The sequence below is a fragment of the Colias eurytheme genome, chromosome 25 (assembly GCF_061535395.1).
Source record: "Colias eurytheme isolate Ceu_HAF_F1 chromosome 25, ilColEury1 Martin Lab GWU primary, whole genome shotgun sequence".
In the NCBI taxonomy this organism is placed as follows: domain Eukaryota; kingdom Metazoa; phylum Arthropoda; class Insecta; order Lepidoptera; family Pieridae; genus Colias; species Colias eurytheme.
The window spans coordinates 3,233,870-3,522,227 of record NC_143004.1 but is presented as its reverse complement, the minus strand read 5'-3'; the positions used below and the strand labels follow the sequence as shown (position 1 = coordinate 3,522,227).

Sequence of the window (288,358 nt, the reverse complement as noted above, 5' to 3'; positions counted from 1 at the left end):
ATGTTATATTTTAGTGATCAGCAAAACCAAAGGGTTTGTTTTAATTCTAATTCCAGTGAATTTCTAAAAAAAGTAAATAAGTAATTACATCTATTTTTCTAATACTTAGGTGTAATAATGGTATTTATTTTTCTAAGTTATTTATGATTAACCTCACTTTTTGATTGTATTTTTCAATACACTAACACGTGGGTGGAATTATGGTATCAATTTTTTCTAATACTTGAATGTTGATTGTGGTATTTATTTTTCTAAAATTGTATTTAAAGTTAACCTCAGTTTTTGATTGAATTTTTTAAAACACCAACACGTGGGCGAGATCATGTTATTTATTTTTCAAGTTATTTAAGCTTAACCTCTGTCATAATATGTATATACTATGTGCGTCATTAATTTCTGACTGTTTCGAGATTTCGACATTAGGAATTTATATTTATTACCTCTATTGTTCGAACAAAAATAAGTTACCGCCTTTAAGAACTTGCCGACAATGTAAGTACAGTATTGTTTCTTAGAAAACATTTTAGGAGTATACCTACGATAATAAATCTATGACTCACGTTAACACGTGTTTGCTTGATTGGTGTTCAATTATGATTTTGTGAATTCAATATTTATATAAGAATAAACCTCAAACTCTTTATGTCCAATCAAAATCCGCCTAAGTCGAAATCCTTTATAAGTTGAAAACTCTATATACTTAACTCGAATTTTTTGGCGTCTCCCTTGGTCTTTTGAACTACCGCACGAGCTGAGCGAGCGAAGCGAGCGAGTCGCGGCAGTGGCCGGCGTAAATATTCAAATAGGTAGCGAGGAGCGAAGCGACGAGCATCTTAGGTTAACTTTTGAACTACCGTACGAGCCGAGCGAGCGAAGCGAGCGAGTTGCAGCAGCGGCCGGTGTAAATATTTAAATAGGTAGCGAGGAGCGAAGCGACGAGCATCTTAGGTTAACTTTTGATTTTTGAACTACCGCACGAGCCGAGCGAGCGAAGCGAGCGAGTTTCAGCAGCGGCTGGTGTAAATATTTAAATAGGTAGCGAGGAGCGAAGCGACGAGCGTGTTAGACTAACGTATTTCTGTAATATTGTATACAAGCTGTGCCGCGCGGTTTCACCCGCGTGGCTATGCTCCTGTTGGTCTTAGCGTGATAATATATAGCCTATATTACTCGTGGATAATGTAGCTTTCGAATGGTGAAAGAATTTTTAAAATCGGTCCAGTAGTTTATGAGCCTATTCATTACAATCAATCAAACAAACAAACAAACAAAGTTTTCCTCTTTATAATATTAGTGTAGATAGTAAATTATTTTTTGAAAAATAAGGTCATAAAGAAGTTTCACTTCTTACGTGTGTACTCTAGTACACGCACACATTTTTTAGTTTTCATTTTAATTTCCATTTATTCCACTACATATAAAAATAAGTTGGGTTTTCCTTCCTGACGCTATAAATCCAGAACGCACGAACCGATTTCCACGGTTTTGCATTCGTTGGAAAAGTCTCGGGCTCCGTGAGGTTTATAGCAAAGAAAAGGTGTCTCTGGTGGCGAAACGGAGTTCGCCGGATTTGCTAGTTTGTTATAATTATAAATGATAATACCTACGTAATGCAAGGAAGTAGGAACTGTCCGTATATTATTGGTTATATTATAGAATGTTATATAATATCTTTTAATACATAAATTACCGCTTATGTTCAGTGCTTCTTTCAAAAAATATTACACTATCTCTATAACCAAGAATATTCTTAATTATAAAAATGATGATTCGATTTTGATGTCAACCGTATTTATAATTCGTCCAGAACAGAAGCCCAAAGATAAATATACAAAGTATTGATAAGCAACTAATAATTTCCATCCATCAAATGTGTTATGACACGCGGTGGTCTAACCTCTATCAATTAAATCTTAATGAGCTTAATGTTGCGTGGCCGAGACGGATTTATTTTTTATCTGTGCTTAATAATGTTGATCCGTCAAAAATATAAAAAGTTTACATCATTAAAAAAGAACTGGGGGGATTTTTTATCTGTATCACTGGCTTTAAAGATGGCATAAATTCCTTGTAGTCTATTCTTAAAAAAAAATGTTTAAAAATCGAACGCGCATAGTGTTACAAAGCGCCGGTAGATGGCAGCGCGATTTTTTACCGCGACGGATGTCCACGAGCACGCGTTGCATTCTAAATTTTCGCCATTCCCCTCTATCAGCGACGAAATGTATAAGCCCCTCTCTTTCTAGCAAAATATTTTTTTTTGCATTTCGATTACGAATGCGTGGCCATTTTTGTCGTTTTTTACGCTGGTACGCCTGCTTTTCTTACCGGTGACCGGTGGCAGGCGGCGTTGTTTTATTTTTGTTTAAATGTCGTAGTTATAAACTATCCCGGCTAAGGTTATTAATCGATAGACTTGATATATAACTCAGAAATATTTAGTGAATAAAACTATGGAATAAACAAGATGTTTTCAATTCTTATTGGAACCATCGACAGAACCAATAATATTATATAGACTTCTATACACAACATTAAAGTAATTTATTCAATTTTAGTCCACGTTTAGCGTACATTTATTAAAAGACACTGTATTAATAATTAAACTTAAAAATGAAACAGGGTGCAGATACCCACTTCATAAAAATTATTGTAGGCTTATTTTGTGACTGGTCACAAGAAAATTATAATCCAATATTCAAGTTACAGCAATTAGGTATTCCTAGCCTTAAATATACTTTATTCTGAACAATTTTGTGGAAAAGACCGCTAATGAATATTTCAATATGCGCGGTGGGTTCATTCATAAAATAGTGCCTAAGAAAAATGTCAAATGCGCGAGAACCATAGACAAGCCATAAAAACAATACAGCAAATTTAAAAAGGACAAAGTTTTAGTAACTCAAGTTTAGCTTCAAAACATTTAGAATAACGAACAGTAGTAGATGTAAGGTTATAACTCAGTGATGCGATTTCTGAGAACGGGTCCCCGTATAAGCAAAGCTGCCGAAATCCATAAAGTTGGCTTTATTCGGCTCTCGAGGTTTATATCGGCGGAAACGAAAATATTATACGCGTTTTAAACGTGGTGTAAGGCAGAAAAGCTAGCGACTTTTTTGTGTCATCTTAAAAGATTGCTCGGAGTTGTTTAATGCTTAATTAGTAAATTAAATAGAAACGTTAGTTCCTTCTGAAATGGATGATAATCACAATCAATATCAAGCACATTGTATGTTTAAATCTGTTTAATGTGCAACAGACTATTTTTAGTATTGGTTCTATATTTTTAAATAAAATAAATTATTTGACTATTTGTATACAATTTCATATAGGGTGCTTCTTCTTTTTTATGATTTCGATACCATTAGTTCTAAGTTTCCAACAATGGATGATATTTTTCTAAGTTCTAGTATACCTAGTATTATTTTGTCTGTTGTTCTACAAAATTCTCGCTCCCGCTACCTCTCCTACCTTACGCCCTATATCTCCAACCAAGTAATAAACTGCGACTAAGCCTGCAGGAACATTGTGCTAGCATAACCCAGCCTCCAGCATTGCTAACGCGTAATCTATTTTATGTAGCGATGCAAAAAGTACGCACTTACGTACAAAGTACGTATTGTACGTTTAACGTTTTAAGAACTGAAAATTTGTTATTTTCATGTTACTTTTACAGCTCTGAGATCGTGTGGCGGTTTGGATTTGTTGTGTTAAAAAGCTCTAAAGTGTTGGTCGACTCTTTCGTTTATTTATGAGTTTTTTATATTTAGGAAAATGATTTTGTATATTTAAACAAGACAGGTATGCATGTTTGTAGCAGAACAGAGGTAGGGGAAAGGGGCCTAAAGTGGGCACAGAGCCTAAAGAGGGCACTCAGTATAGTATCGGAATTTTAAATAATGGCGCGCGCGCGACTCGTGAGCACGATCCCCACACCCCTCCCACCTCGCGGCAGTCGTTGGATTCGCTTGCGAGCACGCATTTACAAGCTGCAACAAATAAATGTTTTTCGACGATTTTTGAAAAATATTGCAAGGTATGTAATATATGTTCTTTTTATTTTGGTGTTTACAATCCTTTAACCAAAATTTGTTAGTTATTAAGTGGCTATCTGGCCATATTTTGGTTCCATAAAAATCCACGTGTCTAAAAATTTTGAGGTAGAATTTCGTCTGAACCTTTCAAATGTCGAAAAAGGCAAAGCGGGCAGGGTAAAGCGGGCACGCGCCCGCTTTGCCCCGTCCGCTAAAATGTTACATTCTTTTGTTAATTTGCTTTTTCCTTTCAGATGACCGCTTATAAACAGCGTAAATATTAGCGTAAAACTTCACAAGCCTCATGGCAACGCTCAACTATGCAGCAAGCATAACGAGAAGTGCAAGAGTTAGGAAAACCTGTCAAAAAAGTAACAACTAAATATGGGATTCCAAGAACGACATTGCAGACATCTTAAATTGGGTTCGTGTAATGTAAAGCTTGGTAGGTTTACTACTTACTGTCTTTTCTACGGAACAAGAAATGGAGCTTTTGGAATACGTATTCCACATGGACTCTTTATTTTACGGGCTGTCTAAACAAGAATTTTTGGAACTTGTATACCTACCTATTACATTATTTTAGGATTTATAAAAAATATATATATGAAATAATTGTATCGCTTATTAGAGACTAAATAATGATAGACAGGGCGTTATTTTTTTAAATATTATTTCAGATATATCTGGAAATATTGTACCTAAAAGTTTAAAGCTCCTAAGAAGTTCCTTTGTTTCATATATTCATTTAAAAATATGTAATTGTATGACTGTTTGAAATACATAACTTATAAAATATTTTTGTGTCTTTTATTCTATTTATTATTGTATATATTATGTGGCTGTATATTTTGAAATCTACTGTTTAAATCCAGGCCTGCCCGCTTTACCCAACTACTGCCCGTTTTGCCCTAAACGAAAGCCCGCTTTAGGCCTCCCCTTCGGGCAAAGCGGGCAATCGTAGGCTTTTAGTAAACTGTTAATAATTATTATATACTTTAACTTTTGACAAATTTAACCACTTAGCATTCAAAAGTATTTATTAATGGAACTTTTGGCAAAAAAATAAATGGATTAACTTCTTTTCAAACTTCATTTTTTTTAATTTTCCCGTAAGGTGCCCCCTTTGGGCCCATCTCCCCTATACTTTAAATCAAAATAATTCCTATAATTGTTTAATAAAGAAATATTGTAATAAGTATGGTCGGGTAAAAAAATAAACAACCGCACTGATCCAGTTTCAATTTTAGTTCTAATATTACTCACTGAAACAAAAAATGCAAGCTCAACAACATTTAACCCTTTGAATGTTTTCAAGTCAATCGAAATCACATTAACATTAAGGTCAGTAAGGATTACACAAAAAGTGAAATGTTACAGCAAATAACGTTAAATAAGGCAACATATTTGTACTTGCAACACCAGGAATCCAACTAACATTCCCTTCCATGTAAAGCCTTGTATTTATTTAAAAACCCACTAGAATTACGCGCCAATGCATTCAACTGCTATCAAAAATACCGTTCTATATCAGCAATATTTATTTCTCCTAATTTGACTACATTCTCAATTATGCGACGTGTCCATTAATCATACGGTTATCTCGTTCTTTCCAATACTCTTTTCGTATACTCGTCTCGCTCTGTCGCGTTGTGATGCTTCGCGCGTACGCCTGGGCCGCGCGTGCCAGCGCCGACTACGATGACGTTTTTTTACTTAACAAGAAAAACCATAAAATGAAATGATTGTTAAAAGGCAGCCGTTTAAGGATTAGTTTCCGTTTATCAAGGTATCATTCGCGCGATTCACTGTGTTGCAAATTGATAAATTATGCTGAATCTGTGATAGGTTTTTTTTACGCGTATCTTTAGGCCTATAGAGAAGGTGGTCGCGGAAGAATTCTAACAAATACCCGCGGCCCCATCATTAAAGCGGCTCGACGGAACACAGTGGGGTTTTAGTCGGTAAGAATCCGACATAACCCACGGCTCCTTCCCCGGGGGCCGTGGGTATCTTTGGAAGATTTCCCCACTATAAAAAAAGGCCTACCTATAGAGAAGGTAGGTAACAGTTTTGTGTTAGTATGGAAGACTTAAATGAAGAAAATATAGCTGGTTTAAGAAGGGAGTTGGACTAGACATCCATAAGTACGGAAAAACTTTTTTTTTAGAAAAGTGGTAGAAAACGCTATCAAAGTTACCTATTAGGGAAAATGAATACGTAAAGGAGTATTTGTGCTTTAATTTCGAATCTGCCATAAATCGATATACATTATGCGGAACGGGAATTAATATTTATAATTTTAAATGTAATTATTACGGTCAAAGGTTGGTTCATACATCGAGGATCACGAATATTTAAATGAAACATGCGCTTTACAGAAAGCGACTCCAATGTTAAATGATATTGCTTTATGAAATTTTCAAGGAAAAATTGACAGAACCATAACTTAACGAATGGATTTTTAAATTTATATATGTCGTGGCCATATCGTAAATTTGCTCATTTCATGATATGATTGGCCATTTCACGAAATGTGACCATTTCGTGAAATGGCCAATTTAGTTTGGCCACATCATGATGTGGCTTGAGCAGATCAATGATAAGAAATCGTTTCACGATATGGCCAACTAAACGCGCGGTTTTTTCATGAAATGATCAAAATTATTTGATCATATCGTAAAATAGTTACATTAATCATTGGTAGAGGCGCTGCAAGCTCTGTGTTTATGTGATAAGATGGCGGCCGCTGGCGAAAATTTAATTATTCGCAGTTAAAAACTTCTTAATTCGTTTAATAACAATATGAAGAATTCATAGCAAAGAATTTACGACGGTTCGAGTACTATGGAAAATGTGGATATCTTATATGTATTGAAGAAAAAATGCGTCTTAAATAAAATAATTTAAGACGCATTTTTACTATAGTATTATAATTGTTTGTTTTTTAAAAAGCGATCCGCTTCTGGCACTCGCCGGCCGCTGCCGCGGCACGCTCGCTTTGCTCGCTCGGCTCGTGCGTTATTTATCAAAGTCTAACCTAACCTAACCTAACCTAAGTAACTATTTTTTATTACAAAAATGATTCGCTTCTGGCATTCGCCGGCCGCTGCCGCGGCACTAACTTAAATGACATTAAACAAGTTTTTAGAATATTCTGATTTTTTTCAATATTTTATGGACTCTTTATATTTTATACGATCTGGCCAAATGTGGATGGCCAAATCGTGAAACGTTGACGATTTAACGATCTGATCAAACTATGTTGGCCATTTCATGAAATGCGACCATTTCGTGAAATGATCGATCATATCATGAAATGAGCAAATCTACGATATGGCCACGACATATACATACACATTTAATAACAAGGTAGGTGGGTTCATAATGACCAATAAGTACCTACACTTTTTTTTTTACTAGTACTATTTATAATAACTAACATTACGTGTCATCTAAATTGAATTTTCAGTTGAAACCACTGTTTCTTGGGTCTAGCGTTATTTTTTTCTATCAATGTAAGATCCAATTTTTATTCGTGACTTTGAGAGTCACAAAACTATTTGTCCACAGGCGCTGAGTAACTGTTAAATATTTCTGTAAGCTTTGTGTCACTCAGCCTTGCCACAAATAATTTCGTATTTAATTCTTGAATTATTATTATTTTAAGGTAAAGCGCGGCCCACCCGTGCTCATTAATTGCGAGGTATTAGTTTGTGCAATATGAACTTAAAGTCTAATGTGGCAATAAATATTTTTTCTTTCTTTCTTATTGTTTCATAGCCTAGCCAAAGTATAGCCTTTATTATATATATATGTTACGGCTAAAGGTAGGTGAGAACATAAACTTAAGATTAGCCGGCTAAACTTAGGTTTATTTTCGACGAGGTGTTAATGTTAGTTTGTTCTATCTTTAGCCGGCTAAACTTAAGTGTAACCGCAGGCCCGTGGCTAAAAATGTCGGGGTGGGTAGATTTGGTTACTATAATACATGCAAGGAACAGGGCGAGTGTTTTCTGGCACTTCGCCGGCTGCTGCCGCAGCACGCTCGCTGCGCTCGCTCGGCTCGTGCGGGTCTTAAGAGTTCTAACCTAACCTAACCTAGCCACCAGCTTTCTGCCCTGAGTCGGGGTGGGTAGATTTGGTTACTATAATACATGTAAGGAACAGGGCGAGTGTTTTCTGGCACTGTGCGGGCCCCTCAAGCCCTCCACCGGCCCGGCGCTAACCAAATCTACCCACCCCGACATTTTTAGCCACGGGCCTGCGGTTACACTTAAGTTTAGCCGGCTAAAGATAGAACAAACTAACATTAACACCTCGTCGAAAATAAACCTAAGTTTAGCCGGCTAATCTTAAGTTTATGTTCTCACCTACCTTTAGCCGTGACATATATATAGCCGTATTGTATATACTTTAGTTCTCAATTTCAGAATGTAGGTAGTCCACACGTGTTCATCAAGTGGACAAATGACGGTAGGTATACTGACTGTTTAAAAGTGCTCTTGTCCCACAGCCGAGCTACATACGATTTTGTTTCTTAATCTAATTCCACAGACTAACATTATACGATGAAAACTTCTTAATTCTAGAATGTTAATTTTTTAATTGTGATTTTGAAGGTTATAAAGCGTCACCCACACGTGGTCATAATGTATTCTGTTATTTATGTACTTCTTAAGTTCAAACGTCACATAACAAATAGTCATATTTATCTTCTTCTTGCCATAAAGAAAGACAAAAATATCTAGCCGCATATAATTTTGATTTTAATTCTAGAACGTTAACTTTTTAATCGTGATTTTGAAGGTTATAAAGCGTCGTCCACACGCGCTCATTAAGTGGGCGGCTATTCGCGCCGCGTGAGGCGAGCGGTCACGTCGCGAGCACGCGCCGATACGCGTCTTCACTGTCGCACGACACGATATGACCTATTTAGTGGTAGATTTATTGGTTTATAGAATATATTGTTGAGCGTCCGGTTGGTTGGTATTCTGTACTGTGGACTCTTGTAATGTCCTTTTTTGAATGAACATGTGTTGTCTATTTGTGAAATTCTTTATTCTATTGTAACACAAAATTAGTATAACTTCAATACTTATTACGCTACTACTACGCAGAAAGAATTGTTGTAAATCTGAAGAATAATGCAGATATTTTTTTTACATTTATAAATACTAAAAGGCAGATGTCTATTTTCCCTGACCTTCCTTAACATTCTAATCTACATTTTGTTACAGAATAAATACACCTACCTAACCTATCCCCTAATGAACATTCATTGATGAAAAATACTTGTGCAACACGTTTTAAAGTTAACCTACAACGTCTATATACGTTTAAAATTCTATTCTCCAGTCAATACAATATGCTTATTATTCGCAAGGTGTTTTCGTCACCATTCGTCGATGATGTATTGAGTTGCAAACACGCGAGCATGTCGACAGTTATTTGCAAAACGTTAAACTTCAGTTTGATAATTTTGTTGCTACGTTTATGGAATTAATTTTGAATCGCCATGTTAACATAGTGTTGCTTGGCAATAAGTCGAGCTTGGAGTGGCATATTATAGATTTATGTAAGAGATGATGTGTTATATAGAGGTAATGGTAAATTTAGTACTTAAAGGAATTTAATTGAATGAACATCATTGTTACTTTGTAATAAATCGTCTATGAAAAAACCTTCATGCATATGATTTAGTTTAAACATAGCTATGGATCCTTTTCTACATTAGGAAGAGAAAAAAAAAATACATTTTCCTACTTCACAATTATTCCTAGTTTTCCACTTTCCATTCATCTCAAATTCATCAAAATCTACATTACATGTAAGTATTATTTTTTGTCAATACTTTACTAAATGCATTATTATTAATATGTTCCAATTTCCTCCAAATGAAATATTATTCACACAGTTGCAATGGAAACACACGATATTGCGGCACAAGCATTAGCAGGCCGTTGAGCGTCATTATAATATTAATTATTATTATTAGTTACACGTCCTTGATATATTATGGCTCTATTACGTTTTATAATATAGCATGTGTATATTCGGATTAAGGTATTTACTTTTGATTTGTGGATGATTTTATAAACATGGTAAATGGTAATGTAGAGTTAGCGTGGCAACGTAGCGAGGAAAAAAATAAAACATAAAAGAAACGTTGTTAAGTAGTTAATTACAATGTATTTGTGATTTTATATTATATGTTATGTACTTATATGAAATTGAATATGTATTTATTGAAAATACGAATTTGACTAAAGCAATATTCGGTAGGTCTTTAATTTTTTTGTTCGAGTAATTATAACAAGTACCCAAAAATAGCATACTTATTACATCCGATTGAAAATTAGCAACCCATATTTCATGCCATAGCATAAACAAAATCGTTAAAAAACTATAAACCTTTTCTAAAAACAGAAGATGCTAATAACTCAAATATAAAACCTTTAACACATCTATCAATTTGCATCGTGTAGCAACACCATAACCTTGAAACCGCCAAAATATGCACTGCTATACGATATCTGTGGATCTATGGTTCGATCGTTCGCCGCGCTTCCACGAAGCGGCATAGACAAAGGGACACATTGTCATGCAGGACGCCTGCAGTCTATGCTACCGGAGTTTATTCTGTTCATATAAGTAAAACCCTCTTTCTTGTTAAACTCTTTATCTTGATAAAAAAATAAAAATTAAGAACACAATTATGTCCTTTTTCATAATTAATATGAGGTGTGAACTTTATGTGTTAATTCATGAGTAGAGCATCAAATTTTATAGAAAACTATCCCAGCTGTTTTATTATTGCATTGGCAGATTTCAATAACAAAATTAGTAAAATATAATAATCATAGAAAGATTAACCTCTTACAGCTATCGAAAAGAACCATCTACTTAAATATCTTATCCTACCACATATTGAAAGTTAAATTCCTAAGTCGATAACCAAGGAATATGAAAGCAATACTATATCCCGACTCATATTTAATTCAAAAGCATTTTACATCTCAATCGTTACTGTTGAATCGTTAAATTGTTGTCACGAACATACATACGAAATTGCATCTTTACATGGCTGTTTGATAACGTCCTTTGTTTAGATAATATACTAACTCTAGCCAGCGGATTCGTCTCAAATATGAAGATAGAGGTAATTGTCAAGTGGAAAGTCTATCTGAAAGTTTAAGAGTGCTAATCCACGAATATTGAGGGATATGATTGGTTATTTACAAACACATTACTCGCTACACATCCTCGCACATTATTGGTGGAAAATGCCATTACGTTGCTTTATAGAAAACATTTTCACGTTAGATATGTTAAAACCAAGCCAAAACTTAATTTTAAAATGGTTTTCAAACGTTTATTTTTCGTATCTAGCAATTTAAATAGCACCTAATTTTTACGTGTCTCTACTTACACATTACTTTACATTTTAAAGTGATTAGGAAAATGTCCGTAATTTATAACACAGTTTAGAATGTATGCTTTGAATCACAAAATTATAAAATAACTACGTGCAGAAACACACGAATGCTTATAATTATTATTATAATAAGATGTGCATTTTAATAGTACCAATATCTTTGATTTTTTTATGAATATGGTATGGTATTCAATTATGTAGCTACATTTCGTCAACATTTTTTATAGATTCCAAATTTAATACACACATAAAAAGATGTGTTCACTCAAGTTTCCTTAAAGCTGATCTTTATTACAGTTATTTTGGCGAGATTCTCTGATAAAAACTATGAATAGATACAACAATGCAATCGTTGTAGTTAGGTCAACGCCGAATTAGTTGTATTATTTGCATCAGCTTATTTATACAAATGACGTAGGTTTCTCACAACAGATGTTCCCATACCTTGAAATAAAAGTCAACGAACCCAAAGTTCTACAATTCCAAACAAAATTATAGGGCAATCGTTCGTCGCCCAAATGACAGCCCGTGACAAGCAAATGACATAATTGTCAAAATAGTCACTACGCTGACACTCGCACGTGACATCGCGATACGAAAGAGACCCCTATATTGAATATAGCAAGAGTAAGCGAGACAGAATATCCGTGTCGGTGTCAATTATAGGCGGGAAAATGGAATTAGAGACCACGAGCGCGCCGGTGTCAAATTTGGAATAGTTTCTTTTTAAAATCGATAAATCGATCAATTTCAGCCGTCAAAATTGATTGCGTGTGGTCGATTTTCTAAGAATAATTGAATATCAATAAGTTACGATTGTATGTTATTAAAATGATTGGCTGTGAACTTATGAATGAAAGGCGAGTCATTCATAACACAGCTGCGAAAACGTCTCGGATACGCTTCGGTTATAATTATTAAATCATCCTATTAAGGGATATTATGCGGCGCACAATTTTATGAGCACACTTTGCGAGCGCTATAATAAAAATCCGCAATATATTTGCGAGTCTCGGGCCGGCCCTTTCGACGCCTGTCGTGCATAAAATCCGTGATCATTTCTCCTAATTATACGTGTGGACTCAAAGTCTGAGTTTTGACGCGATGTGGGTGTTCGAAGTATAAAATTATGATTTGGCGCGAATGCGTGACAATTTTTTTTAAATTGTTTTGACCAAGATTACGTATGTTGAACTTTGCACAGAGTATTAATTTTTTTATGAAACTAAATTTTCTCGATAACTGGATAATATTTATGGCAGGTAAAAGAAGCGTTAAACAGATGTCACATTTAATGTAGCATCGTGAAAGAGCCGTAATTTTATTTATCGCTTTTTAATGAGCTGCCTTATGCGTGCAAAAATATTGTTGATTTATATAGCACGTTAAATATTTCGATTAAGCCCCCATTTATTTGCTACAACAGTGTGTTTATTAACATTTATTTATGAAATAGCTGCAAGAGCACTTTTTGCACTAATTGACATAATCACATTGACCTGACTTTAATTACTTCTAGTAACCGTAATTAATATCGATTATTTCACAAAAAGAAGAAAAACTCATCACGGAAGTCTATGCACTGGTAATTATGTAAAAAATGTTTATATTATGACAGATCGTAATAAGTAATTTATGCTTTCGTCATAAATATGGAGAAGTATGGGAAACGTCGGGTCAACTTTCTTTCTATATTCATAGCGTGATACCAAGCAGTTTGCAATAAAAGTTTTTTATAAGTTATCTGTGGGAGCGTAAGTGCTTGTTATTGATCTTGAATCAGGGGCAATATGAAATAACGCATTAGCTGAACATTGATTGATTTGCTATGCATATCGGTTTCTATTTACAAAAAGAAACGTTATATATACGCACTTTTTGTCAATCATGCCATTGATGTAATTAAATCTAAAAAAGAGATGTAAAAATATATTTGACATTTCAACGGAAGCGACCTATTGGCTATTACGAATTGAAAACGACGACACAATTTATAGAAATGTAATAGACATTTTCGCATACCATATCACGCACACGTACAGTCGATAAAACATTCAAAGCACAAAAACTCCTTGAACTGTTCTGTTATACCTAGAAAAGTATTATTTTTCGACCGCCGTGCGACGCGACGACCCGTGACGTCACTTCCTCTTGGGTGCTATGACCCCAAGAAGTGTACGGACCATAGAGTATACAAACTTTTTATAAATTAATGGACACAGGAAATTAGTTTGGAATTTTCGGTTAGTGATTGCGATCCATTTTACGGTCTACTAGTTGAGCTTACATGGACATTTTCCTGACTTGATTGACTATTTTTGGATGGGGAGGCATCGACTTGATTCAAATTATGTCATTATTATTTGATGTAGTTTTATATTTACAATCTGATACAGTTATAAATAATTCGTAGTATATATCTATAAGGTTCAATTAACAAATGATAATATGTATAGTTTTTCAGAAATTTGGAAAGCTTGTAACACAAGCGTTCTACACAAATGAATTTCCGGAACTATGTTTTCAAGTTACCTACATTAATTAAATAGAAAAAAGGTCTTCTGATACATTTCTTTTGGAGCGATTTGTGTGAAATACTGAACAGAAAAAGATTTATAGGTATCTCATCAATAATTTTCAGAAAAGTAATTTTGTCATTAAATTCCTATCATTTCCACATAACTTTTCCAATATTTCCTTCTCAAGCCTCATCTTTTCTTACCGTTCTAATTATAATATCATTTACCGCTTTCCTAGAGCCCTTTTTGCAGAATACATTAAGGCCACTTCACACATCTCAGTCAATTGGCAATCTGTCACGCATTATTGCCTTTTCGGTATGAACTATAAAGCTAGTGCAATATGCATGAGGTTTGATTCCCATGACGGTATAACTGTACCGTGATTGAGTTTTCTGCTTTTTTGCGCTTTAATTACAAAGGTTGATGATCTTTGACCGGAGTCACCTTTCTCCTTGCTTTTGAGATTTTTTTATAGTTTGAACGGAAATTTTAATGGCTTAATGTTACAATTTTTGCATTTAAAAATTTAGGTACGTTTTTACGTCTTTAGAATTTTTTTTTTCGTTTCTGTAGGTATTCCAATGTAAGAAGTAGAACTATTGCTCGCTACTAAACAATAATATGTTTGTTCTTAATCTCTGAAATATTCTATGTTTTGGTGCTGTTTTTACAAATGCCCAGTAACAGACTGAGACGTTTCCACTAGGGCGGCAATTTTAAGCATTTAAATATTATATTAAGTTTGTCTAATCGTTAAACTAAATAATAAATTAAACATTGACATAGCAAATAAAATAGGTAAGTGATATTTTCTCCCCTTTTCCCAACTACCACCCTAACTTAACTACATGTTAGCTTTCAAGTTTCATAATCATTACCTTCATATTATTGCACCCAAAATTAGAATGTGCTACTCACGTCACAACCCGTAGGTTAAAAGCTCATATTACTATAGCCAAAATTAGAATACCCTGCCGAAAGCCCACGAAAATGACGTCACAATCCTTACCAAGGTTATACTTACACAAAAACATACAAGCTTACGGTACACAAAGGTCCCCGGTTCAAGCCCTGGGCAGCCAGCCGTCGCTTCCGTGTTATGTTTACACGGTAAGCGCCAATTAGCTTAATAGTAACATTGAGGTATTGGAAATTTTAAGAGTTTTTCACTACTATCTATATTAATAAAGCTGAAGAGTTTGTTCGTAAATTCAGGAACTTCTGAACCGATTTTAAAAATTATATCCCTGTTGGATATGTATGTGATCACTAGGTTATAATATGTAACACGAGCGAAGCCGGGAAGGACCGCTAGTCTTTAATAGAAAGTCGCGTTACTTACGCCACTTGTAATTCAAGATAGGCTGTAAAATATGTAAATATATATATCACAATAATTGTCGTTAAGAGTATAGTAATCATAAAGAGATTTAGACGATTATTCTTATCATTAAGAAATATGATATTATGCTTTTTAAGAACATCTCCGTATGTCTATGACTATGGTTTTTAATCACCCCCATATTGACCGTTCCAAATGTGTCCACCCTGTATGTAATACCATTTCTTCATCGTGCATAGCAAGCTTAAAATAAATCAAACACAATACCTATAAAAGGCGTGCGTTATAGTAATTTCTACATACATCAGCAATTCTTACAACAAATAAAGTTTAATTTATAGTTTATACTTTTAATAGAAGTTATATTTAATTAACTAGTAATATAACAGCCAATCAAAATACCTTAATTCATAATTAAAACATGTTGAACAAATATTACAATATTGTACATTACATGTGCGATACCATCGTATTTCTTTCATTCGAATCTAATAAAATTAACTAGCCGTAACCGCCCATTGGTTTTTATAATTACTAACACAACTTTTTAATACAAAAACCAACTCTATTTATCAAGTAATAGATTCCAATTTTCTTCGCTTGACGGAGATGACGGAATTCATTAAACGAGAACCATAAACCACCAGATAGAGATATAGAAATGAACTCTAATACTTAGAGGATAAGGTTTAAATTCAATGGTATGTTTTTTACAGTAAATTACTGAAGTGGCTAATAGTTAGACAGCTCATTTTGTAACTAAGGGTTTAATGTTATGTTTACACGTTTTTGTGATAGCGTGAAATTTATTCCATATTATGTAGATTCTATTAATGTTTATAGAGCAATTAGGTATATTAAGTGCTATATGGTATTGTAAATATGTGAGTTCTTATGAGGCCTTTTTGCTACGTTATTTGAAGTATGTGGTAGGTACATTGTTTTCTTGAAAGTTAATGTATTTTTTACAGTCATTCTCGGTATGGTTAGTTTTGTAAGTATTTATTAATTTGTTTGATGGTTGATACATTTATTTTTTAATATATATCCTTTAATCAAACTATGTTCTATATTACATAGATTTCGCTGCACGATTTTAAATTGGTCTTACATAAAATTGTAAACGAATTTTACTTGGGCTTTCATTTATACCCTTTAAAGAGAGTTCAACGCGTTTAACGCCATTTGGCAAATGAAACAAATTGCGTATTACTCGTAAACAATTTTAACTGAAGACCGATTTTCAAAAATTTATTTATTTATTTGAAAGACTCGGAATTCATTGCTGTTTGCACCGACTTTACATCGACTTATTGAGGACCTATTGAATAATATTCATTACTTTTTCCTACATTAAATTAAACATTATAGACACCTGCATCCTCGAGGTCAATGCACTTGATCAAAACTAAATAAATTAATAAATTATTTAGGTCAATAATGAACAGTTACGGTTGGTCTCTCACCCTTTAAGGGTCGTAGCGAATACTACCTACATGGGAATTTCTCAATGAATTTGATAAGGTACAAATAATTTATAATACAAAGTTTTCTTTGAGGTGTAATATTGTACTGTAATATTACTGTAATAATCATTATCTTTTTGTAAGCAAACATGATATAATGTGATATATAGCGTACACTGATTTTCAGTGGCTTTTCAGCAGAAACCACAATAATGTAATAAATTACAGGAATAGACAAAGCATTATAAGCATATCTATTCTAAAATTATTTCAATACAAAAGTAGGCATCTGATTGTGATTTTATCACTGGAATGGGGGTGAAATATAAGATGTATGTAAACTTCCATGGGGAACGGCTAGCGCTCGTAGCTACACGGGTAAAACTAGTAATGAAAGCCGTGTATTATATCTTTTTTTCTTCTAAATAATAAGAATAGCTCAGAATGTAAAAATACACTCAATAACTGTGCTTTATTTTTGAACGCTAATTAAAGAATATTTCATTAAGATCAAATAGCAGGAAATGCATTATATTAAATACTTACATAGATATTTTAGAAGCAATCTCCAAAGTCCCAATTCCAAATAAAGATCTTATCTAATAAATTCTAGCTCATTATCCAGAGAGATGTTAATCTAATTAATAAACATTATGTAAATTTAAATTAGCGACAGAAATTAAAATATTTGTGAAAGTCTGTGAACAATGATGGGAGCTTCGCACGCTGAAGATCATACTGTGTCACCTACATTATATGAATCCAGATCACGGTCTTATATGGACGTAAAAGTTTGTGAAACGGTAGTGCGTAATAACTGTTATTAGTGATGAACTAGCACCCTTGCAGCACATAAACATACAACCAAAAGAGAAGAAATTCTATAACTGAGGATCATCGGATAGTCGAGAAAACGTACGTCGAGATGACGTACTTATAACATTAAGTCATTGACAAGAAATATTATTATTAGGTATGGCTAGTTTTTTATTGGAACATACTTCTACGTTCGTCTTAACTAACCATACATCGTTCTAAAGTAATTACTAATTAACAATAAAGCTTAAGTTACTTTAAAGCTTTAGTACTTAGCAATTTGAGATCTTCCCAGCTGTCATTTTCTGTTTGTCATCTAAAATCAAGCCTGAACCTTGTAGGTTCTAAACGTACTTCTAAGTTCAACCATCGTTCTTAAGTACTTAACATCATTGATTAAGACTGAGCCTTGTTCTAACAACATAATTCTACGTTCTTAACCATAATTCTAAGCTATACATATTATTTTTATCTATACTTATACTTAATATGATAAAGCTGAAGAGTTTGTTTGTTTGAACGCGCTAATCTCAGGAGCGGAGCAATGCGGGTAAAAGCGCACAGCTAGTCTAAAATAATTGTTATGCCTTCAATTTTTGATTAAGACTGAACCTTCTAACAACATACTTCTACGTTCAACCATCTAAAGTACTTAACAATAAAGCAAGAGTACGTAGCAATTTGACTTCACCCCAGCTGTCACGGGCCGGCGCGCGCGCAACTGGAGCAAAGGTGAAAGAACATCGCTGAGGAGTGAAACTTTGTTGAGGTCGCGTATCGTATTATCGTTATAGGTGTTTTTTTTTACTGTTATAGAGACTTTATTACATGGTAGCAGGCTTTTAAAGAATGAAAAGTGTCTTTAAATTTTTTGATTTAAAGTTGTTTGAATAGAATGGCAAAGCAGCATATATTATAGCAAAAGGGGAAAAGTTTTGCTATTATAAAACTTTCAAAAATTATCTAGATAGGCGTATAAGTTTTTTACGATAAGAGAGTAAGACGAAGGAACTAAAATGAATCTTTCAAGAGTATCTGAAAGACTACTATTTTCATTTTTCCTGTTGGTAATTAACCCACAAACATCAGAACAATAGTTATAGAACATGAAAATTAAGACAATACCTGAGGTGGTATGAACTACTCGTATATGCTGTAATTAAGCTACGTCATGTTATCTCTATGAAGGCATATTTCGAATGAAATAAAATATTATCTATATTCTAAGGTTCGTTTCTCATCATTTTATTGAACACGCTACAAAAATTATTTCCGATGTAAAAAATGTCTCAATTTACTCCAATTTTATATCAAGCGAGTGACCACTTCGGGTCACTTTAATGAATCGATCCATAATTATCCAGGTTAATACTTGTATTGGGCAATACATTAACATAGGTGACGACCCGGCTTCGTAACCCAAATAGTTGGAATATAGGCGCCATGTCAACGAAGAGAATATGACGTAGGTAGCAATTTTTGGAATAAGTATTTTACATTGTATTTTGTAAAAAGGAAGAAATTGCTTGAAGCAATAAAGCCGCCCTTTGCATCAAATGTCCTGTCTGTGTGTGTGTGAAATTTGTATTTATGTTTTGTATGCAATAAAGATTATAAATAAAGAAATAAAAATAAATATTTTTGGTCTGTCGTGTTTATGGGTCATGGTTTTGGAAATAAGGTTCGGTAATCAATAAATTTTAATATAAATTGCGGAAAGGGTTTGCTAATTGTAACAATTTTCTTTTTTTTTCTATATTTTTTCTTCTATAAATCGCGGGCTTTAATCAGCTACGAAGTTAATATAAAATTGATAGGTTTATTTCGAAGTGATAAATTTAGTAAGTTATTTATTTAAATTTCCAGTAGCTTACTCAAATATTTTATAGATTTTACGTTGCTATAGTTATCGAAAGAAACCTTACAACGGTTTATTAAAAAATTTCATCACTAAAATAGTCAAATCTTTAAACATCTGATACATCATTTAATTCTGTATAGGCACAGATAATTATAGGTTTTTACACAACTAAAATAACCTTAACATGTCAATATTTCTATTAGATGATACATATCTACTCTCTTTCAGTAGATCGCGAATGTATACAACATACAAAAACAAATATTTAACCAACAGATTTACTAAACGCGTTCCAGTAGAAACAATTATCTCATTGTATCCACAGTTTCGTAAACCGTAAACGTATCGATAATTCGCATTTCCTGTGAGGAAAAACGGAAAAACATGACAATTATAGCGAGATTGTGGTCGGACAAAAGGCCTCACAAAACATACAAGAATTTGTTCTAACAATAGCTTAGGTTTAAGGCGGATTTCACACAGAGAAAAACTACTAGCTGATATATCACATATTAATGAAAATAATGTACCTATAGATCAAGAAGTCTTATAAAATTTTCCACAAATGACTCGAGGAATTTCAATCCTCTAAAATTTTAACCCAGTTTTCCTTTGTGAATTCCTTAAAAAGCGACAACTGAACTGAAGAGAAAAATTTCAATACACTTACATTTGCCATAAACCTACATAACATACTTAGATATATAACATACATACAGACACAACTATCTAATGATCTTTAGTCTTGACCGAGAGTATGAAAAATGTATAATATAGGTACATATAAATCGGAGGAAAAGTAAAGAATGTGGTCATCAAACATAGAGCCATCAAAAGGCTTGTAAAATGCATGTAGCTTGACATCCTAACGGGCCGTTAGATTAGTAGCTATAGCAAGTAACTATTCTCTAATCTGTGGCTATAGTCTTATCTCAGAAAAAACCTTACTGATACAATCTAGATTGTGAAACTATTAAAAAATGTTCAAAAACATCATTAAAATACCTCAAACATATCATACACAAACGCCCTAAGCATGGCGCAATATGCATTTTTGCGCAAGCCAAATGCAAAGTGCAGGCAACGAGCGTGCGAAAATTTTTCTTATTACGAATGTTCATTGTCAGGTTGAGGCGATTTGTTCAGATCGACCCGAGATTATTGTTTCGAAATATCTAATTAATGCTTTTCGTACTTTGATGCTTGCGTTTTAATTTAATTATTTGAGATGCACTTGTGTAATTTTGAGTTGCTACATGCTGACATGCAGTTTATTTGATGCTGACAAGCGTGATAATAAATTTGACAGGACTGTTTTTGTGAGACGTTTTTATTTTTTAATGAAAAAAATTTAAATGATTAATTTGTTAATTATTAGAATTGATATGGTTCGAATAGAACAACTATTAGGTTTGATATCTTATTAAATAATTTCCTAATTATTGATATCTTTCTAGACGTTTGACGGTTTCAGTGACGATTCAAGTTCGTTTTTCCTTTCGATTTTCAAGGCGTTTGATTTAAGCTTTCACGGCATAGCGTAAATCTTATTGTTTAATTTTCATGTTCATTAATATTTATTTATTTAATGTAAAAAAACGCTTGAAGTAATTCAATTAAGTACATTAATTTAACTTGATGTTACAAAAAACTCTTCAAATTAAGCTGAAATTAAATGAAGATTAGTTTTAATTTTTTACAGAATTTACTGGATAGAAAGGCCATTAAACTCATATATTATATTCTTTATTATTAAATAATGTGTATAAGTTATAATTGTACCTATTACATATTTAAATCGTAATCCATTAGGTTCTTCATCTTCATGAAAGAGCAACTACGAAGTTTCTTGACTGTTCTTCTATGCTTTCCAAATCGGTGGTAAATGGCAAAACTATGTTATGACAATTCAAAAGAGCATCTAGACATCTACCTAATTGAGTAAATACAAGTTTGAGTTTGAATCCAAATATTTATAAGCTAATAGAAGAAAAGCGGTTTCAGTCTTTGATTTTAGACTGAAAATTACGGATACGATTTAATACTCGTATAAGTGAATGTTCAGTCTGAATTACATCGTATACACAGCCTGAAAATCGAAACTGAAAAATGATCCAAAAATCGAACCATACAACTACATATCCTAACTCGAAATCGTTTTCAGTCTGAACATTCAAGTTCCTAGGTCACATTACCCAATCCTCCCATCAGCTTAATTAACAATCCAGCGTTACAACATCGACCTTAAGATTTAGAAAGGCACAATAAAAACCATATGGGACTAGTGGCCATTGTTCAGGAAATATTTTATACAGTACAAGTATATCTGATTTCGCACGGTTACCAACACATGAATGGCGTTTCGGCTTACTGTACAGTTAGAGTTAACGTATGAATAATTTTTATGGGCGAAGTTTCTATTTTGCTAAATAAGACATTAGATTTATGTGGTAATGCTGTTTTTCGTGTTTAAAGTGTTAAGTTATAATTCATTAAATCGATACCTTTCGATTTAATGAATTATAACTTAATATGTTTTAATAGAAGATACGCAATTTTATCTCTGTATTCTAAATTCTAAATTCCAATAAAAATTCCTGAAAAATTCATCCTACAGAGCTGCTCCTATAAATAAATGTAGGTATTTATTTTATCAAACTTTTACTAGACTTCTTTGAGAAGTAACTTTGATCCGACATAGGTACGTGAAGAAATAGAAATACATCATTATTTACCACCATTTCGGAAAGCAGTTAGTAGCACTCCTAGTACAGTCTAAATATGCCTCTAAATATACAGTTTTATAATATTTTTTTAGGTTTAGGTACATAGATCATCAATTCTGAATGCCTTTCTACATTTGGACATTTTGAACGAACCACTGAAAAAGTTTAATAATTTAATACGAAATATAAATAATATAACTTATTTTCGAATAAAATATGTAAAGTATAGAATAACAGTAAGTTATTTATGGAATACGCAATGTCAGCAAGCCCCACGCAGCGCCGCTCCGCTCGAATACTAACTACGCACCTGACGCTTCCGCTACGAGATGCGAGCGGAATTATGTGTGTTTGTCGCATTTTTTTGTAGTATTATTATATTTAATATTAAATTTTTCGTATTTTTAACATGAAATAATTATACTTAATAAACAATTTGCCATATTTTTTATATTAAATTTAATAATTACTTGTCGCCGCTCTGCCCGGTTTTATCCAGGAATAAAACGTAATTAAATAGAGCCTTTGTTACATCCTAATATTTGTAGCTTTGTATTAGTGAAAAATCATTGAAATCGGTCCAGTACTTTTGAAACCTATACAATACAAACAAACGACAGAAGCATAAAATATATTTCCTCTTTTGCAGTAGTTCACCTGTATGTTTGCATGTAACTGACTCTTTTAGACTAGATTTTTAATGGACCGATTTTATTAAAATTTTGTATACTTATCAAGAATCGATGACAATACATCAATTTTATGACTCTTTAGCGTACCTATATACAGTAGCACCTCGTTAAGTCGAACCTCGATAAGTCAAAAACCTCCAAATCTCGAAAAAATGTCTTGTTCCCTTCCCTTGAAACCCGAAAACCTCCGTAACTTGAAATCTTGGCCCTCTGTTAGTCAAAATAATCACCGAGTCCCTCCAAGCCATTTTGGTACATATTTTCACTCTATAACTCGAAAAATTAAATTTGACCTCTGTATCTCGAACATGGCAACATTTTATTTTACAATCTTTATAACTTGATCATTTGGAATTTAACAACTTGCCGACAGTGCAGTAGGTACACTATAATTGTTTCTTAGAAAACATTTTAGGAGTATAGGATAATAAATTTATGACTCACGTAAACACGTGTTTGCATTAAGTAGGTATCTAATGACTAAATTATCGATTCAGTAGCTCAGAAAACCGATACTAATGATTAAGATGACATAGAAGACGTGAATAGTACATGCGCTCCATGCGTTTCCATCAAAGAGGCAAGAACCGCATTGAATACCTTACGAAATTTTATAGAGCAAACCAGTATCTCTGAAGAAGAAGAATTTTCTGTTCTTTATAGATTAGATAATGCTAGAGAACAACCAAATTATCTAAAGCAAAAAAAATACTGACTTTTTTGATGCCATATTTTTTATTTTAAAATGATTTGAAATAATGTTGATTTATGTATAATAAATAAAAACATGTTTGTCACCTCTGCAAGTTGAATTTTAATGTACTTTACCTCTCTAACTCAAAATTTATAAGAATAAACCTCAAACTCTTTATGTCGAATCAAAATCCGCCTAAGTCGAAATCCTCCATAAGTTGAAAACTCTATAACTCGAATTTTTTGGCGTCTCCCTTGATATTCGACTTATAGAGGTGCTACTTAGGGCATGCAGAACCGAGTCCGGTTCCAAGTTTCTGAAACCCGGTTCCAAATCGAGCTCAGAACCGGGTAGAACCGGGTTACCCGGTTCTTTTATAATACTTCGGAAAAAAATACGAAATTAAACAAAAGTAACTGTAAAAGTACCTGATGGGCCTTTTATTTTACGCGGCTTGTGTCTTTATTAAATTAATAAAGAAACAAAATTTCAATACTTCTCTTTATTTATCAGTCTTATAAAAGTACCTTGTTATCATAATATTTTCACATATAAACTTAAACATTATTCAGTAACTGCAAACTGTAAAGCAAAAAACCGGCCAAGTGCGAGTCGGACTCGCGTTCCGAGGGCTCCGAACAAACCTATTTTTTATAATGTTGTAACTTTAAAATTTATGTTTCTAGCAATTTTTCCTTTATCTGTGTTATAAGACGTTACTTTTACCAAATTTAAAGGCTCTGTGTTCATGAAAAGTACCCAGCTGTAGGTTTTGAGTCCCATGCGAATGTCGAAATTTGCGAAAATTTTCAAGACTTACGGCTGTATCTTTTGATGCGTTGGCTTGTGAGTTTGACTTTTTCACATAAAAGGGACCGAAGACTTGAGTATTCGATAAGTATAAATTTCAGCTTGATATCAAAAACAAAAACATATGACTGGATCATGAAACAGTATCATATGAAACAGTAAAATCAACAGATTTTCAAATCCACGACAAATCTAATAAAAATATTTCTGTAGCCTAATTTTTGTCATTTTCGAAGCCTTATTTTTTTTTTTTGGTAATACAACCGTAGGAAACTTATAGCATCTAAGGTTAGACAACTAATCAGAGCCACGCTTGAGGCGTGGCACGAAAATTCGCGATGCACGTGAGTCTGACGTTGCCAGATACAATAAATTTGTTAAAATAATGCAGCAAAATATAAATAATACTTTATATTTTAATATTTTGGTCGGAACCGGGAGAACCGGGTTTCATACTATTCAGACCCGGTTCTCAAGATCATCAAAAAACCCGGGTTTACCCGGGTTTTTCGGAACCGGGTAAACCCGGGTGCATGCCCTAGTGCTACTGTATATTTTAAAAAACACAGGGTAGTCGTTTTAATTTTAAAAAGTTAATAACTATGAATGAATACAGTTATGTAGTTATTATAATGGACCTAATTAATATACCTACGTATACGTAGTTGGTTAATGAAAATTTCATATTCTGAATTTAAATTTCAAATAATAACAATTTGTTTCTATGGTTGTCTTAATTTGAATTAAAAAGTATATTTTCTCATTATTTTTAATGCGGCTATCTATTCACTTTACAAAAACTTGCTTGACTTTATCCAGTAGATTATTATACCTAATAATGTATGATGAATCTCTTTTTAAAATTTATTATATAATAATTTTAAATTCTAAAAAATGTATCGAACTATTCCATAGTTCTTCATTCATCGTTTCTTTTCAAAGAGATATCAATTTAAAATATTCCAGCTGTATGTTTTACCTTCGTAATTAGCGGCATAAAATCTCAAATACGCACCTTCTTTACGTGATTACTTTAAACACCGTTAATATCATATCATCTACTGTTATATTTTAATTTAAATCTTAATAACAATAGAATAAGGGCTAATATCTAATAGGCAGGTTTCTATGGAAGCCTCATTGTGTCGGTGAAAACATTTCCCACGAAAAAAGGAAAACTTACGGTATATGTTGAAACGTGTTGCGAAATATATTGCATGGACTTGGTATAAAGGTCATATATGTATTAATTTTAAAAGCTACGGGCTATTAAACACGGCTAAGTACGGAGTTTAAATTAATTATCTTTGTAGACGGGTACTGGGTAGCTCACAGTTGATGATTATATCTTCAGTTGTATGATCTCATGTTGTTTATTGCTTTGAAACAAAATAATATTAAAACGTCATTTTTACTAGTATCTTCATCTATCACAAACGTCATTTTTGTTAGATTGTAGCTAGTTTTAGTTTTTCTTTATTTCATTTGTTGGTTATTTTCTTGTTATTTTAATTAAAAATATCTATTTTATCTATCAATATGTCTACACTGTAATTAAAACATTTTAAACAGAATTTTTCATATTTGTAGTGGGTAAAATAAGGTAAAATATAAAGTATCTACCTGGCACAATTTATATAAAAAATACACGATACTTAGATTACACAAGTGTAGCAATAAACAGCAACATTAAACCTTTGCCAATTAAATAAAAAAAAACACGTCATTTTTCCCGCCATAATCGTCACAGATTATACTAGCCTATTTATCATGTTGCTAAATTCTGCCTCGTGGGCGTCACTTGTAATATAAAATGTTGAACTTATTGGCAATTAATCATGATCATTAAATTTAATAGTATAATTCATTAATTTTGTAAAATATATTCATTGTGATGGCTCGTTTACGCGTTAGAAGTATTTGCGTGGTAGAGCAAGGATAATTAACCAATTTTAGGTATCTTTGGTTACTAATAGATTATCAAATTTGTTAATAAATGTGGGTTGCTCTTTAGGTATGTACAAAGAAAGACTGGATTTCTTGTAATTATAAAACGATGGATAAAATATAATCTGTATTCCATACTTTTTGATCATCTCACGTATAATCTTAAAATAATTTGGAAAATCCAAAAGTGCACGCCTCATAATTTTTTTTTAATAAATATTTATTAATTATTATTTTTGTTTATTTAATAACAATTAAACCACATCGAATCAGACCCTGAAAAATGAAAGGGTTCTATTCCTGAGCATACTCAAGCGTAAGAGAAAAAAAAAGACTCGATTAGTAAAGTATTTCGGTCGCTATCGTGTTAACAAGAAAAAGGATCCGCACATACAGACACACGGACGTCCAAGACAGAACTTTTTTAAACTGTTTTTTAACTAGTTTAAATAACAAAAATGACATCAAAAATATCATGAACGTTAAAAATAGTGTTTTTTCTTAATATGTGTGTGTATGTATTATCTTACAAGTGCAATGTATGATACATAAAGACATTTTAAGTTTGAAAAATCAGATGTTTTGCGCGAAGTGACAGTAGTACCCACCTCAACGCTTCGCTTATGAGGCGTGCAATTAATAAAGTGTAATCACGTTATGAAAGAAGCTTTTTCTCTAGCTCAAGTATTTCTTCAAGAAAAAGGCCTCGTCCTGCAAATAACTTGAACTGACGAAAAATAAACGATTAATTTCAGTCATAAATATTAATCGAATCTGCGAAGTGAAAAGCAATTTTTAACCAACAATGCAATTAAATATCCAATTAATTTACACGATCCAGTGAAATATATAAAATGACAATTGTTTTTGGCGTCACATCCCGCTGGCTTCACTTGACTTTTCAATAAACACATTTAAAATTTCAAATTTTATTAACCGAGTAAAAACATCCGAGATAAAGACGTCAAAAAGCAATCGACACATGGACGGAATAATAAGTGTTGGTTCAGGTTTTGAGAATTAATCCAGATTCAAGGAGCAATGTGAAAAGATCGTAAAAAGCGGACGGGGAATATTCTGGGTTTAATTGTTGATTTTATTTAGGTATATGTATAGGTATGCATGCGCAAAAGCGTTAAGGAAAAATAAACAGAAGACAATCATAATATTATATTAGAGGTAGTTGTAGTAACTCGATAGATCATATTAAGTTTTGTATATTATGGGAGTTAAGTAGGCAATTTTATACTTGACATACACAAAAACTTAATGAATAATTATTATTAATTAATCACAAAAAACACTTCATTCATTCCTATGATACGTCAATAAGTTTTCTGTGCTCCGCGGTTTTACCCGCAGTGCTCCGCTCCTATTGGTCTTAGCGTGATAATATATAGCCTATACTTCCTTAAATGGGCTATCTAACAACGAAATAATTTTTCAAATCGGACGAGTAGTTCCCGAGATTAGCGCGTTCAAACAAACAAACAAACTCTTCAGCTTTATAATATTAAGTATAGACTGTTTTAGTTAGTTTGAAATAAACAATAGCGTGTAATATTAAACGCGTAAACCATCGACGCCATGTCACTTGCGTAGAACACGGAAAAACAAATCGTATAATTGGTTTTTTATAATTTCAGGGCTGACTTAATCACCGTAATAAAAACTATAGCAAGATAATTCACTTAGATTTATTGCGAAATCACTTTGAATCTTATGTGTAAAGACGATTATATAAGTGGTTTTTGTACGCGGGTTAACACGAATCGATTGTTTTCTGTTCTATTTCTAGAATTATAAAGATCTTTTATTAATATTAAATTTAATTAAATCTACCTGTACTTTTGAATTCTCATCTGCACTCAGTTGGACAGCTTACAAGTGACGGCATAGTGATGATTCTTTTTATTTTATGCTCTTCTATCGTTCTAGATAGGTCACCTGGTGGTTCAATTGACCCATATTTTTTTCCTATACCGGCTTGTAGTCTATATCTTTATTAAATTGTTATAATTATGCAAAGGCTTGACCTTTGGTTTTCACGATGGAAGTTTTATAGATCGTATTATTTTTATGCTAGAAATATCTAGAGATTTCGAAAAAAATCAATGCAATCATAATGTATTACTTAGCGCCCATTATAAAATAAGATGAAACTAGATGCCTAAAAAGTAAGTTTTTATTTGAAGAAACGTATATTTATAGTGTCTCTACCAAATACTATATAAATGTAAACATTATATTTATTATTTAATTTACAAAAACATTAATCGGTTAATTTACCCAATACCCTATAATGCGGCTAATTGAAAAATTAAAAGAATTAAACCGTTTCCCAGTAATGTCTTCCTTACGCAAAGTTTTTGTGACCTCCCCACTTTGGTCATGTTTTGTACTGTTAAAGGTAAGACTCGGATCTTGAATGTGAAATGTTTTATTCGCTAATTTCTTTGTTTACAAGAGCAATATGTACTTTTGAAATAATTTATAAGATTGTAAGTTTAAATCCGATGAACTTGTTTGAGAATCTTTATGGTAGATGCGATTTTATAGTTATTGGTAGATGCGATTTACTATTAAATATTTTTATATTAAAGCATGGTGTTGTAGCTTAATTCATCAAAATAAAACCGACTGTTATGCATTCGATGCAGTTGTAGATACCCTTAGTGTATCTACAACTGCATCGAATGCATAACAATCATTAAATAATAATTTAGTTCAAATTACAAGGGATGGTTATCTTCACAAAAAGTTGTTGCTGAAAATAAAGCTCCCTACTCTCTTGTTAAGAGACAGAGTAAGCATAATAATTAAGTAGTTAACAAAATAGTTATTCAAGAATCAATCCGGGATCGGAAAATAGGTATAAGGTCAATCCTATTTAAGCCAATATTATCAGCTTATAAGCTTTTTTATGAAATATAACTTTTAAGTAATCACACGCAAATTCAAACCTTGCAAATCGGAAGTCAAATTATAGTGACGTAGTCGTTTATTAAATTTCTAGTGTTAAATATCTGTAGTTCCTTCTCACTTTTTATACTCGGGTAAGAAAACACTTCAAGTATCTTATAGTAAACACAGGTAAAGAAAACACCCCTACTATAGAGTAAATATAAAAAATACCGACCCTAGTGTACAAGCACCTCTTACCGGATCTTGCCACAGCCTCATTAAAGATTCTAGGTCGTTCTGCAATCGTTAATTAGCGAGATAAGTGTTGTATTAATTGTGTACCAATGGCCGCTATCGAAGGATCTCGAATTTCGGTTACATCTAATTGGCGGTTTATTTTACTACTGGTTTGTTTTTTTTTTCTTTTTTACGGATGAGACTGAGGTTTTATGTTGTGGAATGATTGTCAATATAAGTTTTAAATAAGAAATTGTCAAGCAAATATTATGTAGAAGTATTATATCGTGAATTTACTCACTACTTTTCTTCTTGTAGTTGTCGTCGTGTCTTACCTGAAATAAAAATAAATTGTTAATTTAAAATATCAAAAAAATTATCATAAATTTCCGAAGGAAGCTTTGAACCTGGCCATATGCCTGTGTGACGTATTTCTTTTTTAATTATGACGTGACTTTGACATATATTACTTTTTTTTAATCATAGCACGCCTGTGTCGTTTTTTTTTTAATTATAAAGCAGGCCATAGCCTAATCCGTAATTCCCGGCGAATTCGAAATCCGAAACGCACCAACGCGCTCGGATGTTGCGAAAACGGAACGGATATAGCGATCCCTCTCACCCATTGGTTCGAAATTTGAATTTTGCCGGTTAACTGGCCGCTTCCGGCGCTTTGTTTCAGTTGGGCAACCGTCTCAGTTCAGGTGTTAATGTTCTTTGAATAAATTACATCGATATATCTTGTTGATGTTTCATTGTCGATGTATTTAATTGTTTCTGTTATTTCTTAGCTATAACTTATTGTAAAGCTGTCCTAATTAATCATAGTATAGGATTAATTTTACTATGAACAAGACTATCAAAAACATTATCATCAAATGTTTATTGTAATGAAAAGTTAGTAGCTATAAACCAGTATATCAAGTATATCGCGGTCACATTAACTTGACGCATGGGCCATGGGCAAAATGACAAAATGACGTCATCGGAGCCATGCGGCATGGCTTTGATGACGTTATTTTGTATCGGTAACAGAGATGCTAACCATACTGACGATTGCCGGGCGAGCTAAGGGAATGCGGGGGGAAGCAGGCGGGTTCTCGCATTCCAGCAATGCGTCAAGTTAATGTGACCGCGTAGTAAGTATACCAAATTTACAATATTTGCAAGCTGTCCGTAATCCGTATGTTCATTTTCATTTATTTTTATTCAAAAAAACATGAAGGTATAGTATAGTATTCGAGTGATTATGTCTTTCTGAAATTAAATAGACCGTGGGATTTGTAAACTTTATTATTCATATTGGTATGATATAAAGTTATATGTACCTACATAATTTCCAATCTAAGAAGTGTACCTAATAGGTACTACCTATGATTTAAATAGATTTAAATTTGGAAACAAGAGCAAACTTAAATACCATGTCAACAATAAAGATATTCTATAATCATAGATTGAAAACTTCAATCCAAATATTTTTTTTGGACACAAGATACCAAATTCAAACACCGCCTTTTCGTGAAAGCACCCAAGTAACTGTCGGCTACGGGTCACAGAACACAACCTATTTAACGCAAACACCCATTTCAAATCATAAATTGAACCTAAATCCAATTTCGAACACTAGCTTCCACATTCAAAATTCTATGTCCATTCTCGCCAAACTTCGAATACAACAAATTCCAAATTCAAAAACCGCGCCAAATTCGAAAACTATATTCGAAATTCAAACGCCGCCGCCATTTCGTGGACGCTCCCAACTCCCAAGTAACTGTCGGCCGCGGGTCACAGCACACAATTATGCGACGCAACCACCCGTGGCCGACGTCTCTGATCAGCGATTTTACGCTTAAGAATATATTCTCGTTTCTGTGTAGAACTTGTGGGTGAATATGGGAAGAAAAACCATAGAAAAACAACGTTTATGATGGAAATTTACACATACATATAAAGTCTTTATAACATAATAATGTACAGGTATAAGTAATGAACCCTTTGGCTCCTGAACTATAGTTAAGCACTGTGTCTCAGAAGAATGCTCCCAATTAATAAATGTAAATAAGAATATCGTTTAAAAAACTAAAAACACGCTTTAATTTTCCTTTTCCTTCATTATAAAATTCCTACATATTTACTTATTACATTAGAGCAAAAACCTTACATTTATTATGTGTTTTAAACACGTATATTTAAGGATATAAAACACTTCGTTTTTGCTCATTCATAATGCAATATAACATAATGAATATTATACTTACATTTTTTTTGTTCTGAAACTTGTTCATATGATGAAAAATACCTACCTAAAGCCTTATTACATACGAGTAGGTAGGTTAGTAGGTACCTAAGAAATTTAAAATGTTAATGATAATTTTTTCATTATCTACGCAACAATTGTGACAAAGAAAAAAAACAACATTAAGTACCTACCTATAAATTATAATTATTATGATGAGGTACATACCGTACATATAAAAATGCTAAAGGATAAATTTTATTAACAACTATACGACTTAGCAGACATTTTTTAACAAATTTTCCTTACACAATTTATATTTCAAGCCGAATAAATATTTTTCAAGTATCTGATAATTTAATAAATATAAAGGTATGATAACAAAGAAATGTGTATAAAATCAAAGTTAGGAATTATAATAAAGGGCGCTACCAAGCGGAACATAAAACGCAGTGACATCGTATGACCTCTATAAGAGTTGACTTGCGTTAAATGTTGTTTTTTACTTAGTTTTTGTGAAAATACACGTAATTTAACACCAATGACGTATGTAATTTAAACGTAAAAATCAGGAGAACTACAGTGGTGGTACAGAGTAAATGAATAAAGTTAATATGTTCGACTGATACCTACCACTCATATTAAATTTTATACGCCAGTGTGTTTCTTGCACATTAACTGAAAAAATTTCCTTGCTTCTTCTAAAAATTATTCTATAGATTCACATACAATATACACACATAATTCAAATGTATTCCAAACAAAAATTAATCGAAAAATATTAACAAAACTTGAGCTTTCTTTTTAAAGTGACTCTACCCTCATAGGAGACGCCTGTCCCAGGAACATAATATATGGGCTGATGAAGATGCTGACTCTAAATGTTAGAAGGGCTACTACATTGGTAAATCTTTTTTTTAATAAATAAAATACATTTTAACGCGGAAAACGATATCGGATCGAATAGAGCTTAAACAATAACTACTTAGAACTATTTTTGAACGCATCAGACGATAAAACCTCATACGTAATTTTGCTTTGAAGTTAGTACACAAACCCATAGGATAAATTACTAGTAACATATACAAATCAATACTAATATTATAAAGCTGAAGAGTTTGTTTGTTTGTTCGATAATCTCAGGAACTACTGGTCCGATTTGAAAAATTCTTTCGGTGTTAGATAGCCCGTTTATCGAGGAAGGCTATAGGTTATATTATATCATAACGCTAAGACCAACAGGGGCCATAGACAAAGTAACAATTAAAAAACGATAACGACGAAGTTAGAAAAGGAAAAATGTATGGGATTGACATACGCCGCGTTAGATCACGTGGTCTATCTAATGTCAATCCCATACATTTTTCCTTTTCTAACTTCGTCGTTATCGTTTTTTAATTGTTACTTTGTCTACGGGCCCAGGAGCGTCCAGTATCAAGCCGCGAACTAACATAATTAAAATCTAGGCGCAATATAAGCCATGATGTCATCACATAAACAGGGCGGGGGTCCGGTGGTGCGTGTCGACCTTGTACACTGCCCGATGGATGCACCTAGTTTACTTTGTCACTAATATATAATTTACTTGTTAAATCATCATTATTTTTGTTATGTGTATTGTATAAAAGACTTTTATGAGGGTGTAGATGATCTGTCACTATGGACTTTGGTGGTATCGTTGGACTGGTTTTTTAATTCTGAAGTAAGGTTTGGTTGGTTGTTTTATTGAGAAACTAAATTTTTATCTATGTGTACATAATTATATGTATGAACAGCATTGCGGCGTTATAAAATAATTGAGTAGTAATAATTGAGTAGTACTAATGCAGGTAGATTTGCTTAACCACCTTTCCTGTTCTTGGCTTGCGCCTGGCCCGGAGACGGGCTGCCGCCGAGGGGGTCGCGGAAGAATTCCAACCAATACCCGCGGCCCCATCATTAAAGCGGCTCGACGGAACACAGTGGGATTTTAGTCGGTAAGAATCCGACATAACCCACGGCTCCTTCCCCGGGGGCCGTGGGTATCTTTGGAAGATTTCCCCACTTAAAAAAAAAAGGTATATTTGCTTATTTTAGAAATACATATTATGTAGTAGGTATACAGAAAAATAACATAGGCTTTTTTATGTAACGGGTTTTGAGTGATAATATTAAAGTTCAAGCTCATAAAAAATAAAGCTATGCCTATTTGATGTAAAAGCTCTTATTTTTTGCGTTCACAATCGATATATTTAAAGTTTAAACGAATTGTGGGCGTCTGTCGCTACTTAACTATAAATCTTTGTTCTGTCAAAGTAACATAATTTAGATATATGTTATCTGTGGCAATTGAAAAAATAATATAGCACATTTGGCGCCATAAATGTTATGATCTCATAAAATTAGCGTACTTATACTTATTTAATTATAATTAATAATAATTTATTAACTGAATTTGAAACACGAACTTATTTAGAGAATTCTGCCAAAAAAGTGATTATACTTTTAGGGTTGCGAACCTCAAAAGTAATAAAACCGGCCAAGTGCGAGTCGGGCTCGCGCACAAAGGGTTCCGTAGCAGCAAATATAATAAATTACAGTTAAATCAACCTATCTCAAAAACTATAAGAGATACTTTGATCAAACCAAAAATCGTTGAAAGAGTTAATTAGCATGCATCACCTCTATTTTTTTTAGAATTTTATACCCCGTAGTTATAAAAATAGAGGGGGGGGGACATACTTTTTACGACTTTGAGAGCTGATATCTCAAAAACCGTTCACTTTAAGAAAAATGTTTTTTAGAAAACTTTATATCATTTTAAAAGACCTTTCCATTGATACCCCACACGGGTATGTACATCGAAAAAAAAAATTTCATCCCTCAGTTACATGTATGGGGGGCCCCACCCCCAATTCTTTTTTTTACTATTTAGTGTCATATTTTTGTAGCGGTTCATACAACACATATTCCCATCAAATTTCATCACTGTAGTACTTATAGTTTCCGAGTAAATCGGCTGTGACAGACGGACAGACGGACAGACGGACAGACGGACATGACGAAACTATAAGGGTTCCGTTTTTGCCATTTTGGCTACGGAACCCTAAAAAACGGACCTTTATAGGATTACTTTGTTGTCCGTCTATGACTGTCTGTCTTCGTAATAAGAAAACAAACAAAATACCTTTCATTCATTATTAGGTAAGATTTAGGTGTGTCTTATTATAAAAATAGAAAATCAATAATTATCTAACGCATTGCAGTCTAATATTCAATTTCCACTCCTTTACTCGCAAAAAATAGCAGATCCACAAAACGTATACTTAAAATATTAGCCTGTACATTTAAACCGACATTAACTGTAATCTCAATCACTGTGCTATTCTTTAATCATAATTATAATATGTTTACACAATAACACCTACACGTCTGATGGGTAAACGACCTATGGTTTTTTCGATTCATTTGACATGTATTCATTTATCATTCTGTACTTGAGCTAGGGTTGGCAATGAAATAGATAAGAACAAGTATTTAGATCAAGAAGTATTGGTTTGAAGAAAGTTGAAAGAACATCACATGGCTGTTATAAATTACTTTGTATGTTGTATGTATACTAATATTTATTAGTAACCTATCCGAATTTTACTATCCAACTGTGAAGACAATAAGCAAACATATTAAGAAAAATGACGTTAAGGAGCTATCGATTAAAACTACTATTTTTTGGTCGCGATCAAAATAAAACTCAATTAAGGTATTTATTATTATTTTATAATCCCACTGAAGTCAAACCAAATGGTTTAGGTAATTCTGAAAGTAGAAATGTCTACATCTAAAGATAGTATCAAAATATAATCCTCATAAAAAAAACTCACTACGTGTTTTAATTTTCAATTTATATTCAATACGACAACCCTAGACGAAATCCGTAACGCACAATCATTTCACAAATGACCCCTATTTCAATGCAATAAAGACCAAATTCAAATCCAAAAAATACGCTATAATACCATTGATACTAGTTTCATTCATTGGTTCGAACGCGACTTTGATACGTTATTATCAATCTTAATCCATTGTAATACGGTTTAATATCAATACAGCTGAGATAAAATCAATTCGTGGAAGTTAAAAGTACGAAATTCTTGTTATGTAATAAAGAATGAATCAAAATATATCGAACGATTATTTCAATCCAATTGTGGCTTATTGATACAACATTATATTCGTATGTAAAAGTACCTATTCCTTTTTAAAAGCAAATCTTTAAACTGAAGTAGGTACATAATTTTAAAACTTATGGATTAGAATAAATAAAATTCTTATGATAAATTTTGATAGGATTGTCACAATCGTAAGTAAAACATTTGTACGGGGCACAGCTAGTTTTGTATAAACAATTACTAGCTGTGCCTCGCGGTTCTACCCGCATTGCTCCGCTCCTGTTTGTCTAGCCTGATGATATATATCGCCTTCCTCAATAAATGGGCTATCTATTTATCGAAAGAATTATTCAAATCAGATCAGTAGCTCCTGAGATTAGCGCGTTCAAACAAACATACTATTCAGCTTTTTGTTATCCATACTAATATTATAAATGCGAAAGTAACTCTGTCGAATAAATCCTGTTTTAAATCGTAATTGCAAGTTATTATAGCAAAAGTAAATAGCCATAGAAGCAAACATCAAGTATAATCATAAAACCGCATTACGCAAGCATCGACAAATAAATTTAGCATTTAGTTGGTATTTTTTATGTTGTACCATAAAATTGATTGCTTATTATAAATAATGAGAAGGTTATTACATATTACTGCAAAAGGATATTGGTTGAAGTACTTGTGAATCTATTAAAATACTAGCTATGAGATTATGTAATTTTGTTTGCTAGGTTGTTTTGCTTTCATACCCCCTTATACCCGCTTAAGTGCATAGTAGGTAATCTCTCGGTTTAAAGAACTTTATTAATCTCATAAACAAGAACAATACAACATGATCTTTTACAAATATGAGAAATAACAATTTTGCAGTTAGTATAACACAATCAGCTATCGAAATTAGTTAAGTATGTCTTTAATTTATTTTTAAAAATAGTAATTTTGTTAGTAATTGTTTTACTAATTTCATTCATAAGTGTTCAGCAGTTTATTTTTTAACTGTTACCATGAACCACAACCCACGTATAATACTAGAAAGAGCAAGGGCGGATTTTCTATAAACTTAGCGTGTCATCTGTCATATATCATATGAAAGTATTTAGCAATGATGTGGGTAGATAGTTAGATACGCGGTTGAAGATATACAATAAATAAGATATTAAACAGCAACATTGGGTGTTTAAATTAAAGAATATCATTATAAATAATACAATCAGTTTGGTCAACTGGTAATCTCAGATTAGTACTCAAAGAAATATACTCAGAAATAGTAAAATAATAATATACTAGTCTAGAGTCGCAGTTGGATAACTATTATCATCTGCATATCATGCTGAAATAAAATCAGTTTTGTCAAATGGTTATTCTGAATTTTGAAGAAATTTTATGCGGTCTTACAAGACCTAACAGCGGTTCTGTTGAAAATTTAATAAAGTGTACAGTATTATGCAAAGTTTTGAGTCCTTATCGCTTAGTAGGTAAGTGACACGTTACATTTGCGATATCTAGTTTGATCTAGTATATCTATGATCTGCGTTTTCGTTAGCATGACTCTTATATTTAACATCTTTTGTTGCGATGACTGATCGATACTATGAATTAACTTTTTATTGAAGTTTAAAATTAGTTAATGTTAATATGTATGGTTCCCTTTTGTTGTTTGACGTGTTTGACAGCGATTTTATATGGGCCTACGCAGAATGATGATAATCGCAGGTTTTGATAGGCGAAAGAGGTTGCGTTTTATTTTTATATCTAGGTATGTAGCGTATAATAAATGTTTGTCTAGAAGTGGCATTAAGCTGAGTAATTACTTAGTTAAAACAAATAAATTATTTAATATTTGGTAACTATTGTAAAAACAGAAATATGTATTAAATATAATTTTTCTAGTAATAATACTAGGGAAGAAAATGGATAAAGAAATTGGCGTGTTTAGAGTTTAGACATTGCATAAAATTAACCGGAAACCTAGAATAATTATAAATATAAAACATTATTAAACGGTTGAAATACTACAAAGTTACTACATACAATTTCATCTGGATAAATCTTTTATTTACGTTTGACCCTTCGTAACATATGACCTTGCAGTTAAAATGGTCCTGGCCAATTGACTGTGACCAAGCTGGCTTTAAAATTTAAATTTTCGTTCAATTTAGTAACCGAATGCTTTTTTATATGGAGAACTGCAGTCAAAGTAATCCAAAAGGACACTTAAAAAAAAGATAACTGTCAAATTCAGACATTTGACACTGGCAAGAAAGAAAGCTGATTGCCATTAGAAAAAAAAACAAATTAAAAAATATACTTCTTGGTGTTCTTTTTTCAAAGTCATCTGTATTCTGTTTATAGATATTAAAGTAATCTATAAAGGACATCGGCCACTGCCCATACATACCAAGACCTGACTATGAAATGTCGCGACCATGATTAATATAGGGCTTAAATGGTTCGCCTAACCACCCTTAGCAATCCCACATTGCAAATATATTATTTGAAAGTGGTGGAGCTTATAATTTTTACATAATTTGCCATTTTTGAGGTTATGGCTACGTATATAATGAATATGGTTTAGAGTTATACCTACAGCCATAACTAAATTCTAAGGGTGGACGACGTAGCCTATGTTATTTATTTGATTGTTATATAAGCCAATACAACACTGTAGTGACAAATAATGAACAAAATCATGTTTTTCAGCTACGCGTCAGTCATGTCATGTGTCATCTAACCTTTGTGACTTGTGTCTATTATGCCGGGAAAAAAATACGTTCCGTTTTACATATTTTAGGTATATTATTAAATGTATTTATGGCAAAAAATATTTTTTAAATCTATAAATTATATCTTTCTTACTGTTTTTGCTATTAAATATGATAGGTGAAATAACACAAAGAAATATATATATTATTATTCTAGTATTTTTTTAAACGTAATCGCTAATTAACTCCCGCTGCGCTGTGAAAACGAAACGCATGACACAGGTAAAAATGAAAGACGTTTGGATGCGTTCAAACAATGTTATGAATTTGAGTTTATTTATTAATAATACATAACATTTTCCCGGCCCGAAAAAAATAAGTTAGACCCCGTTAGTAAAAGCACGCATAAATTACTATTTTTTGAAACACCGATGATTAATGTTCGCATTCAGGTCATATGTGGCCATCCTCCTTTACATACAACATTAATGTTTACTCTGAGTAGCTGCAGTGTGGCATTTATACAAATGATCGAAACAGTTGGTTAATAAGAAGCGTGGTTATCGCCTAGTGATGGATGCACGGCTGCTTGATACCGTCGACAAATAATAGGCTAGTGATGTGCGCGAGTTATCGATAGAAATAGCATTATAGAGCGATTTATCGATCCAAATGGCAATATATATAAGGCTCGGTGCATTTAGTGCTTGGTTAAGATGAGATTTGAAATAACAAAAAATACACACTATCAATCAGAATATTTAATTATTATTATCTGTAGTTAATTCATTTTTTGTTATCTATGAAATAAATTAAAATACTAGTAGATAAATGAAACTAATATGGAAAAATACAAAGCATAGTATTTTTTTAACATAACAATCTAGTAAGATCGGGTTTTCAGTATCTAATACAAATAATTCATTATCGAAAAGCTAAAATTAATCGATATCGAATCACAACGAACTAACGCAACGTCCACTAACATTTGTCATGGCTCAAAAGCGCGGGAATTAAAGTGACATTTGTTTTTTTTTGCTGACAATACCAAGGCTAGGGCTTTACGGAATTTGACACATAGGTATACTTTTCTATTGGGTTTCGATGGAAAAATACATGTGCGATATTGAAACTGTTATAAATTCAAAGTCAATCAGAATAACAATGAATCGTGTCAAATCGTAAGCAGTCCCTAGAAAGCCTATTACTTGGAAGTGTTATCTGTACGGGGTCCCATCTTTCATATTTGGACCGCACGGGAGGCCGAGGCGATAAGCGAGGATTAACTCGAACTATTTATCATTTACTTCGCCTTTTTTCACTACCGTTTTAATATCCAACCTCTTTGCGTTAATAGAAATATACTGGTTTTGTGTTTCAATATTGGAATAGGCTTACAATAAAATATGGACACGTCATATCAAAATTACGTAATAAATCAATAACATATAGTTATTTAATAAGCTACATTTAAAAAAGAGTGTTTGTCGAGCACACGTGTCAGAAACCTCTTCAAGATTCAAAGATACCAAAATCGTCGCCTTACTCCATGACGTGACGGTATTGCCATAACGCGACCTTGAAATTTTACTCTCAACAACGCTCAACTCTAAAAAAGTCTCCATAGCTATTAAAAGTGTCGCGGTAATCATATTGTTTCTAAAATTATGGAGTAAAACAATAAAGCACACAATAAGCATGAAAACTGAATACAAAACCAACATCTCTATTAATCTATTTACATAAACAATACTTTGACTCGTGACTACTTAAAGCGAAGACAATACCTTTACAATTACACTATCAGAAGCGGATAGTGATCAAAACAAAACTAAAAGATTGCCGCGTGCTGTCAATTTACCGACTGTGACAAAAGGGGGTAATGGTTTCGTACATTCCGCAGATCACTATCATGAGATAGTGATGTTGCACTTAGAATAGAATAAACAAGGAATTAAAAATAAATGAACATGATATTAGAATATCAAACAACACATAATAAAAATTTTTGTCCTAGAAATATAGATATTCTGTTTTAAACTACTAAGAACTAAAACTTATAAAATTAGGGTTATTATTGCATCCAGGCTAACCCGAAACTTTATAATATTTGGACTAAAGTTACAGCTAGGCATCTCTATCATAGAATTTCAGGCCACCTACCCAATCCAAACTATTCCTACAACAATTGACAAACAAATGACGTCACAATTACACAACCAAACGAAAGTAAACAGCTGATCCGAACAATGAAAAACGAAGTATTAAGCTAGATGTGAACGAACGGCACCTTGAGGACTCCTGATGTGCGCAAATGAAGAACAATACCCTATTGTGTTGGAGCTACGTCACGGATATAGGTCAGGAGCCTAAATATCAGCTGACTGCGAATTCACCGGTTCGTGTGAACGTCTATATTGTTTGATGATTGTTACGATCCTTAGAGGCGTTGTTTCTATATGATATAGGGGCTTATTTTAACGGTAGAGATGAAGCTGCGTCGCCTTTATTTCGGCAAATGGAATATAGGTATATAGAAATGTTAGAAATTAGAATAAGGTTATTTTAACATGGAAAGTCACTGTGGTTTACTCTTTAGCCCTTTTCGGATATCTATGTTGGTTTTCTAGTTCATAGCATCTTGGACTTATCTTGGATATGCAGTAGAATCTTTTAAACTATCACAAGGCATGTAGTTATTAGTCATTTGTCTTATGATCACATTAATTCTATAATATTATATCGCTACTAGCGAGTACACTAAAGATTATTATTGTCCTATACCTATAGCATCAATTATCAAAGTCAAAACATCAAAACGCGTATGACAAGAGAAACATTATACGATTAGAGGTCCAAATTGGTTCGGGATTTATCTCTCCAGGTGGGCTGAATATCGCCAGGTCATTCTATGTCGTTAACAAATTAAATTCTATATTAGGCACCTTTCGATCGAGCTATTCGACAAATCAAAATTCATTTCTTGCATATAAGATGTGTTTTTTGTTTGCACGTGTTTCACATCTGAATTAATAAAAAACGGAATATTTTTTATCTGTGTTTATTAGCTACGGTAGGTAGGTATATCACAAAACTTTTCTATTGAAATTGAAAACTATTTTATCTTTGAACGTCAAGTCTTTACCGAATAAGATAGGCTATATTTTTATCCATAATCAACCGGAGAAAAGCCAAAACAAGTGACTTATTAGAAAATAATATCAATACATGATTCTATTGTATAGTTACATCAGTTTCAACTACATACGATTTTCGCAAAGAAACCTTTCAGCCGAAATGTGAATGGCCGGCCGGAATCCGAGCGATCTGAGACAATGTGCTATTGTTTGTTTAGCAATTATCTCGGCCACGTGCACAGCTTTGTTTACAACTGTTATCTCCTGCGTCCTTGCGGTTTGGATTGACATCTTTAGCGTGTTTTGGTAATGTTCATGATCATTAATATGATAAAGTAATGATTGAATGTGAAGAAACTTGAAAGTGGCAGTTCTGGCTGTAGAATATTACTAGCATAAACACTATATAGTTATATAAAATATGTAATGTGCAAATATACAATGTATGACGATAGGTTTTGTTAAAGAATTGGAAATTTATTTATTTATTTATCATTTATATAGTATACTAGCGGTCCGCCCCGGCTTCGCCCGTGGTACATATGAAAAATAGATGTTGGCCGATTCTCAGACTTACCCGATATGCACAGAAAATTTCATGAGAATCGGTCCACCCGTTTCGGAGGAGTATGCAGACTAACATTGTGACACGAGAATTTTATATATATAATAGATTATATTTGTCAAATGTTACTGTAAACTTATCTATCTGAACAAGTGACATTTTTATACAATTAATGGTAATAATAAGGAGACACAACATTGAATTTAGATATAATTTAAAAGATAAATATACAAGATGAATTACAGGTTTATCTGTTGTAGAAGATAAGTTCATATAAACAAATCTGAATACTCTGCTTCGAAACCGACGGAAAATGGTTAACCAACATAATGCAAAGTCGCCTAAAATATAAGAGATTTTACAGGACTTATTTTGATCATATTTAAATGTAATGTAAGATGATGAGTTGTTATTAGATTTTATTATGAAACCTCGATTTGTACGGTACATTTGTATGTCACTACACCCCGCAATAATTTCAAAGTTCATAACGGATCGTGGTTGCGAATGCCTCATGTTTTCACTATTTTATCTGTGCTTTTGACAGTTTTACTTCTTGCCTGAAAACCGTTAGCGCGTTATGGGAAAGTTACGATTCGAAGTGTGTTTCTATTAAATTGTTTCGTTTGAGCTATTATTTTTAACTATAGGCCCGCCAAGGCTTTGCCCGTGGTACATATTAAGCCTCAGGGATCACGTAGGTACTTATAACCAACGGTGAAGAATTTTTGAAATCGGTCCAAAATTACGGTTTTAGAGCAGTTCTTCAAACAATACATTTAGACGTTTTGACGTGTGTTTTTGCTGTTTTGTTTAGTGATTCATTAATTCAATTTAAAATGATTAGAAGGCTTAAGGCTGCAGTCTAGCAAAATTGCGTTTTCAACAAGTTATTTGACAATTTTTTCCCGGCTAATGAAATGATAAACTGAATTTTTTTTTCTTGTTTAACAATTAGTGTTATATACGCAATGCGCGTGAATTTTTTCACATTTATAAAGTTACTTTATGTTACCTTAATCAGGCCTTCAAGATAAGTCTCTTTCCCCCAAAATCATTTCGAGCTAAGTTTGTGCACTCACTACGTTGCAACCGATTACAATTTACACAATTTGATCAGCACATAAATATCCTTATATAGTCGTAATTCAAATGTGCTGAATACAATTGCCGAAAAACTTATGATTTTCCTAATTAGAACGTTATAAATTCATTAAATTTCCCATTTTTTGCCTTACAAAAAACTATTGATAAATACTGCTAAAAGCTATTTTTCCATTAATTTATTCGAGTTGGTTGAAGACCAATGAGTATTAATCCTTTAAAAAGTTTTTATTTTGAATTTTGATAATTCTTTAAATTTTAAAAACATATTTTAAATAACTAGGAAAAATCCTAGCGAATTTCTTCAGTCGCGCTCCTTGGGCCGGAGCGTTCTGACGTGTGCTCTACGCTCGATTTTCCTTCATACCGAAGTGAAAGTTGCTCTACTTCATTAAATTTAATATTTTTGTTAATTGATTATTTTTATCTTAGTTTTGTGAAAACTTTTGTATTTTCAAACTATTATTCGATTTCGTTATGGAAAATAAACGAAAAAAATATGCGTGTACTAGAAAAAAAAAAATATCTTCAAACGTTAAGTTAATGAAAGCAAATAGATTACAAGGGTGAGTAGCATCAATTTCTTTATTTTACGGGGTGTCAGTATAGAGATATATGTTCCTTTAAAATTAAAGTTAGCTCATACATTTTCTTTTTTCTAAAGTTCCTTATATAGAAAAGTGCTTAGTTTTCGTTTATTATTGTAACTAGGGACATACGGTGAAAATGATTTGTTTACTACAAAATTCTAAATATATCGAGGTGTTTTAAATTATTTTTTCGAGTCATTTTAAACGTAGCGGCATGTTGTTTGATTATTAAGTTTGTAACATAAATACAGGAAGTCATTATAAGTTGGTTTTATGCTTTGATCTTACAGACGCGCTGACACATTTCGTCCACCATTAACAGCTCTAAGTACCAATATTAAAACGAATGGAAGATCACAATAACATAGAACATTCAATGGGTGTTGAGAACTCAACAAACACAGGTAACAAAGACGCACAGAATAAAAAAAGAGGACGAAAACGAAAATTCGATGATGCTTTCCCTTTTCGACGTATTGTTAGGGTACGTCACCAATCTGCAAAAAACAAAACTGATGATTCCCAATTGCTGATTGAAAATGAAAAACAAATTATCGATAACAGTGGTGAAGTTTTTTGTCTAGAGGGACGACGAATAGTATCAATAGCGTATTTTTTTAAAATTTTGGGAAAAATTGCTGATCACAATGAAACATCCTTCGGTTGCAGATTAACTCATTTAAAATGTTTCGGTGAACAGCGTAAAGGATTTATATCAACATTACATTTTAAATGTGAACTTTGTAATTCTGAATTTGACATCAGCACTGAAGATCCGGCTTACACTTGTGATGCCAATCATAGCATAGTTGCGGGTATTATTAGCATTGGATGTGGATTAGCCAATTTAAATGAACTAGCAGGAAATGCTGATATACCCGGAATGACAAAAAGTATGTACGCCAAAACAAGTAAAAAAGTGTATGAATGGTTTCATGAGACAGCGCTAGAAGAAATGCGTAAGGCTGGTATCGAAGAATCGGAACATGCTAAAGAAATAGGTAATGTTAATAGCAATGGTATACCAATGATCGACGTGATCGCTGATGGGTGTTGGTCCAAAAGATCTTTCCGTAATAACTACTCAGCTTCATCAGGTGCTGCAGCAATTATCGGGGCACACACGGGTAAGCTGCTCTACCTAGGTGTAAAAAATAAATACTGTAGTGTATGCTCAAAAGCTGAAAACAAAAATACAGCAGCAACGAAACATACATGTTTCAAGAACTTTTCTGGTAGCTCTTCCAGCATGGAATCTGCATCTCTCGTTGAAGGTTTTAAAAGTTCTTTGCAAACTCATGGCCTAATATATGCTAGGCTTATATCAGATGGTGATTCAAGTAGTCATAAAAAAATTTTAGAATCAAATCCCTATGGGAATTGTAAAGTAGAAAAAATTGAGTGCCGAAACCATCTGTTAAGAAATCTTTGCAACAAGTTAAGAGCACTAATAAAAGATACGAGTATTCCTATTCAACAGAGAAAACACCTGACGGATTTCAAAGTCATGAAGTTGCGCAGATACACGGTGCGAGCTATAAAGCTTAGAAAGCACGAAAAATTTTCCGAAACTCAAAAAATAGTAAAACTTCGCGCAGATATTTTTAATGCTTTACAGCATTCTTTTGGTGATCATTTGAACTGTGATAGTGCTATTTGCCCTGCACCTGATAAAACAGACACCAATACGGCAATAATTTTACTAAACTCAATCCTTTGGAGAAAAATGTGCCAAATTGTATCCTTCTTAGCAAACAACGCAAAAAGTTTAATACATGACGTTGATAGTAATGCTGCAGAAACATTCAATTCAGTTATTGCTAAATACGTAGGTGGAAAAAGAATTAATTATACACAAAGAAATTCATATCAGGAGAGGTGTTCAGTTGCAGCAATATCTTTTAATTCAAAAAAACCAATCCATGCTGTGCATACACACATATTTCGTAAACCTACTGGCAAATACTCAAATATGTATGAGACAAGTAAAGCACAAAGAAAAGTTTACAAAAAAGCGTTTCGTAAAAAATTTCAGAAAAAAGGACAAGATCCAGATTACGGTCAAAATGCACAACGACCAGACATGGCTGATGAGGATTTTCAGTTATCAAAACAGGAATTTTTGAAACAGATGGAACTCACTGATAAGCAAATAGATGAAATACAAAAAAGAACTTTTAATCAATGTTCTAGTGCAGAATGGATAGAAATGAGAAAAAACAGATTAACAGCATCTATGTTCGGAAAAATTTGTAAACGTAAAGATAATATTAGCTGCGGTCCTTTAGTAAAATCAATTGTAAAACCGCAAAATATATCTAACGTCCCATCGGTTGCTTATGGTAAAGCCCACGAACAAACCGCGTTAGCTCAATTATCCCTGCAGGAAAACATTACGATTATGGGTTGTGGATTGTATATACATAAAAATTTTCAATATTTAGCAGCTACGCCTGACGGTATTTACTATGATCAAGAAGGGAAAATGGGACTAGTTGAAGTTAAATGTCCATTTTCGGCAAAAGACATGAATGCGGAAGATGCGGTAAAAAATAAAAAAATAAAATTTTGGAAATACAATGCAAAAAATAAAAATTTTGTCGTAGATAAGAATCATGACTATTTTTTCCAAATTCAGGGACAACTAAATATTGCAGAAGCAGAAGTCTGCTTATTTGCCGTTTGGACTGGAGTGAATCATTCGTTAAAAATAGAATATATAAAAAGGGATGTTACGTTTTGGCAAAATAAAATGATAGGACCATTATCAAGATTTTACATAAATTGCCTACTGCCAGAATTAATTGATTCGAGACTTCAGCGTTCGATGCCCATCAAGGACCCATCCTATATCATTCAAGCAATTGAAAAAAAATATACAAAAAAAAATAGAGAAAAATCTAGTGTAACCGATAAAGCATCAGAAAGTAGCAAATAATTTACTAGGTTTATCAATATAAATGAGAAATAAATATTTTTTGTTTTCATTTGCGTATTTTTCTATTTTATAATTTTTTACACATACATCACATTTTTCTATATGAAACTGAACAACTTTCACTTAGAAACTTAGGTCGAAAAAACGTATAGAGTTATGCATTTGGTATGGAAAGCTTATTTTTTTTATATTTCGTCCAAATTTCTTTGTAAAAGTTGATCAGTTATATAAACATAAAGTTGAAGATATCAATAGAACGTATTCGCAAATTTTGTGTACTGATAAAAAGAATCACCCGGTGTAATTTTCACGAAAATTGTTTCAAATTGTCATTTTAGGTACTTATAACGAATATTAAATTATGCATACGAATGATTTAATTTTTAAAAATTAAGTGGAGCAACTTTCCCTTAGTACATTTGTATTATTTACATATAGATGACAGGATGCATTTGTTTGCACTACTAGACCAAGCCCTTAATTGAGTTTGCAAAATACTATTATTCGATCTCTTGAATAAAGTTTTTTATCTAAGGCAGACCTGCGTCATAGTTCATAATAAAAATGTACAAAAACTTTGCCTTCGAATTAAAGTGATTTATTTATTAAATCGTGAATAAAGTTTTAAAATTGTTCATGCACTACATTTTACTTACATCAGTCATTTTATCGGCTTTTTACGATTTACCTGCTAAGAAAATATTTTAAATAAAAACACAAATGTTATCCGACTTAGTATAACCTGACCAATTTCAAAATCACATCACCACTTTGACCAACAAATGACTTCACAATTTTGCGGATTAGCATTATAATCCGGCCAATTTGAAATGCAATAAATCTTAAACAAATTACGTAGCAAATGACTTAATATATTAGCGTACCGTTCATGATCTGGAAGATTGAGGGCCTGTCGCCTCTGAGGGATTTACTGACACTTTAGTAAATCCTGATTTTACGAGAGGGCGTGGTCGATTTACATTTTATATGTAACTCGGCTGTGATTTTTACGCCAAGTAAATTTCCGATTTTATTACCTTTTTTGAGGGTTTTTCAAGAAGAGTATTTGATGTTTTTAGAAGGGTAATAATTGTTGTATGTGATTCAACAGAGGTTTTTATAAAAGAGTAGATGAATTAAAATGTAAATAAGGAGGTACTTCGGTTTACGGGATAGGGCAAATGTATTTGCATTATAAATATATCATTTAGGATCAATATTCGACTACTATCTATGTAATTAATTATTTATCAAGGTAAATTATACCTTAATGTACCTAACAGTATTTATCATTTATAATAATATAGATAATAATTAACAGATGGAAGACGTATCAAAGGTAATTCAGGTCCAAATGAAATTTGGATTATCGAACAAACTATTCACGGATAAGTAAATGTTCGCTTTGCAAGTTAGTACCTCCAGAACAAAATTACACTTCATCGTGAACTTAGCTTATTTAGACTTAAAAACGCCAAATTCGTTCTGAGAAGCGATCGAATTATCTCCCAAATGGTTTTATGTAGGTACGCACGCCTGGTTTTACGATGGCAACACTGTTGCCATTGACAGCGAACATGATTTATTGCCAGCTTCATGCAACTTTGCGATTTTGAAATGGCAACGATTCTGACGGTTTTAAGAGTGTATTGCTAGTTTATGGCGGATTCGAGGGTGTGGGGAAATTACGTTTTGTACGATTTTAATGCGTTCGGAGGTTTCTCTTTCGAGTTTTTCCTGATAGTGTTCTGGATGAGTGTGTGTGGTAGAATGATAGATTGAAATCATATATTTACCTACACACCTACTTATAAAGTTACAATACTTATAGTCTCTTGCTTCTCCCGTTTAACCTCTCAACCACCGAGCGGCCAGATCCGACCGCGACACAATAGATTTTCTATACTGTCTGTGATTCCGGGGCCTGATGGATTAAAACGTGGAATGAACAAAATGATCACTGGCAATATGTTAAAATTTAAGCTAAAAGCAAATGGTTCAAGTCTTTTTGCGCATAAACTACGTACACCTACCTATTTTATCCCTATTTACCTACATTAAAATGGTCTTCATTATATTGCGTCTTCATTAATAACGCAACTTTCGAATTTATTTTATTTTCAATATAATATGAACCTCCAGGAAATAAAAACCCAGACTTCCTTGAAATATAAAAACATAATTCACTAAGAATACTACTATTCACACTAAAATATTTTAAATATTAAGCAATACATTATTTATATTTTGTATTTTATTATATTTTACATTTTTAATAACATTGCCTATTTCAGTCGTAATAAAACACCCAAGCACCAATTTAACACTCAATCCACTGGAAATAGCTTATCAAAACACGAGCTACGCACGGCCAGACAGACAATTCACACCATGAAGGTGTTGATTACAAAACGTGTTAAAGCGTGGTAATTGGAGGGTGTAGCCGTCTCGGTAATGCGATCCTAGTGCTTATGTTAAACCTATATAGGTATAAAATCTAGAAGCTTTATAGGATGGGTAGAAAAACTAAAGTATAAAACAACATTTTCAAGAAAGTTTAGATTGAGGAAAGATCTTTACCTACTTTTTAATAACCATATAGATTGGTTTCGGTATTATGTGAGTTTTTGGTCATCTTGATACTTAAACAAAAAAATAGTATTTGCAATAGGTATAATAAAACGCGACGTTCAAAGAACTTTTCACTCCTTCATAGCTATGGAACTGTAGAACATAGTCTGTTCGCGAAAACTCAAAATCTACTTACTGATTTTCGGTTTTCACCAAAGCTTGCGGTTCTTTAGGAATCCATATATGTACTAATATTATAAATGCGAAAGTAACTCTGTCTGTCTGTCTGTTACTCAATCACGCCTTAACTACTGAACCAATTTGCATGAAATTTGGTATAGAGATATTCTGATACCCGAGAAAGGACATAGGATAGGTTTTATCCCGGAAATCCCACGGGAACGGGTTTTTCTTTGACTGCGCGGGCGATGCCGCGGGCGGAAAGCTAGTGTTTAATATATGTATAATATTAGTTTTAGAGAACGCGAGCGAAACCTGTCGGAAAGCTAATAATATGTATAGGTAAAAAAAATCTACATTACGGCGCCGATTTTCATTCTATATTATCACCAATGCGTGGTCCTCCGGAAAGGTTTTAGTATATAATTTATTACGCAATGCAAGCGACGCCGGGCGGATAGCTAGTAAAAACAAAATCTGCATTTCATCTCAACGTTGCGTGTGCTAAATCCACCGTAACAAATTTTCAAGCCATATATCTCGGCTATAAAACGCGAAACCCGACGCCTGCCGCTGTTTTTGAGCAAAATACTGCACGTTAATTTAACATTTCTGCTCGTTTGTGGCGGCTCTATATAACTTTATGTAACTTTTATATGTAGAGAAATATTATAACTTTGTGTAAAAACAAACGCCAAGCCGTCGTTTTATATTTTGCTGCTGTCTAAAAAATGTGCCGTTTCGATATTGATGTTAGAATTTCAAATAATTATAAATGGAAATATCAAATTGTCGAAGCAAAAGCCTATTTTTCCTTCATTCTATCAAATACAAACGATTTTATGTGTTTGCATAAGCTTCAAATAATGTTACTGGATATTACTTTATTAAGTCGACTTCGTAAAAAAAAGCCATAGTAATTTTAATTTTATATAGCCTAGAGACACAGTGGACACAATGACATAAGTGGAGAAACGTTGTTTAGTTCAAAATAGGGAGAAGATAGTAATCATCCTGCTTTAATTACTTTTCATATACGTCTAAAAAAGCAAAAGCATCTCCTAAAGAATGGAAAATAAGCTCCTAAATAACAGCTCTAATCACACCTTTACCATAGCGTAATACTATAGAAGACAATACAAATTTTAAGCAGCTCAACTCATTCACAAATCATTCACTTCATTTCGTTCATTCAACCGAGATCAGTCTAAACACGAGTCGTGTTACCGTACTGTTTAAATTCCCAACTATAAACATTGGACGTCCATATTTAAATAACGCTGTGAGCTGTGACCTTCCGTGTGGAATATGAGTAATAATAATATTTTTTGAGGATGTTTGTTCATTATAGTAAATGGTGGTACTGAATGAACTGTTTTTGAAAATCATCATGAAGCATTTTGATAATTACAGCTGTAACTATTGTATCGAACGATGAGTGTACACTGAGAAAACGTAACGGCTATAAATAAACAAGTTGCTGCTATTTACAACCGAATAACTTGCTTCGGAGGGAGCCTGCAAAGTTTGTTGCTAAAATTATACAAGTCAACTTTGTTAACGTATGTTGGTAATATTAGCCCACTAAGGTGGTCAAAAATACGTATTAAAGGTTTGTTGCTTTTAACCTATTCACTCAGTAAACTTAACTAACCTATTTACTATAATGAATCGTGTTACTCTGTTAACAATACCCAACGTGCTCTGCTGTTTTTAGCAAAGTAATTCAGTGATTTCAAATATGTTGCTTTGTAAAACTAGCTAAGTAACACAATAATGTTAATCATATTTATTGGGTAGGGACAGCCAATCTACTTTGTTACTTCTACTCAATTAAAATTTGTATACGTAGCCAAGTTACTGGGTACTGTCAATCGTGTTCATTGGGTAACTATAACTAAATATACTCTTTCTAGTCAATTAAGATTGGTATATTTAGCCAAGTTACTTTGTATTCTTAGACGGGTTAATTAGGTAACCATAGCTAAAATACTTTGTTGCAAGTACTAATTCAAACGACACATATTAAGTTATATATTTTCAGTATAAGCTGACCTGTAAATGTTCGTAAAACCTATACAAGGTGTAACAGAAAGGGGATATACCTACACATACGAACAGGGCGTGATGTACTGATTAAACTGAACAACTTTTCCCAAGGAAAATGGGTCGAAAGATGAAAAAAAAAATTAAACCTCTCCATTATCTTCATCTTTTGACCTTATGTTCTTTGGGAAAAGTTGTTCAGTTTCATCAGTACATCACGCCCTGCTTAGATGTGTACCCCTTTCTGTTACACCCTGTATACAATGTGAGGTCAGCTCATACTGAAAATATTTACCTAGTTCGATATGTTGTCATTTGTACCATTATTAGTGCAGAGGGCAAAATTTTGGCATGTCGGAAAAAAAGCCAATGAAACGTTCATGTAGGAAAACAACACTCGTTTTACCGACACACCAAAAACTTAAAAGAAACTGAAATAAAATCATGCACATTAATGAAATTAGCTTTATTCAGTACACGATACAATCATTTCAAGTAACATATATCTACTACTTACACTTAAATACTACTTTTAAAAATAGTACACAATTTACAATGTCAAGAAACGATACTGGTGTTCTGTGTTTTAATTTTCACAATAAGTCAAAAGTTTTGGCAAAAATTGTAGAATAAGTAATCTTTTTGATCTAATAATTTTATTACAACCCAACAAGTAAAACCGTACCTATTTTTTTTAAACATTTGAATTTAATCTCATTGAATCATAATTCACATTCGTTGTCGGGAAAATGATCATAAATGCTAAAACTTAAACATTTTTTGCACAAAAAAAAATAAATTAGGTACAATAATCTCTTTACATATTGTTCGTTTTCTATTATAAAATGTTCTGGTTGAACCTCGTTACAAAATGTGAAAAAACCACACCCACAACACTTTTTAGATAAAATGAAATGTGTCTTCACCCAAGGCCATTTTAAGTATTCCAGCAACTGATTCCAGGAAATGATTTTTATCCAAAAAATTGTCAACATCTAAGATCATAGACATGTTTGATGTGAAGATATTATATCGGAACTATATCGTATCTAATGTAATTTACATATTAAAGTAATAGGTATATATGACAATATCTTGCTTGATATGAAGTAACTTACTAATTCAAATATTTTTGGCTTGATTGTGGGAAAGCTTTCAGTGATTTCGGTATATTGTCCTTTGGTTTTCAAAATCTTTTTCTAGCTGTAAACAAATAAAAAAACGTAAGTAAGTATACAAAAGTAATTAAACTAAAGCAGACAAAAAATTAAAAAAAAAACTGAACTCACCAGAAGATATCCTTTGGGTTTTTTACGAGCCGCATATTCATTGTATTGAGGTATTGGAGCTATGGGTAACTCTTTTGCAGCAATTAGCCACGTCTCTGTAGTTTCTTGCCACTTTAGTTCTACGGCTGTCCATGGCTCAGAGGAGTTTTTGAGCCATAATAGTTTGTCTTCTGCATCTTGCTCTTCTATAATAGTTTGATTAAAATTCATAATGATGATGAAAAGTTATTGTTTTTAATGTAAATTTGAATCTGCCTTGTAGGTGCTGAGGCGGCGCTTCAACAGACACGTTCGTCACTCGACTATGATTTGATAGAAATGGCTGACCTTGCGGGTTACGCAGCCAATTCCTTGTTTAATTTTTATCAAGTTACTCGGTCAAAAGTAGTATTCGCTCCATTGTTAATTGCCGAGCTGTGCTTATCTACCAATAGATAAGTAACTTGTTTGTTTTTAAGTAAGAAACACGGTTATATGTATCATAGCAAGTTATTTAATTTTAGCCAAATAATATTATGTCTAAATTTAAATGATTTACTTGTCATTCAATGATAATATAAGCTTGTTTATTTTTAACCGAACTCTGTGCAAATAGTAACCAACTATGGTTAAGACTAAAATTAAATAACTTACTTATCATTAAATAATAACGTAAGTTTGTCTATTTTGAACCTAATTCGGTAAAGGTAATATTGACCGAGTCGGTAATTTTGAAATAAATAAGTACTTTTTTAATAATAGCTAAGAATATTTAGCAATACTTGCTTGTATAATACTAGCAAAGCTTTAATGCACATTTTAAATATGTCTTGATTGAATGCAGCAGAATAATTTTTAACCGAGCTAAATTGGTACTTTGCTAAAGCAAAATTTTCTCAGTGTATGAAAACAAAAATCCCTTAAGAATTATATCTAGTATTTTGTGTAGATAATAGCTGATACAATCACTTATTTAAATCAATGAATTCTTATCTTTATCTAAAATGTGTATAAAAAAGAAGAGCGTATGTGCCGAGCACGCGTGTCAGAACTGAAACTTCTTCGGCAAGTTTAACTTTTTACTTTAACTTAACAAGTTTAACAGCAGAAAACTGGTAATTGAATATGAAATTTAGTACTACACACTAATTACTATTTAGTAATTTACTCAAAAAATTGCCTAAAATGTTATCCCGGTTTATTAACCAAAACGAAGCCGGTACAACTTGTAGGAAATACTTATTCCCAGACATTCCTCACTATCTAGACTGAAACTAAGTAGCAAAGCTTGTACTATGGAAACTAGACGACTGATAAACATACATTTTTATGTATCATACACATGCCATTCAAAGTATTGTTTTATGAATATGTTTTTTTATCTAGATGTAATGGCTTATAGATAAAAAGCAAAATTATTAAATCAAATATATGTTTATACTTTTGGGTCAGATATATTTCAGTGGTCGATTTTTTCAATGAGTTTTTACTCGACGAAAACATCGATCATATGATCAACCTTCTTGCCTTGCTAAACCAAGGCTATTTATACGTCTTTCTTTTTGGAAATTGACAAATTTACTGAATTTTTATTCATCATCATCATCATCATCAGCCCATATATGTATGTTCACACTGCTGGGATACAGGCCTCCTATGAGGGTTCAGGCTATAATCACAGTTGACAGATATATACGTGCTATAATCCACCACGCTGGCAAAGTGATGGCGGATGTCACATGTCGTCGAATTTTTATTGAAAACGGAAAATATTTTATCTTATAACTAGCTTCCGCCCACGACTTTGTACGTGCATCCCCGTTTTTCCCCGTTCCCGCAAGAATTTCGGGAAATCCTTTCTTAGCGGATGCCTACGTCCTAACATCTACTTGCATGCCAAATTTCAGCTCGATACGTCCAGTGGTTTGGGCTGTGCGTTGATAGATCACTATATCAGTCACCTTTGAGTTTTATATATATATATATAGATGTCAAAGTCTATCTATCAATATTTGTTGGTACATTATTGTAAGGTTTGTATTAATTTAATTCCCCTAGTGACACAAATTATAGACAGCAAAATTCCTAACTACACCATGTAATAAATTTAACCAACCGTTGGCGTAAAATCACTCGTTAAACGGCATTGTAATTGCACTAAATTATACACCGAATCAAGATAAAACTATATCAATCAATTTTGTACACTGATAACTTGAGTTGACTGCTGTTTCATATTTGAACAGATGTAATTTGCGTTTTAGTGGGTAATAAATGCAAAGTATACTTTTTAGGTTTTTTTTAGGTTTTAATACCTTTTTTGTCTTTTTTTTTGTTTTATGCCAGTAATAGCAAAGAAAGCGGCATGGACATACCAATAAGTATATTATATACTAGCTTTCCGCCGGCGGCTCCGCCCGCGGTTTCAAAGAAAAACTCGCATTGTTCCCGTTCCCGTAGAATTTCCGGGATAAAACCTATCCTATATTACTCGTGGATAATGTAGCTTTCGAATGGTGAAAGAATTTTTTAGCACAGAGTATGCTTAACATGAGCATTAACTTAAACTGACCATCCGTTCAAAACTTGACATTGGCAGAATCCGTCCTCGCTGGGATCGGGAGTTGCCATTTGCTAAAAAGAAGAAGAAGAAGAAGAAGAATTTTTAAAATCGGTCCAGTAGTTTATGAGCCTATTCATTACAATCAAACAAACAAAATTTTCCTCTTTATAATATTATTAGTGTAGAAGTGTTGATTGCTGATTCTTTATACGATACCTATGTATTATTTACGGGAGTGTGAAGAATTTATTTTCTTATCCCAAAGAACAATTTTTTGATAAATAGATGTAAATAGGTTGTGTTGTGACGTCTCCTCCGTAATTTTGTGATTTAATTTTGAATGAAGTGCTTTCTTATTTCAATGACTGAAAAAATATATGATTGAATTCAGGATACTACACTAATATTCTATAGGTACATTATTCCCAACGTATAATAAGTTATATTTTTGTAATCAAGACATCAAAGACAGATCTGATTATTATAAAATTATTCATAGGATAATCGCATCACATCGCAAAGCCGATGTCGTTGTTATCTAAAACAATAATTCGATTTTAAAACATTATTCATTGAACGAAACTTCGTGATGAATCACACGATAGAAGCACGATTTGATTTTATATCATATTTTTATGGTATTGAAATTAATATTTTCAACTATAAATAAATTATTTGCGGATAAATCCAAAATTACCTAATAATTAACGATTCAGTTTTACACCATCACTCTATAGAATATTATAGGAATAAGAGCTTGCAGTCTACCTTTATTTAAATTCACAAAAAACCCACGACACACGTGTATCTAAAATCGGTTAATGAATGACGGGCTTTATTCATCATTTGTGACGTAAAATTGGCACGCACTAATCACGAAATGATTAAGCGTTTAATCAAATATATAAATAATGCGTGATTATGTCGCACGTCGGATGTCGTGACGGCGGCTTTTGTGTCGCATGTAGGGCGACAGGAACCACTGTCAGACAATGTTAGATTGAATGAACGTGAATGCTATTCTTTATTGTTGACGTAGGTTCAACTTGGTTTCGTATGACGCTCGAAGCGCCTGACATGGCTATTCGCGGAACGACTTTTTTGATGTATTCATATACCTATTAATTATTTAAATTACTTACCATGAATATGTTCTTGGTATTAATATATTGTCTTACCTGAAAGGAGAGAAAAGGTTTTTATTATTTGGTAAGGTTTTATTTTCACACAGGATGTTGAATTTTGATTATCAAGCTAAAAATGGTATAAGTTGTTGGTATGGTATGGCACCAAAGAATTAACGTAATTAAGTGTAATTATCTTAATTTTATTAGAATGAAATTGATCAAACTACCTACATATTCTTATCTTAGGACTTAGATGGTTATTTGTACAGCGCTCTGAGCATATCTATCTTCTAGCTAAATGTTATACTGGGTATATACATATATAACATGTATGTAATTTATTTCGAATTTAAAATAGACAATTCTAAATTGCTAGTTACATTATAATAATTAACATCGTACACAAATTACACAATATATTTATGTTACATGAAATGTAAATGTCATCCACCGTGTAGCCGCGCCATTATAAAAAAATAACTGACATCTGACAGATTGACAACTGTCAACCGTTTTGCAACGAAAAGCGCCGTTCTGACGTTCACACCTTGAAATCAATACATATAATAAAATTCTAGAAAAGTGGTGTCTGTACAATGAAAATATGTAAAAAAAAATTAGCAGGGGTTATTACTAAATCGATCCCAAACCCAAAACTGTCGTTAAAAAAAATTTTGTCTGTTTGTCTGTTTGTCGGTTTGTCTGTTTGTCTGTATGTTTGAACACGCTAATCTCAGAAACGGCTTATCCGATTTAAATGCGGTTTTCACTAATATATTGTGGTAAGCTTCATTTAATATTAAGTGTTTATTTCATGTCAATCGGTTCATAAATAAAAAAGTTATGACCATTTAAGTAATCACAGCGAACATTTGCTAAGGCATTCTATACATGAATTACTTTATTACGTAAATTATACGCTAAAGTTATTCCTTGACATGTCCAGATGATCATATCGAAAGTTCCCAAGCGTGGGGGGTGGGGGGGTGGTTATGCTGAGGGGGTAGTAGGGGGGGTCAAAGGAACTTTATTTAGATTTTTGCTCATAAGTCTAAAACCTGCACGAATAGCATTATGGTTACTTCTAGGTAAATTTTCTATATAAAAGGTCTTTGAAATTATGTCGTAGGTATTATATTTTTAACCCCCGACGCAAAAAGAGGGGTGTTATGTCCGCTATGTGTGTATTGCGTGTCTGTCTGTGCCACCGTAGCTCGCTAACGGGTAATACGAATTAGATGCGTTTTTTTGTTACATTAGTTGTTTATTATATTATTTAGGGGTAAGTGGGAATGAGAAAAACGAATGCTGTCTGTTATACCCAAGTGATATATCAAATGAAAAAAGACGACCTGTCAGAAACAATTAAGTAGTCCAATGTTATCAAAATCGGTTCATCCATTTATTTGATATAGGGGTAAAAGTGGGAATAAATAAATAAATTTTATCAAATATACTCAAGTGACTTATCTAATGAAAGACATGACGTGTAAAGTACAATAAGACATATTTTATCAAAATTGGTTCATCCATTTATTGGATATAGGTATAAAAGTGGGAATAAAAGTTGTCAAATAATATACCCAAGTGGCATATCAAATGAAAGGGCATGACCTGACGTGAGAAGTATGATGAGGCATATTCAATCAAAATCGGTTCATCCATTTATTGATTTATAGCGGTAAAAGTGGGAATGAATAATCGAATGTGGTCAAATAATATAATCAAGCGGCATATCAAATGACGTGTGAATTACAATTAGTCATGTTTTATCAAAATTGGTTAATCTGTTTATTACATATGGGGCACCTTGGGGTGATAGTGGGGATACTGTATAATCCAAATGGAGTACCAAACGAAAGGATATGACATGTACATAATATATAGGTATGTATGATTAGACATGGTTTAGAATTTAGATCAAAATCGGTTCTGCCATTTACTAGGGGTGAAAGGGAAAAGTTGAAAGTCTGTGAAAGTAGAAGGAATATGGGAGCGGGAGAATAACCACATCCTGGAAATTTTGAACTCTTCTGTACCTAAGTTTTATAGCTCAGTTTAGTAATTTTACTAACAGTTCTTTTGTGTTATTATATATTTTATTTCTTAACTTTATAATAATGTGTAAGTACTTATACTTTAGTTGTATATCATAGTACGTGTTTCAAGACGTGTTTACTCAATAATTGTGTGTTAAGTAGTAACTACTATGCACTATGCAGTCACTATTCCACGCGGACGAAGTCGCGGGCACAGCTAGTACATAATAATGTTAAATTAAAACTTATGCCACGGAAATAAAATACATTTTAATATGGTGTATAAACGGGTTCTACGAACTTGGAAATAATTTTTATCAATGCTCGATGCGCCCTCCCACTCGCGAAACGGTTAACGGTTTATTTTGAGAACCGTGTTAAAGTTTTATCTTGGTTCTTGAGTGATCGTTTATGAAAAACTTATGGTTTAAATAAGCTGTCACTGTTGAAAGATAAATAATAATTTATCAAGTTCGGAATAGAATATTTAAGAAAGGTAAATCTTATGGTGATGTAAGGATGTTTACAAATTAATTAAGAACCAAATGTTCGAAATTATTAAATAAAAGTTTAATATTCTCTCTGTTCTGTAGTCTAGGTATATTAAGAATTTCCAAAAGTCTATTGTTAATTGTCCATAATATCATACTTCTAATATATTTCGATATTATTTAAAGAAATTCTTTTCCTAAACACAATTTGAATTTTACTTCTGAGAAAAAAGAAACGTAACACTTAACTGGCAACATAAAAACTAAATTTCAATGTCTCAAATCGTCTGTCAATAAAAAATCAAGCCTTCGCCTACACAAGAGGCGTTCGAAATTCAAAATCTCAACGCATTTGCAATTCAAAATGGACGACCAGGTGACGTAGCAGGAAATCGAGTTTATTTCTATGCTAATATTACGGAGCATGCGTGTTGGAAGTAATTATTTTTTTATTTAAATACCTGAATCGAGAGTAAACGTGTTTATGTACTCTGTATTTGAGATTGGTTTACCTATAAGTGGGTTGAGATTCTCGAATGTTCGATTATTTACGACGAACTTGATAAATGCTGTAAGGAAAGTTTATTTGCTATAGACTTGCATAAAATGACACAATAATTTATTTAATTATAGGTGTATTAATAATTTTTGATGAAAATTGGAAGTGGCCGAGACTTCTATATCATTATAGAAGTACGTCAATAACTACATCACTTCGTAATAGGTGACTAATGACCAATAACTAAAATAAAGTGTCTCTAAAAAGTTAGACCAAAACTTCTGACATAAGAAGTTATTCGTTCGTCTTCAGGTATTAAAACTATAACATTTAGCCCCAATATTTAACACTAGCACTAGGGTAAAAGTGGGATAGATGCCCCACTTTTTGAAATAGCCTTATAATTTTAAAAACATGAATCATATACGAACACTTTGTATGAATAAAGCTAGGTTAATTATCTGTTTTGAATTACTATATATATTTTTAATCCTATCATTTATAGATAATGTGTAATAAATATTTTTGTAGAACACCTTTTTTGAGGATAGATGCCTACCTAGTTGGATAGTTACCCCACCATGAAAATACTAAGGAGGATAGATGCCTGCAGAGTGGGATAGATGCCTGACATACTCTATAAACGCGAAATCTAATAAAATTTATATGATAAACCAGCAAATGTCATGTTCACATAGTTGTTCTGTTGTCCAAGAATATACTTGCGCTCGCACTCCTTCTTTTCTTTTGTACTTTCGTGGCGTGGTTCTCCGACAATCAGTATAAGGGCAGATCATTAATAAGTAAGTAAACATAATAAAAAAAGCAAATTAAACAAGTAAAATCGGTTAACATAGAGAAAACCTCTGATGCAATCAGGTAAAAATATAAACAGTACCTGTGATTATCGATAATAACATGTACATATGTATTGAGGGATAGATGCCCTTAGAGGCCCCTAAGGGCATCTATCCCTCGAAAAAAAAGGGGCAACTATACTCTTTGATAAGGATAGCTGCCCCAGTATTTTTTTTTTATTAAACAAAAACAAAAGAGCCACTATTTTCACTTAGATTTGTACTTAATGAACCAGTGTATAGACAAAATAAGAAATATAGTGAAATTTATTAATACTTATAAAGTTATGCAAAGGCAAATATCAACCTTTTTAAATTTTAACGTGTTCGTGTAGTTCGCCGCGGATATTATAACACGCACTAGCGAAACACGTCTTCACCAAACAACAGCTCATGCGTACACGAGGTGCGGGGTGATATGAGCTCCTATTTAAATCATTAATTCGTAGTCAGGACTCTGGGAAGTGAGGTTTTTTGAAAATGGGGCATCTATCCTAGTGCGGCATCTATCCCACTTTTACCCTATATATTCTGGCACACGTGAACCGCCATTTGCATTTCGTATTTCTTTTTAACCGATATCGATACAATTAGTGTCGGGACAGTCAAAGTTAATTCGATAAACCGTCAGATTGTATCACCGGTCCTGCTTTATGTTTTAAAATTCAATTCTATCTTTCGTCGCATCGATTTTTAAACGTGTTTTTGTTAATCGAATAATTTGAATCGATATTCGAATGTTAAAAGTTCGGAATTCAATTTTTAATAATTCGAATTTTGTTTTATTGCTTCTATGCGATAATAATTAGTAGTTATAACTACTTATACTTAGTATGTGTTTCATTAGTATGTTTAAAGATTGATAAAAAAAATATTAAAATTATATATATGTCGTGGTCATATCGTAGATTTGCTCATTTCATGAAATGGCCAATTTAGTTGGCCAGATCATTATCTGGTATCTGTCATGTCTGTTAGTTAATCAATCTATGTTGGCTTTAATTAAACATATTCTATGACGAAATTGAGGTTAGGTACGTTAATTTCTACATTGCAAACGAAAGTATAGGTATAACGTTTATAAACATAGGTAGATGTAGCTACTATTATGAATGTCATACTTCCAAGTATGTCTATTGAATTAATCATATAAAAACAACGATTTCTACATAACGCGGCGTGTAAAATTACTTTAGTCTGTATTTCCGGGAAACGGTTATGCAAGTGTGACGTTTGCGAATAGTTGTGTTTTAGGTTATTATTGAAAAGTTATATTAGAAATTGAGTATAAAGTTTAAAGGATTTCAGAACATTTCTAATTAGATATCTAATACTTATAGTTATAGAAATACATAATCCCTATATAGTTACCTATTTTATTAAAGATCACGTAAGTAAGATTAAAATGTTACAGCAAGAACAAAAAGTACCTACAGCTAAATACTGCAGTTATTTACGTAGGTTCATTCAGGAAATTGACCCAACAGTTTATGATAAGGACAAACATTGTATTCTATTTAAAAGAAAATCTATGTGTAAGTAATATAGTAAGTAAGTTCTTTTGAAGATTTCCACCCCGCTAACAAAAGGTACCTACAGCTAAATAGGAAGTTAAGACATCGAGCAGAATTTTGAAGGTGAACATCTTCAGAGCGTTTTGACACATTCGAAACTGCAAACTGGCAATCCAAAAATTAAAAAAGCAATCTGTCATCCAATTCCAAATTTCACATTGCGCGCGCATCGATACAGATAAACGCAATCGATTCTCGCCGGCCATTGGTCGCTGCGAGCGGCCGCCATTGGTCCCGCGCGGCATCACAAAGCAAGAGGCGGCGTCCACTGCAATTGTCAGTTCACCTGTCCGCTCTTAAATATGGACTTAATATTCCAGATTAAGAATGGACAGAGCACAAGATAAAGCGCACAAGACTAAGTAATTATATGGGGCTTGGAAATTGTGGGCTGTTTATTATATGCTCGGTTAACGGCTCGATTGAGCGTAATTTCAAAACATCTGTCATTTACGCTATTATAGAATAGTTACGTCTCTACGTCGATATCTAGTGAAGATGAATTGAAGTATTTGGATGATTCTATACAGGGTGTCCCGCTTTCGGTATACTAAGCGCGAAGGGACTTGTAGTTTTGCATACACTGATCACATAAAAAATACTTAAATACTTAACAAAATTACGCGAAAAATTTTTTGCTAAATTTTTCCTTAAAATCCATGTATTCGTCTCTAGCTTCGCGCAGCCGGCATATACCGCTTCGCTAATGTGAGTATTTTGTCTATGAAAACATAATCTTAAACGATAGCTCACATGCGGGTGGCAAAGTTGGGCGGTTTGCTTGTTGGGGGTGTACACATGGAATTTTAAGAATTCCTCTATTTAAAAAAAAAATGCGTCTGGAATTTTATAATTATTTTTTACGTACTCAGCGTATGCAAAACTACAAGTCCCTTTGCGCTTAGTATACCGAAAGTGGGACACCCTGTATAGAAAGCTGTGTTCTAAGCTGAGTTTTCTTTACACATTTATTCAATTTTAACGTAATATTTTTGTAAGAGACTTGTAGAGCTCAGCTCTATATCATACTGACAAAGTTAGCTTAAATATTTATTACTATAGGAATAATCTTTATGTAGTTCCTAGCTAAGTTTAGATTTATAAGTTGTTAGGCATATACATAATCTAAGTAAAAATAAGGAATTTTAAAATAGGTTTCTATGCTCTATAATTTCTAAGGTCACAGAAACACATGACATCAATTTTAAATCATTCCTGCTTTGATAACGTCTTTCTTTTAGCTGCCATTTCTTCCTCGATGTTCACGTTTATCTAATTCCTGTACAGACTTTTAGGGTCCCTAGCTTCACAATGGGCAGCGTTGGACGAGTAGAGGCAATCACGATAGTGTTACCTATAAATATCTATGATCGGCCTTCATTATAGATGCTTATTCATAATCGCCGTAATATAAGGGCAAATATTGAGCCATTTATTGAGCCAACGCTGCCTAGGTATCTATACAATCGTGAACGCTTGTTTGAACGCGCTAATCTCGGGAACTACTGGTCCGATTTGAAAAATTCTTTCGGTGTTAGATAGCCCATTTATCGAGGAAGACTATAGGCTATATATCATCACGCCAAAACCAACAGGAGTGGAGCACTGCGGGTAAAACCGCGGAGCGCAGCTAGTAATGTATAAGTAGATGGAAAAAATGTCGATTCCTTCACACTATTTGTCATATTAATGACGTCACACCTTTCCATAATCCATAAGCAAATGAGTCACAATGAGTAATATGAAATACGTCAAAGTTTGTTTGAATAATGTAAAGTATTTATTTAATTGTAAGCACCGTGCAGTCTGTAGACACTGATCGGAATTTAGATTAGGGCTTGAGGAAAATGGTCTAGATTAAGTAGCTTAATGTATATTTCTTTGAAACTGTCGATTGGATACGACTTATGTATTGCTAATTTCTTCTGTATGTTAATCTCGGCTTTGTCTAAAATTTAACAAATTACATTCCTAAATCTTCTTCGAAAACCACTCTGTCTATTAAAAAAACTTCATCAAAATCCGCCGAAGTTTTAAAGATCTAAGCATACATGGAGAATGACAGTAGGAAGCGACTTTGTTTTATAGTATGTAGTGATGAGACATCTAAAGGTGAAATTTTCACAGATGTTCTGTTGCCGTCATCATTGCAAATAACATAACGGCGGTTAAGCGGTGTTTGGCACGGTATTAAATTCGATGGGTGACCAATTCTTTTTTCAATTGCTCAATAGCTTTCTGTACGGATCTCTGATTTTCACGAATCCGACACGCACTTGACTATTTCGTTAAATTTATAAGACAGCAATACTGACAAATAATTATTTTATATGAATAATAACTGTTAATAAATCCAAATATTGCATTTAAAACAAAGGTAGTTTCGAATTAGTCTGCAACAATGAGTGGTCAAAATAAATTAATATTCAAGTAAGGTTTTATGTATTTTAATCATTTTCTTAATTCGGGTATAGCGTATACATATGTATAGGATATGATTAATACATTAATTTAAATGTATAATGTATGCTTAGAATATATAATTAGTCCAAAATATTTGAACAACCATAATATATTCGAGTTGGAAATTTTAAATGAAATCACTTCAAACTTTAGAAACAGATTATTTGAATTTGGAGCTTTATAAAATACTATTTACTGGACAGATTACATTGAAACTTTGTAAACAGGTAGATACCCTGCCTTATGACCTAACATACCTACCGATAATTTTATAACCAGTTTTTAGAGGCAAGTAACTCTATAGGTAGTTGCTCTTACTTGGAAGCGACAAAAATTCATTAATGCTTGAAGCAATATACTGCAAGTTATTAACTACTGCATTTTGCTTTCGCAGGTCATTATCTAATCAAGACTTATTTTTCAAAAAAAATATCTATAGAAATATCATCAAGTCTGAGCAATCAACGATTAATTTCATTTAAAAGTTTGGTTACGGACCCTTTATGTCAAAAATAAAACTCAACAAGACCAGGGGCCGTCTTATGACCTCTTATTTTCAGACAGATTACGCCATGAATTGAACTGACTGGCAAATTCATATTATTATGGCAATAACCAGCTATGGTTAAATATGGTATACTATGAATTTGCCAGTCAGTTCAATTCACGGGTTAAACTGTGTGGAAATAAGAGGTCGTAATACGGCCCCTGAATTGTAGAAGGAAATTATCATGCTACATATTTGTATGAAAATGAACGGAAGCTACAACCATATATGTAAAAAAATAATAATTTACAATCGCATTATTGTTTGTTGGTCCATCGTTTACACCTACATTCTTGTACACCGCGTTCTGACTACAAAATGATATAGTTTGTTTACAATGAAAAACTGCAAATTTAATGCACTTTGATTGTGTGGACCGAGCTTTATGTCTATGGTTCCGTGTGGATTTTCTTTATGCTGTTTTGTAGAAATCGCTGTAATCTCATGATATTAATCTCTGATCGAATTATGTAGGTATTTCGATGTTTTTGTTAGATTATTATTGCAAATTTTAGGCATATTCAATTTGTTTTGTTAATAATTAAGAAACTATTCCATTCCATATGTCTGTCAGTTTTCTTTTACATTTGAAAAGAAAACAGTTGAAGAACTTGGGTCAATCAGGATACTTTATTTCAAATAGTTTGAAGTGAAACTTCTTTAGGCGCGTTGAGAGTAAAATTTTCGCGTAAGAAATAAGGCGACGATTTTGGTATCTTTGAATCTTGCCAAAGAAGTTTCACTTCTAACACGCGTGCTCACACGCTCTTTTTTAATTAAAACGTCATAAATATATACCTACCCTACATTTATATTTTTATTTCAATTAAGTATACTTCATAGGGAACTCTAATTGAATCAACAATCTACAATATTATCGATTCATCAGCCGTTGTCCACGCGTGCCAAACTGATGCTATTCGCGATCGCATACGATTAATTTATTTATTTAAATCAATACTAATATCTTTGAAACAATGGTTCCAAATGAAAATGCGTACGCTGTTATGGCATGTCGGAATGTTAAATGAATCGGCGTCATTACAATTCGCCATTTTGCATTCGATTTTGAGGTTATTAGATGCAATTGGAATGCGGTGCCATGTTTGTTGTGAGTTTTGAGTTCGTTTTTTTATTTATTTTTTATAGATGACGTCACATTTGCTGATTTTTTTTATTTGTTGTGATGTCACTGGTGTAGTACAATTGTAATAAAGAAAAGTTAAAGGTTCAATACATTAAAATTGAATTTTATTAAATAGATTTATGTTATTTCCTTGCTAGATAGAATGAACAGTTTTTAAGTTAAACAAAAATCGTATCAACTTAGAGCAGAAGGTACCTAAGGTCTTGGCAATTCGAATTATACCTACATGTCAATCGTGAGGAAGAAACAGCATTATCATATAAAACTCCCTATAGTATGAAGAGAAATCCATCGTTAAGAAGACTCTCCAAGTGTAAGAATAATCTGAACACATACTGACAGCAGATCGTTCTTCCTTGGAAATCTTAGCCTCAAAATAAGTTAAAGAAATCTAAACATTAAAAAACAATTACAAACAACTCAGAACAAAAGTATCTCCTCGATTTCAGAAATCGATTCAAAATATCGATTCTAATCGATGTATCGATCGCATCGATTAACTCGCAATAACAATTTGTCGTCGGCATCATATCTATTGAGAATTCGCCTACTTCAATATAATGTATTCGTGCCTTACCTCCGTAGCGATGTAGGCGCTTGTAGCGGAAACGACACGTTTTGATACTATCTTCTTAAAATATTTTTCCTGAATTTTGTCAACTATGTATATGTATCGAAGGTCTTTATTAATTATTATATAGGGCACTTGAAGAGTTAAACTATTGAATGTTCGAGAGCATATTAATTTCAAATAATTTCAAGCTAAATCGAGTTGATTAAATGATGGAATTATTAAGTTTATTTAATAAATTAAAGCACGCATGTAAAAATAAGAACTGATTTAATTAAAAAGGGAAAAGAATTTCCTATGTTGGCGTAGAAGAATGGCTTAAAATATTAAAAATATAAATAGACGATAGAGACAACCACCTAGGTAGACATATAAAGCAGACATAAATGTACACACATATAATAATTCCAGCAAATGAGTTCATTAAACCAAGCATAACATCTTTATTGGAGTTGAGGGCTATAACGGGCGAACAATGTCACACATTAATATTATAATTAAATCATTACATTAATTTACTTACAGACAGAACATAAAACATTCCACAACATTAGTGGCATACGAAATAAAAATGTCTGTGTGTTTCAATTTTGTGTATTTCATTCACACTGCACACATATGTAAAAATACATGGGAACTGAAAGGAAATGTATTTTTTATTTAAATATATTGCATTTGAGTAACTTATACATAATGTATGTTGGTACAGTTAATGTTGCAGTTTTGAAGCAACGGTGCGTCTCTACATTCATGCTTTATTTCTTTGGCGGTACGATTATTTATTGATAAGAAACTAATCTATATATTCATAGAATAAATAGACTTGTGACCTGATTATAAAAATAATAGGTATATTTGTGTACATTAAAAGTTAGAAAATAAAAAAAAAAAACAATATCAAGTATCAAAACGATTAACTCGACTCATAAAGTACCAATCAAAACTTGGTAAGTGAACTATGGTTATATCGTATAGCGCAACGGAGCGACGTTGACCCTATTGCGTTTGTGAGTCATGTTCGAGGCGCGTGCGCAGTTCAAATTTCGAACGAGCTTTTAAAACTTATTCCAAGTTTGAATTTCTAGCTGGCAATTAAGAATAATGAAGCTGTTTTTAAAAATATGATTGCCAGTGTTAAATTCTGTAAAAAGGAAAAGAAATAGATACCTACTTATAAAAAATCCGTCAAATGTGTATGACACTCGCGAAACTAAGCGTTCCGTAAAAATAAGCTTCAACTTAAAAAAAATCACCCATCCAATTTATGCCCGTGCCAATAGTTGCTTAGCCTCGATTTGATTGATATTTTATTATTGATTTTATTATATGTATGTATTAGACTATCGATAAAAGTGGCGACAGAAATGCATTATACCTGAAAATTTCAACTGACTATCGCAATTTGTGTGATACAAACTGGTGACAGACGAACAGACAAAGTGACAAACGAACTGAAAAGTCTTAGTAATAAGTAATAACTAATAATATAATAAGTAAATTGGTCGTTTTACCTGTGGGTACGGAACACTAAAAAAATCCCGTTTAACCTTTGAATACGGAACCCTAAAAACGGTTTTCTAGTCTGTGGTTTATAAAATCATCATTTATGCGACAGGGCCATATTGACCCTATTGTGTGTGCATGTGTGAGTCATGGCGGCGCGTGCGCAACTTGCGGTTTTAAATTTCGTATGACATTTGATGTCCGTCAGTAATAGAATAAATTGTTAATATTTTGTACTTACACGGGTATGGCATTGCTTGTTTATTTGCATATCAAAAACGAATATCGTCATTATGATAATGTTTTGATTTAGTGACGAAAACAAAAAGTATTTATTCTATCACAAATTCGAGCGCATTGGCTTATATTATTGTTCAAATTTTTTGATGCAATTTACTTTAGGAGACATTTTATTCTTCTCAGGATCATGGTTTAATTTTGACGTTGGTAAGAAACCATTTTACTATAACAACACATTCATGGCTATAAAATTAAAGATACAATTTAACTACCCACATATTTTTAAAGAATTTCATCTTATCGAATTTTCAATTGGCTAGTCTCCATGACGAATGGTTGCCATGGAAATCCAATACCCTTTTATTACAGAGATACGCTAAATACCAACTTATTTGAAGATAAATCAAGTTTTCCTAAATGCCAGCTTTGAATTTAACAAGTCAATTACGTTCGTGGGTTTGATTTGTAATTATTTGTGTATAATTAATGGTAATAAGTTTCTTGTTAGGTGATGTGGTGAAATCTTTATTCATTTCATGAAGAGGATTTTGTTTGTTTGTTTGTATGTAGGTAAAGAGTCGCTTTGAGGAATACTTTTCCGAAAATATTTTCGCCAATAATTTTGTTCGAGAGCTGAAATGCGGTTATTTTTATTTGAGTATCATCAAACTAAAATAGCAGGCTAAAGTAAAAGAAAGTATGTAATAACTAATAATGTTCGGTTGTTTGTTACTATTTATGTCCTAAACCAATATTTTTGGTAAGTAGAAAACCATTGAGTTACTATGTACTACGTACTAGAGAGGCCATCGCTACTACACTTTTTCTAACACGAGTTAGAGTCAATCGTCTCAAACCGTCTTTTTTTGTTACATTGATTGGTTTTAATTGATAAGTTTATTCATATTTTTTTAATAAGATAAACAATGTTTATTTGTTACATTGATTGGTTTTAATTTATAAGTAATAAAAGGCAGAATATTTGCAAATTGTATGACTCACTAGCCGGCCCGCGCCGCCGCGCTTGTCGCACAGATTTTGTTCGTGGTGTCCTCTCTATAATAATACCTCAATTTAGAAAACAGATAAATTGGAAATTGGCTTTATAAACTTATTTACAAAAAAAAAATAAAAATAATGAGAGACTTTAAAGAAAATAAAAAGCAATATTTATTCCTTCGTGTCAGTGCACTTGCTTCTAAGCTTTGTCATTTATCTGAGAGAATTTGAATCATTCAAATTCCTTTAATGTTTATTACGAATTGTGACAATACATTTAAAATAACATAACAATAAATCTAGCCAGCACATTGAAGACTAATACTTATGCGTATCTACGATTACGTTAAGGAAAGACAATTTTCCTCAGGGATTACCTCCCAAGTGGAAGTGCCCCCTCCACTCACTTTCATATATGGACACACAAATTTATACATCCATTGGATTTCCTAAAATGAGCTCTATTACTTCGAGATAAAGGTGTCGATCGCCGCACACAAACCATGGAGTACGTTTATCAGATGTGACATACGGAATTAATTGTATTATTATTGTCTACGTGATGTGACTGTCCGATATGTGCCGGTGGCTTTTTGTTATATTTCTTAGAACAACGTTTATACGGATTTCGGCGTTCGGGGAAGCTTACCTGCCTAGGTTTCAAAGATAGGTTTAGATTTCGGAGCACGTGGTTTCCAGGTTTCCTAAATTCGCTTGAATGTAACGTGGGAATGAATTGAGAATAATTGCCTTTGAGAAATATAACTGCGCATGTTACAGGATTTTATAAGTGTTGTTCTCCTGTGTTTAAAACTATTATTTTATGTGTAGTTTAACTGGACTAGAGACAGGAATTATTCATATCATTCAGTATTCTTTTTATACAAAATTAGAAGCTGAGAAGTCTGTCGACGAATTATAACAAATTTTGAAACGCTCTTTCCCGATTTAGAATATTAAAAATCTTATCCTAGCGCGATCAAAGACAAACATTTAACAGATACTTCCTCTCTAAACTTTTTTAACAAAAAACCATAGATACCAAAGTACCATAAACGTACATTTTTCCATCAGATAAAATGTGGCAATACCAAATATAGCTGTCATTTGTGAATGAAGTTATACAGATAAGCGTATGCGTGTTTTTAATTACTCCAACTATCTTGTTATGAATTATCATTGGTGAAAGGGACGTTGATGTTTAAAAAGATATGCTATTCATCCTGGCTTTGTCTGTATATTATAATAACTAGACAACATTAGAAATCATTTGATTGCAGTTCTCAAAGTTAATTAATTGATTTGGTACATAGTTTTATTTAAATTATTTAACTCTATTCTTCTTATTTATTCATGGACTGTCACCAAATATACTTATAAAAAATCACTCGATACTATTTTCCAATACATAAGTTAATTAATGTTTAAAGAACCGTCATGTTCTTCAGAACTGCATTCCATTCAAAAATAACTCAGGATTAATAACTTCATTTCCTTTCAAAATTATTATTTAATACGAATGTTAAGAACTTAATTACCCACAAGTGTCCAGGCTCGCACGACAAATATGTATTTATATAATTACATATCGGAATCTAAAACATTCCAATACGAGAATATGTGCAAGTTTTTTAAGCTGGCAACATTTTAGAAATGGAAATGATACCATTAACATGATAACGTCAGCTCTGAAAATAAATTTTGTTCTAAAAAATTAAAATGCAACATATTGCTCTCAAGTGTGTTTAAGTATTATTATTTTATGTGCTATTTTCCTTTTCATAATATTATGACCGTTCGTAGAAAGAAATAGATTCTAAAAACACTTCGTCACAAAAAAATCAGCACCCTGTATTCAAAAATGAGGCGAAGTTAGCAAGTCTGCACTGAAATATCTATTGCTTCCACAATTCGTTAATCTACGTAGAGATCTTACCAAAACCCTATCGAACATCATTCGCTTCCGTTTTATCTAATAGCATTTAACAATATAAATCTAATCATATAATTGAGGCCGTACGTCTGTTACGATATAACAGGCTATATAGGGTGTGCAATTTAGCCAATTAACGCAAGGATAGAGCCAAGGTCATATAATGACACTCTTGAATAATAATGCGTTTGATTGACGCTTCCTTAATGTTATTATGTGCGACTTTTACGTTGTGTGTTGTTAATAAGTTAATATCTATAAAAAATCAAATATATATTGAATTATTAAATCAAAAAACATGTTGTACAAACGCTTTCGGCCAATACATTTTCTACAGTAGGTACATATTACAATATCAATTTTTATTTTTTACGTTTTTTTTTTCATTCAAAATAAAATATGCCACCAAACTGAAAACTTTTGTAAAAGGAGATACCTAACATTCGTTTGTAAATAATAAATAGTTTTCAATCTTCATTATTAGGATTTACTGTATATTATGTAAATAGGTCTACGTCCTACGATCATATTATAACGAACCAAATACCTTAATATGAAAAATAGTTTAAATGTAAAAGTGGGTTTGATAGAATGACTAGATAAAGAAAATAACTCAAGAGAATATTTATAACTTATAAGTTTATAAATAACTAGCGGTCCGCCCCGGCTTCGCCCGTGGTACATATTTACGTTTTTTCTACATAAGAACCATCCTCGTACTTCAAGGAATATAATAAAAAAAGAATTATCGAAATCGGTTCAGCCGTTCCCAAGTTATGCGCTTACCAACACATTTTGGGATTCATTTTTATATTATAAGATAAAATAATATTACTATATTACATAATTTGATATTTAAAATTAATAATAGTGCATGAATCATAGTATTAAGTATATAAGCTGAGGTAAATATGGATTTGTAAACAAATAGGGGTTTTACCCGCTATCGTGTATTTGTTATTATTTCATTAATAACTGTTCTGTGGTTTTATATCCGAAACCACTTATACCTACAAATTATTACTACTACTAGGATATTCCTTTCGTAGTTTAGAGGTAAGAAATAAGAGTAATAACAAGTTGTTCCAAGTAACAATCGTGCATCATATTAGCCAAATCGGTCTATTCGTTTTTAGGGTTCCGTAGCCAAAATGGCAAAAACGGAACCCTTATAGTTTCGTCATGTCCGTCTGTCCGTCTGTCCGTCTGTCCGTCTGTCACAGCCGATTTACTCGGAAACTATAAGTACTACAGTGATGAAATTTGATGGGAATATGTGTTGTATGAACCGCTACAAAAATATGACACTAAATAGTAAAAAAAAGAATTGGGGGTGGGGCCCCCCATACATGTAACTGAGGGATGAAATTTTTTTTTTCGATGTACATACCCGTGTGGGGTATCAATGGAAAGGTCTTTTAAAATGATATAAAGTTTTCTAAAAAACATTTTTCTTAAAGTGAACGGTTTTTGAGATATCAGCTCTCAAAGTCGTAAAAAGTATGTCCCCCCCCCTCTATTTTTATAACTACGGGGTATAAAATTCTAAAAAAAATAGAGGTGATGCATGCTAATTAACTCTTTCAACGATTTTTGGTTTGATCAAAGTATCTCTTATAGTTTTTGAGATAGGTTGATTTAACTGTAATTTATTATATTTGCTGCTACGGAACCCTTTGTGCGCGAGCCCGACTCGCACTTGGCCGGTTTTTTGGGATATAGATCTTATCTATACTAATACTAGCGGCCCGCCCCGGCTTCGCCCGTGGTACATATGAAAAATAGATGTTGGCCGATTCTCAGACTTACCCGATATGCACAGAAAATTTCATGAGAATCGGTCCACCCGTTTCGGAGGAGTATGCAGACTAACATTGTGACACGAGAATTTTATATATAAGATTATAAAGAGGAAAGGTTTGTATGTATGTATGTATGGTTTTCACGCATAAACTACTGGACCGATTTTGATGAAATTTGGCACAGATAATCTTTAGACCCTGAGAAAAAACATAGGCTACCTTTTATTGCGAAATCTGTACCACGGGCGAAGCCGGGACGGACCGCTAGTAAGGTATAAACATGCCAGTCTTAATTAAGTATTAGCTAGATTAAAAAATCATGAGCCAATAAGATGTGTTAAATTTACATTACTGATAACATGAAAAAATGCATTTTGTAGAAATGTTATCCACTACATAGTTCGTTTAATTTATTTAATTTTATCAATATCATGCAATCAAAGAATTTATGTTCATAGTTGAAACTAATAACTCAGACCAAATAATCTATACTAATATAATAAAGCTGAAGAGTTTGTTTGTTTGAACGCGCTTATCTCAGGAACGATTTGAAAAATTATTTCGGTGTTAGATACTTAGATAGCCCATATATTATTATCACGCTAAGACCAACATAACAGGAGCGGAGCCAAGCGGGTGAAACCGCGGAGCACAGCTAGTCACTCATAAAACAAAAACGAAACGAAAACGTCATAGCATTAATAACTAAAGACACAAAATTACCACCAGGAAAACATGACTTCTGTGAAATGGTTACGAATATGAAAAGAAATGCTCCTTATGGTGTACGCCTTGTAAGGTGTCGCCTCAAAAGGAACATTTCATATGTTTGTCACCGTGTATTACAATCTAAATTTATAAAAAGGTAGGACATATTGAGGTATATAGCGTAATACAGACTACAGTATTCCTGTATGTTTAACTCTCTTCAATATAACAGAAGAAACATTTTAACATTCGACAAAAAAATAATCCTGCAAATTACGCGTCACTATGACCAATGCATAAAGAGAACTTGGCAGTGATTTCTCATATTATATTTTTAATTTTTATGCGGTAGATATTATAAATCTTATCTAATGGAAATTAGTAGTTACGTAACTGTTTTCAAAATTGTTATAAATTAATAGGGTTAGAAAGTTGTAAATTTTGCTTTTTTTACAAAAAATGCGTGAACAAACAACACATTAAAAAGATCACAATTTTAATGAAATGCATGAACATACTGTAACAGTTTGTACCGAGTAATTTATCCTATATGAATACTAGCGGTCCGCCCCGGCTTCGCCCGTGGTACATATGAAAAATAGATGTTGGCCGGTTCTCAGACTTACCCGATATGCACAGAAAATTTCATGAGAATCGGTCCACCCGTTTCGGAGGAGTATGCAGACTAACATTGTGACACGAGAATTTTATATATAAGAAAGATATTTACTATAATTTCTTAACTAAAACATACGAATCCCATATTACCTCTTAAATATAACAAACATTCAGATCTTTGTAGAAGCCCAATTACAATTCTTAGCTAAATAAGCCGGCACACGCTTGGCCGGTTAATATTTTTTATTCAGGTTTTATTTCATTAACCGCGATAGCATCTAGCCACCCACGCGGGATCATAATGACTTGCCATATCAAACTGTACAGTCGGGTGCAGATGTTTTTGGTACCGTTAGAGACAGACATAAAAATAATTGTTATGAAGGTATGGTTTTGGATCTGTTTATTACGGTATATTATAGTTAGTAATTTTGACCGCCTCCTTGGTACAGTGGTTGACGCGTGAGCGTAGAACCGAGGGGTCCTGGGTTCAATTCCCGGTGGAGACGAAGAAAAAATATATCTCGGTCTGGCAGGATATAGAAGGCTCATCACCTACTTGTCCCTAAAGAAAATCGATCAATGAAACAGATGTATGCATAATGCATCTGACTACACTATAGTTAGTAATTAGAGGATAAAAAGTATCTTTATAATAAACCAGGTCAATATTAAAATTTCTATTAAATATCTGTTTTGATAATTCAATAGTCCAAAAATATGTAATTTTGTAAGACGGAGGTGTGCTAAATTTTTACAGTGTTCCGAAGTAACTATTTTTTTTTAAATAAATTTTGTTCAAATTAGTCTCTTTATATTGGGTCTAACTGTAATTAATTATTATCAAACAAATATCATAAAAACTTTTTCACATGACTGTACGATTGTCGAGTTCGTGTCCCCTACACTTCGGGTGAAAGTTTTAAAGGTCGGCTTCAAATTATAACTATACTTTTATTTGGCTACTAACTCGAAAATTGGACCAAACTTGGCTCAGCCATTTTTGAGCTTGTCTTATTTTAGTTGCGGATAAAATTTAAAATGAGGTAAATGTTATAATCTGTTCAGATCTCTACACAAAAAGGCAAATTCATATTTTTCTTATAGTGTTTTATTTAAAAAGAGATGATTATGAAATTTAACGAAGCAAAATTGTGTTATTAATTATTATTGTATACGTACTATTGAGCATACTTCGCTCAATAAAAAGAGGTAACTATGATTATAAATTTAACGTAGCAAAATTTATATGTATTATGTTATTGAGCATATTTCGCTCAATAATATATTATGTAGTTTAAAACAAAAACTGAATGGTTTTTACTTTTTAGCTAGTTTTTCTGTTACGAATAGGTTAAAAAATCAACTGTATTGTTTTTTATTATATTAATACGTTAAATGTTTTACTTAATATATAAAAATAACATTGTAAACATTAACATGACTACATGAATGTTTATTTACAATGATTACATTGTATTGATGCATTTTTACACCATCGCTGAACCGATTTCGATGAAACTTTGTAGCAATACCAAAGCGATCATACAAAAAACAATTAAAATATATACTTAACCTCAATAATCAGGCACTAATTAAGTTGTCACTACCCTTTTACGATTAAAGAATGTATGATTGTATTATTGTGAATGTTTTTGCATATTTTTTGTTTTATTCCGATTTCCTATTATGGCTGAACTCACCTAATTAATTATAACTTTTCACTCTTTAATATAATGCATATTTATTTGTTAAAGATTCAGTTTTTTTAACCAACGGGGCCTTATGTTCAGTTTAAACGAAATTGTATTCTGTGTTGATATGGTTAAGGATTGATTTTATTCGTCAGTTATTTGGATATATTACCTTTGTATTGTAAACAGCATGAAGTGATATTCCATGAACAATTTTCACTTGTGCATTGAAAAAACTCAATAAATTATATGTATTCCGGAAATTGTATCTTCGATTTTGTATTTTCAACAGTTTTTTAAAGTTTCACAAGTTATTATGTCATTTTCGTAATATACAGGGTGTCCCAAAACTCAACGTCAAGCCAAAACAGGGCGATAGGATTGATTGTAACCATCATGAGAAAAATCTGAAAAAAAATCTATTCCATGCAGTTTGAAAAATATGGGCATTTAAGAAAAACCTAAAAATTTGGTCAACCTGTAACTATTTTTCGGTTATTTTGGTTAATTTTTATTATTTTTGTTCATTTAAACTTTGGAACCGTAACCCTAAATAACATTTCTAGAACCACAGTCAAAAATAATGACACAATTGCCCCAAGTTTCCTTGAATTGAAGACTATTTGTTAAACTATGAATTTAAAATTTTCAAAATTTGTCGACTTTGACGGCCCCTCCTTTAAAAAAAATGTACTAGAGTATCTTGGCAAGTGCCATTAAAAGTTGGCGCATTTAATCAGGATTGTAAAAAAGTACAATACTTGTTAGTTTCATACTAAAAAAAATGAATGAAAAAATAAAAACCTCAAGTAACCCGATTTTTGCTAACCCATTTTATTCAGTTAAAATGTTTTTTATTCGCACAAACTCTTGGTAGGTTCTTAGTTTTACGGCAAAATGATAAGAGAGATGGATAGTGGACATGTTTGCCATGAGTGAGCGAGACAGATAGTGACGCCACTTTTACCAAAGTCAACAAAAGTAAGTAAAATTAAAAAAATAATTAAAAATCTTGACCTAGTTTACTTTAGGTTTATTGAAATAAAAGTCAGATAGGGAAATAACATTTTTTATTACAATAAATGTTCAAATTGTTTACCATCAGCCTCAATACACGCCCTACATCTTCTTAAAAAAGATTTACTTATTAGCCGGGCATATCCTCGAGAGTTGGTGTCCTCAGCAGCTTGAGAAATTCGTTCACGCAGCTCGGCTACTCGCTCAATGGGCTTTGAATAAACTTTTTCTTGGAGAACGCCCCAATAAAAAAATCCAGGGGATTTAAATCTGGGGAACGGGCTGGCCACGAGATAGTGCCTGAACGTCCAATCCACCTTCCCGGATATTCCTGGTCAAGGAAATCTCTTACTTGCACTAAACACGATCGGAACGAAACGGCGTCACTATCTGTCTCGCTCACTCATGGCAAACATGTCCACTATCCATCTCTCTCATCATTTTGCCGTAAAACTAAGAACCTACAAAGAGTTTGTGCGAATGAAAAACATTTTAACTAAATAAAATGGGTTAGCAAAAATCGGGTTACTTGAGGTTTTTATTTTTTCATTCATTTTTTTTAGTATGAAACTAACAAGTATTGTACTATTTTACAATCCTGATTAAATGCGCCAACTTTTAATGGCACTTGCCAAGATACTCTAGTACATTTTTTTTAAAGGAGGGGCCGTCAAAGTCGACAAATTTTGAAAATTTTAAATTCATAGTTTAACAAATAGTCTTCAATTCAAGGAAACTTGGGGCAATTGTGTCATTATTTTTGACTGTGGTTCTAGAAATGTTATTTAGGGTTACGGTTCCAAAGTTTAAATGAACAAAAATAATAAAAATTAACCAAAATAACCGAAAAATAGTTACAGGTTGACCAAATTTTTAGGTTTTTCTTAAATGCCCATATTTTTCAAACTGCATGGAATAGATTTTTTTTCAGATTTTTCTCATGATGGTTACAATCAATCCTATCGCCCTGTTTTGGCTTGACGTTGAGTTTTGGGACACCCTGTATGTAAGAATAATAATTAATTAATACTATAAATAATCTTGTGTCACAATGTTTTCAAATTCATCCTAAACAGCTTTTTATCAATTTTTAGTTTATATTTTATAGGTGTCTGAAAATAGTTTTTTGACAATTTTTATACCCCCTAAGTATGTTCTGGCAGATCAACGCCAGGTACCTATATATTATATAAATTTAGTCCAGATTTAAGATTTTATAATGAAGGTTTATAATTATATATGTACATTTTTAAAATCTAAATTTCACTTACTTTCTTGTTCAATCACAAACAGACAATTCCATTTATGTATAAAATGTTAAGATTAATAACCAAATTGTAAATGAAGTAACAAGGCGTTTGTTACATTTGAAATTCAAATAAGATTGCCTTTTTATGCTTACTCATGTAGCTTGGGCGGTTATGAACGAAATATTTAGTATAACCATAGTATGTATGGCTTTTAATATTATTTGGTGTGTTCAATTTTATAGAAAGGCTAGTTGTATAATCTTAGTATATATATAAATCTCGTGTCACAATGTTTGTCCTCAATGGACTCCTAAACCACTAAACCGATTATAATAAAATTCGCACACCATGTGCAGTTCGATCCAACTTGAGAGATAGGATAGGTTTTATCCCGGAAATCCTACGGGAAAGGGAACTATGCGGGGTTTTCTCTGAAAACGCGGGCGAAGCCGCGGGCGGAAAGCTAGTAAGTGTATAAGTAGCTTTGTGTATCTTATTGTGAACTGCTAATTCTTTCGTCTTCTTCGTTAAATAATCTTAATTTCTGATAAGGTATGTAAAAGATACAACTTTTAAGTAAAGTATATCTAAAAACTATTAATCTTACCGTATTGAATAATATTTTAATATGGTAATTCTCAGATAAATCAAACTATGTATTACTGAAAATAGTTTTAAACGTGTTACAAAATATTACAACTATACATTTTCATCGAACTATCTAAAACATCCATACTAATATTATAAATGCGAAAGCAACTCTGTCTGTCTGTCTCTTACTCAATCACGCCTAAACTACTGAACCAATTTGCATGAAATTTGGTATGGAGATATTTTGATACCCGAGAAAGGACATAGGCTACCTTTCATTGCGAAATATGTACCACGGGCGAAGCCGGGGCGGACCACTAGTTATAAATATGTGTTAGTATAAAATAAATTAACTGTCTTAAAATGGTTGATATATTTAGACAAAATAGAAAAGCACTCACCTAGCATTTTGCTCAAATCAGCATTGTGCAGATCCGGGTTCTCATCAGCCAGCTTCTTCCTTTCCACCTTCGCCCACACCATGAAGGCATTCATGGGTCTACGTATCCTGGCCTCTTTGAGCGCTTTGGCCTGCCCCATTTTTGTTGTAAACGGCGCTCTAGCATACTGCTGCGTCGAGAAATCTCTAGATTCGTAAGGATTCCTGTAGTCGTATTGCGTCCTGTAGTCCAGACCATAAGGCAGCGTCGACCAGACCACCAGTTCTGGACTGGTCTGGTCCTGCGCGGAGTCTGTGCTGTTTTCAACAGCCCCTTGGACGTATTGCTCGTAGCTTCTGTGGTAGGTGGGGGGAGACCCGATGCCGGGGCCTCCGGAGTCCATCATACTGTGGAAGAGATTGTTCATTAGAAAGGTTTAGTTGCAATGCTAAAATGTGTAGAAAAATGAAGTCTGATAGCAAGGGGATAATTTAATATGTAATATATTATGTAATAAATAAAAACGTCAATAGGTCTACGTATGTAAAAGTAGATGGATAACCAATATATTCGGTGTCAATTTATTTAATAACGATTAGGTTTTGACCTGGTGAAGTTAATAATTTTTTTTTATTGAAATCATTTATGACACTACACTATGCTCAATCCTACTAGACCAGAATATACGCGAAATACTCTGGTATATAAAATGCATGTAATGTAACACGATAGAACCATGTTTACAATGTACTATGCTCAATGCTCATATTAGGTATAATGCAGAACTAGTGCATCCGAGCTTTGCGTATCGGTGGAATTCAGAACGTCATCGGTGTCATTTCGCCGGTATACCGGTATCAGCAACGATATGAGGAAACGGCGGTAACTCGAGACGTTTTATCTTTACAGCTAATCGATTGACGACGGAATAGGAGCTCGACTTAGGTGGTTTCTAAGAGACGCGTCTTTGAATTGCACTTTTGCGGAATTCACCGTGGAAAGTTTTGCTGCGTAATTTGTTGTTTCTTTTTGCACAAACGAAGTTGTAATGAGGATAAAGAAGAATTGCATTTGAAGAAATATGAAGATTGAAGATTCTCTGACATGATGTATGGTATTGTTCTACGGAGGTGCGTATAAATAATTTTGTGTTAATTTTGTAAGTGTTATGCAAATTGCCTAGAGAATGTGTTCTTGCGTCAGGTGGTGTATTCGAATCCTTCAGGGAAGTATTCAAAATGTTGAATTGAAGAAAACTTAACTTCCACAAGACTTCCACTATCATTCTACCAATCAACAAACCTATTTATTATTATAATATATTTAATAGGCAAGTAAACTCGATACAACCTACCACATAGACAAGTACCAGGTAATCATAACCTCACAAGAAGCTATTCCGAATTTATATGAAATTTAGAACAATATCATCTATTATTTACTCCAACGTAAGTAAAACCCGATACAACCTACCACATAGACAAGTACCAGGTAATCATAACCTCACAAGAAGCGATTCCGAATTTATATGAAAGTTAGCGCCTCACTCGACACCGCTCGTTCTGAGAACGCAAGCGCCGCTGTGGGAATCACTTTATTGCCATAATGTGTTCTCTTTTTAACAGACTGTGAAAAAGGGGATTTATAATCGATGTTATTGAAAAATAAAGAGTTTGAAATGGAAGCGGCTTTTTTAAAGTATGGATAAATATTAAATATCCAAAATTTGCATGGATGAATAGAAATTTTGTTTCATAAAATTATTGATCAAGTTTTTCTGAATTTTTCTGTTTTTTAGATAGAGAAAATCTTGGAAAAGGATTACGGGGTAATTATAATGCAAAGGGGGTTAAAGTATAAATTATCGTAAAATTTTCAGTGTCAAGTAAAAAATAATTTATGATTCAATTCGTAAACTATTTTTTGCACAGCAATGAATTATTATAATAAATATTATCTATTAATAGTCGGATGACATGCAATTGTATCTTTAGAGCTATATTATATAAAAATTAAATAATAATAATGCCTAAAGTGATTCCTAGCTTTATTGGTTGGTAAATTTGTAGGTATCTATTCTAAATGCTAAGATCTATCCCATCTTATCTTTCTTTATCTCTCTCTGTATGAAATTTCAGTTGCAATATATGATGTTTTTGTGTGAAATAATAACAACCACACAATATACAGACGTCCTATCCCTTAATACTAAGTTTCGCATTGGATTTGGTTAAAATTTATACTATGACTAGCGGTCCGCCCCGGCTTCGCCCGTGGTACATATGAAAAATAGATGTTGGCCGATTCTCAGACTTACCCGATATGCACAGAAAATTTCATGAGAATCGGTCCACCCGTTTCGGAGGAGTATGCAGACTAACATTGTGACACGAGAATTTTATATATAAGATTTCTAACAAAGCTACATTTTCAAATAGGATTGAAATAGGGTTTGAAAAATGCGGAAAATATAATGCAGCTGTATTTGTTTGTATCCCACATTAACCCAGAACAACTTGTACTTATCATCATCTGTTCCCACTGCAGGGACACAGGCCTCCTCTGAAGGTTCAGGCTGGCCAAGTGATGACCCCAAGTAGGCAGATTAAAACAGGCAAAACACTACATCACTACATAGTATAAACGAAGCCTCTTTCTCTTTCCCTGTATCCCTATGCATATGCTTAATCTTTAAAACTACGCACCGGATTTTGATGCGTTTTTTTTAAATAGATAGAGTGATTCAAGAGGAAGGTTTCATAATTAATTAGGTTTTAGACAAAGCAAGCGAAGCCGCAGGCTGAAAGATAGTTACTAATAATACTAAGTTTATGTTTTACGTAAACCGATAAAGCTCCTTACATCACCAATAATTACGTAAACGTCACCACCTTTTAGTGACGTCACAATGCAGTGCACATGCGTTATCGATAGCAACTGGGAATTTAATGGTCGTAATTATGATTATAATATGCTAATAAATATGTGATTAGTGTGAAGGACTTGCAATTTTTAGTTTGATTATGTTATAAATCATATTATTGTAATAAGCTATAGTTTTTAATATTTAATAGAACTGTATTATTATTAGTTTTGTATATTAATTTACTTATTTCTAGGCTTTAAACAAAATGTCAAATGAGGAAGGTTAATTAACAGTTACCTTTTAGGGTTTTAGAAATTTTCCTTATCTGCGAATTTTCTTAGCTTTTCATACTGAAAGGGTCCTTTTTTTTAAGCGGGGAAATCTTCCAAAGATACCCACGGCCCTCAGGGAAGGAGCCGTGGGTTATGTCGGATTCTTACCGACTAAAACCCCACTGTGTTCCGTCGAGCCGCGTTAATGATGGGGCCGCGGGTATTGGTTGGAATTCTTCCGGGACAATATACTGAAAGGGTCCTACTAAATTGTTTTGTTATTAACGCGAAAGTTGTGTAGATATGTAATATGTATGGATGGATGGATATATGGATGTTTGTTTAACTCTTTCAGGTAAATACCACAGAACGAATTTTGATGATACTTATGCAGTAGTGATGCAGCTTATACACCAGAATAACACATAAACTTAGAAATGTTTGCTTTAGTCTGCGAGTTCGTCCGCGAGAAAAACCACAAGGCAAGGCTAGTATTCTACAAAACATGCTTTTGCCTGCAGCGAGTTCGCTTCGAGAAAAACCGCGCGGCACGGCTAGTCTTCTGATAAACATAAGAAAACTCAAAAGTCTATTGAGTCGTCGTTCTATATGTTATAAAGTTACAAGATCGTCGCCAAGTAGGCAAGTAGCTAATTATTATCACATTGACATCAATTCTACTAATAAATAAAATTATTTAAAGCTGGGTACACAACACTTATTTGCTTCAAACCATCTGATACAGATGTGTAATACATCTGCCCCATACTTTATATTATATGAAAAATAACAAACGACGTTTAAAAATTTTAAAAAGTTCAGCTTGTTACAAGTGTCAAATAATATTGTCAATTTATTTGACATGACCCACGATGCTTTATGTCCACTTATTATCTGTAATTTACGAGTTAGTACAACCAATTAGTTTTTAAGTATATTGTAAATTATTTGTTTAATGCATTGAGGTATTATTACTACGTATAGCAACTCAATGGTTTTATGCGGCGCATTTTTAGCTACGCGTACGTCATCATAAATGATGGTTTAGAGGTTGGCGCCAAAAATTGTGGATTCGATTCCGAACGCGAGAAAAATTATCTGAAGGATGTTTGTTTTCTTTTCAATTTGTTTTAAAGCCAATTAAAAAAACACTTTTCCATTTAAGTACATACTTTATATTTTATGTGTGTTAATATTTTTAGTTCTTATTTGAAAATTATTGGCACATCGATTTCGAGTTATAAAATATGTGAAATAATAATAAAATAGTTAGTAGATAAACCTAGGAAATGATCAATAAGTAAACTTACGGTAAATATTAAAATTACCTACGTAAAACTTAGTCAAAGATATATTCTTCAAAGCCTTTCTAAACTGTAAACTGATAATTCGATCACCTCAGAGATCAACTTTATATCTATTCCCTCTACAAACTTTTATCAACTCACAAGCATAAGTTTATAATGCAGTGAATCTATAAAATATATCAGTTATTCTTATTCTATCATCATTATTATTACATGAGAAAGTAAACATGGCCGCCTAGCTATTGTTTTTTTCATATTTATGTAAACAATACACATGCCATTAGAAAACTCGCATTCCGATATATCTAAACAATTTTATACAAATAATAATATTTTCATAGTCTTTTATAAATAGAAAACAACTATTTTTACAGTTTTCTGTTTTCTTAATTGCTTTGAAAAACATCTAATCTTTCTTTGCATTATTATAACATGTAGATTACCTTACTACACAGTATGTATTATTTAAATAAATTTGATAGGTAAAATTTCCACTCGAAAGACGAAGACGTATATTTTAGGGTCTTTCTTCTAGTTTCTTAAAATAAATTTGAGGAAAACTACCTATGAATATTCAAAACAACCTCCTTCACTGAAACCTTTGGTTTCATATATTTATGTTTCGAATAAAAACAATATTCATTCAAATTGTAAAGTTGCTGCGTTGCTTTTATATTTAACTAGCTTCCGCCCACGACTTTGTACGTGCATCCCCGTTTTTCCCCGTTCCCGCAAGAATTTCGGGAAATCCTTTCTTAGCGGATGCCTACGTCCTAACATCTACCTGCATGCCAAATTTCAGCCCGATACGTCCAGTGGTTTGGGCTGTGCGTTGATAGATCACTATATCAATCACCTTTGTATATATGTATATTTAATTATATTTTCGTTTTATTTTACTTAAAACATTTTATCTTACTTATGAATAATCACCACGCTAAACTCGACAAAATTTTCTCCACGCTCGCTGTTTTCAAATAATCACAGGGTGATGTGAATATTATCAAACAACTGAACACAATAACCATTGTTGACAAACGCGTATCAGCGTTCCGACAACGATCTCGAATGCAACTCGATCAGCAGTCGATTCTTCTCTCACAATCGATTTACTTCCTAATTCCGAAATTGATGCATCACTGATGATTCACTTCTGTCGGTAAGGTCAATGGAACTGATTGTTTTCCTCGAGTTTCAATGGTTGTACCGAACTGTCCTAGCAATGTTTTAATTCAAATTCTTTATTCGAATATATCTATAGTGTTCGTACTGAACATTGACATGCGTGTATGAAAAGTATAGCATTGTTTAGTAAAATATCATGACTTTCTACTTTTATTAAATTTATGTGAACTGTAAACAGGGAAAACTACATGGGAAAAGCTATTACTTACTTTGTATATTGTGCAAAGAATTTTTGTAAGAAATGAAATAGGCAATAAAATTATTCGTAAAAGCCTTCTCTAGATATCTTAAATTTCATTCGTACTGCGTAGGAAGAAATCGTAGTAGCAAAAGAACTACAAAGGTATTTCATAATTAGTTCTCTTTCTTTCAAGTTTTTTGATATGGGAAGAAAGGGAAGAAAGAAACAAATTAGTTATTAGTTGATGCAAAAAAATAAATAGATTATAACCTTAACGCTTCCGCAAATTACAAACACTGAGGTAATATAACTATTATTAAGAAAAATACGTCTGTCTGTTTATAGCGCTGGCAAACATTGCATTGTCTCCGATCAACAACATACCAGGAGCTCATAAGTTTACAGGGAGTTGTTACAAACATACGTTTCGAGGAACAACGCTAGTACGAAATAGCGATGTTAGTGAAATAGGCTGAATTTATATAATCATAGTAAAATGGTTTTTTTATTTATTAATTAAAGGAATCCCCAATTAAAAGTGTGAATAATATTCATTCATTCATTATTATCTTAGGCAATTTAGTTGCTTTTTTATCGTTACATTCAAGATACATGCATGTTTTTTTTTTATATTTATCACTATAAATTTGCGATTGTTTTTTATTTCATTATATTATTGTTTAATAATAATATCATGATATCATGAAATCTTAGCAAGCACTTATTTAATAGAAAACTTTCGCCAAACTGCCCATAAACGTTAATCTTATCAAATCGGTATTCGATATTTTATCAAAACCGTTTTTGCTTTATAGACTTTAATAATTTAAAGTAATAACAAATCTTTGTAATTTTACTAAACGATTGTAGGCGAACCCAGGTATTAGCTATACATACATCTACAAATTGCTACACACACTTCAAGACACGTTTAACAAAATTGCCAGCAATAATAAAAAATCCACATTCGCACGTTGCATTTTAGAAATTGCGTGACCATATCGGCAAGATCGATAAAAAAACTATTAGAAAACCGATAAAAAGATAAAAAAACGGCCACAGACGTTCAGATTCTGCGAACATAGATAAAGGTGCACACAAACATTGCCGTGTGCATGACTGATAAGCATCTTGATAAGGGCTTATCATGTGCAATGGAGCATATCAAATACTAGCTAGCTTCTATTGCATGTTGTTTATTTTTCGGTTCTGATTTAAGGTCGTTTAGGAATCTCGTATAAAACGATGATTTATTGGACAGGAAAATGATCATCATCCTTCATTTTATAATTTTTTCTTTCTCATAGTTTGTATGTCAGGATCTTCTTAATTATGAGTAGAAGGCAAAAGGTATATATAACAAAATTGCGCAAAAAAATAATTTGGCACAATTTTGACGCAACTGTTTATTTATTTATCTATTCTATATATTTCAATTACCTACCACAGGTATGATATATAATGACGTTCGCTCACAGCAATTTCCTTCCTCTATCTGATACAATTCACAATATCCCTAAATTTTAATAATTCTACATAATGTTATATTCATTACGTAGTACCTAATACAAACAAATTAGTGCAAATTATCACCAAAATTCAAAACCCCTATTCTAGAAGACGATTTGCAAAAAATGTTATTCCACACTTTCTACATGTTTCCTTTGTCAAAACATTACTACTTTTTAATAGCTATAAATATAATATCAAAACTGCATGCACGTGATATTGCAAATCTGCGACAGAAGGACGTCGTTGCCCTGATATGATAAGAAATGCATCTGATAACAGCTAACCTATTTTAATTACGACTATGCATTTTTCGTTTATACAATATTATAACAAGTGACTTTCCGTGAAATTAAAATAATTAACTAAAAGCATATTCATCGCGTTCAAGAAGAAAAATATATTTATCGTTTACCTATCCCGGCAAACGATGTTCTGCCTTACTCTTATCACTTAGGGGTATGAAAAATGGATATTGGCCGATTATCAGATCTACAAAAGTTTCATCAGAATCGGTGCAGCCATTTCAGAGGTGTATAGTAATTAGTAACTTACATTATTTTTCATGTTTGGCGTGGCTCGTTAAAAAATTAAATATCGTTACTCCAAATTTCACTAAAATTAGTTTTTTTTACTTGATTTAAGATACTCCTGTCATAACAATAATTTAATTACCCTTGCCTATGTCTTCTCCCTACACTATAATTATTTAATTATAATCTTAATACTAAAATGATTTCATTTCCGATTTCCTCTAACCACGATCGATTCGAGTCATAAATTAAAGATAATCTAAGATCAGTGATCAATTCCAACTGAAACGGAGCGGGTTTGACGATTTTGACTAATCATTATTGATAGTTGTGATATATTGGCATTTGTGTAACGTGGACAACTGGTTTGGTAAAGGCCTTTCAGACGAGCTGCGTTTTGTACTTATCTATACTATCTATACTAACATTATAAAGAGGAAAGGTTTGTATGTTGTATCTTTTTCACGCATAAACTACTGAACCGATTATAATGAAATTTAGCACACATATAGAGGGTAACTTGGATTAACACATAGGATACGTTTTAAGACGACGACGACGAAGACGCGGGCGAAAAGCTAGTATACCTACAATTAAAGTTAAAAAAATAATTATAATTCGTAAAGAAATGACAAATTAAATAAATAAACTGGGATGTAGAAATAAATTAAATCAAACATTACATTTACAAAACGGCGAAGAGACTCAAATCACCACTCCGTGACAAAATTTTCCACATTCATTAAAAATCTATATGTACCTACCTATTATATTTCACAGGTTGAAATTAGTGTAGTTGTTGATCCGTAAATAGTTAAAAACGTATCATATAATTAAGGACCTTTTGTTGAGTGCTGATAATATTAAATCTCAAATATCAATACGTCGAAAACCAAAGAATTCAGACTTAGGAATATGAACGAGACCTGTAAACATAATGTAAATAAAATATATTATTATTTATTATGTACTCTAACAAATTCTTTTCCTAACTCATAGACTGCTACATATGCAATATCTATCAAATTTTGATAAAATTCGAAACTTAACTTCGAACTTATGCCTATGTTCAAAGAATATAAATGCAACAATCAATACTAATAAGCACAGGTAATATGATACTATCTATACTCTACAAGATAAAAAGCACAAATCGCTTCCCGTATGAAGCCACTTTCAAATACGTCACAATAAGCCGACAAGTTCACAAGAATTTGAAACCTAATTTGATGACCCGTCGAACTAATTTCCTTTATCGCAAAAAAAAAACACCGAACAAAACTATGGATACGCAAAAAATGTATTAATTATTTATTTATATTATAATGATATTAATCCATCTGCCTTTTAAGAATTTCTATGAATGCCACATTGCATGTGAGGTATAAAAAGCGCAGTATTTTTTAATCTAAATGTTAAATTTAGGATTAAATTTAATGAGCCATCTGTCAGCTGTCAAATTTGTGAGAATGTCGAATTAGTTGAACTTGGAAATATATTTTTCTTTATGGACCCAATGCAATGATTTAATATAGAAATTTCTCTTTCTGGCAATATTATTTTATAGCCCTTTAACAAAAAAAATAGACTAGGTATATCAAAATTAGAAATTATTTTAGCACCAACATCGTCTCCACAGCTTTCTATTTCAATGATTACGTTCAACTCGTATTAAGATCAGCTGATAATTCGCGTCGATATTTCATTGAGGCTTTTCTTTTTTAATCTGTGGCCTCGTAACATTAAAGGGATAAAGGTTATGTTATACTTTACATGATAATTTGTCTATGAAAGTAACAACATTTTAAAAAGTTCACTATATTGCAGATAGTTAAATATATTAAAGTAGATACTGTTGAAGAATCTATACTTCTTTACTAATATTATAAAGCTGAAGAGTTTGTTTGTTTAAACGCGCATATCTCAGGGACTACTGGTGCGATTTGAAAAATTCTTTCGGTGTTAGAAAGCCCATTTATCGAGGAAGACGAAGAAGGATATAGGTTATACAATCATCTCGCTAAGACCAACAGGAGCGGAGCACTGCGGGTAAAACCACGAGGCGCAGCTTAGCAGTACAATATATTCTCACATTTATCTTTCGTTATTTATTACTATAATATTTACTAAATATCGGTGTAAAACTACATAAAATCTATGAGACAAGTGTAAATATCTATAAATAATAATTGGTACGGAAAATTGGCAGGGATTCAGATCTCAAGTCTTTTGTCGTTGGAGTCACAAATACTTAATAATATCTTTTAATTTTCACAGTATATTTCTGGTTGTATGAATCTATTCCTCGTTAGATTGGAATGGATTTACGTTTCTAAAAAATCATTTAAAAATCCAGCGAGGTAAATCAAACTATACCTACTTACATTAAATTATTTACGATAGTGTACGTAAACAAACTCCATATTTTAAGGAATGTCGTTTAAAACAACGTCAACGGTACACAACTTTATAATAACGACATCTATAATCCTGCGAAACTTCGACTAGAGAAACTACTCAAAACTTTCCATTCTTTATTTCTCATATCTCTTTAAACCCGAATTCCTCAAAATAGTAGCAAACATTAACGCAATACCAGGTAACAGCCGCGTACAGAATATTTCAAAGACAGGTCGGCTGACCACTAAGTAAGACAGGAACATAAATTCTTCAGCGGGCTTAACAAAAATAACAAAATCCAAACCTCTTTAAGAGAGCTACCGAACTATAATTTATGGGAGTGAGTCCGACGGCCAAGGAGGGATAAAATAAACAAAAAAAAATGTCGGAACGGAGACGCAAAACGGCGAAATTGGAAATAATTTTGCGATAGCATCGTTCGACTGTAACTTTCGATTTTATGCGTATGTGACTTCTTTTTGGTGGCCGACGAGTTATGGGAGGGTTTCGGCATGTCTGAAAATCTAATAGATATAACTATCATTTTGATATGCGCCAGTATTCAACATTTTGCAAACAATAACAGCAGTGAATGAACTGGTGAACGCAGGCAGTTTTCATGACGTGAGTATTACAAACTTGTTAAAAGAGTTATTCTAAAAAATAAAGGATTATTATAAAGGATAGTTCAAATTAATTTCTTCACTGTTAACTGAATTATTATAAAAATATTAAGCTTTAAATGAAGTTGTTTAAGAAGTTGATAAGATTTTAATCTTTTTATCTACTGTAGGTAGGGATAATGGTTTTAATGATCTAGTTCTGCGTTTATTTAATTTAATTTTTTTTTATTAATTTTTATATACTTATTTATATTTATCAGGAAAAATATATGGAAATTTCGAAAAAGAGCTTCCTATGATAACAGATTCTCCAGAGGAAATCTCTACAGACAATATAGCATCCTAAATTAAACACAACGAATCTACCTTTACATTTCTTCCTTGCAGTTGCAATCTTCATCATTGCAACTTTTTGAATGTGACTAGCTGGAGACTGCTTCGACAACTATTTACGCATCATTTTACATTGATGTTGATGAATGTTTTTAATATTTATCTTGAGTTATGTACTACTTATGAGAGACGTTTTTTTTTCTGAATGGCCATAACTATAACTGTAACTGTCTATAATCAATTTCAAGGTTATCTCTTAGTTTGGACAACCTGTAAATACAATTTCTGTCACAACATACGTGTAATAATTATAAGGGCCGATTTTTCAATGCTTGGATAAAACTTATTCATAGAATAATGTATAAAACTACCATTTTAAAAACGTATTCTAATTGCCCGTATTTGACAGTTAACGTGACATTTTAATATCATCGTGTAATACTTTATTGGACGGATAAGTTTTATCCAAGCATTGAAAAATCGGCCCTAAATAATATAGTTCAAAAAACTTAAAAATACGCTTAAACTCATGAAATTATTGTATTGTCACTGCCTTGATAAGTGTACAAAGTTTGAATTGAATCTGTCCGTTTAAAGTTCAAAATCGCGTCTAAGGGATCCATTACATAGGTACCTAACTCAAACTCAAACTCAAACATTTATTTATTCAATTAGACTTCTTCTAGAAGCACTTTTGAAACGTCATTAGGTACATATTTTTAACATTTACCACCGATGCGGAAAGCAGTATCTACGGAGAAGAACCGGCAAGAAACTCCATAGTTGCTCTTACAACCTAAGAAACATACATTCGAAGCTAATAAACGCCTGTTATTAAAAACAAACAAACATACACGACAGACAAAACGGATTCCCGTGGCTGGCAATTGGAATAGTTTTCAGGTTTTTTAGTTCGTCTTAAGACACAAAGGTATTCTAACGGTACACAGGCATAGCTCGGGACCGGATTGTTTCTTTTTGGTGACCTCGAACATTTTGGGGTTTTACTTTGACACTAGTTTGGTTCTGGTTATATGGTTTTTGCGTACTGTAATTATGGTAGTATGTTGTTATTTTGATCTGCAAGTTATGTGTTTGCAGAGGTGTCTTTCTGTCTTATATAATTAAAACCTTTATCCTTTTATAAGTGTTTGTGATGCTCATTTGTAATATTTGTCTACTGTAACCAAACAGTACAGTACTTGTACAGTACAACTTACAGCTACAACTACTTCAGTGTACTTTAGTTATAAAATCGATAATGATTATTATTCGAACTAACAATTAGTTTTATAGGATATCACTATCGATGTGAAAAATATGAATTTGTAGTACATTTACATTTCCAAGTTTTATATTTAGTTTCAAACGTTTAGTTTAGTAGTTTAGTTTAAAAGTGAAATCTACTTAATGATAAGTTGATAAAACTCACTTACATCTGAGACACGAATGATAAATTACACTAATGTGATCGTGACGAGTAATTCTAGTGTCATTAATGAGCAATCAATCGTTCTTGGTGTATTGGCGGACAGACTTATAAAGTGGATAGAGAAATTAGATACTGCATGTTTACTTAATACAAAAAGGTATGCGTTTTAATGTTATTACTTATTAATAAGTACATATATTAAATGCTAATTGGTTCGTCTGCTTGTTAGACCATTCTTATTTTTTTATCATTGAAATTTTTGGGTATGAAATAACTCAAGCGAATTCCACACAATCATTATCTTCAGAATACATCACGACATGGATTGAATGTTTTAAATTAAATGTATAAACTGAAGTTAAAACTCTATTTGAACAAAATTGGCGTGGAAGCAATACCCGTCCGAATTAAGGAATTCTTGAAATAACACTACTAATTAAATATTATGTTAAACAGAATTTTAAGTAACTTTTATCGCAACAGGGAATTATGACAAAAAGCTTACTGGCAACTCTAATTGCGTTCAGCGCCGACCAAAATTAAAAAGAAAAGTCGCACAGCAAGAATCCCGCCTATTTTTAAAAATGGAACCCGATGATGATTCGCCTAATTAATAAACCAATCACGTACAGTCGAGACGCGGCGTCGAGGCGCGGCGGACGTGCGGGCGCGGGGGATGAGCGCTCGGAAATTCGAATACTATATTTTTTCTGCAAGCGAGCATCATAATGTTACTTGTAATTGGCTTGACGGTAAGTAACAATGAATTTCAGATAAATTTAATTGCGACTTAGATCTTAGCTTATTAATTTAAACAGTGCAAAAAGCTCAATCAATCATTAAAACGTACCAAGTATGTGCACGATCGAGTTCTTTTTAGAAATCATATCATAATATAGAGCTTTAATTAGAAACGTTCTATTGCGCTTAATAGGTCGTATAATGTAATAAGTAATAACCATCATTGCGGACAAAAATTAGAATAGCGCTCAAAATGAAGCGACGCAACTTTTTACACAACAACGCTGTGAATGTAACTCACACGTTGCTAACAAAAGGCTTTTAATACTGACACCGAAAAATTACGTGAAAAAATCACGTGATTGGCGTTTGCTAAAAAACATCATTTATCAAATAAATGCATTCTCGGTTATGTCCTTGCACAGCGTGACAGCAAAAACTATCGGAATATTAAGTGTTTCGGCAGCGGGTCGAAGACGCGAGAGTCGAAGATTAGCGGCCGCGCGCTTTTTGCTTGCATCAATCGATGCGCTCGCGCATTCGCACAATGAATAATTCAAAAATTGACATGAAATGGCGTATGGTTCTTTTTTTTAAATGAAAGGTGCCCGATTGAGGACTGTAACCGCCTGACGAATTCATTGGTCGACGGCTTTTTGCGTTCAGTAATTGCTGCGTATTCGTTTCAGTTTAGAACTATACTTAATTGTGGGGTTTTACTATCGATTCTTGAAATATTGGAATATATAATAAAAGCCACAAAATGTAGTTATGATAAAGTTTACTGTCAAACCGCAAATAAAATAGCGCCTTGAACGTTCGGAATCTAATAAAGGGTTAATACTTTATCTATGTTGTTTATAATCAAATGTTTTATGGTGTATCTTCAGGAACGTGCTTTTCTATAAACTTGTTTAAATTATTTTTATAAAATAATTCATATAGGTAGGTATACGTCTTTTTTGTAGTTATCAATTTACAAACGTAATTACTAATTACACAAATAATTTAAAGCGTTCAAGTTCGTTAACTTCACTGTGACGTCAACTGAGGAAATGGACTCTTAAATATGTACGGAATTAAAATCTTGTAAAATATATAATTAAATATCTATTTTTAAACAGTAACAGTTTTATAGGATTCATGCTAAATGTGATTAACCGCTAAAAATCTGATCATGTTTCACTCCTAAAATGTAAGCTTCAAATAGATATAGACTGGGGTAGAAGCCTTTGAAAATAATGAAAAGACAAAAAAAATCGCAGTCGGATGAAACCCATTAGAAAAGGAGGGGAATACGATAAAAATGTAAGGAAAAATAAATTACGGTCAATCCGAGTTCGGGAAGCGGGAGGGGGGAGCTTTTAAGAGAAAAAAATGTTTTCTCTCGATTTCCGACAAAACTACAAGTCCTATAGAAAAAAGTTCAATGGCAAAGTTGTAGGTAATTAAAAGTTCTACAACTTTTGTATTCACAATTTTTTCACATAACCTAAAAATTTAGGTGAAAAATTCAAAAAACCAAGTTTTTGGTCTTTTATTTCTATCTACTTCAAAATTTATTTTTTTTCTACGAAATTTGGTGGAAACTTACTTTATTATGTCCCAAATACACTGTAATTTATTTGATTGAAAATATTTATTTTTTCGCCTTATTTTGAATTAATACCAAAAAAACAACCTAATTTTCAATTGAAAAGTCACCCGTCAAAATATCAGCTTTTTTCAAAGACTTGGGGTGCCTTTTATTCATTGAAATCTCTACTTTCATATGGTGTAAAAAAAATAAACACCACCATAGTAAATGTTCTCAGGAAATGCATACAAACAGTCTGAAAATTAGCTTTTACTAAATCAGGCACACTTCTTGAACTCTATATCTTCTCTTGTATCGGCTTTTCGGTAATACATATTTCAAAAGAAAAATAATTATCTGTTCTAAGTTTAATATTTTACAGCATATTCAAAAGCAAAATGATGTCGATAAAAACATTTCAGGTAGTTCGAGAAGTGTGCCTGATTTAGTAAAAGCTAATTTTCAGACTGTTTGTATGCATTTCCTGAGAACATTTACTATGGTGGTGTTTATTTTTTTTACACCATATGAAAGTAGAGATTTCAATGAATAAAAGGCACCCCAAGTTTTTGAAAAAAGCTGATATTTTGACGGGTGACTTTTCGATTGAAAATTAGGTTGTTTTTTTGGTATTAATTCAAAATAAGGCGAAAAAATAAATATTTTCAATCAAATAAATTACAGTGTATTTGGGACATAATAAAGTAAGTTTCCACCAAATTTCGTAGAAAAAAAATAAATTTTGAAGTAGATAGAAATAAAAGACCAAAAACTTGGTTTTTTGAATTTTTCACCTAAATTTTTAGTTTATGTGAAAAAATTGTGAATACAAAAGTTGTAGAACTTTTAATTACCTACAACTTTGCCATTGAACTTTTTTCTATAGGACTTGTAGTTTTGTTGGAAATCGAGAGAAACCATTTTTTTCTCTTAAAAACTCCCCCCTCCCGCTTCCCGAACTCGGATTGACCGTAATTTATTTTTCCTTACATTTTTATCGTATTCCCCTCCTTTTCTAATGGGTTTCATCCGACTGCGATTTTTTTTTGTTTCAAAAATTATCTACTCTAGTGTAATAGGTAATAACCAGTAATAGGCCTGGAAGAAATCGCTTTTAAGCGATAAGGTCACCTTTTGTACTTCGCATCCAAACAGATATATATATTATACTGTACATTGTAATATTAAATGGTGTGGTACAATAAATGATTAAATAAATAAATAACCAAATATTTTATGATAACCAAATTTGCTTATTACGATAAAGATATATCAAGATACAGTTAATCATTATCCAAGTAGTTAATACAAAAAATAAATTTCAAATTTTTAACTAATGTTGAAAACTCGCCTATATAACAGATAATTGTGCAATTGACGTGAATTTTCTGGATAACTTTAGTATCTACCTAGCTATACAGGGTGTCCCACTGTTGGTATACTAAGCTCAAAGGAGGTTATAGTTTTGCATACGCTGAGTACGTAAAAAATAATTAAAAAATTCCAGACGTATTTTTTTTCAAATAGATGAATTCTTAAAACTCTATGTGTACACCCATAACAAGCGAGCCGCCCAACTTTGCCACCAGCACGTGGGCTATCGTTTAAGATTATGTTTTCATAGATAAAATGCTCATATTAGAGAAGCTGTATATATGCCGGCTGCGCGAAGCTAGAGAAGAAAACATGGATTTTCAGGAAAAATTTAGCAAAAAATTTTGGACGTAATTTTTTTTTAAAGTATTTTTTACGTGATCAGTGTATGCAAAACTACGAGTTCCTTCGCGCTTAGTATACCAATAGTGGGACACCCTGTAGATATAAAATTAACTTTCTTTAACTCAAAATTACTTGCAAGATTTTAATAACCTACATTTAAACCCTTAAAAGTACCTTTACGTAGCTCCATCATGCAATAGTGTAGCAGTGAATAGGTACTATTGTATAATCATAGACTATAATAATACCTAGTACAGTTTTAGTTGAATTAATAAGTGAAGATCTTGTCTAACCAGCATTCAATAGTGACATTGGAATAGTAGATAAATAGTTAATAAATGCAATATAATAAAAAGTTCATAATTAAAACGGTAATGCTGTCGATGAGGGAACGAAACCATGATTTCCAAGTATATGTTCATCTGAATTCTGGTTTCGATTGACCGAATGTTTTTACCTTGTGTTTTTGATTAAATGGCTTCATCCTGTACTGTATTGTCAACTGGTTTCGCTTCTAGAGATTTTAATTAAAATTCAAGGTAATTATATAATTATAAGACAATGAGCATGCGTTCGTGTCTATGGTTTTGGTTAGGTATGTGGTGTGGAATCATATTTATAACAGAGTTTGATATCTTATTCCAAAGCTTGTTTGACGATAAAATTTTTTTGTAATGTTTGTAAAAAAATTATGGCATCATTTTCAAATGCTATTTAAAGCTGTAAAAATTACGTAAGACAGGATTGCTTCACATCCAGATATATTGGAAAACTGCCAAGTTACCTATATCTTCTTATATATAAAAATGAATCGCAAAATGTGTTGGTAAGCGCATAACTCGAGAACGGCTGAACCGTTTTCGATAATTCTTTTTTAATTATATTCCTTGAAGTACGAGGATGGTTTTTATGTGGAGAAAACGTAAATATGTACCACGGGCGAAGCCGGGGCGGACCGCTAGTTACTAATAGTTTATCGAATATACATATAGCTTAGTATGAGAATAAAATAAATTTAATTTAATTAACTTAATTTATAGTTGTGTTCTGTGAAAGGGTTTCCCAATGGACTAAAAATGTTTCTCACGAAAAATTGTAACTGTTAGTGTTTTACTTACTTGTAAGACGAAAAAGACATGTTGCCGTCCATGGGCTGATCATCAATTGAGCCAGTCGTCAGCATTAGTGTGTTCATTCGGTAACAAACTATCGATATCGATGTATCACACCACTAGCTCACACTGCGTCGACTGGACGCTATCTCACTATGGTGTCACATCACTAGCGAACGTCCTTGTGGCGTATCTGGAAATAAATTGGCTTATATTATAAAATATTAAAAATAGAACTACATAATATAAGAGACAAGTCGTCTGCCTCGTTTGTATGTCTGTCTTTCTGTGGGCAATAAAGTCAAAAACTACATCAACGATTTTCATTCTGTTTTCACTCATAGATAGCGAGGTTCTGTGAAAAAGTCATAGATTTTAATGATTAGAAGATTGATAGGATTATTAGCAAATAGCGTCAACTTAAATAAATTAGTATTATCACAAATTAATCGTAAACTTGGCGTGATAAGACGAATTAAGGAAAAAAAGAAAAATATTTCATATATAAGAAAGAGAACGCAAAGAAAAAAGAAGCATTATCTTGACCACAATCACCACAATATAACATTTAGGATCAGACACAAATCAAGATATTTTTATCATAAAAAATAAGTTCCTTATGAATACATTAATATCATTCGTAATCTGTGGACATATCCATAGAGTACTTAAAAATTTTGATTGATCGCCAAATTGATTGATTTCGTAAACGTCAATGAAACCTGAGGTAGTCAAATCAAAACGTTATTCGCCATTGACATTTAGGTTAATCTTTAAATCGAGTAACAAAATACAGCCTCTTTGCAACAATCTAACACATCTGGTATTGGACTGGCATCAGATTTGAAAGATAGCCTGCTTCGGCGGGAACCGGCTCAGCGGCCATATTGAATCTGATTGACAGCTGTCAATGTTGGCGGCACTGCGACGCGTCGCCGCGCCTGCACACTAAGTAACAAGCAACTAATTCGTTCGAAAAAAATCACGTCCAAAAATGACGCTCATTATAAATACAAAATTCCGAACGTTTGAATGTCTTATGGTTTAAATTTATTCAATTTTAAACGTCTGTTAAAAAACTGTAAATTTCAAATAGAACGCTAATAAACATGAATATAAATGTAGTGACAAGCAGAAGTTTCCATTGCACGTTAAATTACAAGGAAAATTGGTGAATAATTTATCTTTTATACGTAATAATTACAAGTTAGTGTGACGTCTCACGTCACTAATAGTTGGGTCCGGTTAGGTAAATACCTAATCTTATTGTACCTATATGCATAATCAGCTGCACTATTTACGCTTACAACAGCTATTTCCAAATATGTAGATTACGTTTATTTCAGCCATTATATTTCTAAGAATAACAACACTAGGTTTTAGTTTGACACGCCCTATATTAAATGCAATTACATATTTTTTGTAAGCTAACTGTAGGTAGGTAGGTAGGTAATTGTAATTTTAAACGGAAACTTATGCAATTTTTTCCAAATTGAGATGATTTTTATAAGGATTAAATAGAATATGTGTTATTAATAATTTTCCTATGCCTGAAGCACAACAAAAGGTGTAACATATGACACCCAGATACACTAACTTCAGCATGTATGATGTAACTAAAGAAAAAGTTCTTGCAAAGTACTTTTTCTTTGGTGTTGGTACATGCTGAAGTTATAGTGTATCTGGGTTTATGTCAACAGTCAACACATTCCTAGTGCATGCTTAAATTTTCAAAATTAGGAGCAAAATTAAATACTTAAGTATTGATTATTTACTTCCAGCCAGCATGGATAATTATTGTTTTTGAGAAAAATTTGAATTTGAAATTCGAATGTGTATTTTTTTAACTTCAATCCGCGACTGTCATATTACTACTGTGTATATTTCATTTGTTCTTTTTAAACATTTTTGCAATTCTCTTTCGTGAGTCGTTGAGTTCAAATAAATATTATATTCTACTATGTTCCAAGCATGTTTTCTTTATTCTCAATCCATAAATACTATAAGGCTTTATAAAATCGATATAAACGCATTTATCTATCGACCTCCAATCTACTGTGACTATATATTATATCGCCAATTAGCCGCTTCGCCACGCCTCTACATTTGAAATTATGTAATTTTTCATACGTTTAAACTTTAAATATAGCTAATAAATGCTTTATCGAAATAGTGTGTCAATTTATTGAGTGTTTGTAAAAAAATTATATCTAGGTTTACCAATATTATAAAGCTGAAGCTTTTGTTTGTTCGATTTTGCTTGACATAGGAACTACGAGTCCGAGAGAATATTTTATATTATATTTAAATGTTGGTAGGTATCTACATAATTAACAAAACACTAATCCGCCTTCAAATGTTCAGATCTGGAAAAAATTTGGATCCAACCGTAAGTAAGGCACTAACTTTCAAATCAAAAAAATAATCATCAAAATCGGTTCACCCCGTCCAAATAAAAAAAAAACTACAATCGAATTCTACTACTTTACTACGTACTCCTTTTTTGAAGTCGGTTGAAAACCATGTAAATAGGTACCTACGTAGGTAGAACGTAGGTTATCAGAACATTGTAAGATTCACGATTCCAAAAGATGAATGAAAAGCCTTAGGTACAATAGACAAGGTTAGTTCGTTTGAAACAAGGACAACTGGTACAATTTTTTTGAACTCATTCATTACTACGAAAAATATGTGTGCGTGTATTAGTGTAGGTACACACGTAAGAAGTGAAACTTCTTTATGACCTTTATAGCCACGGAAAAATGTCACGCGTAACGAAAAAGTGTTACACTAAATTTTTTTCAGTTTCACTTCAAAAATATTTTGAGCTGTGAAGAAACATATTTATTCTCTCTGATCGGATCAGAAAATTTGGAACAGAGACATATTCTGGATAAACACATAGGCGTCGTAATTTATAATTGTTTTCCTTGGTTGGGAAGAGAAGAAGAGAAGAGAAGAGATGGCTCTGTAGCCATAAGGTCGCCTAATAATAACCAAGAATTGAAAAATCAGCCCTTAGCCGAATAATCCGGCCAAGTGCAAGTCTGAATCTCGGAATATTATAAATAATAATAAAAACCGGCCAAGTGCGAGTCGGGCTCGCGCACAAAGGGTTCCGTAGCAGCAAATATAATAAATTACAGTTAAATCAACCTATCTCAAAAACTATAAGAGATACTTTGATCAAACCAAAAATCGTTGAAAGAGTTAATTAGCATGCATCACCTCTATTTTTTTTAGAATTTTATACCCCGTAGTTATAAAAATAGAGGGGGGGGGACATACTTTTTACGACTTTGAGAGCTGATATCTCAAAAACCGTTCACTTTAAGAAAAATGTTTTTTAGAAAACTTTATATCATTTTAAAAGACCTTTCCATTGATACCCCACACGGGTATGTACATCGAAAAAAAAAATTTCATCCCTCAGTTACATGTATGGGGGGCCCCACCCCCAATTCTTTTTTTTACTATTTAGTGTCATATTTTTGTAGCGGTTCATACAACACATATTCCCATCAAATTTCATCACTGTAGTACTTATAGTTTCCGAGTAAATCGGCTGTGACAGACGGACAGACGGACAGACGGACAGACGGACATGACGAAACTATAAGGGTTCCGTTTTTGCCATTTTGGCTACGGAACCCTAAAAGCAAGCATCGTATCAATATATTTATATTAAAATTAATAAGATAACACTGCATGCAGATTAAATAAGATAGCCGAAACCATAAAAGGTTAACCTTTTGTTTTTATCTGTATAAAATATCACAACATTTTGTTATCTGTGTAAACATTTTGGGTTAATCGACCTCTCACTATTATCGATATTATCTATCGAGTAAGACCTATCGACAATCATGTGTCACAGCACTAGACAGTTTATAGATAAAAATCTGGAGTAGAAACTATCGCTACTGAATTTCAATTAACCTATACATTTCTTGTGTAGTAAATGTTTTATTTTTAATACTTGAAGCATTAATATAATAAAATAATATTTGTTTTGTTTGTTACATGTTTTTCGAGAACATTCTTTCCAAAACGTAAGTATGTATATTCATTCCTTCATTCAATTTGATGTTTTTAAACTACATTCAAATTCATATTGGCGGCAAAATCACAAACATTTATGACTAATAACTATTTGTTTTCGGCCAGCATTAATAATTTTCAATTGACGAATTTGAATTTGGAATTCGAATTTCCATTTTTAAACATCAACAATTCGACTTAGTCACAACGACCTGACTCTATGACATTGTATTCCATATATGAACGTTTAAAAACCAATAATGATAGAATATCATACGAATAAGTATGTGTAATGAATAGATTAAAATTCTATTTGCATTCGATGACTAGATAATGTTAAATACATGCATATTTGTATTGGACCTTTAATAAACGTAAAATTTTGCCTATCACTATCACTAATTGAATTCAAAACTAAAGGAAGGGCTTTGTATGTCATTCCTTTATTAGAAATATAACTACTTATTGTATAGTTTAAATGTATGTACAAAATAGTGTAGAAATATGATGACAAATATTCGATCCCACTTCTAGAATATTTGGCAAGCTATTGCTATAGGTATTATAACTTTCAATTTTTTTATGAGTGCTTTTCTAATATAATGCGGCCATTTATCGCCACAGAGCAGCGTTTTTGCAGAATCTGCGCATAGGTATTATATCGCAGGCAAATCCAGAGGCTTCACTTACACACTATAATAACATATGTATTATGTAGGTATTAATAAGAATGTTGGCGGAACAAAGCAGCCATATTTAAAAATAAGTCCCGCACCTTTACAAAAACATTTCATGTTTTGGTAATTCAAAAACGTAATAAAAACATCATCCGCATGAGATATATTATTATGGTTTATAATTAATATGTACATTATTTTAAATAAACTTCCATGGATGAGTTAAAACATTATCATTTAAAGATTTGATTTTTGTTGGATTCCACCACGCTTAATATAATACTATAATTAATATACCTACATTATACTATCTATACTAATATTATAAAGAGGAAAGGTTTGTATGTATGTATGTATGGTTTTTACGCATAAACTACTGGACCGATTTTGATGAAATTTGGCACAGATAATCTTTAGACCCTGAGAAAGAACATAGGCTAACTTTTATTGCGAAATATGTACCACGGGCGAAGCCGGGGCGGACCGCTAGTATAATATAAAACCCCGTAGTCACACGTTACATTTACCTATCCACCGTAGCACTTTGACAACGTGTGACTTCCAAACATGAAAATTTATCTCTACATAGTGGATATTACATACTTCAGAATAGTATTGTATGACATTATTGTCAATTTACAACGAAGGCATCTTGGTAGAGTCTACTGTGTCCATTTACTTGCAACTACATTAGCAACTTTGTTCAGTTCAGTATTCTGAAAATCTTCTTTTATACTTTTTCTGCGCCGTTTTTTGTCGTAGTTGGGTTTTAGTTTTTTTACTTTTTATTATTAATTATTTTTCCATTACTTTTTTGGAAAACTTCAATCGCTACCGAGGCGAGAAACATAGATGATTTTTATACCCGGGTAAACCCTGGTAAAGACGGTATAACAATAATTAAGCCGTTTTTATTCATTTATAAGACAAAAAATTTTATACTATTTTGTACCTATTACACAATATACAATTATATCGTAAAATTGCATCTAAGACTGATTATTATCTATCTCTATAGATAATAATCAGTCCTAGATTTAGTAGAAATAACTATTTATTTCTACTAAACTGTTCCGAAAAGCGAAGTTTTTGCATAAAAGTAGTACCTATCAATTTATTATTATGAAGCAATCGCCTATCTGCGTATAAGCTGTTATATCTGAAGACTTCATCAAAATAAAATCATATCGGCTGTAGGAGTGACTTAGAAAGGTACCTAGGTAGTTGAAATAATTAGTTTTCCTCTAAAACGTCTCGCATTGCCGAAATGAAAGCCGAATATGCCGATTCAGGATATCTAACTTATCACTGAAGATTAAGACAGGACCAGGGGCGTAGCTACCGCCGTATCTGCCGTATCAATTATACGGAGCCCCCGCGCCAAGGGGGCCCCCAACGTGCGCTCTTATAAGAAATCTTTACCCTTCCTAAGGGCCCCCAAACAAATTTTTATACGGGGCCCCGCCAAGGCACGCTAAGCTTCTGGACAGGACGACGTTAGATTCTCTTCGAAACCTTCTTTTAGAAGCTTTTTAATGGTAGTCTATTTATTCTGAGATAGTAGTCAGATACCATCAGAAAGCAGTTTCTACGGAGAAAAGTCGTCAAGAAAACGCTTTCGTAGCTCTTTTCCGTAGTTGATATTTTCAAATTTGTATTACCCTTTCCTTACTCTGTTGTGAACAATACCAGTTCTTGGGTTTTATGACCGAATCACTTTACTATAAACATAATTTTATAGACTTATAGTGTGCTGTGCGCCTTCGTTTTGTAACTACCCGCTACTGGGTGCAATAAACTGATACGTTACTGCAATTTTTTCGTAATTTCTTAATTTATGCAAAAGTTAATGACGTCATTGAGTATTGTATTAATCATTAAATTGGCCGGTATTTGGATATTAATGTACCTACTTAAGTTTATTTGGAGACTTCATCAAAATAAATGTAAGTTAATTGTAAATTTTGCATTATATTTTAACTAGCTCTCCGCCCGCGGCTTCGCCCGCTTTGTCTAAAACATAATAAATTATATACCTACTAAAACCTTCCTATTGAATCACTCTATCTAAAATAACCGCATCAAATCCGTTGCGTAAAGATTTAAGCATACATAGGGACAGAGAAACCGACTTTGTTTTATACTATGTGTAGTGATTATGCCCTTTAAGACATATTGTAGACAAAAATATGGCAAAAAATTATTGTAATTTTCAAACGACAGTGGAAAACACCTTCGTAATAATTCACTGTTTTTATATAAATCGAATTCAATATTCTAGAACTAAAAATTTCCCCTATACGAAACTAAAATTATATAAATTTCAAGCTCATTACAAAGTTTATTCAACCGTTTAGGTATGTTTTCCAATACGTATGCAAATACGGGTGAAGAGGTCGAGTGGTTCCCCGCTTCTTTGCAGTGGATAACTTATATTAAATAAAATACTTAATCGATAATGCCTTTAACGATTTTGAATGATAATTATTAATCTATCATTACAATCTCGATATAAATTCAACTAAAAATGTTAAACATAGTTTTGTCAATTCTGTATTTTACTATCTGTTGTCTGGTTTAGGTATCTTCTCCTTGTAGGTTTTTTTTTCTTAAACACTTAGGTGCCTACTGGTGAAAATATATGACGCATTTTCATTAATTGTCTCGAAGAAGACCTATAATAATATATTTCTCAGAGAAACATTAAAATCTGGTATTTTCGTAGTTAGATAAGAGGTCCAAAATTGAAGTAAGAAGTGTTCTAATAAAGTCCATGGGTACTAAGAAATGAAGGAAATAGGGTAGGTACTACAATTCCATGCAATTTTCGCTTAGCAATGGATGCAGGTACCTATTTAAGTAAATTTAAAACAGAGACAACTTTATTACAAGTGTAAAGACATTCCATTTTCTTCATTATTTCCTCAATTCGTACCTAGGGTAAAAAAGATGACATTTGCTAATTTTGATGAATGTCATGTGTCACCTAGCAGAAGACATGAAACAATCATGTCTTCTGCTAGGTGACCTATCTTTCTTCTTAATAGGTAGATATATATAAATCTCGTGTCACAATGTTTGTCCTCAATGGACTCCTAAACCACTTAACCGATTATAATAAAATTTGCACACCATGTGCAGTTCGATCCAACTTGAGAGATAGGATAGTTTAAACATGTAGGTACCACGGGCGAAGCCGGGGCGGACCACTAGTAATGTATTAAAAATGTCTCCGACGGTATTTTAAGTTCTCTGTACATCATGTTCTATGTACTTATAGTAGTAGAGAGAGAAGTAGCAGGTACTTTCATCATTACAAAACAAAACAGTCTAGGTACGCAGAATAAAATTAGCGCGCATTAAATTATTATAATTCTGATACCTATTATTTGAATAAAAGTTCGTTACAAGGAAAATGAATAACTATTTTTTTTATTTAGGTACCTAGGTAGTTAATGACTAAGTTTACTTCAAAAGTTATGAGGACTATTTAGTTAGGTATATTTCAGGTTTTTATTTTTTGTCGTTGAAATGTGATTGAATGTAGGTATGATTTAATTTAATAATACTTACAGGAACAGTTAATTCAGTTTGATTACAATAACAAATGTGAAAATATAATATGAGTAGGAAAAGTGCGATTATAATAAATATCTTTGATTTATTGGCATTTTACTATCTAGTATCTTAATCTAGGACTTAGGAGTAAAGGATATCAAATATACGTACCAATTTGACCGAAAAACAGTAAAATTAATTTATTGTTCAGCAAAACACATAATTTGAGCACGTTCAGGCAATCAAGTACATCCACTGAACGTAGTGAACTTTAACCGCAACTTGTCACATAAACTTTAATAACACATTTTCATAAATAATTCACGAATATAAAACATCCCACTGGCAACACTTGGCTGTATGTATCAGTTCCAACGTCCGAATTAGAAAAAAATAAACTGTCCCGGCGTAGATTTTTACATGGAGTTCGAAATTTGAATGTTTAAAATTGGAACGTTACACATAAGCTCACGCCGGCGATGAACACGATCGACTGGAGACGCACGCGCACCTCAGCTTGAGCGAACGCTTGATTCAGGTATGAATAACCTTTTTTATTGCGTGCGTTTTAAAATACGCGACTTTGATTAAAAATAATTATTAGTAATAGAGCTATATGAAGTTTTTAGAGTAATTTAATTGTAGTAGGTATTTGTATTATTGAAGATTATGATGCAAAATAATAAAGTTGATATATATAATTTACCCGTTTCTTAAAGCTAGAATAAATTTAGCTAAAATTTAAAATAAATAGGTGCACATTAAATGTGTATCACGTTTAATTTTATCATGTGTTCATTTTTAAATATAACGACGGACGAATATTATTTTATTCATACATAAAGCTCGACGAATTTATTACGTAAACTTTTTGCTCTACAAAAAAAATATATTAAGCGAAATAAATTTTCCATTACTTGAGACTCGATAATTGTCGATATAATTTATCAAATAAACTGCATTAAGATTATCTTAAATACGTCATTATTGATATTAGTTTATTAAAATAAATATTATTTATGTTGTTATATTCACAATAAACTGTTTGCAGCCCCTGATAAAACCTGTTGAGTCAACAACAAACGTATGCGCAAAGCGTCGTAAGCTCGCAATGAAAACTATATCTCACTCACTCACACAAGAGGCAAGTTGAATTACGCCGAAAAGAGACAGCACTATTTTACAGGTGATTTAACACAAATCTTGTCTTCCCTACTTTTAAGAGATCTCATGTCAATTAAATTAAAATCAAACGAATTTTTACCTTATTTTATGAAAGATAAGATGTATTTTCAAAAAAAGTTATCTCTCAATTTATATCATTGAGTGTTAGAAGATTACTTCAAATGTATGTAAATTTAATTATCAGTGCTTATTGTTATGCATTTTCGATGAGCACAGATAATAATAAATTAAATGAAAAATCGTATTATTTATTTTTATAATCGTAAACCGGACATTGGATACGTATGATTAGCTGTGAGACTGCATCTTTTTGTCTGTCCCTTTCTTATATTGGGATATTATTTGTGTTAGAGCGAGACAACGCGATGTTTACTGAATGGACCAGAATGGATGTGGCTTTTATGGGATCTTCCCAAAGTGCGTTAATTTTAGGTAGGAGTAAATTGTCTGTTATGTAGCAGATGTTTTTTGTATTATTTATCGTGAATAGTCGAGTTTTTCATCGCTTTAGGTAATATAATGATGTTTACGTTTAAATTTTAATGTTAGTGTAATATAATATATGCGTACACGAAATATAAATTCTATAAAAAAGTTCACTAAAATTGTGAATTATTTATTTCAACATTTTTGTAATGTATCTACACGTGTGTAACCATTTTTTATAATCAAATTGTTATGATTTATATAATATAGGTACCTGCCTATTTAATTTTAAGTATTGCATGGTAGTACGAATAATTATTTACTCTGATTGACTGAATTCTAAATTAAAAAATTGCCTCATGCAAGTTTCATCCTAATCTTTATAACGAACAATCAATACCTAACTATAAATTATTTAGACTTAAATCCTTATCTTTATACCTAGTTATTAGGTATTATCCTTTGATTATAATGTATATAATCAAAGGTATTAATTATTATCTTTGTGTGCTAAAATCTTAAAATTTTAGGCAGGGTAGGTACCTGCGTAACTAATAATAAAAATGAAAATAGGAAATGTAGGTAGGTAGTTTCTATTTCTTTCTCGTTGAAGACTACTGGCACCTTTGTTTCTTACCTTTCTCAAGCTTGATTATTAAATTATAAGATTTCGAAAAAAAAAATACAGTTTCATTACCTACCTCTATTCTCATTTCTCAATAGAAACTGATTTCCGAACCGGCAAGATGAAATGCATAGGTACCTACTAAATCTAAAACTCAGATTTGTCCATTCCAATTTCACAATACAAGCAATGGAAGTTCCATGGAACACGCAGGTTTACGAAAAATGCATTGTACTTAGGTACTATTCCAGTATGCATAAAAAGGTACAATCTTAGAATGCAAATTTAAACTAGGTAGGTATGTAGGTACCTATCTATTATATACAATGTATCTACACTAATATTATAAAGAGGAAAGCTTTGTTTGTTTGTTTGTTTGATTGTAAATAAATTGTAATGAATAGGCTCATAAACTACTGGACTGATTTTAAAAATTCTTTCACCATTCGAAAGCTACGTTATCCACGAGTAATATAGAATAGGTTTTATCCCGGAAATTCCACGGAAACGGGAACTACGCGAGTTTTTCTTTGAAACCGCGGGCGCGGGCGTAGCCACCGGTGGAAAGCTAGTACAATATAGGGTAACTATAATTATTCATATGATTCTCTGTCAAGGCTTGACTGTCAAGACTCAAGACTGAAACTAAACAATCAAGCCAGTATTTGGTGCGTGGTGCGTTTCGCTCATCTCCGTTCTTTTCGCTGCGGATGAAAGTAAGAAGCGAGTATAATCGGTTATCTAGTTGGCAATCATGTAAACAAATAAATAATTTGTGTCTGGATGTTGAAAGAGATTTTTGTATCATTAAAATGTGAAAAATTGGTACGTACCTAAGGACCTACCTAAAGACCACAAGACTGTAATAAATAAATTTGTTTGTTTGCTTTTCATATGGATTTTATGGACCTTTAACTAAATTGAAAATGAATTTTAACGAGTCCATAAGGCAGAACATAATCTCTATAAATTATAATCTAATTTACATGTCTAAAAATCTTAAGTAGGTAGGTAGGTAGGTATATAACCTGCAGCTACCTAACGAAACTTATAGGATTGCTTATTTATATAATAGGTATCTTTTAATTGAACATGAGTCTAATTCAAACTATAATTATATTATGTTATTCTTATAATAAATAAGATAAACTGTAGGTAATGTATCTACCTATTGCAATATCTATAGATTAAAACTGCGGAGCGCCCCGCGGTTTTAACCGCATTGCTCCGCTCCTGCTTAGCGTGATGATATAGCTCATATAGCCTATCTCGATAAATAGGCTATCTGACACCGAAAGAATATTTCAAATAGTAGTTCCTGAGATTAGCGCGTTCAAACAAACTGTTCACCTTTATAATATTAGTAACTACCTATACATTTTTCCCCATTTTTGTAATATTTTTCCTTGATAATCATTAATCTGCTCATAATTATCGCAGCTCGTAGCGTGGTACATAGCAGAAGAGGCTAGCAGTCTTTTTAATTTTTCCTTTTAAATTAATATAAAAAATATTCCTAACATTTTATCAGGAAAGTCATTCATGATCTTATTATTAACGTAGGTACATACTATTGTTGAACTTTTTTTTAAAGACTAGACAACGTATGCGCATATCCAGAGCTCCTAGGCATAGACCCTATCCTACTAATATTATAAATGCGAATGTTTGTGAGGATGGATGTGTGTGTATGTTTGTTACTCTTTCACGCAAATTCTACTGAAACGATTACAATGAACACACATGTGTGTTCATATATAGATGGTAACTTGGATTAACTATGCGGGTTTTTCTTTGTAAACGCGGGCGAAGCCGCGGGCGTAAAGCTAGTAATAATATAAATTATAATACCAATGGTATCCCAGGGACAAGAATCCTGGGTTTTGTCAGACTGAAAGCAGTGGACTATCGAATCCATTGTAAAGCGGCTTTCAGTAGCAGAGTCTCAGCTTGTTAGAATTCATCCACGATTTAGAGAATGTACAAAAATCGCAAATAGGTTTTGTTATAAAGTTACCGTCTTACACAACGTAACGTATGGAAAGCGGCAAATTGTGTGTGGACAATTTTGGCGAGATCCATGCATGCATCGGCTGACTGTGGACGGTTAGCAAAAAAGTGTTGTTAGATAGAAATAAAGGCCTATGAAATTTTAGAATTGCAGATTAGATATTATTCATAGTAGAAGACAAAAATGCAAGTAATAATTAGATCATTAATAACTTAATAAGTAGGTAAGTAACTAGAAAGTAAAACTTATATCATTTGTTAAATAACTTCAAATAGCTGTAGGTATACCTACATTATTTTACACGGGAAAATTAGTTTTCGTAAAACATTTGTACGTGCTTATTTACTTAAAGTAGGTATCCTGTTGTTATAATAACTATTATTAGTAACTACTACCACAGATAATATTATAATACTTATTCATTGTGTCTATTACTATATGTATAGCTTTTTGAACTAAAAAAGTCAATTGTAATCTGTATGACTGTATGTACAATGTACATTACTGAATAACCATCTAAGTGCTTTGTTATTTGTACTACAGGAAAATATAAAGTTACAAAAGCTCAAATTTTTTATCAATTGTTTTGTCGACCCTACCCCATTAAGCTTAAGTTCAGCGCGTGCGCACAGCGAGCGTGAAATTGTCGCACTCTTGCTTTCTCGATGTAACGATACACGTGACGTTGTCCTTGCCTTTCGCTTTAATTGTCATTACCATCACCATGAGGTGTATGCACTTGATTCCGTATTAATTACGAGCTTTGATTACGAGTTTTCTAATCTCCTTCTTATATTTGAAACCGTCTTTTGCACGCCTCATAAGCGAAGCGTTGAGGTGGGTACTACTACTGTCACTTCGCGCAAAACATCTGATTTTTCAAACTTAAAATGTCTTTATGTATCATACATTGCACTTGTAAGATAATACATACACACACATATTAAGAAAAAACACTATTTTTAACATTCATGATATTTTTGATGTCATTTTTGTTATTTAAACTAGTTAAAAAACAGTTTAAAAAAGTTCTGTCTTGGACGTCCGTGTGTCTGTATGTGCGGAGGATTTTCTTGTTAACACGATAGCGACCGAAATACTTTACTAATCGAGTCTTTTTTTTTCTCTTACGCTTGAGTATGCTCAGGAATAGAACCCTTTCATTTTTCAGGGTCTGATTCGATGTGGTTTAATTGTTATTAAATAAACAAAAATAATAATTAATAAATAATTATTAAAAAAAATTATGAGGCGTGCACTTTTGGATTTTCCAAACTATTTTATAATAGAGCGGGTAACGGAGCAGGTGTATCACCTAGTGAGGTGATCACCACCGCCCATGAGCACTCACAAAGTTACCTTTGTGAGGCTGTTACCGACTGTCAAAGGTGGGTATAGGCTCTCTTTTTAAATCTTTTTAAGTCTTCAAAAATGTTTAATGTGTGTCAAAATCATGTACACGCTAGCAAAAGCGTGATAAAAAGGAGGAGGTTCTCAAATTATTCACCATATATTATTATGATATATTTTCACTACATTTTCTAGCAGACTAGTAGAGTAATAAAATACAATTCATTAATTTGTTTACAGAAGTGTAATTCCATCTTCTAATCCCTAAACTCAGCAACGTCAAGCAAGACCATCTTATAAATAAATACGGAGTCTACTGTCTATAGTGAATTATGATTTTTAGACTACAGGCCCATGACATAGTGCTGAATCTTATTATTTTATGCTCTTATATCGTTCTAGATATAGGTCACCTGGTGGTTCAAATGACCCATAATTTTTCAACATGGGCCTGTTGTCTAAAAATCATAATTCACTATTTTTGATATGGAAACCATCTGATTCAATGGTTAGAGTCGGTCATTTAAGACAAAATAATGTATGTAGCAGTACCTAATTAATTAATAATAATTGTCTGTGGTGGTACCTAGTAGTAATTAATATTTAAAAAAATGTTATTGAATGGCGAGGTTCAAACTTCGAACCTAAATTCCAATCAAACAAAAAGTTAGGTACCTCACCACCTAGCTCACAGCTTACAAACAATATTACCTACGATTATATCATCAACAATTACAAGCGATAATGCGACGATAAAATTAAAGTATGCACATAAACAGTCGAGGGTCGCCGCGGAAGGCAATATCCTGTTTCCTTTTACCCCTTTTTTAACACACGATTATAGATTTTCGCTCCGTTCCGAGCTCTGATCGGAATATTAATAAATAGCGGAAAGATGGGGTGGTCTTGACTTAAATACAAGATCCTTGAAAGTGAAATGAAACGTAACGTTCCGTATTTTGTATTGTAAGTTTGAAAGTAAAAACTTATTAGCTGTCGCTACATATACTACTAGCTTTCCGCCCGCGGCTTCGCCCGCTTTGTCTAAAACATAATGAATTATAAACTAAAACCTTCCTCTTGAATCACTCTATCTATTAAAAAAACCGCATCAGAATCCGTTGCGTAGTTTTAAAGATTTTAGCATACATAGGGACATAGGGACAGAGAAAGCGACTTTGTTTTATACTATGTAGTGATCTTGTACAGAGTAGCTGTTTATATCTATTAATGATATAAAATATGGCTGGCTATTTAGTACTAACTCACTATGGCTAAGTACTTATCGAAAGATGCATATCTCATCATACAAAAATCTTCTGTACTTGTATTTGTTGCCTCATGCAATAAACGCCTGTACCGATTTTGCTGAAGTTTATTAAGCACAATTGGACCCGGTAAGTGGATCTGCTATTGATTAATGTGGTGTTGATATTCAGGACTACGTATGAACAGCAAACTCAAACTCTATTACCTAAGTCATAGACTTTTACAAGCATTTATGAAACGTCATCTAGGTACTGGGTTATTGCTCATCCATACTAATATTATAAATGCGAAAGTAACTCTGTCTGTCTGTCTGTTACTCAATCACGCCTTAACTACTGAACCAATTTGCATGAAATTTGGTATAGGTAGAGATATTTTGATACCCGAGAAAGGACATAAGCCACTTTTTATTGCGAAATATGTACAATAATATTATGTAGTAGTTAATAATATCAAATCTTTTTTATTTCTTACTTTTCCGTTTTGGAAGTCGGTTGTTTTTAACGCAGTTATTTTTATTTAATACTTTTTAGTGTATTTTTCAACACGAATCAAACGAGCCCAAACTCGATAAAGTTGAGTCAATATATTACTGAGTTCCTATGGCCACCTTCCGATTCCATCATCAAATCAGCTTCATGTCATGATAATGTTTCATCGCTATCAAATTTACATATGTATACAAAATTTCAGCTCAATCGGTTACCGGGAAGTGAATCAAAGTTACTTGCTACATATCAACTTAGTCATCGAGTACAGACAAAAATGCTCATAAAATAAAAACTACTGGGCCTATCCGAAAAAAAAAATTATGGGACCAATTCGACACCATCCCGCATCGAACAAAAAAAGAATCACGTAAATCGGTTCAGAAACCTCGGAGTAATCGGTGTACATACATAAAAAAAAATATACCGACCGAATTGATAACCGCATAATCGCACGGAGAGCTTAATTTTCACAAAAAAGCTCTAATCGCACGGAGAGCTTAATTTTCACAAAAAGCTCTAATCGCATGGAGTGCTTTATTTTCACAAAAAGCTCTATTCGCACGGAAAGCTAAATTTTCACAAAAAAGCTCTTAATCGCACGGAGAGCTTAATTTTCACAAAAAGCTCTAATCGCACGGAGTTTAATTTTCACAAAAGCTCTAATCGCACGGAGAGCTTAATTTTCACAAAAAGCTCTAATCGCATGGAGAGCTTAATTTTCACAAAAAACTAATCGCAAAGAAAGTTTAATTTTCATAAAAAGCTCTAATCGCACGGAGAGCTTAATTTTCACAAAAAGCTCTAAACGCATGGAGAGCTTAATTTTCACAAAAAGCTCTAATCGCACGGAGAGCTTAATTTTCACAAAAAGCTCTATTCGCACGGAGAGCTTAATTTTCACAAAAAACTAATCGCACGGAGAGTTTAATTTTCACAAAAAGCTCTAATCGCATGGAGAGCTTAATTTTCACAAAGAGTTCTAATCGCATGGAGAGCTTAAATTTCACAAAAAGCTCTAATCGCATGGAGAGCTTAATTTTCACAAAAAGCTCTATTCGCACGGAAAGCTAAATTTTCACAAAAAAGCTCTTAATCGCACGGAGAGCTTAATTTTCACAAAAAGCTCTAATCGCACGGAGAGCTTAATTTTCACAAAAAGCTCTATTCGCACGGAGAGCTTAATTTTCACAAAAAACTAATCGCACGGAGAGTTTAATTTTCACAAAAAGCTCTAATCGCATGGAGAGCTTAATTTTCACAAAGAGTTCTAATCGCATGGAGAGCTTAATTTTCACAAAAAGCTCTATTCGCACGGAAAGCTAAATTTTCACAAAAAAGCTCTAATCGCACGGAGAGCTTAATTTTCACAAAAAACTAATCGCACGGAAAGCTTAATTTTCACAAAAAGCTCTTATCACACGGTGAGCTTAAATTTCACAAAAAGCTCTAATCGCATGGAGAGCTTAATTTTCACAAAAAGCTCTAATCGCACGGAGAGCTTAATTTTCATTAAAAGCTCTAATCGAACGGAAAGCTTAATATTCACTAATAAAAATAACTGCGTTAAAAACAACCGACTTCAAAAACGGAAAAGTAAGAAATAAAAAAGATTTGACATTATTATTTACTATATTATTAAAAAGGTTTGATGTCGGTGCACGGGCTGTTCGGCACCAACTTCAAACCTTTTTAATAAATAGCACATCCATACTAATATTATAAATGCGAAAGTAACTCTGTCTGTCTGTTACTCAATCACGCCTTAACTACTGAACCAATTTGCATGAAATTTGGTATAGAGATAATATTTTGATACCCGAGAAAGGACATAGGCCACTTTTTATTGCGAAATATGTACCACGGGCGAAGCCGGGGCGGACCGCTAGTTGTTATATATTTGTTATTTATATGATATGACATTATCACAGACATTATTATTTTCATCAGGGTATTTTAGTTCAAGCCTGTTCAAGCAGATCAAAGATCTCAGGTGTCGTAGAATTTTTGTTTTTTTTAGATGACAGTTTCCTCACGATATTTCCTTAATAATATAATACGGCTACAAAATTTGTGATCCAATCCTACAGTTGTTACGTAAATACTTATATAGAACCACAGACTAATAATAATATACTACGTATACAAAATATAGAACCATGTCCAGAGTATTTAGTAGGTACCTATTATACTACGATTACGAAAATGTATTTGCATATTATTTTCTGCCAGGCGCTAAAAGTTTGTGCTGTGTGATATAGGCAGAGCTTTTTTCATCAGAAATTACAGCGTTGCTAATTTTATACAATAAATGACTAAAGACCATATTATAGGTACTCTTGTGAGATGGGCATAATTCTGTTTATATTGGTCGATTTTCTTAACACCAAAATGGTATTAGTCGCAAGGAAATTGTATAATTTCGTCGTTTACAAACGACGTCGTCACTTCACAAACGCTCGCCATTTTATATTAGGTATGACGAGAATTCGGAATCTGCCCCCCTAGACAAGTGGTTTTCTATTAGCGTAAAGTTTAATAGAATAGATTAAGGTGATGAATTAATTTTTCTAACATTTACGGCCCTTTTTAAACCTTCGTAATTTTTATATTATTAAAGTTGTCGTGATGAAAATTCTTGACAAGAAAGTTCAATAGTAACACAATACGTCTACCGTTTTAGAAACATGATTCCATGATATTTTCTCGATAGAAAAAAAATACAAAGTTCTCATTGTTATTTTTTTTTAATCTCTGGCATCTTCAAAATAACAAACGTAAAGTTACGACCTTTTGGATATTAACTATAAAATATACAACCTATACGTCTACCGTGTTAGAATTTTGAAATATGCGATGGTTTTGAAATAAACAAGAAATACTTGAAATTAGCGCCTGACCAGCCAATATAGCGAGAGCCGCCCTGTACCTTCCTACCCCGATCGCTGCACGAGTCATTCCCGCTACGGCCGTCACACGGGGAACTTGTGTCGCTTGCGCAATCGTAAAAAAGGGTGACAACACGATAAGACAAAATGAGACAAATGGGGACAATAAAGAAAATAAGAAGAAGAAACATAAAGGTTGGAGGAAAAAGAATGCTTACAATTGGAACAAATTAATGAAGTAAGTTGGTTTTATTTTAAATTTGATGATAATTGTATTATAGACGATGTTTGATATGTACCCCTGTTTTAAGTACATAACGAATGTGTAAGATTTTTTCATTTATAGCATAAATAATCTTTTCAGAAATCCGGAATCCAGAAGGAAAATAAACCCACTGATTGTTCACAATGTGAACCCACTCCTTTGTAAGTACCTTTATTCAGTCAAAAATGTATGTTATCAACGCTCTACTGGTTTTATCGCATGATTCCATTTTTAGCAAAAAGCAACAAAGTGCGAAGAAATAAAAAATCATGGTGAACTTAGTGGAAGTATGGTGGACGTAATATGGAATTATGGAACAGGAGCTCGTTGGAGTAGTATTATATTTTAAAAAAATACGAAAAAACAAGAATTTCTTAGTAGGTGGTAGATAAGTATGTTGTATAAAGAATTTGATGTTGATATTTATTTCATTTATACTTACTACACCTGTGCGGGAAATTGCTTAGTACTAAAACAGGTTTATATTCATATTTACATAGTAATGTGAGTTTTCATTTCGAAAAATTTTGTGTAAGTATATTAAATTGAGTTCCTGGGTGATCTGGAAACACAATTGGGCCCGGAGGATGGCGCTGCAGTCACTCCTCCTAATCACATGAACCGATTTGGATGAATATTTGTGTGCACATTTCATTGTTGTGGGATGATTGGTTGATTCGTTTTCACATTAGCTAATATTATGTATTTTTGTTGTTAGAAAGTAAACTTAATTTAATGTTTATAATACATTATTATTGGTATAAATAAGCCAGTGTTCGTCTCACATTGCTGTACCTGCCTACCTATCCTACCAGGGCCTAACTTTGTTCTGGCTATTTTATTTTGATTATTTGTAATGAATAATTACAATTATAATAGAGTGCAAAAAATAAATACATGCGTCAATATATTTTGTGTTTTTTTTAAACAATTTTTTTATTTAAAAAAATATCATTCCGACCGCGGCTTTGCCCGCGTGGAATTAGGTTATATCGTGAATCCTGTTTTATCCCACAGAAGTGTTCAGTTCGGATAAAAAGTATCCTTTGTGTAAATCCAGGCAATTAGCTATATTTTATCAAAATTGGTAATGTAGTCTTGACGTGATTAAGTAACAACTAACAAAAAAATATACAAATTAACATCCAAAGTTTCGCATCAGTTTTACTGTATTAGCGATATCTTCCACTCTTGACTTTGACTGAGAAGAATTAGGGTTTATAACTTCTTTCAGAAATAGTACCTTTCATTTCTGGGCATGATGTAATATCTACGTCAGCATCAAATTCTATCTAAATCAATTCAGTAGTCCGCGTAATTAGGTACCATTTCATTTTTTCAGAGTAACAATATTTTTTGTTATTTTAAAGATTATTTATAACCTGTATTATTTTGTAATAAAGTAAACATTACGAAATAATAATAATTAATAATTATTAATAATGTCTAAGTAGTTGTTAAAAAGAAGATAATTTTGTGTTTATAAGCAAGAAAATAAAACCAAAAAATCAACAATTAAATATATGTATAACAATATTATAACTGTATGACGACTCCATACATGTTTGTCCCGAGTCGACCAGCGGCAGCGCGGCGAGTATGCAAGAATGACTTCGCGCACACCCGCGTTCGCGATAGCGAGCTATTAGACTCCGCCCGCCAAGCAGTAGATTTTTTTTTGTGTATCGTCTTAAGAATGTATGAGATTGACGTAAGCTGGAGATACGTTTATCGCCACTTGTCTAGGGGGGCAGAGTTTTTATTTGACTCGAGGGTGCGTAACGTTAGGTATGTATCATTTCTGTAAAGCTTTAAAATATATATTTACTCGCATAGACGAGTTCAAAGAAAAAAGTACGTTCCTATGTACGTAAGTACCTAAGTAGTACCTATGTATTTTTTTACGTGTTAAGAATGTCTTTTATTATACTAAGGCAGCTCTATTGTTACTTGACGTTTTCTACCAGAAAAGAGACTAGTAAAAGAAAACTAAATAAACTTTTGAAGTCTCTTCATGAAAATGTTATCGCATGCAACGGAATTATTAAATAAAACACATATTGTATGTCGCAAATTTATTCTTAAATAAACTTTTGATAACATTCAACATTTAGTGAACAAACAATTTTTCGCATATTATATCTAATATAAGCATTTATCATCACATTTTAATATGAGATTTTATATTCCCAGCATATTAATTATAATAACTTAACAAATAATTTAAGTATATCTATAGAAATGCTAAGTAATTAAGTAACTCGTGTAATTCATTTTTTTATAGTCTACAAAAATTATATGAAATGTATGTCATGCCAATAAAAAAATAAGCATCTGCCATATCACTTGCACCTTCAAAAATAGTTTATATTAAATTTCAAACCAGAGAATTAAAAAAGTAAATTTTTATATTTTTTTTATTGGCATGTTACAAAAGTGTATAAATCCGTCAATAGCTATAGAATGTTCTGTCCTTATCACACAAATCTCATTTAGAACCTACATGAGCGAAACAATAAATTTATTTAGGCGTCTTACAGTGTGAATTATGATTTTGATACTTTAATGTAATTTATATTTATTCATATAAAGGATGAGTTTAGTATTATTCTATGTTAAAGTTGTATTCGTAAAAACTACACATGTAACTATGAAGGAATGATTATGTGCTTCTGCTATTTCATACCATTATGTTTTTATGGACAAGCACCAATTTTTAAATTAAGTATATTAACACAAAAGCTCATAAAAATTTTGGATTAAATAATATTTTTAATTTATAATAAACTTACTATTTTAAACATAAAAGTACTAATCCATAAGAATTCATTTAAATTTATTTAAAAAAAAACAGTCAGCATCTTCCATGTTTTTAACCGACTTTAAAAAAAGTCATTTTCAATGAAGGAATCTATATTTATTTTAGATATTAAATAATATTTAATTTATTAAATTAAATTACAAAACGTAACATTTGCTTAATTTGCATTTTTTCGTTTTTTTTTAAAGTCTAGACTCTAGACAATGTTATACTTGCACAGGTTTTTTTGGAACATACCCTTGTATTCTGGAATATTCCTGCCTTTAAATAGCATACAACACAGTTACTTAACGTACGTAACGTACTTTTAAACTAATCTCACTCCGTAGTCAATTCTGCTAAAATATATATTACCTTCTCAGTTACATTTTCATTCACTATAGAATATTCCAGAATACAAATTACAATCGCTATAGAATGTTCAAGGATCATACTGTTTTTGCTTGCCTATATTATAATATTAAGTGTGTCCGGATTCACTTCACTTGGTTTGTAAACACATAATTCTTTTGTGATGGTTTTACACACAGCCAATACGCGAACATTCTAAAATCTTCCCGAAAATTCTAGAACATGCTAATGCAAATAAATGCATGTAAGGTATTTTAAAATTTTACGCAATATTCCAGATCGTTCGATAACATTGTACAACATTCCGTAACGTTCTAGAACATTCGAGAACATATTACACTATTCTAGAATGTTCGAGAACATTGTACCACATTCCATAACGTTCTTGAACACTCGATAATATTGTATAATGTCCATAACATTAAATAATGTTCGAGAACGTTATACAACGTTCCATAACATTCTTAAACATTGTAAAACGTTCTATTACATTCTAGAACGTTCGAGGACATTATTTAATGTTCCATTACATTCTACAACATTATAGAACATTCCATAATATTCTAGAACATTCGAGAACATTATACAACGTTTCCATATCGTTCTAGAACGTTCGAGAACATTCTAGAATGTTCTATTTCTGTTCTCCCACGGTAGCTTTACACACATAACCCTTGAGCGCTAGAACACCGCGACATTTAATATGCACTTGGTATCGAGCACACCAGTCTAGGTTGTTGCAACCGATGCCTGCGTCTGTTAGCGTTTTTACTGCCGCTACTGATAGTAGATCTGTAATTGATAAAAACGTGATAGTAAGAAATTTCAATTTTTAGTGTTCGGAAAATGTAGTATACAGTATGAATGTAACGTATGTACTATATTTCCAGAAAAAAAATGGTTAATTTGCTACAAAAATATAGATAGTCTATGTCTCTATGGCAATAATAACGTATGATTAGAGAGCGCAAGCGAGCGTGGCACGCTGTCGCTAGTCTACAATGACGTATATATAACATTAAAATGAAAAATTGGTTATCTGTAAAGTCGGTTTACTGGCGATAGTTGAACGTGACAACGTCTTAAGGCCGATTGTGCTTCTTTGTTGCTCGTTCCGCGCTCTCGCTTGCACTTCAAGCCTTACGGAACGCCTCAGAGCGAGGTAACGCCGCATGAGTCATGTTGTTTCGTGCGTGCAGCTGGCTATATCGAATTATAAGACGTTGTCACGTCAAAAATACCAAAGAAAGGAAAAATAGCACAAGAAACTGAAACTATGTATTAAAAATTACATTCATTTAAAAAAAAAACATTTACAAAACAAAAATCTCACCTGGCGGATCAGCATGCGTCAGCAATTGAACATCATTCGCCTTACAGAAAGCATGTAGAGACGGCGGGACCACACAGCACGAAGCGAGATTGATCTGCGCTATGGAAGGCTTGACCGCGGCCCACGCGTGCAGTTTGTACAGACAACCACCGCCTACGTCAGCCACGCCCAGTTGCTGGACACGCCCTTATGGTCCGAATAAATTAGTCAAATTAGCGAAAATAAAATAAATTTGACCCCCCCCCCCCCCGTGAAGTTCCTTAAGGTTGGACCGTACAAAATATTATAGGAAATACTTTAAAGGAAATTTTATGTACAAAATTTTCCTAGAAGTAACCATAATGCTATTTGTGTCAGCTCACCTCCCGCTCTTGAGGACTTTTGATATGATCATCTGGACATATCAAAGAATAACAGCTGTAGTAATTATTTCCGCTAATGGTCCATTTTCGGCTTAATTTTCTCGGACTATTGTGTACTCAAAAATAAAGCTCATTTTTGACGAGCTAAGTGACGACGCGAGGCTGATCTGCGCTTTGGACAGCTTCACCGCTGCCCGAACAACCAACAATTCCAACCCCAAACAACTGTTTAATGGTGCATTTACACACTGATTGACTTGATCATTTTTATAATTAACTAACTGTGCCCCGCGGTTTTACTCGCATTGCTCCGCTCTTGTTAGTCTTAGCGTGATGATATTCTTTAGAGTATAGCCTATAGCTTTCCTCGATAAATGGGATATCTAACATCGAAATAATTTTTCAAATTGGACCAGTAGTTCCTGAGATTTAAACTTTATTCTACTTTATTTAAGATTGTATTTTAGTAAATATCTATTAATCCATCAGTCCTCGGTATCACAGACACAATAGAAAATCTATTGTGTCGCGCCCCGATCGGGCCTTACGGTGGTCAATGGGTTAAATGATTACCATCTTTCACATAGTCCTCGAGAACGGCCCACAATACTTTGATACCGGGCAGAATAGCTTCACATTTCTTGGCATCTGACTCACTGTCCGCCTCCATTTCTGTACTCGGAATGCGTCCTGTAACATCAAGAAAAAGACAAACTAAATAAACAATAAACTCAATATAAATAACAATAAAAAAGGCTGTTTTTATATGAATAGAATTGATTTGGCGCCTTTCCGTTAAAATTGAAATAATTAAAAAATTAAACTAATTTGTGACAAAGTAAATGTGATTATCATTAATCGACAGAAATATCTGTAACTTTTCTAATATTCTAATTAGTAATTAATAAATTAGAATATTAGAAAAGTTACATGGAGTATAAAAATATGACATGTGTTTTTTGCATGAAGCGATATTTATATCTCAAGATTTAACTATCATCAAGAATCAAGGCCTCCTGGCGGGATCACGGGTGGTCGAGTTGGTCAGGCGTCGCTTCGGAATGGCGGAAAGACGCGGGTTCGAATCCCGCCTCGTGATTGAAGTTTTTCTATTATTTAATAAAATTATATTTCCGCCTCCTTCTATATTTTCCCGATACATTTTTAGCAGTATTATTATGGAATATAACAGAACAGAAAAGCATAAACTATAAATATAGGTACAGAGGATAAGAAAAATAATTCTCTTACCTCTGAAGTATCGTATCAAATAATGCAAGATCTGTATTGGACATCGCGTCACGAAATGCCAAATTTTGGACAGTATTCGTTCACCTCGACCATGAGCAATGGGCACTAAGGATAAAACGAAAAACCTTCCAATCTCTTTTTAATAGGCTTCTATTAATAGTATAACAGACATTTATTTAATCGCTACATATTAAAGAAACGTTCATTGCCGATTTGTGGAATCAAAATTTTTTTTTAAGCAGATATTTATTATTTATGATAGACTAAACTTTGTAGAAATAAAATTAGGTAAAGTTTAAGTATTTTATCGATTTCTTTACCTGTAAAATTGTTGAAATAACTTTAGTATGACCAAAAATTCCTAGGTAGAGTTTTGGAGGCCTTGATTCTGTAGCTGACAAAACCTTCTAAATCTTAAAACAATAACAATAAGGCAAAGCATTTTTTCAATATTTTTTTTAAAACTATCATTTCAATTTACTCACCGACATTACTGCCCAGAGAAATGGGAGATGCTTTAGTAAACGCGTTCTTCACGGTGTCGTCACGCGTGTCTTCCTTATGTGTGATATCAGGATTATAGGACAGTATGACGTTTTCAATAAACTCCGTTCGTAGCGCGGTGAACACTGAAATTAAAAAAAAATATTTGAATTAAATGTTCTATAAGAAAATTGGACGGTGGTCGCTCTTAGAGATGAATAGCCCATATTCAAATTGAGCTTTAAATAACTGAGGTAAAAAATATTCTCTTATAAAAAAAATAAGAGGATACATATTTCAATCATTCAGAGTTCAGACTATATAACTAAATCAGATCGTCTTAAGAATTGCAGATCGAGAGATTAATTAATTAGCACCTAATTTCTAACATTAAATGCAATATAAAATATACAAAGTACAAACAGGTCTTTATTTTGACGTATTTTTCAGGTTTTTTGTATAACCTCTTTTTTGCTGCATTAAGCAACTGGAATCTTGGAAGTATCGCTAATGTTCTGTTCAACTAAAACTGGCCAGTACATATTATGTAGGTACTTGAGCAATATAAGCTGTTCAAAGAAACTTAGACCTTTCAATCCAATGCAATCTCTTAACAACTATTAATATTTATAAATAGAAATGAATGCAAAATTGGTCTCATTTTCATAAAAAAATGTATTTTAAGATATTGCTCATATAGTGGTTTGTGAAGACTTAAATTAATAAACATCTATAAATTAATTAATATACAAAATACTAACAAATCAAATTATAAATACTTTATGTATTTTAATTGAACATTTTTATGAACAAAGAACATATAATTCAACATAATGACTTATTCAAGGTACAATATGTACACTGTACGTCTAATTATGCAAGATGAATTGCTGGCTTCATTCATAACAATTAATTACTGTAATCTAGATTCTAGAATCTGCTGCATTGATGATAACATAGGCGAAAAATGGATTGATATATCAATCAGAGATGGGCAAAACGGGATCAAGATTGATTATTAATTTCGGGCATTAGTGGTTAGAATCGACTTTAGATAGATAGGTCTCAGGTCCAGGTAAAATAAAATGATGATGTAAGTATCTTTTACAATTTAACTTTTGACAGATAACACCCAGGTTGAAACAGGGTAAATGAATAATATTTGTAAGTATTTTTTTACGATTTCATGAAGGATTTCACTCAAAAACTTTCTACCAATTTAAAAAGAGATGAAGTACAAAGCAAATATTTTATTTATTTTGTAATGTAGATTAACCCGGGCGAAGCCAATTTAAGCAGGTAATTAATAGATTAAACACTAAAAGAAATTTCTTTATTAATCATTACGTAAACAAAACGGAAGACAGTATTATAAAATAACACAGCCACTCACCATTCTCCAAGCACTCAATCAATGCAGCCGTACTATCCTCATTGATGAATATCTTCACACCAATCTTCAGATTCTTGCGTTCCTCCTCTGCCATTTTATTTTGAACGTCATCATGCTGTCGGGTGATATTCACCACGGCTTCTGATGCCTTTGACGTCGATAGAACCATATAGTTCTCCGATGGTGCCTTCGACTCTGTTGTACCGTTTTGCATCGGCTGGCCGTTCTGTGTCCCCCATTCTGATAGTGTTAGCTTGATGCTTTCTGTAAGCTAGAATGCGAAAATCGTAATTATAATTTAAAAAGAGTGTGTGCTGAGCACAAGTGTCAGAAGAACTTCTTTGGCAAGATTCATATATACCAAAATCGTCGCCTTTCGTTACGTGACGTTATTGCTATGATGCGACCTTGAAACTTTATTCTCAACGTGCTTATTGAAGTTTAATTCAAAAACTTGAAAACATCTCAATACAACGCAACATTATTCTTTCAATTTCAATTCACTAACAAGAAAATCCGGCTCGAAGGACCAAGATGCAGGAGTTGTTGTGATATAAAATATTTGCTTTTATCTATAATCTTTAATCACGCACTAATTAATGACAGATTATTTAATGATAGGAATGATTGATATGATATGGCCGATTTATTTTGGAAGGTCATTTTTTTGCTTGACTTCTCAAAGAGGTTATTTCAAAACGGAATAGAAGTTATGTCTTTTTTTACAGTTCCTTAAAAGCCAGTACATAATATTGCGGCATTTATTATTAAACTGTAAAATCTATTTTAAGGAATTTTTCAAATTGGACCAGCAGATCCTGAGATCAGTGCTTCCAATTAAACTTAAAAACTTGACATAAAACTACTCCTAACATATAATTCTTTTTAAGTTATACAATAAATGTAAGTTGGTATGTTAATCACACTAGTAAGATTAAGTAAATAAATCTATAATCATTAGCACCACCCATATAAGTGATTACCTATACACTATAAATAACTTATCTTTGCTTTTTGTATTATGTATCAGTACTTGTCGATAGATTATACAGAAGTACCTTACGACTTCCTTGTTATGATAATACGATACCTCAAATTGTGCAACATGTTCAAAAATCAACAAGGATGCCAAGCATGAAGTATTCAGTATGAATTCAAAGGTTTTATTAGATACTAGCTTCCGCCCGCGACTCCGTCCGCGCGGATGTCGGTCTTCGCGTGGATGGTCTCCGTTTTGATTAACTCTGACAATGACATCTTATAAATATCTATTGGACCCAAATACGGCTAGGCCTATAATAATACGCAACGTGTGTTCGCGGTTCTACAGAACAACGTCTATGGATAAAACTGAAAAATTAAGATTAATTTTTTTTCTACGTATTTTTCCAGGATAAAAAGTATCCTATTTTACGCCCAGGATAATAAGGTATAATTATACCAAGTTTCATCGAAATCGAACCGTTAGTTTTCACGTGATGTCTTCACATACAGACAGACAGACAAAAAATTTTTTAATCACATATTTGGGTTTGGTATCGATCCAGTAACACCCCCTGCTATTTATTTTTTCAATATTTTCAATGTACAGAATTGACCCTTCTACAGATTTATTATATGTATAGATTACCTAAGTTTCTTGTGCCAAATAGGGTAGTTTTATTTTCCATTCATTTAGTATTCAAAGTAGATGTTTGAAGTGATGTCCTCATCATGCAATACAATGACAAGCTCGGTAATTAAAGCAAAAAAAGAACTAAAACCTTTCATAATAAATGTATGGGTTATTTTTATCTCATACTAAATGTATGAGAGTTGAAGTTTAATTTAACATTTTTGGATATTTCTGATTATATTTTTAAATTTATATTTTTGCCATTTTACTCATTAGCTAAAGTACTTTTTATATCAGTTTAAAGTTTTTTGATATATGTAATAGTTACGGAGTAATCACCTGTGCACACCTAACAATTACACCCTGATATGTAATATCTTTCTAATTATAATAAAAATGATTCACCAAATGTGTTACTAAGGTTAAATCTTGAGAAGGGCTTGACAAATTCTACTTTATTTAAACATCTTTGTTAAGGCACAAGTAAGGTGAATTCAAAATTTACCCAGTTATTTGCTGATAAATCATTTCCTGTAGTTTATATGGATATACTTAACTCAATCCTTTGAACACATAGATAATCTAGAACCGTTCAAATTTATGCTAGTCATTCACTGTATACATTTTAATATACTATAATAGATACATGAGCACACTTTGTAAATATGTGTCATTATTATTAGTTCTTGATATGTGGATTAACTATGAAAAGAGGTGTTAATAATAAGATTGAAACCAATTTTTTTTTAAATCTCATGTTATTAGTGTAAGCATGACATTTTTAAGCATGATTCACGATACACCATGCTGGGGAAATAGCTTACCGCCCGCGGCTTCGCCCGCTTTGTCTAAGCCTAAATTTATATACTAAAACCTTCCTCTTGAATTACTCTATCTATTAAAAAAAAAACCGCATCAAAATCCGTTGCAAAGTTTTAAAGATTTAAGCATACAAAGGGATATATGGACAGAGGAAGCGACTTTGTTTTATACAATGAAGTGATTACAGGGACACGACCCATCACAACACACCACGGCAATTTAACATAATGCAATTTTTTATCCCATTCATTTTTTATTATAATACTTACTGTCCCCGCAAAGATTCTTCTGCATTACTCTTATCATTTAGGTGTACGAAAAATACATTTCTGATTCTGTATGCAGATTGAATGTAGAGTCAAATAGAAAATTAAGTTTTAATATTAATTTTATTAAACGCATTTCACATTAAAAGCAGTGGTGACTCAGTGGTGAGACCTCGGACTTTGAATCGATAAGTCTGGGGTTCGAAACCGGAGGAGCACGCAGGAAATAAATTAATTTTAAGCTATTGCATAGCTTCTATCGCGGGCTTGAGCGCGGGGACCGAACCCACTCTGATGGGCACGGAGGTGTGGCTTGAAGGCATAGCATGCAATAGCTTTACCGCGGCAGTCCCCGAGTGCCACACGTCTTTTTAAATTTATCTACGCATGTTGTAACATCACCACACCTCAAACGGTAAAAGAAAACATCGTGAGGAAACCGACATGTATCGGCCAACCCGCACTTGGCCAGTGTGGTGGATTATGGCCTGTATCCTCATAGGAGGCCCGTGTCCCAGCAGTGGGAATGTATGTGAGCTGATGATGATGATGATTTCACATTGTATTGTCTTTTTAAAATCATTTTTTACATTTATAAAAAAGTTTCAGAATTTGACAGTTTACTACTTTTACTTGTAAATTATTATTAGCTAATAAAATGCTGAAATTAAGTACATAATAAAGAGTTTCTATTTCTATTTGACTTTCGAGACTTTCAATTTGTTGATAGATAAAGTTAGTGCTTGACTATAAACCGCAAAGCAGACTTTTGAAAAAAAAAAACAATATATTTTTTATAGATAACAACAATATATAAAGGCCTTTTTAAGTTCTGAATAAATAAAAGTAATTCACTGCGTCCGTTTAGATTATATATAAAAATATTTGCTTTGTTTGTTGATAACCTCATCTAGGACTAGGACTGAAACTGGGTTAAAAAAATAAAACCTTGAACTTTTTTCTAACTGTCATATGCCAATCAATTATCATTGTGTTTATGTCATAGTTCATTAATTAATTATATTCTTTATCAAACAATATTTTTTTATGTCTTCACACAGATTGCGAATATTAAACTAGATTTTGAGTGTTATAATTTGGTTATTGGTTTCTGTAAAACACGATTTAGTTGATTGAAATTAATCAGTTAGCTCACCTCTTCAGTTACATTTTGCCCAGCCTTTTTCTTGATATCAATGAGGTTTAACACATTACCAGTGTTTATTGTCACTTTTGAAGCACTTTTTAACATTTTTATCAAATAAACTTAATACGTTTTAACTCAATACTTGACGCTGTTATTCCTACACAACCGTTTGAAACAGAATACACTGAAATACTAATTTATTCGCTCATTTATATCACATAGATCTTAACTGCTGAAGTAACAATAATTTATCAACTGTTTATGTTATACATGATTCATTATAACGCAGTGTGACGAAATAGATAGTGCCTTTGGCCTTGACTATTCTACATTATAATTTACCAGTTGTAATCGGACTTAGTAGACATGACTTTTAAATTTTAAAATGTTTGAAAAATTCAAGGAAATTAGATAGGTACCTACAGACCTACTGTCAAATGTCAATTAATTATTGACAGCGTGAAGTGGAAGAAGAATACAGATATTATGTACTACTCAGACTACAGATTAAATTTCTTATTATTTTTTTTCGTAGAAGGCAAATGTTACACGTGAGGTACACACTAGACTAGCCTCACGATTATAATATTTTATATTATATTCTTTTATTCTTCTTTCAGTTACATGAAAGTCCGATTAGTAGGAATTACCTACTGTAACCTGAAATATCATTGATTTTAACAAAAGTAAATATTCTATAATAATAGAAAAATAAACGAAGACCAAATAACACACATTTCATTAAAAAACTGACTTTATTTTATCTTTTGCTTTATAAGGAGATTTTTTTATGGGAAAAAGAAGTTTTACCTCTATATGCTTAAGTTCTATCTTTTAGGTAATGTAGAAATACACTCCAGCTTTTTTAACAAACAAATCTTCCAAATATTTGTTTTTTTACAACTTTCGGCTTTTTATCAACACTCACAGATTATAATTACAATTACAGATTATATAATTATTTAATGTCATAGCTCTTAATCATTTGTCAAATATTTTTATTTTTTGTGTCAAAAGTCAAAACTCAAAAGTCAAATGTCAATTTGTCTCAGATAGTACTTTGTAAAAGACGTGTCGTAACTACAATAATAATTTTGTAAAGTAATTTTTAAGGAATCAACAATGGGAGTCGATATTTTGGGATTCGCATATGCTGCGACTGTTGCTGCTGGCGGTATTATGGGATATGCCAAAGCTGGTTTGTGATTTTATGAATGCTAATTAGAAAACAGGTCTATCAGACCACTTTTTATCACATTATTTTTATATAAAATTCTAGTGTATACCGATATTCTAAAGTATAAGATAAGATATAAAAAATTGCACGATCATTGATCATTGATCTATACTGACTATGAGAGCATTTAGCGAGTGAATATTTATTATGTGACTTGTTTTGTTTACTTATTTGGTTCGCCGGTTCATATTAAAAATACTAGATATAACCTCTTCTTAAATGAACATTCTAGAAAAGATAAGAAGTAATAAGTACTGGAAATGTAGATGAAAGTTATAATAATCTTGTTTTTATTTCATTTTCAGGTTCCATACCATCACTGGGTGCTGGAATAATTTTTGGATCTATCTTGGGTAAGAAATTTAAAAATACGTGATGTATATTTTTTATATTTTAACAATTTATTGTCCACTTACTAAGATGATCCAATTAATGCCAATAAATTACACATTGGTTCAACTCTTTTTCTTAATTTATAAAAGGTGTAAAACTATCATTATTAAGTTTTTTTAACATGTATTAAATAATAAAGAAGAAAATTTGGCATATTATGTAATACTGCTCACCCTGGTTCTGCCCTTGTAGATATTTAAAAAAAGTTATTTTACTTATGCAAAGACTATTTCTATAAACTAAAAAACAGTTTATGTATGACTCTCATTGAATTCTACACCTACACTCATAATCTATATAGCTTTAAATATAAAAAAAATGTTTAATAATATCCCAGGTGTCGGAGCCTACCAATTAAGTCAAGATTCATCTAACTACACACTGATGCTGGGCACAACAACTGCGTTGGGTGGATTAATGGGATACAGGTCCGTTTATCACATACTTTTTTATAGTTAAGTAAAAAAAAAACACACACAAAAACTGAATGGAATCTTGGATCAATGGAATCTGTCAAATGATGTGATAATTGTTAATTATTTTTAACTAATTATGAATTCATAGCAATTTTTTAAACCAGCAATCTCATAATTGTTTGTATCTTCAATGAAGTAGGACATAATAATTAATTTTGAAGATACTTATGTTTTGATTCTGTATTCTGTTATATGTAGATCAGTGAACTATGAGATTGACATATTAGTCCGGGATACATCGCCCATTTTTGCAAGTGATTACTATCAAGCAAATTTTTCGTGAGTAGCTTTATTTTGATGAGATGCCCAATAATTTCATGTACGAAACTCTCGATTATGGTAGCTTACAGAGGTAACAAGGATAAAAATTTTTGATTTGACGGTTCTCAAATATTTATTACGCAATTTGTAGGACAATATGTCTGTTGAATTATATAAGTATTAAATAAGTGAAAATAAAAAAATCAGCTGGTTAGTAATCATTTATGATGACTTCGTTATCGATACACATCGGAAAGGGGGACTCTTTGATCAAACCATAGATTTTGTAGGACAAATATTTTTTCGAATAATTTAGATAATTATCTTGAGATTGAACAAAAAAAAAAACATTCAGTTAGTAATTAATATTTGAGAACCATCAAATCAAAATATTTTATCCTTGTTTTCTCTGGTAGCTACCACAATCGAGAGTTTTGTACATGAAATTATTGGGCATCTCATCAAAATAAAGCTACTCACGAAAAATTAGCTTGATAGTAATCACTTGCAAAAATGGGCGATGTATCCCGGACTATATACATTGTGTGTCAAATAACAATAAAAAATTGACTCAATTTTGTCCTCAATATATCTTTTTATTTCATATTCAATATTGTATTTGTATCTCCGCTTGTAATATACTTCAGTGTGGACGTGAGGTCAAGTTTTTCATGCAACATAATTAATAGAAAATAAAATTTTGAATGTAGTTTTGCCGATTTATAAATGTGAAAGTGTCTTTGATTTATTGTTTTGTTTGTTTCTCTTTCATGTCGAAATGAGCGACTTTTTGGTATGATTTTTGTATGGGCATAAATCTCGCAGGAGTGATGTAATTTACTTTTTAATGCAGTGAAAAGATGCATTATATAATAACTAGTGTTCCGCCCCGGCTTCACTCGTGGTACATATTTCGCAATAAAAGGTAGCCTATGTCCTTTCTCGGGTATCAAAATATCTCCATACCAAATTTCATGCAAATTGGTTCAGTAGTTTAGGCGTGATTGAGTTGTTACTCAAGACAGACAGACAGACAGACAGACAGACAGACAGTTACTTTCGCATTTATAATATTAAGTATGGATTAAACTTGCAATTTTTTTGGACTGGGTGAAGCTATTCAAAGTAAACTATGTATATTTTTAATTGGTATGAATATTATTATTATAGCTATATTAAATAAACAGATAATACAATAGTATTTTGTCTCCACAGATACTACAATGGCAGGAAGTTCATGCCGGCGGGTTTAATGTTTGTGCTCTCTGTGGGCATGTTAACAAAACTGCTTGTCAAGAACGTCGGTACCAGCAAAATGCCTGTGAAGGCTGGTTAAAATGAGATATTGTGAATTGTAAGCACCTTGTTTATAAATAAAAACTTCAGTTTTTAGTAACATCTGGATTTTTTGAAGTTTCATTTAATATTAATCTTTGGCAGGATTAAATCAAAATACAATGCTCACAAAGTTTGCATTTTACAGCCATGACTGATCAAATTCTGTTTCTACTATTTTATAAAACAAGTTGCTTGCATCATTAATTTATAATAAATTTGCATAATTATTGTGATTTGATAAAACATTTCTAACAAGTAAATTATCACATTTGACCTTGACTTTTGTTAATTTTGTACTGGAGAACAAAAAATATGTATATTTTGATTATTGGTTGATTTTGCTTGTGTTCATATTCTATATTATGTAATTCTACACAATTTTATGAATGTAAGTTTACAAATGTTGTTTTACAGTTAGGTGATGGGTGTGAAAGTAGATGAAATAAAAGATATTATAGAAATTAATTTTGTATTTTTTCTTAAAACATACTTAATGACAAAGGTATCATACATAAATAGAATAAATAGTCGGCAAGTAATACATTACTGAGTTGTTTGTGAAAAAAAAATTGCCAAACTAATCTATGGTAACTTTATTTGTCTATGTCACATAAATAACAAGAAAATATTATACAAGCTATCGATTTTATACTGGCAAGTAGAACTTGGTGCCATAGGTAAAGGAAATAGGTAAAAATATCTATAAAAGGCGATCCAGTCGCCAAGTCAGTTAAAATTACAATTATTATAAATAGTGGATACGAGTCCGGCCTTAGTTAAATTTAAAAAGAATTGTAACCGCACATAGATAAAACAACTTTTCGATAACATCAAATAAACAAATTCGTAGGCCATAATAGAATAAGAAGCGCTATCGACTTAATTATCTTATTAATTATTCATAAAAGGCACTTCTTGGCAGTTTCTTTTATTTTATTCTTAGAAAAATACTATTTTACAACCGTTTTTAAACGAAATACCATAGACTAAAAATATATTTAACCTATGTTAAGGAATTCTTGTTTCGTCTTGTTCATCGTATTTATACACAATTGTTACAAGCTAATGTACTTAAAGTCCATTAAAAACACAATCACATTGTAATATCACTCACAGAACAATGTCTGACACTAATTGTCTTCAGACACGTTTTTTCAAACAAACTAGTATTGCGCACATATTACCCGCTGTATTTTGAATATTACCCAGATGAGTCTGATTTAGGAACAATTATTTAATGATATTTCGTTATATGAAAAACTGCATTCTACAACTACAATTTTATGGCAATTTTGTTTTGACAAACGTTATGATTTGTGACATAACGTTTGCCGCGCATTTATATGTCAAAAATAAAAAAGTAACAGGTGGATAGAATATGTCTTTGTTATAAAATTACAAATTCAAAGGGTAAAATTCAAGTTTAATATGCGAACACTTCACAATCTGCAAAATAAGGACTGGATTTGACGGTTCAGGACCAGGCGACTTTGCGCCATTGCTTCATTTGTCATATCCAGCTAGCAGTCTTCTGTTTTGTTTTCCGCTCGATTCGCTAGTGGCGGCTACTGCAACATAAAGTGTAAGTTAAACGAATATATACAATTGTAAATTAATATCTAAAGGTTATAATATTCCAATAGAAATAATCAAAGATAGTTTATTAATTTAATTATAAGTAAGATAGCTTTGTTCTTAGCATAAAACTACTTTACCAAAATGTTAGGTATAGGTATTTAAAAACGATCAGATTTTATATATTTTGTGGTTGGAAAATTTGTTGATTTTAATTTTTGTGTATCATTAACTTTTGAAAAGGGTTAAGTTATTAATGTTGGTATGTATTAGAACACATAATTTTTATTGACAAGTAAAAAGTTGTAAGTGATTAGGTATATCCAAGGGTATATCGTACAAAAATGGTCATCATAGTATAGCTGTTGTTTCAACATTTTAATACAAACTCACATATTTTGAAGGGTAGAAATTTTAAACTTTTTTTATTAATTGAAAAGTTTGACGATTATTGTACGACATATTTCATGCATACAAGAGTAGGCATAAAGTAAAGTAGAGTAGAGTGAATGTATAGAAAGACACACACATGTACAATATGTAAAGTTCAATGACTGAAGTGTAGAGGAATGGGTAGTTTCATGATGGTTCTTGAGTTATGTACATTAGGAAATTGTGTTTAATTACATATTGCTGAAAGAATACAATGGCATTCCATAGTTGAACGTAGCACACATGTGAATGATTGAGTTTGAAGCGCACACATCTCGCTCTTATTAATTTACATCTTATGTTACAAGAGCGAGATGGCATGATTGTCACAGGTTCGACTCGTGAAGGAAGAAGGGGCGAAGTAACGATGTATGAGAACGATTGTGGTATCCAATGCAGCAAGAAGTATGATCATCCATGAGAGCGAAGTATGAGTTTTGATCCAAATTCGTTCTGTATCCTTACCAATAAGTATTTTGGCACATTTATGTTCGAATAAGCTCTCCAGACGTGAGATTCCTCTGATACGAGTAAACCAATCTCGCTGGTTCGATTTGTACTTGTTGCGAATTTGCGTCTGGTCTTATTGAGTTATCGGAGGACTTTCCTTGGGAGTAGTAGGTGCCGAATTTGAATATTGACTTGGTGCCCTTGTCTGGGAACGGATTCTTTGTGGTGCCTCTCGAGAAGTAACTCTCTAGGTCTTCCTTGTTGAAGAAACCTTTCTTCGTTTCAGGCGCTTTCGTTGTTTTCGCGAAAAATTCATTGAAATCATACGGGCTTCTCGTGGTGGACACAGAAAATTGATTTAAAGATGGCGGATAGGAGACGCTCGGTTTTGTCAATTCCGTTACTTTTTCCGTGTATTCTTTTGGTTCTTGTGTACTATAGTAGTAATAATTGTATGGTTTCTCTGTTGTCGTCGTTGTTGTTACTGTGACTTCCGAGTTTGTATTTCTTTGGTAATTTGTATAATAGTTCTGTTGGTAGATAGGTGACGCTGGTGTGCTAGCTACGTATGGCTGTGTTGTGTCTTCGATACTGTATATGTGTTTGCAAAAAATATTATTAGTATTTTATTGTAACAGTTCAATAACTACATTGTAATGCAATTAGATACAAATTTGTTGGAATAATAGTACCATTATTCGGTTAATTGCTTTCTAAATCAATTCAGTAAACTCTCTGTTACTGTAGTATAAAAATTAAGTTTAAAAAAGCCAGTTTGCTCGTCATGTGCATGATAATAATGACTTTGTGATTAAATAAGTAGTTATTATCATAAAAATTATTAGTACTTTTTTTTCTAAAGCTACAGGTACAGCTTCAAACACCTGCAAACATTTGTAGCTAAAGACATTATTATCATCCACATTAGACTATGAACTCTATGCCCTAGTAAATAAAATACACATTACCTCGTTATATTCCCATAGAACGGACTCGTCTCCGGCCGCACGTAGCTCGGCGTGTGCTGCGAGTAGTCCGGTATTATGTTCTCGTGTTCGGTGATGCACCGGCCGTTTATGCAATACTGGGAATGATTGGAATTAATAATAAATTAATCGAATTTACATATACAACTAGCTGCGCTCCGCGGTTTTACCCGCAGTGCTCCGCTCCTGTTGGTCTTAACGAGATGATATATAGCCTTCCTCGATAAATGGGCTATCTAAAACCGAAAGAATTTTTCAAATCGGACCAGTAGTTCCCGAGATTAGCGCGTTCAAACAAACTCTTCAGCTTTATAATATTAGTATAGATTTAATATCCTAGGTAAAAATTAAATCAATTGGAATAATCTATAAAGATATAACTAAAATATAGGTATTTTGAGAGTTATAGAACGGAAAAGTTGTTGGTGAAAGGAAGGATATTAAATAAGCGGAGATAATTTTATGGGGTATACTTAGATTATACTGTCTTGTACTGTTTATGTTATGCATTTTAGTGTAAATATTGAAAATTTGCAGTATCAAGAAAAAAAAATTAGTCTACAAATTTTGCATATATGAATATACTAACAAATTATATGCAAGAACAATTATTATTAGTACACGAGGTTCATTGTCCAACCTAGACCGCATCGCTATTCCCATTACGGAAACGGTATTTGACATTGAAATAATTGTTACACATAACTTCACGCTTTCTACCATAAAACGTGATAACTGTAACACGAGTATCAGTGAATGTAACCATTACATCATTGCATCGTAACATCTATCTCGAGTTACGAATACATAATCTACAGGAATTGCCTCTTATTATTACTTACTAGCCTTGCTCCGCGGTTTTACCCGCAGTGCTCAGCTCCTGTTGGTCTTATCGTGATGATATAATATAGCGTAAAGTCTTCCTCGATAAAAGGGCTATCTAACACCAAAATAATTTTTCAAATCGGATTGGTAGTTCCTGAGATTAGCGCGTTCAAACAAAAAAAAATAAGCTTTATAATATTAGTATAGATTACCATATTATAAAGTGGTATGTGTAACTTTAAATAATTTACAAATGGAATGACAGTAATTTCACGCCTATATTTATTGATTTGCACAGAATGATACGCTTAACATACTATTATGGATAATGGACCACCTATGAAGCGACATTTACATAAATAACCAATGTTGTGTGTAATAATTTATAATTCGTACAATAATCGATAAGCAATGTTTATGTGAGGTTGGTTGTTCTCAACATGTTATAAAAGATTTCGCATTTAAATAAATATATTATTTGAAACGTTAGTGTGGAAACAACTATGTTTAAGTCTGATTAGTAAGTAATTTTATGTGTTATATCTTTTTAGACAGACAGAAATGCGTAACTTATGATACGATAATTCAATAATTTAAACAATTCGGAACTCCATAAAATTTGAATTGCATTCCATATTCTACCTACTACTACTACAAACAGTTTAAACTTTTGATATTTAAGTGAAAAAATAAATTCAAAAGGAGTATTTTTTTTATATAAAAAAACACAAAAAACCTCACCTGTCCGTCCCCACAGGGCGACCCTTCAGCAGCGGGTCTGTACGCAACGCAGTAGCCGCTTGCTGCGTCGAAGCAGAACAGTTGGGCACACACCCGCTCGTCTTTGAAACATGCGCTGGAACAATTGTTAACAATAAAAATTGGTTGTTTGTAAAGTAGGTTTACGATCGAGATGTTTAACATAATGCAGTGGCAGCGCTCGAAATGAGACGGGAGATCGGTCCGTCTCTCTCTCGTTATACCTGCGATCGCGCTCGTGAGGTTTTGGTGTGACACAAGTTTCTGAACATGTCACCCGACTGAAACGATTTTAAAAACGTTATCGCGGTAAAATAAAAAACGTACAATAAATAAATTCGGCAACACCTGCTTATAGCGAAAAGCACTGAATGCAGAACCACAAAAATCTGTGTAAAATATAGCGGTTAAAAAAACTGATAGATTTTTTATCTATGGATTTAACTAATAACAACTTTCTGTGTCGGTAGTACGGAATAAATTCGGTCCTGTACTGCATACACTGTTTTTGTTTTTATTTAAAAAAAAACTTATGAGCCACCAATTAAAATCCATAGACAATACATAGGGTAACGGCACCAGTGGTCAGCCTCATAACAGCTTTTTGAAGTTTTGACAATTGCCATTTCTACAACAATCGTCGAATAAAAAAACGTACAACATGTATGGATTTATTGTTTATTGTAGTTTCGAATCAGCGTTTATCAAAAACAATAATTCTCTTAGTAAAATATATAATTAATTTTAAACAAAAAATGGCCCAGTTTCCCAGTGAACAGCCTCTAAAAACCAATAAACAGCCTTGTTGAACCCAGTGTTCAGCCTTTAGTAAGTATAACTAATTATGAGATCAAAATAAACAATGTTATATCAAAATCAACTATATTAATCACATTTTTATAGCAAAATGTTTAAAATGTATATCGCACATAATACAAATATTATTTTAAACATACTATTACAATCTCTTTGTGTCTTCTTATTTTCTAGGTACTTCTTATTATTTATCATAAAAACAGCAATAATTATTTTTAAGGAAATCAGCGATATTAGTTTATAATATTATTGATGTATCTATAATCCACAATATATATATGTAATTATAATCAACCACAGGAGGATCTCTTTCGGAGGATTTCTCTGGAGGATACTGTTGTCTTGGCGGCATTTTTAGCTAGAAAAAAAAGTGTGTGCGTGTAACCTTTACGTGCGATTGAAGTAAAACGCACATGTCAATATAACCTTGTTATTGAATATTATAAAATGTCGCAATTGTCAGAAAATTTATTTTTAATTTACTTATTTTAAAAGTAATAAATAAACAAGTATATTTAGAGATTTTCAAAAAATTTTGCAATTTAAAATAATGTTTTTAAAACTGTTGAATTTTTCATTCACTTTGCTATTCACAATTGATCCGTTTGAAAATTTGAAAATAAATAATCCTAATTGATTATGATATTTGCCACTAGCTGGCGCATAAGTCAAGAAGCGTGTAGTATATGACATATACTTACAACCAATCAGAATTATTATTTTTAAATGGCGGAAACTACACAGCGTTACTTCCGTCAGAAAAAAAATCTGAGTTGCTCCCTAGTCGCGCCTAAAGAAGTTTTACTTCAAAAAGGGAACAATAATGACTTTTGGATATGAATACACATAATACAATTATTTCAGGTAAAACTTAACTAACATGAAGTATTACTTATAGATTTAAACACAAACATTCGAATTTATACTTCAAAAATTATTTCAATAACATCGTGGCTGAATACTGGATCATTGAGACCACAGATTGAGACCCAGAGTCAGCCGCTTGAAAAAAATATTTTGAAATGCGGCTGACCACTGGGTTTTCTAACATTTAGGAATAATCCTAGTAATCAGCCCCAGGGGCTGTCCATTGGATCTTTCATAAAAAATCAGTATAGTATCCAATGGTCAGCCCCTCAAATTTTTAAGTAAAAAAACAATATTTTTTATCAAATTTCACAAAATTAAATGCTCAAAGTAATCTATAAAGTTATTATCTATAAAACACAATCACATTTCATACTAAAATATGTTATTTCTCACCTTTCAAAAGAGCACCACATGAAACAAAAAATATTGCAGACATGACACTTCTGCTCTTTTCGGCGGACAGCACCTGTACGAACGTGTTTACTTCTCTCCCCTGACCCCCTGCTGCTCCTATCGCGTGATGCATGAACCAATAACGAAACAGAGCTTCTATTGAGGTGCGCGTGATTTGGTTATTTTGATTACAGCGATATTTATGGCCAATAAACAACGCAATAGGCTGATCACTGGTGCCTGGCTGACCACTGGTGCCGTTACCCTACTTAAGGAGTCGTTAATTAGAATTTGAAATCAGAGTTATTGTCTATGCCAAATAACTCCATTATATTACCCTACAGAATATTCCCACTTTCTATATGATTAATGAGTATACATTTCCAACTTTCCACGAACATCGTAAAACATTCAGAAAATACAGCAAAATCTATATATATATAAAACTCAAAGGTGACTGATATAGTGATCTATCAACGCACAGCCCAAACCACTGGACGTATCGGGCTGAAATTTGGCATGCAGGTAGATGTTAGGACGTAGGCATCCGCTAAGAAAGGATTTCCCGAAATTCTTGCGGGAACGGGGAAAAACGGGGATGCACGTACAAAGTATATACCTAATATGCAATATTTAGTTTATATAAGTATGTGTGTAAATGTGTCTATTTTACATTATTTGCAATGTATTGTTATATGTAATTGTAATAATTATAGTCATTTATTTTGCGCTATCCCACGACCTTCTTACATTTCCTTTCCTACCAGGTTGCCTGGTAGAGATTGCTGTTCAGCAATAAGGCCGCCTTTTGTACAAATGATGCCTTTGTAATTTTGTTCTTTTTTTTTTCTGCTTTGTCCATTCATGTTTGTACAATGAAGTATTATAAATAAATAAATAAATAAATAAAGTCGTGGGCGGAAGCTAGTCTCATATAAATGTCCCCATACCTCGTGCCTCTATCCTTCCGGCACTGCGCGTCCAGTGTGAGCAAGCGGCCCGGCAGCACGCGCGGCAGCGAGTCGTCCTCGTGCGGCGAGTTGTAAAGACATGTTGCTGTGTCGCCACTGAAATAAGAACAAAGTAATGTAACACAGTTTTAAACTTAATTTAGCTAATAACCCTCTGCCCTGGTTGCCTGGAAGAGATCACTACTAACTGATAAGACCGCCAAATGCACTAAACTGTTTCTTAAACACTAAACTTTAGTTGTATTAAAGAGTAGATAAATAAATAAATTATAACAATTAATAAATAAATTTAGTATTTACTCATTTGGCATCATTTCCGTTTAAAAGTTTGAAAATTTAATTTTCTGTACTAAATTAAATTTTTGTCCACTATTTCTTTTACTAATTCTCATTTGCTCATCTAATTCTGAAATAAAAGAGTTTTAAGATATCTTACTTCAAGAAGTGATGGAAACTCTGCACACTGCAAGGTGACCACCTGAAACCCTTCTCTGTGTGCCTCAAGTCCGACATGATGAAGCCGTCTTCCCATCTACATTTTTCAGCACCAGGACCTCCGAGGTATGAAGGTGGTGGACTTCCATCGTGAACTGCTCCAAGTCTGTGACCAAATGTAGGTATATTTTTAATTTTATGATGTTGCTTTTAATAACAAACTATCCCTTCCTGCTTGCTTTTTTCATTGCTTGTGATAAGAAATAATTGTTTTCTTGCTTGTTTTTGCTTACAGGTTTTTTGTATTGCTTTTAAGAAATATCATTTCAGTTTATAAATTTTAAAGCTTTTTCGCAACAGTGACCCATTTGAGATTTTATGGTTTACATTGCCCACTTCTTCTACGTTATACTTACAAATGTCCAACTTCATGAGCAGCGACGATGATACCAGAGAATCCACCAGTATCCTCAATGATGGCAACAGAATTCACCTTTTCCAATCTCTTGTTTACTACGCATGCACCGCCAACATATGCGAAACCTAGACAGAAAAATATTAAAACTCTTTGCTAACATTTTTCACGAAAAAAAAAAAACATTCAAAAAAGGAAAGGGTTCTAGGTTTGAGGTTGTCTATGATATTTGGTAGGTACGATGTGAGGGTAACAAACAGTAAATGAATTGAACAGAAATATGATAATGTATTTGTACTTACGGAAAGTCGATGATCGATAGATAATCTAGTGCTATAAGGCGTCAATCATGCAAGCAATGTGTAGAAAATGTTATTTATTAGTACTGTCACCGAAGTTAAGAGTTAGGAAATTAGAACCCGATTGCAATAAATACTAAATATCAATATCAATGCTAATATAAACAAAGTATTTACAAATAACGAGTAATATTTAAATATTCTTTATTGAGAGCTTTCAAGATTTGAAATACTAGAAATTTAAAGTTTGTTTGCATAGAAAATTAGAAGATAAATATAAGAGTATCCATAGATATTAATAAAAAAGATCTCGTAGCCTCGCAAAAGGTTAGTTAATTTTTTTGCAAAAAGGACCAAATATCTTGATACACATAATTACATTGTTGAATACATGCTTTAAATTCAATTGGCTGTGTCCTCGCGCAAGTAAGGTAGGGCCAACTGGTCCCTCAATGACCTTACGCAACTTTCATGTTTATGAGAAGATGGACCGGTGCTCTTTTGAAAGGTAAAGCAAGAAGCCAATCATTATGTTGAAATTTTATGGCCGATCTTTACCATGTCAACATGCAAATACGAGTCTTTATAGTCTATGACGAAACTCTACAGTTTTTGTCTATTCTTTAATGGCTAATTACTGTCATGTAGTTTTTGCTGGCACGTATTTCCTCATAACGAGATGCGACTTAAAGATGTTAACAGTAATTTTAATGATAGGCAGTAATTTCGAGCACTTTTGAGCACACAAACTACACTTCTGAAACAGTAACGAAGGTAATATGTAAGTGAAGATAGAAGTTGGATGCCAATAAAATTAGGAAATATAATATGTAGTTGAATGTCGTCGTAGATAGTAAAGTCAAGTTGAACGCATGTCTATTTTTCATTAAATGAGTAATGGTCATGTACAAATGGTATTAATGTCTAAACTACAATGTCGATAAGTTTTATATACATGAAAATCTATATGATCTAGAAGAGAATACAACAGAGAGACAATGCTTTACTATAAATTTAGAACTTCAAACGAATAGAATTTGTATCAATTTTTATCTTCATATTTCAACTCATCTGCATATGCTATGTAGATGCGTTAAAACACGAAGTCATAAAAATCGTATCAATGACGTTTAAAGTTGTAAATTATACATGAAATTGCTAATTAAGTAGATTATTCACAAGGTGCGAATGATCACGGAATCGGATACAAGGTTTGGGACCCAATGTGAATTAACGTGATCGAAAGGTAAGGGACATTGGTGATTTACAGGCGTGCTTGGGATATTTATATTAAATCTTCGCACACGCCTACCTGCTGTCCCTCTATTGCAAGCATCGTTCGCGTATTGTCTCCTGCACATGTCTAGTCTGAAATCCACGCAAATATACAACTCAATAAATTGGCAACACATGTATAAGGATAGTCTCCAAAGTTCGGTTCGTAAAAGTCGAGCTCATTTCGAATTGGATGTACCTAATCAAAAAAATTATGTAAGCATAATAATCGTGTATTGTTATGCAAATATTAGCCAACATTCTATTCGCGTTCATCTATAAAATATAAATTTAAAAAACGAATAGAATGTTGTCTATGGTTGCAAATTTAGCGCCATTACCAAATCCTTAACCTCGAACATTAAAAAAATTATCAAGCCGAATTATGTCACTCTTAAGCTGCTGTTAATGCTGAATATGTCAACACCACGCGCCATTTTAAACGTTTCGGTATAAAATTAAATTACCAGCGGTGCCTTTTGTACAGCGACCACCCTTGCGTCGTCGGCACATGTCATACCTGTTGGTAAAATCAGTTTTTGTGTCTTCATTCAACGTTGACGTGTCGTTGCGACCTCCACCGCACATAATTTACAGTCGACGATATTGAATTACATTGATTATAGTGACAGTTGACGAGAGACTTTTGAAACTTCTTTTTTAATAATGGCGCCAAGTAAATTGTGCTATACTTACCGCATTACCTGTTACATCCACACGCAATCCGGTATGATAAAAAATAAGGAAATTATATATTTAGTTCGGGTACAGCTTAGTTAAGGTTACAAATACATATATATATCACAAGGTTCATATTTTGTAATACAAAAAAAAGGAACAGCTGATGAAAATGTGGCTACATAGAAGACTGTAGTAGGATATTATTCATAAAAAGACACTTAAATGCCACGGTTTATTACCAGCAATCTATTATTCGTGTGTTATTAAAGCTTTTATTGAACGCTCAATTAAATTTAATGTGCAATATGAACTGTCCATTGTAATAAATTTCCCAATATCTTTATTCTTTACCCTAGAGACTTGCGTAAGTGACGTGCACGCACATATCTACTCATGAAACAAAATAATCTAGTAAAAACATACGAGAACTTAACAATTCTCAACATTACACACTGATGCTAGTATTTATTAATGACGATATCTCTACAAAATTTAAAAGTTATTGGTTCTAATAATATTTAAAATCCATAGACAAAACTGGTATGAACAATCCTACTTTTTTTTATAGCGGACAGCAATGGAACTTACTTCGTGATGGCAACTGCAATGTCGTATACCGGCAGCCGTCTTTCCCTGAACAGATACTTGCCCATGTCTGTTAACGCAGCGGCCGAGTCAATAGCGTCACGGCCAACTCGATTTCTTTCTAGATAAGGTGTTGCATCTCGACCCTGAGAAAATGAGAATAATTAATTTAAAAAAAAAAAGCGTAATAAAACGAAACTTTATATTTATACACTCATAAAATAATAAACTCTGTGGTCAACACAAAAAATGATGAACTGTACCTACCGCCGTACGAAAACATCTTGAAAACATAGATAATAAATAATAATATGTATATCAAAAAATTAACTGACAGGTTGTTTCCTTTCATAGCTGATATAGTTTATATTTTTTATGAAATGATATAATACCGCAAAAGCTGACATGATGTCATCTCATATATTTTACGACTATCCGTTAGATTATTGTATGGGAATAACAATATTAAATAAATAATATTAAAATATAGTTATAAAATAATATGAAAAAAAAAACGGACATAACAAGTTAATTAGTTATTTTAATAACCGTAGAGTTAATTTGACGTGACATTGCTTGACTGGCTGTATATAAAATTTATCGTACTCAGTGCTGCTGCGTGAATTAAAAAAAAATTACGCGCCTTTTCGCTTGTCATATTTTTGCACTGCAATTTGAATATTGAATTGGTAATTTTTATTTATAGATTCGTGTGTATTATTTATTGTTTAAAAATATGGCGAATGAAGCTGTATTAAAGTATTTGGAAGATACAAACAGGCCATATTCGTGTGCCGATGTGACAGTTAATTTGAGGGGCGCGTTTACGAAAGGTGTAGTTCAGAAAACGCTTGATGCACTTTCTGAGGCGGGAAAAATAAAATGCAAACTATACGGAAAGCAAAAAGTTTATGCTGCTATTCAACCCGATAATGTAGATGGATCTTGTGATATTGAAGGTATAGTATACTATATTTTATTAGTAGTTATATTTAGGTCATGGAACAAATTAGGTAAATAATATAGGTAAGTCTTATAAAACATATATAAACGGACTGTATTCTAATATTACAGTTGGGTATGTAGATGTAATGGAATAATGATTTTGGTATCCATTTAATGGATATGGTACATCGAATAGGTAATATTTGTTGTGAATATTAACTAGTTGTATAAATTAACTTACTTATAATGTACAATTTGTATACGATATTGAATGAAATAAGTGATTTAGGTAAGACATACCTAGGTAATATTAGACATATGCCTTTACTTTTATAGGTTTTACATACTAGAGTTTATAATATTACTATTATACATATTATTTGATCTTTAATAGGTATATAATATAAATGTCGAATATTACTTCTTATCACAATAATTTAAAACACAAATGAATCTTTTTTTTTTCACTTTATCATAAAAATATATAGAAAATATTTCAAATTAGATTAAATATCCATCTGTTTCAGACTACGACGCACAATTTAAGACCCTCTCTCACGAGTTAGAAGAAAAGAGAAATAATTTAAAAACAGTTGAGAATCGCCTCAAAAACTTACTAACGACACCCACATCAGACGCAGCTAAAAAACAAATTGAAGAAATAAACGCAAATATATCGAAAATTGAGAGTAAATTAACAACGTTACGAAATTCTGTGGCAGTCCTAAGTGCACAGGAGAAAAGGATTATTTTAGATCAACATGAGAAGTATTTACGGGAATACAGGTACATCTTTCATCATAATCTTATATGGGCTTTCTTCACAATGGGCAGCGTTGGGCGAGTAGAGGCAATCACGAAAGTGTAGATGGCCAAAAAGTCTATGTTCGGCCGTCATTGTATAATAATATGATTATTCATAATCGCCGTAATGGCGGCAAACATCGACGATCATTTGTTGGGCCAATGCTTGGCATTATGAATGTTATTAGTTGATTCAAGAATAGATAGACTTGTTACAATATATAAGTAACTACTTAAATAAATGCACAAATACATAAGGAAAATGTACTAATATAATTGTTAACCGTCAAGTTCCTATTGTAGGTACCTAATTACTAATGTTAACGTAAAAAAATATTCTTAAACATTTTCCTTACCTATAAAGCTTTAAGCTGATTATTTATGCTTATTTAAATGCCGTAAACTTTTAAATTGTAGATTAAAACAAAACTTAAATCGTAATTTATTACGATAAAATTGTAGATGTTCATTGAATTGATAAATAGTTATTAAATATTATTATAATCCGGTAAAATAAGTTCACAAATAGTGATTTTGTTACGGTAATAAATGTGTAATTTATTTAAATTTATTTATTTTTTAGGAAGCGTAAGAGAATATGTTTCGACATGATAGAGACTATATTAGATGGTTATCCGAAATCGAAAAAGAATTTTCTGGAAGAGCTCTGCGTTGAAACAGATGAAATGGTTAATTTTAAATTGGCGACTTGTTAAAAAATAAAATTATATTTGTGTAGTTTTTGTTTTATTTAAGATAAAATTATTTTCCCAAAAATATTAGAGAACTTTCAGATATATCCATATTGCTAATATTTAACTGCCTTCTAAGCCAGAGGTCGAGGGTTCGATTCCCACCCAGGGCCAATATGTGTATGATTAACGTAGATGTTTCCTCTGAGTGTTAATCCATACTAATATTATAAATGCGAAAGTTACTCTGTCTGTCTGTCTGTTACTCAATCACGCCTTAACTACTGAACCAATTTGCATGAAATTTGGTATGGAGATATTTTGATACCCGAGAAAGGACATGGGCTACCTTTTATTGCAAAATATGTACCACGGGCAAAGCCGGGGCGGACCACTAGTTATCTATATAGTCAAGTATTTGTTTAAAATTATATGTATGTTTATCAGCCATCTGGTCTCCATAACACAAACAAAAGCTTAGTATGGGATCAGATCGTGCCGTGTGTGAAAATTGTCTTGAAATTGATTTATTTATTTTATCACAATACTATTATAAAGGCGAAAGTTTGTCACAATACTATTATAAAGGCGAAAGTTTGTATGGATGTATGGATGTTTGTTACTCTTTCACGTAAAAACTACTGAACCGATTACAATGAAATTTAGCACACATATAGAGGGTAACTTGGATTAACACATAGGATAGGTGCGTGTTTTCCTTTGAAAACGCGGGCGAAGCCGCGGGCGGAAATCTAGTTATAATATAAGTAGGTACCTATGTACGTTAGATCAGTAGAAAAAGCTCCTTATTAGTTATTATTAGTACGAAATATATTACCGTATCGATTTAATTGATAATCAGGTTTTAAATCCCTTAAAAAACTATATTAGCTTACCTACCTACCTGTTTTGTATTTTTTTAATCTTATGTTTGCAAGTTTAGACGGTGTTAAATAAGCATAATTATTTATTAAATTTCTATATTATAGGTAGTATCCATAACTATATATATATATATAGGTAGTCTATGGATAATTTCTACGTCACTAAGTACATAGTATAAACTATAGAACAAAGTCACTTTTTCTGTCCCTATGTATGTTTAAAACTTTAAAGCCACTATTTATATGCAGTTTTTTAATAGACAGAGTGATTCAAGAGGAAGGTTTCTGTTAATAATTAATTTGGTTTTAGACAAAGCGGGCGAAGCAGCGGGCGGACAGCTATGTATAAATAATAAAATAAAAAAAATCGTCCCCGCGCTCAAGGCCCGCGATAGAAGCTATGCAATAGCTTAATAATACTCACCCGAGATATAATAATGCCGGCAATAGATATCCTTATCCTTGGTCCTTTCAACAGCTTATATCTGAGATCTACTCCGTTCCAGAACGAGACGAAATAACGTTTTATCTGCAAGTTGTCACCTCCGTGTAACCTGAGAATGACATAAGATGTTTAAACTTAGATTTTTAATTCAATGCGAATTATTATAATAGTAAATGGTATGAAATATCAAATTTTATAACTTATTAATTTTAACACAGTGTCATGAAATATTTAAAATCATGACTTAATAATCGAAGATTAATAATATTATGCCTAATTTGATTTCTTAGCTCTACGTGGTACAGTCTCTACTATAGTGAGGACTACGACGATTGTTTCTTAATTTTGATTATTTCTTAAAAGTTTCGATAACTAATTTTGACCATATCTTGTAAGAGTATTTAACTAGATATTTATAAGTAGGTTTAAGTTAACAAATGAGTCGGTAGGTACTATAGCTTTTATATAGACATATTTTTTTTAGAAAAAAAAATTGCACTCATAAGTGCATTTTTCTCAAAGACTTATGAAGGATTATAATTTACCTATAAGAATATATCTAAGTAAACACGTGTGGTCCTCACAGCTAAGAAAACAATAGTTTCAAATCTATTATTTATTAAATTTATTCATATGAGGTCCAACACTTCTAGGTATAAAGATATCATTTAAATATTAATGTGTTTTCAAAACGACTATTATTCATTCACCATGCTCATTCATCGTTTTGTGAAATTTGATATAAAATACCTTTTTTATATTATCGCTTTAAATTTGCGAATGTTTTGATTATACAAGAACAAATAAACTACGAATAGAGCGATTAGGTTTCCCCCTAATTAAAAATTATTTTTATAAATGTCAGCGGTTTTAGTAAGACGAGGATCAAAACATATAAATATAAATAAATAATATATTGTTCGTTTTATTATAATTATATGCGAGAGACGATCTAAACTAATAAAGAGTGATGTTGCGCACGTGTCTTCACTGGACAAAAAACTTAAAAGCTAGTTAGGTACTTATGGGTAGGTACCAATATAGAATGACATTTTAAAGAATACGAAATCAATAATTAGTTTCTGCGAAAGTATGAACTAAAGTCTAAATGATTAAGGGCCGATTTTTCAATGCTTGGATAAAACTTATCCGTCCAATAAAGTATTACACGATAATATTAAAATGTCACGTAAACTGTCAAATACGGGGAATTAGAATACGTTTTTAAAATGGTAGTTTTATACATTATTCGACGAATAAGTTTTATCCAAGCATTGAAAAATCGGCCCTAAGTTGTTAGTATCTTATATTAAAATAATTTACATAAGTAACGTAGAGAAATTAATCAATAGTTACATCAATTAATAATTTTTAGTGTTTCATTCAAAATATCAATAAACACATTTCCTAACAAAATTCTGCTTAATCACAGCAATGAAATATCAAAAACACAATGACCTATGTTAGGTACATAGGATGTTTTTTTATACTACAATTATTACTGCTTTAAAATGTCATGGTAACTCTCCAATAATAAAACATTTTTCTATTTTAATTGTATTTATATACATATATGTAGTGGTAACTTTTCAGGCAAGCAAATGTAGATAAAAATATCATGATTTTATTACTCAGAATATTCCCTCACCTGTATCCATCATAATCAACGATGACAAGTATTTCTGGGTATATAACATATGGCGCCTCCCGTTTCTGTCGGCTATGGCCCTCCGCGGACCGCCTGCGACGGTACCGTTTGCTGATGTGGTCTGGCTCCATGAATGCTGTAAATATACTAAGATTAATATTTTGAAAGAACATAAGAAAATAAAGAGAAAAATAACTTTTATTTCAATACGCTCAGACCCAGATCAGATATAGGAACACAACAAAAAAATAATAAATGGTATGTTGATGTTATGTGTATTGTGATATATAGGTATATATGATAGGTGGAAATTAATATTTAATTTTTGTTGGAAAAATTATATAGGTACCTAACTCATTTTAAGTAGGGACTATAGCGCTACGGTGTAGCGATGTACATATTTTTTGCTCTATGTTGTATGTAATTAATCAGATATCTAAAGGTCTTTAAAATAGTAAAATTATATGATATAACTATAAATAGAGCATTGATGGAGAGATTAAGTACAGTGATTCGGATAAAAAAGTTTTCATTTATTCATATTACATCAAACAACGGTTGAATATGCTATTTCATCAGTGACCCATATAGTTTGGAAAAAGGTTAAAGTGGGAATAATAAATTTTATGGTCCAAGCTGAAGTATTTTTAACCTGATGTAACAATAATGATTTATCACTTATTGTCCTGTTCAACTTTGAAATTATTAACCTTTTAAATTATTAAACACAACCAAAATAAACGAATCATTCCAATAAGCTTGAACACGTGTGCAAAAAAGCGCGAAAAGAATTTATTTCGCCAGCGATCTGTCACATTAACGTTTGACATTTGCCACCAAAGAGGTTATGACTTATCGACCCTCCTACAACCTATCATATAATAAAACAGTCAATGGACATAAAGGTTTAGGAATATATTTAAAGCAATAAAATGCGACAAAATACAATTTGAACAGGTTATCTTGAATCGCGATACGCAGTCATAAATAATACTTTACCTACTGGCGCCGTTTCGTAAATGCCACTGAAGATTTGCGTCAAAACAAAAATAGGTGTAATTTATTTGAACATCGTGATATAATACCGCCCATAAACTTGAGTTATACACGATTTTGGGGTAGCCTTTTGAATTGTTATCTTATAATCAAATTATTGACTGCAACGAGCTTACAGCTGTTTCGTACTCAATAGTAGGTTATGGGCTTCTAAATTCTAATTCATACGCGTAGGTACGTTGCAATGAATCAAGGATCGTTTGGTTTAAGATTAAAAACTGAAAATAATGCCCGCTACTGCAATGCGTTTATATTCTGACTCTATAGTAGTATGACTCTATAGTAGAGATGCCAAGAATTTGCATACAATATGCAAAGTGAATTTATTTACCTATTGTAGCTACACTTAAGTATTCTGTGCTTAACGTAAAACGCCACGGCTTTAATAAATTGTAAAAAATGCCGTTTCATGCCTTTTCAATTTATAAGTTCAAACGAAGCCTCTGACAACAACATGCCTTCATGTAATGTTCATGTAAATATGATATAATATTATGTGCTCTTTACACAATGATGAAGAGAAAATTTTCTATACTGCGATAAATTTATAATCGAATGATTGTGCAATTTGCACTACATTAGAAGACAATAAAAAGATAATACCTATATTTTTTCTATGCAAAAAAATTTATCATAATTATTTTATTTTCATAAAGGTTTCCAGCCTGTAGCTTCGTAGCCTTAGTAGCCAGATAAAAAGAAAATTCAATGATTCCAATTTTTAAGAGATTTTACATAAAACAATGCAATAAAACGTAGAGTCGAAGTATAAATTAATTAATATTGTTCTTTATATTACGTAGCTCTAGCTACAAAAACAATTTTCATTGTTTTATCTAAAATTCGAGAAATGTTGCGATATAATTGGTAACTACGGTTTCAACCTGCGTCAGTCTATAATAGGTACAACACGTAGTATAATATTATTAGTCTGTGGTACTACCTATAAGATGGAATTGATAAATTAGAATTTAATAAAATATATTTTTAATTTAATATTATTAAAATTTTTATTAATAAAATTATCATCAATGGTCCATCTAAATAAATATCTATACATTTTATTAAAACACTAATGAATATTTGAATAATAATTATTTGGAAAGCCAGTCACGTGGTTACGGCACGTGATTTTTCATATGAAGGTTCAATATTATGATTTGGCAACCCTTTTTACATACTAAGAACTTACTTTGTTAACAGTACCATAAAATGGCGATGATGAAGCTACTAAAAATGCCTTAAAAAACATTTTTTTTACACCTGTGCTAGAGCACTGCTAAAATCTTTTATTAACTTATTAATAACTAGCTTTCCACCCGCAGCTTCGCCCGCGCAGTCAAAGAAAAACCCGCATAGTTCCCATTCCCGTTGGATTTCCGGGATAAAACCTATCCTATTTCCCGGGGTAAAAAGTAGCCTATGTCCTTTCTCGGGTATCAAAATATCTCTATACCAAATTTCATGAAAATTGGTTCAGTAGTTTAGGCGTGATTGAGTAACAGACAGACAGACAGAGTTACTTTCGCATTTATAATATTAAGTATGGATTTTGTAATATAGCAACTCTTCATACTAATATCTATAGTATTATATTATCTGTGCCAATATTATCTATGGTCCTATCATGTCATTTATAAAAAAAAACAGCTTAAAATGTTAATGAAAATTGACGATACGAGCTAGCTAACAATGCGCGGATTTTTTCATTTAAAATTCTGAATTAATTAAGTCGGTTTTCCCCGGTTCGTTCTATAATTATGGATTATTGAGTTAATATTTTGATCACGTCCAGTGAATGTATAATGAAGGTGACGTAATATAGCGGTGACCTTATGACCTCTCCGTAACCGGTCACTATTCACTCTGAGATAGATTTTGTTCGAATTTCACTGTTTTGTCGAATAACATTTTTAGTATTAACTAAGGATTTGTTTAATCAATAACAATTTGTCCGATATGTGTACATAAAAAATTAACGTATAGGAAACACAGTCACTTTGTTTAATAAGATTTAAATAGCATTTTTCTCATTTAAAATTGCGATAGACTTTTTCAAGTTTCTTTATAGAGCTCATATGTCGATATTCTATAATAATTTTTTTTGCGTATAAGGACATTAAACAGTTCGACAAAAAGTTTCCGGTATTTTCTATTGTTTAAAACCCTTTAATTATACGTGGCACATGTCTATCGAGACAGAACCTTGCATAACAATCAAAATACTCTTTTTTCAATATTATTGTCAATCTTCGTAATAGACTCGCAGGCGTCTTATCTCATATTTAGCAGCAATTAAAAACAGCAGTTTCATTATCATAGCAGCTTAATAACCAGTCCCGCCAAGACGACATTAAAAAACATGTTTTGCCGCCATCTTGTCTTGCTAATCTATACTTTAATAAGCTTTTCCCGCGACAGCTATGATCACGATTTAGTAACTAATTATTTTTTCTAACAATAATAAGGTGACAACACCAAAAATCAGAAATTTTATTATATTTTTTGAAGTGAAACTTCGTTAGGCGCGTTGAGAGTAAAATTTCAAGATCGTGTCATAGCAATATCGTCACGCCATGAAGTAAGGCGACGATTTTGTATCTTTGAATCTTGCCAAATAAGTTTCACTTTTGACACTGTGTGCTCGGCAATCTCACTAATGATTTTTTTAAGTTGCACATCATCAAGAGACAAAGATTATTTGATTGTAGTTGATAACAATGTAGATATCGTCATCAATGAAACCAATTTAAAAATATCGCACTTTTAATCAATTTAATTCCATTGTATTTAATCTTTTAATAACTAGATACCTATTTATGAGGACACTATTACACCTTTCGGATATTTTGTTTTATTTTAAACTAGCGGTCCACCCCGGCTTCGCCCGTGGTACATATTTACATTTTCTCTACATAAAAACCATCCTCGTACTTCAAGGAATATAATAAAAAAGAATTATCGAAATCGGTCCACCCGTTCTCGAGTTATGCGCTTACCAACACATTTTGCGATTCATTTTTACATATAAGAAGATAACTGAAAGTCCGTTTTCATTGGATCTTTACGGTGCATTTGTACATCAAACGAACGAATGCTCATTCTAACTACACTTTCAGTGTAAACAGGCGTAGAGCATTTTTTAGTTGTTCTTATTGCGTTCGAAAAGATTGTATAAAATATTCTAATGTTGGTTCTAATACTGAACAACACTGAATACGAGTTCTCGTTTACACTAAAAGATCACGAAAGAATGCTCTTGCTCTAGCTCTATGTTCGTTTGATGTAAATGCACCTTTATTTGAGCACTCACATATTATTATTATGTATCAGATGAATTCATTTTCGCTTTAAACTAAAATTTGTTACACAAATAACAACAATAAAATGCATATCTGATAGTTTATGTAACACAGGTCACATACCTTGCACGTATAAACTACATCTGATCCAGATCAAACTTATATGGCAATATCATACAATCACGTAGGTACTTAAATGTTATTTAGGCAACAGATTGCATAACGATATGGTTTTCCTGTTTTGGCTTATCCATTGTTATATACTTATTTGTTGATGCTTGAACTGCTGGATGCAATCTGATGAATTTAGATGGATCGATAGATCGATCATGGAAAAAAATAAGTACCATTTTAGCTGTCTTTTTGTTTGAGAGAGTTATGAAAGCAGGAGAGAAAAATCCGTATTCTTATTATTGTAAGCTTCTAATGTATAAAAGTCAACTGAATAGATTACTAAGAAGATTCAACACACTGAAAATATCTCATAAATAATAATATGAATTAGAATACAAAAGATTCGTTATCGCGTAGTCTCTACCATTCTCTACTATTTTAATTGACCAGAAACTTCTAATGGAAAAAGGTTTAGAAAAATAAAAGATTTCTTTAAAAAAGACAAAAAATAATTAATGAATTTGACATTGCAGTGACACATTGGGTCACACAACTTTCTTTTTTTATTTGGTTATGTACAATACTAATAAGCAACGAAAAGTTCGAGTTAAAAATAAAAGACATAAAATTATATGCATATTAGGGATTAATTTTGTTATTCATAAATATATCTTTAACAGATTAAATAACAATACCTACCTTCATGTTTAAATACAGATTTTAGGTAGGTAAGTATTTTTAGTCAAAAGGCAAAAGCACGCTGTAGATATGTTTTTCATGTGTTTACCTTATAATTTGAATTTTAAGATACATATTTCTACGAAAATTTTACACCTTTAAAAGTATGTTACCCTTTTTTGGGTGCATTCTCTATATATATACCTACAGGTCATTTTAAAGTGAATCTTTCAGTGTTCATGATATAATTATTGAAACTCCTTATTCTTGCACAATAACGAAGGGTAACTTGGATTAACACATAGGATAGGTTTTGTCCCAGAAATTCCACGGGAACAGGAACTATGCGGGTTTTTCTTTGATAACGCGGACGAAGCGGCGGGTGGAAAGCTAGGAGGTATCTAAAACAGTCATATGAACACGTGATGAAAAATGGCGGTTACCAAAACACGTGTGTCATTAATTTTTATTATCTGCCGTCAATGTAATTAGGATAAAATCAATTTATAACTCCATTAATTAACAGGTTTGTGATACCATCTGCGAAATTCAAAGGATCTCGTCTATTTAATTTCTCCATTAATTTCATTAAGCAGGTGTTTTAAAGTTAGACCAATAATCTTTATCTTCCTTCTTTATCTTTATATTCTTTTCTTATATTAATATTGAATGAATGAATGAATGAAAAATACTTTATTGTACACCTTATAGAATACATTTTACAAACTTAAAAATACAATATAACAATGTACAGTAGGCGGCCTTATCGCTGGCAGCGATCTCTACCAGGCAACCCAGAAAAGACGAGGAAAATAAATGAGTCAATAACATGGTGGTGCAAAATAATATTGGTGTATCTTTTAGGCATTATGATGTATAGGTGGTATTAACTAACCAAAATGTTTACAAAGAACTTAAATAATAAAAAAATTGTATTCTGTATATGATGTTTTCTAGGCTGTTGCAAAAATGATCAAAAGTTTCAATGATGTAGAGCTTATAACAAGTCTTTATATCAATTTGTCGTGTAACATTAATATCTACTTTCCAAACAATTAAACAGTAGATAATATTATTTTCTTCGCTTTTATTTATTTATTTAATATAAAAATTAGACAAATCTTACCGTAATCACTCATATGGTCATGAGACGATGGACCTCTCTTGATAATGACATGTTGGGCGCCTTGTAGCTTATTCTGTAGTTCTTCTTGGGCGTTTTTGTTTCTTTTCACTGTAACAAATTGATTTAGATAATATGATATGTTATATTATTCTGAAAATAAATATAATTTTTTCAATAATGCAAAAGTAATGTAGTATATATTATAATTGAAAATTAAGTCGGAAAAACTCCCTGACTAGATACTTACAAAAATAAGTTTATTTTTTTATTGAAATCGTCAAGTAACAGGGATTTATTTCTATTATATTAAAAGTTACCTGTTTTCATATAAATAATAATCAATTTACAAACTTATTCAGAAATAAGTAAATATTTTAGTCAAAAAGTCAAAAAGTAACTACTATTATGCAGCGATTCATATCAGGCATCGTTAGTTATATAATTTTATCCAAGAGCTTTTTACACATTTACTGATAAAAAATCTGTATAGCGGTTTTGCAATGCACACATTTATACATTTAAAATCAGACACGGCTTCTGTAGTTTTCAAAGTAACTGTCTTGAAATTTCGCGGTAATTTAATATGCATAACCTCTAATTTTGCTGCCAAATATTTTTTGGACTTCTATTGTTAAGTTTTAATGTTTTGGGTATAACATTTGACTGTGTATGGATACAATACTTGTATATGGGAGATTGGATTATAATTATATGATTATTATACATAACCTATATTTTAAAACTAGCTGTGCCCCGCGTTTTTACCCACATTACTCCGCTCCTGTTGATCTTAGCGTGATGATATAATTATAGCCTATAGCCTTCCTCGATAAATGGGCTATCTAACACCGAAAGAATTTTTAAAATCGGACCAGTAATACTCAGACTCAGATTAGCGCGTTCAAAGAACAAACTCTTCAACTTTATAATATTAAGTTTGACTCGACACAGTCAAGAATTATTGTCAGAAATAACTGTATTGCCGTTATATTAAGCTATTGTATAAGTCATTGGTATTCTTCCTACCTACAATAATATAATAAATCTTTTTTCGTGTTGACACAATGTGAAATTCAACAAAAAAGGTCTTTGACCTAACTAAAAAGTCATAAAAAGTAACTTTAAAGGAGAACCTGTTCAAAATTGTCTCCTCTAACTTTGTTTTATACTTGATATTTATGTAAATATTTTAATTATTGTCCGTTTGTCTCTATAAATATGGTGAATAAAAATGCAAATTCATTGTTTCTAGATGGCTATCAAATATGGAAACAAAAAACAAAACTGAACATTACCAAAAGCATCGAAATTAATAAAAAGCTTCAATAAGCTTATATTGTACTAGCTGCTCCGCGCGGTTTCACCCCCGTGGCTCCACTCCTGTTGGTCGTAGCGTGATGATACATATTACATAGCCTATAACCTTCCTCGATAAATGGGTTATCTAACAGCGAAAGAATTTTTCAAATCGGACCAGTAGTTCCCGAGATTAGCGCGTTCAAACAAACAAACTCTTCAGCTTTATAATATTATTAGTATAGATTAGTATAAATTTTATAGCGTTGTTTTCAATACCCATACAATCGACAAATCATTACAGGTAGTAGGTAGGTACCTTTGACCACTAACGTGAAAAAAAAAACTAATAATACAAACGAACTGCGAAGTTACCATGTATGTAAGTATAATAAAATACATCAATCATCCACCTGACATATTACAAATAAACACAGACATATTAAAATATGGAAAATAGATAGAAACACGTTTATTTGATTGCACTTGTAATAAAAACAATTTATGAATGAATTCGTCATCGCCATCTTGTTAATTAATGTCTCGAATATTCGATGGTGGATGGGGAATAAATTATTTTAAAGATATTTTAGCAACTATTGTGAATTTTCACTTAACCTACAAAATTAATTAAACACACTTAGTTTAAATTGGTTTCTGGAACATAAGTCATAACATAATCAGGAATATACGCTGCAATTTCTCAATTAAAATGAGGAAAACAGTATTCCATAACTGCTTTTTGTACTTTTTTTATTTGTAATTAACATTTATTCATACCTAGTTATCATCTACATTGAGGTAAGGAACGTATCATCGTTATTTCTAACATTTTCATAGGTCTGTAGAATTAAGCAACTTAACCCTTATCTCTTATTCTTCCTACCGTCTGATCTACAGAATACAATTAACTGAATCGTCTCTAACACACTACCTATTACAAAATCCAGTTATTATTTATTTTATTTATTATATTTGCTGCATTATACATCTATATTATTAGTAACTAAGCTAACTCACCAAGTGGCAGGCCAGTATCAATAGATACCATATCCGCCATACTGCTGGGGTCTAGGAACATTTCGTCGTCCGGAGCCACGCCCGTCATGGAGTCAGGGATCGGCCTGATGATGAGGTCGTGACCTATTGAGCCTTCCTGTAAATATATGTTGGCGTTATTTTTGAAAGGTAAAGTGTAAAAAAGATTCTACATCACAACTTGATAGAGTAACGTGCTAGAGTTCGTAAGTATATCCTTTATTATTTACTAATATCAGATACTAGCTGTGCTCCGCGGTTTTACCCGCAGTGCTCCGCTCTTGTTGGTCTTAGCGAGATAATATATAGCTTATAGACTTCCTCGATGAATGGTCTATATTAACACCGAAAGAATTTTTCAACTCGGACCAGTAGTAACCGCGAGATTAGCACGTTCAAACAAACAAACAAACTCTTCAGCTTTATAATATTAGTATAGATTTAGCGCGGCATTCCGTTTTCGTGGTCATACACTCACAATGGACGACTAATATTTTCCCGGCATTGTGCTATGTTTCGCAACTGTCCTTAATCCACTTGCAGGCCCATTGTTTCATATAATTGTGGTTATATGGATAATATATGATGCAGTTCGCGAACGTGACTCCAATTTTTAGAATCTTTAAGATAATGTGTATGTGTGATTTGTTTATATTTTAGATATTTGCATAAGTGTGCTACTATTTGTTGTATTGTTGTTTAATATGTCATGTGTTATGATATTAATTAAATAAATTAAAGGCGCTTAAGTTTGATGATGAATGGATATCTCTACCTTTATTATGCTAAAAAACATCAGTGTACGAGGAGGGAATTTGACACATATACAGTTTTAGTCAAGATTTATTGTTCCTTGCTATAAACAATTAAAGAAAACATAAATCCAATTTTAATCTAAAAATAACTCTACAACGCTCGTTAAATTTAAGTACAATAAAAAGCTTATTTTCTCTTTCATAGGTACACGTAACATGTATTACAACTAACTGGTAAAGATGAAAAATTCAGTAGATTTATTTTAATAAACAGCCAAAACAACACACCAAGCATTAAAATCTCTACATACATCGATTTACTAAACTGAAAAGCGGACCCATCGTCAGGATGTTACACACGCTTCAATGTCATCATTTATGTTTGCTTACGTGACTTCTGCACGGGATAACCTGTGTGTGATCAACATTCTAAACACTGCTTAATGTAAAGCTATGGGTATTTGCATAATTTTAGTCTTGACAAGTCTTATCACAGATATGAATGGTTAAATTGATAAAGTAGTTATGTGTGTCAAAATGTATCGGTGTTTGTAGAGGTAGACAAATTCTTACCTATTCTTGTATATAGGTGACGCTGATTTCAAACTCCGTATGATGCAAGATTTCAAATATAACAGCCAAAAACAGGAATTACATTAAAACTTACATACACAAGAATCGATTTACTAAAGTGAAAAAAACCTATGCATCCATAAAACAATATCTGAGATTATATATTGCTCTATATAACTATTTTTTCTGATTAATAGTTGCTATTTTCAATGACTCCACATGATACAACTTTTAACATAACATATCTACATACAGAAATCCTTCAACCTATATTCTTAAATAAGATAAAAATAAACTCACCACGACAAGTTTTCCGTGTTTAGGGTGTCTCCTGATTAGCAGAGCAGCTCCGTTCTCATCATCATGGTACATGTCTCCCAGATCCTCCTCGCCTTCCTAGAATTAGGGAAACATGTATTCATTTATACTTACATTGTGAAGCTGAAAATAGTGTTTGGCATTTTAAACAGTAAAATGCCAAGGGGGCTGAGACAAATGGCAGAGGAATAGAATAACGCTAAGAAATATAACGTTTAAGGAGCCAGTACGTTTTTAACAAATTGCTTTCCTCTTAGATAGACAATGTGTATATATAGTAGTTGGGTCCTATAGTGGAAATTATACTAGATCACTCGAAGACCAATCAGAGCGATGAATCAGAACAGATCTATCAGATTTTAGATGAAATTGCGTGAGTCGATGCTTGATATATACATTGTATCTGTATATTTGTTATATTAAACTTTAGTTGCTTTAACAACTTGCATGTTTTCATCCGACTTGAATATACAGTCTATATGTTGCTGTTTCTTTTAAATTTTCTCGATTCTTATCTAATTCGACCTCCTCACGTAATTCGGAAGTAAATTTTATCACCATTTACGCATTTTAACATTCAAAGTTGCCAATTAAAAAACGACACGCAAAGAATTTTAATTGAAAAGTTTTCAATGTTGTGACGTGATTTGAACAATCGTCGGAAGTGACCGTAAGTAAGGTTGTACAAATTTTAAGGGAATCCGCAAAGGCATTGGTATAACTATAAAATAAGCTTTTTAAAACAATTAACTTCAAACATAAAATATATAATTTGTTAGCAGTTAATAACGTTATACTGATCAGTACAGATAAACGCAAAACTTATGAAAGGAAAATGTTCATGTTCAAAAATTTAACAAGATTTATTTCACCCTCTTCTTGTTCCGTCCATCCAATAAAAAGTAACCTATGACCTTTTACATCTTAACAATACCTATACTAAAACTACTAGAAATAGAGATAAATACACTTAGATAGAGTCACTTCCATTTAATGCTAGAACATTCATTTCATTATTTTATGTAAGTACGATCATTTCCAGATTTAAATTAATTTTATTTATTTATTTATTTATTTATTTATTTATGACACTTTATTGTACATATAACAGGAATTTAAAATAAGAGAATACATAAAATTGGAAAGTGTACAATAGGCGGCCTTATTGCTTAAAAGGAATCTCTTCCAGGCAACCATAAAAAGAAAGGACATGTAAGACATTGGTAAAAAGTTTTTATTAACTTTATAATATAATAGATATAATATAAATCAATTATTCCCACATGAACGTACCTTTGAATTTGACCTCGTTATTATTATATTTTTGTATGCACTTTACGATGCATTCATCGAAGCCATGGTGCATTGACTGAATGCACATGAACAACACAATGCGGTTGAATTCCATATTGAAATATGGGTCACATTTTTGGCGGCAATACCATGAATGTATTTGAAACCCTTAAAAATATAACTGTTGCCTGTTTGGCCACCTATTCACTTATTATTTCGACTTCATATGAAATAGTTGTCAATGTTCTATCCTTCATAACACTATGTACATATATAAACATTTACTTTTTACATTATCTAGCAAACTATTCAGTTTTTGAAATCACTTCGTAAGTCTATATCATAACTAGGCTCTCTGGCTATAATTTTCTTTCCAGTTGCTTTTTCATACACATTCCATACTTTAAAAGAATCTCTCTTCGGTAATATACCATCTTACCTTATAGACTACAAGCCCGCATAGGACAAAAATATGGGTCAAATGAACCACCAGGGGACATATCTAGAACGATAGCAGAGCAAAAAATAATAAGATTCATCACTATGCCGTCACTTGTAAGCTGTCCAACTGAGTGCAGATGAGAATTGAAAAGTACAGGTAGACTCGGTAAATTTTGGTCATATATTTTTGTACGGCATTCTTAACCATCGATAGATCCATTAAAAATAATAAGAAACCGCTCAGTGCCGTACAAAAATGGTGGTCCACCAAGTCGGAATTTTTATTTAATTTCCGAGAGTTACCGGGGGTAAATTTGGTCATTTGACCATGTACGGCATCTGTGTCATACTATTGCTATACTGCTTTTAATCCATTATTCCGCAACGCCGTACAAAAATCATGGGGACAAGGGGAAAAAATCAAGAGTTGCAATCCCCTCTCTTTCCCCACTCCAGGGGGTCATTTGACTAAGTACGGCTTCGGTTCCAAAACATTATCTAGCACTCAAAAGTACTATTAAAAGCAATGCCGTCAAAAAATAATTGTTCTTTTAAATGTATACCAATAATCATCTTAATTTCATCGAATTCTTGATATAAAGAGCTGTAAGGTCATTTGACCCTGTACGGGAACTTTTTTTTTAACATGATATTGTAAAATTCAATTGTTGTATAGTATTGCCGTTCAAAAGAAACCGTTCTAAAAAAAGTTATAGAGAAATGCAAAACCAGAAATTTTGTTAAAGTTTAAACATCGTAGATTAATGAAATATAATAGTTTTCTACACTTTATCCGTTGTTTTAAATAGTATTAACATAGATAAATTAGGAAAAAACGATGCCGTACATTTTTGTGCAGACCACATCTTTTAGGCTGATGAAAGCGACGAAAGCTACAATTTTAAGGGTGCTTTATGGCCATTTTATACAGTACGGCATTAACATATTTTTACCCAACTACGGCAAAGCAAAAGGAGGGTTATGGTTGTTTACAGGTCATGTATGTATGTTCATCTATTCCCTCGTAACTTCTAAACTACTTATCAGAATTCGACAAATGACATATCATTAGAAGCGTCTGAATTGTTCACTGGATAACCAGCGACCTGCTAGCTAAAGGCTATATGGGGTTTCACAAAATCTAATGTGGCGCCCTCTAGCGGACAAAACATACAGAGTAAAAAAATAAAGTTAAGATAAATATGCAGTGTTTGGTATCATTTGAAAGCGCTTTACTTGTACATTTTGAATATGTATATATTACTAGCATTTGCTTGTGACTTTACCTGTATTCATGGACTGATTGCATATAATTCACATCTTTTCGTTCATAGCTTTTTTATTAGTTCATCAATTTAACGGAGTCCATTCCACCTGACTCTGACTTTCCAAGGTGATAATTAACCACCTCGAGCTTCTTAATATTAATGTATATTTATATTTTATTATAAAAATATAAAGCAAACATTTCGTTATATGGATTTTTTTCTTTTTCAGATTTTTCCCCTTTGAACCAACGAAAATGTACGGCACATGAAAAAATATTATCTATGCATAAAATACTTTAAAAATAAATTTATTTCGTGTTGTGTCAAATGACCCCCTGGAGTGGGGAAAGAGAGGGGATTACAACTCTCGATTTTTTCCCCTTGTCCCCATGATTTTTGTACGGCGTTGCGGAATAATGGATTAAAAGCAGTATAGCAATAGTATGACACAGATGCCGTACATGGTCAAATGACCAAATTTACCCCCGGTAACTCTCGGAAATTAAATAAAAATTCCGACTTGGTGGACCACCATTTTTGTACGGCACTGAGCGGTTTCTTATTATTTTTAATGGATCTATCGATGGTTAAGAATGCCGTACAAAAATATATGACCAAAATTTACCGAGTCTACCTGTACTTTTCAATTCTCATCTGCACTCAGTTGGACAGCTTACAAGTGACGGCATAGTGATGAATCTTATTATTTTTTGCTCTGCTATCGATCTAGATATGTCCCCTGGTGGTTCATTTGACCCATATTTTTGTCCTATGCGGGCTTGTAGTCTATTACATAAAACGAGCGAATGCTCATTCTTACCCCACTATATCAAATTATTTTAGCGTAAAAAAGCGTAGAGAATTATTTCATGCGTTCGAAAAGATTCTATGCAATGTTCTAATACTGAACAACACTGAATACGAGATTTCGTTGACACTAAAAGATCACGAAAGAATGCTCTTGCTCTTGCTCTAGCTCTATGTTCAATGTAAATGTAGCGTTAGGGTCACAACGTCTCACATATTGTCCTTGATGATTACAAAACCTATATTAATTGAGTATTTGAATAATAAAAAAATATTGATTTTTTTATGTATTTTAAAACTTTATTATTAATAATATTGATATTTAATGCAAAAATCTCCAAAAAAAATATTTTTCAATTAATTATAAGCAATTAAAAATTGATGAAATTTAAATTAAAGTCACGTGACTATAAACGCGCCATGACTGGTCACGATAGATGTGACGTCAAAATGATATAGTTGTATACGTTTTTCTATCAACTGCAATGAGTGAAAACTAACATTATGACGTCACACGCGTTCGGGTGACGCTTCGGGAGTTGTCGGTGTGTTTTCGGTACTGGATTCAAAGACTAATTTTTATTTTGAAATAACTTTTGAATTATTGCAAAAAAAATGAAAAAAAAAAACAGTTTTGTTATAAAACTAATATATAATCTTTCCATTTAGCACAAAAAAATTTTTTATTCAAATACTCAATTCCCAAGAATACTCTTGCTCTAGCTCTATGTTCGTTTTGGTGTAAATGCAGCGTTACGGTTACAACGTCTCATATTATATTATCGTCCTTGATGCTTACAAAACCTACATTAATTCCCAGGTCTTATACTAAAATGAACAATTTGGGCTGCTGGGCGTTAACAGACCTTTCTTATTCATACCGTGGGAATGACAAGATCGTGAGCAAAATGCACCCATTATCGTGATTAAAACCATGTACTCGAGTTTCTGTTATATTTGTAGACAGGTACTGCCGTCTAGGGTAGTATAATTTCATTTTTTAAGTCGAATAACTAGCTATTTTTATCAAGGAGATATATCTGTGTACTAATGATATTATTAAATAGGTGCTAATGATATGATTAAATAGAAAAATGTGTATTTCTAGCTCCTGAAACTTGATCTTCTTTAAAAAAATTACGAAGTTGAACGGATTTTAAAGTATCCAAATGGGGCTTTACATCAAGTGTTTAGTTAGTCTCTTTGAGGAAACTTCAAACATATAAAATCGACAATCTTCTTTTGCTATTTCGCCAATTTAATTACTTTGCTGACATGTATATACTATAACCACGGCACGAGTTAGTAATGTTACTAACAAGAAATCTATAAAATATTTAGGCACAGACAATACAACATTAAGGCAAGAACCCAGCATATCTAGTGACAAGATCCGTAATTGTCTCCGCATTCCAACCTCCGAACATTGCCACCAATTGCTATTTTGGATGACTGCAGTAGAGTGTAGGTACTTTGGAATTCAATTACCTACGTTCCAAACATAACCCTTAAACACAAAAAACATTCCGAACCTATAAGCTTGAATTTAAATCATCCTTAAGCAATTTTTTGCGATAAATACTCTAAATATAATCTTCTCGACATGCAAATAAATTTAAACCCTCAACATTGTCATCTAGAGATGATCGTTCGTCACGATTTCCACTTTTTATGATAATTACTATGTACTTAACCGTTTTTTCTCTTATTTGTGACACAATGAACAACATTTATATCGTGAATTGCAATTTGAGCCTTCATTATTCGTCATTTAGTGTTGTAATCTTAATACATTGAACTTGCTTTAAATTTAAAGATATACGTTTGTGTAAGTAAATTCATTCTTTAGGAAAAATAATTGACAAAAATAAAAATAAGAGCAATTATTAAACAAACTAAAACCAACAAGAGTCAACATTTTTTTATCCCTCGATACTAATTCTATAAATATTGTGTTTCTATCGATCAGTTAGATCTATTTAAACAGTACTCAATCTTCTTAAATTATAATCCTATATTGATGAATAACAACAATGTACTGTAAGTAATCTCATAAAAAATTGTATTCTGTTTGTTTACGGTTATACTTGTTTTTTTTGTTTTTTGTAGAAAAAATATATAATATTCTTACTCTGTATAAGTAAATAGACCTAAAACTTGTGTAATTATAAAGAAGAAGAGCAATATGTCTTAAAGCTAATTTTTAAATCCTTAGTTAAAACTTATTCGTTGAATAATGTACTACCATTTTAAAATGTATTCTAATTGCCCATATTTGACAGTTTACAGGTGGCATTTTAATATTATCGTGTAATACTTTATTGGACGGGTAAGTTTTATCCAAGGATTGAAAATCGGCCCTTATACGAACCACGTCTCTACCACAGATTACTACGTCTCTACATAACATGTACTACCTATGTGAATAAATAAAACTTTTTTGCACATGATAAACATTTTTTTAGGCTTTGATTAATCGATATCGTTTTTGTTTATTTATTATAATATCATGCATTAAAATATGCAATATCGTAACTCCAATTATTATTATGAAAAACTATGAACTTTTTCAGAATAGGTTAGTTACAGATCAATTTCATGAATCGATTTCTGTTATGTAATAAAAAATTACTCTTGACACTACTAAATGTGTCTTTTAGAGAATTGCCTCTACCGGGGAGTAAATTTAAGAAATATTTAGGGCTACACAACAGTTAGGGCTATCACGCAATAGCGATTTAAGTTGGCCGATAGTTTGATCGAATAGGAATCAGGCTGTCGGATTCGATAGTTCAGATGTACAATTTTTAATCTGCAAATGCGCACACTGCCATATAACTCTATACTAATCCTCTGACCAATCAAACAATCGGGCAACTTACAATCGTTAGTGCGCATGGGCTCTTAGTGTAACTGATCCATGCAGTTATATTATGGTAATATTATTTAATAAAATACATATTCACACTATGATGTCATTCATTCACATGTCAACGTGTAGGAAAATTGTTTTGCTTATAATAACGTTGTGTTTACTTCATCGTTAGTAATTAACATTGATTATGGCGATCCTTCGCTTCCTGACTATAAAATTATTTTGCAAATCATTAGTCACATGCGTGTGCATATATTAATAATAATTAAAAACTTGCTTCGTTAGAATGGGACAAAACGTACTCTATGGTTTAAAAAGAATACATGAAATGAAGTGAATATCCTTTATTGCATTACAAATTAAAACATATTAGCAAACAATACATTTTAAATAAGCAAAGGGCAGCCTTATCGCTAGGTAGCGATCTCTACATTACAATTCCTACGTATGCGCTAATGTAGAGATCGCTAGGTAGCGATCTCTACATTAGCGCATACGTAGGAATTGAAATAGGTTTTGTTAATTACGTATTAAAACTGCGTTATCTTGCATCGGTAAAATTAAGAATATGATGGACAGATGTCACAGATTATACCTATTTGACACAATAGTGTTGTCATCAACACGCTCTATTAATACTGATAAGCATCGTCCAATGGTCAGTTTTGACCTATTCATTTTAATCTCACCAGTGCACAGTGTTCTATGTAGGTACGCCTTCAAGTATTGAGATGAAACATACATTATAAAAAATTTCATAATGATGCGAAAACATCGTTATATGTATACGATACTACTTTCCGCTCTGTTTAAAACTTAATAAATTACACATTAAAACCTTTCTCGAGAACTACTCTACATATTATAATAAAAACCGCATCAAAATACGTAGTTTTAACGATTTACGCATGTAGACACACAACGAGAAGCGACTTTTCTACTAGCTAGTGATGTGCTTGGAAAACAAAAATACGTTCAATAAACTAACTGTACCTATATTATTTAAATATTATACTATTATAGCCTAACAGTTCATCAATGTAACTCAATCGATTCAAGGAACAACAGCATTGCGTAACACATTATAAATTACAAATAGTTTCCTATTAGAAACAATAGATTCATTTCTTCGCATTTGCATACAGGGAAATTGATATTGATGCACGATCGATATGCTAGTTTGAACACAATTGCTCTATATAACAATTATTATACGTATTGGTATGTTTATTGACCTAATTAATGACCTTTTTGCATACATAAATAAAATTTATATACTCAGCTATTTCATGTAACAAGATTAAACGTAAAATAATCAAATTTTTTACTTTGCAACTTATTAGTATTAAGCTCGTTCTGGACAAGTTATTAGAGTCTTTCTTACTAGAATAGCTGATTAAATTGCATAAAATTTGCTACACACACAGATATGATGCTGCAAGATCAATTTTTCGTACTCCTCGTACTACGCCTTAACAATTCTACAAATTTTGTGCTAATTGTGACGAAATACTATACCAAAGAAAAGAATTGTAGGTACTACTGTAATATGAGAAATTATCGTCCTTCGCGAAGGAGCAGTCAATTAATATAATAACATATAGGTACATTATCAAAACCTATATTTAACATAAGACCAATAATAGGTCAAGAAGCCGGTAAGCTATTTGACACCCAATTAATATTGTACAAGCCCAGCAAAATGAATCATGGTTACTAAATATTTCAAATGCCTCTGACCAGGGCGTGTTTGATGTCTTTACAAGGACGAAAGGTTTGTTCCATGTCAACTGTCCATGTGATACAGACGGCATAAATTATACAATAATTAGCATTGAAATTTATTACTAACGGAACCTAGTCTATGGGCGTATTCAGAAAGAAAGCTTGAAACTTATAAGCGCTTATCGGCGCTTGTCATGTTCATATATTTTCCTGCGCGGGTTACTAGCGCTGACAAGCGCCGATAAGCGCTTATAAGCGCTTATAAGTTTCAAGCTTTCTTTCTGAATACGCCCTTGGGAATTTCGTATATTTAGTTAGGCGTATTTCATAGACCTAGACGTTGCTGTCGTAGTCCTAGTAGCGTTGTTGTCGACTTGTGTCGGGGGATAAATAGGATCTCTGGATCCGTGGGAATTTCTTTGAATACGCGGACAAAATCGTGTGCAGAAAGCTAGTAGTCAATAAACGAGGTATATTAGAGATAGCATATCTTAGGAAGAAGAAGTGAATGCCGTAGTATAACATCTATCTATATATTCTCTAAATATTTCTAGAAGAGTAACTTTCCCAGTTAACAAATTTTATAAAGATACTATGATAATTTCTTTGCTCTCGTAAAATTTAAGAGTTCATTACAAATCTCAATATATACGTACTAAAAAAGTTAATAACACAGCTACATGTATTTTAACATATAAAGGCTGGTTCACACTTTGATTAGTGTGAGTGCAGGTGACTAGTGCGAGTGCAGGTGTGTAGTGCGAGTAGTGTCCAATTGACTGCGAGTGCAGGTGATTAGTGCGAGTGCAGGTGTGTAGTGCGAGTAGTGTCCAATTGACTGCGAGTGCAGGTGATTAGTGCGAGTGCAGGCACGCTGCGAGTGAGGGGGAAGGGAGGGCGCGCGGGACGTGGCTACTCGCAGTCCACTCGCAAAAAAATAGAACACGCTTCTATTCACTTTACTACACAGCCTACTAAACACTCGCACTAAACAGTCGCTGTCCACACGTAGTACTACTCATCACCTGCACTCGCACTAATCAAAGTGTGAACCAGCCATAAGTATTGCACGCCTCATAAGCGAAGCGTTGAGGTGGGTACTACTGTCACTTCGCGCAAAACATCTGATTTTTCAAACTTAAAATGTCTTTATGTATCATACATTGCACTTGTAAGATAATACATACACACACATATTAAGAAAAAACACTATTTTTAACGTTCATGATATTTTTGATGTCATTTTTGTTATTTAAACTAGTTAAAAAACAGTTTAAAAAAGTTCTGTCTTGGACGTCCGTGTGTCTGTATGTGCGGATCCTTTTTCTTGTTAACACGATAGCGACCGAAATACTTTACTAATCGAGTCTTTTTTTTCTCTTACGCTTGAGTATGCTCAGGAATAGAACCCTTTCATTTTTCAGGGTCTGATTCGATGTGGTTTAATTGTTATTAAATAAACAAAAATAATAATTAATAAATATTTATTTAAAAAAAATTATGAGGCGTGCACTTTTGGATTTTCCAAATTATTTATTATTACTACACTTTCACAATACTTTGGATACAATACAATTAATGACGCCGGTTCAATATGCGTGATATGCCATAGTGACAGGCCAGTGCATAATAATATAATGATATGATATAAATATTGTAAATGAAAAATTTTTATGCGTGTTGAAATAATTGTTATTGTAGCTGCCAATGCACCATAATACCTATATCGCGTGAACAAATTTATTTTTCCGATAAACTGTTTATTTTTTTAATAAAAGGAGGACTAAAATCATTACAATATCCCATACATTTTTGTTTTTCAATATAGTACCTAAGCATGTTACAATTACACATTTAAATTTTGTCGACATCTAATAAGTATTCATTTTTTGCTTACAAAAAAATTAGTTTGACCTGGTTGAAGATTTATTGAGTCCTTATCTTCGAGAATATATAACACAATTTAAAGCATAGCTTAGAAAATGAGCTCCTTTTTTCTGACCGATCGATTTGATGCAATTCAGTTTAAACCTTGCGAAAGCTTGAAACATTTCGAATTGATGTCATCCTACTACTTATTCTAACCTTTCGCCCACTTAATTAAATGTTGCAACAATATAACCACTAATTATACACATTTATATGTGTATGTAGGTAAGTATTATAAAAATTACACAATATTAGTTTCACAGAATATCACTTAAGTTCGTTAGATAAGTCGTCGTGGGAATAATGAACGCTTTCACCTAACAGAGACGAGTACATTTTTTACATTCCTTCTAGAACAATTGCTTACAATGCACCACGTAATAACATTATATTAATGCAAGCAACCAACGCCCTAACACCTTTGACTTATGCATCATTATCGTGTCATGATAAATCGAATGTTTTCCATTCTGCACGTATGCCTCCCGATTGTATAACATCTCAATACTTTTTGTTATGTTTTGCATCTTTTGTATTTTCTAAGTTTCGCTTTTCTCCGTGTAATATATGGCTAAGCTTATAAGGAAAGTTATTCCATAGCAATTATTGTCTCATTAGCGTCTTCTCATTTGTGAAATTGGTAATTAACAGTGTCGCAAGCTCTTTATGTTTACGCCAGAGTTTATTAATGAGTTGTCGCAAATGGCCTATTTTTTTACATTTCTTAACTATTACACTTAATTCTAATATTTCAAATTATAAATTAACTTTTTCGCAATTCTCATTGCTGTGTCCAATTCTTTGTTTCTGACAGATAAGATTTCAAAGCACAGTTTCGGTATCTACATTGCGCTTATACTAACCGTTCCTGCTCACTCTATGTAATATGCCTGTAACTTATCTATTCATTTGTATCTTACATCTGCCTTATTTAAAACCTTCATAGCCTGCCTTTATATAAACCTACTTTGCCTACGTTTAATTTATAATTTCTCCTTATTTAACAGATTAACATTGTGATATAAACCATTCCTACTTACGTCATGAAATTATCCTGTAATTCATTTATTTATTTGTATCTTACATTACTTACATTAATACTTTAATTTAAGTTAATGTCTGGCCTTTCTTTTATAACATCAACCACTGTATGTAAAGCTTCTATTATTTACATAACAATTGTTTCAAAGCTTACCGTAATCATTTCTTCGTAATCAACGCCGTGCGGTTGCGACTCGTTCGTCAGCGCCTTCCACATCCTGAGTCCGTCCTTCTTAACCAACCCCTCTTGTTTCTTCAACACTAACTTCAACTGTTTCCCGAACGCCTCTAATTCAATTCTATGTACATCACCACTGGTCTCACTATCACTATCACTAATTTCACTAGAATTCGTTACTCCGAACTGCACACTCACTGTATTATTTAAATCACCTATTATATCGACGTCTTGGATTAACTCTTTAGCTTTGACGAACATTTCATCGTTGAGAAGGGATGGAAGGTTCGTTTCCGTTTTCCACGGTTTGGAAGATTTCTCGTGTGGAATTTTTCCGGAGTTTTGTGTGTGTGAATTGGAACGGTGTGTTGCTGGAATGTTCCGGCGAGCCATATGGTGGGTGAGCTGAACTAGGTGGTATTCTGGTACGAGGCTGTGGTGGTCGACGTGGAAGACATTCCGAAGCTCATCGGGGGTCATGTGCTCGTGAATCTGCAACAATAGAGATAATAATGTTAGTTGTGTTATACAGAAGATTTGTTTGTTGGATGCAATTTTACATTAACAAATAAACGTGAGGATAGTTATTTAGTTTTCTTATACTGCTCTTTTCTACGGAAGTTTTTCATTCCTTCAAATCCATACTAATATTATAAATGCGAAAGTAACTCTGTCTGTCTGTCTGTTACTCAATCAGCCTAAACTACTGAACCAATTTGCATGAAATATGTACCACGGGCGAAGCCGGGGCGGACCTCTAGTTGTCTATAAAATTAATATAAAAAAATCAAAAATTAAAATTTGGCTTTAAAAAAATATTTGGACTCAAAATTGCAATCCAAACATCTGAGTCACTTGCTCTACATCAAAACCGGAATGTAATTAAAATAATTAATAAATAAATAACACGAGACGAATTTTATCAAGCAAAAGCCAAACTGGTGGCCTTATACACGGCATATAACGGCGGAAGGTCGACATTTTCAAAAGTGCAATCATTCTACTAATTAAACATCAATTTCATAGATTTTAAGATCAGATTTGTTAAATGCATATCCTTATGTGGAATACATTTCCTTTATGCATTTTATTGGTACAAAATACAAAGATATATAGAAAATGAAAATTAGATGACGCATGATGATTAAAATTTTACAATGCTGACGTGCGCGTTTTTGTGATAAATATAGAATGTATCTAAAACGAATAGTAGAGAAAACAAAAGCGTGATTTCAAAGTTTTATCAATAATAATATATAATTTGAAATGTAACAAATAATATGAGTTATAATTAATTATGTCTAATAAGCTGAAAGAATTCGTGTATACGCCATTGTAATAGTGTAATATAAATTAGTGTGAACACAGGCTCCTGAAAAACAGTTCATTAATGGTGTAAATAAATGATTTATTTATTTTAAAGTGTCGAAATATTTGTATACTTAATAAAATACAAAATTCAATTGCATATGTTTTTATTTAGTCTTTAAATTAAGACTGAAAACCTATATTATATGTGATTAACAGCTATATAAGATTTGAAGCCTGTAGACAACTAAATGGTCTAGAATAACTGATAGGGAATATAACATACAGAAAATTATTAGTGCTCTATCACACCTCATTAGTTATTACACCAGTGTATTTACATTTTCAGCTACAGTTATTCCAAATATTTTCATAGAATATGTTTGAGACAATCAAATTAAGAAAAAAATTGTCAAGGTTTGTATTTTCAGCAGCAAGTACCAAGCTGAAAATACATACCGTGGTTCATTGTAATAATACGTGTCCTATCTAGTAGTCTATATCTACGTAGTCGAATATAAAAACTAGTACCATTATAACCTAGATACATGTACATCCGTATTGATAATTTTATTGAATGTCACTGAAACAAGTGAGCCTTGAAAGCGGTCAAACGTTACAGCTTTTAATATGAATTTTTATATAGGTAAATGGTTATTTAGCTGTCCTAGAGTTTAGCAATTGTAGAGATATTAATGGTTTCCGTTATATGTGTTTTTAATATATAAAATACTGCAGGTTTTAATAGTTGACGATTTAAAAGCTCTTCCTATTATGCTGTTTACTTTTGTAAACGCATTGTTGTTTAGTCGTATACCTACTGCTAAAAGTAAAGCTTAAACACCATAAGTTTTATTGTAACCTCTGAAATAGTTTATTTCAATAGCGTGTAAAGAGGAAATTCTGACGAAAGATTTTATGTACGGTTCCACTACTTTGAACTATTTAGTACTAAGAAGAAATTGTTACTAAAAAAATATTCTGTATGTGGAGTTTGCAACCAAAATTAGGAAAATTTTCGAAAAAATGAAACAAACAAACATCACTACATAAGATATAAAAAAAGATGTAAAGGAACAGAGAAAAAATAACGTAGAGCGACTTTCATTGCTGTCGGTACCATGGCCACCGGTCACTCCTACTTGAACATGATAATGGTAAGTACAATAAGTGGTCAGCCTTTGAAATTCCATACTAATCGGAAGTGCTCACCTACATGCAAGATGAAATATTCTAACATTAAATCTGTACATGCTATTATAAACATAACTCTTTATGAAATAGGGGTTCTTATTGCTTGCTATAATATCGGTTACGTTGCTATGTTAATGTTCACCTCGAGTTGCATAATTTTTATCACTGCTCTCGTATTGCGAAGTTTAAATTATTTGAATAGTTGTGCATTGGTTGTAAAAAATATTTTAAGTAGGTAGTTTTTGTCTGGTTTGTATTTTCCTGTTAAAAAATAGTATTATGTGTTACTATTTGCTTAAAACAGAAGTTGGTGGGAAAGTAATCTTAGATTTCATAAACTAGATTTAAGATCGAATTTTCTCCATCAGCCAATTTTTATGAATTCATATTTGTGTGTTCTTATTTGTGTTTTCAGTTAGTTTCTATCCTTGAAAAGGATTGATGCTATATAATAGAGAATTCTCTCAAGAAACAACCAAGTAACACTGTAAGATAGTTTTGCAAATAAAACCAATAAGCGAAATCGTAATTTTTATTAAATGACTGCATTTAATTACATTTCTTTGAAACTGGTTCATATAAACCGACCAACATTAAAAGCCGCTTATGCAATGTTAAAAAGTACTAAACTATTATAGTGCCTTATAAATAATTCAAATCTTTTATCCAACGCCTGTTTTCTATTAATAGATGCAACATTAAAACTTAATGTAACCTTATAAAATAACAACAAAATTATTTAATATTGATCCTTGATCATTAGACCGCATTCCAACAATAATTATTACCAAATATGGCAAGCACCCAGAGGCTATACTTTTAACATTTCATAATATGGGAAGATCACCTTGGTAATTAATAGTTTAAAGTTTAAACAATAATAATTATTTATTTAATACCCCATACTGCTCTAGTATTGGACGAAGGCCTACAAAATGGTGGAATTTACATTTTTTTAACGCGATCAATCATTTGGCTTATGAACTCATTTTTGTAAAGGTTAAATACCTATCGTGTTTTTATTAATTTCATCAATTTTGACCGCGTAAATAAGAAAACTTCTTATAATAATTTTATCCTTACTAAATATGTAATATAATAAGTAACTCTGATTGACTGTCTGTCTCTTCTTTACGTCTTAAACACTGAACAGCAACAATAACTACTACTGTGTAGTATATTATTATTTGTCTGTGCTACTACTGAATGTTACAATATTTTAATTTAAATCGAATAAAATTATTAACATAGGTACCAGACTACAATGCACTATTGAATATCATTTTGGTATGAATGTATTTTATTTTGATTTCTGAATACATTTAAAATGACTGCATTTCTAAGTATATGAAAAAAATAATCGAGAGAGAGATAGAGATACACAATCTAAAAAATTATAACCACCTACTTGTGCCCGAAGAAAACCGATCAGTGAAACAGATGCATCATTATGCATGCTAGTGTAATGTAATTCAGATACGTAAGTACCTTTGTTTATTTTAAATTAATTTGAATTATTCTAACAAAGATTATGTATCTAGTTGGTAAGACTTTTTTAAATAAAAAAAAGACGTGTGGCACTCGGGGACTGCCGCGGTAAAGCTATTGCATGCTATGCCTTCAAGCCACATCTCCGCGCCCGTCGGAGTGGGGAGCGTGAGGTTTTTCGTTACTAAATTTCTGGATTCGGTCCCCGCGCTCAAGGCCCGCGATAGAAGCTATGCAATAGCTTAATAAATAAATGCATCAGCCCCTTATCCCACTAGGAACTACTTACACACATCTAGATTAGTCTATATTAAATTGATGCGTTACATTACCCTACTATCTATGGTATATAATATAACAAGTTAACTGCCTTACATTGAACTCCCAACAGGAAGAAACACTACATCTTACAAGAACTATAGGAAGTGGCAAGGAATTTGTTAATCTCCTCACGGAATCTTCCTCAGGGCATTTCGAAGTACATACACTATAACTAGGGTAAAAGTGGGATAGATGCCCCACTTTTTGAAATAGCCTCATAACTTTAAAAACATGAATCTTATACGAACACTTTGTATGAATATAGCTAGGTTAATTATCTGTTTTGAATTACTATATATATTTTTTATCCTATCATTTATAGATAATGTGTAATAAATATTTTTGTAGAACACCTTTTTTGAGGATAGATGCCTACCTAGTTGGATAGTTGCCCCACCATGAAAATACTAGTGAGGATAGATGCCTACAGAGTGGGATAGATGCCTTACATACTCTATAAACGCGAAATCTAATAAAATTTATATGATAAACCAGTAAATGTCATGTTAACATAGTTGTTCTGTTGTCCAAGAATATTTACTTGCGCTCGCACTCCTTCTTTTCGTGGCGTGGTTCTCCTACAATCAGTATAAGGGCAGATCATTAATAAGTAAGTATACATAACAAAAAAAAAAACAAATTAAACGAGTAAAATCGGTTAACATAAGAAAACCTCTGACGCAATCAGGTAAAAATATAAACAGTTCCTGTGATTATCGATAATAACATACAGTACATATGTATTGAGGGATAGATGCCCTTAGAGGCCCCTAAGGGCGTCTATCCCTCGAAAAAAAAGGGGCAACTATCCTTTTTGATAAGGATAGCTGCCCCAGTATTTTTTTTTATTAAATAAAAACAAAAGAGCCATTATTTTCACTTAGATTTGTACTTAATGAACTAGTGTATAGACATAATAAGAAATATAGTGAAATTTATTAATACTTATAAAGTTATGCAAAGGCAAATATCAACCTTTTTAAATTTTAACGTGTTCGTGAAGTTCGCCCCGGATATTATAACACGCACTAGCGAAACACGTCTTCATCAAACAACAGCTCATGCGTACCCGAGGTGTGGGGTGATAGGAGCTCCTATTTAAATCATTAATTCGTAGTCACGACTCTGGGAAGTGAGGTTTTTTGAAAATGGGGCATCTATCCCCGTGCGGCATCTATCCCACTTTTACCCTATAGCAGACTTTACGTAACTGTACTTTCCCACAATACGCCGAGAATCTAAATCATATCAACCGTAATTCTAGTTCGAATAGGAAACGTTAGGTAACCATCTAGGTAACCTATACGCACATGCAAATTTGTACTTTATATATTGGTGATAAGGTTTATTATCGCATGGGATAAATGATCTTGAGGCTTGGCACAAATGTGAACCGAAATTGTTTGTAAACATTATATAACGCCAATATCATTACAATTTTGTCTATAACCGCTTCCTTTGTCTTGTGTTCGGGGAATTGATAATTGTGTCCATATTTTATAACTAGTATAAGTCTACGGCATTACACGCACCTATACGTCATAATTTTCTAGGTTTATTCTATTTTATTAGTCTATTTTAATACTTATTTAAAAGTATGGTTTTAAAAATGAAAAATAAAATTGCTAAAAATGAGTTACCGACTTATTAAACCCAGTTACACAATTGTCTGTACAATGCACATAAATTTTATTACAAACTACAATGGTATTTTATATCGATTTTAAATACATGTTTTCAATATTCTAAATTAGTATGTACGGAATTCCCTTTAAAGAGATAACAATCAATATATTGCTCAAAGCACAAAAATAATGGAGTTATTTGTAGTGACCTTTTAATGAATAATCGAAGGCTTTAAACTTGAAGCTACAAAATAAATCTATGATCTTTATCATGTTTTATTTCAGCTTAGACAAATGTTTTCTAGCTTTTGCTTACATAGAAAGGCAATGTACTAAAATGTGACTTTATTAAAAAAAATACATTATTAGTTTGTGTTTTCCTTGGTTTTCCCTGTAATATTGCAACATTATTAATTTTCGATATAGGATCGAATCTACGACGTCACATTATTAATAAAAATAAAATATAATAATGCTTGAATGCCAATTTTTCCATCATAGTTGTAAAATACAGGAAATATGAATGACGCAATTTACAACTATAAAATTACAACTAAAATAAATATTATGGTTGTGATAATTCCAAAGAAATGTGACTAATGAGTAGAGACAGTCATAGTTTAGAAGAAGGCTAGTGTGGTGACGACATAATATAGGTACCTACGGAAGTTAAAAAAACCCTCAAACAAATATAAGATATGAAGAAGTACGAGTATATTAGAAAAATATAATTAGCACGAAAAACAAGCACAGAATGTCTATTCTTAAAAAATATCCAAAATCAATTTTTTTAGACCAAGTAATTTATGTGCGTTAAAACTGTTTTTTTTTATTTAGATAACACTGTATTGTGGCGCTAAAGTACAATGTAATAAATAAATACATTGAAACCAAAAACTATGTAAAATAAATTATCTATAGAGACGTCCTCGCGTTTAACTCTTTTGCTCTCTACATTAATCGCTATAATCTCCCCTCAAAAATATATTTTATGGAGTCCATTTCACGACAAGTCCTACTGATATTTTTTAAGATAATTTTAACTCTATATCTGCGCTATGGTATGGTAGTCTGGTGGACTTCTTTTTTGGAATGTTCTTTACACGTGTACGCCAAGATAAATGTTGCCACAACGAAAAACAGCCAGTAATTGTTACAGATAATTTCAATACCGACCTTGGAGTGCCGATTATCCGAGTCGAGGCGAAAGTGGCGAATTAATCATGATTTCGGGCTCGAATAAATGTAACAGGTCACGGGTTGCAGTTCTTGCACTTTACCAATATCGATTATTTGCTGATTTCCAATGTTGTGATATTTTGAATCTATGAACTGGATTTGAGTGTGAACTGTGAAGCATAGTTGTGTATTTTGTTTTTTAAAGGTATGTTAAGTTTTTGTATACGGTATATTATTTAGGTCTGTTACAGTTTGTGGTTCTTTAATGTTTAATTATATAAACTAACTAGCTTTCCGCCCGCAGCTTCGCCCGCGTTGACTAAAACCTAATAAATTAAATACAAAAACCTAGCTCTTGAATCACTCTATCTAATAAAAGAACCGTATCAAAATCCATTGCTTAGTTTTAAATATTTAAGCATACATAGGGAAACAGGGACAGAGAAAGCGACTTTGTTTTATACTATGTAGTCATGTGAGTGTGAAGATATAAAACGCTTCTAAAAATTCACAAGTCATTTATTCAATCAAGAAGTCAATCTTCTAGAAACACGTTATTTAAGTTTAAGCAATTTGAATCGTCATAATATACCTAGTTTTAACCACAGTTTTAACATCTACCGATTCGAAAAACAATAAAAGAAGTTTGTAATGAAATTATGGCATTGACAAAATATAAATTGATTAAAGTGAAATAAATGAAATAAGTTATTACTGTGTAGGTTCGATTTAACGCTCTATTGGATATCTTTAATCATTTCTATTAAATTTCACTTAATTCTCATTCTTTCGATGTAAATGATAAATAACTTCACCTTTAACTTTAAAACAATCACGATTAAATCAGATAAATGACACTTAAAAAAGGCACTTTCGATAAAAATCAATAAAATCGATTACGAAAGCGTTATTTTAATAAATCACTCTTATATTGAACTTATATTTCTTGTTTTAAGTTGAATGTAATAAGTTTAAAGTAGGTATATAATACTTATGTCTCGTTTTCCTGTCAATTTGGTTGCCTAGCAGAGATCGCTGGCGGCGATAAGGCCCTATTTACATAATTAGCGTGCGATATTTATTATATTATGACAAGTTCTACGCAAAATTTTCAAAATTAACAAAGTGACATTGGTTTTGTTTCCTTCAATAACTTTAACGTAACTTTCACCTATTTTTAAATATAAACTAGCTGTGCCCCGCGGTTTTACCCGCATTGCTTCGCTTCTGTTCGTCTTAGCGTGATATTTATCCTATAGCCTTCCTCAATAAATGGGCTATGAAACACCGAAATAACTTTTCAATCAGACAATGGTTCTTGCAAACAACGTACAAACAAACAAACTCAGCCGCTTTATTATATTAAAGTATAGATAATACCATATAATACTCGACATAACCCTTTGCATTAAAAACACAATCATAAAAACCATAAGATAATTGGCGCGAAAGCATCTGACAATACCACCATCTTGCTTTAGCGGCCATCTTGGCGACCTTGCTCCAGAAAGCCGGCGGGCCGTTTCGCAACGTGCTTGTGGGAAATTCATCTATAGATTATTACGATATCATTATGAGATTCGGTGTAATTATCCAACGACAATGATTTATGATACGATATTCATCCTTATTATTGTTTAATCTCATTGCCTAGCTGTATACGGCATAGGGCATGGTGTTCACTCATGAATAATTACAGTTTAATGTCTGTAGAATAATCTGTAACGAATAGATGATCAACTAAAAGTTAATCGTGAAGAGTTGAAACTTGTGAGGGATTTCTCAGCGTATATTGTTATTTATATTACGATAATATCGTTGCATAGCTTTGAAACGAGCAATCTGCATCAGCTCTATTTTAAGTTTTATGTTATATCTGTCTAGTTTATAAATTAAACTTAAATTTACTGAGCAAGCTCCATGGCTAATTCAGAAAACAATAATACACTACTTTATAAACATTAGACTATTACTTTAGATTCTTTGATATCATTTTATCAGTACTGCATATATGTACATACAGATTGTCTAGGTTAAAATAACCCCATTCTTCTATTAAGGTCACTTGTTTCACCTTCCAATAAAGAACAATATGTAGCTATTATCCACAAATAATTGAATAATAGTATGATAACCCAAACTATAATCAGATCACAATACAATAGTATTGGAGGAGCTTTCCGTCATTGTTGACGAAAACATTCACAGTTCGTACAATCAGTCAATCTTTCGTACAGTCTATAAATGTTTTAAATGTTTGATACAATGAACCGTTAGAACAATAGCGTGTACACAATGAAGGGAACTGTGAACTATACAATCGAAATAAGATCCTTGTACGGTAGTGTTGCCAGTTATGGCCAGCTTTATAAGGTTATTATTGTAATATAATTGTTGCCAGTAACAAAAACTTATCTGTTTAATCTAACGAATATGCAAGTGACATTTGAATGTATGTTATTATTTTTGAAGCTAGAATGTATTGTGGACCCATAAATTTAATTACTTTTTATTTCAATAACTGAAAAGAACGTCCTCTATTAAATATAGTGTTTTATTAAGACCCCTTCCCGGTTTTTGACATTTTATTTAATTCATTTTTTTTATAATACATAATAACATTGTAATTTTACTCTGCCATGGTAACACGATATTTCCATTTCGAATAACATTGAAATCTTAATATATCGCAAACCCCAAGCAAATTTACACATAAAATGTCAACGGACATAAAATCCCTTCCGCCCGCGAATATCACAAAGCATACGTCTCATATCTTATGTAAAGTTTAATTTAGTTGGAAAATGTAGGTTTTTGACCTCGTACATTGACTTCGGAAATTAATATTTGAATTTATTTGCACATGCTACCGTTATTAGTTAGCAAGTTTTAATTCTCGAGTATCTTTCAGTAATTGCTAAAAGGTACGAGTATTTTCGAACTTGATAATAGAAGTAAATAAGGTAAAAAGGTCAATAAACTTTCAGGATTCTGTTTTGAATTCAGGTCACTCAAAAGAGTTGGTTTTAGTCGTTCATATAACGATGCATTTAGATCCAGCGAACATAGAGCTAGAGCAAGAGCATTCTTTCGTGATCTTTTAGTGTAAGCGAAAACTCGTATTCAGTGTTTTTCAGTATTAAAACATTGCATAGAATCTTTTCAAACGCACTAAGAATAATGAGAAAATGCTCTACGCCTGTTTATACTAAAATAATTTGACATAGTGGAGTTAGAATGAGCATTCACTCGTTTGATGTACCGTATGAACCTTCGTAAAATAAGACGTAAATACAAGGTTCATTGTACAATATTTAAACAATTTAGAAACTGAATCGTGTATGGATGACAAAAAAGAGCTGCCAATTGATGAGAAACCTTTCCAAATAATCTTCTTTACAAGTATGGAAGTGTTACAAAACAGATAATAATACACTCCCCAATATAACGAGACAACGAAACATTATATCATTATAATAATAGATAATAATGTTAAAATTTCTCTCACACAAACAAATTATTTCGTTATAATCCAGTCTGTAGGTATTTATGCTCTACAAAAGGTGGCGTAGAAAATGTTTTGAAATGATATTGTTTAGGTATGAAAGGTAAATCAAAATCCAAGTTTTCGACCTTGACGGACCCAGGCGCTAGCCGCCATCTTGAATTAAAGGTGCTAAAATTAGGTATATTTTAAATAACTTCTCAATTGTTTACTAAATCACAAAAGTGTCTATGAGGGGTTCAAAGAAGACAAAATTACCTACATTTTTTTCATACATGATTATTCTGTAAGTCTTAAAGGTAAAAAGTTACAAGCGACGGAAATAATAATATTTACAGAAATCATATAATTTTAATTTTGTTTAAAAATTGTACAGCTATCATTTTTTAATTCTCTTTGATGGCCCGGGCTGGTTAATGGTGGCTTCTTCATTATCGTCGCTGAAATTTTCTGTTTCATTGTCTGTATTTTTAGTTTCCAACCATGAAATTTCGTCATCATGACCAGAAGAAATCGAAGACGCTGGAGCACGCTTTCTAGTAACTTTTTACGTAGGGGACATGGATAAGGAATCCTTAGAAGATAGCCGATATGAACGATTCATAAAGTTATCAATAAAAAGTAAATTTAATCGACGAAATTTCATGGTTGGAAACTAAAAATACAGACAATGAAACAGAAAATTTCAGCGACGATAATGAAGAAGCCACCATTAACCAGCCTGGGCCATCAAAAAGAATAAAAAAAGATTGCTGCACAATTTTTAAACAAAATTAAAATTATATGATTTCTGTAAATATTATTATTTCCGTCGCTTGTAACTTTTTACCTTTAAGACTTACAGAATAATCATGTATGAAAAAAATGTAGGTAATTTTGTCTTCTTTGAACCCCTCATAGACACTTTTGTGATTCAGTAAACAATTGAGAAGTTATTTAAAATATACCTAATTTTAGCACCTTTAATTCAAGATGGCGGCTAGCGCCGGGGTCCGTCAAGGTCGAAAACTTGGATTTTTATTAACCTTTCATACCTAAACAATATTGTTTCAAAACATTTTCTACGCCACCTTTTGTAGAGCAGAGGCTTTTACATTTCCCCACAGACTGGACTATTATCTGTCCCACAATGACTGACATCTTGACAGAATACGAGATGCGTTGAAAGTTCGCATTGTAAGGGTGTGTTCACACTTTTTTTATTTAATTTAATAAAAAAAAATGATTTATAATACATGGGTTCATAATGTTTTGTACTTTTGATAATCAAGTTTTTATTCACTAAAAACAATGATTAAAACTGGTAAAATTAATGAAGCTTTTATCTGCATTTTTTGGAATAAACGAATGTAATGCATTGAGGTATTATTATTTACTAGATTTCCGCCCGCGGCTTCGCCCGCGTTTTCAAAGGAAAACCCGCATAGTTCCCGTTCCCGTGGGATTTCCGGGATAAAACCTATCCTATGTGTTAATCCAAGTTACCCTCTATATGTGTGCTAAATTTCATTGTAATCGGTTCAGTAGTTTTTACGTGAAAGAGTAACAAACATCCATACATCCATATATCCATACATCCATACATCCATACATCCTTACAAACTTTCGCCTTTATAATAGTATTGAGATTGAGATTACTAGAGAGGGCACTACGAACAAAATCTGTGCGACAAGCGCGGCAGCGCGGGGCGGCTAGTGAGTCATACACTTTGTAGATATTCTGCCTCTTATTACTTAAAAATTAAAAACAATCAATGTAACAAATAAATATTGTTTATCTTATTAAAAAAATATGAATAAACTTATCAATTAAAACCAATCCATGTAACAAAAAAAATTGAGTTTGAGACGATTGACTCTAACTCGTGTTAAAAAAAGTGTAGTAGCGATGTCCTCTCTAGTACGTAGTACATGTAACTCAATGATGTAATGATAATATTTAATATCATTGGTATATTCATACGTATCATCACAGATAATATAATACTATACTGTCATGTTTGATGTATAACATTAATTATTTAATTGCATGTTTTAAAATCGTCCCCAACTATGTACAAAATTGACCTTTTAATAGTAGAATACTATTCATACCTTTAGTTACATAAGAGAAAATGTGTAGTAAATAGGCCCGTATACATTACAATTACCTAAAACAAATCGATACCAATTTCAAAGTTACTAACCCACATAAGATTTAAAAGTAAAAGTTCGACATTAATATTTTATTGTTATTAGTGTTTTATGTCTGAGGGTCATACAATGGTTGATAATTTAAGTAATTTCTGTTGTATTACGAGATTTTAAATTTGACATTGCATTAACCTTGAACGATATTTTAAATGGTTATTTACAAACATTCTTCGAATAGCCGACTTATAATTACACTAGCTGTAGCCCACAGCTTCGCCTGCGTGGAATAGATAAATGTTCATTGTACAAACTTTAAGCCCCTATTTTAACCCCTTGGGGGTAGAATTGAACAAAATCCTTTCTTAGCAGATGCCTACGTCCTAACAACTAAGATTTGGGCTGTGCGTTGATAGATCACTATGTCAATTAGTCAATCACGTTTGAGTTTTATATATTTAGATTGTAGCATGTTTTTTTTTCGTTTATCTATGTTTTTACTAGCTAATAATATTCTGTAAGGGCACTCTTATCACGTAGGGCGTATTTAAAATATAATTTTAGTGTCTTCACTACAAATTATCTTTAATTTGCGACCTAAAACTGAATATTGAATATCCATTAAAAAAAGTTTTTTGTACAAACATTGCCAAAGAATACAATTTTATCCGTCGATTTTATTAAAAAAAAATATTTATGGTAATATATCTACTGATTTTAGAGTAATGTACGTTAGATAATTACTGACCTATTAACCTAGTTATCTAGATTCCATTATCGCTATATTAATATAATATTGTTAAAATATTTACACTAAACAGTAATAACACAAAGCCATCCATTAATGAAATAATAAATTACTTCAATTATAATTCTTGTAAATATTCAACCTAAATACAATATTAATAATAATTCCAATGCCAATATGAACAAAGCTTTATGATCATTGTATTGATTCCATTATTTATTAACAATAAACAATAGAAAGCGGTTACATAAGGCTATATTTATATCATCATTGTTCTTTATTTCCGTTCTTCAATTGTTGGTGTTATAGAAAATTTTCTATAACATATTTTTATGCATAGTTCTGTTCAACCACGTTCAACAAATACGTGGTCTCCTCTGAAAATCAGTGCAGCAATACATTTTAATTAATGGTTTCTGCTTTGCTGAAGGGGAGTCCTTTTTGCCCCCATTGCAATTTTTTTCGGTTCTGTCGGTTAGATTATTATGATTTATATTTGTTTACATGGTGGTAAATAAAACGCTTTCTATTTCTAATTAAAAAAAACTTAACTGTAATATTCTTGATTGAATGTAGAGACTTTAATGATGTATTCCTTGCCTCTGTATTTATTTAATTTTATTTAGGGCTGATTTTTTCAATCCTTATTCGTCGAATAACGTATTAAACAACCATTACAAAAATATATTCTGATCGCCCGTATTTGACAGCTTTCAAGTGACATTTTAATATTATCGTGTAATACTTTATTAGACGGGTAAGTTTTAACCAAAATTTTAACCAAGCATTGAAAAATCGGCCCTTAAATAATAAATTTGAAAAACAAACCTACGAGAATTGTTTTATTTTAGCAATATGTTATATGTTTTTCATATTTGAATTAGTAGATCACTATCGATGTTTTTGCATGAAAACATCTTAAGACGATACACAAAAAAAAATCTACTGCTTGGCGGGCGGAGTCTAATAGCTCGCTATCGCGAACGCGGGTGTGCGCGAAGTCATTCTTGCAAACTCGCCGCGCTGCCGCTGGCCGACTCGGGACAAACATGTATGGAGTCGTCATACAGTTATAATATTGTTATACATTTATTCAATTGTTGATTTATTGTTTTTATTTTCTTGCTTATAAACAAATAATCTTCTTTTTAACAACTACTTAGACATTATTAATAATTATTATTATTTCGTAATGTTTACTTTATTACAAAATAATACAGGTTATAAATAATCTTTAAAATAACAAAAAATATTGTTACTCTGAAAAAATGAAATGGTACTCAATAACGCGGACTACTGAATGGATTTAGATAGAATTTGATGCTGACGTAGATATTACATCATGCCCAGAAATGAAAGGTAATATTTCTGAAAGAAGTTATAAACCCTAATTCTTCTCAGTCAAAGTCAAGAGTGGAAGATATCACTAATACAGTAAAACTGATGCGAAACTTTGGATGTTAATTTGTATATTTTTTTGTTAGTTGTTACTTAATCACGTCAAGACTACATTACCAATTTTGATAAAATATAGCTAATTGCCTGGATTTACACATAGGATACTTTTTATCCGAACTGAACACTTCTGTGGGATAAGACAGGATTCACGATATAATCTAATTCCACGCGGGCAAAGCCGCGGTCGGAATGATATTTTTTTAAATAAAAAAATTGTTAAAAAAAAACACAAAATATATTGACGCATGTATTTATTTTTTGCACTCTATTATAATTGTAATTATTCATTACAAATAATCAAAATAAAATAGGCAGAACAAAGTTAGGCCCTGGTAGGGTAGGTAGACAGGTACAGCAATGTGAGACGAACACTGGCTTATTTATACCAATAATAATGTATTATAAACATTAAATTAAGTTTACTTTCTAACAACAAAAATACATAATATTAGCTAATGTGAAAGCGAATCAACCAATCATCCCACAAAAATGAAATGTGCACACAAATATTCATCCAAATCGGTTCATGTCATTAGGAGGAGTGACTGCAGCGCCATCTTCCGGGCCCAATTGTGTTTCCAGATCACCCAGGAACTCAATTTAATATACATACTTACACAAAATTTTTCGAAATGAAAACTCACATTACTATGTAAATATGAATATAAACCTGTTTTATTACTAAGCAATTTCCCGCACAGGTGTAGTAGGTAAGTATAAATGAAATAAATATCAACATCAAATTCTTTATACAACATACTTATCTACCACCTTCTAAGAAATGTAATTCTTGAAATTATTTCGTATTTTTTTTAAATATAATACTACTCCAATGAGCTCCTGTTCCATATCACGTCCGCCATACTTCCACTAAGTTCACCATGATTTTTTATTTCTTTGCACTTTGTTGCTTTTTGCTAAAAATGGAATCATGCGATAAAACCAGTAGAGCTTTGATAACATACATTTTTGACTGAATAAAGGTACTTACGAAGGAGTGGATTCACATTGTGAACAATCAGTGGGTTTATTTTCCTTCTGGATTCCGGATTTCTGAACAGATTATTTATGCTATAAATGAAAAAATCTTACACATTCGTTATGTACTTAAAACAGGGGTACATATCAAACATCGTCTATAATACAATTATCATCAAATTTAAAATAAAACCAACTTACTTCATTAATTTGTTCCAATTGTAAGCATTCTTTTTCCTCCAACCTTTATGTTTCTTCTTCTTATTTTCTTTATTGTCCCCATTTGTCTCATTTTGTCTTATCGTGTTGTCACCCTTTTTTACGATTGCGCGAGCGACACAAGTTCCCCGTGTGACGGCCGTAGCGGGAATGACTCGTGCAGCGATCGGGGTAGGAAGATACAGGGCGGCTCTCGCTATATTGGCTGGTCGCGCGCTAATTTCAAGTATTTCTTGTTTATTTCAAAACCATCGCATATTTCAAAATTCTAACACGGTAGACGTATAGGTTGTATATTTTATAGTTAATATCCAAAAAGTCGTAACTTTACGTTTGTTATTTTGAAAATGCCATAGATTAAAAAAAAATAACAATGATAACTTTGTATTTTTTTTCTATCGAGAAAATATCATGGAATCATGTTTCTAAAACGGTAGACGTATTGTGTTACTATTGAACTTTCTTGTCAAGAATTTTCATCACGACAACTTTAATAATATAAAAATTACGAAGGTTTGAAAAGGGCCGTAAATGTTAGAAAAATTAATTCATCACCTTAATCGTATCAATAGTAAAAAAAACAACCGCATGTGCAATGTATTAAAAACTTACAGAATTATATATAAGTTAAATACATTATCTCACTTACGAAGCGGTAAATGAGGTTAAATAATGTTATAATTATTATACAATTCATTATATAAGCTGAATAATTAGTACAAATTCTTTTCAATTATCTTGTATTTATAAATGCATCAAATATGTACAATGATTTATCTGTATACGATTGAAAAATTCAAAAAGCTATTTGACCTAAGTATTTAAAAAATTCTTCAACCTTAGAAAGCTATCTTTTCGACCGAGTATATTATTAATTTTTATAGCCCATTCGTCTAATGTAGTAGCTTAAATTACATACAAATCTGTTCAGTAGTTTTGGCGTGAAAGAGTAACAAACATAAATTTTCACAAACTTTTGCATAAATAAAATATGTATTTGCAAGTTTCTATATAAAGAAGGGTATTCAACTAAAATATCGTAATGATACTATGTAACTAGGAATACGCAAACATATTTTCAATTATTAACACCAAATATCTAACGTACTATGACATTTCTTCTAACTTCTAAGCTATATTCCCTCTAGTCCTCATATAGAACCTAGGCTACTAATCTAGTGCATTCCGCGTGCACACAAACGTCAAACCCGTTTGAACTTCACTTCCTACGTTGACAGATTACTTTCGTTTTCACAAGCCGTGACGTCATATTCCGCCATAATTCGTTGTATAATATAATTGCACGTGAACTGGTTTAACGCGGGCATTGTTTGTGTGTTTTGAGGTTATAATATTATGTAAATAATCGGACATTGGTGAATGGTGTTTTCTTGTTACTTGTGATTAATTAATTGTAATTAATATATGATATGTAATTAATATTAATATAGGATGTATATGAGTATAATTTTTTGTTCGTATTGTTGATTGCTAAGCGTTAATTGTAAAGTGTAGAAGGAATAAGTAACTTTAACAAGTTAATACGAGATTTTAAATAATAATTTGTAATAAAAGGCTCTATAAGTTATAAATCAGTAAGAATGGAGCTTGAGAAAGATGTAGCGGCTATTTGACCTCTATTTTGTTAACCTTATCCACGTCAAATTTCATCATAATCGGTTCAGCGGTTGAGACGTGAAAGCGTAACAGACAAACCAAGAAACTTTATAATTTTGGACGAATTGCAGCATTTAAACTTGTGCCTATTTCTTTGTATTTTTAATTATAATATCTCAATTAATAAAAAACTAATGTATTTCATTTTAAATTCGTAAGATATTATTTTAAGTATAGAAAAAGGCATAGCCTAGTTTTTACGGGAAATAGTATAGGAAGGCCTAAATGCGAACAAGGACGCATGTAACAGTTAGTCAATACATTTATACAAATAGTAATTTTACTGCAAAATTATAGGAAGGCAAATGGGCGGGAAATTCGTTTCCTTCAGAGGAAACTTATCGCGTAATGTTTGCTCATTGGACACACAGTGCATCATTAAATAATTATATTATTATTTATGGCCGCCATTTTGTAATGAGTCCATATTATGTAAGGTTGGTATGCAGAAAAAAATCGCTGAAAATAATCTATACTAATATTATAAAGCTGAAGAGTTTGTTCATTTGTTTGTTTGAACGCGCTAATCTCAGGAACTGCTGGTCCGATTTGAAAAAATATTTTGGTGTTAGATAGGCCACTTATCGAGGAAGGCTTTAGGCTATATATCATCACGCTAAGACTAACAGGAGCTTAATAAAACACTTTCGGGTTCAAATTATATTGACATTCTTGTTGCCATGGGTTGGTAATTAATTGATGCAATTAAAATATACGTAAGCATTTGGAAAATTTCTAATTCTAGATTCTAGGTACTTATATTATTATATGTAATTAAAAACATTAATTGATATCAATTACGACCGGTTTCAATACTTTAATCTCGTTAATAATGTTTAAAAATGCACTGACATGAAAATTAACAATACAAATAATTGTTAACAATTATATTTGTTAGGTGACAATAATTATAAAAATTGAGTGATATCGCCACGTGTAAGAAGGCGGAACTTAAAAACTTTCCTTTACAATATAATTCATGTAGGATAGAAGATAATTATTACTGTTTTGTTTACTTTGTTAATAAAAAAATACATAAGGTTATAATATTATTTTAAATTTATACTCATGTAATAAAAATCATAAAAGTTTGTGAGATTGAACAAACAATTAATTTTGTCTTGAATAGTATTTTTAACCAAGTAGGCTTAATGGCTCTAGACCCAAATATAAAATAAGTTTATAAAACGATAAGCGAATCAAATAAAAAGTTGATGAAATATTTTGTTATGTCAAAGCATATTAACGTATTCCAAAATAGTCTTCATTCAGTGTAAAATGTACCGATAAATAGTTATATGATTATCCTAAAAAATATCTCGAAAACATTACAATTTACAATCTTTATTTTTATGTGCAAGTATATGCATCTTTCAATAAACATAATAATTTATTGATGACATTATCTTCTCATCAACAGGAAGAATTGTTGGAAAATAAGTAATCACGTCATGCATGATATAACAAACATATGTATTCACAAAACATAATAACAATATATTGTATTTGATTATATAGGAAACGCATATGTATATAAATATATTACAAAATTTTAACACTATAATAAAATTGTAATAACCTTTTTGTTATTTTTATTGACGATCAAATTAGAGGGTAGATATTAAATGTCACATTTAATTAATAATGCAATAGTTATAATAATATATTGGTTCGTTTTGTTCACGTGTTTGAGAACTAGTGAGTCAGTAAAGGAAAATTTTCATAAGAATATATTTTTACGTAGGTATTAACCAATATGCTAGTATTATATTATTAACTAGCAGTCCGCCCCGGCTTCGCCCGTGTTACATATTAACGTTTTCTCTACGTAAGAACCATCCTCGTACTTCAAGGAATATAATAAAAAAAGAATTAACGAAATCGGTTCAGCCGTTCTCAAGTTATGCGAACACATTTTGGGATTCATTTTTATTTTATAGATGTGTAATATACAATACTAGTTTTTATATTTTTTATTGCTGCTAATATAAATTCGATAAGATCCACATATGTATAATAAGGCATAAGTAATGTATACGATACGTCATGAGATTTAATTTCATTAGTGTCTTACAAGCTGCCCTTCTCTCCTATCAGAGAAATAGATTGAGTGATATTATTGCATGAAGTAAGGGCCGATTTTTCAATGCCCAGATAAACAGCTAGATAGACTTTATTCTTCAGTTAACAAAATATTCAATTTTTCAATAGACGAATAGGACTTATCTATCGAATAATAACGTTATTTGAGGAATAAATCTATTTGCCGCTCCAACGGCCAGATAGCGCGCTATTCGACGGTTAGGCGTTTGAGTTGACAACTGACGCGTCAAATTTGGGATATTTTCGTATGTCATAACATAGAGCGTAGAATTATTAACAATTAAACCTCTTTCTATATAATTATTATCAATTAAAATCATATTGAAATTGATGTTTTTGATAGTACTGATGACCATGCCATTGAAAATTCGCCGAACGCTGCCTTTAAGTATGTCGTTTCCATCGTAAAATATATAAATTGAAACACAAATTTAACCAAACTCTATACTCGAATCAAAACAACAATCAAAAATCATAGAAGACAAGACTAACTTAAAATGCACTCCTGACGTGAGTCATAATGACGGTTGTTGACAAATTGCAAGAGTTGACTCTATCCCGCTCTAACCTGACTAATTTAATATGTTTGTTTCGCCACTCCGAGAGCAGAGCTGCCAATATGGAAATATTTGGTCAGATAGTTATTCATCAAATAAATCACGATTGAAAAATAGGCGAGCCGTTATGAGTTAGATAAATAATTGAATAAATCTATTCGAGGGGTAATTATTAGACTGTTTATCTCGGGATTGAAAAATCGGCCCTAAGTTGTATAACTTATCTATCAAATAATTAAACAATCATCTATCAAATTGATACAAAACTATGACATCTTTCAGAAAAACTTGCGTGATTTTCTTGTACCTATTTTTCACGATTCCGTAATTTGTATTTTTTCCATTATTGTAACACCGTCTTTTATGCATTTATAAATATTCAAAACAAATATCATAAACATTTTGGTATATAACGCACATGGGGGGTGGGGTCGGAAGTATACGACGTTGTCACCAACATTGCATGACGGTACGCACCATTAGCTTACTGAGACAATGGCCTATTATACGTGAGATATGACGAATATATACTAGCAATTAGTTTGTAGTAATAAATAGGCCAAATGAAAAGTTTAAAATAATACAATATTATTTTAAACTTTTGGCAAGGATTGTACACATTTAAACTGAAATTTTTATGTTTTTAAACGGTGGGATAAGCATTTAATAGCATCACGTTTAAAATAAAATTTATTACAATAAGATTATTGTAAGAAATATTCAAATTTGAATTACTTTAACAGTTATATATTTCGCATTACATAATCTGAAACATGATCTTTGTATAAAACCACATTTGGTAATCGTCGTCGTTTACACAATTTTAAAATCAGATAAAGGTGTCATTTTCAAGCAAAAATTTAAAATTCCCAAACGAAAACCATTCATAACGGTTGTGGTAACATAATCCGACAAAAAGGTGTATTTTGTTCGTATATTCATATATTATTTTACAAGAAAAACAAGTTTTAACAACTTCATAAATACGTCACAAAAACAACGTTAAAATTATATTTAATTCTAAAATTACAATAAATTAAAATACATTTTCGTGTCTTCATTTATTAAAAAATCAATTTGTCATCGTGACGAGAAACAATTAATTTGTCTATGGTCGGCAGCCATGACACAATAGTATCGCAAAGCGCGGCAAAAAATGGCGCGCTTTCTTGTGAATACCGAAAGGTAACATTTGCCCTTTACCCACTAACACACATAGAGCATGTGCAAAAACAACGCTGAGACGTAAATAAACGTAGATAGAATAGTAACTATTAGTCACGGATAGAAAACACAAACGTTTACGATCTGCATTAGCGTATATACATCTTTTATGACATTGAGCGTGAAGGCATACGTGAAAGAAATCACATTGAAGCGTGTGATAACATTTGATGAAAATTGAACCGGAATAACGAACCATTGTCTTGCAAGGTTATAAACTGTATCGACATCTAAGGTCGCGCCGAAATTTGAATCTATAGACTACAGACCATGGACCAATGAAAAAGAAAGTAATCGACAATTTGACAGGTGTCAAGACGCGGAAGCAGGAAGCTCTATTGTTTGTTTAGTGACTTCCGTTGTTGATGTTATTTGATAGTGTCAAGGTTAAATATTATTTACTGCCGTTTAATTTGCAGCCACTAAATCAGTCTTATCGCACATTTAGTTCTCTTGAATGCTTTAATTAGTAATTCTAATACGTTTGAGATTTATATCTCAGTACGATTATAAATAGCAGTTGAATTTTTGCAAAAAGCTACGTGATTTGTCAGGAAATAATCGTGCTCTATATCTGCCAGCTCTTCGATCGGTGAAACTATTAATTTATTTAGATAAAAGATAGTTTAGTAGTAATTTTTCGAGAAGATGTCGAGAAGTTCGTATAACGTATATCGATTGACTTAACGTTTTAAGACCAAGTTTAACAAACAACCCACATTAAAATCCGATACAAAGTCAATATCCAAATCTCCAAATCACAACTCGTTGACGATTATTTCCCCACAAATACTCCAACATCCAACCATAATAACGTACAATAAAATGTCTGAACACCAGGCATACGGCCTTGCAGCCTCGATTTTAGCCATTACCTTTGCGATTTTGCAAGAACATTGCAATAATAATTCATACTTTCGGTCACGGATAGAGATATAAATAGAAACTTGTCGCATTTATTAAGCTGTTATCAATAATCAGTATTGATTACTTGTAACAATGAAATCCTGTTCCGGGACCCAATCCGCGTGTTTGAGCTAATTCTAGTTTATTATTGGGTCATTATTCTTCAAGGACTTATGAGTTTATGATCGTAACGAACTAGACTTTACTTGTAATGTTTTCCGTGTTCACCCCTTTCGCTTTTACAATGATATAGGCATATTTTATTTCGTTGTTTATATTGTATTTGGTCTTATTTCTGGAAAGTAAGAGTGCAGATTAGATAACCCAACTTTAACCAAGTTGCTTTGAATTATCTTATATTATAATACGGCCAATTGAAATTATATTGACTCATATAGATCCAATAAATTGCATTTTATTAAAGAAGCGAAATTCTATTATCAAGTTTTTTCTTAGAGACACAATCTTGTTTCATTCGAACATAAAAAAAACAACACACAACAAAAGGACATACCCATATTACACGAGGTCTTAATCCGCAAAAAAGTTAGGCCAATGATAATTTAAATTCTGCTCACCCCGCCTCGAACCCTCGACCTTCGGTTGTAGTCAGGGTTTAAGCCATTGACTCACTATGTACTTTTTCTTTGAACCTAATACTGCCTTTTTGGCGAGGTTGGTAAACTTTACATTCCTCGATTGCACTTAAATATCTCGTCACGAATTTGCACCTTTGGCAAACTGCAGAACTAAAAAAAGGTTTTTTGCCTTTGTGTTCATTTGTTTATTCTATTTACTGAAAATATAAAGGCTTAAATATTCTAAATATACAGTAAGATTTCTGTTGACTACGACTACAACAGTTCATATTGTTGACTACAAATATTGCACATGTGGGCAACTTTTAAGCGTAAATAAATCGGCTGCAAATTGTATATCCCTGCAAATTGCATTCCCTCCCAGGAAAGTCTTCTATCCACAAAATCATTACATTATAATATAGCTTTAACCTCACATATAATTAAAAATTAAGTCATTTGTTTGTATAATATTAAATAGCTGTTGTATAATATTTAATATAATACAAATAAATGACTTAATTTTTCGTATCGACGTATTCCTCGGTATCAACTATCAGTGCACAAATAAGCTTCCCATCTCCTAATGATTATTTGAAATTTGATCCCGGAAAAATGTCTTTAATTCATTGATTACTTTATCTTTGTATTACATTACAGAGTCTTCTAATTATAGTCGCGTAGATTCATTAATACCCATATCCTGTGAAGGAATAATGAAAATCTAACGTTATCATATAATTGCATATTTTCACCGTCAAACGTAAGGACGTCCGTTACGACTGCACTAACAGCTTTCCTTGTTCGTACTTTGGTACTTACAAGTTTTATTATTATTCAAGCAAATACCATCCAACTTGATTTTTTGATAGATGTTTTCCTCTGCCTTCAATACTAATATTATAAAGCTTAATAGTTTGTTTGGTTAAACGCGGTAATTTCAAGAACCACGGCTCCAATTTGAATAATTATTTCACTGAGAGATTATCCATTTATTGAGGAAGCCTATAAACTGTAAAGCTATGAAAGCTGTAAGCTATAAGCTGAAGAGCTTGTTTTGTTTTAACGCACTTAATTCAGGAACTACAGGTCAGGTATGTAGAAAATTCTTTCAGTGTTAGATAGCCCATTTATCGAGGAAGGCTATAGACTATATATATCATCACGCTAAGGTCAAGAGGACGAGAGAAATATCGGTAAAACCAAGGGGCACAGCTAGTCCAATATATTCGCTTTATTGAGAAGCTAAATAAGTATGTATTGTCTGGAACAGGAAAATGTATCAAGTCATCAATCTATATTTATTCTTAGAAACATGAATGATAATTGACTAAAATCTAGTTCACCTATAAAGAGTGATGGCTTCTAGTTTTAATTTGGTTTTTACGCGGATATGAATCCTTACGTATTGTAATATCGTGATATGCTTTAATTGTATTCATATATAGATTATCATTCTATTAATACCATGAGCCTTATATATTTTCAATATAGTTTGGACTATCACTTCACTTGCAACGAATTTAAAACCACAAATAGCACTTCGTTTACCTTCTTCTCTCACTTTCAATTTCCTTTGCATTTCTGGTTCTTCAATTACATCGTGAGACTGTTCTAAATGGTGTATTTTCATTTTCACCACATGATTATGGCATCCACGCAATGACCATGCATGACCACGGCGACACCAATACAGAATAAGAACAAAATTCTCACGCAAACCACGAATTGCCAATTAAAATCGCCAAATTGCTACACGATTCACGCCTCTATACCCACTTGCATAAGGAAGTAAATACATCATGCCCAGATATCGTGTAGAATGACAACGTGTCTAATTCAGTCCAAGATCAGAACTGAAGGTTTTGCGGTCGAAAATTTGCGTAATGCGGTAACTATAGACGCGGTTTATGGTTAATTTTATTATTGAGAAAAAGTAATCGATGGATGGCTCATTGAAATTTGAGCAATTGCGTCTAATCGGGTTTTCGAGCGTGTTAATCACCTTATGTAATAATCTAGTCAGTAGTCTTCAGCTTCTGTATATTATATTGCATTAACATTTATTAATAGGTTTATTTATAGAAAGACTGGAATATATTATGTATGAAGAGCATTTTCAAGAGATGTAACATTTGGAACTTCTTTCGATCTCTGGATAAATTCACAGTTCTTCATATGTTTCATAACTCACAAAGAGTTTGTTCTTGCAAGATATTATAAGATTATCATCATAAATAATGCATTTTTCTATGAAGTTGGATAGCTCTATATCATTTTCAGGAAAATGACTCAAACGTTTACAAATCTTTACAATATGGGGATTACTCTAGGCGCTATAGCCAACTACCGATACATGGACATGTATTGAATGTACCATGTAGAGATATAGTTCAGCCTTCAGATATTGTATTTTTATTTATCAAAATATCTTTAAGGGTGCGTATAAAGCAAAATTACCAATCTTCTATTAGATGATACGTGTAATATTCAAGACCAAATCTAAAAAATAAAATATATATCAAACTAGATGATATGTTCAACGATTCTGTTCAATCAAAAACATAAAATATTAAAATTTACTCGATAAAAAAAATCACCAAGTTAGCTCTAATTTTCACACTTTTACGTTTTCTACTTGACATGGTAATACTTATTATGATTTTTTTTCATAAACAATTATATTAAAACATTTGCAAGATATTTTTGTCAGAGCATTTTGTGTAATTACTTTTAGTTTTGGTTTTATCTGCGATAAACCACTTTTGGCGCTCTTTTTTTCTCGAGATAAACGTTTGGTTTTGTGATTTGTCACGATAAAAGGAGAATGGCGAAACTGGGCCTAACAAAATTAGGGCCTTCCAGAAATCATAATATATTTAAAATTCATTATGTTATTTTTAATAATTCTTGGTAAAATATTGACTTCTGATTCTATGGGAAAACAAATGTTTGAAAAAAAAGATAATGTGTTCACTAACGGCATTGTTATAGATTTCTATGACTACCGGTCTTATCAAGCAGAGATTGTCAGTGCTGTCAGGAGTAAAATAGTCGATATATCGATTAAAACGAATGAATATTTATTTTCATTTTTAGTTTTATATAAAATTCAAATGTTTTATAAATCAGAAATATAAGTTAACTGCGTTACATATTTTATTTTTAACTACGCTATTTATTTAGGTAATTCTATACATATTTACTCATGGCGGCCGCACTTTGTAAGAATATTTCTGAAATGTAGCTGGCCGCTTCAATTTTAATTACAATGACATGTTTGTCGTTTGACTTTTGACATTTGATTGAGGTTTTTCGTTTCGTGGTTAACTTATTTTCTTCATTTTTATCGACTTTCGCTACGTATTACGGACACTGACGATCTCTGTTATTACTACCAACCAACGCTTGCACACCGGACTTTGATTACCTGCCTTTACGACTCACTACTGCTACCCTACCTGGACACCGACTTTGCATCCGATTTTTCATTTACAATAATATGAACTGCATCAACTGTGGTATTAATGCTAATCGTAACAATGCTATACGTATGCATTTGTTACAAGATAACGCAATAATATCAATTATACAAGGGTGGGCTGCTCCTCTATCGGTTAGTGGATTAGTATTATCTAAGGTATTTAGTACTAGCTATTGAAATCAAACAAAAACGTAAACATACATTGATAAATATATATAAAACAATGTGTGCCGGGGTGGATCCTATCTCTCAAGTTGGATCAAACTCCACATGGTGTGCGAATTTTATTATAATCGGTTAAGTGGTTTAAAAGTCAATTGAGGACAAACATTGTGACACGAGATTTATATATATTAATAATATATATATTCACTTTCTTTTGTCCAATTGTAATATTAATTCTTTATTTGTAGATCACTCACTCTGATCACATATGTGATGCATGCTGGAAACTTGCAAATGATTCTTTGAGGATTGAAAATCATGAAGATGACACTCTGGGTCATCAACGTGTATGCATTTATTGTGGACGTTCTGTATTGCGCACAGGGTTTCATTTACTAAGAACTGATTCTCAACGCGATCAAAGAATTAGAGCAGTGATATTAGAGTGGATATTACCTCGTCATTTAAGTTATTGAGTGTTTTGATAATATTTTAAGTAAAAAGTTGCCAATAATCTTCTTTTTAAATCTCAAAGTAAAAATGAAAGGTGTTTTAACAAAGTATTTCTTTAAAGATTGGAAATAGAGCAACATATCTATGTCATTCTTGCTGGGTGAGGGCTCTCATAGGAAGGGAAGCAATAACAGTTTATTATTGTAATTGTTTAGTAGGAAGAAGAACTGTAGGTTGCTGCTGTCACGTTATGTGCATAATATGGTACCTTAGCTGGGCAAGGTATCAACCAGATTTAATGCCGCCAGCACAGTTTCTGGATGATGTGTTAATTGTTTATGATGATAATGATGAATAAACGATTTATGAAAAAACGTGTTTTATTTTATATATAAGTACCTACGATGTTTTGGTAGGTACTCTAAAAGAATAAAAGTTCGATCCAATATCTCTATTACCTAACTGTTCTTCTGTTACACTCTTTATCTAAATAATTTATATTATAGGATATAAACTTACCTCTACTTAGAAAGAAACAAAGCTATTCATTGAACTCAAGCAAACCTAACCTCAATTTTAGTGACGTTACATGCTCAATATCTCTGCTATCCCATAGAACAGATCCTTAATTGTTATATTTATAGAATCTGTATATTTTTATCTATTTAACCCCACATAAATCATCAGTGTAACGATCAGGCCCAAAGTCCTATGGGAGTTCGCCATTCTCCTTTGAAACGCCAAGAATGTACTACAAAGCTTATATGTAACCCTTTCTCGCCGCCGAGGTCGTGGAGCGCGACGAGGAAGCCAACAGGGTCAGGGTTGTGGAACTAGTCTCTATTTGTTAAATAATATATTAGTCTTTAGTTTAGAATAAGACTTGTAAGTATATCTAGATATAGTATAGAATTAAGTTATATGTTACATCTATACTTAATAGTTAATAATATAAAAATGAATCGCAAAATGTGTTGCTAAGCGCATAACTCGAGAACGGCTGAACCGATTTCGATAATTCTTTTTTATTATATTCCTTGAAGTACGAGGATGGTTCTTATGTAGAGAAAACGTAAACATGTACCACGGGCGAAGCCGGGGCGGACCGCTAGTAGTTAATATTATAAAGCTGAAGAGTTTGTTTGTTTGAACGCGCTAATCTCAGGAACTATTGGTCCGGTTTGAAAAATTATTTCGGTATTAGATAGCCCACTCATCGAGGAAGGCTATAACCCTATCATGACGCTAAGACCAACAGGAGCGGAGCCACGAGGGTCAAACCGCGGAATGCAGCTATGTATGCACCAAATAAAAAGAGAGCTAATTTTACCTTTTCACTACATAAACACCTTACCAATGGTTCATCTTACGTGGAAGTACTCAAAATATTCATATACCAAAACACAACTTATTACTTAATAAGAATAATAAAAGCTATATAATGCACTAGCTGCTCCGCGCGGTTTCACCCCCGTGGCCCCATTCCTGTTGGTCGTAGCGTGATGATATCTAGCCTATATCCTTCCTCGATAAATGGGCTATCTAACACCGAAAGAATTTTTCAAATCAGACCAGTAGTTCCCGAGATTAGCGCGTTCAAACAAAAAAACTCTTCAGCTTTATACGTATAGATACGAATAATAAGAGCTTATGCATTTTTCCATGTTCCACTATACACTGCATAATAAATACGTGTCCAAACTGATTGATGAGTACTAAATATTAACGGTCTAGGCGTAAGGTCAATACTCCCAAATGGAGTAGTTGCTATGACGTTTTGCGTCATTATGATAGAGATGTAATATATCAGTGAACAAACTAATGTGTTTTATAATTATTTACGTATGCAAATGTACATTTGTTTAAATGTTGTTTGATAAACAACAACAAACTTTTTGTATGCAGGTTTTTATGTGAAAATTTATCAGGTAACTAACCATTTATTTTTAAACTGAACTTTTTCCTTTAACCTGAAATAATTGCTTGCGAGGGAAATATATGTAGTTTAAAAGCATCAAGTTATAGGTAATATCATATGAGTAGAAATCCCTTGTTTTATCCATAGTGGAACAATCATAAAAACAGTAAGTTCCTTGTGAAGTATGGTGCGAATGCAAGTCATACATTTTATTTGGAGGCAAGTTTTTCATTCAAATACACATACCTACTATAGATATTTTCCAACTAAACTGGATAAAGCTCACGACCCCAAAACATGACAATAAACATAAAAAATAACAAAAAATACATACGCATATAAATAAATCGTACATTAGAGGTCATTAACATGTTTATTAATAAAACTAAAAAGCGTCAAACACTATTAGGATAATAAATTTCTTTGAAATGTTAGACGCGTAATTTCACAAATGGCAGACGATTTATTACACCTAATTTGCATACGAACTGGCAACACCTGTGTTCCTTTAAGGACAAGATTCGATAATATTTTATTAGCACACCGGATTTTAATAAACTATAAGAACCTACAGAAACTATTCAAGAATATCATCAATATAGGTAAATGAAGTACCTACCTACTTTATCTTTGACCACATAAGTTTGTCAATATATATGTAATAGCAACAGTAGATATGGCTTATTTTCGTGTTTAATTAATAAATGAAATGAAATGAAATGAAATAATGAAATGAAATGAAATGAAATGAAATGAAATGAAATGAAATGAAATGAAATAGGATATGTATTCATATTTTTTGTGTAAGAGAATAAGATTAGTAAGTAGTAGTAAGTATACTGTACCTATACCAAGTGTACAACTACTCGACCGATTTTAAATTACCGAGTAATACAGACAATTGTTTTTGAACGAAATATACATTATATTTTCTCGTTCCTAACGACCCAAAATACAGAATTTCCATCTACAAAGCTAAATAAAGATACATAATCAATTATCCACAAAAATATTCGTACAACTTAGGACAGATTCAGAATACAAATGATACACCAAACATGAATATTTAAAAACAATCAATCCGTTTGTTTGAGGAACTAATAAAGATGTGTGTCGTTTTGGCATAATTATTAATTACAAATTATTTGTACGCGTGATGAATAGTGATTATAATTTTAGTTGAAACTACTGTTTTTGTGTTATTGTCGACTAGAAGGTAAACGGGAAAATACGTCATTTAGTGACATATGACCTGACAAAATTACCACGTTATTACTACAATTATTAGATCACCCATTAATATAAAAAGAGCGTGTGTTCCGAGCACATGTGTCAGAATTGAAACTTCTTTGGCAAGATACAAAGAAACCAAGATCGTCGCCTTATTTCATGACGTGGCGGTATTGCTATGTCGCGAGTCACGACCTTGAAATTTTACTCTCAACGCACCTAAAGAAGTTTCACTTCAAAAATGTAATTCAAATTCTATAATGTCACCTTACTTTCCATCCCCTATTTCTCTATCTTTAAGATTTTATTTTGCGACAAACAGTTTATGAATTTATGAATTACCATAACAAGTTTACAATTCGGTCATCGCAAAAAATAATGACAGACAGATAGATAAATTAATTAATTTCAAGGATTCTCCATGAATATTGATTTGTTGTTTCCCTCATTAATTTTCAGTACCTATTACGTTTATAGATAAACGTCACCCAATGTGGTTGAAATCAACATACAAAGGATTAAAACGGATCGCTTGTTTATACAAAAAACTAATTAAAAAAAAATGTTATATGTAAAAAAAAATCCATTTAGTACACAGATAGAATATATAATAGTCAAGAGAGCATATCAAGGCTCAATAATAACATGCTATGTATATTATCTAGCTTCAATATCTTAGGTATATACCGATGATATTATTTAATTTCTACAGAGAACAACACTACATAAACTAATAGAAACAGTTAGCAACAGTTTTGAATAAAAACTATATAACACTCTGATATAATAATATGCAAATGAGCTTTCATAGGCCGTTTAGGCCAGTATTAAGTAATCCTTCGATTTAAATAAAGATTATAATTATTCAGACCCATTAATTATGCGTAAAAGCGAAATGAATTAACACGATCTCGTTATATTAATTATGTAAATATATTATCTCATTTTTTTGCTAATTTTTAGTGTTATTTCTTGATGTGATCTACTTCAAAGTCGACTGTATTAAATACTTTTTGATACATTAAGAAGTTATCATTAGATAACTTATTAACTAGCATAGTAGGTACTCTACCAGTTTTAGTAGAGTAACTGTCATACTGTCTCATTGCTAGCCACTTTACTCTACCAAATTTTTGTACTTTGCTCTACCAATGGTGTTTACATTAGTATAGTAAGTAGGATAGTTAGTACTCTACCACTCTACTCTACCGTTTACTCTACTGCCAGCAGCCATAATTTATAATGTTCTAGAAAGATAGAATTTGTGAATTATTTATGATCGTAAATTAAATGATACCGAGAAAATAGTAAAAATAGATAAATTAAGCCAGACAGATCAAAAATTAATAACATTTACCACGAAATGTGAGTCAACTTTTTTTATTTTTAGCACTTAAACCTATAATGGGCTGTAATTAATTTTATGTTACTTTTAATTGATTCCATGTTCTATCTCTTTCACATTTGAATTGAGTGAAAAAGAAACAAACACATAAAAAAATATATCATTACATTTAAAGTGGGATGTTACATTTAAATTTAGTTAAATATTATGTAATGTTATGGCCTATGGTTATGGTTATGGATATTTTTAATAGTTTTTTATTACGGTTTTAGTTATTAAAAAACCGTCCAATTAGATTCTTTCTCTATAATTGATCTATTATAAAAATATTTTGTCACTTAAACGTCACATAATTTATTCCTATAACAATATAATAGTGTTATGCTGCTGCTTATATATATTTATTATTATTATTTTGTTCCGTGTCTACCCCATTCGAAGCCGGTACAAGCCACTAATCATATTATTACCTCATATTATAAACTTCGATCGTTAATAATAACTTCAATGACCGAACATTGCAAATTACAATTACAAAGAAAAACTGCATCAATATACCTAACGTAAAGAAACGGTTTAAAATCCGTTAAAACTTACCTTAGTATTTAGGGAATGTGCTGTGAAGAAGGAACATAGGAGGACTACGGTGGACAGCCACGGGACCGACACGCTGGGCGTCGCTTCCATTGTGGAGCTGGAAATAAAGAATATTATTAGGAAAAATATCACTAGTCACTACATAGTATAAAACAATTGTTTTATCTGTCCCTATCCATACTAATACATATTATAAATGCGAAAGTAACTCTGTCTGTCTGTCTGTTACTCAATCACGCCTTAACTACTGAACCAATTTGCGTGAAATTTGTATAGAGATATTTTGATACCCGAGAAAGGACATAGGCTACTTTTTATCCCGGGAAATAGGATAGTTTTTATCCCGGAAATCCCACGGGAACGGGAACCATGCGGATTTTTCTTTGACTGCGCGGGCGAAGCTGCGGGTGGAAAGCTAGTATATCTATATATCTAATTTAGGAACATTTAAGGTTCTTTTGTATAAATTTGTAGAAGATAAAATATAAAAAAAAAATTGTTTGATACGGTTCGGTAACACACGAACGAACAGACAGACAGATAGAGAAGTCTTAGTGATAGGGTCCTGTTTTACCCTTTTCATAAGGAACCCTACAAAGAGCAATAAAACCAATATCAAGACGGCATTTCATTCATAAACATTATAAACCGCTACACAACCAAATGACACTTAGTGCAAACACAAGCTAAAATTATTACTTTAATTAAACAATAAATTAAATACAATAAATTGTCTACAGCCTATCGCATTTATCTGCCTGCCCATTAACTGTCAAAACAGCATCATCTTGACCTCTCTGATATTCCGGATCTCCAGCATCCTATTCGTGACGAAGATGCAGTAACATTTAAATAAATGACCTGATTTTAATGAATGCATCTTCCTGCATTTGTGATATTTTATTCGCGTATTTACCTAGTATTTACCTAACGGTATGATTATCCTTGATTGGATAGATAAGTTCGATTCTTGTTTTTGTCTGTACCACATATAATAAAAGACTATTCATTGAATATTACGGTGGTCCTTGATAAGATCGATCAATTGTAATTTAGGCAACTGTCAAAACAAGCACAAATAACAAAAAAAAACTAACAAATATCAAGGCGAGATGAAGAAGGAAGAACGAACGCTCGACATTAATTAAAGAACTATCCTTATTATCTTCTTTAACTAAAGAATCTAAAGCTTTGGAGATTAAATTATTAATTAGTTTATAAATCAAAAACCATATTTATTATCAATCAGGTTATGAATCAGACGCAAAGTGAGTCAGATTAATACACTGATAGATAACCTGATCATTATTGAATTCTCAAACAATTACGATAAATATATCGACCCTACTTTTAATTATTATTTTAGCTCCACATTTACATATATGTACCTATATTATTTGCTTGATATTATTAACAAGAACAGAAACTAAGTCTGATTTTTTTTAATGTTTCATTCTGTTATTAAAATGGCGTATAATATTTATTTCATAATTATTTATCTAATAAAATATTGCTATAAAGTTAGTACATAATTATAATTATGTTTATTACTTCGAGTATTTATGATTGAAATACTCGAACGACTAAATGCTACCATTTAGTCATTCGAGTTTGTAAATAATATTATTTAACAATTTCATTAATATAAAAGACTATTTAAATAAAATTCTTATAGGTAGGCGAAGCCAGGTGATCCGCTAAATAATAATAAAATAAATATTTCCTAACATCTCATAAAATTACTTGGAACAAAATAAATAAATAAAGTATAAACCGCCCTGTTAAGTCCAAAACCAATATATCAATTAAGGCAATTAGCCTCCAGCAGTACAATTTATTCCTACCGGGAATCGAACCCGCGAACCCGTTGTGAATGGGTGGTCGATATTTATTTAATTATCGTTCAAAAATTTATTAATGAAGTCATATTATGTAATTAGAGCTGAACAACTTAATTATTATGTTCGTTGATTTTATATAATAACTAGCGGTCCGCCCCGGCTTCGCCCGTGGTACATATGAAAAATAGATGTTGGCCGATTCTCAGACTTACCCGATATGCACAGAAAATTTCATGAGAATCGGTCCACCCGTTTCGGAGGAGTATGCAGACTAACATTGTGACACGAGAATTTTATATATAAGATTAGACAATGTCGTATATATAATTATTAAAGTGAAACTTTTATTACATCGTCTCAAACTTTTTGGTCTGTGTAGCGCATGTCGCGTGTATCGCGGCTGCCGAGTAGGTATACCTACTCGGCAGCCGACCATCACGCGACATGCGCTACACAAAGCAGTGTTCGGAACCGTTCGAACAGTTTCACTTTTACCGTGGTTTCATAAAACCACACAACATTTTTGAATTACACATTCACATTTGAGAAATTATTGAAACTTTTTTTTGAAACATAAGTTCTTCTAAAGCCTCATTATATTAAAAAAAATTCAATGATAAATTAATTTTGTAAAACCATGTAAAGTATGAAATAATTTCAACTTACAACAGTATCTATATTTCGTCAACCAATTTCCAATAAATAAATGTAAATTCAACTTGTACATTATTTTATAATTACAACGGAATATTCATTTTACGCAGTAAATAAATCGTATTAAAAATATCTCATTTCATTAGCCCAATTCACGTCATTGTATAACATCTTATACTGCTACCTTAACTGCAGAGTTTATAAATAAAGTACAGACTTTTTACGAAATGAAAAAAGCACCATAGACTAATCATAAGCTACACTTAACAGGTCATTGCACTAAGTACAAAACAACAAGAATAATTCGCAGAAACTTACAGTATGCGCATAAGGTCATCACAATCACATCAAAAACGGGAAGAAAATGTCGCAAAATATTTAGTCATTCCTCTACCGACAACGTAAAAACTCAACACAATTTTGTTTGCAGTACAAATTTATAAAATCTTCACTTCAAAATACTTGTATAAAAGTTATGAAATCAACATTTTAATCAATAATTTACTCTACGAGTTGAAATGAACTGCTGTAATCTAACAACTTCCGAAAAATATAATAAGCGTCCATCAAAAATTATGATTAACATAAACTTTGTAGTTATTTGATAGAAACTTGAATTTATAAGCTTACTAGCTTTCCAACCGCGGCTTCGTCCGCGTTTTCAAAGAAAAACTCCCGCATAGTTCCTGTTCCCGTGTGATTTCCGGGATAAAACCTATTCTATGTGTTAATCCAAGTTACCCTCTATATGTGTGCTAAATTTCATAGTAATCGGTTCAGTAGTATTTGTGTGAAAGAGTAACAAACATACACATACACATCCATCCTTACAAACTTTCTCATTTATAATATTTGTAGGACTAGTAGGATCCGTATGAGTGTGTACACAAGAATGCAAATGTAGTCATATTTTTTAAATACTTAAAAAGTATGGATTGCAATCTCTTCGCAATGGACAAGCGACTTTACCCTTACCGGTTTATGTTATTGTAGGGGTCACTTTAAATGTCTATTTTCCCTATACAAAACGTGAAAATAAACAAGAAACAGGTGTGACTTGATGGAAAGATAAAAACGCTATAAAATTATAGCAAACGATGACGCATGGTTTATCTTCACACGTATTTTTATTTTATTTTACGTCACTTTTAAAAGCGAGTTAGGTGAGATTTTTGAAAACGTCATATTAAATGAAAACTGAAGAATCTGCATTAGTAATTAAGATACTAAAATCGTGTTTTGAAACGTCTTTTAAAACTGATATGATGTTAACAGAGTAAGCATTATCGGAAAAAGACATGATACCTAAGATATATCTATGTGCTTATCCACACTATAATCTGTCTCTCTACCAAATTATATTCAGATCCGATCCGCTGTTTTTGTGTAAAAGAGTAACAAACATACATTCATCCTCACAATTTTTCGCATTTGCAATATTAGTCGGATTATTACGATCCTTGCATTCTATTAAAATAAATAAGTATCAATTTCAGCTAACAACCATAAATACCAATAACACATGCACATGAAAAATTACGCAATGTGTCAAAATCAGTCGTAATTCGACACCAATTTATTACAGAGATGTATTATTAAGAATGTCAAGTATTTCCGCACTCGTAAAGCCTTAAATTTTACGGTAAAACCCGATACATGCTGTGAACGTTCTTACGAATGTTTCTCAGTAAATATACATTTAATAAACAGTATCGTATATTCTCGTTATTGTTTGAAGTCATCTTACGTGGCTAAAGGAAAAATTTAAAACGACATTAAAAACTACAAATATTTAACTTTTTTATGTTTTTTCCTTTGGTTTTTATTTGCGGCGGCTTTACGGACAATAAGAAGTTAAAGTAGATATTATTTTACAATACTGCGAACAATTTTTTCCTTCTTTGTTACATAATTTATACTTTAAAATGCCCTAAAAATCAAGCAATGACTAATTTCTTTAATAAATTAGCAAAATGTTCTATATAAATAAATCATTTTTCTTCGATCGCTCGTTTAAAATGACATTATTATTGGTACTTCAATAAAGATGTTAACTGTATAAGGACATTCACACAACTAAAAACAGTTTTTCTTCATGCACTTTAAAAGTGATCATAAAACGTGTTTTTATCAATATTTAACATATTAGAACGAAATCAATCATACAATATTCACAGTCAATATAGTTTACGCAGGAAATTGGATAAATAAACTAACATTACTCTTATAACTCATGTAGAAAGGCATTTTATCTAGGTTGGATAATGAATTGGATAGCTATAAAGTACGGTGCCGCCGCCCCCAGTTTTTATTTTACATTTTATATTATTATTATGGTTACATTGTTTTTTTTATTATAATTCATTCATGAAGCAAACTAACCACTATTATCCAGGTTAATTCATTTATCTATTCTACTATATAAAAATAAGTCGGGTTTTCCTTCCTGACGCTATAACTCCAGAACGCACCAACCGATTTCCACGGTTTTGCATTCGTTGGAAAGGTCTCGGGCTCCGTGAGGTTTATAGCAAAGAAAAGGTGTCTCTTGTGGCGAAACGGAGTTCACCCGGTTTGCTAGTACCTTATAATTAACATGCGACATGCGATGCGACAACAATCAACATTTAATTATGAAAGTTTTTACCAAACTGTTTCAGTGATTACAGAGTTAAAACGGAGTTCAAATACACATCCATACAGATAATATAACCCGTGTAAAACTAATACATTAATCGTTTAATTATACTTAATTGATAATAATTATTTACAATTATATTTTACAGTGGCATTTGATAAACAGCATCGGAAAGCTTGGACCAAGGCGAGTTGGCTCATTTATGTTATTCCTCTTTGCATCTTCCTGATTAAATTAATTTATAGATAGATTTAAATACATTATTTCCGTGAAAATGAAACATAAAACAATTAGCGAAACTGATGCTTATTGTGTGATAGTTTACTATACTTAGGTTAAGCTTTACTTCGTGCTTTAAGCTCTACTTTTCAGTGCAAATAAATAGGAATGAACAAATAATTAATTAAACAATTTGAATACTAAAGTTCTAATAGACCTTCTCGTAGCAGTTAGCTATCGAATACGTTCTTCTATACCTGGCTTAAATCTTCAGGCATCAGAAATTAGATGGCGAATAGACCAGAAAGAATCACAGAAGATATTGTTGACATAATACATAATATGTATAAGAAAGAACATTCTAGAACCAGAAGACTATTAAAGTACATTTATTAACACGTACTCCCAACTAACTCAGGGCATAGTTTTAAAACTTCTAAACGCTGTACAAAAGTTTGTTTACCCATATTTACGTTGAGCCACGCAGCAATGCATGGGTATAATTATTTATTTAAAATACCGTGGGGTCAAACATTTCGCAAATCGGATATATTGACGCAACACAGCGTTCGCACGGTGTGGTTGCAATATGAATTTTTGTAACGTTTTATTTGTGTATGCAGTATGATGCAACGAGCCATCCACTGTGAAACCAATCGTTTCTTCATTTTGTAGAAACAATAATTTATAATACAGGATTGGTTTTGGGATGAAATTGATTTATAGCGTGATTATTATATTGTTTGTTGTTAGCAACGAGCTGAATACCACACTACTTAGAACAGTCAATCGTATATTTTTATTTATTTATTGGATGATAGATGAATATAATTCGATTTACATTCGTTCAGTGATGAGGTAAGACCTGATTTTATACTTTGTCTGAGAAAGTTATATGACACATGATATATTTATACGGTGAAATATAGAGACCAAAATAAGAAGACGAAGGTTTAATCATATCGCTTTATTTAGCTTGAAGTTTGAAGCGATACTATTGGTTATTTACAAACAAATTCCTCGCTAGTCGCTACACATCCTCGGTGGAAAAGCACCCTTAACAAAGAATGTGGTATAATAACGATATGCTCAATGAATAACGATTTAACTTCCAAAACAAATTGATGGCAATATTAAAACTCACCGAAAAATACAAGCGCGTTAATTTTAACCGTAATGCAGGTGATAATTATGAAGATACAAACAAAGTTATAGTGCTCTTCAATTAGCATGAAATTCGGTTTTATCACTACAATTACAATCTTGTAAAGAAAATTACACCTTAAATTAAGAAAGTTAAGGTTCAAATTACGTTTTTGAGTTTTGAAATTCAACCGTATAAGATTTAACAAATAAAATAAACCAGTGATGTGATTTTTTACATTACCATAATCGAATTACTCTCCACAATTTAATAAGCAGTGGTTAAGTTGAAATTTGATACGAGAGTAAATTCTTGGAATCGGTACGCATAAAATATTAAGCTCAATGAAGAATAATGTCAAAGAAATGGAAATGAGCAGACGCGCAAATATTCATGCGAAGTAAATCAAATCGGGAATGTTTTTAAGAATTAAGTAACTTTTGGAACAACTGTACTGTGTGATTAAAATGTTATATTCTTACAAAGAAGATGTTATTTACCTTATGATACCAAACATAAAGCCTTTGCAAGACCATATCTTTGTTTCCTAGTAGATATTTAGAACTAGCTGTGGCCCTCGGTTTTACCCGCATTGCTTCGCTCCTGTTGGTCTTAGCGTATAGCCTATAGCCTTCCTCGATAAATGGGCCATCTAACACCGAAAGAGTTTTTCAAAGTAGTTCCTGAGATTAGCGCGTTCAAACAAACAAACTCAGTAAGAGCCATCAAGAAAATTCTTTGACTACCGCTTTCACACAGATAGACAGAAAGAAACATGACAAGTCACAAATGATTAAAAATCTTCACATTATGCAGCGGTTTATTCAAACATTTCGTAGATATATAAATAACAAAGACCTTGAGTAGTGATTGTCTATGGTGAAAAATTTAACGTTGTTTATTACATAATACGTGCGAAGTTTTACCAATCGGAGACCCCCTACTGTTAGCATTAAACGAATGTTGACCTGCTGATAAAATTCCTGATTTCCCGTTATGTAGCAAAGACAATTTATATTCCTGAGTTCGCGGGAATAAGTTTAGAGCGTGGAATAAGTGTTCATTGAGAAATTTCGGTTATTTGAACTTATGTAGCAAGTTCAAATATCAATGGAATTTTTTGCTGAGGAAATTGAGGTGATTTGTAGATTGGAAAATAGTACAAACCTAGTTTTAAAGATTAGTAAGAAGAATTCTAATTAGAACGGAATCTAAAATAACAAAGCTCATGAAACTACAAGCAAGACTTTACATTAAATAATATCAAGTTTATGAAATAACATCAAGGGTTAGAAAAGGGGAAATAATAACTTACCAAAAGTGGTTGATATCGATTATCTTAAACGTACAAAAACATACAAAATTATTAATACAATAAAACATACTATTATTAATTATTATTGCACTACCCATTTATTTTATTTTATACTTTTTCCTCAACTGTACCAAAGGATTGTCTGGAAGAAATCGCTCTAAAGCGATAAGACCGGCATTTGTACTTAGTTTAAGCTATATTTAAGTGTCTGTATTTCTTTTTTATTCTCTTTAAGTGCAATAAAGAATTTATAAATAAATAAAAAAATAAAATTAACATGAATGTTGACTTTAGAACCTCCTTATTTAAAGTCGGTAAAAACAAAAGCATCACGTTTAATACTTTCTTACAAAGAAAGCTATTATTTGAGATTCCATACACAAATGTTACGAAGCTGAATATATTATATCGGTCACTTTACACCGTTTGAATCCTAATTGTTATATTTGGTTGTAAAAAACTTTCTTCAAGTGGACATCAGGTGGAAAATGAAAGTGCTTGCGAAATATTACCTAAAATGGTTTTGTTTTCCTTGTTTTGGTTTTCAATTGTTATTTACTTCTAGATAGATAAAACAAGGATAAATCTATAGTCTATTTTACGATATAAAATGGGGTATTTTGCATTTATAACTTGAAATTGTATAGACTACATTTAAAATGAATAAGATTGCTTGAAATGTTGTTAAGTATCTAATTTATCACACTAGCAATAAATTGGATGTTTCATTTACAAGAAGGGAGGTATTGCAAATCAGCTTACAAGTCACATGACAATATTAAACTAAAGACCATACGAAAAACTTGTACATAAACAACCAATTATAACATAAATTATTATATTCAAATACAATCTCGAACCAGTTAACATTCATCATCCTAATGCATTTTTTATACAAACTAACAGCAAAGAGAAATTACAAATTACGTTTTGACATTTAAATTGCGCGCCAAAATGTCACCACAGATTGACTAGAATCGCGCGTATAAATTAAGTTGACCTTGAACTTTTTTATTCATTTGCTCACACACTGGCCGTTCACTATTTTGACCAATAAATACAGATTATGCTCAAATATTCTAAAGATATATTCAAATTGGATTGCGTCTAATTTAAGAAGGCTTGTTTAGAAGTAGATAGAAAAAGAAGTGGCACAGATAATGAAATTCTAAACTCAAAAGTTATACTGGCCTTAAACTAAGTACATAGCTTTTGAAAAATATAAAACTTTACAAAAAATATTAACTTTATAATATTTATCCAGTTTATTAATTTTCTAGTTCGTTGTATACATAATCTACTTTTAGTTTTTACTAACACTAATCTAAAGTAGGTTTTAGGACCTACTTTAATTAGATCAGACTTAAAATCCGCAGACTTAAGAGTTTACAAAAAGTAACATTATTTATATCGATACCTACATAACGTAACAGCAGTAACATTACGTCAATCGATTTCCTATTACTTAATTATCTTCAAACACGCTTTACTGACTCCTACAATTTTGCGGAAAAGACATTTAGTCGTACTAAATGTTTATTAAAGAGTGGCAAAACGTTTACACACTGCGCGGCGTGATAATTTGGAAAAAAACATTATCTAAGAACATTTTTATATACAATCAAAGTTTTTATTTTCTGCATTTTAAGAATTTCTAGTTATTAGCTTTTTGTCGATTATTTTATTTAGATTTTCGATGCACCGATTTAATTTCGATACTTCCATTTCGATATACCTATTTATCAAGTCTGTAATATCATTCAAAAGCTTACCCTACTTATTCTAAGTTTCATACCACATACTTCCCGTTTGTTCCATATCTTCATATCCACAACTACATACATCTCTCAAACGTTCATCGAATACCAATCACTATAACATCCATTGAATCAATACCCAATAGGCTTGGATATCACACCACAGTGGGTAAACTTGACGCAACACCCACGTGGTATTGGAAACGTGCTATTAACGTTTCTGTAACACCTTTATACATTTAACAAGGCGATGATAATGACGGGCGTGTTATATTTACATCTATATCTATACGTATATAGTCATACAGTATACTTATTAGAGTCTGTACTTATAAATAAGATTTTATATGAGGAGGGTTATAGTAGTCTAGAAATACTGTGGTACAATTTGGCAAACATTTATTTATTAAATAAGACTTCTTCTAGAAGCACTTTTGAATCGTCATTATCATTCCGTTTGACTATAGCTGTTAGTGATGTGTATGAAAATAGGTGTATAGATATTAGATACATATAGATATTACTAGTTAAGTGGTCCGCCCCGGCTTCGCCCGTGGTACCTACATGTTTAAACTATCCTATCTCTCAAGTTGGATCGAACTGCACATGGTGTGCGAATTTTATTATAATCGGTTAAGTGGTTTAGGAGTCCATTGAGGACAAACATTGTGACACGAGATTTATATCAAAATTTATATATATTAGAAAGATAATGTGACAGACCCAAGAAATTTTAAAAATCTTCACAGAATACATATATGGAAGTTTAGATAGCTTTGTGTACTAAAATTAATGTAGTTTCGACTCTAGTCAAGTAATTGCATTATAAAAAAAATGTGTGCTTGTACTAGTGTACACACGTAAGAAGTGAAACTTCTTTATGACCTTATTTTTCAAAAAATAATTTACTAGGTACATACATATATGCAACTTTACAGAAATACGTCAATCACGCGTGGTAGGGATAAAAACAAGATGGCGCGTAACGGAAAAATGTTACACTAAATTTTTTCCAACCCCGATAAAGAAGTTTCACTTCAATAACAAATAAAAATATTAACTACAATAATATTGACTTTAAAAGCTTGCAATATAACTAAGCCTACATAATCCTACATAGATTTTACAAACTCTATTTGAAATGTAAACATTGCTTTGGCATTATTTGTGAAGAACATACGGTAAGGTCACATTACTTTTTTGTATGTTTGCATTATCTAATACTACGTACCTCATACCTGCTTGACATGACGTAAAGGATATTATGACAATACCGATTTAGGCAGAAAATTATAACATGTAAATAGTTCATACCTACCATCTAGGTACCTTCACAGAACCTTTACTACAAAGTTATAAAAAAATTCTACATACACACTTGCAAAAATTTCCATGAATAAAATAAGTAAGTTAATAGTTTGAGATATGTTTTCCACTATATCATAGTTTATTAGCGGTCCTCCAAAACGGCTTCACCGATTTTTATGAAATTTTGTGTGCGTATCTAAGTCTGAGAACCCAACAACATCGATTTTTCATATCCCGAAGTGATGAGAGTAAGGCAGAACAACGTTTGCCGAGACAGCTCGCATTATTTCAAATGTAGAAAATATAGAGAAAGCCTCTACATAAAACATATATTGCATTTATTACATAAATTCTCCCAAGAACAAAGAAATGGGCGTCACGAATATCTCTAGATGCAACTACATTCATAGAAATATTACTTCCAAACAATTATCTAGTAAAATTAAAGTAATACAGTTTAGAAAGCGCAAATAAAGTAATTATAATGTAATTTAGACCGCAAAGTAGACCTTAAAACCTCAATTTTGAACATTCTTCAATTACGCTATTAAATAAAGAGTTATGATTATTATTATTCTAAACTAACGACGCATCCTGGCTTCGCTTGTTAAAAGTAACCAAGTCTTTGAAATCTACTTATGAATGCAATTTCATGGAATTGTGCACAGTGCATGTAACAAAATATCTTATTTTCAAACAAGATTAAATTGTTAACAAAATAATTTACCGCGTGCATTCGTTAATCAATTAGTACCTACTTAGCTACATATTTGTTTAAGCTATGTAATGTATTCATTATTTTTGTAAAAAAACATGCATTTATAACGTTGCCGTATTTATCCATCTTGATTTTAAGAATAATTGTAAGTATTATTAATTTTTTGAATATTTTTTCCATAACGAGAGTTCAAATCAAGTCAAACTGACCGCGACGTATCCTTCGATCAAAATCTGCTCATCAAGAAACTGTATCTTTCCATAAATTTGACAAAACATGCATCAAAGTAAGACCGTCTTCTAGGAAGATGTACATATGTTTATGTGTACATGTTAAATCACAGCGCATATATTAACAGTGTGTGCCTTCAACACTATATTGCCCAACAATGGCTTTTGTAAGCGAACTTGACTTGACGCTAATGTATGCATTTCTTAATATAACATTGTTTTAGAACGCACACATGTACACAGCGAACATACAAACAACACACACATGCACACAAACACCACGCACACATGCAGACTACACCCACTGTACGTGAATCCTGTAATTAGTTGCGTAGACGCAGATGAGAATGACTGAGTTGTGCTTATTTCAAATACTAATTTAAAAAGCTTTTTTTTCAAATGTTTTAAAGAAGAAAAAGGTAAGATAGAAAATATGATAGTGGATAGAGGTCTATATATGTAGTTTAAACTAATTCTATAAATTCATAGTAAGTAATTAGTAATTCCAGGAATATCGGTAAAACAATATGTACAGTGTACACTGCATAGTTCCTAAAAAAATCGAATAACCTTGATTAAGGCAAAATTCGGTAAAACTGTACATTATAGGGCGTGGAATTTGGGGGTAGTGGGGGGTGGAGAGAGGGGGGGTGGGTACTAGGAACTTCCCCTGTAAAGGGGGGGGCGCGAAAATTAATAGTTTTCGAGATATTTACAAATTAAGTTTTGGTCCGCCTAAAGCAAAGGGGGCGCAAAGTAAGGACTTAGAAAATTTTTGATCTAAAGTGAAAATTGTATAGGAATCATAAAATACATAATTTTTATTCAAAACGCTAAAATAAGCATGTTTTATAAAAAAAACTTTTTCTCTAAAATAAAAAATGGCCGAGATATTCGCCCTCAAAGATTGATGATAAAACCTAACCTAACCCTTTCCCTATCTCCTCATGTCTTTTTTATATTGTCTCAGACACTGCCTTAGCTCCGGCGCTACGGGAAGTGCAGCCCTTCCGCCCTTGCGTGACAAAGCACGGTCGCCCGTACTCCACTTCGCAGCTTCAGCTTATTGGTCGCCTTCGGCGACCAGCCTCAGCCGCTCCGCTCCGCACGGCTCCCGAGCTTTGTCACGGCGGGCGAGGGCTGCTCTCCCTCCGCGCCTCCGGCTTTTTACATACACTCTAGGGGTAGGGCAAACAAGACCACGTGGAATTCGGGGTTGACAGCTTCGGTTCTGTGGCAAGTCTTATGGTAATGCAATGCTTATTTTAGCGTAACGTTTTTTAGCTAGATTCGGACTTTCGCAGCTTAATATTGAATACATAATATTCCATCATTGAAAAAATTTACATTTTACAATCCGTCATGTATCTTGGTAATTATCAAGTTTAGAGAAAAGTTGCCCCAACAAAACATGCTTTTATTAGCGTAATCTTTACGATAAAACAATAATAAATAGGTGTTATAATGATACCAACTCCATCAAAAATTTTCTAAGTCCTGCGCCCCCTTTGCTTTAGGTATTTTTTTCCAGTTCCACATTGATCTGAAGCAATTAATATTAATTATTACTTTAATACAATAATAGTTTTCAATACTAGTAATATTGCATTAGCTCTTTGATTTGAAATATGACAGATTTAATGTAATAGACATTAGTATGACCTGTAGTTTTTTTTTTGTTTGAGTGGGAATCGCCCTAAAGTCGCTTCTGGCACTCGCCGGCCGCTGCCGCGGCACGCTCGCTTCGCTCGCTCGGCTCGTGCGGCAGTTCAAATGTTAACCTAACACGCTCGTCGCTTCGCTCCTCGCTACCTATTTGTATGCTAAAAGTAAAAGTTTAATAGTTTTGTACAGTTTTAGGGCTTAACAGGAGTACGCACGAAACGATCTCGACTGAAAGGTGGCAAACGAACGGTAACTGAAAATGACGTCGTTATTGTTTTGTTCCACGGTACAAAGCGTACAATTAATATTGGACAGCGCTAGTCGTCAGCTAAACGGATGAATAAAATAAATTAGTCGTCCGATTACCGGATGAATAAAATAATTTAATCGTCCGATAACATCTATTTATCTATATAGTTAGGTTATCGGGGTTTCTTTAGAGAACTGCCGCACGTATTATAGGTTTTTTGTGGGGGGAGGAGGGCACACGTAGGTATTTGATTTTTTTTTGCGCGTCGACGGAGCCCCGCTTCGCGGGGCTCCTATTTCTGTGTAGTTTTTTTTTAAAGAAACCTAACCTAACCTAACCTAACGGCTAACCTAACCTAAACTAGATTTTTTTTTGCGCGTCGACGGAGCCCCGCTTCGCGGGGCTCCTATTTCTGTGTAGTTTTTTTTTTAAGAAACCTAACCTAACCTAACCTAACGGCTAACCTAACCTAACTTGATTTTTTTTTTGCGCGTCGACGGAGCCCCGCTTCGCGGGGCTCCTATTTCTGTGTAGTTTTTTTTTAAAGAAACCTAACCTAACCTAACCTAACGGCTAACCTAACCTAAACTAGATTTTTTTTGCGCGTCGACGGAGCCCCGCTTCGCGGGGCTCCTATTTCTGTGTAGTTTTTTTTTTAAGAAACCTAACCTAACCTAACCTAACGGCTAACCTAACCTAACTTGATTTTTTTTTTGCGCGTCGATGGAGCCCCGCTTCGCGGGGCTCCTATTTCTGTGTTGTTTTTTTTTAAGAAACCTAACCTAACCTAACCTAACCTAACCTAAAGGCTAACCTAACCTAAACCTAACCTAACGAATTGAGGGTGAATATCTCCGCCATTTTTGATTTTAGAGAAAAGTTGTTCCTATAAAACATGCTTATATTAGCGTTATCTTTACGATAAAACAATAATAAATAGGTGTTAAAATGACACCAACTCCATCAAAAGTCCTGCGCCCCCTTTGCTTTAGTCCAACCCAACTAGCTTTAGTGTTAAAAGGTTATCTAGTAATCCGAATAATCGGACGATTAAATTATTTTATTCATCCGGTAATCGGACGACTAATTTATTTTATTCATCCGTTTAGCGGACTACTAGACACTTTGATTAATATTTTTGTTAAATTATAAATTGCGAATATTAATAATTTTATTTTATTTAATCTATTTTACAAAAACTATACTTAATAATAATTATTTTTAATGTTGTTGTTAAAAAATATACAAATTTCATAAATAAAATTTAAATTATAATAGTTTTTTTGTTAGATAGAAATGTTTTACCTGAAATGAAACGCGTTTGACAATCGCTGTAGGTCAATTTGACACTGTCATAACAGTAAGTTCGCGTTTCAAATATAAAATGGAGTAAAATTTTCCGATTTTCAAAAATTCGTGACTCAAAAACAAAAAGTTTTCGCGCTGTGAAATTTCAGATTTAGGTTCCATAGGACAATAGCTAACCACAAAAAAAATTACGACTCTCAACTCCACGCCCTATAATGTACAGTTTAGCCCAAAATTCGACGAAATACTTACTTATTAAAATACGTGATCTTAATTTTGAAAAGAGTTAAAAATCATCGAGGCTATATATTCACCTTTGTTTATCTTTTGATAAAACTCCAAAATGCATTATTTCCTGCCATTTTCCTGCTTTGCCTGTTGAACTTATAAAACTATTACTTGTAATACCTATTGAAGAAAATAATCTATACTAATATTATCAAGCTGAAGAGTTTGGTTGTTTTTTTGGACAAGTATTCCGACTTGAAAAGTTCTTTCTGTGTTAGTTAGCCCATTTATCGAGGAAGGCTATGGGCCATATATCATCACACTAAGACCAACAGGAGCGGAGCACTGCAGGTAAAACCGCGGGCACAGCTAGTATGATATAAAATGAGGAATACGTACACATAATCTGGACCGAATGCAACTGTCTCTAGAATTATACTATTCTAGCAAATTTTTATATAATTAAATTTTATATATTATTTTATTAACTCAATGATAAATTTCACACTTTAATACAAATTCATCTGTAAATATCTATTTCTACAAAAATGTCATTTCTATCCATAATAAATACTTACAGATAATAAATACTTAGGCATTTAAAGAATTCAATCGATCCATTTAGGTTTTATTCGCTAATCGATTACCATGTATTTATAATGGTTTCATTTATAATTTTTAAATTTAATTTAAATATTCTGATTCGCGATTTCTGTTACGTAAAATACTTATTTAAAAATACAAACGCGACATTTATAAAGAAGTAATATTTAATCCCACCAAAAACATTTTCATGTAAAATGTTGCCAAGACGAGCCCATATGACTCGCACTGTCAAAAAGTTATCAGATCTCATGTAGAGCCAAGCTTCTAACACTACACGCCCTAACTCTACAAGGCCTAACTTCACAAACTCTACACCTTAGTCAAAATATGTGGCTTGGCCATTTCGCTACATTCACATCGGCGTAAGGTGAAAAATTAATTCACTGTTCATTACTTTTGTGTTATACGATAGTTTTTTTAGTAACGAACGGCCAAGCCACATATTTTGACTAAGGTGTAGAGTTTGTGAAGTTAGGCCTTGTAGAGTTAGGGCGTGTAGTGTTAGAAGCTTGGCTCTACATGAGATCTGATAACTTTTTGACAGTGCGAGTCATATGGGCTCGTCTTGGCAACATTTTACATGAAAATGTTTTTGGTGGGATTTCATTTCTTTTTGTAAGTTATTTGTAACAATTTTTTTTTATTTTTAGCTACTGTGTGGACGTAAGAGGCAGGAGACGTTCGCAACACTTCTATTCATTCATATTTATATGATTTGATCTGAAGTATATGTCTCAATAATCAATATATGTTGATTAAATTTTTATTTTTTTTTAACAAGGAATACCTATACATATTATATATATCTAGGGGAACCAAGTTTTAGATTATTAGATTAGACCTCTAGCGTCATCAAAATTTAATTTAAAATTACAGGTCTCATACAAACTCCCATCCCCTAGTTTAAGGGGTTGGGGGATGAAAGTTACAAGTTTTATAATTTTTTTGTTGTTTGTGTGCTAATACTAGCTTACGTACAAAATTTCAGCTTTCTAGGACATTAGGAAATACCCTAAGAATTTTGATGATCATCAGTGAGTCAGTGACGAAATTAGCGTTTTTTAGATATAAATAAAATCTGACGTATAAAAGCTAATGTAATTAAAACTTAATATGTTCAATAAGTCCGCTATTGACAATATATCCCGAAAATTTTGTTGATCTAGCATAATCCAAACCCAAGTTATGAGGGTTCAAAAAAACGTCGAAGCGCTTCGAGAAAAGGTAGGTAGTGCCCGTGCGCGTAGTCGCTTGGCTCGTCTTGGCGGGGGCACTACCGTGCCCCCAGATAAATTAATGCGTTTAAGATAAGATCAAGACTAATTTAAGATTTAAATAATACAGTGGCTTAATTTAGTCATATTAATAGACTACAAGCCCGCATAGGACAAAAATATGGGTCAAATGAACCAGCAGGGGACATATCTAGAACGATAGCAGAGCAAAAAATAATAAGATTCATCACTATGCCGTCACTTGTAAGCTGTCCAACTGAGTGCAGATGAGAATTGAAAAGTACAGGTAGACTCGGTAAATTTTGGTCATATATTTTTGTACGGCATTCTTAACCATCGATAGATCCATTAAAAATAATAAGAAACCGCTCAGTGCCGTACAAAAATGGTGGTCCACCAAGTCGGAATTTTTATTTAATTTCCGAGAGTTACCGGGGGTAAATTTGGTCATTTGACCATGTACGGCATCTGTGTCATACTATTGCTATACTGCTCTTAATCCATTATTCCGCAACGCCGTACAAAAATCATGGGGACAAGGGGAAAAAATCGAGAGTTGTAATCCCCTCTCTTTCCCCACTCCAGGGGGTCATTTGACACAACACGAAATAAATTTATTTTTAAAGTATTTTATACATAGATAATATTTTTTCATGTGCCGTACATTTTCGTTGGTTCAAAGGGGAAAAAATCTGAAAAAGAAAAAAATCCATATAACGAAATGTTTGCTTTATATTTTTATAATAAAATATAAATATACATTAATATTAAGAAGCTCGAGGTGGTTAATTATCACCTTGGAAAGTCGGAGTCAGGTGGAATGGACTCCGTTAAATTGATGAACTAATAAAAAAGCTATGAACGAAAAGATGCGAATTATATGCAATCAGCCCATGAATACAGGTAAAGTCACAAGCAAATGCTAGTAATATATACATATTCAAAATGTACACGTAAAGCGCTTTCAAATGATACCAAACAATGCATATTTATCTTAACTTTATTTTTTTACTCTGTATGTTTTGTCCGCTAGAGGGCGCCACATTAGATTTTGTGAAACCCCATATAGCCTTTAGCTAGCTGGTCGCTGGTTATCCAGTGAACAATTCAGACGCTTCTAATGATATGTCATTTGTCGAATTCTGATAAGTAGTTTAGAAGTTACGAGGGAATAGATGAACATACATACATGACCTGTAAACAACCATAACCCTCCTTTTGCTTTGCCGTAGTTGGGTAAGAATATGTTAATGCCGTACTGTATCAAATGGCCATAAAGCACCCTTAAAATTGTAGCTTTCGTCGCTTTCATCAGCCTAAAAGATGTGGTCTGCACAAAAATGTACGGCATCGTTTTTTCCTAATTTATCTATGTTAATACTATTTAAAACAACGGATAAAGTGTAGAAAACTATTATATTTCATTAATCTACGATGTTTAAACTTTAACAAAATTTCTGGTTTTGCATTTCTCTATAACTTTTTTTAGAACGGTTTCTTTTGAACGGCAATACTATACAACAATTGAATTTTACAATATCATGTTAAAAAAAAAGTTCCCGTACAGGGTCAAATGACCTTACAGCTCTTTATATCAAGAATTCGATGAAATTAAGATGATTATTGGTATACATTTAAAAGAACAAATATTTTTTGACGGCATTGCTTTTAATAGTACTTTTGAGTGCTAGATAATGTTTTGGAACCGAAGCCGTACTTAGTCAAATGACCCCCAGGAGTGGGGAAAGAGAGGGGATTGCAACTCTCGATTTTTTCCCCTTGTCCCCATGATTTTTGTACGGCGTTGCGGAATAATGGATTAAGAGCAGTATAGCAATAGTATGACACAGATGCCGTACATGGTCAAATGACCAAATTTACCCCCGGTAACTCTCGGAAATTAAATAAAAATTCCGACTTGGTGGACCACCATTTTTGTACGGCACTGAGCGGTTTCTTATTATTTTTAATGGATCTATCGATGGTTAAGAATGCCGTACAAAAATATATGACCAAAATTTACCGAATCTACCTGTACTTTTCAATTCTCATCTGCACTCAGTTGGACAGCTTACAAGTGACGGCATAGTGATGAATCTTATTATTTTTTGCTCTGCTATCGTTCTAGATATGTCCCATGGTGGTTCATTTGACCCATATTTTTGTCCTATGCGGGCTTGTAGTCTATAAATGTAAAGATTAAACTTTAACAGCCATGACGAACAACCTAGTTAAGGAAAACATAATACATAACAGAATATATCCGTAACAAATACTACCTACTTATAATTGTATGGACATATTTTTTTCAGTTTTTGTGACAAGAAAAGTATAGAAAAGCTCATTACTAAACGACCTACATAATATTATAATTTATAGGTAGCTTATTTTGTTAAGACCGCCTCCTTGGTACAGTGGTTGACGCGTGAGCGTAACACCGAGGGGTCCTGGGTTCGATTCCCGGTGGAGACGAAGAAAAAAAAAAGGTCTTGGTCTTGGTAGGACACAGAAGGCTGATCACCTACTTGTCCCTAAAGAAAATCGATCAGTGAAACAGATGTATAATGCATCTGCCCCTTACCCCACTTGGGGACATGGGACTTCACACTTTTATTTTGTTAAAAGTTCTAAGCAATTTTAAAAGAAGTATTTTAGTTAGATTTTCTAATAAATAAGCTACTAAGATAAGCTATTATGTAATACTAAGTTTATAGAAGGTTTATAATACTTTAGATGAAGAGTGTGTATGGTAGCCGATAATCTAACTATACATATTATTGCACGCCTCATAAGCGAAGCGTTGAGGTGGGTACTACTGTCACTTCGCGCAAAACATCTGATTTTTCAAACTTAAAATGTCTTTATGTATCATACATTGCACTTGTAAGATAATACATACACACACATATTAAGAAAAAACACTATTTTTAACGTTCATGATATTTTTGATGTCATTTTTGTTATTTAAACTAGTTAAAAAACAGTTTAAAAAAGTTCTGTCTTGGACGTCCGTGTGTCTGTATGTGCGGATCCTTTTTCTTGTTAACACGATAGCGACCGAAATACTTTACTAATCGAGTCTTTTTTTTTCTCTTACGCTTGAGTATGCTCAGGAATAGAACCCTTTCATTTTTCAGGGTCTGATTCGATGTGGTTTAATTGTTATTAAATAAACAAAAATAATAATTAATAAATATTTATTAAAAAAAAAATTATGAGGCGTGCACTTTTGGATTTTCCAAATTATTTTTCTATATTTAAAGCTCATCTTAGAATCTTAGTCACAAAAGCAAACACCGACATATCCATACTTATATTATAAATGCGAAAGTAACTCTGTCTGTCTGTCTGTTACTTAATCACGCCTAAACTACTGAACCAATTTGCATGAAATTTGGTATGGAGATATTTTGATACCCGAGAAAGGACATATAGGCTACCTTTTATTGCGAAATAATAATATGTACCACGGGCGAAGCCGGGGCGACCTCTAGTGATAATATAAAAAACAGTGAGTGCTAACTGCATTAATTCGGACTAGTTTTTATACGTTACCATGGTAACAGCTTCTAAATAGTGGTTATGAGATTGTTCGTCACTCATGCGCATAGATTCATCAATCCTCCTACTAAAAGAGCATATAATTGAAGTGAAACTTTTTCAGGCGCGTTGAGAGTAAAATTTCAAGGTCACGTCATGGCAATACAATCACGTCATGGAGTAAGGCGACGATTTTGGTATGCAAACATCCAAAGAAGTTTTACTTCTGACATGTGTGCTCGGCACACACGCTCTTCCTTGAAAAAGATGTCATAATGCTATGCGTTTATAAAATGACTCTATCGTTACTAAATACAAAGAATTCTCACCAATCATCAGGTTGGTATAATTGTTATTCTCTCCAATAAATAAATCATGATTTTAAATGCATTCAAAAGGCATATGAATAAGTTTTCTTCGCTCTATTGTGTGGTAGAAAGCATTGTCGTCATGATGCCTTGAACTATACCGCTATGGCCTTGTGAATGCGCCCTACTTTAATTAGAAATACATATACAATAGTAATGGTCATGGTTAGAACTAAATGAAATTGAACGAAATTTACTTAAAAAATGGTCTTAATTTTTTTTTTTAATTAACCTTCTCTATTTATTCATTTTTGAACTCCTCTATATAAATATACAATATACATATCGACTGGCCGGTTGGCTTGGTTGGTAGTGGCCCTGCCTTCCAAGCCAGAGGTCGTGGGTTCGATCCCCACTCGGGGCAAATATTTGTGTGATGAACATAGATGTTTGCTCTGTGTCTGGGTGTTAATTATCTATATAAGTATTTATTTAAAATGGTATATGTATGTTTATCAGCCATCTGGTTTCCATAACACAAGCGAAAGCTTAGTATGGAATTAGATCGTGCCGTGTGTGAAAATTGTCCCGAAATATTTATTTATTTATTTACATAAAGGGGATTTTGTTACAATTTAACACTAAAAAATAGAATAGTTAACTGCGGCCTTATCACTTAGCAGTAATCTCTATCAGGCAACTTGAATGAACTTTTAATTAACAACTTTTAACAAACAATAAATATTCTCATAAAATCAAATAAGCCACTCGATTTATATCATGCGGGGGAAACATAAAGAAAATAAATAAAGCTCTTTATTATCCAGGTTGTTATTAACATTGATGAAATCCAAGGGTCTTTGACTTGGCTAATGAATATTTATAATGTCGGTCTTCTCAAAGAAAGCTCTGTAAGTAATGACGTCATAGCTATACGTCTATAGAGAACTGAACATCACAACATGTTTTTCCTTTAGTCTATTAGCTTTTCATAGGTTTTTTACGTTTTAATACTATTATACTATGATTATTTTATTGTACTCTACTATTTTGAAGCTCTCAGCATATATTTCCTTAAATCTGTTAGTTTATAATAACAAATATAGATATATGTATATCGCTAGCTGTGCCGCGCGGTTTTACCCGCATTCCTCAGCTCCTATTGATCTTAGTGTGATGACGTATAGGCTATAGCCTTCCTCAATAAATGGGCTATCTAACACCGAAAGAATTTTCCAAATCGGACCATAAATTCCTGATATTAAGGTGTTCAAACAAACAAACTCTTCAGCTTTATAATATTAGTATAGATTACCTGGTTAATCAGGGCCCAATGGGAGTATATCTTTGCAACGCCTTTTAAAAACGCGTGGGCAGCATTCTGTCGACATGGTGTGGTAATACAAGATTGTCCTTTCATTATTGTGTTATATTTAGAAGCAACTCTATTTTAAATAAGCTTTATATTAGCGGTATAGATATAGGATTTTACTAAGATATTTTCAATATGTAATTTAGTAAATTAGTACGCATTTTGGTGTAAGTACGTGAGGTGAAAAACAACTACAGAAGGCAAATACGTATTTTAATGTAATTTAAATATTATGTTAATAGATAAACCAAAATTTAAACAACAATAAATATGTTTTTGGTTAATATATTTTTTCTCAAACATTCGTGATACATATATCGTCAAAATATGTATATTTAACATTGACCAAAGATAAAAAAGTAGAGCAAGGTCGTGAATAGCAAATTTTATGAACAAAAATTAAGAAAACCAATAAATTGTTTAAAAACTGTACCTAAATGATTTTCAATTAAACTCCGAAATATCAAAGAAGTTTAATAATTATTATTCTAAGGGCTGATTTTTCAATCCTTGGTTAAAAGTTAAAACTTATCCGTCCAATAAAGTATTACACGATAATATTAAAATGTCACCTGTAAACTATCAAATACAGGTAATTAGAATACATTTTTCAAATGGTAGTTTAATACGTTATTCAACGAATAAGTTTTAACTAAGGATTGAAAAATCAGCCCTAATAAGGTTGAATTGAAGTACGCTAACGTTCCTATTACCTTAAAGACCGTTAAAAGCAAAGATTATTAAATAAACAACAAACGATTAATTAATTCCATTTATAAAATTGTAATCTTATATAATTAACTATATCCCGTATCCATAGGCCGTAGTTCCGTTCAGATTAAGGCGTTTCACAACGACAATTCGTAACCAATAATTATTTAATTTTAAACATTTTATAATTTAACTAGCTTATTGCCCGCGGCTTCGCCCGCTTTGTCTAAAACCTAATAAATTATATACTTAAACCTTCCTCTTGAATCACTCTATCTATTAAAAAAACCGTATCAAAATCCGTTGCGTAGTTTTAAATATTTAAGCATACAAAGACATAGGGACAGAGAAAGCGACTTTGTTTTATACTATGTAGTGATATATTTCAAAAAGTACTGATTTATGTCAAAAATAAAGACTGGAAGTGCATTTAAAATAAACACAAGAAAAGTTCAGTCACGATCAAATAAAAAAAAAGTAATTAAGTATTCAAGATTAATAAGTAGATAAACTTTTATTGTTTGCCAATATATAATATTAAGCTAGACTTGTTTTTGTTGATTAAATAATATTATGTAAAGTTCAAACGGTTAATCAATATTCCAAAACTGGATTTTGATTGCATTTAACTTTATGTGAAAGGAAAACGCCGAATTTAGCAAAAATGCATAAATTTAGTTGTGTCATGTTATTTTGTTTTGTAAAAATTATATAGCTATACATTATTATATATGGTAATAAATTAAGTCCATATAAGAATGAGAAATTTAATAGTAGATAACGTATTATTACTTGATATTTTTTATTAAGCTACTTATTAGTCGGACTCTACCATCCGTGTTTACCTATTATAGATTTAACCGAGAAACATATTTTAAAACAATGTTTAAAACCATTACAAAAGCCTTTAAAACATCATATAGGTACCTACACATATTATTATAGTGTATTAAAAAGCCTTCAAGCACACAAACGTCTTATTAGTGTATAGACTTCATGGCGATTATAACATCATAATTGTACGAACGTCTCGTATGAAAAGCCATTATCATTACATCTGTCCCTAACCCACATGTGCACGTTGCGACAATAGGAAGTGTGTAATGCCTTAAGGAAATCGCGCAACCTTACGCAAATCTATTATTATGATCGGTTTTTTGACAATCTAATGTATTTTGTGTATTACGCGCACTATGGAGTACGGTATGAGTTTTTGTTGAGTATTGTTTGAAATGTATATGACTCATTATAAATTGGGATATATTTTGATATCTATATTAATAAAATTAAATGAAATAAAAAAATTCTGATGATATACCACCGATCACAGCTTTTGAAGTTAACACAGTACTACAAACAATGAAAAATAATAGAGTGCCTGGAGAGGATGGGATTAGTACGGAAATGCTAAAAATAGCCAAACACCAATTACTACCACATATATGCAATTTGTTTAATTCAATTTTAAAAACCGGTAATATCCCTGAACAGTTCTGTCATTCAAATATTATTCTTTTACATAAAAAAGGAGATAAATCTGACGTCAACAACTATAGACCAATAAGCCTAGTATCTCACTTGTATAAAATGTTCATCAAGGTTATCAATAACCGTATTGCAAAGCAACTCGACGACGAACAACCACCCGAACAAGCTGGATTTCGCGGAGGACTCTCCACCACCGATCACCTTCATACAATCAATCAAATTATTGAAAAATGTCAAGAAAATAACATCTCATTGTACATGGCCTTTGTAGATTACTCTAAAGCGTTTGATAGTATAACACATAATTCAATATTCGACGCCCTTCAATCTCAAAATATAGGTTCTACATATATTAATTTACTCAAAAATGTATATAACAACAGCACAGCTTCAATAAAATTGCAAACAATTGGACCAAAATTTCAAATCCAAAGGGGTGTTAAACAGGGCGACCCATTATCTCCTAAATTATTCAATATTATTATTATGGACATGTGTATTCTTCCTATCTTGACTTATGGTGCGCAAACTTGGTCGCTGACAAAGGAACAAAAGTCCAAACTGAAGGTCTGTCAAAGGGCAATGGAGCGAAGTATACTGGGTGTTAAATTAACAGATCGTGTTCGAAACACCGAGCTGCGCTCCAAAACTAAAATTGCCGATGTAGCGCAAAAAGCCGCTGCGTTGAAATGGAGTTGGGCAGGGCACATAAGTCGCATGCCGGACGAACTGTGGGCCAAGATAACCACTTTGTGGAGCCCAGGAACACATAGAAGACGTCGCGGCAGGCCGAAGAAGAGATGGCGAGATGAACTTCACCAATTTAAAAATGACTGGTTCTCATTAGGACAAGACCGCGATTCGTGGAAGCGACTTGGAGAGGCCTTTGCTCAGCATTGGGACACGACAGGCTGATATAATAATAAAAATAAATAATAAATATTAATACATATGATAAAGCTGAAGAGTTTGTTTGTTTGAACGCGCTAATCTCAGGAAATACTTGTCCGTTTTGAAAAATTCTTTCGGTGTTATATAGCCCATTTATTGAGGAAGGTTATTTATCATCACGCTAAGACTAATAGGAGCGGAGCAATGCTGATAAACCGCAGGGCCCAGATAGTAGATAAATAAACAATGGGGCTACATTCTTACTTCTTTTTTCAGGAATAATTTGCATGGAATAATGCTCTATTTTAGTTATAGACAAGGCTTATTATACAAGCTTATGTATGATTTGATACTTTCATAATATGCCAAAGAGTAATATGTAAAGCATCAATATAAAGCTTCTATATAGTATATGCGTGAAATGTCAAAATGACATGTCGAATACAATCTTTTATGATATATTATTCAAAAAAGGGCAAATGCGTTAGGCATATAGACTATTATAACTTTTCTAAGGTCTATAATAGAAAACTATAATTTAGGCGGATGGCGCATTTGTAAAGAAATAATGATTTTAGAGGCTATTCTCTTATTTTTTATCATTCAAAGTGAAGGTCAGGTCATTAATTGTTCGCTGTCTACTCCTCTACTTACACAAAAAAACTAAAAGTAATTATAGCTAAACAGAAATTGACATTGACATACAATCACAGATTAAATATTGTCACAGATTCAACAACTTTACAGATAACAAATAAAATCTTACTCCTAAAGTTATTAATTATCTCTGATTATTTTATGAACACTGCGACATCGAATCACCCGCAGCGTACAGCTAAAAAACTACAATAGACCCTCTCACATATACTAGGCTTGAAATAAGCAAAATATATGTTTTTTAAGTAAACCTGCGCAACATAAAATCTTTTAGATTATTATTATAATACTATATATAATCACATGACAACCTCGTTCCCACGGCACCTACCACGAAAACTTAAGCATATCTATGTATGGATAGAAATAATTTTCCATTAAAACAATGACAATAGTAATTCCGTGTTGGAAGTAATCCCATTGTGATTGAAACGGATATCTTTTTGCTGTACGTCCGGACGTCCGGAACAAGCTTCTTGGGATCGAATATTTAGAAGAAAATCATCTATTTCATAAAAATAATACTTAATAAAAAGCATCGCAAAACACCTAAACAATCTAGGTTTTTTTTTGTAATTCTGCTTCTGAATTCTGTATTCTTTATTATTTTTTATACATTTTTTATCAAAAAAAGTACATTTACCATTATTGCACCGATTCCAAAGTTTTTTTTCAACAACAATCGCATTATTTTTTTTCATCCAAACATTAAAATTACTTAGTTTTTCATTTCTTAGTTATATGTATATCATATACCTAAGTACTTTAATTTTACGATATTATAACTGTTCAATATACTGGCAACCATATCGCATAACATCAGGTAATGTACGTTCCCATTTGATTTCCTATGACAAAAAGTTCAAAGGGGCATTGACCAAGTACGAATCAAACTTTGAATATTAAACTTGAATTTACTTGTCTTACTCCAATTTAGTACTGTTTAGGTACTTTTTAATTTTGTTAAAGTCGTTCTTTTTATACAACCGATATTTCTATAATAGTTAGATTACACATTGGTATACACATTTGCAAATATTTATCTACTTTCGAATCTATAGGTACTTGTTAGTTATTAGTTATTTTATTTTAGTTCGTTTGTTTGAACGCGCTAATCTCAGGAACTACTGGTCCGATTTGAAAAACTATTTCGGTGTTAGATAGCCCATTTAACGAGGAAGATTATAGGCTAAACATATAACATCATCACGCTAAGACCAACAGGAGCTGAGCCACGCGAGTGATATCGCGCGACCGCGGCGAAGCTAATTATATAGATTAAATTATAGAAGAAAATAACATTTATCATGAATAGTTATTATTTACAAACATAACTATTGGTATCTATTTTGATGTTCTTATGTCATGTGTTTTATGGGTACCTACATAAAAAGCTTTATATTTATATAAATTATTAGAGGTCCGCCCCGGCTTCGCCCGTGGTACATATTTCGCAATAAAAGGTAGCCTATGTCCTTTCTCGGGTATCAAAGTATCTCCATACCAAATTTCATGCAAATTGGTTCAGTAGTTTAGGCGTGATTGTGTAACAGACAGACAGACAGAGTTACTTTCGCATTTATAATATTATAGTATGGATTATAGGCAATACATACATAGTACGACAACAAAGCCAAGAATTGTTTAAACTTAACAGTAAGAGTAAAATTCAATGTAACTAGACAATGAGTGTTTGAAAATTTGCGGCCATGCGGTTCGAATACATAATATGAATAACAACTGTTTATAACCACGCATAGGAATGCACGGGAAGGTAATGACCTAAGGCTTTTGCTTTGGATAGACCTGAGTATAAGCTTAATATCTTATATATAAAATTCTCGTGTCACAATGTTAGTCTGCATACTCCTCCGAAACGGGTGGACCGATTCTCATGAAATTTTCTGTGCATATCGGGTAAGTCTGAGAATCGGCCAACATCTATTTTTCATATACAGTACGGTGTACCACGGGCGAAGCCGGGGCGGACCGCTAGTATTAATATAAATATTACGGAAGGTAGAAAAAAGGCTTTGGGATAGACTCGAGTATACGAATGAGAAACTCAATATATTATATTATGCATCATGATTATAGGTATATGTGAGGTTGGCTATAAGTGATAGAGTATGATAAGTTAGAGGAAATATATTTTTACTAGCTGCTCCGTGCGGTTTCACCCCCGTGGCTCCACTCCTGTTGCCCGTAGCGTGATGAAATATAGCCTATAACCTTCCTCGATAAATGGGCTATCTAACACCGAAAGAATTTTTCAAATCGGACCAGTAGTTCCCGAGATTAGTGCGTTCAAACAAACAAACAAACAAACAAACTCTTCAGCTTTATAATATTAGTATAGATGTATCATGATTAAATAGTATGTGTGAAGTCGATTATAAGTGCCTAGTTGCAGGCGATTATTTAATAATGTTCAGGGAAGACGAAGAATCGGAGTGCAGTAGAGAAATTGACTAAGAAAGATGGAAAATTAGTTATACTATATCATTCTAGCACGTATACAACTTCGACCTTGATGAAATTGAAAGAGATTACCTATAACTAATAGAGCTACTCTAAATAACTAAATAGGATTGAACAAAGCTCATTTAAAAACGCTAAAATTAAAAGAATTTGAAGGAATTGTTTGAGGAAGAATATCCTTTGCTTGCTTCAGCAAGAAAAATACATTTTAAAGTTATTAACAATACTACACGGTTACACCTGATAATTAAGTACTAATTTTAGAATTGCTAGCGTCAAATAAGTAACAAAATCTCCTTTATTTATGTAAAAATCTTTAGCCTTTCGAATGTTAAATGTTTTAAAACTTAAACAGGTTTAAAACGAGAAAAATAAGCAATAAATAAGTAAGAGTCAATACTCTCACAAGGACGATGGGGCGTCGACTGACTTCCGTGATTTTGCAAACGGGTATATTGTTTAAAATTTAAATTTAATTTATATAATTAATTGTCAGAATTCATTGTAGATTGTCTTGTAAAATATGCGATGTATTCATTATAATGTTTAGCATATTTAAGACGACTAAAGCATATGCGTCTCTTAATAATTTGAATCACTGTTGAGTTTTAAAATAACCAATACAATAGTCAAGACTCCATGGCATAGATATTTGTTTCTAGCGTTCACTAAGAATTGTTATAATATCATTGAACAGTGAGATAATTTTATTCAATACATCGATATAATACTCAAAAGACAGCCTTTAACTATCAGCTCTTTATAGGTCCTACCTACTGTATTGTATTTTTCTCCATTTACATTTTCTTTTGAAGTATCAAATAATTTAATTTTAAATTTCAGTACTTTACAAAAACTGGGGCCTTAGACAAAGTAACAATTATTAAAAAACGATAACGAAGTTAGAAAAGGCAAAAATGTATGGGATTGACATACGCCGCGTTAGATCACGTGGTCTATCTAATGTCAATCCCATACATTTTTCCTTTTCTAACTTCGTTATCGTTTTTTAATTGTTACTTTGTCTACGGGCCCTGTACTACCGAATCAGTTAAAATTTGGGCCCAGGTTGATTATAGTTTCGAATTGGCTATAGATTTCTTCAATAGGTAGGGCTACTTGCAATCAAAGCTGCTAACGAAAAATTTTTTAAACAAATTGTATCCCATATTTTTAGTGACAAACATTTAAAAACAAAGAACTCCGTGACGAAGATATTTCGTAAACTGCCGCTACTTTCTAGCCGTGTGCAGAATTTTTATATCCACAAATTTCTTACTCATTTTAAAACTCATAGACGATAATAGGACATAACTATCTCATTAACTTACCTTGACAATAATAAATAGCGCGTGTGTATTTTATAAGTATTTAATAAAACATTTTAAGTACGCCGCTGTTTTATGGCTAAGTTAAAAATGCTATTAATATTTAATAATAAGATAATGTAAATACCATTATGAAAGATTCCTGCTAAAACTAATAAATATAAAAACAAACACGTGTAAGTATTGGTATGGAATTTGTATTGAAAAACCGTCAACTGTAGAGCCATGAACTTATTATTTTGTTGCAGTTACAACTTATTCAGCTAAGAAATATTCCTATATTTTGCAAAATAAAAATCCTGAGGAAACCGATTTGTCGAAGAATAAAAAATTCGACGACATGTGATATCTGCCAACCCGCACATAGCCAGCATGGTGGATTATGGCCTGTACCCTAATAGGAGGCTCCTGTCCCAGCAGTGGAAACATATATGGGCTGATGATGATGATGATTTGAAAAATAACTAAATACTTCATTATTTATTTTGATCGATTTTGCCCACACCACAGTAATTAAATCATACATAAAAAAGGTGAAAAATATATTAACCTTTAACCTATTATGACGAGGAAGGTACTGCCAAAAATTATTTATATAATTATAAGCATTAATTATTATTTTATATGGTCTTGCCCCAGTAGGGGCCATGGTCACTATACTCTTACGACAAAAACCTTGTATTATAGTATAAAACAAAGCGAAATTATTAGTTTTTTTTTTAATTATTACAAAGCTTCAAATATTGTTAAGGATATTTATCAAACAAAAGTAATTTAAGTCTGCAATTATTTTTATTAAAAGCTGTTACTTATATCTGCTCCTACTTTGTTTATAACTAGCAGTTGTACAATAAGAATATATACTTTTATATAATTATTTAATTATAAAATGTATATGTTTAAAATTATATAGGGAAATACGATATATGTAGTTGATTCTAAATTGTTCATTTCTAAGCGCAGTTATACTACGTCAATACAATCGATTCCCAGAAGAGACAAATGGAACAATACACAAAAATTCTAAACATACGTATCAAGAACCTTAACCTCTTATTATACTAACCTATATAATATAAAAGATCATTATAAAAACAATGCCATAACACCCACATAATGTTTCGTTAAATTGTACTCTGTATAAAATAGAAACAACATGGAAAGTGAACGTGCACACACACATACACAGATCACACACACATACACAGCTGTGTTGTAATACAGCACGTGCTATGCGCCTACGCAGAGATAGGAAGTGATTTCGCTGTTGATATCGAAAGTGTATTTGTATCTGAACTATTTAATTTTATTGATATTGTTGTAAAATATTTTTAAAGTAGAGAGTGAAATATTGTAAGAGTCGATGTAGCTTATTTTGCTCTCTCTGTATATTCAAAACCAAAAATTTATTTATTCACTTTTGAATCATCATCACATATTGCACGCCTCATAAGCGAAGCGTTGAGGTGGGTACTACTGTCACTTCGCGCAAAACATCTGATTTTTCAAACTTAAAATGTCTTTATGTATCATACATTGCACTTGTAAGATAATACATACACACACATATTAAGAAAAACACTATTTTTAACGTTCATGATATTTTTGATGTCATTTTTGTTATTTAAACTAGTTAAAAACAGTTTAAAAAAGTTCTGTCTTGGACGTCCGTGTGTCTGTATGTGCGGATCCTTTTTCTTGTTAACACGATAGCGACCGAAATACTTTACTAATCGAGTCTTTTTTTTTCTCTTACGCTTGAGTATGCTCAGGAATAGAACCCTTTCATTTTTCAGGGTCTGATTCGATGTGGTTTAATTGTTATTAAATAAACAAAAATAATAATTAATAAATATTTATTAAAAAAAATTATGAGGCGTGCACTTTTGGATTTTCCAAATTTTTTTAACATTTATTACCGATTCGGAAAGCATTATTAACCGACAAGAACTAGAACTTGCTCTTTTAAAATCATGTCAATATTACAATATTAATATATAAAGTACATACATTATACAATTATATATACAATATATAGAGTACCTCTACCATACAAAAAAAATGTGTTTACATTACTAATTTAATTAATTTTTAGACCATAAATAATCACGTTATTTTTACGTCATCGAAAACATAATCTCTCATACTAAACTCTTCAAAAATACAAAACAACAATAATAGGCATTGCTTTACAAACCAAATGTGCACACGTTTTTACATTTTCGACGTAACGAAGGCTGGAACCAATATCCAAGGTTCTATCACTTACCTGTAACAAGAAATGATCATATTAAGTTATATACAATATACATAACATGTCTATAAGATTGGCTTGTTTACAAGAGTTAATTCCTACAAAAAGTCTTTCATTTCTATGTTTTATGAATTATTATTGGCTTATTAGGTAAAATTAAAAGGTTCCTTATATCCTACTTCCTTTTAATCTTATTATATCCTATAGGTACTATGTACTGTACCGGATTTGAATGAAATTTGATACAGAGGTAGATTTAAGTCTAGTTGGGATACACATAAGCAATAAGTATTAAAACATAGAAAATACACATGCATTGATTTCCATTTTCCACACGATTATAGGTAAAAATAACCATATTTCTATGTTCCACGTTCGTTAACACTGGTAGAGTATAAAACATATCCGTCTTTTCTCTTTTATAATTATAAACAACTATAGAATAAACAGTAGTTCTCTTTAACAGCTATATTGGCCGTTTTCACAATTCTGGATGTGTTCCGTTTAACTCAACCGTCGTTAAATTACGAGTAAAGTATTAAGTACCTATGAATTCCGTTCAACACACAGTTGTTCAACTTATCTGTCATTTAAAATTACAAGTAAAGTGTGAAAATATATGACAAAAAGTAGTAATCATTGAAATCCTTAAAAACGTTTTCATATTAAATATACGGCTTGCTCTCTACAAAAGTTATCAGATCAGATGTAGAGCCAAGCATCTAACTCTACACTTAACTCTACAAGCTCTATCTTAAACTCTACTTTATATAAAATCGCTCTCGCACACAGGGTTTCGATCACTGACTCTACAATCATGCAATACTCGGAATTGCTCTACCACGACCTCGTAGAGATGAGCATAGAGGCACAGATAATATATATATATTATATACTCTACAAGATGAGTAAGGAAAACGAGAACTTATCTCACTATAACCGCAAGTTACGCTCGATTTGTTATGAAACCTCAAGACAGAAGTCATGTGTCATCATTTTTAGTCATATAAGATGATAAGATAATTTTATAAGATTTAGGGATTGTTCTACAATATCGAAGATTGTAATGGTTGTTAGGCGGGATACTTTGTGACTTTTCAGAAACGCACTAAATATTGTTCATTTAGTCTATAGTAGTTATAGTTTTTTCCCGTAGTTACAATCGATATTTTACTCGATCGCCTATTCAAGATTTTAGCCTTATATTTTATAATAATATATTCTACATTTGGGTCATAGCATAGAGTTACTATGATCTTTTTCTATTATTTTTTTTGGCATAATTATTGTATAGATGTACAACAAATGTATTGTTTAATAGAACTAAGTATTATTATTTTTTAGTAATAGCCAAAGCAATTGCCTTTAGAAATAAAAAAAAAAAACACCTCATTGTGAAAGAGCCCTGAACAATAACTACTTATAGGTAAGGATAATGACACACAAACATGCATACATCGAGATTCAATAATGTTTGCATGCATCGTCGTGCGTGTGACAGTGTACACACTTCCTTTTGTCTGTGTGTCGATAATTTATATGTAGAAAGGTATAATTCAAAACATGTTTTTTATTAAAAAATAACAGGATCTAGTGTTGCACTAGTTCGGAAGTTATACCGGTGGTTTGGTAAATAGTTATTTATTGTGAATATTTCAATTTGTGTTAATAAAACTTGCCAAAATACATTTCTCTGCTACCTATTTATAAATGCATTAAATTCAATGTTAATTGCTCTATATCTTAAACTTAATAGAAACAAACATTTTTAATTCAAATTCTAACTTGATAGAAAAAAACCCGCATAGTTCCCGTTCCCGTGGGATTTCCGGGATAAAACCTATCCTATGTGTTAATTCAAGTAACCCTCTATATGTGTGCTAAATTTCATTGTAATTAGTTCAGTAGTATTTGCGTGAAAGAGTAACAAACACACACACATCCTCACAAACTTTCGCATTTATAATATGTATTAGTAAGAAGGATCATATTGTTACCGATCCTTGATAAATGTACAAACTTTGAATTAAATATGTCCGTTTAAAGTAGTTCAAAATCTGGTCTTACTGCGTAACAATTTACATACATGTGATGTTAAAAAAAGCGTGTTAAAAATGAATTTAATTCAATGTAAAATAATCCATATCTTAACTGAAACAAACATTATTAAGAAGGTAACATTTAATTTCTATACTTGATAGAGCTTTTATTAAAAAACACAAACAACGCTCAAAGATAGCAAAAGTAAAACGTATCTGTTATTAATTTAACCGTTCGTATTATTTCTCTCTCTCTCCAATAATAGATAATCGACTCACAATAAAAAGTGAGCTCTGATTTTATTGGTTCACAATAAAGAGAATGTTTTACATAATACTTTTCGGTTTCGAAAGGTTTATCTGAAAGGCTTATATCATCATTTTGACTCAGAAGCAAATGTTATTGCCTCTATTATATGGTAAAAAGCATAAAAACAATCAGATTATTGAATTTAAAAAAGAGCGCGTGTGCTAAGCACACGTGTCAGAAGTGAAACTTCTTTTGCAAGATTCAAAGACACCGAAATCGTCGCCCTACTCGATCGTATTACCATGACGCGACCTTGAAATTTTACTCTCAACGCGCCTAAAAACAATCCCTGACTCATATTTGTACTAATCTGATAATTCTGATATACTTGAAACTACTTATAAGTCGAGTATTATAAATGCGAAAGTATGGATGTTTGTTACTCTCCAAAACTACTAAACGGATTCGTATGATTTTTGACATAGAGATAGGCAACTTTTTGCTCGGATTCAACGTGTTACGTGAGTGACCTTGTTATACCGTATATAATAACAAAGAGAAAGAGTTTTAATGGCAAAGTAAATTTAAAATCGGGCCAGTAGAGTTTATTTGTAACATACAAAAATGCAAATCTTTTTTCTTTATATGTATTAGTGTAAGATTAGTGTAGATAACCTTACTTCTCATATAACATCAATGAAAACGATAAAACAAACAACGATCTTAACTATTAGGAATCAATAAACGTTTTCCTTATTATTTGTTTTACAGTGATTATTTTTAATCACTTGATTAAGGTACTTACTTTATCTAGTGAGGTTATTATAGAATAAGTAGTATATTTTTAGTATAAATAAATAAAATGTGACGATATATGTCTGCAGTTATGCGATATAACTCGTAGTTTAAATTTTGTCAAGTAATAGATTATATCTGTCTATGAATAGAATGTTTTTATTAATTTAATATTTGTTGGTTGAGCTAGTTACATTACAGCAATTTATGAGATACTAGTGGTCCGCCCCGGCTTCGCCCGTGGTACATATTTCGCAATAAAAGGTAGCCTATGTCCTTTCTCGGGTATCAAAATATCTCCATACCAAATTTCATGCAAATTGGTTCAGTAGTTTAGGCGTGATTGAGTAACAGACAGACAGACAGAGTTACTTTCGCATATAAAATATTAAGTATGGATGATTTATATCCCATGTCTTGTCCCATATAAAAAAGAGCATGTGTGCCGAGCACACGTGTCAGAAGTGAAACTTCTTTGGCAAGATTCAAAGATATATATATCGTCGAGCATGACGTGACGATATTGTCATGACGACCTTGCAATGCGCATAAAGAAGTTTCACTACAAATAATGATCTTATTTTCCAAACTTGCGTACGTTAAAGAAATACATTGAGCGTCGACTGAAAATGAATTAAAACATTTCCTAGCAAGATTTCCAACTTACTAAATTATAGGTATTCTATTTTCTGATGGCCTCACCAATTTTCTCTTTAAAATGTGGCAACTGTTTGTGAACTTTAGATGTTGCACCGCTTGCCTATTTAATAGTCTCTAATGATTTAGTAAAACTCGCATGTCCTCATTTTGATGTTAACGCGATGTGTACATGGTAAGTACATGGACTCAAGGCATTTTAATGTAAACACCTTCGTAGGTTTACGTCAATATTTAATAATATAAATAGGAAAAAGATAATGGTTTTCCGATAAACGACCGCCTCCGTAGAGTGGTTGACGCGTGAGCGTAGAACCGAGGGGTCCTGGGTTAGATTCCCGTTTTAGACGAACAAAAAATCTCAAAAATCGGTCTGGCAGCACACAGAAGGCTGATCACCTACTTGTTTCTAAGGAAAATCGATCAGTAAAACAGATGTAGTATAATGCATCTGCCCCTTACCCCACTTGGGGATATGGGAATTGGGACTTCACTATCTCTATAAAAGTATTAAAATACAAGCATAAATGAATTTTTCGGAAATAATCGAGCTATTTTGCATTGAATTGAGCTCAATAATCTAGGAAACTGTACCAAAAATTGTGCATCGATTTTGGCAAGATCGAAATTTTATAGAATACAAAATTTCAATCTCAACGTTGAATAGATATCTAATCTAAGCCCTTTAGCCCGTTAGAATTCTTAGCAAAGGAAATAGCTATAACCTAAACAAAATGCACAAGTTTTTGCCGTTTTTCCTGATATGAGCTGGTATAACAAAGTTGGTAACCAAGTACGTAACCGCCAGCGCAACGTGTCTTACTTAACCGAGGCATGATCTAACATCAGTCAAGCTTGGCTTGTAAAGGGTGTATGTTTTAAAGTTTGTTATTAAGATAGTTGAGCTATACTTAGTTGTGTTTTGGGATCTGGAGTTGACTGATTGGCTGATTATGCGCATCTGTCATAATGTACGTATATCGCTCAAAAAAAATGAGACGTTCCTCCCGAGGTAGCAGGGTAATACAATTGGAATCAACGATATTATAAGTTAAAAAAACACCTCTATGCCTATAATATCATGGGTTGGAATACACACAGTCATAATACGTCAGAACGTTTTTGATACTTATCGATAAAAAACATAATAAACTGTTACAATAAGAGCCTTAAAACTTAAAACTTTAAAACTTGCTATAATCATTATTAAATGTTTATTTTAGTTTAAAAATATATCATGAAGTGGTTTAAAATTTAAATAAACGTAATTACTTACTATGATTTGAATAAATATTTTTACGTAAAATGGTTGATTAATTTCAACGCATTTTCGCGTTACATGGAACGCAGCGTTAAAATGCGTTGAAATAGTTCATTTTTTATCTGTGAATAAAAAATTATAGATATTTATTTAATCTTTCAATCTTGTCTCAGACCCGACTTACAAAAAGCAGATCATTTTTACTTTACGATAAAAACCATGTCAAGACCAAGTTGCTATTTATTTTTATAATTTTTATATGACGCCATATCTTATTAAATGTTTCGTTTTCTGTATCGTAAAACAAGCATTAAATATTGATTTCTTTTAAATAGAACGACAGTCAAACATATTTTTACATACATGTTTTTCTAACAAAGTTTTTTAGTTATTTTGATAGAATAAAAAATAGCATTCTCAAAAATGAGGAAGTTGTAAATTCGACACGCTTCTACATAAGCTCTGTCTTGGCTCAATATTTTTACACAAATTATTAAAATAACGTTGTATATGTAAGCATAGATTAGGAATTAGTTAGCTGTTTAGCCCGGCTTCGCCTGTACACTGTCGAAGTCGAAGATAATCAATTCAGATACCTTCGTTGGCTCATGCACAACAAGGTTGAAAATCATCTCATCACTCATGATCAAACTCAAAGTTTACGATTCTATAGATGACATACACAACATTCGTTTTTAAGCTATTGCATAGCTTCTATCGCGGGCCTTGAGCGCGGGGACCGAATCCAGAAATTCCGTAACGAAAAAACCTCACGCTCCCCACTCCGACGGGCGCGGAGGTGTGGCTTGAAGGCATTGCATGCAATAGCTTTACCGCTGCAGTCCCCGTCCACACGTCTTTTTTTACGTAGATAAATACACAAAGAACTAACCACAAAACGTGATGAAATTTTATTTCAAAATTTTACTGTCAAAGCACTAATCGTCTTGTCTGTACTGTATTGCGTCATCCGATTTGATGAGCTCCAAGCGCTAATCTATCGTTAAAATTTAACTAATAATCAATTATAAACGATTCCGCAACAGCTTAGGAAAGGTACGGATTGGCAAATTGTCCGGTGCAGACGTGATCTTTGCAGTCAATATAGTGATTGTAATGATAATTACATTTATTTAATAGTGATGCATTATGCGCTATATTCATTAAATGCAAAAACGTTAGTCGAACGGTGTTATTAAAAGGCTAGGCTATTAACTGAACGTCTTACGAAATGATAATATAAATAAGTAATAATGGCAATGTAACTTTATAAAGCAGTTTTCGGAAAAATACCTGCATAGTTCCCGTTCCCGTGGGATTTCCGGGATAAAACTTTTCCTATGTGTTAATCCAAGTTACCCTCTATATGTGTGCTAAATTTCATTCTAATCGGTTCAGTACTATTTGCGTGAAAGAGTAACAAATATACATACAAACACATACATCCATCCTCACAAACTTTCGCATTTATAACATTATTAGGATAGGATAGGATAGGAAGGATAAGATAGGATAAACACTTTATTTATGCTTCTTAAAATAATGTTCATTGTTTATCAAAGCTTAAATAAACCAAATTGTAATTTAAAACAACATTTACAAAAATTGTAGTCATAAATTCCACTTATTTGTTAATATTTTCAACCTGTTGTATTAGACCACAGAATAATTAAAGAGGGTCAGTGGACAAAACTGAATAATTTAAGAAAGAATAGGTTGGTTTCCTAAGAAAATAAATTTATGCTAATCTTCATCAATTTAATTTTATTTGTGTTTTGAAATATGAGATATAAAATAAAGAACTAGCTAACCGCCCGCGGCTTCGCCCTCGTTTTGAAAGAAAAACCGGCATAGTTCAAGTTCCTGTGGGATTTCCGGGATGAAACCTATCCTATGTGTTACCCTCTATAATATGTGTGCTAAATTTCATTGTAATCGGTTCAATAGCATTTGCGTGAAAGAGTAACAAACACACACACACATCCTCACAAACTTTCGCATTTATAATATTAGTAGGATAGAAAATAATCGATCACGAGGCGGGATTCGAACCCGATTTTTTCTATTATTTTTTTATAAAGCATTCGAATGCCATAAATCCAAAAATAACAATTCATATGAGATAGAGTTTAAAATGAAATGAATTAAGCGCGTCACACAGGGTGAAGATACTATAATATTGATACTGTTATATTTTATATTACAGTATCTTAACGCATCCGGTATCAGCGTTCGGACCATCATTTTTCTTTTTGTCATTGCGTACTAAGACCCCTGTAGAACCGCCATCCTGTTACAAATGACGCGAAATTTTGTGGGTCATTTGTAACAGGATGGCGGTTCTACAGGAGTCTTAGTACGCAATGACAAAAAGAAAAATGATGGTCCGAACGCTGATAAAATATAACAGTATCTTAAGATAAAATATTATAGTATCTTCACCGTGTGTGACGCGCTTTAGTAAGCTTTATAATAATTCCTTAAACAAGCATATTATGTATTCTTTTACTTGTATTGTTACAATTATTACCCGCGGCTTCGCTTGCCTGAACATCGCGTGATCGTTATAGTTATCTACTTATTTCCATCCTCTATTTCACGCACATCTAATTTTATTTTAATTTCAAAACCTAACCTTTTCCTGTGTCTATAGCTGTTCTCAATTTTACCTAAATTGGTGCAGTGGTTTAGGCGTTAACGCACAACAGATAGACAAATGAATGGCAGAATAATATTGCAAAGATAATATTATTGGTCATTAGTTTTGCAAAATGATCCTCATTTATGATCTGTGGCATTATTATTCCCGCATACAACACCTAATTTATTTAAGTACCTAATTATAAAAAAAATGCAGAAAAATGGCACATCTCAAACCATAATAGATTAAAATGATTATATCACTAAATACATTAATTATCCACTTCATAAGAGAAATCACAAGTTAAATAAATAAATTTAATAAAGGTAAATCATAAATTAAAATAAAACACGTTAATAAAGGTCAAAACACAAAACACATTGAGGAGATTTAAAATCAATGCTATTAAAAATAGAAAAGGTATCTTTTTATTGACTTAATTAAAATATTGTTTTCTTTAAAGTTATATAAGTACCTACGAATGGTCTTCTAAATCTTCCATTGGATATAATTAAAAAGAAAGGAAAAACTTGGAAAGAAGTTTACTCTCATAGGAGGCCTGTGTCCCAGCAGTGGGAACATATATGGGCTGATGTCCTACTGTAGGCTGTGGCTGTGTGGCTGTGTAAATAGTGTTTCGAACTTCGAACTGCTTCGAAAAGTTTATTACACCTAAATATTTACTTACCTTCTTCCCTTAAATTTTCTAGGTTACAATTACACAAGTTTTCTAAATAGAATATAAATAATCTGATCGCATAGGTATACAAAGCCTTCCCTTCTGGTTATAACATCCCAATCCATTGGAAAAACCAACATTTACTTAAAAATTAACTAGGCATATTCAACCATAATACCTAAAGGTTCCTTAATAAAACTAAGATTAAAAGTACAGATATATCGATCGCATTGCAAAGTGAATGAAAGTGTTATGACGTAATACTTCCGACATGATTCCGAATAAGTTGCGTGTCGCAAGCACTCGAGATAAAGTAATAATAAATCTATTGGGTAATTGCTCCAAGGTTATGTGTAATGTTACTGGATCAAAACTGTATACCAAGGCACAGATTAGATACTAGACCAAGGTGTATAATGTTTATGTATTGATACGAACAGTGAACTACGTTTAAAGTTATTATTAGAAACTTCATATGAAGAATGAAGTCTTCGTATTGAAGTTATTATTCGTAAAGTTGCCATTTTCAGTTCGGTTAATAGATATAGAGCATGGTCGATGATTAGTCTGTGTATAATATATCAGTGTAAAAATAATATTACAATTATCACAATTTTAGATCAGTTTTGAACCGAGATTGAATTTATTCGCATAAGGTCAAATGCACAATGTAGCTTTATATGTCTCGAACTTGTCTCGAATTACACTTCAAAGAATTTTCTAAGTGCCAGAGATACCTTCAAATAAATATTCAAACATACAGCATTTTTACTACTTTGCAATAATAATAATTTTCGATTTTTATTCTCAAAATTGAATTAGTACACTATGTATGTAGGCAATGTCTTGCAGATAAAATTTGACAGATTTAATCTCAGCTAACCCATTTCAATCATGATGACTGTGACGCAGAAAAGAACTTAAAGGTGAACTCCAATGATTTAAACAGGAAAATCATGTAAATAACCGGTCATAGTATGTATATTGATGACCATTCATTAGCATTAGAATATCATATTTTACTGAGGTTATAAAGAGAGTTGTGTAGAGTTAGACATTGTTGCTTGGTTAGTCTTTCTTGTTTTCTTAGCTTGTTTTTTCCCATATTTATGCTTGAGATGTTTACATATTGTATAGAATGTGTTTTAGATTGTAATAATATATTTTGGGAAATCGTATTAAAAGTAAATTTTGTCTAATTGTACTGCATAATAGAGTTATATATTGATAGGTGAAACTTACAAATTAATATAATTAATAATTATCATGAAAGTGTCCTATACGCTATAGAATATAATAATAAACATATTTTCAATTCAATACAAAAGTGTATGAAATAAATAATTTATAATTAGCAAATAAGTAGCATAACCGCGTTTCTTAACAAACAGGGTTGCCAGAAATTTAATTAATTATATTAGATAAATATTTTAAAATTCCAACACAAAATTAAAATACATAACCGCCATTAATTTTGGAAGGTAGATGAGACGGAAGTGTGACAGGATATGACACAGACTATAAATAAATATGACAAATACCTAAAAAAATATTTGCTCATTTAAATTAAGAATTTACATAATGTACGTGTTTGTTTTAATCTCCGAGGTAATTATGGAGTTCTTAATTATTTTCAAGTTTATTGTGAAAATATTATACATATAAGACTTCTTAAGAAGTCTTCTTTATGTTATAGTTTTGAAATTAATTATAAATTTTATTAGTTCATATAATATTATTGATATATCGACTGTATTAGTTATTACATTAATTATATATTTAAATCCTGAATTTGCTTGATAAGTGATTTGTCTCTTTCTCTCGTAAATAATTTGCCATAAAGTAGAACGTGACAAAACATTAATAATTATGAAATATTAATCATAGTACTACGTAGTATATTATTATTAGTCTGTGGTACTATCTATGAATATCGATAATAATATTAATTCATATAATAATATTTTTATTGTGTTCTTTAGGTTAAGTAGATTTAAATGTATGTATCAAGCTTGTTGTGGCAATAAACGTATTCATTCATTCATTCATTCATTCATTCATTCATTCATTCATTCATAATCGATTGATGGTTGATATATACAATATGATATTTAAAGCAAAATTAATTATGGTCGTAACAAATGTTGATAGCAGCACTTGACTTTTATTATCTGTGACATCTAACATTTGCATTTTTTACGAATGAATTAAAGTAATACGGGGATTGAAAAAAAGGCGTGTAGCTGATCTTCTAATTTTAAGAAACTTTTACATAATTATGTTCAGATATTGTAGTGCATGAGCGATGAAGAGAAGAAGATTACGTAGGCTTATTTATAAATTTACTAGCTTTCCGCCCGCGGCTTAGCCCGCTTTGTCTAAAACATAATAAATTATATACTAAAACATACGTAGTACATATATTATTATTAGTCTGTGCTCTCTCTCTCTGTGTAAAACCTTCCTTTTGAATCACTCTAGGTATCTATTAAAAAAACCGCATCAAAATCCGTTGCGTAGTTTTAAAGATTTAAGCATACATAGGGACATTGGGACAGAGAAAGCGACTTTGTTTTATACTATGTAGTGATAATGGTAGTAGCGCGAGCGTTAGCTAAGTATTCTATGATGGTACTTTGAGTTATTGAAAGGGATACGTGAAATTCTAGTAATTAGGGAATGTTGGAATGGGAAAGGGCCCTTGACCACCGAGCGGCCCAATGAGACCGCGACACAATAGATTTTCTATTGTGTCTGTGATTCCGGGGGCTGAGGGATTAACTTAAAAACATATACTCTATCAGTAGTCAACAATTGTTGCAATTTATTTTTATATTATTGATTCAAACACTAGCCCATAGTCTAAACTTAATGTGACTTAATCTTGATAGACATTAGACAACTACACCGGATCCATAGACTCAAGAAGGTTGGAGCGAAAGTAAACGACATACAGCTGTAGAAATTATCCGCCCATGCTATCCTTCCTCTGGTTAATGCTTTAAAAAAACCGACACTCTCTTAAATTTTTTTAACCAATTTGATTAACTTTGATAAGCTAAGTTGCACGAACTAATTGCAAAAAAAATTGGAGCAAATGAAAAAGATAGTTTTTAAATTGGTAATGAGTTGTTTTTAAACTTTGTAAGCGAATATTTTTATAATTAATCGTAGTTATGTAGAGGATTAAAAAATAACATCTGCCCTATACATTCCCACAATCTTCTATAATATAAAAATGAATCGCAAAATGTGTTGGTAAGCGTATAACTCGAGAACGGCTGAACCGATTTCGTTAATTTTTTTTTTATCTTGAAGTCATCACATCATCACATCAGCCTATTCCCGTCCACTGCTGAACGTAGGCCTCTCCCAGATCTCGCCACTTTTCCCGTTCTTCTGCATATCGCATCCACACAATGCCGGCCACCTTCTTTAAGTCGTCAGTCCAACGCGCCGCAGGGCGTCCTACACTACGCTTGCCTGTACGTGGTCTCCATTCGAGTACATGCCGACTCCATCGACCGTCTGTTCTTCTACACACATGGCCAGCCCACCGCCACTTCAACGTGCTTATTTTGCGAGCTATGTCGGTTACTTTGGTTCTTTGTCGAATAACCTCGTTGCGAATTTTATCAGACAAAGAAACTCCTAACATAGCTCGCTCCATAGCCCGCTGCGCAACGTTGAATTTATGGATGAGTCCGCATGTAAGGGTCCACGTTTCGGCTCCGTACGTCATTACAGGTAGGATGCACTGGTTAAATGCTCGCGTTTTTAAGCTCTGTGGGATTTCCGACTTAAAAATGTAACTAAGCTTGCCAAATGCTGCCCAACCCAAACGAATAATTCTTCTGCTAGCTTCCACGTCGAAGTTGTGTTTGCCTAGTTGAATGTTATGGCCAAGATAGATGTAGTTTTGCACAACTTCTAGTACGGATCCACTCACGCTCACGGGTCTAGGGACTATGTGTGCGTTGAACATGACCTTAGTCTTGTCCAAGTTCATCTTGAGACCAACCCGCTGAGAAGAACTGTTCAGATTGTTTAACATTTCATCGAGCTCATGCACGGATTCTGCTATGATAACTATATCATCTGCAAAGCGCAGATGCGAGATGTATCGGCCGTTAATGTTGATTCCCCGTTCTTTCCAATCGAGTGTCTTGAAGATGTCCTCCAACGCACTTGAAAAAAGCTTTGGCGATATCTTGAAGTACGAGGATGGTTCTTATGGAGAAAAAACTTAAACATGTACCACGGGCGAAGCTGGGGCGGATAGCGGTCTGTTAGATATAGATATAAATATTATAAAAATGTATCGATTGACAAAGTAATGTAAAGTTGTGATAAAAACATTTGTTTCTCAGGAGCGATATCACTTAAGTTAGTAATACCTAATATTAAAAGCATTTGCTGATCAAAATTCAATACTTGACCCACTTATAACTGTTGTCTAGCTAATGTATTCATTCTCATAGTGTTATTCAACCCTCACTCAAAGAGTCAAGTCGTATTTGTTAGTAAATGATTGACCTAGTAACACTGGTGCATTGTCCAACTCTAACGGGATGAAGTGACAAGTATTTGCTTTGATTTTCACACTTATTTGTTTATGTTAAAGCTTTTATCTGTAAATACGTTTATTTGTGGTTTATATTAACTATTTGTTTGATATTTCTTTGTTATGGATGTTTTTGTTACAGTCTTAGGGTGCACTCACACACATCAGTCACCGTCACGGCACGTCACCGGACAGGATTAAAAAAAAATATGTATCAATAGTTCTAGTATGACTCTGTTCCCACACGACAGTCGCCGGCACGAAATCTATCAGTGACGTCACCGGTCAGGCACGTCAAATTTTATTTTTTATTTTATTTTATTAGTTTCCAAACAGCTTATACAACAATATAACAAACAAATTATTCAAGTACAATTAATAACGTTCTATGTATAAGCCTATTCTATGGATACACAAATGTTTAGAGTGTGAAAGATGTAAAAACAATTAAAAATACTGTTACCACAACAATAAAAAAAAAAATACAATAAAAGATATACTTAGGCTAACAAGATTCAACATAAATCCGTATGCTTCAGGTGCTACGCAGAGCAGTAAGTACTAGGCGACGAAAACTGGCTAGACTATTTGAAAAAATGTCAATAGTGTTATCTTTATTAACTATTTCGTTATATAGTCGGCATAACCTATATACTGGGTTATTATAAGAAATATATAAGCGAGTGGCGGGTATATAGAAGGGTTTAGCGTTCCGAGTGACACGAGCGTTACAATATAAAGAGAATTTACAAAGCATATCAGTGTGAATTAGGTTATTGATAATTTTATACATATAAGTTAAATCAATGAATTTACGTCGCATTTCAAGTGAATCCAAATTGAAATATTTAAGTCGAATGTCATAGGTGGGCAAGGATCTTCTAAGGTGTTCACGATTGCATAGAGAACGTAAAAATCGTTTTTGTACCGATTCGAGCTTGTCGATATGCGTTTTGTAGAATGGAGACCACACTGAGGAGCCATATTCAAGGGTGCTACGGACCAGAGATTTATAAAGAATTAGAGCACTATTTTTATTTTTAAAAGATCTGGACATTCGTAATATAAAGCCTAAATTTTGATTGGCTTTTTTGACAGTAGATTCGACATGATCGATAAATGATAAACTTTTATCGAATGTCACCCCTAGATCACGTATGAATTCTTTACGACCTAAGATAATATTTGAAATTTGATACGAAAAGTTAATACTGTTTACTTTATTAGTAAATGTGACAACATGACACTTAGAGGTATTTAATTTCATTAAATTTCTCTTACACCAGGCATGAAGAGCAATTAAGTCTTCTTGAAGCAACTGACAGTCAGCAATATTATCGACTTTTCTATATAGTTTCAGATCATCCGCATAAAGTAGACATTTACTACCTATATTAAATCGTAAGGGTGCATCATTTATAAAAACCGCGAACAAAAGAGGGCCAAGATGGGAACCTTGGGGAACACCGGAAGGAACAGAATAGGGTTCAGATAGGTAGCCGTTGAGAGCAACTATTTGAGTGCGGTTTTTAATGTACGAGATGATCCAACGCAATAAGTTCCCATGTATGCCACAAATCATCAGCTTTTTAATCAGGAGCTCATGGTTGACTTTATCGAACGCCTTCTGAAAGTCGGTGTAAATGACATCCACTTGTCCTTTGTTGTCCAAAGTTTCTAGGAGATAGTCAGCATATTCAGTTAAATTAGATGTTGTTGATTTACGCGCGACAAATCCATGTTGTTCAGAAATAAGTAAAGGTTTAACAAAATTGTAAATTTGATTGTAAATAACACGTTCAAATATTTTAGCAAAGCAATTTAGTATGCAGATAGGTCTGTAATTACAACAGTCCGATCTATCGCCGGATTTGAATATTGGAATTACGTGAGCGATCTTCCAAAAGTCAGGAAAGATGCCTGTAGATAGAGATCTATTAAAAATTATATAAAGTGGTAAGGTGAGCTCGTTATAGCAAGATTTAACAAAATGAGATGGAATACCGTCCGGTCCAGGACCCTTGTTCGGATCCAATTGTTTAAGAAGTTTTTTAACATCATGCGCTTCAATTACTACTTTGTTAAGACAATTAGACCAATTGTTGTGGACGGGATCCTCAACAATGGCATTATTTTCATATACAGAATGGAAATATTTAGCAAAAGTTTGACAGATATCACTACCCTTAGTAGCAACAATGTTGTTATATTTAACTAGTTGGGGAAAACTTGAACATTTATTTTTACTCTTTACGTAATTCCAGAATAATTTAATGTTACCTTTATGTAGACACGATTCAACATCTTTTAAATAATTGTTATAACACTCCTTCATCATCTTTTTAGACCTTTTACGCAAAAGAGAGAAAGTGTCATAATCACGTGGGTTTTTATACATTTTAAATTTATGATGAAATTTCTCTTTTTCCCGTAGGCATTTGATTAGAGAGTTACTAAACCAAATAGGTATTGATGAATTTCTTTGTTGCTTATAAGGTGTATTATTTTTAATGATGAGATTTAGAGCGTCATAAAACTGTGTCAGATTTTCATTTATATCCGCGGAGGAAAGGAGAACCTTCCAATCAATATTCCTAAGTTCATCTTTACATTTATTTATATCACATTTTCTAAAATTTAAGATTTTATTATTCTTACATGGTTCGAGGGACGGGACGTGAATGTCATTCACACACACTTCAAAAGGTGGATGATGAACGTCCATTTTACTAAGTGCGATTGAGGGTTCAAGTGATACCGGAATCAAACGGGCAAAAAATAAATCCAGAGTGCGATTATTGTCATTTTTGATAAAATTGTACTGGTTAAGGTTGCCATAAGTCATCAAGTCTAAAATTAAGTTGACTTTAACGTCATTAAACAAAGGTCTAGGAGTAGCAGTTTTCGTCGCGTTACAATTAATCCAATCTAAGTTAGGAGTATTGAAATCCCCCAGTAAAATAAAAGAATCATCGGATCCTGACAAAATCTCAGTAGTATTATTATAGAAAGCTTTCAGTTTATCAATGGAAAGATCCGGTGGTAAGTACACTAGACATATTTTTATAATTTTGCTAATGTGTTTATTTTTAAAGTTAATTAAGCTCAGCCAAATACATTCCACATTAGTTTCCCATTCGAAAACTCTATTAACTATGTAATCTTTTTTTACTGCAATTAAAACACCTCCACCAGAAATTTTATGACTAGTGCACTTATCCCGATCTCTCCTGAAAATTCTATAGCGATTATCCAATATTTCACTATCTTTAATTGAAGGATCGAGATTAGTTTCTGTTAAACAGATAATATCGTAATTGCAGTTTAATACATTTAAAAAGAAATCCTGAAGCTTACTTCTAATTCTGTTTACATTCTGGTAAAAAATTAGCATAATGCAGCGGATAAAAAAAAATAATAATAATAAAAATTAAATGTAGATGCAGATAATTATGTAAAGACTAAGGCAGATTTGTAATCTTATCTAGACTATTAATGATTACAGCTGGAGAATGTTCGTTTTTTCTCATATAGACCTTCCCAAACTTAACCCACACGAACTTGTAATCAAGTGTCTTAGAAGCTTGTCTAGCCTCCATGAAAATATGTCTCATTTCTGGTGTGAGATTTTCAGCTACATAAACTTGTTTAACTTCACCTACAACACCGAGGTCAAGCGAGTTCAATACATTCCTGGAGTTAGATTTGTTGTAGCGATGCACTGCTGATAATATCATATCGCGATGCCTAGGAGTCATCAATGTAACCAAAATAGTGCGCGGACGGTCGGTACTTTTCACCCGTTTGGCCACACGATAGCAAGAAATAACAGCATCGTTGGGAAGCGAGACAGATATTTTATCCAACAAGTTAGACACAATTGAATTTAAGTTCTCATCCTTTTTTTCAGGTACGCCATGTAATTCAAAATTATGTCTTCTGGATATTTGTTCCAATTGGTTAACCTTATTTTGAAGAGTTTTCAAATTATTGTCAATAGTAGAAGTACTGACTTTTAATTCAGTTGTAGTTAATGTCTGTGACGAGGAATCAGCTTGCATATCGTCGAACTTCTTCGAGAGAAATTCTAGTGAGCTTTCATGTTCAACTAGTTTGTTTTTAATGTCCACAATTGAGTTCTTCGTACACTTCAGAGCGGCCTCATTACGATTGCTTATATCTTTTAATTTACTGGAGCATTCCATTACAGAGTCTAGATCGGTGCGAAGTGACTGAAAGCACTTTTTCATTTCGATTATTTCAGATTGTAAACAATCAAGAGCCCCACTGAAAGTGTCTATCTTCTCTTCTTGTTTGTCTAATCTCAATTGCATATCACTACGGAATGATTTGAGCTCCGACAAGATGGTAGAAAAATTCGCGGAGTCACCAATGGAGGAAGCAGCCACAGGGGACGTCACTGCACGAGGAGAAGGCCTAATAGGTGTGTTTGTGTTGTCACCACCCCTTCGAGAAGCAGCAACACAAGCGGGACATATCCAATTAGTACGGGCCACTTGTGAAGAATTGGTTGATAGAACGCATTCCGTATGATAAAGTGCACTACATTTAGTGCATTTGATTCTCTTATGCGTCACTAATACGTTCAAATTACATGCCAAACATTCTCCAGCCATAATTAATCAATGATCGTGTAGACACAGCATTAGCAGAAAATATTCATATAATTTTTTTATCTATGGCAACTTTTGTGTGAATTGGCAGTTGACACTTGACAGTGAATTATGACAGTTGCAGATGTTATTGTTATTTTGTTGTTGAAAAACTAGGTTGTTCAAAGTTTCTTCTTCTGTTTTTACCCTCTTCTTGAAAATGTTATATAGTGAAACTATGATAATTTTCAGGTTTATAATGTGTGAGCAGTGTTATAAGTTTTACTCACTCAAAAGTCCGAAACGTGGGATCAAAATGAGTCACAAATTACACTCGGTAAATCACTGTGAGACTTGTTTACACGCCAATTATTAGCACATTCAAAATATACTTGTACACTTTACGCAGTCCGTTGACAAATAATCTTTCCATACATGTATCATACTTTTATCCCCACTCACCCGGTGCCGTCACGTCTCAGTTCAGTCAGCGTCGTGCTACCGTCAATTGCTACATGTTCTCTAGCGTGACACACGTCTAATCACTGACTAACCTGATGTATGTGTTCAATGATTCAGTCAAACCGGCGACGTGACTGACGGACAACATGACGGTGACTGGTGTTTGTGGATACGTACACGAACCGTCACCGATCAGTCATCGGTGACTTGACGGTGACTGATGTGTGTGAGTGCACCCTTAAGTAAATGAAATGTATTTTAATCAGCCTTATCCTTGCGAGCAAAGCTATTTCATTCCTCTAGAGTGTAGACATTAATTTCTATTGGGAATTTTTCCCCCTGCTATAACAAGAGGTGAATTTGGCTAAGTTTTATAAAATTTCTAATTACTTTCGCATAACTCTATTCTTCTTCTTTTTCTCTTTCCTATATGGCAATAATTTCCTATCTCTGAGTCCTGAGAGGACGGATATTGTATACCTTGAAAAAAAGTGACATTTGACATTGACAGCGAAAAGAGCGGGAAAGTGAGGATATTATTTTTATTCAAAGTCATGCCACAGATAAATAAGATTGCAACTTGTATAATAATATATATGTATATTGCTATTCAACCGACTTCTTTATTACATCTGCTCTCAGTTGAGTTATGGTAACATAAAATAAAATGAAAATTGAATAAATCATTACAGATTTCATAAAAAATAATGAATAGTACATTCTCGAATCATTTACAACCACTGAGTCATCACTAAAAATTATCCATTATGTATCTTCATGTGACCTCGGTCATTGATCTGATATCCCGCAGCTATGTTTAACTTATATATTGACAAAAATCATAACGGTAATAACATTATACAGTACTCAAAACCCAATCGAATTATCTATGGTTATTCTTCATGAAACAATTGACGTCACATTTTAATAACAGCATTTGACAGGTTCTGGAACATTCTACACATTAACTCTAAAGGGCAATGCTGTTAAAGTAAATACATAGTTGTAAAAGTAGCATATAAATATAAAACGAAGAGTTCAATATAAAATTTATGAGTTAGCTTAAATATCACAATATAACTATGTACACTGTAGTACGGCTTTGTCTGTGTGTGCATAGATTCATTATTTATTGATATGGTTTCCGTGTACCTATTTCCTTGTAGGCATAAAAGTAAAAAAAAAATAACCCGCTAACCGGCGTAATAAAGAAACAATAAAAATATCTTATTAAAATATTGGTTTGACAAAAACATAAAACTTTTTACACAAATAGCATTGGATTTTCGCTTCAGAACAATCTATGCATTCGCAACATATACTTTGCACTTTAACGTAAAACAAATGCTAAAACATATTGACAAAATAATGAAGAGAAAGGCAAGCTTATTAAAACAAAACACTAAGCCTAAATGCATGCTGTTGCAATGACTAGCAGATGCATTTAATAACACCCTAACATTATAGGAAAGGTCATACGGCGAAAGCAAGAAGCTACCTCTTGCTAAATCTAAAGGTTATATTATGTAATCTGTGGTCAAATTTATGTAACTTATATTTGTACATCGAGTGGCATATTGGTAAATGCGAATATCTTCTTAGATTGTCTTCAATTTATGTTATTTACTGGTTACTCTATGGATGGATCAGTTGCTATCTGTGGAAACTTTAAGGGTATCGTTTAAGGTATCTTTATATTTTATTGGAAAAGCATATTTTTATCATAACATATTGTAGAGTCCATAATATCACATCACTCATTGTAAAACATTTAAAAAGTTTCACCCCAAACTTTTTTTAGAAGAGTCGTATTGCTTACGAAATTTTGTTGGATTAAATAGTATACCATTCACATTGATAACATATATCCAACCAATTTTCTCTATGATTATGTAGGTATCCAGTAATCAAGATTATAATGCTTACTCAACCAAATCATCAAATATCAGGCCATAACATTTCATTCGAACATTCCACGTCCATGATCCATCCAATTGACCATAGATATTATAATACTATAAACTAAACTACGAAATACATTATAATCTAACTAATACATATATATATTATCTGTGATTATAACATAACATTCTCAGGCTAATTAGCTAAATGCGACCAAATGACCGGACCTTCACCTCACGAATGCATTCTAATGCACTGCCGTCATTTCATAATCTCTTGCCTAACTCTGCGGTGACAGACAACGCTGCTATTTTGTTTTTGAAAGTATGTAGAACAACTAGTGGTCCAGTGGTCGAATATACCATGACCATAAACAAAAGAGCTTGTATGACATAAGTATGGTGTGCGTTTTTATTTCGTTCATGTAATTTTAGTAAAATGGGGTACAAAGATTTTGCTCTACATAATAACATATTATATAAAGTTTTGAGAGCGAGCGGGTGGACGTAATTTTTTGGGGTATTTTAATCATTATACGTTATTAGGGTGCATACATACATTAGGTTACTACATATTCTTTATTTTCTTACACAATTTCAGGTTTTCACAAAATAACAAAGAAAAACAACTGATATAATATATGAATAATATACTTTTGAACATACTGTTTAAAAGTTTTCGTATAAAATGCACGTTAAACGTAGTTCAAGTAAAAAATTTAACACTCATAAAATGAAAATAAAATCACATATATATTTTTTTGCAAAAATGTCATAATATCGTTCATCAACTCGGTCCAAACATGCTACAAACATATAAAACCTCACTTCAATCACTCAAATACCAATCAAATTAACCAAAAGTATATAAAAATATTAAAATACGTTGTAAACGTAATAATATCCTTCATTTTCACCGTCTATTTCCCAAGCAGTTGGTCAACGGTTGCGATAGTAAACGGTCCGCTGCACTAACCTACATTTTTAACCAACTTACCAAACGTAAATTTGAGCAAAACCGTGCGTAAATGCAATATTTTGGCGCTAAATCTATCGTTACATAATGAACTTGTAATAGTGTGTAATAGCACGCACACATGTGCAAGTAAAGATATACGTATGTATGAAGTATATGTATGTACATATATTGTATAGTATAGATGAAATAATTAAGGGAAATCTAGATAATTACCCTACTGTAATTATTGTTAGGAAGAGCCAAAAAAAACAAAAAAGAGTATATTCATAGTATAAATTGAAATGATGTATTTGTTATGATAAGATTTATTTACAAAATAATATAGATATATAGAAACCCAGTTTTAATTTATTTAAACAAAGATGTAGTAATATTCTCGTGGTATTAACAAAAATGAACTATTTAAAATAAAATAAATTATAAGCCTACACAGATAGCAAACAAAGACTCACACAGATTATATTTAATAAAGTAATTAAAAACAATTGCCAAACGCTGTAAGTCTCACCTACATACATGTAAATGTTTTTTACATTCGTAAGTAGGATTATAACTACATAGACGTACAGTCGAACAAAAAAATAATTTATAATACACACCAAATTTAAATAGCACGTTTGAATACATAAGAAACATATATACATAATATATTATCTATACTTAATATTATAAAGCTGACAAGTTTATTTGTTTGGACGCGCTAATCTCAAGAACTACGGGTCCGATTTGAAAAATTCTTTCGGTGTTCGATAGCCCATTTATTAAGGAATGCTACAGGCTATATATCATCACGCTAAGCCCAATAGGAGCTGAGCAATGCGGGTGAAACCACGGGGCACAGCTAGTTTGTTATATAGTCTTTTACCTTCCTCTATAAATGGAGTATCTAACACAATAATCAGTCAATTGAAAATAGTAATTTCTGAGATTAGCTTGTTCAAACAAACCTCTTCAAATTTGTAATGTTAGCATACATTATTTATTTAACAAAACACTTCGATGTGAAGTTATAACTGTACTTAAGTCAACGATAGTAAAATGTTCTAGCAATAAGCCTTACACAATTTGAAAACTCAATTATTCCTAACTTCTACTCATCTATCGGAATGACCTTTTCAATGTAACTGTAGTTGAGACTAGTATTTTATTATCTGTAGTTGAGATTTCGTAATAACGATTTTGTTTTTTTGAATTTTTATTATGCTATTGCATAGCTTTTATCTTAGACTTTGAGCGCGGCGACCGAATGTAAAAATTCTGTAACGAAAAAACCTAACACCCCCCATTCCAACCGGCACAGCGATGCGATGCTATGCAACAGCTTTACCGCGGCAGTCCTCTAGTGCCACACGTATTTTTTTATTTGTGAGGGTTTGATCAGACATGATCAATCCTCATTGGCATTAAAAAGGGCGTGTGTACCGAGCACACGATTCATAGATACCAAAATCGTCGCCTTACTCCATAACGTTACGGTATTGCCATGACCTTGCAATTTTACTCTCAACGCGCCTAAAGAAATTTCGATAAATTTAATTATTTTTTTAATCAGCTTTTCTATGTGATTGTACGTCAAACACATAACATACATGAGTTAAATGGAACCTGTCCGTAGACAAATATTAGAATCGAATTATCATCTTCGTGGTGTACCCAGTGACAATGATATTCGTAGTCGTTTTTTAATAATCTTGTTCACATTTTATTTATTGAAACTTGTTAGAGTCCGTATAGGTCTATATAGTAGAGATGTATAGTGTAAAGTGATTTGGAACATAATCTATCTCTATTTGGAATTTCAGACAGATCGTAATAGCAGTTTTGGAGTGAGAGAGTAACAAACATACGAACCCCAAAAAACATTTATCAATTCATCAGAATTATTAATTCCTATATTATTTCTTTTAATTTAAAACATTCTTATAACTATAAATTCCTTTGCATACATCATAATAACTCAATGTAGAGTAACGATTTTCTTTGCTACATTACTATATAATCGAATTATTCACAAAACTTAAAAAGTGTAGATAAAAAAATATATCCTTTTATGTGGGTTCATTAAATGATTCACATTAATATAAATAATTGCATCTTTAAAAAACTCATTATATTTTCAAACAAAACATTATCTCATTTCAACTACGTGACGTTTAACTGCATTGATAACAAGCGATAGATAAACCAAGTAATGTTGATAAGGGAAACAAAATCTCATCTGAGATATCAACCTGACTAATTATTACGACATATGATTTATTATATCACTGATCTATTTGTTATTTCAATTATTGAACTAATTTTAAAGTTATTTTACCTTATAAGATAGAAGAAGAAAGAAAAAACGTTTATTCAATACAAATTACAAAAACAATATTAAAAAATCAATAGGTGCTACTGGGTATATAAATACGAGTATAAGTAAATAGCCCCTTATCTATTTATATGAAAGAAAATTACTCTATACCTATGTCCAGATAAGAAAGATTGTAAAATAATTATTAAAAAACTAGCGGTCCACCCCGGCTTCGCCCGTGGTACATAATATTTACGTTTTCTCTACATAAGAATCATTATCGTACCTCAACGAATATAATAAAAAAAGAATTATCGAAATCGGTTCAGCCGTTCTCGAGTGATGCGCTTACCACCACATTTTGCGATTCATTTTTATATATAAGATTATATAACTAAAAAGACAAGTATGACAATCAAGGCTTAACTCTTTTCATAAAAGTGAAATTTTTACTGATAAAAATTTATGTCTAAAATATTAAATAATTGCATGTAAAGCATTATTTTTAGTATAGCATGTTTATGTGGACATTTTTTAATGACTGTACATACCGATTATGTAAGGAGTCATAAAATACTTTATATTTTTAATAAGTTATACCAAAACAACTGTTAAACAATTTAATTGTATTTTATGTAAGCAGGTAGGTAAGAACGAGTTCTTTGAGATTAAATATTAAAAACTTTTAATATTAAATTTACTCATAAAATTCGTGTAATCAAATAAAAACTGTAAAAAATAGATTAATTTTTTCATATAATAAACCAATGATAAAATGTCACTCAGGAATAATGTAGAGTCAGCGAAATATATTGAAAAGCGTTTCAATTCAAAGTTTATTCAAAAATATAAAACCATTGTTTTGTTTACAGTCGAATTTAAAACATATTTAAATAAATCTCTAAAACTATTCATACAAAAATTACTCGTACAGTTTAAAATATTTTATAGTATTATAACTCTATTAAAAACTATTTCTGACTAAATATGATCGCATAAATAAAGCCCATTAACCTATTTTAAGGTAGTCATAAACAACATAATTATCATAAATAGTTTTATTTTTTATTTATATCTGAATGCATTGCTTTAAAGTACGTTGCGAATTGACGTTTCCTAGTTTTATAAAGTTCATGGTAAATAAATATATCTTGTTTTGTTTCTTGATTAACATGCATAGATATGATAACACGAAAGTTATTTATTATGTCTGTCATATTATTTTTTTATTTATTAACCTTCATTAAAGTACTATGGTATAATATGAATAATAAGATGACATCGATTTTTGGGGGTTTTGACAGCCCTAGAACTATAATTGAATTGTTTCAATTTATCACTTTTCTTGCTTATAAGTTTATTTCCTTACAAGATTCAAGATGATGCGTCACTTCACTACAAAAAATAACATCTTTTATGAATATTTGATCTATCTCTACCGAGATTTCACCGAGATTCGATCAGTCGTTTTTGCGTGACGGAGTAACAAACATTCATCCAAGCAACTTTTCGCGCTTAGTACAATATTAATGTTTGAGAGGTTAGAGGTAGTTTAGTTTATATTTGACCATATTGTCCGAACTCTACAAAATCAGGTTTTTTAATTAATGTTTAAAATAAAGACTATACACATTAATATGGAATTACGCCTTTGAAGAATAGATATTAGAATAGAAATACTATATTTATAGGTTTATAGGCTATAAAACTCTTAAATAATAAAATAAATCACTAATAAAACTATGATAACAAAGCGATTGCCGTAAAGATAAAACTTGCATATTCGTAGACAGACATAAATTGAAACATCACTAAAAATGGTTTTCTTAACCTCAATAAAAACCTTTCCAACATCGAAATTAGAATAATTTCATACCGGCAATCGGATACTCGAATATCCTTCTCATTTATTCATTTCCCTGAGATTGCTTCACATAATTTAACATACCGACTTAATCGTTTACTGTTAATGTGAAGCTTAAATTTAGATATTTACGCAACGTATTTAATGAAATTCGTAAAAAAATACCTGTGGTTTTACGATTTTTATATAATTATAGCTTCATTGTTTTAAAATGTTAATTTACGTATATTATTCTATAATAGTTAACCACCCGCGTATACGCACTTCACGTGATCACCTGACTTCTATTTCCTACTAGCTTAACGCCCGCGGCTTCGTCCGCATTTTCAAAGAAAAACCCGCATAGTTCCCGTTCCCGTGGGCTTTCCTGGATAAAACTTATCCTATGTGTTAATCCAAGTTACCATCTATATGTGTGCTAAATTTCTTCTCTCTTCATACATCCATCCTCATAAACTTTCGCATTTATTATATTAGTAGGATGTATACGTAAAAATTTCCTTGATTTCATCCCTTTAAAGTTTTATTTTCAATATAAAAACTATAGACCTAAATCTTAATAAGACATCCTTGAACTATCACACCAAGATTCACGTCAATCGACCGATCTGTTTGTTACAAACGAAACACACATTGGATTTTATCACCTCTAGAAATAATAATGTCTCGTCTGGCAGAGCCTTTATAGTTCAAAGGTTCCAACCGATGTTTGTCGATAAATGTATAAACGACAAGTTTTTGCTCTTCGCAAATAAGTCAGCTCTCTTTGAATATTAATTTCGTCTGTAAAAAAGGTTATAAATGATCGTATATATCAAGTTTAGATATTATATAGCTTTTATATTCAAAGTTTTGATCGTCACTTTGGGAGCGACTTTTGTGATTTTTTTCATTGTATTGTTATAATTTTTTCTTTCATACTCATTTACGTTTCTTGATAATTTATGGAAAATTTCGTTAAAGGATGTAGGTACGTACATTTTTTGTACGTAAACCTCAAGATATTAAAATTATAATCATATTAAAATAAAACAGTTTAAGTATGTCAGGGATTGCGTTTTAGATATAATTAGGCGATTATTACAATTCTCACACGGTTATCTTAAATAATATAGAGCCCAGAATATTACGTAAATTTTCCATGAATATTGTATGTTATCTTAAGAACATAAGTACAATAAGTCGCATAAGTTTAATTATTTTTAACTTTTTACTTTCAATATTTACTGAATTGTTTAATACTGTAGGTATTTGTTTTATCAGAAATTCTTACATTTTTAACATATATAAGATAAATTAGGTATATATACGAGTTTCGACATGTCCAACAAAAATATTACTCATAAATTCGTTAAACTACGTCATAATCAATTCCATTCGATTAAATCGAATCTATTATCCTTAATTTATTACTGACACATGATATTTAGAGAGTCAAGGTATCAAAATGGTCTAATAAAACAGGTCATTAGCATCTCAGTTGGTACACGGATACGTATTTCGTAAGACCACTTTCAGTTTCAAATTCTCATAATACTTGCTCAACGCTTACATAACAATTAGTGTCAAAGTGTTTTAAATAAATGCACTTTACTTAAAAACTATAAAAAATAAGAGTTATCCACACATTTTAATCGACTCTACAAACAATAATCCACAAAGTTTATAAACTCTACAAAATTTACAATCGACTCTACTTTTGAACGTACAAATGTCAAACCACTTTATTTATCATAAAATTATTAAGTTACGTAAAACTTAATTGTTTGTGCTTACAAATCCTAAATTACTCTAAGTTATTAACAAAAAAAAAGATCGCTCCTTATCCTTACGCACCAAAAAATTGACATTTAAACATAAATTGCAAATCGACAGCCCTACACAAAAACAAACGAAACTGAAACTTTTACTCACGTTATAGGAAGTAGCAGCTGAGAGGGGGTCCGGGAGCGTTATACAACACACAGTATTCACTAACATACATGCACATAATCCATTTCGATGGTCGAATATACCACAGGCCAGTGAAGGGTTAGGGCTACGCGCGACACAATTTTCCCGCGAGAAACTATTGCCGCGCGACGCGTGCGACGGCGGTCTGGCGACTGGCGGCGGCCGTCGGAGCGGACAAATAAAACCTCCGTGCCGGAGTGGGGCTGGGAAAACGTTTTCCTGCGGTTGACAGGAAAAGCGCTCCCGGAATGAGCTATTGTTTTAGGGTTGACAGAATTATGCGTGCTTGGTTTTTTTGGTGACATTCGTTTTTTTGGCAAGGCTATGGATTGGACGTAGCATTTATATAATATTATCTTTCAAGTTAATATATTTAATTGAAATAAATCATTATTCGTATATGTGAGATATAACTTTAGATACTGATACGGTTTTGTCTATATACTCTATCATATTATATTACCTTAATTAGTAACTAATTACTCAAGTTCATAATAATAGCAATTACTATTAAAATAAACCAAAACTTAATTTTATACAACCTTTACTTATGTGTAATTATACCATCAGATTTACCTAAACGTATAATATCATTGTAAATTGTAATATCATGAGAAAAAAATATGTCACACAAAAGACATCAACGGGATCCTTCCTCAGTAATTCAGTATGTAGAGCGTGTTATAATGTATATAAAATTTATAAGTAACTGGGTGTTTTATTTGTCTTTTAATAATATTTTTTACAGGATGGGATTGTAGTCTAAAAAAACAGTTTCTTCATTTAATATTATATTATCATATAAGACGCCCCGACGCGACAGCTATATCGAAACTAGAGTGTATCCCTAAGTGTATTACTAATGTAATAGGTTCGCAATTACGTGTTCTATATTTCACATTTAGCTTAAAATAGTTTGTTTTTTTGCAAAATAAGATATACGTAAATCTAAGTTTCGCAAAAAACTACACTTTATCAAAACCAATTGAAATTTGCTAATGTTTTACTATGTTTATGTTACGCTATTTTATAAATTCAACTTAGATTTAAATAACTTAACATCTCACTTATCAAATAAATACGTTACATGTTAAGTAAACACTTGCTGACACTGTCAAATGACGCGATTAAAAGCCTCTATGAAATGGTAGAGCAGTTTCTGAGAATTACTAATATGTAATATATGTGTGAATGAGAAACCGCAGAAATCCGTCTTTAAATTGAACACTATTAGTATACCTGGGTTTTACAGGGCCGGCTTTGATACATAAAGAGCCCTTAATCGATTATAGGGCCCCAATACATAGACATATTAAAAAAGAGCGATTGTGCCGAGCACACGTGTTAGAAGTGAAACTTCTCGGGAAATATTCAAAGATACCAAAATCGTCGCCTTACTCTATGACGTGATGACGCGACCTTGAAATTTTACTTAAAAATAAATTTTTGTTTAGTAGACAAAAACAATTGAGTGCAAAAATGATACACAAATAATAGTAATTATTAAAATGATGCAACTAATCTTGTAATTAAATATACATAATTAGAACCTGTTCTATTGAAAAAACCAACGAAAATATTATAATTCAAGTCCCCTGATAATCGACAAATGTTGTGCAATCAGTTTGTAAACAAATTTCCTACTCTATTATTATTAAATAACTACATATTTTAACCTACCTACTTATTATCTCTTGATCTTAAAATTACGAAGCTTTCGTCACGTTCCTTCTTACGAGTAATTATTTAAGAGTGAAAGGAAGAACACTACAATAAACAAATAAATCTATCTTTACTCTATTTTATAAGAGAACCAAGTGTGAACAAAATATTAATTCGTATTATTCGGGGCCCCAAACTAAAGGTATTAATTTATCATTTAAATTAAACTAGTCAACTGGTTTATCATTCAACATTAATAAGAAAAACGAGATTCTAATGTCACACAAAATATAATAAACCTTTTTGCATAAATAAGCTATAAATAATACAAAAAACTATAAATTATATGAGTTCATCAGTTTTATCATTGTTTTGACAAATACTTTGATCAAACGCATTATATCACTTTTATAGTAACTGCGCCCCACGGTTTCACCCGCGTGGCTCTGCTCCTGTTGGTCTTAGCGTGATGATTTCTATCCTATAGCCTTCCTCGATAAATGGGCTATCTAAAACCGAAAGAATTTTTCAAATCGTACCAGTAGTTTCTGAGATTAGCGCGTTCAAACAAACAAACAAATTCTTTAACTTTATAATATTAATTAATAGCATAGATAAGTTTCTTGTAAATTTTACAAAAGAATTTGAATAATATTATCATCATATTGTAAATTCGCCAAAAAAGTGAGTGTTACATATATATTTATACATATATGAAGTGCTTTCGGTCCTTACCTACTCGTAAAGGTAAACATGGAACTTTATAGAATTTATTATTTAGTTTTTAACCGACTTCAAAAACAGGAGGAGGTTCTCAATTCAGCTGGTATATTTTTTTTCTAGCATTAAAATGCTTTATAAATAAGAAATTTTTGAAGAATACAAAAACTCTACTTTTAAAATATTTAATAGTTTTTTGTTTATCTCCTCTTCGTATATACATTTTTATCCATGATACATAGATACGAATCGTTCTTTAGTTAGCAGTAGAGTCGTCGATCTAAGCATCAAATCTCACTCCAAAGATTGAATCATATAGGAAAATGGTATACAGATGACATTCACTTAAAATTGCTTTCAAGGAAGTATAAAAATTTGTGCATATTTTTTTCTATATAACCTTAATTCCAATAATAGTGATGTCATGTGAATTCACATTTACGCACTCAATTAATTTTTATTGGGTGCAATTTCAGTGTTGAAAACCGCTACTTTTATAATATATGTTTAGTCTGTGGCTTCGCTTGCTTCAAACATTTTTGAAGTGAAAATTTCAAGGCCACGTGTCATGGCAATACCGTCACGTTATAAGGTGACGATTTTGAATAGTGCCAAAGAAGTTTCACTTTTGCCTCTTTTTTGTCTTTATCTATGTGAATTCTAAAGTTAGTGAAAATGTGTGATATTTGATACTCTTTCAATCAATAATAAGACTTGAAATGCACTTAGATTTGCTATTCAATAATTATTGTGTCCATTTACAAGTATGTTACTTACTAGGTTCATTTAATTTTACGGACACTACTAAGCCTATTTTGAAATTTGTGTTATGCTCACAATATTTAATTTTATTGCAATATATTACATGTGTGGTCGATGCATGAAACATATCACGGGCACCAGCTAGTAAATAACACGCAGTCATAAAATTTTCATCACAATCGGATTACTGATATTAACGAACACATAAAACAAACACATCTTTATTTGATTTATTGTATAATGAATGTACATTAAATTATTATCAAGATGCTATATTACCGCTTTATTAGAATTTCAATCACTACCATTTAAATTATAATTAATGCACGTATATTGCTACACTGCTTTGCCAACATACAATTATTATAATTAACATTCAATTAAATATCGCATATAATCTTAAAATTGTTCATGAGCATTCAACATTTTTCATCATTCTACTAAAAGTGTTTTATAAAGCGTATAGAGCTAACAACAGCAATATAATAAGTAGAGATCGGATTAAAAAAATACGTATGTATTGGAGTCTCTACAAGAACTCTACTAATGGAACGGATCAATGAAAAATGTTGTAAAAATATGATTTTTTTATTTTGCTTTTAAGTCAAGGGTCTATTACATAAAATTCATCTATACTAATATTATAAAGCTGAAGAGTTTTTGTGTTTGTTTGTTTAAACGCGCTAAACTCAGGAACTACTGGTCCGATTTGAAAAATTATTTCGGTGTTAGATAGCCCATTTATCGAGGGAGGCTATAGGCTATATATCATTACGCCCAAAAATTAGGCCCAACAGGAGCGGAGCCATGCGGGTGAAACCGCGGGACGCAGCTAGTCTTTTTACAAGTACGTTACGTTATCTTTACAGAAAGTTATAATCAATATGCTATATTACCGATATTACAAAAGTTACAGAACGCAATTCGCTACGAATTCAATTACCAGACATGACACTGTTATGCAATTTGAACAAAACTAATATTTAAAAGATAACTTATCTAAACGCAACAAAACACAATTTAGAAATGTTACATTTCGCATGTTGCTATCACAAAGTGGGTCGGGTCGAGTGCATGTATTGTTGTTTGCGTTTTATTTATTAAAATGTCTGTCTGTTATTACATGAAACCTCTGAATATGTTGTATAATATCTATTACTCTTCCTATATTGAAGTTCACAGTGAATTACGGTTCATAACCTGGAGGTCAAAACTGAAACCCTAAGAACGGTTCATTTAACACAATAACATGCTATAATAATTATAATTATGGAATAGCATGGAATAGCATCGCTTCAACTGGTCTTGCTACTTCTTCTGCTTCTTCCACAGACTACCTGTGGTCCTGCTTCTGCTATTGATACCGACAATTCTACTGCTACTGCTATGAAATACTCTGCTACAGCTAATTACTAATAATAACCTACTGAGAATCTTTTAAATTCCAGAATCAAGAAAACTTTTATAACAGCCAAATCGGCAATATCGGCCCTTAAGTAAATAAATATTTAATTGTTTTATGACGTACTATCGTCCTCAATTTGAATGCACCCGAAACTCTATTTATTAATATTACTTTAATCTCCAATCTTCAATCATTCAACTATGTATTAATAATTATACATATTTAAAAAAAATACGTGTGGCACTCGTGGACTGCCGCGGAAAAGCTATTGCATAATATCGCATCGCTGTGCCGGTTGGAGTGGGGGGTGTTAGGTTTTTCGTTACGGAATGTTTACATTCGGTCACCGCGCTCAAAGTCTGAGATAAAAGCTATGCAATAGCTTAAAAAATACCCCGCTAAATAGAACTTAACAACTTTTCTCAATGTTCTCTCTAAAGCTACATTACATTAGACTTTAGAAGAATCACAAACCGTAATCTACACATAACTATAGTCGTAATATACGATATCTCAAACAAAATGTCTACACAATTTCGTGTGTGTACTGACATAGATGATCACTGATGCATCACATTATAAGGTAAGGTCGCACGTGATATTAGATTTCACTAATAAATAGATTCGATTATATTTATTACTAATGTATATTTGTTGGAATTCGACTTTCCTGTAGGCGCTTGAATTTAAATTGTGCTTGTGAAACATACTTACTATGTAGAGATTTTGTGAAAACGAAAACGGTCCACTGCAAAATGAATTGACCAGTAAATTTCAAAGTTCGGTGATTATTTTGAACAATAATTCTACGGTATTTCATTTCTTCACTCACAATAATTACCTGTTTAAAAAATAAATAAATATGGAATTACATTTACCAACAACATAAATGTAAGCTCATCATGACATTAACTATGCTTTATCCGGGAACTATGAAAGAACAATGAAGATATTGTTCATAAAGAATAAATTATGTTTAATAATAAAATGTATACTTATTCTATATAAATGAGTGAATTCGCGAGTAAAACTTGAATTAACTATATAATTACACCCGCCCATGGTATGTACAATGTACATGTTTACGTTTTTTCTACTTAAGAACCATCCTCGTAATTGAAGGAATATTATTAATAAAGAATTAACAAAATCGGTTAAGCCGTTCTCGAGTTATGCTCTTACCAACCAGGGCCGGACCGTGAACTCTTGGGGCCCTGGGCTGAAACTACCCAGGGGCCTTTTTTTTGGAAATGTTCATATTAGTTTCATACTTACTGAGACTGTGTTCGTGTTCATGTTCGTGTTCGTGTTCGTGTTCGTGTTCGTGTTCGGTGTTCGGTGTTCGGTGTTCGGTGAATTTGAATTTGAATTTGAATTTGATTTTAAGAGTTTGTGTTTGTGTTTGTGTTTGTGTTCGTGTTCGTGTTTGAATTTGAATTTGAATTTGAATTTGAATTTGATTGTGTTCGGTGTTCGGTGTTCGGTGAATTTGAATTTGAATTTGAATTTGATTTTGAGAGTTTGTGTTTGTGTTTGTGTTTGTGTTTGTGTTCGTGTTCGTGTTTGAATTTGAATTTGAATTTGAATTACAATTTGAATTTGAATTTGAATTTGATTTTGAGAGTTTGTGTTTGTGTTTGTGTTCGTGTTCGTGTTCGTGTTCGTGTTCGTGTTCGTGTTCGGTGTTCGGTGTTCGGTGTTCGGTGTTCGGTGTTCGGTGTTCGCTGTTCGCTGTTCGCTGTTCGCTGTTCGCTGTTCGCTGTTCGCTGTTCGCAGTTCGCAGTTCGCTGTTCGCTGTTCGCTGTTCGCTGTTCGCTGTTCGCTGTTCGCTGTTCGCTGTTCGCTGTTCGCTGTTCGCTGTTCGCTGTTCGCTGTTCGCTGTTCGCTGTTCGCTGTTCGCTGTTCGCTGTTCGCTGTTCGCTGTTCGCTGTTCGCTGTTCGCTGTTCGCTGTTCGCTGTTCGCTGTTCGCTGTTCGCTGTTCGCTGTTCGCTGTTCGCTGTTCGCTGTTCGCTGTTCGCTGTTCGCTGTTCGCTGTTCGCTGTTCGCTGTTCGCTGTTCGCTGTTCGCTGTTCGCTGTTCGCTGTTCGGTGTTCGGTGTTCGCTGTTCGCTGTACGCTGTTCGCTGTTCGGTGTTCGCTGTTCGCTGTTCGCTGTTCGCTGTTGAATTTGAATTTGAATTTGAATTTGAATTTGAATTTGAATTTGAGTTTGTGTTTGTGTTTGTGTTTGTGTTTGTGTTTGTGTTTGTGTTCGTGTTCGGTGTTCGGTGTTCGGTGTTCGCTGTTCGCTGTTCGCTGTTCGCTGTTCGCTGTTCGCTGTTCGCTGTTCGCTGTTCGCTGTTCGCTGTTCGCTGTTCGCTGTTCGCTGTTCGGTGTTCGGTGTTCGCTGTTCGGTGTTCGGTGTTCGGTGTTCGGTGTGCGGTGTTCGGTGTTCGAATTGGAATTGGAATTGGAATTTGAATTTGAATTTGAATTTGAATTTGAATTTGAATTTGAATTTGAATTTGAATTTGAATTTGAATTTGAATTTGAATTTGAATTGGAATTTGAATTTGAATTTGAATTTGAATTTGAATTTGAATTTGAATTTGAATTTGAATTTGAATTTGAATTTGAATTTGAATTTGAATTACAATTTGAATTACAATTTGAATTACAATTTGAATTTGAATTTGAATTTGAATTTGAATTTGAATTTGAATTTGAATTTGAATTACAATTTGAATTTGAATTTAAATTTGATTTTGAGTTTGTGTTTGTGTTTGTGTTTGTGTTTGTGTTCGTGTTCGCTGTTCGCTGTTCGCTGTTCGCTGTTCGCTGTTCGCTGTTCGCTGTTCGCTGTTCGTTGTTCGCTGTTCGCTGTTCGCTGTTCGCTGTTCGCTGTTCGCTGTTCGCTGTTCGCTGTTCGCTGTTCGCTGTTCGCTGTTCGCTGTTCGCTGTTCGCTGTTCGCTGTTCGGTGTTCGCTGTTCGCTGTTCGCTGTTCGGTGTTCGCTGTTCGCTGTTCGCTGTTCGGTGTTCGCTGTTCGCTGTTCGCTGTTCGCTGTTCGCTGTTCGCTGTTCGCTGTTCGCTGTTCGCTGTTCGCTGTTCGCTGTTCGCTGTTCGCTGTTCGCTGTTCGCTGTTCGCTGTTCGCTGTTCGTGTTCGAATTCGAATTCGAATTTGAATTCGAATTTGAATTTGAATTTGAATTTGAATTTGAATTACAATTTGAATTTGAATTTGATTTTGAGTTTGTGTTTGTGTTTGTGTTTGTGTTCGCTGTTCGCTGTTCGCTGTTCGCTGTTCGCTGTTCGCTGTTCGCTGTTCGCTGTTCGCTGTTCGCTGTTCGCTGTTCGCTGTTCGCTGTTCGTGTTCGAATTCGAATTCGAATTTGAATTCGAATTTGAATTTGAATTTGAATTTGAATTTGAATTTGAATTACAATTTGAATTTGAATTTGATTTTGAGTTTGTGTTTGTGTTTGTGTTTGTGTTCGCTGTTCGCTGTTCGCTGTTCGCTGTTCGCTGTTCGCTGTTCGCTGTTCGCTGTTCGCTGTTCGCTGTTCGCTGTTCGCTGTTCGCTGTTCGCTGTTCGCTGTTCGCTGTTCGCTGTTCGCTGTTCGCTGTTCGCTGTTCGCTGTTCGGTGTTCGGTGTTCGGTGTTCGAATTGGAATTTGAATTTGAAATTTTTTGAATTTGAATTGGAATTTGAATTTGAATTTGAATTTGAATTTGATTTTGAGTTTGTGTTTGTGTTTGTGTTCGCTGTTCGCTGTTCGCTGTTCGCTGTTCGCTGTTCGCTGTTCGCTGTTCGCTGTTCGCTGTTCGCTGTTCGCTGTTCGTGTTCGAATTCGAAATCGAATTTGAATTCGAATTTGAATTTGAATTTGAATTTGAATTTGAATTTGAATTACAATTTGAATTTGAATTTGATTTTGAGTTTGTGTTTGTGTTTGTGTTTGTGTTCGCTGTTCGCTGTTCGCTGTTCGCTGTTCGCTGTTCGCTGTTCGCTGTTCGCTGTTCGCTGTTCGCTGTTCGCTGTTCGCTGTTCGCTGTTCGCTGTTCGCTGTTCGCTGTTCGGTGTTCGCTGTTCGGTGTTCGGTGTTCGGTGTTCGAATTGGAATTTGAATTTGAAATTTTTTGAATTTGAATTTGAATTTGAATTTGAATTTGAATTTGAATTTGAATTTGAATTTGAATTTGAATTTGAATTTGAATTTGAATTTGAATTTGAATTTGAATTTGAATTTGAATTTGAATTTGAATTTGAATTTGAATTTGAATTTGAATTTGAATTTGAATTTGAATTTGAATTTGAATTTGAATTTGAATTTGAATTTGAATTTGAATTTGAATTTGAATTTGAATTTGAATTTGAATTTGAATTTGAATTTGAATTTGAATTTGAATTTGAATTTGAATTTGAATTTGAATTTGAATTTGAATTTGAATTTGAATTTGAATTTGAATTTGAATTTGAATTTGAATTTGAATTTGAATTTGAATTTGAATTTGAATTTGAATTTGAATTTGAATTTGAATTTGAATTTGAATTTGAATTTGAATTTGAATTTGAATTTGAATTTGAATTTGAATTTGAATTTGAATTTGAATTTGAATTTGAATTTGAATTTGAATTTGAATTTGAATTTGAATTTGAATTTGAATTTGAATTTGAATTTGAATTTGAATTTGAATTTGAATTTGAATTTGAATTTGAATTTGAATTACAATTTGAATTTGAATTTGAATTTGAATTTGAATTTGAATTTGAATTTGAATTTGAATTTGAATTTGAATTTGAATTTGAATTTGAATTTGAATTTGAATTTGAATTTGAATTTGAATTTGAATTTGAATTTGATTTTGAGTTTGTGTTTGTGTTTGTGTTTGTGTTTGTGTTTGTGTTCGTGTTCGCTGTTCGCTGTTCGCTGTTCGCTGTTCGCTGTTCGCTGTTCGCTGTTCGCTGTTCGCTGTTCGCTGTTCGCTGTTCGCTGTTCGCTGTTCGCTGTTCGCTGTTCGCTGTTCGCTGTTCGCTGTTCGCTGTTCGCTGTTCGCTGTTCGCTGTTCGCTGTTCGCTGTTCGCTGTTCGCTGTTCGCTGTTCGTGTTCGAATTCGAATTCGAATTTGAATTCGAATTTGAATTTGAATTTGAATTTGAATTACAATTTGAATTGGAATTTGAATTTGAATTTGAATTTGAATTTGAATTTGAATTTGAATTTGAATTTGAATTTGAATTTGAATTTGAATTTGAATTTGAATTACAATTTGAATTACAATTTGAATTACAATTTGAATTTGAATTTGAATTTGAATTTGAATTTGAATTTGAATTTGAATTACAATTTGAATTTGAATTTGAATTTGAATTTGATTTTGAGTTTGTGTTTGTGTTTGTGTTCGTGTTCGGTGTTCGGTGTTCGGTGTTCGCTGTTCGCTGTTCGCTGTTCGCTGTTCGCTGTTCGCTGTTCGCTGTTCGCTGTTCGCTGTTCGCTGTTCGCTGTTCGCTGTTCGCTGTTCGCTGTTCGCTGTTCGCTGTTCGCTGTTGAATTTGAATTTGAATTTGAATTGTAATTTGAATTTGAATTTGAATTTGAATTTGAATTTGAATTTGAATTTGAATTTGAATTTGAATTTGAATTTGAATTTGAATTTGAATTTGAATTTGAATTTGAATTTGAATTTGAATTTGAATTTGAATTTGAATTTGAATTTGAATTTGAATTTGAATTTGAATTTGAATTTGAATTTGAATTTGAATTTGAATTTGAATTTGAATTTGAATTTGAATTACAATTTGAATTTGAATTTGATTTTGAGTTTGTGTTTGTGTTTGTGTTTGTGTTCGCTGTTCGCTGTTCGCTGTTCGCTGTTCGCTGTTCGCTGTTCGCTGTTCGCTGTTCGCTGTTCGCTGTTCGCTGTTCGCTGTTCGCTGTTCGCTGTTCGCTGTTCGCTGTTCGCTGTTCGGTGTTCGCTGTTCGGTGTTCGGTGTTCGGTGTTCGAATTGGAATTTGAATTTGAAATTTTTTGAATTTGAATTGGAATTTGAATTTGAATTTGAATTTGAATTTGATTTTGAGTTTGTGTTTGTGTTTGTGTTCGCTGTTCGCTGTTCGCTGTTCGCTGTTCGCTGTTCGCTGTTCGCTGTTCGCTGTTCGCTGTTCACTGTTCGCTGTTCGCTGTTCGCTGTTCGCTGTTCGTGTTCGAATTCGAATTCGAATTTGAATTCGAATTTGAATTTGAATTTGAATTTGAATTTGAATTTGAATTACAATTTGAATTTGAATTTGAATTTGAATTTGAATTTGAATTTGAATTTGAATTTGAATTTGAATTTGAATTTGAATTTGAATTTGAATTTGAATTTGAATTTGAATTTGAATTTGAATTTGAATTTGAATTTGAATTTGAATTTGAATTTGAATTTGAATTTGAATTTGAATTTGAATTTGAATTTGAATTTGAATTTGAATTTGAATTTGAATTTGAATTTGAATTTGAATTTGAATTTGAATTACAATTTGAATTTGAATTTGAATTTGAATTTGAATTTGAATTTGAATTTGAATTTGAATTTGAATTTGAATTTGAATTTGAATTTGAATTTGAATTTGAATTTGAATTTGAATTTGAATTTGAATTTGATTTTGAGTTTGTGTTTGTGTTTGTGTTTGTGTTTGTGTTTGTGTTCGTGTTCGCTGTTCGCTGTTCGCTGTTCGCTGTTCGCTGTTCGCTGTTCGCTGTTCGCTGTTCGCTGTTCGCTGTTCGCTGTTCGCTGTTCGCTGTTCGCTGTTCGCTGTTCGCTGTTCGCTGTTCGCTGTTCGCTGTTCGCTGTTCGCTGTTCGCTGTTCGCTGTTCGCTGTTCGCTGTTCGCTGTTCGCTGTTCGCTAATCGTGTTCGAATTCGAATTCGAATTTGAATTCGAATTTGAATTTGAATTTGAATTTGAATTACAATTTGAATTTGAATTTGATTTTGAGTTTGTGTTTGTGTTTGTGTTTGTGTTCGCTGTTCGCTGTTCGCTGTTCGCTGTTCGCTGTTCGCTGTTCGCTGTTCGCTGTTCGCTGTTCGCTGTTCGCTGTTCGTGTTCGAATTCGAATTCGAATTTGAATTCGAATTTGAATTTGAATTTGAATTTGAATTTGAATTACAATTTGAATTTGAATTTGATTTTGAGTTTGTGTTTGTGTTTGTGTTTGTGTTCGCTGTTCGCTGTTCGCTGTTCGCTGTTCGCTGTTCGCTGTTCGCTGTTCGCTGTTCGCTGTTCGCTGTTCGCTGTTCGCTGTTCGCTGTTCGCTGTTCGCTGTTCGCTGTTCGGTGTTCGCTGTTCGGTGTTCGGTGTTCGGTGTTCGAATTGGAATTTGAATTTGAATTGGAATTTGAATTTGAATTTGAATTTGAATTTGAATTTGAATTTGAATTTGAATTTGAATTTGAATTTGAATTTGAATTTGAATTTGAATTTGAATTTGAATTTGAATTTGAATTTGAATTTGAATTTGAATTTGAATTTGAATTTGAATTTGAATTTGAATTTGAATTTGAATTTGAATTTGAATTTGAATTTGAATTTGAATTTTAATTTTAATTTTAATTTGAATTTGAATTACAATTTGAATTTGAATTTGAATTTGATTTTGAGTTTGTGTTTGTGTTTGTGTTTGTGTTTGTGTTCGTGTTCGCTGTTCGCTGTTCGCTGTTCGCTGTTCGCTGTTCGCTGTTCGCTGTTCGCTGTTCGCTGTTCGCTGTTCGCTGTTCGCTGTTCGCTGTTCGCTGTTCGCTGTTCGCTGTTCGCTGTTCGCTGTTCGCTGTTCGCTGTTCGCTGTTCGCTGTTCGCTGTTCTGAATTCGAATTCGAATTTGAATTCGAATTTGAATTTGAATTTGAATTTGAATTTGAATTTGAATTACAATTTGAATTTGAATTTGATTTTGAGTTTGTGTTTGTGTTTGTGTTTGTGTTCGCTGTTCGCTGTTCGCTGTTCGCTGTTCGCTGTTCGCTGTTCGCTGTTCGCTGTTCGCTGTTCGCTGTTCGCTGTTCGCTGTTCGCTGTTCGCTGTTCGCTGTTCGCTGTTCGCTGTTCGCTGTTCGCTGTTCGCTGTTCGCTGTTCGCTGTTCGCTGTTCGGTGTTCGCTGTTCGGTGTTCGGTGTTCGGTGTTCGAATTGGAATTTGAATTTGAAATTTTTTGAATTTGAATTGGAATTTGAATTTGAATTTGAATTTGATTTTGAGTTTGTGTTTGTGTTTGTGTTCGCTGTTCGCTGTTCGCTGTTCGCTGTTCGCTGTTCGCTGTTCGCTGTTCGCTGTTCGCTGTTCGCTGTTCGCTGTTCGCTGTTCGCTGTTCGCTGTTCGCTGTTCGCTGTTCGCTGTTCGCTGTTCGCTGTTCGTGTTCGAATTCGAATTCGAATTTGAATTCGAATTTGAATTTGAATTTGAATTTGAATTTGAATTTGAATTACAATTTGAATTTGAATTTGATTTTGAGTTTGTGTTTGTGTTTGTGTTTGTGTTCGCTGTTCGCTGTTCGCTGTTCGCTGTTCGCTGTTCGCTGTTCGCTGTTCGCTGTTCGCTGTTCGCTGTTCGCTGTTCGCTGTTCGCTGTTCGCTGTTCGCTGTTCGCTGTTCGCTGTTCGGTGTTCGCTGTTCGGTGTTCGGTGTTCGGTGTTCGAATTGGAATTTGAATTTGAAATTTTTTTGAATTTGAATTGGAATTTGAATTTGAATTTGAATTTGAATTTGAATTTGAATTTGAATTTGAATTTGAATTTGAATTTGAATTTGAATTTGAATTTGAATTTGAATTTGAATTTGAATTTGAATTTGAATTTGAATTTGAATTTGAATTTGAATTTGAATTTGAATTTGAATTTGAATTTGAATTTGAATTTGAATTTGAATTTGAATTTGAATTTGAATTTGAATTTGAATTTGAATTTGAATTTGAATTTGAATTTGAATTTGAATTTGAATTTGAATTTGAATTTGAATTTGAATTTGAATTTGAATTTGAATTTGAATTTGAATTTGAATTTGAATTTGAATTTGAATTTGAATTTGAATTTGAATTTGAATTTGAATTTGAATTTGAATTTGAATTTGAATTTGAATTTGAATTTGAATTTGAATTTGAATTTGAATTTGAATTTGAATTTGAATTTGAATTTGAATTTGAATTTGAATTTGAATTTGAATTTGAATTTGAATTTGAATTTGAATTTGAATTTGAATTTGAATTTGAATTTGAATTTGAATTTGAATTTGAATTTGAATTTGAATTTGAATTTGAATTTGAATTTGAATTTGAATTTGAATTACAATTTGAATTACAATTTGAATTTGAATTTGAATTTGAATTTGAATTTGAATTTGAATTTGAATTTGAATTTGAATTACAATTTGAATTTGAATTTGAATTTGATTTTGAGTTTGTGTTTGTGTTCGCTGTTCGCTGTTCGCTGTTCGCTGTTCGCTGTTCGCTGTTCGCTGTTCGCTGTTCGCTGTTCGCTGTTCGCTGTTCGCTGTTCGCTGTTCGCTGTTCGTGTTCGAATTCGAATTCGAATTTGAATTCGAATTTGAATTTGAATTTGAATTTGAATTACAATTTGAATTTGAATTTGATTTTGAGTTTGTGTTTGTGTTTGTGTTTGTGTTCGCTGTTCGCTGTTCGCTGTTCGCTGTTCGCTGTTCGCTGTTCGCTGTTCGTGTTCGAATTCGAATTCGAATTTGAATTCGAATTTGAATTTGAATTTGAATTTGAATTTGAATTTGAATTACAATTTGAATTTGAATTTGAATTTGAATTTGAATTTGAATTTGAATTTGAATTTGAATTTGAATTTGAATTTGAATTTGAATTTGAATTTGAATTTGAATTTGAATTTGAATTTGAATTTGAATTTGAATTTGAATTTGAATTTGAATTTGAATTACAATTTGAATTTGAATTTGAATTTGATTTTGAGTTTGTGTTTGTGTTTGTGTTTGTGTTTGTGTTTGTGTTCGTGTTCGCTGTTCGCTGTTCGCTGTTCGCTGTTCGCTGTTCGCTGTTCGCTGTTCGCTGTTCGCTGTTCGCTGTTCGCTGTTCGCTGTTCGCTGTTCGCTGTTCGCTGTTCGCTGTTCGCTGTTCGCTGTTCGCTGTTCGCTGTTCGCTGTTCGCTGTTCGCTGTTCGCTGTTCGCTGTTCGCTGTTCGCTGTTCGCTGTTCGCTGTTCGCTGTTCGCTGTTCGCTGTTCGCTGTTCGCTGTTCGCTGTTCGCTGTTCGCTGTTCGCTGTTCGCTGTTCGCTGTTCGCTGTTCGCTGTTCGCTGTTCGTGTTCGAATTCGAATTCGAATTTGAATTCGAATTTGAATTTGAATTTGAATTTGAATTTGAATTTGAATTTGAATTTGAATTTGAATTTGATTTTGAGTTTGTGTTTGTGTTTGTGTTTGTGTTCGCTGTTCGCTGTTCGCTGTTCGCTGTTCGCTGTTCGCTGTTCGCTGTTCGCTGTTCGCTGTTCGCTGTTCGCTGTTCGCTGTTCGCTGTTCGCTGTTCGCTGTTCGCTGTTCGCTGTTCGCTGTTCGCTGTTCGCTGTTCGCTGTTCGCTGTTCGGTGTTCGCTGTTCGCTGTTCGCTGTTCGCTGTTCGCTGTTCGCTGTTCGCTGTTCGGTGTTCGCTGTTCGGTGTTCGGTGTTCGGTGTTCGAATTGGAATTTGAATTTGAAATTTGAATTTGAATTTGAATTTGAATTTGAATTTGAATTTGAATTTGAATTTGAATTACAATTTGAATTTGAATTTGAATTTGATTTTGAGTTTGTGTTTGTGTTTGTGTTTGTGTTTGTGTTCGTGTTCGCTGTTCGCTGTTCGCTGTTCGCTGTTCGCTGTTCGCTGTTCGCTGTTCGCTGTTCGCTGTTCGCTGTTCGCTGTTCGCTGTTCGCTGTTCGCTGTTCGCTGTTCGCTGTTCGCTGTTCGCTGTTCGCTGTTCGCTGTTCGCTGTTCGGTGTTCGCTGTTCGCTGTTCGCTGTTCGCTGTTCGCTGTTCGCTGTTCGCTGTTCGGTGTTCGCTGTTCGGTGTTCGGTGTTCGGTGTTCGAATTGGAATTTGAATTTGAAATTTGAATTTGAATTTGAATTTGAATTTGAATTTGAATTTGAATTTGAATTTGAATTACAATTTGAATTTGAATTTGAATTTGATTTTGAGTTTGTGTTTGTGTTTGTGTTTGTGTTTGTGTTCGTGTTCGCTGTTCGCTGTTCGCTGTTCGCTGTTCGCTGTTCGCTGTTCGCTGTTCGCTGTTCGCTGTTCGCTGTTCGCTGTTCGCTGTTCGCTGTTCGCTGTTCGCTGTTCGCTGTTCGCTGTTCGCTGTTCGCTGTTCGCTGTTCGCTGTTCGCTGTTCGCTGTTCGCTGTTCGCTGTTCGCTGTTCGCTGTTCGCTGTTCGCTGTTCGCTGTTCGCTGTTCGCTGTTCGCTGTTCGCTGTTCGCTGTTCGCTGTTCGCTGTTCGTGTTCGAATTCGAATTCGAATTTGAATTCGAATTTGAATTTGAATTTGAATTTGAATTTGAATTACAATTTGAATTTGAATTTGAATTTGATTTTGAGTTTGTGTTTGTGTTTGTGTTCGTGTTCGGTGTTCGGTGTTCGGTGTTCGCTGTTCGCTGTTCGCTGTTCGCTGTTCGCTGTTCGCTGTTCGCTGTTCGCTGTTCGCTGTTCGCTGTTCGCTGTTCGCTGTTCGCTGTTCGCTGTTCGCTGTTGAATTTGAATTTGAATTTGAATTGTAATTTGAATTTGAATTTGAATTTGAATTTGAATTTGAATTTGAATTTGAATTTGAATTTGAATTTGAATTTGAATTTGAATTTGAATTTGAATTTGAATTTGAATTTGAATTTGAATTTGAATTTGAATTTGAATTTGAATTTGAATTTGAATTTGAATTTGAATTTGAATTTGAATTTGAATTTGAATTTGAATTTGAATTTGAATTTGAATTTGAATTTGAATTTGAATTTGAATTTGAATTTGAATTTGAATTTGAATTTGAATTTGAATTTGAATTTGAATTTGAATTTGAATTTGAATTTGAATTTGAATTTGAATTTGAATTTGAATTACAATTTGAATTTGAATTTGATTTTGAGTTTGTGTTTGTGTTTGTGTTTGTGTTCGCTGTTCGCTGTTCGCTGTTCGCTGTTCGCTGTTCGCTGTTCGCTGTTCGCTGTTCGCTGTTCGCTGTTCGCTGTTCGCTGTTCGCTGTTCGCTGTTCGCTGTTCGCTGTTCGCTGTTCGCTGTTCGCTGTTCGGTGTTCGCTGTTCGGTGTTCGAATTGGAATTTGAATTTGAAATTTTTTGAATTTGAATTGGAATTTGAATTTGAATTTGAATTTGAATTTGATTTTGAGTTTGTGTTTGTGTTTGTGTTCGCTGTTCGCTGTTCGCTGTTCGCTGTTCGCTGTTCGCTGTTCGCTGTTCGCTGTTCGCTGTTCGCTGTTCGCTGTTCGCTGTTCGCTGTTCGCTGTTCGCTGTTCGCTGTTCGTGTTCGAATTCGAATTCGAATTTGAATTCGAATTTGAATTTGAATTTGAATTTGAATTTGAATTTGAATTACAATTTGAATTTGAATTTGATTTTGAGTTTGTGTTTGTGTTTGTGTTTGTGTTCGCTGTTCGCTGTTCGCTGTTCGCTGTTCGCTGTTCGCTGTTCGCTGTTCGCTGTTCGCTGTTCGCTGTTCGCTGTTCGCTGTTCGCTGTTCGCTGTTCGCTGTTCGCTGTTCGCTGTTCGCTGTTCGCTGTTCGCTGTTCGGTGTTCGCTGTTCGGTGTTCGGTGTTCGGTGTTCGAATTGGAATTTGAATTTGAAATTTTTTGAATTTGAATTGGAATTTGAATTTGAATTTGAATTTGAATTTGAATTTGAATTTGAATTTGAATTTGAATTTGAATTTGAATTTGAATTTGAATTTGAATTTGAATTTGAATTTGAATTTGAATTTGAATTTGAATTTGAATTTGAATTTGAATTTGAATTTGAATTTGAATTTGAATTTGAATTTGAATTTGAATTTGAATTTGAATTTGAATTTGAATTTGAATTTGAATTTGAATTTGAATTTGAATTTGAATTTGAATTTGAATTTGAATTTGAATTTGAATTTGAATTTGAATTTGAATTTGAATTTGAATTTGAATTTGAATTTGAATTTGAATTTGAATTTGAATTTGAATTACAATTTGAATGTAATTGAATTGAATGTAATTTGAAAAATGACAGATGTCAACAGCTGAGTGAATATCAGCTCCTTAGTTTTAAATTCAAAAATCATATTAAATTCAATAATTACTTGTAAAAACAGTATAAATTAGTAATAGTTAACTATCTTATCAACGTACAAGTGTTATTTAATGTGAAATACGTATAATTACGTGACTGAAGCTGCGTTTTGTATAACGTGGATGTCAACGGCAACGGAAATTCAAATTCGAATTTCTTCTTGGATAAAACCAGGGGAGTACTAGTTTTAATATATCTTATTTATAGATACACACAACATTCACATTCATTTAAAGTTGAAACTAATAACACTGCTCATATTTTATGAGTAACGTCACAATAAATACATGAGCGCATAGTTATCGTCTCACTTTGCTTGACAAGTTGGAAGCAATTTAGAGGACAAAAACTAATAGCTCCAGACAAAATATACTTCAGTTCTAATACAAAACCTATATCTTATCCATTCACTATCTACTCTTTTCTTATAATTAAACCATATTAAGCCTATCTAACACAAGCAAAATTGTTTTAATTGTATCATATTATTATATACAATTTTTAACATCTATTTCACCTGTTTCAGCAACTAAAATTACAACATGCTGACCCGCAAGGCAGTGGCCAAAGATATGGAAAACAAACTAAAGGCCACACTACAGGATTTAAAGGCTTCTCAATCCCTGTGTGAACAACTCTTGCTGGAGAGAGAGGAACATGAGGTAGAAATCCAGCAAATAATAAACAAGAATACTAGTCTGAAGGCCGAGCTAGCTGAACTCCACACTCAATATATGGACAGCCAAAACAAATGCACAGCCCTTCAAGACCTTGTCGACAGCTTCCAACAGTGTTCCAATGACCACGAGAAGGCTCTCAGTCGTATCGCTGAACTGGAATGCAGTTTAATGGAGGTTCAGGAGGATAACTCCAAGCGGCTATGCAATTCATCCAACAGTCTTTTTGGTGAACTGCTTGAATGTGGACAGTTAAGTGGTTTTGAAAACAGTATAAACATTAAGTTCAATTCACACAACAAATTGAAAAAATATCTTAGATTAAGTAAGTTTATAAAACGTACAAAATCAATTATTAGAAATAGATTTTCATGGAAAAATGTAGTACAATTACAAAATAAAAATAACAGTCTTGTGAAAGAGTTAGATAGATATCATAGGGACTTAGAACATTATAAAATGATATATGAAGTGGAAACTACTGAACTGAAGGAGAAAATAGACTCATTAAATGATACATTACTTGACCTCAACCAAAAATATTCTGCTGCCCAGTTACAAATTAATGAACACATAAAAGAGGCAGATTACCTAATTAAGTTAAGCAATGAAAATATGGATCGTTTCGAATCTCTAACCAATAACTATGTATGTAAGTGTTCAATAAGTGACAATAAGCAACAGTCGCCCCTTAAGCTAATTGACTGCACTGATATACATAGTATTCAATCAACGGCAACTACTAAAACGAAACATCTTTCCACGCAGGAAATTATTGTGTTGTCAGACAATATTGGTCAGGGATTTGGCGCTTTGCTTAACAATTTGGGGCATAAAGTAACTAATTTTTGTACTCCTAATGGTTCATTTACATATATCATGAATTCATTAGATAGTTTTACTGTTAATGAAAATAGTATTGTTATTATATTATATGGAGATAGTTTTAAATTAAAAAAACATGACATAGATATAGGATTTCAAAAAATGTTAAAAATTAGTAGTGAGACAAAATGCAAATTTATGTTGTGTACATTACCATATTTGCCTGGTTTGACACAAAATCAATATAAATTTATCTATAATATTAACTTGAAATTATATAATTTAACAAATCATCATAGTGATGCATTTATATATTTTGACATAAATTCTTGTATTAAATCTTTTTGTTTGACAAAGAATACAGTGTATCTGCCATTTAGATATAAGAGAGAACTTGCTATGTTAATAGCATATAAAATTATTAACCAGTCTGGTACATGTTTAGTATCAGACCCTGGATCTACTATAATTTTATGTAGTAGTAATTATATACATCAACCTAGTTTAAGTGTTGACAGACAATCTAGCCCTAAGCTAGATTTAAACTAGTTTATAAGACAACAGCTAAGCAGTCTTTTTCTATTGTGCATCAAAATATTCAAGGCTTGGCTAGCAAATTATTAGAAATAGAATTATTTTTAAATCATAATAGAATTAAAATATTTTGTGTAACAGAACATTGGCTTAAACAATGTCAGTTGTTAATAAATATTGATAATTATAAATTAAAAAGTATATACTTTAGAACAAACGCTATTCATGGAGGTTCTCTTATTTTTGTACACAATAGTTTAAAATGCAAGGAACGAACTGACATTGTTAGCCTTTCTGTAGAACGGACCATTGAACTGTCCTGTGTGGAGCTGGAGCGTTATATTATTGTTTGCGTTTATAGACCCCCTTCCAGTGACTATAATATGTTTGAGACAGTCATGGAAGAAATATTAAAGCGTTTAAGTAGGAGTAAAAAAAAAGTTATAGTATGTGGTGATTTTAATATTGATATACTTTTACAAACACAAACGGCAACACGAATTGTTAATTTGTTTCAGTCATTTAATCTGTATAAACTTTTTAATGAACCCACACGAATTACACCTACTTCTGCAACCTGTATTGATAATATATACTGCGACTGCAACTGTTTAGAGAAAAATATTCTCAATACACTCACTTCGGATCACTGTGGCCAGAAAGTAGTTTTTGAATGGGATTGTTTACCTGAATTTAAAAGAATTAATGTTAGGCCTATAACTAAAAAAGGCATTAATAAATTTAGAGATAATATTAATAAAAACCTGCCCGTACTGAATGATCAATCCTGTCATAATAATCCTTGTGAAATGTTTAAAAATCTTTTTAATTTAGTGCATAATGAATTTGAAAAAATATTTAAAGTTAAATCTTTAAATATTACCAAGGATTTACCATTTAGTAAATGGGCGACACCTAGCATACATAGGTGTAGGATCGTTCTTTATGAGTTATATGGTATGAAGCAATATAATAAAGACCCATCTTTTCTTAGTTATGTTAGAAATTACTCAAAAACTTTTAAAATTGTTTGTTTTACTGCGAAGCGTTTGTATATCAGAGATAAAATACGCGACTCCGATAATAAAGTTAAAACAGTTTGGTCTATTATTAATGGTGAAATGGGTAAAAGCAAATCAAGTAATACCATAAAACTTGTTAATAATGGCATGGTTATTGACAAAAATGCTGATGTTGCGCTTGCATTTGAAGATTTCTTTAGTAGTGTCCCTGCTAGCATTACTAATAATTTAAATTCGTCTTCAGCACTTGCAGAGACCTTTTTGAGGGACCATGTTGCGGGGTGCAGCACATTATTTGAATTGCGACACGTAACTGCTAATGATATTGTTACAGCCTTTAAGACACTAAATTTAAAAAATACTTGTGATCTTTGGGGAATGTCCGTAAATTTAGTTAATAATATAATAGAAAATATTGCGAACAATTTAGCTTTTATATTTAATAAGTGTTGTGACTATGGTACATTTCCTAATTTATTAAAGCTTAGTAAAGTTATACCTCTATTTAAGAAAGGCGATCAAGAAGACTGTAACAACTATAGACCTATCTCGATTTTACCAACATTAAGTAAGGTATTCGAAAAGTTAATATTAAACCAATTGACTAGTCACTTTGCATCTAATAATTTGCTGCACACCAAACAGTTTGGTTTCACAAAGGGGCGCTCAACCACAGATGCTGGAGTTGCACTACTAACACATATATATAAGGCATGGGAAAACTCAAAAAATGCTTTGGGGATATTTTGTGACCTCTCCAAGGCATTTGACTGCGTTGAACATTGTACCTTATTGCGTAAACTTAATCACTATGGGATTAAAGGACAAGCTCAGAACCTCATAGCCTCATACCTGCATGATAGGATACAAACTGTAGTTGTTAATGGAGAACGTTCTAGCGGTGCGTCAATTAACATTGGTGTTCCACAGGGATCTATTTTAGGACCCTTCTTGTTCTTGGTATATATCAATGATCTACCTTATTATTTACAGGATAGGTGTGAAATAGTTCTGTTTGCAGATGATACCTCATTAATATTTAATGTGGATAGGCATGACCCAAATGTTGACGAAGTGAACAGTGCTCTTTTACACATATCCGACTGGTTTACTGCTAATAATTTATTATTAAATGCCAAAAAAACAACTTGTGTTGAATTTTTACTACCAAACGTTAAAAAGTTAAGCAGAAATATTACCTTGAACGGGGAGGTATTACACCCTACAGAATCGACTGTATTTCTTGGGTTAACATTGGACGAGAAACTACAGTGGGGAGCCCATGTCAACACCGCTGCAGGTAAGCTCAGTTCAGCAGCATATGCAGTCCGAAAGGTAAGGCATCTCACCGATGAAGATACAGCTAGATTGGTTTATTTCAGCTACTTTCATAGTATTATGTCCTATGGAATTCTACTATGGGGCAGGGCAGCAGATATAGAAACTATATTTATCTTACAGAAAAGAGCCATTCGTTCTATATATAATTTACGTGCTCGGGACTCACTAAGAGATCTCTTTAAGAATACTGGTATCCTTACTGTACCATCACAGTATATATTTAATAATATTTTGCATGTACACAAAAACGCCGACTTACACACAAGAGTAGGAGATAGACACTGTTATGGCACAAGGAACAGAAATAGAATTGAAATGCCATTTTTCCGATTAGCTAAAGTTAAAAATTCATTTATGGGTCAAGGTATACGCTTTTACAATAGAATTCCTCATAATATTAAAGAGTTTAGTAGTTCTAAATTTAAAACTTATATAAAAAATGTACTAGTTCAGAGAGCGTACTACAGTATTCAGGAATATATGGACGATAAAAACCCATGGAGGGTTGTCGCGTAAAAACCACAGGACAGTTCTTTGGCATGTTATTACAATACTTATATGTTGTTACATATGTATTTTGTAAAATTGTAAAACTGACATGATTTAAAAGAGCAACTATGGAGTTTCTTGCCGGTTCTTCTCCGTAGATACTGCTTTCCGAATCGGTGGTAAATTTTAAAATATGTAATGACGTTTCAAAAGTGCTTCTTTAAGAAGTCTAATTGAATAAATAAATGTTTGAGTTTGAGTTTGAGTTGAATTACAATTTGAATTTGAATTTGAATTTGAATTTGAATTTGAATTTGAATTTGAATTTGAATTTGAATTACAATTTGAATTTGAATTTGAATTTGATTTTGAGTTTGTGTTTGTGTTCGCTGTTCGCTGTTCGCTGTTCGCTGTTCGCTGTTCGCTGTTCGCTGTTCGCTGTTCGCTGTTCGCTGTTCGCTGTTCGCTGTTCGCTGTTCGCTGTTCGCTGTTCGTGTTCGAATTCGAATTCGAATTTGAATTCGAATTTGAATTTGAATTTGAATTTGAATTACAATTTGAATTTGAATTTGATTTTGAGTTTGTGTTTGTGTTTGTGTTTGTGTTTGTGTTCGCTGTTCGCTGTTCGCTGTTCGCTGTTCGCTGTTCGCTGTTCGCTGTTCGCTGTTCGCTGTTCGCTGTTCGTGTTCGAATTCGAATTCGAATTTGAATTCGAATTTGAATTTGAATTTGAATTTGAATTTGAATTTGAATTACAATTTGAATTTGAATTTGATTTTGAGTTTGTGTTTGTGTTTGTGTTTGTGTTTGTGTTCGCTGTTCGCTGTTCGCTGTTCGCTGTTCGCTGTTCGCTGTTCGCTGTTCGGTGTTCGCTGTTCGGTGTTCGGTGTTCGGTGTTCGAATTGGAATTTGAATTTGAATTTGAATTTGAATTTGAATTTGAATTTGAATTTGAATTTGAATTTGAATTTGAATTTGAATTTGAATTTGAATTTGAATTTGAATTTGAATTTGAATTTGAATTTGAATTTGAATTTGAATTTGAATTTGAATTTGAATTTGAATTTGAATTTGAATTTGAATTTGAATTTGAATTTGAATTTGAATTTGAATTTGAATTTGAATTTGAATTTGAATTTGAATTTGAATTTGAATTTGAATTTGAATTTGAATTTGAATTTGAATTTGAATTTGAATTTGAATTTGAATTTGAATTTGAATTTGAATTTGAATTTGAATTTGAATTTGAATTTGAATTTGAATTTGAATTTGAATTTGAATTTGAATTTGAATTTTAATTTGAATTTGAATTTGAATTTGAATTTGAATTACAATTTGAATTTGAATTTGAATTTGATTTTGAGTTTGTGTTTGTGTTTGTGTTTGTGTTTGTGTTCGTGTTCGCTGTTCGCTGTTCGCTGTTCGCTGTTCGCTGTTCGCTGTTCGCTGTTCGCTGTTCGCTGTTCGCTGTTCGCTGTTCGCTGTTCGCTGTTCGCTGTTCGCTGTTCGCTGTTCGCTGTTCGCTGTTCGCTGTTCGCTGTTCGCTGTTCGCTGTTCGCTGTTCGCTGTTCGTGTTCGAATTCGAATTCGAATTTGAATTCGAATTTGAATTTGAATTTGAATTTGAATTTGAATTTGAATTACAATTTGAATTTGAATTTGATTTTGAGTTTGTGTTTGTGTTTGTGTTTGTGTTCGCTGTTCGCTGTTCGCTGTTCGCTGTTCGCTGTTCGCTGTTCGCTGTTCGCTGTTCGCTGTTCGCTGTTCGCTGTTCGTGTTCGAATTCGAATTCGAATTTGAATTCGAATTTGAATTTGAATTTGAATTTGAATTTGAATTTCAATTTGAATTTGAATTTGATTTTGAGTTTGTGTTTGTGTTTGTGTTTGTGTTCGCTGTTCGCTGTTCGCTGTTCGCTGTTCGCTGTTCGCTGTTCGCTGTTCGCTGTTCGCTGTTCGCTGTTCGCTGTTCGCTGTTCGCTGTTCGCTGTTCGCTGTTCGCTGTTCGCTGTTCGCTGTTCGCTGTTCGCTGTTCGCTGTTCGCTGTTCGCTGTTCGCTGTTCGCTGTTCGGTGTTCGCTGTTCGGTGTTCGCTGTTCGGTGTTCGGTGTTCGGTGTTCGAATTGGAATTTGAATTTGAATTTGAATTTGAATTTGAATTTGAATTTGAATTTGAATTTGAATTTGAATTTGAATTTGAATTTGAATTTGAATTTGAATTTGAATTTGAATTTGAATTTGAATTTGAATTTGAATTTGAATTTGAATTTGAATTTGAATTTGAATTTGAATTTGAATTTGAATTTGAATTTGAATTTGAATTTGAATTTGAATTTGAATTTGAATTTGAATTTGAATTTGAATTTGAATTTGAATTTGAATTTGAATTTGAATTTGAATTTGAATTTGAATTTGAATTTGAATTTGAATTTGAATTTGAATTTGAATTTGAATTTGAATTTGAATTTGAATTTGAATTTGAATTTGAATTTGAATTTGAATTTGAATTTGAATTTGAATTTGAATTTGAATTTGAATTTGAATTACAATTTGAATTTGAATTTGAATTTGATTTTGAGTTTGTGTTTGTGTTTGTGTTTGTGTTTGTGTTCGTGTTCGCTGTTCGCTGTTCGCTGTTCGCTGTTCGCTGTTCGCTGTTCGCTGTTCGCTGTTCGCTGTTCGCTGTTCGCTGTTCGCTGTTCGCTGTTCGCTGTTCGCTGTTCGCTGTTCGCTGTTCGCTGTTCGCTGTTCGCTGTTCGCTGTTCGCTGTTCGCTGTTCGCTGTTCGCTGTTCGCTGTTCGCTGTTCGCTGTTCGCTGTTCGCTGTTCGCTGTTCGCTGTTCGCTGTTCGCTGTTCGCTGTTCGCTGTTCGCTGTTCGCTGTTCGCTGTTCGTGTTCGAATTCGAATTCGAATTTGAATTCGAATTTGAATTTGAATTTGAATTTGAATTTGAATTTGAATTACAATTTGAATTTGAATTTGATTTTGAGTTTGTGTTTGTGTTTGTGTTTGTGTTCGCTGTTCGCTGTTCGCTGTTCGCTGTTCGCTGTTCGCTGTTCGCTGTTCGCTGTTCGCTGTTCGCTGTTCGCTGTTCGCTGTTCGCTGTTCGCTGTTCGCTGTTCGCTGTTCGCTGTTCGCTGTTCGCTGTTCGCTGTTCGGTGTTCGGTGTTCGGTGTTCGGTGTTCGAATTGGAATTTGAATTGGAATTTGAATTTGAATTTGAATTTGAATTTGAATTTGAATTTGAATTTGAATTTGAATTTGAATTTGAATTTGAATTTGAATTTGAATTACAATTTGAATTTGAATTTGAATTTGAATTTGAATTTGAATTTGAATTTGAATTTGAATTTGAATTTGAATTTGAATTTGAATTTGAATTTGATTTTGAGTTTGTGTTTGTGTTTGTGTTTGTGTTCGTGTTCGCTGTTCGCTGTTCGCTGTTCG

The 288,358-nt window shown here is 32.4% G+C and overlaps 6 protein-coding genes and 1 long non-coding RNA gene across 8 annotated transcripts in view; 3 read left to right on the top strand and 4 right to left on the bottom strand.

The window, feature by feature from the left end:
• The window catches only part of Sox15 (Sox box 15 transcription factor), a 111,447-nt gene extending 5,310 nt beyond the window's left edge, over nucleotides 1-106,137 (bottom strand). The window contains exons 1-3 of the mRNA XM_090116427.1: nucleotides 105,821-106,137; nucleotides 97,380-97,566; nucleotides 79,606-79,991 (exon numbers count right to left, since the gene is read on the bottom strand). Of these exons, the coding sequence (XP_089972553.1) occupies nucleotides 79,606-79,991; nucleotides 97,380-97,456 (463 nt within the window). The 5' untranslated portion in view covers nucleotides 97,457-97,566; nucleotides 105,821-106,137. The remainder of the gene's footprint in view (nucleotides 1-79,605; nucleotides 79,992-97,379; nucleotides 97,567-105,820) is intronic.
• LOC149897524 (uncharacterized) lies at nucleotides 52,769-53,356 on the bottom strand. The gene is made up of 2 exons (XR_016458185.1): nucleotides 52,993-53,356; nucleotides 52,769-52,906 (listed from the first exon to the last, which is right to left on the bottom strand). It is a non-coding gene; the product is annotated as an uncharacterized LOC149897524 (long non-coding RNA).
• Nucleotides 106,138-115,394: 9,257 nt separating the features above from the next.
• LOC149897522 (uncharacterized) lies at nucleotides 115,395-117,064 on the top strand. The gene is made up of 4 exons (XM_090116518.1): nucleotides 115,395-115,479; nucleotides 115,907-116,129; nucleotides 116,256-116,317; nucleotides 116,392-117,064. Exons 1-4 carry the CDS (start codon nucleotides 115,395-115,397, stop codon nucleotides 116,430-116,432), a joined length of 411 nt encoding a protein of 136 aa, XP_089972644.1. The 3' UTR covers nucleotides 116,433-117,064.
• A 2,140-nt stretch (nucleotides 117,065-119,204) lies between these two features.
• Gclm (Glutamate-cysteine ligase modifier subunit) lies at nucleotides 119,205-128,408 on the bottom strand. The gene is made up of 6 exons (XM_090116306.1): nucleotides 128,010-128,408; nucleotides 124,151-124,421; nucleotides 122,760-122,903; nucleotides 121,597-121,713; nucleotides 120,662-120,847; nucleotides 119,205-120,120 (listed from the first exon to the last, which is right to left on the bottom strand). The coding sequence occupies exons 1-6, from the start codon at nucleotides 128,103-128,105 to the stop codon at nucleotides 119,963-119,965; spliced, it is 972 nt and encodes a 323-aa protein (XP_089972432.1). The 5' UTR covers nucleotides 128,106-128,408; the 3' UTR covers nucleotides 119,205-119,962.
• Nucleotides 128,409-129,030: 622 nt separating this feature from the next.
• LOC149897520 (transmembrane protein 14C) lies at nucleotides 129,031-132,170 on the top strand. Its single transcript, XM_090116028.1, has 4 exons — nucleotides 129,031-129,198; nucleotides 129,543-129,590; nucleotides 129,968-130,058; nucleotides 131,583-132,170. Exons 1-4 carry the CDS (start codon nucleotides 129,123-129,125, stop codon nucleotides 131,701-131,703), a joined length of 336 nt encoding a protein of 111 aa, XP_089972154.1. The 5' UTR covers nucleotides 129,031-129,122; the 3' UTR covers nucleotides 131,704-132,170.
• Nucleotides 132,158-262,367, bottom strand: sona (sol narae metalloprotease). 2 transcript variants are annotated; one of them, XM_090116027.1, is made up of 17 exons: nucleotides 262,155-262,367; nucleotides 203,094-203,190; nucleotides 170,680-171,195; nucleotides 159,129-159,224; nucleotides 157,483-157,618; nucleotides 155,167-155,274; nucleotides 148,891-149,026; nucleotides 147,222-147,351; nucleotides 143,476-143,618; nucleotides 142,674-142,726; nucleotides 140,634-140,760; nucleotides 140,219-140,383; nucleotides 139,762-139,878; nucleotides 136,715-136,829; nucleotides 135,131-135,246; nucleotides 134,178-134,753; nucleotides 132,158-133,273 (listed from the first exon to the last, which is right to left on the bottom strand). In XM_090116027.1, the coding sequence occupies exons 2-16, from the start codon at nucleotides 203,181-203,183 to the stop codon at nucleotides 134,198-134,200; spliced, it is 2,604 nt and encodes an 867-aa protein (XP_089972153.1). In that variant the 5' UTR covers nucleotides 203,184-203,190; nucleotides 262,155-262,367; the 3' UTR covers nucleotides 132,158-133,273; nucleotides 134,178-134,197. The 2 variants fall into 2 exon arrangements, with proteins under 2 accessions (XP_089972153.1, XP_089972152.1); XM_090116026.1 differs by lacking the exon at nucleotides 142,674-142,726 and adding an exon at nucleotides 142,244-142,299 and having other exon boundaries at nucleotides 262,155-262,366.
• LOC149897519 (homologous-pairing protein 2 homolog) lies at nucleotides 143,773-145,937 on the top strand. Its single transcript, XM_090116479.1, has 3 exons — nucleotides 143,773-144,431; nucleotides 144,945-145,203; nucleotides 145,805-145,937. Exons 1-3 carry the CDS (start codon nucleotides 144,209-144,211, stop codon nucleotides 145,935-145,937), a joined length of 615 nt encoding a protein of 204 aa, XP_089972605.1. The 5' UTR covers nucleotides 143,773-144,208.
• Nucleotides 262,368-288,358: the final 25,991 nt, after the last annotated feature.

Coding starts and splice junctions, on each gene's coding strand:
- LOC149897522 (XM_090116518.1), top strand. CDS start 115,395: ATGGTATTAGTCGCAAGGAAATTGTATAATTTCGTCGTTTACAAACGA. Junction 115,480..115,906: donor CGCTCGCCATTTTATATTAG/GTATGACGAGAA, acceptor GCGCCTGACCAG/CCAATATAGCGAGAGCCGCC. Junction 116,318..116,391: donor CAATGTGAACCCACTCCTTT/GTAAGTACCTTT, acceptor TTCCATTTTTAG/CAAAAAGCAACAAAGTGCGA.
- Gclm (XM_090116306.1), bottom strand. CDS start 128,105: ATGTTAAAAAGTGCTTCAAAAGTGACAATAAACACTGGTAATGTGTTA. Junction 122,904..124,150: donor GATTGAGTGCTTGGAGAATG/GTGAGTGGCTGT, acceptor TTTTAATTTCAG/TGTTCACCGCGCTACGAACG. Junction 120,121..120,661: donor GACGCATGCTGATCCGCCAG/GTGAGATTTTTG, acceptor TATCAATTACAG/ATCTACTATCAGTAGCGGCA.
- LOC149897520 (XM_090116028.1), top strand. CDS start 129,123: ATGGGAGTCGATATTTTGGGATTCGCATATGCTGCGACTGTTGCTGCT. Junction 129,199..129,542: donor TATGGGATATGCCAAAGCTG/GTTTGTGATTTT, acceptor TTTCATTTTCAG/GTTCCATACCATCACTGGGT. Junction 129,591..129,967: donor AATTTTTGGATCTATCTTGG/GTAAGAAATTTA, acceptor ATAATATCCCAG/GTGTCGGAGCCTACCAATTA.
- LOC149897519 (XM_090116479.1), top strand. CDS start 144,209: ATGGCGAATGAAGCTGTATTAAAGTATTTGGAAGATACAAACAGGCCA. Junction 144,432..144,944: donor TGGATCTTGTGATATTGAAG/GTATAGTATACT, acceptor CATCTGTTTCAG/ACTACGACGCACAATTTAAG. Junction 145,204..145,804: donor AAGTATTTACGGGAATACAG/GTACATCTTTCA, acceptor TTTATTTTTTAG/GAAGCGTAAGAGAATATGTT.
- sona (XM_090116026.1), bottom strand. CDS start 203,183: ATGGAAGCGACGCCCAGCGTGTCGGTCCCGTGGCTGTCCACCGTAGTC. Junction 142,300..143,475: donor ATTGCAGTTGCCATCACGAA/GTAAGTTCCATT, acceptor CGTGGATTTCAG/ACTAGACATGTGCAGGAGAC. Junction 136,830..139,761: donor CGGAAGGATAGAGGCACGAG/GTATGGGGACAT, acceptor CAATTGTTCCAG/CGCATGTTTCAAAGACGAGC.